We start from the raw sequence: 288,358 nt of genomic DNA on the forward strand, positions 1-288,358 counted from the left end.
TCCACTTTAGAAAACCTATTGCCCCAAGAGCTGCTAGACGGGGCAGGCCCACATATCCTGGGACATGGCCCTGCCCCTGTAGTCATGACTGATTTGCTCAGAGACAGATGCCTCCCAGAAATCCTGCCCATCCATTGACTCTGCTGAGACCAAAGTTTTCTCTGGCTTGAGCTGTGAGGTTTTCTGTCACTTGAGAATTTTGCATCAGACATAGCTGGAAAGTCGTAATGTAGAACGAGCAGCTGAGGGAGACCATGTTGGGTTGTGTGCAAGGCGAGTCAGCAGAGGAATCTGGTACAGACAGAGAGGGAAGCAGGGAGCAGACACTTGAGAGCAGCAGTCAGGAGGGAACATGAAGTGACCTCCTGATTCTCAGCCCAGCCCAGAACCGTGGGGCTCAGCTCTACCTTACTTACTGTCTTTGGATTTTATCTGTTGTATTCTTGAAAGAATGCCCCTCCTTTTTGCCATCATCTAATTTGAGTGGGCTTCTCTCCCTACATACAAAAAAACCAGGACAGGGGTCATGGAAGACTTCCTGAAGGAAAATGATGCCTGAGGAAATCTTGAAGAACCAGTAAGAGTTAGTGAGGTAAAGAATGAGAAGGATGGTGTTCCAGGGTGAGGATCAGCCCACACAAAGACTCACAGGCACAAGGAAGTCCTGAGAGTTATAACAAAAATTTGTAATAAACACTATGGTGAAAAAACATAAGAGGCTAGATTATATAACTGCAGAGTCTGAATCAATCTGTGGTAGAAGTAGGATATGGTCAGAGGAGGATTCCCTGAAGAAGTGATGCTTGACCCAAGATGAAGAGATAAGTAGGGCTTAACTAGAGGAAGTGGAAATAGGACCACAGACCCAGTTTAATACCGAGCAAGGGCTCAATCTGCTCCCACAAGATAAAAGGCCAAGCAGGCATTGGCAGAGAAAGAACTTTAATAAGCGATAAGCTAACAAATCAGAAGATGGTGGACTATCATCCTAAAAAAGAAACCATCTTAAAGGGGAACTGATTTGGAAACAACTTATACAAGGCAAGTGGGGTTGGGGAGAGGTCTCAGGAGTGTCAGGTGATGGATGACCACAGACCATTGGGTCCTTCTCCATAGACAAAAGGTTTCAGATCTACTGAAGGCGACATTCCTGAGGAATCTAAGAAAATCTCAGTTACCTTCCTTATCTTTGATACTTCCTTATCAAAGGAATAGTTTGGGCAGAGGACATAAATTTTCTGCTAACAAGTCGTTCTTTTCTACTGGTTACTGATTGGCTTGCCTATGTGCAGTTTTAAGCATTTTTCCAAAGCGTATTGTGAGAGTAAGACGGGATGGGGGGTGGTATGTGGCCTTGGGTGCTGAAGTTCTAAGAGTCCTCTGCGCAGAGGCAACTGTATTTCATATTTCTTCGTGGGTCACATGTGCAATTTCAGGGAGGGTGTTCCAATTGTTGCATTGATGAATCTTTAGTCTGTGAAGTGTAAAGCTTACCAATCAGTGATTTTAGCTTCTCAACGCTCCTGTGAGATGCTTAGTCAGGTGGAGGACTATCAGCCAGCTACTCTCTTTATAAAAGTGGTCCTCCTGCTATTCTGCAAGGCAAGCTCAGAAACTTTGGTTACTTTGTTTTCCACCTTAACCTTTGTGGGTACAGGCATGGTTTCATCCTAATCCAGGGAAATTTTAACTCCTTTGTCCTCAGTTTCAATTCCCACTGTCTTATGATCATTCCTCAATCTTGAGGAATGGGGGCAAAGACGACTCCAGCTGCTTCCTGCTGTGAAAGTGTGAAGATCAGAGTCAGAGGAATGAAACTGTCCTATCTTTATTTTAAAATATTTTGGGTACTAGGTGGGAAGATCGAGATATGCTTTGCATGACTAATATTTCAGTATTCTGATCAATGGCTTTGCAACAACACTTAAGTTCACATTTTATGATTACATAGAAGATCACACAAATTAGCAAAATAGACAGTCCAAATCTTAGTATCCCCTCCACAATAGACCTTAATCCCTGGGGAGTCCAGGAGAAGAGGCCTGTAAACCAATCAAGGTTAGGGCCTGGGACCTCAGGTGAAATCTGATGTAGTCAAGTAGGATGCTGTCTAATAGTCAAACAAGTAAGGGAAGAACCTAGGAGTCATTTATTACTTATCTTTAGAAGACTGTGTTCTGAACAACAACTTGTGGTCTATAAGGGGTTCTTTTCGTCCATTTGGAAAAGTCAGTGTCTAGAATATGAAGCCAGTCAAGGTTTGGATAATCCAGGTTGTGATGCTTCTCTACAGCATGGTTCATGTTCCCTGTGGTGTTTCTCCTATGGTCTCATCTTGTGCTTCCATGATTTTAATAGGACCCAGTCTCCACAACAAAGATGGTGCAGGGGAACATCTGACAGTGTCTAGTTCCTTAGTTCAAATTCCCTCCAGGTCTTTTGAATCATCTCTAGAACATAGTAAGGGTCTCCCAAAGTTAGGCTTATATGGGGTAAGTAAGTAATCAGGTATTTAATAAGAAGCATTTATAGAGGAACAGAAAGAAAAACAAGGTTAATGGTTGGAGCAAATTATTAACCAGTTCCTGAGCCCAGAGGACAGCCAGTCAAGAAGATTTCTAGATGTCAGTGTTGAAGCATCATTTGCAGTTATAATGTCTCCAATGATGTCATCAGGCATTCAGGTAAACCTTTTGAGTGGCTTACACAGCAACAGGGATGAGGATTGTCCAAACATGGGCTATCATGGTTCTCTCTCTTTGTTTTATATCAAGTCATCCAGCTTCAGTTTTCAGGGCTTCAGAAAAAAGGGTAGTCTCAGTTCTCAATGATTCCAAATGAAAAGGATGGAAAAAAATTGAAAACGATTTGGAGATCTGTAACAGAGATTTGAGGAAACTAGAATTCAGGATCCAGTCCAGCTTACGGGTAGAAAACAAAAACCTCAAAGAAAATGAACAGAACCAGAATCTTATATCCACAAAGTGTATTATAGATTCTGTTGAAACAATTTTTCTCTCAAAATCACCCTAATTTTTACCAAAGATAGACAAATTAAGACTCATTGGTTTGCAAAATAAGTCTAGTTTCAATAAAGTTGGCCCCATTATTTACATAAGTACAGCAAGAATAACAATTGATCATATAGGCTCTTTTAAATCTGCTTTGCTGGAACTTTTTATAAGGAATCTCAGATTGAACTTTAAAGGCCTCTTGAGGCCAGGAAAGCCAAGCCAAGAACTTGTCATCAGACTCCACCTGCAATACCTACAGATTTGGGTGAATTCCTCTCTTCTCTTGAGGTTCCCCAAAATATCCTGAGTTTCCTTGTACCTGCCAGGGAAGTGATCTTCTTTACTCAGCTGGTAAGGTTGCTGTGAACCCTGTAAGCAAGGTACCAAGCTAATATTTCCAAGTGGCTTTGTTTCATAAAGTCAACCGTCATTCCTCAAAAGCTGTATGGTCATATCTGAGCCTATGCATGTTTTCTCAAATATGACATTCCAGTCAAGGCTTTGGTAATATAACCAGTGTTTCCAATTGTGTCCTTTTATAAGGAGAACAGATTTTTATTGAACTTATGCAAACAACCATATTGCCATGAATATAAGAATATTCATTCATCAAGAGTTTCTAAATTCTAGAGGGATCAGATAGGCAGGAAAAGATAAATGCCTCAGTTCTACTTACAAATTGATGTAAGTCATAGTTTCCTAAGAGAAAAGAGAAAAAGCTTTCCTTAATCTGGAAAAACTCATTGCTCATTAAAAAATGAGCAATATTTCAAATGAAAAGTTCATGAAAATTATAATCATCCTCATCAATTCATTCAGTCCCATGATATCAACTCTTGATCTTCTGTTAACAGTTTCATGAGGCCATCAGTTTCTACATTACAGTTTTGTAATTTCTTATCCAGCTCAGTTTCATAATCTGAAAGTTTATCAGAAACCTCTATATTAGAGCAAATGTCAGAGTCCTTTCTACTAATCTCTCTGAAGATGAAACACATCTGCAAAAACATCACAGTAAAACAACTGTCTGCAAATGACAAAATATTCAAAAATGGCAGTTGACAAAGAAATTTGGCTACTTCTGTGACATATAGCATTTTAAGATAATAACTAGTATTATGACAGATAACCAGGACAGATCAGCATTTTAGGAATGTTATATAATTTTTAAACACTTAGATTAATAATATTTACCCACACAATCTAACCTGGGAAAGTTCATTATCACTTATTTGACAATGCTTTCCATGTAATTTAACATACCAAATATGTTTAATTAGTTTAATGTCTTCCCCTTTATAGAAAGAGAGAATAAATTCTTTGAGAAGTCCCAGGGCTGGTTGGAAATTCTTAAAGTTTCCTTTTTTTAAGTCAAAAGAAAGACTTTAATTTGGGGGGAAGTTTGTAAACAGTGTCTAGTTATCAATTCAATCAAGATGACAACAAAAACAGTCAAAAGTAAACGGAGAGTTAAACAGTAAAAAAAAAAAAAAAGAACTTAATAGAGAGATCTCAGTCCTTCAGAACATAGGAAATTATTTTAACAAAACATAGATTTTCTTTTAGGTAAACCTACTCAAAGGTAAAGAAAAATACTTTATAAATAACCTCTTTAGCCAGAGCAGATCAAAAGTTCAACAAAATTACCTTTTTAACAGAGAGAAAGCCAAATTTTAATTTTGCACCAGTTTGCTTTTGATATTAAAACTCGTTCATTTAATTGAGTTCTTTTTAATCTTAGGCAACTCAGCCATGATCAAAATCCTCAGATCTTCTGTCACTTGCTTTTTACATTCAGAATTTGTCCCATGCCTTCTTTCCTTTTTCCTTTCCCAGTACTTTGCGATAAATTTATCTTTCTTAACAAAACAAACAAAAATATCTCTATTCTTTATACCATCATCACTGAAAACACACATTTTACTCTTTTTCAGATAGACACTTTCTAGAAATATATGTGTTTTCTCACAAAAAATTCCCCAGCACGGCACAGAACATGTTTATTAATAAACTTAAGTATCTTTCAGTTTCTCTGAGATAAGAAATCAAGGCAGACAAATATATACCCAGTAATCAATTACTAATATTTTACTTTATGTGGAAATGACCTAGATACTCAATAAATTTCATCATTTAATTTAACTTGGCAAAACTCTAAAGTTTTAAGTCACCAAAAAGATTTTGGAAGCTGTTTTTCAAGTATACAGGCCATAAAACATAATTATTGCTCTCCAACACTCTTACCCATTTTCATCTATCTAAATCATTTGTTCCCAACAATTAAGTTTTGGTTACTCACAAAAACTTCAGGTGACATTAAATCAGTTAGCCATCATCTTAAGTTCTTTTAAGTACAGACACCACAACACATCTATTTAGTTTACTTCTTCCCAAAAATCATATTTAGATTGCCTACAAAACCCTCATGAGACATCAGACAAAATCAGCTATTATTCTAAGTTATTATTTTTTACTGACAAACTTTGTCACAGAGATAACATGTTTGTATCATATCCAATATTGATAACTCTGAGAACATGTTTATTTTAACCAAACCAACAAACTTAAACAAGCTTTTATTTACCAAAGACCATTTTATAGCATGTTAAATTCAAAGACGTCTGGGCTAGTTTCTATTAAATTTAGAAATAATTTACATAAGCACTTACTTCAAACCAATTAAATAGAGATCCTTTAGAAATTATATCATCTGGAGGCAGACAAATATATAGAGAGACAGACACAAACAGAGATCTTCAAAATTTTAGCCAGGTCTCAGGGACAAAGCTCAAAAACTACAGCTGGATCCAAATTGCTCCTTGGCAGATGGCCCTGTTCAGATGGCCAAGGACTTTTTACTAAAGATTCTTTTCTTTTTGCTATAAGGATACTTTTGTCTTTCAGAAGTTTCTGCATATTAATAAAAGATGGCATTCCATTGTGAGAGGTTTTGAATCCTCTCTTTTAAGGGTGTCCACTTAAGGTCACTTTGTCTGAAACAGAGGTTCCCCAGAATGGCCATTATAATTTCAAATTATCTCAGAAGTTTACCTATTTTTCACTTGCTTAATTTTACATTAGGAATTTCAGGGCAGTTGAAGCAGGGAAGCTGAGTGAGAGAGAAGCAGATTTGGTTTCATTTCACTAGCAAGACTGCTGACACCCCCCAATTTGATATGTTTAATCATGTAATTATTTTCTTTTAAAGAGGCAGTAAAGTGTCCCCAATTTCATTTAGAAGCCTCAAAAAATTAAAATAGGCTTCCCATTGCTTGTTTAATTTTATATCCAGCTTTTTCCAATTGCATATGCAAAGACAGCAGTTTGGTTAGTGAAATTAAAAATGAAAAAAATGAATTATGACATTGCCCCATTTTGGCCATTTTAAAGTGAGATCTCCTTTAGCACGTTTTTTTTGTTTTGTTTTGTTTTGTTTGTGAGGAAGATCGGCCCTGAGCTAACATCCGTGCCAATCCTCCTCTTTTTGCTGAGGAAGACCAGCTCTGAGCTAACATCTATTGCCAATCCTCCTCCTTTTTTTTCCCCCAAAGCCCCAGTAGATAGTTGTATGTCATAGCTGCACATCCTTCTAGTTGCTGTATGTGGGACGCGGCCTCAGCATGGCCGGACAAGCGGTGCATCGGTGCGCGCCCGGGGAACCAAACCTGGGGCCGCCAGCAGCGGAGCGTGCGCACTTAACCGCTAAGCCACCTGGCCGGCCCACCATGTTTAATTAACATTTCCTGAAGGGTGGATTTATATGCTGTTAACAATATCATGAAGGGGAAACGTTCCCCAGTAAGACACAATGTTTACCTCCACAACATAATCTATAATACAATCAGGCAAAGGAGATGCAATCATTTGACATAAAGCCCATTTAAATATACCAATTTCTTTTATAAAGTTTTATCTTAATTTTATCAACTCATACCTCTAATCATAACTCCCATTAGGATTCCATTAACAAGGTTTGGTATTACAAGACTGTGTAGGGGAAGCATTCCCAGCCAGACATAACATCCGTTTCCAAAAAAATATTCAGGCAAAGTTGACATGACATCTCCATATAATATTAGTTTAAATATTTGAATCTCTATAATCTTATTAACCTTAGCAGCCTAACTGTTGCCCATGGGATTGCTGATCAGGTTTCTCATTGTGATTTCTGCCTTCTGGCTTTTAAAATAATTTTTCAAACTGAGATGAATTGAATGGACCCACTTGAGGGTCCTTTAATGTTGGGGGGGCCGTGGGGGGTCCCTTTAGCTCACCGGACCTTAGGCAGTGTTTTATTAAAACCTTTGTTTTAACCTCATTCATGTCTGTTTCACTCATCTCATTTTTCTGTTTAATAACCAGCTGAAGATTTCCATGCTGCTGGGGTGAGCCCTGTGACTCTTCCCTTTCTGATTCCTCTTTGTTTTTCCCTCTTTAAATATTTGTATTATTTACCCCACTGCCTTATTTACCTTATTTAAAAACAAAAAACAAAACAAGACAACCTTTAAAAAACGTCCACCTTGTTGAGAAGAGTCTCTTTATTTTTCTCTCAGCTTCTTTTTATTCTTTTGTTAAGTTACTGTTTTCATTAGCATTTGTAAGATCCTGAAAGGAAGCTCAGACCTCAAGCTTGATTACCTTCTTAAGACTAGTCATTGTATTTTCTTTTTAATTTGGTCTTTTCATAGGTACCAATAAAACAGCTGTTTATGATGAGAGCGCTCTAAAAATTTTTCTAACTTAGAAGTTTTTCCAACTTAAAGATTCTTTGACCATTTTCTCTCCAGAGTCTAAAGAATATTGTGGCCATGTGGTGTTACAAAAGATGAGCATCTTCTTCTTAGACATTGGCTCATAACTATAACCAGACCATCTACTCAGAATCAGCCCCAATGGCTCTGCTTAGGGACAGATGGCACATTCCCGATTCTGATACACAGAGATGGACAGACACACAGATCCAGACACAGAAAAACCAGGCACCAGTGAACCAGTTTCCACATTCTGGGTAAAAGTCCTACAACTACTCCCACTCTGACAGGATGCCCATTCAACCAGATAGTCCTGCCTCTCAAAGAGGGAGGGCCCTGGATGGAGAAGAAGGGAGTTCTTGGTGGTGCATCCCCGAGGCGACTTACTCTACTCCGTATTGAGTCTGTTGACTCACCAGAGACAGTTGCTGCTCTTTTTCACCACAGATACCATTTAGAGGCAGCTGGCGTCAGTATGGGAAGTCAAAAGGGACAAATCTCCAAGGTGAAAGGGGCCTCTGCAGCTGCTAGGGAATTACCCACGAGACTGGCCATCTAAGGCCACTAGCCACGGGCAGAACTTAAGGTTCCTTTGTGGTCACCAATTTGATACTGAGCAAAGGCTTGATCTGCTCACTGTAAGATAAAAGCCCAAGCAGGCAGTGGTAGAGAAAAAACTTTAATAAGCAATTGGCTATCAAATCAGAAGATGGTGGACTGTTGTCCTAAAAAAAAAAACCATCTTAAAGGGGAAGTGATTTGGAAATGAAGTATATAAGGCAAACAGGGTTGAGGAGGGGCCTCAGGAGTGTCGGATGATAGGTGACCGCAGACCCTTGGGCAGCAATCTGTAGATGAAAGGTTTCAGATGTGCTGAAGACGACATTCCTGAGGAATCTAAGAAAACCTCAGTTACTTCCTTATCTGGGACAGAAGGAACAGTTTGGGCAGAGGACATGAATTTTCTGTTAACAAGTCATTCTTTTGTACTGGTTACTGATTGGCTTGCCTACGTGCAGTTCTAGGCATCTTTCCAAAGCATACTGTGTGAATAAGATGTAAGGGGGAGCATGTGGCCTTGGTTGGATGAAGTTCTAAGAGTCCTCTGCACAGGGGCAACTGTCATCCATATTTCTTCATGGGTCACATGTGCAATTTCGGGGGAGGGGTTTCCTACGTGCCATATGTAGTGGATCTGTAGTCTGTGATGTGTAAAGCTTACAATCAGTCATCTTAGCTTCTCCATGCTCCTGTGAGATGCTTAGTCAGGCAGAGGGCTGCCAGGAAGCTCTTCTCTTTATCAGTGGTCCTCCTGCTGTTCCGAAACGCAAGCTCAGAAACTTTGGTTACTTTGTTTCCCACGGTAACCTTGTGGGTACAGGCACCGTTTCATCCTAATCCAGGGAAACTTTAACTCCTTTGTCCTCAGTTTCAAGATGACTTTGAAGCATTGCTTTTGTTGGTTGTGTAAGGTCTGTATATAGGAAGAAATGAGATATTGTGACCATGAGTCATAAACTAGAGTGTAGTCACATATCAGTTCTTGATCCACCAATTTTATGGACTCTTTTTTATTTTATTTTATTTTATTTTATTTTATTTTATTTTATTTTATTTTATTTTATTTCATTTCATTTCATTTCATTTTATTTTATTTTATTTTATTTTATTTTATTTTATTTTATTTTCGGTGAGGAATATTGGCCCTGAGCTAACATCTGTTGCCAGTCTTCCTCTGTTTTGTATGTGGGATGCCACCACAGCATGGCTTGATGAGCAGTGTGTAGGTCAGGTCAGGATCTGAACCTGCAAAACCTGGGCCGCCAAAGCAGAGAGCGCAAATGTAACCACTACACCACCGGGCTGGCCTCTGGACTCCTTTTCATACATGAGAACAATTCAAGATCCCCCCAACATTGCCAGAAATAGTTTTGGGATCCAGCAAGCAGGGAAACACTTGAATTGACAAGTAAAAAACAAACCTCAAAGGGATGATGATAATAATATACATTTGAAATGTGATTCAGATACATAGATTTTCAAAATAGGAAGAGAAACAGTAAATTAGGTAAACTATACATTTGAAATAAGAGAAGTCACAGTAAATAAGAAAAGTTGTACATCTGAAGGGAGATTCAAAAAGAAAGCAAGTCATAGATGATGTTGAGAAAGGAAATCAGTAAGATAGTTTTTATTATGATTTAACTCGTGTTCTGAGACACTATAAGTAACCAGTGACCTATGGTAGGTTATAACAGGAAATTGGAAGTCTTGTGCTTTTCCTCCTCAGTCATATAACGTTAAACTTGCAAAGACATTGCATAGGAATGAGTGCATGGCGCACTGGAATAATGCAACATAAAGATTCATTTTGGTTATTTTTATACTTTCCTCAGAACAGAGATATTTGAACCTTGTAAATCACAAATTGTAAAATGTATCAAAATTTTATTTTAGTAAATTATTATGTGTCTTTCAAAACAGGGGGATGTGGACCCTGTGGATCACAGTGTTAGGCCTTTGTCCATCCACAAGGAAGCAATTGGCTCCCCAGCTGGGAAGGAGGCTGCCACGTGAGCAGCCCGGGCAGCCCTCTCCCCAGCAGTTGCTGTTTTGTAAACACAGGGAAGTCTTCCCGAGAAGAGACAAACGGACGTTAAGGATTCCCTCAAGCGTGTTCTGCTCCCTGGCGGTGAGCCATGACAGGGGCTGGCTGGGAAACAGCTGCTGGCGACAGCCCATATTATGCTTTGGGGGCATAGTATAGGCACTGTATCGAGGCGTTTTGCAGACTCTCTGCCTGTGATCACTCCACTTCTCTTCACACTCACTGAACAGCCAGGGCTAGAGAGCTGTGCCGCCACATCCCTGAGCAAAGGGAGAGCTCCTCGACTCTGTTTACTCATGAGGAGACTAAAAGGTTTTCAGTAGTTTCACAACGTTCCATTGCACCAAGGAACCAAGTTTTTAAACCAATTCCCTGTGGATGGAGGGGGATATTAGGCTGTTTCTGATCCTGCTGCTACACACAGTGTTACAATGAATACCTTTGCATGTGCTGTATTTCCTATGTGTGTGACCACATTTGTAGGATGTATACTTACACATGGACATGCCGCATTGTCACTTTTTTTGGTTTCTAAGGATCGTGGCAAATGTACTCCTCTACATGGAGTTGATGAATTTACTCTCCCACAAGCAATGTAAGAGCGTTCCCGTCCCCACCCCCAACCTCTCAATATAGCATTAATACTAGCAATCCCACTTCGGTGCCCATTATACTCAGACGCTGTTCCAAATGGCTTAAGTACATTAAGTCACTCAATCCTCACAAAACCCTGAGTTAGGTCCTGTTGTTATCATCACCGTTTTATAGGTGAGGAGCCTGAGGCAAACGGAGATTAACAAATTTGCCCAAAGTGACACAACCGGTCAGCCAGGCAGGCTTTGGATTCGCGGTCCCATGCTTTTAAATCCCATGTCATACACTTCAAGTTTTATTTTTGCCAGTCTGTTGGGTGAAAGGGGCACCTTGTTGTAGTGTTTATTTGCATTTCTCAGATAATGAGTAAGAGTGACATTCTTTTTATGAGTTTACACTTCATTTTTCTGTGAATTGGCTCCTTCTTTTGTGCCCTTCTCTGCCTGGTGGTTGGTCTGTTTCTTGTTGATTAATCATATAACCAAGATCTTTTGACTTTACTTATGACTCTTGCTTATGGTGTTTTTTTTCCCCCTCAGCAATATATTGTTGTTTTTATGTAGTCATATTTATTCATTTTTTATTTTATGGTTTCAGGATTTTATATCACACTTGGAAAAATCTTCCTTCCAAGTTATTTTCTTAATTCTCCAGTGTTGTTTTAGTAACTTTTTGTTTAAGTTTTTACATTTCAGTTTTTGACCCATCTGGAATTTATTTTGCTGTGAGATATGGATTTTATTTTTCAAATGGCTATTTTTTTCCAAAACCATTTAATGAATATCCTATTTTTTCCTCTACCTATTCTAGTTACCATTGCTGCATAATAAACACCCCAAAATTAGTGGCATAATTTAAAAACTCATCGTATGTACTATACAATGTTATATTGTACTCTTTTATATTGACTTCTTTGGGTCAGGAATTCAGAAATGTCACAGCAGGAAAGGCTTGTCTTTGCTCCACAATGTTTGGGGCCTCAGCGGGGAAGACCTGAGGGCTAGGGTGACTAGACAGCTGGGGACTGGAGCCGTCTGAAGGTACTCTCACTCAGTGGTTGATACTGGCTGTTAGCTGGGACCTCAGCTGAGGCTGTCGCTCAAAATGCCTGTGTGTCTCTCCATGTGTCTGCCTGGGCTTCCTCAGAATATGGCATCTGGGTTCTAAGAGCAAACTTCCCAGGAGACCCAGGGAGTATTAATTGCATTTTATGACCTAGTTTCTAAAGTCACATGGTGTCATTTCCACATTAGTCACAAAGCCCCCCCATGTTCAAGAAAAGGAAACATAGACTCCACCTTTAGAAGTGAGAAGTGTCAAATCACATTATAAGAAGAGAATTGCAGAAATCTTCAGAAAATGTCACATACTAGACTGTACACTATATAGTGTATGTATAGTATATTATAGGATAGTGTCATACGGAGAAGTTTTACTGTCCTAAAGTTTTACTGTGCTCCACAAAGGATTCATTCATCCCTCCCTTCCCTCTTACCCCCTGACAACCACTGATCTTTTTACCGTCTCCATATATTGCCTTTTCCAGAATGTCATACAGTTGGAATCATACAACATGTAGCCTTTTCAGATTGGCTTCTTTCCCTTAGTAATATGCACCCTCTCCCCTTTCTCAGGACTATTCTCTCAAGTCCTCCTGTTCACACCCCATCATTCACAGATATCACTGGTATCTTGCTCACAGAATTTCCTCCCGCTCCAACTCCTGCCATGATCACGGGCAATGCCAATGTTCACAGGGATAATGTTCCTTCACCTCTTAAGTCTGACAGACATTATCCTCATTCTTCAGCAGTCCATGATCCTGGCTGCACTCTGGATCTAATGTCCACCTAAATTGCCTATCCTCTGGAAATGCAAACTTAAATATTCTAGTTTCTGACTAGAGCGCTTGTTATCTTAACCCACCCTCATTTCCACTATCCCTGTTCTTTGACGTTATCATGACCTCCTTTTTTTTGCTGCAACCAACCATATCCCTCATGTCTTGACTTCATGACCTATGCAGTGGTCGTGGGTTGAACTGTGTCCCCCAGAAAGATATGTCAAAGTCCTAATCCCAGGTACCTGAGAATGTGACCTTATGAAGTGAGTCTTTGCAGATGTGATCAGTTAAGTGAATGAGGTCATGATGAAAGGGTGGGCTCCAACCCAATGACTGATGTTGTTATAAAAGGAGAGAAATTTGGACACAGACACAGAGACCAAAGAAGACACACTGTGAAATAATAGAAAATATATTAATGGTCTCTTCCCCCAGTCCCCAGCACAAAGTTCCTAAAACCCTGGTAATTTCCTAAGTCATAAAAGCACCAGGAGAATTTTTTGTCTAAAATTTGGTCTTTGACCCTGGTTCCAGACACTGAGCTCCTAAATCTTTTGATAATTCTGGGTGATAGGAATGTCTTTTGATCTAATGAGGTGACTCTTAGTGGGCTCCTGGATGTGAGCTGGTCACCAGAGAAACCAAGCAATAATCAGAAGCTTGGAATTTTCAGCCTGTGAGATAATGGATAATATATATATTGTTCCCTGCCCTGGGTTCCCAACACAGGGCTCCTAAAACTCTTGTAAATTCCTAAGTGATAAGAACACTAGGAACATCTCTTGTTCTAATATTTGGTCTTTGATTCTGTCCCTGACACAAGGATCCTAAAACCCTTGTAAATTCCTGAGTGATAAGAACTCTAGGAGGATCTTTGTTCTAATGAGGTGACTTTAGATGGGCTTCTAAATGGGGGTTGGTCACCAGAAAGATCAAGCCTTGATTAGAAGCTTGGAATTTCAGCCTTGCCCTCCCCACTTCTCAAGAGGGGGAGAGAGGCTGGAAATGGAGTTGTAAATTGATCATGCATACACGTGGAAGCCTCCATAAAAATCTTAATAATATAGTGTTTCAGGAGCTTCCAGATTGGTAAAACCATCCATGTACCAGGAGACTGATGCACCCCAACTCCACGAGGACAGAAACTCCTGTGTTTGGGACCCTCCCAGACCTTGCCCTGTGTATCTCTTCATCTGGCTACTCATCTGTATCCTTTTTCATATCCTTTAATAAACTGATCAATGTAAGTAAGTGTTCTCCTGAGTTCTGTGAGCTGCTGTAGCAAATTAATTGAACCCAAAAAGGGGGTCATGGGAACCTCCTATTTGCAGCTGAGTCAGACAGAAGTTGTGAGTAACCTGGGGACCTACTACTTGTGATTGGCTCTGAAGGGTGGTGGGAGAAGTCTTGTGGGACTGAGCCCTTAACTTGTGGGATCTGACGCTCTCCAGGTAGATAGTGTCAGAATTGAGTTAAGTTGTAGGATACCCAGCTGATGTCACAGAGAATTGCTTGGTGTTGGAACTCCCACACACACATCTGGTGTCAGAAGTGTTGTGAGTGTGGTAGTAGTGTGAGAGTAAAGGAGACACATAAGAGGAGGACTGTAGGTTTTTCCTACTTGCACACACAGAAGGGAGACAATGTGAAGACACAGAGCAAAGATCATCCTGTAAAGCTAGAGGTTGGGAATATGCAACTACAAGCCAAGGAATGCCAAGGATTGCCAGGAGCCAGCAGAAGTTGGAAGAGGCAAGGAAGGATCCTCTTCTAGAGCCTTCAGAGTGAGCATGGCACTACTGACACCTTGATTTCAGACTTCTAGCATCCTAGAACTGTGAGAGAATAAATTCCTGTTGTTTTAAGCCCCACTGTTTATGGTACTCTGTTATGTCAGCCATAGGAAATGAATATAGCAGGTTAAACTCTATATCTAGGCTTCTGAGCATTAAAACTCATATGATCAGAGAATGGATGCCACCATTAATTCATGGCCTCAACTTTAGCTGGATCCTTAACATCGTTCAACTGGACATGAAGACCTCTCTGGTCTTCCCATTTTCAACTATAGCTGTGCTAATCTTTATCAACTCCCCTCAAACCACCTAAAGAGGTCACCACTGCTCAACGCCTTATGTCAACAGCAGCTGTAGTTGGGTTATGACTTGATTATATTTGCAGTAATCCACTTTCATCTGGCAGGATCTATCTGGTTTACACTGGGACCATACATTTAAATTGCCAGTAAATTAAATGCAGAAATGAAAGGGACCACCACCCAGGAATCCTTTAGGTCTTTAAGAGTGGCACAAATTTCTGCCATTTCCCCTGGGATGTAAAATTATTTTAGGTTTAGGAATTTGGCTGGGGAGGCCATTTTAGAGGCTTCTACTTGGCCTTCCCACTATGTGATAGCTCTTACTGTTACCACCAAAGGGGTTTTCTACTCACCACAAAGATAAGCCAACAGTCAGGAGGCAAGGTGGTAGGAGCAAAAGGGTTTTTTTAATTATAGCTTGCTAGCAAGAGGGAAGATGGTGGACTGGCATCCTAAAGAACCATCTTCAGACTACAGAATTTTGAAGCAGTTATATAGGGCAAATGCGTTGAAAAGGGGGTCTCGGAATGTTGACCATCTGGTGTAGCAGTCCTTGATATATAAGATCATCCCTTTCTCTTGTCCCTGGTGATGGATACCAGCATAGGGATCTTTTCTGGAGGTTGTTACATTCCTGGGAAAACTTAAAGAACAAAGTTATCACCTTATCGCAATAGGGAGGTCTATGTATGAGCCAGGGCTACGAAAATGGCAGAGCAAGCATATTTCTCACAAGCAGGTGCTTACTTATCTAGGCTACATGCAAAATAAAGCCTTGCTGACAAGGCAAGGGAGTGTCTGGTGGATGAGGGTCATTTATAGTCCCAACATGGCTTCCCTCTATAAGATGGTTTCCCTTATGCTAACCTATGTTAACCATTGGCCTTATTTATCTCAGCTATTTAAGCAGCAAAAACATTACCACATTAGACCAAGGAATCCAAATGAGCATTCTGACAACTACCAAATATATCCACTCCAGTTATACATTTAAGGACTGAAGAACCAAACACTCTGTTAATCCATGGGCCCCACGTGAGCTGGACATGGGCCTGGCCTCCTTTTATTTCTTGGGCAACATACACCTCTTCTCTACTAGAGAGGCCAGGATGAGGCTTCAGGTCCTTGACTATCAATAGGAAGTCAGAACTTATCTTCAACAGTTCTCAAAATGTTTAGGTATATCCCTTTTTGCAGAGTCTAGTTACCTAGGAAATGGCTGTAGATTCCTTTGATAAAGGACTGCAAAGAATCATTAATGTATCCAGTTGCTGTGGTGTTACGGTGGTCCATCCTCATGGGGATCTAGTCTCTCCTTGATTCAATATGTTATGGCTCTGAAGACTGACTCAATCCTGGAAACTAGGCAAGGGATTGTGACATTTTATTGGGCTGTCTGCCCTAACCCTCCTAATTATCCATCATGATTTCTTTTGTAGTTTACATTGAACAATACCATTGTCATCTGCCCAGCTGTCTTGCACTAGGAACATCATGCTCCATTAACTAACTTCATAGTTCTTGGTGGCTCAGGCTCTTCTACCTGCCACTCCTGCAGTGCTGTTCAATATGATAATTGCATCCACCTTGCTTCTGAAGGTTAAATGCCATCAACTGGCTTCCATTATCACCATGGCTTTCAGGGAGCCAGGTTCTGTTAAGCTGCTCCTATCCTCAGCCCTGGCCTCCAGAAAAGAACATCTGAGCTCCACAACAACACTGGTGCCCCCTCACCAGTGCACTCCTTACAGCTTTGGTCAAATGCATTCTTCTGGGCTCTCCCACAGCTGGTGGGCTCTCTGGCCCTACATAGTACATCCAATCTAGCAGGCCTACTTTTATAAACATTTTGATCCCTTGCTCAACCATTTACCACGGAGTTATGGAATTTCTACTTTAGGGAGTGTGAGCCACCACTTCCCCAAAGTTTGCAAAGCTAGTCTAGCAATGTTACCACATCATCTTTATTGGTCCTTGCTAGTGTTAAATCCTGTGTCAAGAGAGGTGGTTCCCATATCAATAAACTCTTATTTTATTATATTAAATATTATATATTATATTCCATCCCACTTGATTTGGCACACTCTCAAAAGTTCTCTCCTAGAGACTGCGGGTATGTCTTAGCTGGATTCTACATCTCATCTGGTGTCAAGTCCCTTTTCTTTCCTAGCAGGCTCAGCTCTTCCCCAGCTGGATATCATGTCCCCAACTTATGACTTGATCCTAGCCTGGTAGGAGGTTGTGGGTACAAGGGGGTTACCTCTTGAGGTAGCCATGTGTTTTCTTGCAAGGCCTCAGCATCATCATCAAGGTGGGAGTGTTAGCCTTTAAAAAGGAAGAGTGAGCCCATTCTGCAGGTCTGGAGTCCTGTTTTCTAGCAGAGAACAGGTACTTTTGAAAGATAGTAAAGATAAATTCTTCTGAGATAAGGGGCATGGACTGAAAGCAGAATACAAAAACATCATATTAGGAGTTGTTGCTTAATTGTTCTGGTCATCTCTGGGAGGAGCATGAAGCTGTATTTTTGACCTTCAGAAGCAACAGTGGCGAAAGCTATTGCTGAGTCAGGGTTCTTGTATTACTGCTTCAGTATTTCACATGCTTTTTCATTGTTTTCATTATATCGTTATATTATTTCATTATATCATTATATACGATGTTCTGAAGACCTCCTAAGTACTTGTGTGTCCATCTGTTTGTGTGGAATCTCAGAAGAGTCACATGATCTATTAAAAAACAACTGTTTCTCAGACTCCAACATGTTTGGGAAATCTGCCTCCTAAACATATTTACTGACACAACTTCCTCCATTGGTCACAAATATTTTATTAGGAGATTTTGTTTGAAGAGGGGGTGAAGAGAAGGGAAGGTGGTGACAGGAAGAAAGAGAAGCTCGTGATGAGGTTGTGCCTGATATCCGTGAATCCCAACTGGACTGCACCCAAATGTCTTTATTTTGAAGGGTCTGCAGCTGTTTGAAGAGATAGTTAAAGGAGTATCATTTTATGGTGAGAAAAGGCTTTGGAATGAGCACACTTTGTTGAAATCCTAGTTTCTCTGGTTAACAGTTGGATGACCCTAGCCAAGCCATTTAACTTCTTTCAGTTGTGGTTTCCACATTTTCAAAATGAGGATAATAATACTATCCATTCTGCCAATCTCTAAAAGGGCTGTGTGAAATTTTAAGATTCTTGACATGAAAGCACTTTGTAAATTTTAAGAAACCATTAGGGTCGGTGCTGACGCTCCTGTTGCAATTACTATGGAGCAGTTGCAAACTAAACGCAAACTACTTATTCCTAAAGGGGGAATTTGCCACTTCAGCGTGGTGATTTATTTCCTCTGAAATTCCTAGGATTTTATTTTTTGGTTTCAAACTAAATAAATATTGACAAACATAACTTATAAACATTATATGTTTTAAATTAATGCTCATTTTTAATTTCATACCATGACTATTGAAAAACAATTTTTTTACCCTGAAAAAAAAATCTACAGGTTGTAACCACAGAGAAGGCAAACTGGTTTTTCTTAATTACTCCAAAGGACACTCTATTCTGAGGTGATAATTGTGTAAATTTGTAGACATGTCTGAGGACTCAAAGTAAATTTCTAAATATGCAGAACTCTGTGCAAGAAAATGACCTTTAGGGGCCGGCCCGGTGGCGCAAGCGGTTAAGTGCGCACACTGTGCTGCGGCGGCCCTGGGTTCGCTGGTTCGGATCCCGGGTGCACACCGGCGCACTGCTTGGCAAGCCATGCTGTGGTGGCGTCCCATATAAAGTGGAGGAAGATGGGCACGGATGTCAGCCCAGGGCCAATCTTCCTCAGCAAAAAAAAAGAGGAGGATTGGCAGATGTTAGCACAGGGCTGATCTCACAAAAAAAAAGAATGAAAGAAAGAAAATGACCTTTATTTCAAAGTAAAATTTGAGTTTAAAAATAAAAGTCAGTGTTCTTTTTTATGAGATCTGTGATGAGATAAACAGACCTGCCCTCCCACTCCCCTTCACCCACCGTAATGATCTTCATTCCTAAAGAAATCACATAGAATTTTGTTTGCTACTTAATAATACTTCTTTTTGACCCCATCCTGGCCTAGTCTCACTCCCTTTGAGTCTGTTATTCCAAAGTGACATCAGCTTTCAGGTAATAAGCGACATCCAAATATCTTTTTGTAAGGAAGATTCTAGATATTCCTTGATCCTCTTTCCCTACCCTCAATATCCCCTGTTTCTTTCTTTCCAAAGATGTCTTATTATTATATGATATATGTAATATAATTAGACATAATAATACAAAGATGTATTGTTATTATCATGAATAACTAAAGATTTTGCTGATTCTAAATTACTCTTTGGTAATGGATACAAATGACAAAAAAGAGATTAGATATGATAACAAAAACATAAAATGAGGGAGGAGGGGAGTTAAAGAGTAGAGCTTTCAGACAGAGGTCAAACTAAATTACTCTTTGGCTAATAGTAGAACAAAGCCTTTGAAAGATATCAACCTGTTAAAGAAACAGCACTTTGAAATGGCTCTCCTGTGTCTATAACAAGCTTACAATGGTAAATAATTAAGCTCATAAAAAATGATCACTTGGCTTGCATAGCATCCTAAGTTTTCTAAATTTTCCACCAGTGTTACAGCCAATATGTGCTCAAGTTTAAATTGGGAATCCTTTCCTTTTTTCCATGAATAGCAGGCAAACTAGAAGGGAAGAAAGAAAATATGCTTATCAAATTGAATTATTCAGTTGGCTGTTCCCTTTAATCAAGTCACTGGGATAATTGCCAAATCCTTTCCTTTGGGTGGCATGCCACACACTCCTAACAGAACCAAAATACCAGGAGTATTTATAAAGGTGAACCCCCTATAGAGCAGGGATCTGGGCAATTCCAGTGGCTCTCCACTCCGACCTCCAAGCCCTTGGTGACCAGGACCCCTGGGGAGATCACCCACACTTCAGACCAAAGATGTTCTGTGGAATATATTAGACTTTCAAGGAGGCATGTATGTTTCAAAAAAAAAAAAACCCAAAGCATATCAATATTATGATACGATTTTATATTTGGAAAACCAGATAAAAATGTTTATTTTGAAATTTCAAATCAGTTATAGTTAATTCGTTTTCCCAAGGGGTGCGTGGATTTTGAAATGTTGTAATGCTGTCCAGACTTTTCTCCTTTTCTGCTCCTTGTGAGAATTTGCCTGACTCAGGCCAGAGCCAATATCTGTACTGAGAGTGAGTATCAATGTGATTGCCAGCTTCCCAGGGTGTGAGAAAGAGAGATCCAGCCTCTATCAGCCCCCTGGCCCAGGGCACTGATGCCCCATGCCCCCATCCTTCTCTTCCTCCGTCGGCCTTTCTCTGGAAACTGTAAACCCAATGCTCAGGGGCACACATGAGGCTCGAGTTACCTGCCTGCAGAGTGAACTGACAGAGATCTGGAAGAGAGTTTGGACATATGAAGGGTCACCATCCCAGACAGAGCAATTTTCTTCCACATCAATCTCCTAGGAGAGAAGTAGGATGGAAGAGGGGGAGGGGAAACCTGGCTCCCATTTATCAGCATGGGCTTACTTAAGCCTTTTGCTAAGTTACCATAGAAAAATACATGAAACCAGACTTCATTACTGCAACCAGAAAGTATTTTTCATGATTAATTGCTGCTTAGTCTCCAAGTCCTGGAACACAGCTCTGCTGACCAGAATGCACTAACAGTTCTCAGAAAACCCACAAGCAAAGTTAAAAATCACATATGCTGGAATTATCAGGAAATATTAACGCATACCTGTTGTGATGTTGATAGTTTCTTAGGAAGAAATAAAGATGGAAGTCAGTTTACCACACAGAGTAACCAGTGAGAACTGACAAAAGGGATGGTGAATTGGCTTGCTTTCTATATGTAAGATTTACTAAACATTTACATTTTTTCTTGGTCAATGGTGATTCCAAAGGAGTGAGGTCTAAAGATTTTGTGGTCTCTACATTCTCTAATACAAATGTAGCACCTTTGTACATAGAACAGTCTTGCAAGGGCCCTGAGGATCTTCACCCTTAGGAATCACAGATCTGAAGTTGTCAGGTAAGGCTGGCTGCATCTCATGTATGCGCTCACTGACACAGACTGATTTCAGAAACCAAAGCTTCCAGGTTCTAGTGTCCCACAATCAACCAGCAGATGCTGAAATTACACAATTACTACATTAGAAATGCTTTGATTGGCTTAATGCTTTATTCACCTTAATTTACCAAAATGAAAATGTGTTCTCTCTAGCACTTATATCTTAATGGAGAAAAGTTTATGACAACTCAGGAGCTGGTTCTGATAGGGAAGGAAGAGACAGAGGATGAGGGCACTAAGCATCTGAAATGACTGTGACAAATGAGGGTGCACATAGGGGGCACCATGGACTCTGAAATCAGTTTGTTTTTTATTTCCCAGCCTTGTTATATTGATCCTTACCCCTGACAGCATTCCTCCTTCAGGATAGCATAGGTTATCTGGATAAAAGAAAGAAGCAGAAACTAGTGAACAAAATAAACCAGGATTCCGCATCTGATGAGGCAAGTGAAACAAGGTGGGAACATCCCTTGGTCAGTAGGGGATGAAAAAACCTGCAATAAGTGGCTAGGCATATCTGGAGAGGGCTATCACAGATAGCATGCATGGAGAAGCTCTAAGAACACTCACAGCCTTGGTGTGAGTTGATGATTCCTATTTCCCAAGTACTCAGGTTGCCCCGGTTTCTCCTGCATCCCAGTGCTCTCTCTGCTCCCCTACTCTCCTAAGGCCGTCACATCCACTCTCCAACAGCCTATAATGTCCTCCACCCCAGTGACCCTGGGGTTCCTGGGTTGTCCTCCTCAGAGCTCTGTTTTCAGAAAACTGTGCTCTTATTTAATATCAGTGACATGGTAGCCGAGAAGTCCTCATCAGAGGTCCAGTCTGCTTCCAATGTAGAGCTAGCAGGCCAGAGATAGGTTTACTCTCACCAGGCCCAGCAGATCCTCTCAGTTCCTCAATCTGCCCACCCCATGGTCAATATGCCCACCTTGCTACCTTTCAAACTATTTTAATCTCCACTCCCACCATCAAGGCCCTTACGTCCGTTTTTCATGGGCATCCATCCACGTATCAGAGAGAGACAGACGGGGAGCCCACTACATGGCTGGCACTGCGAATGTAGCAGAGACCGAAAAAGACACAACCTCTGCCTTCCTGGCACTTACAGTTTAGTTGGGGGATGCGGACAACAGGGAAAATAAATAAATGAGATGAATAGTATATTAGCAAGTTGTAAGTTCTATGGAGAAAAATACGCTAGGAGGAGGAGAAGGAGTGTTAGGGAGAGGTAGCTGCAATTTTAATCACAGTGGACCGGGAAGAACTCACTGAGGTGGCATTTAAGTAAAGACCTGGAGGAGGTGAGGGAGGAGATCTGGGGAAGAGCGTTGCAGAAAGAGGGAAGCAGTGAGCGCACAGCTCTGAGGCCGGAGCCCGCCTGGCCTGTCCGAGGACGAATGCTCAGGAGGCCAATGTGGCTGGAACAGTTAGTGAGGGAAGATCAGAGCAGGTGAGGTGAAAGAGGTAAAGAGGCTGGGCCTCGGAGGTGAGACACAACCCTGACCATCCCCAAATCCCACAAATGCGGAGTACCACTGTGGGACACCCGGCTAGGGAGCTTCCACTAGGTCTTCACTTCCTTCCTATGTGAGAGCAGCCAGAGGACTGGCTACACACATCTAGATGTTCTGCCCTCCGTTTGGAGCCTCTGCCGATTTAAGGCAAGATCCTTGTGTATCAATGGCAGTTACATTTACAGGTTTTTATCAGGAATTGTGTTTGCTCTCAGTTGCTATGGAGATGTAAATTTATAAATTTGCAGGGATTTATTTGCTGTTGACTTTTCAGCCAATTAATTCAAGAGCAGAGAAAGTATACAGAAGGATTCACAATCAGAGATACAGGTATTTTTCATCCAAGTCACCAAGTATATTGAGATGAGATAATCACCTACAGAAGATGGCATAGGTGTTTATGAATCCTAAAGGGGATACAATTGGCTTGCGTCTGTTGCAAGGTGTCCCCAGTGCCACATCAGTCTCCCCTCCACTGAATAAATGCTTGCTTCTCCACCAACTGGTAATACTTTGTCAGTTGACTTGTTATCTTTTGAACTATTTTATATTTCATAGTATCCAGATGTCATTATAATTTTTTTTATTACTTTATTGAGTTCATAATAATTTATAACATTATGAAATTTCAGTTGTACATTATTATTAATTAGTCACCATATATATATGCCCTTTTACCCCTCATGCCCAACCCCCAGCCCCCTTCCCCTCTGGTAACCACTAATCTGTTCTCTTTATCCATGTGTTTGTTGATCTTCCACATATGAGTGAAATCATGCAGTGTTTGTCTTTCTCTTCCTGGCTTATTTCGCTTAACATAATACTCTCAAGGTCTATCCATGTTGTTGCAAATGGGACAATTTTGTCTTTTTTATGGCTGAGTAGTATTCCATTCTATATATATACCACATCTGGTTTATCTATTCATCAGTCAATGGGCACTTGCGTTGCTTCCACTTTTTGACTATTATGAATAATGCTGCAGTGAATGTACAGGTGCATAAGTCTCTGAATTCTTGATTTCAAGTTCTTTGGATAAATACCCAGTAGGGGGACAGCTGGGTCATATGGTATTCCTATTTTTAAGTTTTTGAGAAATCTCCATACTGTTTTCCATAGTGGCTGCACCAGTTTGCATCCCACCAGCAGTGTATGAGTGTTCTCTTTTCTACAAATCCTCTCCAACATTTGTTATTTTTTGTCTTCTTAATTATAGCCATTCTAATGGGTGTGAGGTGATATCTCATTGTAGTTTTGATTTGCATTTCCCTAATGATTAGTGATGTTGAACTTCTTTTCATGTGCCTATTGTCCATCTGTATATCTTCTTTGGAAAAATGTCTGTTCATATCCTCTGCCCATTTTTTGCTCAGGTTGTTTGTTTTTTTGTTGTGGAGTTGCGTGAGCTCTTTATATATTTTGGAGATTAACCCCATGTTGGAAATATGATTTGAAAATATTTTCTCCCAGTTGGTGGGTTGTCTTTTTGTTTTGTTCCTGGTTTCCTTTGACTTGCAGAAGTTGTTTAGGCTGATGAAGTCCCATTTGTTAATTTTTTTTTTCTTTCCTTTGCCTGAGAAGACATGGTTTTCGAAAAGAAGTTTGTAAGACTGATGTCAAAGAGTGTACTGCCTCTATTTTCCTCTAGGAGTTTTATGGTTTCAGATCTTACATTCAAGTCTTTAATCCATTTTGAGTTAATTTTTGTGCATGGTGAAAGATAATGGTCTACTGTCATTCTTTTTCACATGGCTATCCAGTTTTCCCAACACCATTTATTGAAGAGACTTTCTTGTCTCCATTGTATGTTCTTGGCTCCTTTGTCGAAGATTAGCTGTCCATAGATGTGTAGTTTTATTTCTGGGTTGTCTATTCTGTTCCATTGATCTGTGTGTCTGTTTTTGTGCCAATACCATGCTGTTTTGATTACTATAGCTTCGCAGTATATTTTGAAGTCAGGGATTGTGATGCCTCCAGCTTTGTTCTTTATTCTCAGAATTGCTTTAGCTATTCGGAGTGTCTTGTTGCCCCACATGAATTTTAGGATTCTTTGTTCTATTTCCATGAAGAAATAGATGCCATTGGGATTCTGATTGGGATTGCATTGAATCTGTCAATTGCTTTAGACAGTATGGACATTTTAACTATGTTTATTCTTCTGATCAATGTGCGTGAAATATCATTCCATTTCTTTATGTCTTCTTTGATTTCTTTCAATAATGTCTTACAGTTTTCATAGTATAGATCTTTCACCTCCTGGGTTAAATTTATTCCTAGATATTTTATTCTTTTTATTGCAATTGAAAGTGGGATTGTATTCTTGAGCTCTCTTTCTGTTAGTTCATTATTAGAGTATAGAAATGCAATTGATTTTTGTAAGTTGATTTTGTACCCTGCAACTTTGCTGTAGTTGTTGATTATTTCTAATAGTTGTCCGATAGATTCTTTAGGTTTTCTATATATAGAATCATGCCATCTGCAAACAGAAAGACTTTCACGTCTTCCTTGTCCATTTGAATACCTTTTATTTCTTTTTCTAGCCTAATTGCTCTGGTGTAAACCTCCAGTACTATATTGAATATGAGTGGCAAGAGTGGGCATCCTTGTCTTGTTCCTGTTCTCAGAGGGATGGCTTTCAGTTTTTCACAATTAAGTATGATGTTGGCTGTGGGTTTGTCATATATGGCCTTTATTATGTTGAGGTACTTTCCTTTTATACCCATTTTATTGAGAGTTTTTATCATAAATGGATGTTGGATCTTGTCAAATGCTTTCTCTCCATCTATTGAGATGATCATGTGATTTTTATTCCTCATTTTGTTAATATTTTGTATCACATTGATTGATTTGCAGATGTTCAACCATCCTTGCATCCCTGGTATAAATCTCACTTGATCATGGTATATGGTCCTTTTAATGTATTGCTGTATTTGGTTTGCCAATATTTTATTGAGGATTTTTGAATCCATGTTCATCAGCGATATTGGCCTGTAATTTTCCTTCTTTGTGTTGTCCTCTTCTAGCTTTGGGATCAGGGTGTTGTTGGCGTCATAGAATGAGTTAGGAAGTGGTCCATCTTCTTCAAATTTGGAATAGTTTGAGAACTATATGTATTAAATGTTCTTTGAATGTTTGGTATAATTCTCCAGAGAAGCCATCGGGTCCTGAAGTTTTATTTTTTGGAAGGTTCTTGTTTACTGTTTCAATTTCTTTACTTGTGATAGGTCTATTCAGATTCTGTATTTCTTCTTTATTCAGTTTTGGGATGTTGTATGATTCTAAGAATTTATCCATTTCTTCTAGATCGTCCAATTTGTTGGCATATAGTTTTTCACACATTTTCTTATAATCTTTTTTATTTCTGTGATGTCTGCTGTAATTTCTCCTCTTTCATTACTAATTTTATTTATTTGAGCCTTCTCTCTTTTTTTCTTTATGAATCTGGCTAATGGTTTGTCAATTTTGTTTATGTTTTCAATGAACCAGCTCTTAGTTTCATTGATCCTTTCTACTGTTTTTTGGCTTTCTATTTCATTTATCTGCTCTAATTTTTATTATTTCCCTCTTTCTGCTGACTTTGGGTTTTCTCTGCTCTTCTTTTTCTAGTTCTGTCAGGTGTAGTTTAAGATTATTCATTTGAGATTTTTCAGGTTTGTCATGGTGGGCATGTTTAGCTGTGAATTTCGCTCTTAGGACTGCTTTTGTTGCATCTCATATGAGGTGGTATGGTGTATTTTCATTTTCCTTTGTCTCTAGATATTTTTTGATTTCTTCTTTAATTTCTTCTTTCATCCATTGGTTGTTCAGTAGCCTGTTGTTCAATCTCCACATATTTGTCACTTTCCCAGCTTTTTTCTTGTGGTTGATTTCTAGTTTCATAGCATTATCATCAGAAAAGATGCTTGATATGATTTCAATCTTCTTAAATTTATTGAGGCTTGCCTCGTTTCCCAACATATGGTCTATCTTTGAGAATGTTCCATGTGCACTTGAGAAGAATGTGTATTCTGCTGTTTCTGGATGGAGTGTTCTATAAATATCTAGTAAGTCCATCTGGTCTAGTTTCTTATTTAATTCTGCTATTTCCTTGTTGACTTTCTGTCTGGATGATCTATCCATTGATGTAAGTAGGGTATTGATATCCTCTACTATTATTGTGTTGCTGTTAATTTCTCTTTTACATCTGCTAATAGTTGCTTTCTGTACTTTGGTGCTCTTTTGTTAGGTGCTTATATATTTATAAGCATTATGTCCTCTTGGTGGAATGCCCATTTTATCCCTATATACTGTCCCTCTTTGTCTCTCATTGCCTTTTTTATCTTGAAGTCTACTTTGTCTGTTATAAGTATGGCAATACCTCCTTTCTTTTGTTTGCCACTTGCTTGGAGTATCATCTTCCACCTCTTTACTCTGAGCCTGTGTTTGTTTTTAGAGCTGAGATGCATTTCCTGGAGGCAGCATCTTGCAGGATCTTGTTTTTTAATCCATCCAGCCACTCTGTGGCTTTTGATGGGACAATTCAATCTCTTTACATTTAGAGTGATTATTGATAGATGAGGGCTCAATACTGCCATTTTATCACTGGTTTTCCTGTTATTCTGTGTTTCCCTTGTTTCTCATCCCATATATTTCCAACTGTCGGTTCAGTTTGGTGTTACTCTATGATGGTTTTCTCAGTTTTTTCTTTATTTATCATTTGTGTCTCTGTTCTGATTTTTTGTTTAGTGCTTACTGTGAGGTTTGTATAAAAGATCTCATAGATGAGATAGTACATTTTATGATAGTCTCTTAATTCCTCAGTCTAAGCAGTTTCCATCCCTTTCCTCTTCCCTAAGTTATTGATGTCACAACTTATTCTGTTTTATGTTGTGACTTTGTGATTAAAATGGAGTGATTGTAGTTATTTTTGAAGTTATCCTTCCCTTTATCTTTCATGTTATAATTAAGTGTTTGCTAACCTATTTTGATAGAGAGCTGAAGTTTTCTGATTTTATCTGCCTATTTATCTCCTTGCTCAAGCCTTTGTAAACTCTATTTTTTTTTTTCATGTATGAGGGCCTTCTTGATCATTTCTTGTAGGGGAGATCTTGTGGTGATGAACTCCTTCAGCTTTTTGTTTATCTGGGAACATTTTTATTTCTCCATCATATCTGAAGTATAGTTCTGCTGGATAGAGTATTCTTGGCTGAACGTTTTTGTCTCTCAGAATTTTGAATATATCGTTCCACTCTCTCCTAGCCTGTAAAGTTTCTGCTGAGAAATCCACTGAAAGTCTCATAGGGGTTCCTTTGTAGGTTATTTTCTTCTGCCTTGCTGCCCTTAATATTATTTCTTTGAACAAGCTCTCTGCTCTTTTCTCCCCCTCTTTTCCCACTGGAATACATATAATCCTTATGTTGCATTTCCTAATTGAGTCAGATATTTCTCAGAGAATTTCTTCATTTCTTTTTAGTCTTAGTTCTCTCTCCTCTGTCATCTGAAGCATTTCTATATTTCTGTCCTCTAACATACTAATTCTGTCCTCCATAATATCAGCTCTATTTTTTAAGGACTCCAGATTTTCCTTTATCTCATTCACTGTGTTTTTCATCTCCAATATTTCTGATTTTTTTAATAGTTTCAATCTCTTTTGAAGAATTGCCTTTGTTCATTAATTTTATTCCTGAGATCATTGAGCCATCTTTCTGAGTTTTCTTGTAATTTGTTGAGTTTCTTTATGATAGCTATTTTGAAATCTCTGTCATTTTGATTGTAAAATTTCTGTGACTCCAGTGTTGATTTCTGGGTACTTGTCATTTTCCTTCTGGTCTGGAGTTTTAATATTCCTCTTCATGCTGTTTGATGGTGTGGACTTGTGCTGTTGCGTAGTGGTAGTATCTGGTCACTGATTCCACCTGCCACCCCGGGGGGAGGGCAGGAGCTGTGTCTTCTGAGCCCTCTGTGAACCCTGGCAGATGTGCCTGTCCATTGGATCCTCTGCCAACAGGGCCCGTCTGTGTTTGCCCACTGACCACTGCTGCTTTACACACGTATGTGCGGGCACTCTGGCAGTGATCCGCTGTTCTGGCTGAATGGCTGAGCTGGTGTACCAGGCAGAAGGCAGGGGAGGGGTGCTTTCTTTCTCATGCATGATCCTGCATGCCCATGTCTGCCAGCTTGGGCTGCTCAGCCTGGTGTGGGTGCCCCCATAATTGCTTAACTGCCTTAGTGTGGAGTGTTCCCAAGGCTGGGAGGCAACTCCAAGAGTACAAGCGTTCCTGTGGAGGGCTGTCTTCTCCTTCTCCTCTCAGTGTTGCACACTGGCTGCTAGTGAGGCCTCAACACCATACATCACTGCCGCTTGGGGAGGGAGAGGAGATCTCCTTACCTCCTTCCACGGCCTCCCATGGGGGTCCAGCACACCCACCTTCAGATGTATGGCTGTGTGGATCTCTCAGACGTCTATTGTGCTGTATGAATGTCCTCTGTTGGTTTATGAATGTCATTTTCATTGTATCTTGTGGGAAGAGATTAAGGGAAGAGCTCACTCTGCCATGATGCTGACATCACTCTCCACATTATAATTTTTTAATGAGGAGAAGCGTTTTAAGAAAAGTTGAACATTGACTCCAAGGTAAGAAGCATTCAGCAGCAAGGAGAGATGAATAGATTCTGAATTCTAACCTCACCCTATTCTTTGTTAATCTCCATGATGTTTCATACAACTTCTCTGTACTAAAAGAAATTATTTAGGATACTTACTCTGTACCAGATGCTGTGATAAGCACATATTAACTTTTTACATGTATTAACTCATAAAAAATCTCTGATGTATTCTATTATTATACCATTTTATAGATGAAAAAGTTGATGCTTAGAGAGTTCAAAATTTTGCACTGTGTTGCTGTGGGTAGCTGCCAAAGACATATTTTCGCTTACTCTGCAGGTGGGGTATGGAGAACTGGTAAAATATATTCAAATCTTAAGAAGCAATGAGCAGACTGATATCATTAGATCTGTCTGTGATATTGAATCTAGTTTATTCCCTGATGGATTTCTCTGATGGATGAGGGATATGTTCCCTTCAGGAGCTGGGTGTAGGTCAGGAAAGCCATAGGAAATCTTGGCTTGGTCAGATTTTACAGGCCCGCCAATTGGCCTGAAAACCTTGTAAAATAGATAGACACTTTATCTCAATTGTTCCATATCTGAGCCCAGTTTCAACCAAGGAGGTCAGAATTGTGTGCTTAGGGAAAAATCACGTAAAACAGCTGCTTGAACTGAGACACTCCCAGGTAGACCATTGGTCCTCCTGGAGTCCATGCAACACTGCTCCCCTGTGCTTTAGTTGTTTCTTCCTTATCTCAGGGTGAGAAATCCAGAAAGGTCTCCAAGAAATGAAATAAGTGGGATGTTTATGAAGGGTTTTGGCCATTCCTTTCCTCGACCACAGTAGACAGACTAGCTCTGAGATTCCAGGAAATCTCCCCTGTGGGGACGCTGATGAATCCAAGGACACATTGTTTACTTTCCCAGTGGTTGGGTCACTCAGGAGCAAACAGAGTGCTGAGAATCTCAAAATCCAAACTCCCCATGGATTTTGTGTCAAGATCCTTCACCCACTGTCCCCCCCGCCATTTCCTTGTTCTTTTATTTGATTGCCAATGACAAATCCATAGCATTTACATAAAGTGAGTCTCTCTTTACAAATTTGTTGCATTATAGGAAAGGTCTGATTTACTTATTTGCAATTTTTATGAATCTTATTAATGCTTTTCCTTGGGGTACACTGTCGTTTCAGACATGTCATCTCACTTGAAGAGGACAATTTGTACATATACATATATTTTTTTAATTTCTATATTATATACATATGTTTAATATACATATACTATTTTACAAGCTATATTGATAGTCACATGTCCTGATCCCTCAAACTTTTTGAAATTTCATATTTAAGAAGAATATAATTTCTAACAAAATCATTTTTAATCCCAAATTAAAGTTTGTGGATACTTCTGGTAAAATAGCCTGGTAATAAGATTTTGACGCTATGTGAATCATTTCAAAGTAACTAGTAACTACCCTCCCCAATACAACTCATTAAACAAGAAGCAGCTTCAATTCTCAAAAAAAAATTTTTTTGAAAAGCATTATTGTGATGTTTTTCTTTGGCCTATTTTAAGCACAAGCCGTTAATCCTGACTTGCCCAGATGTGGATAAGGGTGAAATGCGGGAAATGAATATGTTTTGCATTCTTTTGTCAAATACCAAAAGAAAGACTGGTGTTCTGATATTCAAAAACATGATTTTGCATAAAGACACTAGTCCTTTATGATAATTCATTATTTGGGGAAATGCTTATCTAAATTTCTTTATCTCCCCTTGAATATATCCATGGACTAACTTGACTCCTTAAACATGCAGTTTTCATTGGAGAAGGTCCAGAAGTAGAAAAAGCTGTTCCTTTTTGGCCTCAATGGACTGTGGAAAGAAGGATAAGAAAGAAAGACTAGCAGAAGCAATCAGATATGTGTATCAGTTTTTACCTCTCTGGGCTACAGCCCAAAATATGTTCAGTTCATGTGGAAATAACTTTTGGGGGACAGGCTAGGTGGTCTTGCATTTTGAACTTGGAGAGGAAACTGCCCTGAACCAACATAGGGCCCACACTGAGCAGAGCGGTAGGCAGAGGGAGCCCCTGAAGTTAGCTTTCCTGAGCTATTCAATTTTCCTGCAGCATGGATCCTAAGTTCAGGGTCAGCTTGTGTGGAAGAAGAAATCCACAGTAGGGGATGGGATTGGATTTAGGGGCCAGTTGGATAGAGGGAAGATATGGTGAGAGGCTCAGAGGCTGAGGTCCCTAAGCCAAATGGATGGGCCTTGAGTTCGCTACTGGTGGATTTCACCATCAGAGACCAATAGGGCAATTCCATGACAAGGAAGAGAAGATTTTACCTCTCAGTCCAGAAAATACCAACCAGCGCACACTCATGGACAACAGGAGGCTAAGAAACTCTTGCCCTCAGCACCACAAGGTCACAAAAATACACTTTTTCTTCTTTTACACCTGGACACCATCTAAGAGAGAAAAAGAGGAGAGAAGCTATATGAGAATTAAATATTATCATCCTAGAGTGTATGAACACTACCCAAAAAGATGCTTACATTATAAGGTCATGATAGTCTTTAAACAGGACTAGATTTTGGTTAAAGTTTTTCCCTGTCAATCAGCATATGGTGACTCCTCTGCACATCTGAATTATAGTATAGTTATTATGAGTTAAAATTTTTTAGTCTGTTGTCTATGTGTCTTGTAAACTACAGGCACTCTACCTGGGTAGCTAAAGAAAAGAAAAAAGGTTAAAATTGAGCAGAATTTGTTCTCACTCAGATTTAAGTATAAGGCAGGATAAGTTTATTGCATCCTTACATCTAAAGTTTCTCTAAGCATAGTCCGGTAGAGCCAAAGCTCTTAGCACTTTCCTACCACAAGCTGAAATGGGCCCAGAGAAGTTTACTTCGCATTTACTGAGCCCATCCTCAATCAGACACACAGGTAGTTACTGGTACAAAGAGGAATGAGAAAAAGTTCCCACTCTCAAATCATTCATAAGCATCTAAATAAATAATTGTGAACAATATATGCACTTAAAATTACTTTTAAGAGCAATGGTGTCAACAGGAGTTCTGAAGTTAAGATACGAAATGAAGATCCATCAGCCAGCCTTTCACTAAGACTCCAGCCAACAATGCATCTGAATCAATGTGTTTAATAATAGTACCATGCATGGTGGTTCAAAGAATTTAAAAATTTGCGGATTGCTTTATATTTTCAATAAAATGCATTATTTTTCTGCAATCTAATTTTTAATGCTAGTCTAAGTGCTTTCACATTGAGATCCATGGGTTCAAGGTAATTTTTGGAGCAAGTAACAGATCACAAGAAGAGCACTTTTCACTTTCCTGAGCACGTTTCATGTGTTATCTCACTTAATCCTCACAACATGCATTAAATTATCTCACTTTGCTGATGAAGAGGAACCACACAGAGTTCACTCAGTATGGCACAGGAGCCCCGCCTTTAGCCACTGTGCTGCACTTCCTCTTCCCCGTGCTTTCCCTAAAGCTCTTGACGGGTCCTTCCATGTGGTACTAGTTTGTACAAATTGGCTCTGTTGCTCCATATTTGTGAAAGTGTATTCTTTAGAACACCACAACTATATGCAAAGGTTGCTGGTACCTTTTATTTTTAATTACAGTAAAAAAAAAATTTTTTTTAACTAAAAGAAATCCTTGGAGCCTTTGATATACTAACGTGCACTGTATACATTTCCAAAGGACATAATATTGCTTAGTGCTTCCTAAACGTATAGACCCTTTTGTAATGGAGCATCCCAGGTCTATTAGTCAGGGTTCTCCAGAGACACAGACTCAGAATATATATGTAAATATATATTCTATATAAAATATAAAAGATTATTTATTTATTTATTTGAAGGAATTGGCTCATGCAATTATGGAGGCTGGCAAGTCCAAAATCTTCAGAGTGTGTTGACACGCTGGAGACCTAGGGAGGAGTCAATATGCAGTTCAAGTCTGAAGAGCTGATGTTGCAGATGAGGTCTGAAGGCAATCTTCTGGAGAATTCCCTGTTGCTTGGGGAGGTCAGCCTTTTGTTCTGTTCAGACCTTTGACTGATAGGATGAGGTCCACCCACACTATGGAGAGCAATCTGCTTTTCTCAAAATACACAGTTTTAAATGGATCAAAAATACCTTTACAGAAACATCCTTAATTAGACTCAGGCAAGTTAACACATAAAATTAACCATCACACCTGGAGAAGAGGATTCCACAGAACTCACCTTAGAAAACATTGCCATAGCTGCATTATCAGCTCCTTGAAAGCAAGACCTGAGTTTTGAAATTATTATATCCTTCAATATCTTCAAGTAGTAGTAGACAATAATAGACTGTGATTGTGGTAAAATAGAATGAGCACTGAAATTGGAGTCGAAAACATGGAGTCCAATCCTGGCTCACCATTCTAGTAACTTTGTGATCTTGAGTAAATAATTCAAATCCTATTCTTATCAGATTTGTCATGTGTGAACAGGGAATAATCATAACTATATCACAAGATTGTGGAACTAAATGGGGAGATATGTGAAAGTGTTTGGTACATAGTGTAAAGTGAAAAATGTTTCATAAAGAGAACAATTATAACTCCATGATGAAAGACTACATGAAAATATGACAATATTTCAAAGTAAATCTCTGGAAATCAACACACTCCATGTTATTTTAATGTTACCAAATTGGGGTATAGTTTAAACCATACAAAATTGTCAATGTTTAGCAGTTTTTGAGTTACAAGAATGGCAATTCCATATGGCTAATCTTAAGACTATAATGTGAATAGAGGGTACAATGCAGAGTTATACTCGGGCTTACTGCTAACTAGGACTTGATATGCCCCACTCGTTATTGTCTCTGCCTACAAGGAGATTTTATTCTGAGACAGGGTGACTCAGAGTACCTATTAAACACAACAAAAAGAAAAAAATTTGATCACTTTTTGAGTTGATCACAGGAAATGGTTATGAGAGGTCTGAGAGGACAAGGAATTTTTCCTAACAGCCATGCTGGCTTCCTACTGCTCCTTGAACACACCAGGCACACGCCTTCATAGCTTCCGCCATGTATCTGCCTGGTCAACACCTCATCTCCTCCAAGACTTCGCTCAGATCTCAGCTTCTCAAGGAGGCCTCGTTTGACCACCCTGTTTAGTATTTTTTGCAACCTGCCCCCACATCCACACAACCCATTGTCCTGATTCTTTTTACTCTGAGATTTAATGAGAGGATCTTGAATATGCAAGACATGCAGCTTGAATGACTAGAAAAATGTAGTTGGCTCCAGATTCAAAGGGACAGCAAGAAAGGAAAAAATTGAGTATTGAAGTCATCAGTTAAAGATTTGATTCTAAATTTCTGTTCTTAACTCCTAGAAGAGGCTGAATCAGAATCTGAGGTTATAGTTGATGAAATCTCTGCAGAATGAATCCATTTTCTGAGATGAGATCCAGACAGATCTGGAGGACTAATGAAACTACTGCCAGGCCAGTTGAGCTAAGCCACTGAGGCCAACCCATTTCTGATTTTTTTCAATATCCCAGGGTAACAGGATTAACCACTCCATGGTTCATTTTTTTTATTTTTTGTCTTAAATTGCTAATATGGCCATAACTTTTGAAAATATTCTTGGTCCTAACCAATGAATAAGGATTGTAATAGAGGCAGCCCAAAATTAAAGATCAGGGCAACCAAAAACCATGATGGAGGACGCTATTTATGTGACCAACTCATCCTGGCAGGAAATGTAGGAGTCAAATCCCCAAATCACAGAGCAAAGATGAACCTGACACAACCCACAAATTTGAGTCACTGAGACCTGAGCCTAAACCCACGTGAAGCAGAAGCAATTGCCTGGTTAGTTCAAAAAGAGTGTTTTCTATGTGATTGAGAGAGGGTAATGCTCCGTTGTACACATCCTATGTCTAGTAACTTATTGAATCCCCACAACAATTCTGTGGGCACATACTAAATGATCCCCCTTTGGTAGATGAGAAAACTAAGTTGTAGAGTTTAAGGAAGTTTCTCCAGGTCACACAGCTAGGAAGCCAGGATTTAAACCCTTGTGTCTGCAACTTAGGAACTCATGGTCTTATCATACACTCCCGCCTCATAACACTCAAATGAGAATAGATGATTCCTTAGGAAACTATATAAGCAAAAATGACAGATATCACATTACAGACAAGACACTGTGCTAACCAATTAGGCAAATTCTCTTAATTTCAAGAAATATGAAAAATTGTTTAAGGTCTTTGCCCTTCCCTTAGAGATACGGAACATTATTCTTTAGTGGGGTGAACCTTAAGACATGAACTAGCTGGCCTCTCCAGATTTCTTCCAGACCTATGGATCTTTAATTTACAGATTGAGAAACATGATATGTTAAGATAACAGAACCAGCCTAGCTCTAAGTCCAGTGCTGTACCTTACTAGTTGTTATCTGGCTATGTTTATACTGTGGATTCAGGACAAGTCAGAATTGCACAAATTCTCTGTCATTGGTAGGCTGAGGTTTGTTTCTGTCTGGAAGTTTGTTCAAGCGTGAGTCCACTAATTGAGGGAGTGATTGTGGTCTGCCAAGGCTGATGTGTGTAAAAAGGAAGTCATTTCTTCCAACAGCCTTGTTTATGTTTGTGAAAACTGTTTCAGTTTATGTCCTGTTTCCATTCCCATGCCCAGCCCTCCCAAAGTAAACAGATGACGAGGAGCAGTGGTGGGGTAGTGGTGATGCAGGGGTGGGCATGCAGGTGGAGGAAGGAAAGAGATTTCCCTAGGGCAAGAGGGTTTTTAAAGGACCCAAATGTAATTTGGAAATGAATTCAAATGCCAAAACCAGATGAGGTTTACACTGTCAAGAAGATCCCAATCTGTAAGCATAAATACATACTCCTAGAAATTCCATTTACAAACAGTGATGGACATTCTTACGCTAAATTCTAGCTAAATTAGTGGCTGAAGATGAATCCTTGGCACATCAATTGGTGTACCTCTTTATCCCATTCATCTCCACCCATCTACTTATCTACTTGCCCAGAAAACTTATTTGTTTCTGATACTGTCTAGAAGAACAGACCCCGAGCTCCTTTAATTCCAACTATGGCACCAAAAACCCTGAAAGGTAAAAGAAAGAGAGAAAGAAAAAGGAAGGAAGGAAAAAAAAGAAAGGGGGGAGAGGCAGAGAGAGATGGAAGGAAGGAAAGAAGGAAGGAAGGAAGGAAGGAAGGAAGGAAGGAAGGAAGGAAGGAAGGAAGGAAGGAAGGAAAGAAGGAAAGAAGGAAGGAAGAAACACATGGAGAAAATAAATTTCCAGAATTTTTACTAAATCTGTAAAATAAGCCAACATTTAGAACTTCTCTTCTTTCCACATCTGCTTCCAAGACCTTAGCTGACCTCACTTGGACTAGAAAGTTCTCTTTCTACAAACAAGAATTAATTGTAATCTTTGATTCAGTAACACTGGAACTCACAAAAAAATGTCCTTCTTATATGGCTGTCTATCAAAATACATATAACTAAAACAGCAGTAATATGTGGTTTGCTCTATTTAAAAGCAAGAAATTTTGTTGTGTTAAATTCTCACTTACATAAAAAGCACTTGTCAAAAATTTAGTTGATCACATATTTCAATGTCAGCAGAAGAAAAAGGAAAGACAGTTACATCAGCTGAGATGATATAGTTCTATTGTCCACAAGTCAAAAAATACCTCAAGAAGACTGGTGTGATGATTGTTCATGGATGCTAATGTGGATTCTTACTACACCCACATGAGTCTCCATTAATTCCCAGTTACACATGACTTGGGTACCAATTTGTAAAAAATCAAGACATTTATTGAAATGTCAAGCAGTCATTTCTTTACTTATTACAATAAGTTACACTTTCATATAGAAAGGGTTTTCTAAATCCCCAAAACACAAATATTTTCCTGAAAAGTTTGAAATTCCCCTGAGAAAAAAATGAAAGTAATATGGATTGACATTTCCCAAAACCCATGTCCAAATACTACATTCAGAGGACAGCTATGCCCAGGGGCCATGGGTTAATAGGATTTAATTGTTATAATCATTGGTTGATAGGACTATATGTGTATTATGTATATATTGTACATGTATAATACGTATTTATATATGTAGTTTATATATAAAATGTATATATATGTAGTTAAGTATATATATACTTAAATATATATATATGTGTGTGTGTGTGTGCATGTGTGGTTTGGATAGTCTCACAATAAGTATGCATTACTTTTATAATTCAGAAAAAATAAATTATTTCCATTTTTGGTGGGAAAGAATGATATTTCAGTAAATGCAGATTTTGAATACAGTACCAATTAGGAATTAACATTGTGGCAAGATAGTGTTTTTATTTTTTTAAAAAAAAAACTTTTATTTTTAAATAAAAAACATTTATTTTTTAAAAATAAACTAATGTATATATATTGGTTTATATATATACACACACACACATATATTTACCCACTTCTAGGACTTTTCCCTGAAGATACACTTCCAAGAACTACATATGCATAAGGTTATTCATTGCTGTATATTCGTAACTACAAAATATTGGAAACAATCTAAAGGTCCTACATAGGAGATTGATTTAATAAACTATGGTAGCCCACAGATTTGATAACCTAGATGAAATGGGCCAATTCCTTGAAATACACATCTGCCAAAATTCACACAAGAGGCAATAGATGATCTGAATAGGCTTATACTTATTAAAAAAATTGAATCAATTATTAACGATCTTCCAAAACAGAAAGCACCAGGCCTAGATGGATTCATTGGTGCATTCTGTTTAAGGAAGAAATTATGCCAATCCTTGACAATCTCTTCCGGAAGACAGAAGCAGAAGTAAGACTTCCTAACTCATTTCATGAGACCAGCATTACCCTAATACCCAAACCAAATTAAGACATTATAAGAAAAGAAAATTACAGATCAATACCTCTCATGAACATTGGATGCAAAAATTCTCAACAAAATATTAACTAATCAAATCCAACAAGGTGTAAAAAGAATTATGCACAACAATCAAGTGGGGTTTACCCCAGGTATGCAAGACTGGTTAAACATTTGAAAAACAATTAATGTAATCTATCACACTAACAAGCTAAAAGAGAAAAATCACATGATCATATCAATAAATGCAGAAAAAGCATTTCACATCTGAACAACAAAGAGACAAAAGACCCAATAACAAATGGGCAAAAGATCTGAACAGACATTTTTCCAAAGAAGATATACAGATGGCCAACAGACACAGGAAAAAGCGTTCAACATCACTAATTATTAGGGAAATGTAAACCAAAACTACAATGAAATATCACCTCACACCTGTCAGAATGGCTATAATTAACAAGACAAGAAATAACAAGTGTTGGAGAAGATGTGGAGAGAAGGGAACTCTCATACACTGCTGGTGGGAGTGTAAACTGGTGCAGCCAGCATGGAAAACAATACGGAGATTCCTCAACAAATTAAAAATACAACTACCATATGACCCAGCTATTTCACTGCTGGATTTATCCAAAGAACATGAGAACACAAATGCGTAAAGGTATGTGCACCCCTGTATTCACTGCAGTATTATTCACAATAGCCAAGAGTTGAAAACAACCTAAGTGCCCACCAAGGAATGAATAGATAAAGAAGATGTGTTATATATACACAATAGAACACTACTTATCAAAAAAAAAAAAGATGAAATCTTCCCATTTGTGACAACATGGATGGACCTTGAGGGTATTACACTAAGTGAAATAAGTCAGACAGAGAAAGTCAAATGCCGTATGATCTCACTCATAAATAGAAGATAAAAGCAACAACAACAAACAAACATATAGATACAGAGATAAGATTGGTGGCTACCAGAGGAGGAGGGTGGAGGGCAAAGGGGTTATAAGGCCACATGTGTACAGTGATGGATGGTAATTAGTCTTTGGGTGGTGAACATGATGTAGTCTACACAAAAATCAAAATATAATGATGTACACCTGAAATTTATACAATGTTATAAACCAATGTTACCTCAATAAAAAATTTTTTAAAAAATAAATTATTTTTGATGACAAGTAAAAGAAAAAGAAGAAGCATTTGACAAAATCCAGCACCTATTCATGATAAATAACTCAGTAAACTAGGAATAGAGGGGAACTCCCTCAACTTTATAAAGAATTTTTACAAAAAAGGCTATCGCTAACATCAGACTTAATGGTGAGAAACTTAAAACTTTCCCACTAAGATCAAGCACAACTGTAGGGGCACGATCCTGCATGCCCTTTAACAGCCGTGTGTCCTTCTGGCCCCCTTCTGTGCAGGACGCCCAGCTACTGGGATTTATAACAATCCAGGGCCTAGCCAGCCCGGATGTTACTTTGTCTCATTCAAAGAACATCAACTCTTAAAGGAACACAGAGCCCCTCCATGTGACCTACTGTTCCTGGGGATGCTGGCTGTACCAGGGACAGGCCCTCTTGGCAAACATATCGCCTTTGTGCCCCTGCCTATATAAGCAACCCCCTCCCCACCCATGGTAACAGGTGCACACTTCCATCCAGCCAGCCACCATTGGACATTCCCCATAAGTGACTCCCAATAAACCTATATATCTCATTCACCGCCTCCAGGTCTTTTCTTAGGGCTCTCCACAACTTATCCCACACTGCTTACCCAGCTGGGTGTGTGGCCAAACAACAAGGCAAGATGTTCTCTCTGACCCTTCCTTTTCAATATCACACTAGAAGTTCTAGCTAATGTAATAAGACAAGAAAAGCAAATAAAAGGTATACAGATTAGGAAAGAAGAAATAAAACTGTCTTTCTTCACAGATGACATAATTGTTTATGTAGAAAATCTGAAAGAAGCGGCAAAAAACTCCTAGAACTAATAAGTGATTGTAACAAGTTTGCAAGATACAAAATTAATGTACAAAAGTCAATCACTTTCCTTTATACCAGCAATGAACAATTGAAATTTGAAATTAAAAACACAACAACATTTACATTAGCACCCCCCAAAATGCAATACTTAGGTATAAATCTAACAAAATATATACAAGATCTAAGTGTGGACAATTACAAAACTTATGAACAAAATCAAAGAACTTAATAATGGAGAGTATTCCATGTTCATGGATAGGAAGACTCAATATTGTCAGGTTGTCAGTTCTTCCCAACTTGATCTATAGATTCAATGCAATCTCAATCAAACTCCCAGCAAATTATCTTATGGATATCAACAAAATGATTCTAAAGTTTATATGGAGAGGCAAAAGACCCAGAATAGCCAACATATTGAAAGAGAAAAACAAAGTTGGAGGACTGATGCTACCTGACTTTAAGACATACTATAAAGCTACAGTAATCAAGACTGTGTGGTATTGGTGAAAGAATACACAAATAGATCAGTGGAACAGAATACAAGGCCCATAAATAGACCCACATAAATATAGTCAACTGATCTTTGACAAAGTAGTAAAGGCAATACAATGGAGCAAAGATAGTCTTTTTAACAAATGGTGCTAGAACAACTGGACATCTACCTGCAAAAACAAATGAGTCTAGACACAGACCTTACACCTTTCACAAAAATTAACTCAAAATGGATCATAGACCTAAAAGTAAAATGCAAACCTATCAAACTCCTGCAAGATAACATAGGAGAAAATCTAGATAATCTCGGATTTGGCAAAGACTTTTTAGATACAACACCAGAGGCACAATCCACAAAAGAAATAATTGATAAGCTGGACTTCATTAAAATTAAAAACTTCTGCTCTGCAAAAAGCAATATAAAGAGAATTAAAAGACAAGCCACAGACTAGGAGAAAATATTTGCGAAAGACACGTGTGATAAAGGACTGTTTTTCAAAATATACAAAGAACTCTTAAAACTCAGCAATTAGAAAACAATATGATTAAAAAATGATGTAAAGACCTTAACAGACACCTCACCAAAGAAGATATACAGATGGTATATAAGCATACAAAAAGTATACGAAACATATGATGACATCATATGTCATCAGGGAAATGCAAATTAAAACAACAATGAGATACCACTACACACCTATTAGAATAGCCAAAATCCAGAACGCTGGTAACACCAAATGCTGGCAAGGATGTGGAGCAACAGAAACTCTCATTCATTGCTGGTGGGAGTGCAGAATCATACAGCCACTTTGGAAAACATTTTGGCAGTTTCTTACAAAACTAAACATACTCTTACCATATGATCCAGCAATCACACTCCTTGGTATTTAACCAAAGGAGCTGAACATTGATACCCGCACAAAAACCTACACATAGATGTTTATAGCAGCTTTATTCATAATTGCCAAAACTTGGAAGCAACCAAGATGCCCTTCAGTAGGTGAATAAATAGATAAACTGGTACATCCCGACAATGACAATTATTTTTCAGTGCTAAAAAGAAATGAGCTATCAAGCTATGAAGAGACAAGGAGGAACTTAAATGCATATATCTAAGTGAAAAAGGCCAATATAAGAAGCCTACATTCTCTATAATTCCAACTATATGACATTCTGAAAGGGGAAAAACTATGAATACAATAAAAAAGTAATTGCTAGTGGTGGTGGGGGTGGGGGAGAGAGAGATGAAGAGGCAGAGCACAGAGGATTTTTAGGACAGTGAAAATGTTCTGTATGATATTATAATGATGGGTATATATTATACCTTTGTCCAAAACCATTGAATGTACAACACCAAGAGTGAATCCTTAGGCAAACTGTGGACTTTGGATGATTATGATATGTCAATATACATTCATCCTTGGGAAAAAATGACCATTCTGGTGGGTGATGTTGGTACTGGGGGAGGCTATGTATGTGTAGGTGTAGGGGAAATCTCTATACTTTCCTCTCAATTTTACTGTAAACCTAAAACTGTTCTTAAAAAAAAAAAAAAAGCCTTAAAGGGGCCAGCCTAGTGGCATAGTGGTTAACTTCACGTGCTCTGCTTCAGTGGCCCGTGGTTTGCAGGTTCCGATCCCGGGCAAGGACCTACACACCACTCAACAAGCCATGCTGTGGTGGTGTCCCATATACAAAATAGAGGAATATTGGCACAGATGTTAGCTCAGGGCCAATCTTCCTCAGCAAAAAAAAAAAAAAAAGTCTTAAAAAAACCACGAACTATGGTACAGGAATAAATAGGATGAGGAAGATCTATATAAACAGATATGGAGTAATTCCAGGACATATTGTCAAGTTTTGTGTAAGAAAGGAAAATTTTAAATTTTTCTTTTGAATAAGAAAGGAAAATTTTAAAAATATATGTATCTGCTTATTTTTGCAAAAATAAATACAAGAGTGATAAACCAGAAACTAATGACACTGGTTGTCTACACAGGGTAAGTGGGAAAGGGCTGGAAGGAGAAAGGGAGGACACTTCTTCTGTCTTTTTTCATCCAGTTTTAACTTTTGGAGCTATGTTGATATTTTACGTACTCAAAAAAATAAAATTGACTCAACAAAAATGGGAAAACCTCTAAATAGAATATAAACAGAAACAAATGAATACCACTGTATTTCAAAGAATAACGTAACTACACTGAAGGGGGGACAACATTATCCAAGTAATGTTGAAACAAAGAATTCTGACTATAAATTCTTAGTCTAGAGACACAAAGAACTGGAAACATATCTTGAATGGTACTTAGTAGATTTATTTGTCTCGGTGGTATTGGTTAGCAATTCTGATGTTCCTTGTATTGTAGGGTTGAGCAAATGAGTAAATATGTTGATGATGTTGAGAACCAAGTTTCTCACTATTGAAGAAGACAGATACAATTATAAAATGAGAAAGGCTTAGAAAGAATCCTGTAGTACTGGATGGTGATTAAACTCATGGCTTTTTATTATAGGTAGTTATAAATATAAATAGAGATAGAAATAGAGAGACACACACACTTGGCCCGGCCCAGTGGCATAGTGGTTAAGTTCGCGTGCTCCGCTTCGGCAGCCCGGGGTTAGGATCCCAGGCACGGACTGATGCACCACCTGTCAAGCCATGCTGTGGCAGTGTCCCATATAAAGTAGAGGAGGATGGGCAGGGATGTTAGCCCAGGGCCAATCTTCCTCAGCAAAAAAAGAGGAGGAGTGGCAATAGATGTTATTTCAGGGCTAATCTTCCTCACAAAAAAAAAAAAAGAAAGAAAGAAAGAAATAGAGGGACACAGACAAAGAGATGTAGACATAGATTATGCCTTCGTTGACTAAAGGGGCCTGGATGCAACAATAACCCAGAAGTAATTAGGGCACCAGCGCTCACTCAATGGAACCAGGGCTCCTTGGAGACACGGTTGATTCCAGAGTTAGAACAAGGAAAGTGCAAGATGAGCCTAAAACAATTTTCTTTGTGCCTAAAAGTAAGGAAGTGCTCAGAAATGAAGACGATATGTCAAAAGGATACAAAAGCCCACTTAAAGGAGTTCCCACAGGCCAAATCTGTGACAATTTGAGTACCAAAGTAAGTAATGATTATAGTGTATTTTAATTCATTGGAATAAAAAAGAATCCATGAATCTATACAGATAACGAACAAATAATAAACAAACAAACAAATAAGAAGGGAACAGTAGTATGCTAATAAATGCAGACGGAATAATGGTGGTTTAAAAAATCACCCTTTGCAAATGTCATAGTAAAAATTGAATCAGGGAAGAATTATGAATGGATACTAAAGCCAATGGGTAAAAATTTAAGGAGAAACAGGACATTTATAGGATTTCCATTATTCCCCCTCACAAATAACATAAACTACAAAGGCAAAAATAGTCTTTACAGAGCAGATGCCTGGTGAACCCCAACTTCACCAAGTGATGAACTTTGGCGTCAATAATAACGGCACAAACCACCACCTTGTGCTTCCAGATATGAAGCACTGAGGACACACTATCACTAACACTGCTCCTGCCAAAACTGCAAAACATGGACCCAATCATGAGGATGTCAGACAAACCCAAGCAGAAGGACAGTCTACAAAATAAATGACCTGGACTCTTCAAAAATGCCAGTGTTATTTGGTAAAGGCTGAGGAACCGCTGTAGCTTATAAGAGACCAAAGAGAAAAGAAAACTTAATGCAATGAACGATTCTGTTTTGGATCCCAGGAAAGAAAATATTATAAAAGACATTATTGAAAATATGATAAAAATTTGATTTAGATCTGTAAATTAAATAACAGTATTGTATCAACACTAAACTTCCTGATTGGGGTTGTGTGAGTTCATGTCCTTGATCTTAGGAAATACACACTGAAGTATTGCAGGGTAAATGGGCAGAAAGCTCAGGGAAAAGTAAAGTTATATGTACATATACACAGCAAGAACATTATCAGTTGATGAAGCTGGGTGAAGGGTATACAAGAATACACTATTCTTACAACCATTCCCTATCTTTGAAATTCTTTCTAAATACTTTTTTTTAATGCAACTAACTTTACAGTTTACATTTTCAGATTTTTAAAATAAAACAAGCCCATTATAAAATATGGGCTACAGACTGAAAGTTGTAGTAGCAGTTGCAAATTCCCTGTAATTCGACGTTCTGTTAAATTGTTGGTGTTCCATTCTTCAGAAGGATTTTACTCCTACATACTTCTTTTTAATGGGATAATGAATATATAAAAGGAAGGTATAGCATCACACAATCTCTATGCAAAAAAATGTAACTTTAATATTTCTCTGATCGAAATTTTTATGTCTATGTTGAGCACCCATTTGATCTGATACAGAAAACAATTTAGTCCCTTTCAGAGAAAAGCAGAAGCAACAAGAGCGTCCAGAGTTCAACTCAGTTCAGCGTTGTAACCATCCTCCACTTGTCTCCCCCCAGTGGAGTCTCAATTCCGGGTGATCTCTTCTAGTTTCCAGGCCGCAGTGGGGCAGGGGGAAATTGATTGGGAGAACTCTACCTGTATACAGGATATTAACATTTTTGCCATATAGCTGGATAGTTTCTAATTTGTTTCTTGTCTTTCGGCTTCTCTATATTGTACATTTTTCACTGCATAAATTTTTTAACTAAATCCTACAAGTGGAGAAAATATGTAAAACAAAATCCAATAGCACTGTTAACATTTCAATTAGTTGTAATTAATGACCATACTTCAATTGAAATCCTAGTGGAAATTCTTTTTCTGAAGCTCAGGTCACAAGATTTTTCATCACCAGCAAAGTCTCTGTCCCCTGGACAAACTGGTCTATATATCAGAAATGAATCTGGAACATTTCCACTCCAGCAATCCAGAAATCTGACCAACAGAATTGCCCCTCAAATAAGTACTGGGATCTCTGTGATTAATAACCACATTTTGAAAAATTAAGGAGATACACGTACAGAAGTTGTTTGTTTTTTTTTTTAATTTTAGGAAATACCAAAGGTCACAAAATAAATATTTTATCTTCCTCTCTCTCTTTACTATTAATTCCTGCCTCTCCCCACCCTGGGCTTTTTTATATAAGTCAGGGGTTGACAAACTACAGCCTGTGAGTCAAATCTAGCCCCCTATCTGTTTTTGTAAATAAAGTTTTATTGGAATAGCCACTCCCAATTCCTCTCATATATTATTATGATACCTCCTTGATGTAACGGCAGAGTTGAGTAGTTGCAACAGACTGTATGGTCTAAAAAACTTTATTTCTGGCCTTTTACAGAAAAAGTTTGCCAACCCCTAAAAAATGACAGCACACGTACTACACATGCTATTCTGCCCCCTGCTCCTCATCAACAACAGCCACACAGTCAGTGTACAGATCTACTTCTCTCTTTATAGCATTGGAACAGCAGTCCACTGTTTGTTTAAACAAATTCCACAACTTGTTGGACCAGTCTTTTAGGTTGTTTTCTGGTCTTTGCCACTGTAAAAGATGAGATTTTCATGCATTTGTGCAAAGTATATGTGTTGGAAAAGTTTTTACAAGTGAAACTGTTGAATGAAGGTGACGTGCATTTTTTATTTTAATAAATATTGCATAATTGCCAAATGTAAAAAGTTTTATGACAAAACTGATTGTAGAATGGATTCAGTTCCAAAGTGATACCTACTTCTCTTATTCTCCCTTCTGTTTAGATAATGCTGGACAGAAAAATATAGGCAAAGATTATAAGAGAAATAATATAATAAGGAAGGTATAACATAGTATAATCTCTGTGCAAAAGAAAATGTAACTTTAAAATAATACATGGTCATGGAAATGAGAGAAGGGAATATGTATTGAAAATTGTGCAACATGGCTTTTAGAGGAGTTAAGGAAAAATAGGAAACTTTATTTTATGATTCTTCAACAGAAAAAATCATTTACATTTTGCCAAAACTCTTTTACAGGTGAAATTAAATAATGGTTTCAAATGTGGGTAAATATGTCTTTAGTTGCAAAATTTCAGAGACAGGCTGTACTTTTTCCTGATAAAAGTCAAGCCCAGTAAGAAGTTCCACATCGCGGACCCGGGCAACGTGTTCTTTCAATCTTTCTTCAATCCACTCGGCTTCCAGTTTATCTTCCTGTAAAAGAAACAAAAGGCTATTTTCTATAGGGTATGATTTTTCTTTAACAGGAAGATCTTTATTACTTAGAAATTGTCCTTTTCCTTTTTTTTATTGAGGTATACTTGACATACAACATGATACTAGTTTCAGGTGTACAACTTAATTTGATATTTGTTCCTGCGGTTTTAACTGCCTTAAATCTTAATTTGATACAGCTAAATTGTGTTGTTTATTAAAATAAAAATAAAACCAAAAGTACAAAGTATACTATAACAGATCACCACAAAGTCATAAAGTTTAGCTATTTTTATATTTACTTCAGATAGAAATTTTTTAAAGAGATGAAATCTTACGGATAAAGTTAAGTCCCCAGTGTTCCTCTACTCAGAGCTAATCATTATCATGAGTCCGTGTGAATCCAGACTGTTGTTAAAATTTTACTGCACATCTATACACAATATATGGAATTGATTTATGAGTTTTGAAATTTCTATAAATGATATTGTAAGTGGCATTCTAGAATTACTTTTTCATTTAATATTATGTTTATAATCTATCCATAATGACACATCTAGATCTAGTTAAGCCATCTGTTGTTAGCTGTGGTTTGTGGCAGCACTGTTTTCTTCATTGCCATACTGACAGTATTTTGGGCCTTACAAATAACACTACAACGGATAACTTGGCCCATGCCACCCGTGTTCAAGAACTTGAGTTTCTAGGACATACAAATGGAGTTGCTGGGTCGTAGAGTACATGCAACCTTGACTTTACCAGATGTTGTACCTAGCACTCCTCAAAGTGTTTGTGCCAGTTTACACTTCCATTGGCAGTGGAGGATAATCCCCATTTCCCTGCATCCTTGTCAAACTGCAGGGTGAAACAGCGTTTATCCCTGTTTAAATTTTATTACCGTGAGAGTTAGTACAGTTGAGCATCTTTTCAGATATTCCTTGGCCATTTGACTTTTAATAGGTTTTTTACTATATCAAAGTTAGTTCAATAATTTAGAGCCATGGATTTCTATGAAATTCCTTATTCTTTATTTACTAATTTTCTGATATTCATATAATATTGCTAATTTTCAGTTAAATTTTTAAAAAGTAAGAAAGTGTAAAAGTTTGCTTAATTAGAGGAGTGTGTGTTAAAACTCTCATTTGACTTCAGTGCAGTGATTTACCAGTTTTTTAAATATGCCAGCTTAAAATAAGTGGCTACTCTTGGAGCCAGAGGAAGTATATGGGGAAATTAGTCTTTGTTTCTAACCACTGAGGCATCTCTCTGTGTGAGATTCATGATGTGAGTTAATTTTTTAAACAACAAATATGCAGTGTACTAATTTGAGCTCATATTTCCAATGGGAATCAAATTCAATCTTTTTCCTCTGCCTTTACTAATTCACATTTCAGCAGCATTTAGTATTTTTGATCACTATCTTCATCAAGTTTCCTCCCACTTGGTTTATAATACTCTACTCTCCCTGGTTTATTTGGTATCCATCCAACTAAATGTTTAGTGAACACCTGACAGTCTTCTTTTTCTTAAAATTGCAATTAAATGATCTTAAAGTAGAACACATAATTGTATGTAGGCAGGGTGATACTCACGCTAGTTAGTACTCAAGCTAGTTAAATCAATGGCACCAACCAATCTGAAGAGAAGCCAGCTGTAGACAACTGCTCTAGCTGGACCAGTGAGTCCCAACAGAACAGCAGCCTTGAGTATACACAGTTTTTATGAGCTATATTTAAATACATGCTTTTGACTGTATATGTAATTGATTTATATAGATATACTTGATTATATATGCAGTAGAACTGTTACATAAATAGAAATACTCTATACTGAAAATACAACTCACTTTGTTAGTTTCTTGAGGCAATATCAGTTTCAGTATTTTTCTCCCCAAAGCACGTCCTCATTCACTCTCCTTAACCGACAGTCTGCTTGTGGCTGCTACCACACGAATGAAACTGCCTTGTCAAGGATGACCTCACTGAGTGGGTTTTTTCAGACCTTTCTCTTGGTTGATCACCCCAAGCTTCTGAAAGTTCCTCCTCTGTCTCGCATAGCTCTGACTGCTTACTTCTTTGACGACACCTTCTGTTCCCTTAACTGACTCTAGTTTTTTCCATCCTGGGAAGTACAGACATTTCCTGCAGTTCAATCTTTGGAACTCTTCTCTCTGCTTTCTTCTCTTTGGCAATTTTATTTCACTCCCGTGATTTAAACCTAATCTATCTCTATGGAACTTCTCTTCCAAGTTCCATACATGTATTATTTCCAATACATGCTGAGTGATTTACATTAACTATAGTCACTGGGACTCATGGCAACATTCTCATTTATCTGACAGGAATTTCACAACACAAAGTTGAGGGAGAGAGAGAAGCCAAGATGGCGGCATAGGCAGACTCTGAACTCACCTCCTCTCACAGACACAGCCAATTTACAACTACTCGTGGAAAAATTACCCCTGAGACAGAACTGAAAACTGGATAAGAGGAACTGCTGCAACAAAGGACAATCCTAATCGAGGTGAAGAGGCAGAAACTCCCTTCTGGAGAAGAAAAACGCTGCCTTCACAAGCTACAGAGCTTCATGGCCGCCCTCCCTGGAGGAGCGGGGCCCTGAGCCCGGGAGGGCTGCCGCTGTAGGCATTTTGTGGACCCAGCACAATCGAGATGAGTGGCATAATATCTGACTTTGCCTGCTACTAAAACATTGGGGAGTACCCCCAGAAAAGCTGGTTCACAAAGAAAGTAAAAGCGGCTCTTACAGGGCCCAGGGGCAAACTCACCTGTTTCAGAAAGCAACCTAAAATCACCAGAAAGAAAGGTGCACAGTGCTTTGGTGAAAAGAGACACACCTAATAGGCTCTGAGTGCATCTCCATGAGAGGTGAGACCTCTCCAGGGACTGGGACATTGGCGGCGGCCATTGTTGTGGCCTGGTGTGGGTGTGCTGACACAGACGCCATTGGAGTTCTCCCTGGGGCCTGCTAGCCCAGGGTCTGCCCCACCCGCTAGAGCACCAATTTAATCCAGCTCAGCCAGGGCAGGCAGTCCACCCTAGAGACTGGCCCCACCCAAGCCCTCAGGCAACTTGTGGGCCTGCATAGATTGGTGACTGGATTCTCCAAAGCCTGGAAACTGAGCTGACTTCAGTGGGGCAGGGCGTGCACAAGGAGCAGGTGGAGAGTGTGGGGTGGTGGTGGAGTGTGTGGGGCTCCCGCCGTGGAGAGACTGGGTCCACGTGGGGAGGTCAGGGCGCTCACACGGGTCAGGACTGTGTTGACTGTGTGTGTGGACCTGTGGGCGGCAGGGCTTGTCAGCTGCAGAAGACTTGTGCTTGTCAAAGACCCACATAGGGGGTTTGTCTCACCTTCCAAAGCCTGAAACTATTGGGTGCCCCCGTGCCTGAGGCCAGCCCCACACAGCTGCAATCCTCAGAGAGCTGACAAGAGACCTAAAGGCTGCAGGCTTATAGCAATTTTAAGGCACTGAGCCTAATAACCTGCCACGCTGGGGGCCTACTCACTTAAAAGAAATACTGCAACACAAGTGTGGTATTAGAACTTGCAGCCAACTGTGCTGGGCCTACCCACACCTGATAAAGAGACTGAAGGGCCCACAACAACTACAAGCAGCTGAGCATTACAACAGCTGGCCAGGAGCATAACTCGGCCTCCCTGGGCGCCTACAGGGAGAGCAAACAGGCCACAACAGAAGGACACACGTAGCCCACATAGGGGTCACCCCTGGAACATTGAGAACTGAGGGAAGCACACTGCAGGCCTCCTAAGCCATCACTTACATAAGGGCACCTATCCAAGAGCAGGAGACGTAGCTGACCTACCTAATACGTAGACACAAGCACAGGGAAAGAGGCAAAATGAGGAGGCAAAGGAATACATTCCAAGTAAGGAAACAGGACAAAACCCCAGAAAAGGAACTAAGTGAAACAGAAATGAGAAACCTACCCGACAGAGAGTTCAAACTAAGAGTATTAAGGATGTTCACTGATCTGGGGAGAACAGATGAACTCAGTGAGAATGTCAACAAAGAAATGGAAGATATAAAAAAGAACCAATCAGAAATGAAGAATACAATACTGGAAATGAAAAATTAACTAGAGGGATTCAAAAGCAGAGTAGAGTATACAGAAGAACGGATCTGTGAGCTGGACGAAAGACTAGAAGAAATTACCCAAGCTGAACAGGTAAAAGAGAAAAGAATTAAAAAGAGTGAGGACAGTCTAAGGGACCTCTGGGACAACATCAAGAGCACTAACATCCGTGTTATAGGTGTCCTGGAAGGAGAAGAGCGAGACAAAGGGGCAGAGAATCTATTTCAAGAAATAATAGATGAAAACTTCCCTAACCTAAGGAAAGAAACAGACATCCAGGTGCAGGAAGCACAGAAAGCCCCAAACAAGATAAACCCAAAGAGGCCCACACCAAGACACATCATAATCAAAATGCCCAGAATTAAAGATAAAGAGAGAATCCTAAAAGCTGCAAGAGAAAGTCAAGTTACATACAAAGGAAACCCCATAAGTCAGCTGATAAGCTGACTTCTCAGCAGAAACCTTACAGGCTAGAAGAGAGTGGTATGATATATTTAAAGTGCTAAAAGGAAAAAACTTACAACCAAGAATACTCTACCCAGCAAGGTTATCATTCAAAATGGAAGGAGAGATCAAAAATTTCCCAGACAAGCAAAAATTAAAGGAGTTTGTCACCAAGAAACCAGTGCTACAAGAAATGTTAAAGGGACAGATTTAAAGAGAAAAGAGAAGACCACAAATAGGAAAAATTATCTATTTCCATGATAAAAGGGTAATGGATACAAATGCACAAAAAAGAGGTTAGATATGATATCAAAAACATAAAATGAGGGAGGAGGGGAGTTAAAGAGTAGAGCTTTCAGACAGAGGTCAAACTAAAGAGACCATCAATTCTGTATGGAAGAAGAAAGGAACAGAGAAGGACTACTAAAACACTGAGAAAAAAAAAGTTAAAAAATGGCAGTAAGTACATACTTATCAATAGCTACTTTAAACATCAATGGACTAAATGCTCCAATTAAAAGGCATAGGGTGCCTGATTTGATTAAAAAAAAACAAGATGCATATATATGCTGCATACAAGAGACACACTTCACACCTACAAACACTCACAAACTGAAAGTAAAGAGATGGAAAAAGATACTCCATGCAAACGGCAATGAAAAGAAAGCTGGGGTAGCAATACTCATACCAGACAAAATAGACTTTAAAACAAAAACTGTAAAAAGAGACAAAGAAGGGCATTACATAATGATCAAGGGAACAATCCAACAAGAGAATATAACACTTGTAAATATCTACACACCCAACATAGGAGCGCCTAAATATATAAAGCAATTATTAACAGACATAAAAAGAGAAATAGTAACACAATAATAGTAGGGGACTTGAACACTCCACTTACACCAACGGATAGATCACCCAAACAGAAGATCAATAAGGAAACATTGGCCTTAAAAGACACACTAGAACAGATGGACCTAGTAGATATATACAGAGCATTCCATCCAAAAACTGAAGAATACACATTCTTTTCAAATGCACATGGAACATTCTCCAGGATTGATCACATATTAGGCCACAAAACAAGTCTACATAAATTTAAGGAGATTGAAATAACACCAAGCATCTTTTCTGACCACAATGGTATGAAACCAGAAAGCAACTGTAGGAAGAAAATCAGAAAAGCCACAAATATGTGGAGATTAAACAAAATGCTACTTAACAACAATAGGGTCAACGAAGAAATCAAAGGAGAAATCAAAAAATACCTGGAGACAAATGAAAATGAAAATACGACATGCCAGAATTTATGGGATACAGCAGGAAGTTTATAGCAATACAGGCCTACCTCAACAAACAAGAAAAATCTCAAATAAACAATCGAACAATGCACATAAAGGAACTAGAAAAAGAAGAATAAAAAAAGCCCAAAATCAGTAGAAGAAGGGAAATAATAAAAATCAGAGCAGAAATAAATGAAATAGAGACTAAAAAAAACAATAGAAAAAATTAATAAAACCAAGAGCTCATTCTTTGAAAAGATAAACAAAATTGACAAACCTTCAGCTAGACTCACCAAGAAAAAAAGAGAGAAGGCTCAAATAAGTAAAATCAGAAACGAAAGCGGAGAAATTACAACAGACACCTCAGAAATACAAAAGATTATAAGAGAATACTATGAAAAGCTATATGCCAACAAATTCGACAATCTAGAAGAAATGGCTAAATTCTTAGAATCATACAATCTTCCCAAACTGGATCAAGAAGAAACAGAGAATTTGAATAGACCAATCACCAGTAAGGAGATCGAAACAGTAATCAAAAACCTCCCCAAAACTAAAAGTCCAGGACCAGTCGGCTTCCCTGGTGAATTTTACCTAACATTCAAAGAAGACTTAATACCTATCCTTCTCAAACTCTTCCAAAAAATTGAGGAGGGGGGGAAGCTCCCTAACTCATTCTACAAAGCCGACATTACCCTGATACCAAAACCAGACAAGGACAACACAATAAAAGAAAATTACATGCCAATATCACTGATGAACATCGATGCAAAAATCCTCAACAAAATACTAGCAAATCGCATACAACAATACATTAAAAAGATTATACACCATGATCAAGTGGGATTTATTTCAGGTATGCAGGGATGGTTTAACATTCGCAAATCAATCAACGTAATACACCACATTAATAAAATGAAGAATAAAAATCACATGATCATCTCAATAGATGCAGAGAAAACATTTGACAAGATACAGCAACCATTTATGCTAAAAACTCTGAATAAAATGGGTATAGAAGGAAACCTCAACATAATAAAGGCCATATATCACAAACCCACAGCACATATCATCCTCAATGGTGAAAAACTGAAAGCTATCCCTCTAAGAATAGGAACCAGACAAGCATACCCACTCTCACCACTCCTATTTAACATAGTACTGGAAGTCCTAGCCAGAGCAATCAGGCAAGAAAAAGAAATAAAAGGGATCTAAACTGGAAAGGAAGAAGTGAAACTGCCACTATTTGCAGATGACATGATTTTATATATAGAAAACTCTAAAGAATCCACCAAAAAACTTTTAGAAGTAATAAACAAATATGGTAAAGTTGCACGATACAAAATCAACATACAAAAATCAGTTGCCGTTCTATACACTAACATCGAAGTAGCAGAAAGAGAAATTAAGAATACAATCCCATTTACAATTGCAACAATAAAATACCTAGGAATAAACTTAACCAAAGAGGTGAAAGATCTGTACAACGAAAACTATAAAACATTCTTGAAAGAAATTGAAGAAGACACAAAGAAATGGAAAGATATTCCGTGCTCTTGGATTGGACGAATTAACATAGTTAAGATGTCCATACTTCCTAAAGCAATCTATAGATTCAATGCAATCCTTATCAAAGTTTGAACAACATTTTCAACAGAAATAGAACAAAGAATCCTAAAATTTATGTGGAACAACAAAAGACCCCGAATAGCCAAAGCAATCCTGAGAAAAAAGAACAAAGCTGGAGGTATCACACTCCCTGATTTCAAAATATGCTACAAAGCTATAGTAACCAACACAGCATGGTACTGGCACAAAAACAGACACACAGATCAATGGAATAGAATCAAAAGCCCAGAAATAAATCCACACATCTATGGACAGCTAACCTTTGACAAAGGAGCCAAGAACATACAATGGAGAAAAGAAAGTCTCTTCAACAAATGGCGTTGAGAAAACCGGATAGCCACATGCAAAAAAATGAAAGTAGACCATTACCTTACACCATACACAAAAATTAACTCCAAATGGATTAAAGACTTGAATGTAAGACCTGAAACTATGAAACTTCTAGAAGAAAACATAGGCAGTACGCTCTTCGACATCGGTCTTAGCAACATATTTTCAAGCACCATGTCTGACTGGGCAAGAGAAACAATAGAAAAAATAAACAAATATCAAACTAAAAAGCTTCTGCACAGCAAAGGAAACCATCAACAAAATGAAAAGACAACCTAACAATTGGGAGAAGATATTTACAAAACATACATCTGAAAAGGGGTTAATCTGCAAAATATATAAAGAACTGATACATCTCAACAACAAAAAAACTACCAACCCAATTAAAAAATGGGCAAAAGACCTGAACAGACATTTCTCCAAAGAAGATATACAGATGGCCAACAGGCAAGTGAAAAGATGTTCAACATCATTAACTATCAGGGAAATGCAAATCAAAACTGCAATGGATATCACCTCACGCCCGTCAGAATGGCTATAATTAACAAGACAGGAAACAACAAGTGTTGGAGAGGATGTGGAGAGAAGGGAACTCTCATACACTGCTGGTGGGAGTGCAAACTGGTGCAGCCACTATGGAAAACAGTATGGAGATTCTTCAAAAAATTAAGGATAGAACTACCATATGATCCAGCTATTCCACTGCTGGGTATTTATCCAAAGAACTTGAAAACACCAATACATAAAGATACATGCACCCCTGTGTTCATTGCAGCGTTATTCACAATAGCCAAGACTTGGAAGCAACCTAAGGGCCCATCAAGGGAAGAATGGATAAAGAAGACGTGGTATATATACACAATGGAATACTACTCACATAAGAAACGATGAAACCCAGCCATTTGTGACAACATGGATGGACATTGAGGGTATTATGCAAAGTGAAATAAGTCAGAGGGAGAAGATCAAATACCGTATGATCTCACTCACTAAGTAGTAGATAATAACAACAACAAACAAACACATAGAGACAGAGATTGGATGGGTGGTTACCAGAGGGGAAGTGGGGAGGGAGGAGGGTGAAAGGGATAATTCAGCACATGTGTGTGGTGATGGGTTGTAATTAGTATTTGGGTGGTGAACATGATGTAATCTATGCAGAAACAGAAGTATAATGATGTACACCTGAAATTTTTACAATGTTATAAACCAATGTTACTGCAATAAACAAAAATTTTTTTAAAAAATTATAATAATAATAAAACATAAAAAAAAAAAAGAAAGCAGATTAGTGGTTGCCAGAGGCTGGGGGAAGGGGAGATTGGGGAGTGACTGCTTCATGGAGATGGAGTTTCTTTTGGGTTAATGAAAATGTTCTGGGAACTAGATAGTGGTAATGGTTGCACAACACTGTGAATGTACTAAATGTCTCTAATGATAAAGTTTCTGTTATGTGTATTCTATCACAATAAAAAAAATTTTTAATATATATAAAAAAATAAAGACATGAATTCGCTTTGTATAAAGAAAGAAAGAAACACCTAAAAAAAAAAAAAAAACAAAGTTGAGGGAAAAAAGAAAGAGGAAAAGGGGGAAGAAAAGATGGAATGACCAAGGGAAGGAAGAAGGTAAGTAAGGAAATATGAATCTCGTTTCCTAGACCACGTGTGAGGTGGAATTGTGACTCTCTCATTTCTACAACTGGTGCCAGTGTCCTGAAACTCCTTCTGGTGGGAGTACCTCCCCACACCCAGTGATTAGAATACTTAACAGCGCGGAATTTTCATACAACATGACCCTTAAAGCAGGCCAACTATTTCACTGAGTGCTTAAAGCGCAATCACCTGTTCTAATGCTGGTGGACATACTGGCTATTTGCACTTATTAAGGGACAGTTTGTGTATGTAACTGTACTCTCTGGGTGATTTTATTGTAGAGGATTTTCTCTGCATATGATTTCACTTCATGTTGACTTTAGAATGTAACTCCATCATGATTTCTTCATAATGGCCATCATTTGCTTACTATTTACTGAGAATTCTTTGGGTTTTATATGAAATATCTCATTTAATCCTCACAATCCTCATGAGGGGAAGTGAATTTTTTTATACAGTTGAGGAAAGTCATATTCAGTTATTTACCCACAGAGGTGAAGTCAATAACTGAACCCAGGATGTTCAACTCTAATACCCATGCATGTAAGTTCTATCCTATACTGTTCCTCACATATCCTCCTAGAGAGTCAACTAGTTTCTTCATATGAAGACCACCAAGAGCAAGTCTGTTTTTCCCAAAACAACTGACTGTCTTATATATTTCCTGGCCAGTCATGACTAAATTTTCAGTCACCTTTGACTCTCATCCTGCCTCTCCTAGTCCTCAATCTAATTGACAGCCACATCTTATTAACTTCACAATTTCTTATAATCATAGCTTGGTTTAAGTTTGATTTATACTCAGCATATTTGTCTTATAATTATCTTTATAGACATAGTATCCTTATTACTATACTGCAAATTCCTTTAAAACCTTGGATAATGTCTGATTCATTAGTGATGATGTCCCACTCAACAGAGATGATGCCCTATTAATTTTGAGATCATCTCTGCTTGGATGATCAGGGAAGGCTTCATTCTGTTTGTACCTTATCTTGAAGTATAGGTGGAATTTCTAGCAGATGCAACAAAAGAGCATTCTAGAGGAGAGAAGAGTATGAGCAATGATGCTGAGGTAGGGAAACTCAAGATGGGTTCAAGCAATTCCAAGGACTTCAGTTGACATGGAACTTGGGACTGTAAGATGAACTAAAGGTAAATTGTGAAGAGCCTTAAGCACAGACTAGGAGATTTTTGTTTGTTTGTGTATTCTTATTCAGGGTAGATAATCAAAGTTTGGGGATGAGAAAGTATGTCATAATGAAAAACTAAATTTCAAGGTGAATAAGTTGGTAGTGTACAGAGGTGAAGCGCAGGAGGACAGGAGACAATGAAGCTACTTAAGGTTCATCTTCATAAGTCCTAATAGAAGGTGATAAGGGCCTAGACCAGGGAGAGCAAAGGGTTTCTTCTTTGCACATGCATTCTAAACAACCCAAAATGGTTACCTAGCACCTCTGTGATAAAGAACTTTTAACGTCGATTCAGTGGTAAAGAGCACACACTGTATCAGGTCACCAATGTCTGCCACCGGAAGAGGAAGTGAAGAATAATGGCTTACCCTGGTCTCAACTCAATAAAATTTGGATGAGTAGGAAGAGATTCAACTACACAACATCTGACAGCTTCTTGTTTGCAAACTCTTCCTCACTCTAGGACTATGAGTGACCCACTGTTTAGCCTCTAACCTTTGCCCTCCATATTCAATCCCTGAAAGACCATTCAAACACTCAAGTTTAAAACCTATCTTCCAGACCCAACTAGAATGTCACCTTCCCTACCAGGAAGTATTTCTCTTTTGAAATCCTACAGCAATTTAATCTGTCCCTCTTTGTGCCACTTATCTCTTCCTTCTTGTATTTTACTAGGCTTCTAACTGCTAGACTATGAGCCCCTTTCGATAGAATTCACGTCTGATTTATCTGTGTATCTCCCACAGTACATAATATGACGAAGGCAGCTACATGTTGAACACCTGAAAGAATAGAGGTGAATCCCAATCTGGCCTGGAACCTAAGCTTTAATTTCCAGCCTCTAATAGCCTCTGGAATTTTGCATGTCAACACGCATTCCTATAAACTTGACATGCCTAAACTTAATTATCCTATCTACCTGCCAAAATAGTTCTCATTCCTAACTTCCCTCTTTCTGTCTTTTTCCTAATTACCTACATTTAAATCTCTGATTCATCTTTGAGTCTCCCTTTTCATTCGGCTCTTGCATCCAATTAGTTACCAAATCCTCTCCATTCTTCACTCTCTCACTGGAAGATTTTTCCTGATCCTCTCCATCTATTCCAATTCTGCCCATCCTTCAGGGCCCAGCCCTACTCCCACCTCATTTCATGTAACCTTTATTGAATATTCCAGCCAAATGTGTTTTTAATTTGAAACACTAAATCTTTGTAAGAGTGTTTAGCAATTAATCCCAACTTTGTGACATCTCTTACTTTTTAATTTTTAAAATAATTCTTGTACTATTGGCTGACCCATTTATGTGTCTATATTCTATTTATCCTCATTTATGTATCAAAATTATATATGAACTCCTTGAGGGCAGAGACAATGTATTCTTCCTTGGTGCATTATAAAGAGTTTCTATCACAATACTGCACATTTAATAGGTATTCAATACATCTGTTGAGTAACTTCAGTAAAACCTAATCACCAAGATACATATTTTTTTCTATAAAGAACATATATGAAAGTTAAAGTAACTATTTACATATAATTTGCCTTGATCCAAAAGGATTTTGAGGTCTTATCTAACAAATGATGTTAAAAAAGGAATGTTACTTGAACTTATATTGTGTATGTATATATATAGATGTAATTCATTTCAGACCTCATGTTTCAAGTTGATGGAGTTTTTATATTTACATAGTCATTCCGGAAACATTAATTTAGTGCCAACTTTGGAACAGAACTTTAACGTTTGTATCCAGAATCAAAATATTAATAAGATGCTACCCCTTCCCTTATTAGTGAGTGTGAATAAAATGTATGTAAATAAAATACATAAGATATGCATATATAAACACATGTTCATGCAGACATATACATGTTTAAACTGATATTAATTACACATAGATCAATAGTCAAAGGAAAAGTTAAAAAATGAGGTCATTTTTAGTACAACTCTACCCATGAAACACCTGAAACATGCATTGTTGTCAGAGCCACTTTTCTGAAAGCCCAATGAGCTCTGACCCATCCTTTTCTTGAGTCCCAGACTCTCCCAGGGCGTACTCACAGGGCAGCTCTCCACGTTGGTGGGGTGGTGAGGGATGATAAAGGGTAGGACATCCAACCACCCCGGGCAGGCGTCAGGGGTGTGGCTCTGATTTTGACAGCTAGTCAGCACCACAAAGTAGTGTGTTGGGATGGGAACACTGGTGTTCACTACATATCTGAAAACACAATTGAAAAGACTGGATGTTAGTATACTTTTGCTTCTAAAGATTAAAAATGTCTTTAAATATTTTTAAAGAAACACCAAGGTAAAAGAAAGTAAATAAACAGAAAGTACAAAATCTTATCACATATTTTTTTACTTCAATGAGCCAGAGATTTACAGAAGTCCAAGCTTGGTCATCTTAATATTATAGGAAAATATTAGAATACAAAGAAAAGCAGAGCGTGATATGATGCCCTCTGTGTTTCCTAGTTCTGTGGACTCCACACTTCACGTGACCTTCTCTAACAGAAGAGGGGCTGGGAAGGAGCCCTGACTTGGACTCCAGCTGTGCACTTTCACATGTGTACTAATCCTCTCACGTTCCATGACTTACTAAGTCTCCTCTACTTTAACACAGAGGTGATCCTGTGCTACCATCTCCTGTAGACGTGGAGATAAATCCTTGAGTTTCAGATAACAAACATGAAAGTACTTTTAAAAGCTTTAAGTGCTAAACAAAGGTAAGTTATTAGTACGAGTCCACTGAAAGGAACATGAGCTGGTATAAGCAGTAACGCATCACTGTGATTCAGAACTTCTACACTGACTCAAGTTAGACCGCTTGGGTTCGTATTCTAGCTTTACCACTTAATAGTTGTGGAACACAGACAAGTTATTTAACCCCTCTGTGCCTCAGTTTCCTCATCTGTAAATGGGGGCTAATGGAATCTAACAAAGGACGTTTTGTGGATTAAACGAAGCCTATGAAAGTGCTTAGAAAAGCAGCTAGCACGCAGTAGAGTGCTGTCAAAGAGTTTCCTAGAATTATTAAATGGTGAAATGCAGGCTCCATAAACACTGAAATAGGGACAAAGCAAGCAGTGTAGGACAAGGCCACACACTTAGTTGTCATAAATGTTACGCTGCAGGAAGGCGCAGGTAGAAATCATTGCTTTACATAATCTAGGCTTAGACAGCACACTTATTTAGTTTGGCCCTACCTACATTTTGATAATAAAGTAAAATAATGGACGACACTTCTAAACCTCTCTATTCCTGTGTGCTGCTTTCAAAGGTAATTCTCAGCAACCTGTTACGACCAGGTTTAGTACAAAGATGTACAGTTTAGTGGGACTAGTTTTCTATGTGAAGCCTACACCCTCCCCTGGGAAATACTTTTATGAATCACCCACTATTGGACAATATTATGAATCATCACTACTTGATTTTTTAATTTATTATATTGCTGGACTAGTTCTATATTTATCAATAGTATAGTGAGTCTTGCCCACCTCCTTAACCTTTACAGAATCACCTTCTTCCTTTGCCTATTAGTTTAGAAATTTTCGGAATAAAAATGTTGCTAAACATTTCCTGGAAATTTTTTCTTTGCCCATTAGTTTAAATTTTTGCAATGTAAAGTTTTGGCTAAATATTTAGATAGTCTAGTTGAAAATAATCAATGATAACATCTCTATATAAACATACTTTGTAATGTTTAGAATACTGAGCTTTTGTTTAAAATACTGAGGTTTCCCCTCATGATACCCTATTGCTAAATCAAAAAGTCCATTTGGTTTCAAATTACTTACTCTGTAACTTCATTTGGAGCATCAAAATGACCATCATAATTATAATCAAATACTGGTCCACTAACTACATTCACTCCATTTCTTTCCATGGCATATTTTACAAGAAGAACACTGTGGAAGTAATCCCATATTTCTAAAAATAAAAGAATAAGGTGTTAAATATCTACCTCTATTGAACATGGAACTATTTTCTATCATAGACAGGTACATTTAAATAGCATCAAATTCTGCTTCAATAATTGTCAGTGGTAATTGGATAATTCTGCAAAATAGTTCATGCAACAAAAATAAATGGCCACATTAATGATAGATTTTTGTTGTTCATGTGGTTGCAGTCTTGAAATTACAGTTAAATATGTCTCCAAATTCCTTCCTAGGGCTGAGTTCCTTTTGGGACTGTGTGTATTAAAAATGGCCAGAACACACACGCTGCCTTATTAATTATGACTCTAGGGACAAACACCTTTCATTTAGTTATGATGAGTGTCAGTAAAATTTTGTTTTGTGAATAGCTCTTTACAGTTAAATTAGGGTTACAAGCAACTTAACAAAATTCTAGCAACAAGTCACCCAAAGTTGAAGTAAGGTGAAAAGAAATTATGTCAGAGATCCTTCCTGTTTCTATATTTAAAACGTTAGAACAAAATGACTCAATATCAGGAACAAATTGCAATAAAAGATGTGCTTAGTTTGTAAGTTCATAGAGTCACTTAGGTATTTTTAAATTAATAATCTAAATATGTACTTACTTTTGAATGCTTCATACATAGGAACCAAATTACTTGTAATTAAAGCATCATATTGACTCTCAGAAGTTCTGTTGTTTGCTGCAAAACAAATTAGATTTATTAAATCTAGCTATAAGAGAAAATACGCCATATTACATAATGTGCAAATTACTATTACATACGAATGTCAATTTATTAGCAGTCAAAACACAAAGATACTAAGTAGTCCCCAATAGAGGTCATCAGTAACGCAGGCGGTTTTATGCATTTGATACTGTAGTGGGTTGAATGGTGACCCTCAAAAAGCTGTGTCCAAGTCCTAACCCCCTGTACCTGTGAAGATGAAGGTGGGAAAATAGGGTCTTTGCAGATGTGACTAAGTTAAGGGTCTCGAGATGAGATTATCCTGGATTTAGGGTGGGCTCTAAATCCAAGGACTGGCGTCCTTGTAAGGAGAGAGAAGGCTGAGAAGAGGAGAGACTCAGGGGAGAAGGCCATGTGAAGACGGAGGCAGAGCCTGGAGAGATGCAGCTCCAAGCCAAGCGACACCTGGAGCCCCCAGAAGCTGGGAGAGGTAAAGAAGGATAGTCCTCTGGATTCTCTCCTTCAAAGGGAGCACGGCCCTGCCGACACCTTGATTTCAGACTCCTGGCCTCCAGAACTCGGAGAGAATACATTTCTGTTGCTTTAAGCCACCAAGTTTGTGGTAATTTGTTACAGCAGCCCTGGACAATCCATATAACACCAAAATGAATGCATAGCTATTGAATGTGCACAAAATAATAATGCGATTGTAAATAGTACTTCCGAAATAAAATTTTCTTAAGAAAGTGAGTTTTAACCCAATGAAGACTGCTGACTGATGACACCACAAATGATTGGCTCTGAGGACTCATGGACGTGCTGTCGAGCAGAGTGAGTGCTGGGCATGTATGCTCTGGAACCAGACTGCCCAGGTTGGAAGCCCAGCTCCACTGTCTTCCAGCTGAACCACCTGAGCAAAGTGCTCTGTCCCTCTGGGCTTCATTTGTCTCATGGCATCTGATTCATGGAAATATTGTGAGGATTAAAAAGGTACAGGCATATAAATGTGTATTATAATACTTTTTATATTTCAACTCTGCTCGGGTATCTTAACTAAGACTTAAATGAAAGGCCAGTGGGTGGGCACCAAAAGGCAGAGACAAACAAGTTGTTGGTGGTTTTTTCCTTAAGGTTTCATATGCTGTTCACCATCCTCAGATCCCCTATAAGCCTTTTCTACTTTTTAAGCTGAAAGTTGGGAGGACAATCAACATAACATTACCTCCTTTTCAGAGGAAAATAAGATTTAGCTTATAATGGAATTTCTAACAAACAGAATTTATAGTGGAGAGTTAGAAGGGAGTTTCATTTTATCCTTAATTTTTTTTAGATAAGCCATTTAGTTACTAATTCATTTCCTTGTTGAGGCAAACATTTATATATCAACCTATATCTTATGGCTTAACAGACACAATTTTATATGCCAATCTAAAAATTCTATTAATAAAATGTTGCAACTATTTAAGGTTTATCCTAGGGTTTGCATAAGTTTGGTAGCTCTAATTGACTCTAGATATGTTAATAAGATATATCAGTTTATTTGTCCTAATTCTGTGTTAGGAGCTTAAATTGTTGTGCTACTTGCCTTATTTAACCTTTTTTTTCCCACTATAAATCTGACAATCTCTAAGTTATAAATCTCTCAACTGACCTCTTTGGTCATGGCTTCCAGAAAAATGAAGTCAAATATCAGGAGTAACCCCATTCCCAGAAGCTGAAATTGCTGAAAATATCATGGGTGAGTTAATGAAAACGACATTTCCTGCAGAACAGGAAAGAGATTTGAGTTGTACAAAAATCACACTGGCTTTTGCATGTTCCCAAGAGAGAGAGACGATTTCTCAAATGAACTTAAAGTTCATTCAGCTGCTGAATCCACAGTTCAAAATTGTTGAACACACACAGTGAGTAAGAGGCCTGAATTCCTGCCTGATTTCTTTTCACAGGCACAGCTGCATTCTCCACACAGGCCTGAGCTTGGGCAGTAGCCAGGAAAAAAATGCTTTTTAGACTCTTGTGTCCTTCTCCAAAGAATCTTCAGTTTTAAACCTGCCGAACTCTCTGAACATCTGGGCTAGATCAGACTTTATTTGTATTTCCCACTGCAAAATTTATTAGTCTTTATTATAGCTGTCACACTGCTTCAGGCCAGCCCACAACCACTGGAAGCCTCCTGGGCAGCTCCTTTAGCCCAAGCAGGTAGTTTTGGCGGACAGTGTTTGTTTAAGGCACATGCCCACATCCAGCTGATGAGGGCTTTCTAAGCTGATGCTCTGAAAAAGAGTTAGGCTGAAGAGTGATGTTAGCATCATGGTGGAGTGAGCTGTTTCCTTAGTCTCCTGCCCCTAAGTTACAACCAAATGGACATTCATTAACCAACAGAGGATTCCCTACAAAGCACAATAGGACATCTGAGAGACCCATGGAGCCATACATCTGAAGGTGGGGGTACTGAATCCCCAGAAAGCAGTGGAAGTAGGTGAGCAGATCCCTTCGCCCTCCCCAGAGGCAGCAATCTAGATTGTGGGAACTCATGCCACAGCCAGCCTGAGATTGTAAAAGGAGGTGGGAGATGAGGCAGACCTTCATGCAAATGCTTTCTCTTTCAGATTTGCAGCCCAGATTTGCTGGTGGGAATGCAAACTGGTGCAGCCATTATGGAAAACAGTATGGAGATTTCCCAAAACATTAAAAATAGAAATACCATATGATCCAACTGTCCCACTACTGGGTATGTATCCAAAGAACTTGAAATCAATAATTCAAAGAGACTTATGCACCCCTATGTTCATTGCAGCATTATGCACAATAGCCAAGATGTGGAAACAACCCAAGTGCCCATCAACTGATGGATGCATAAAGAAGATGTGGTATATATACACAATAGAATACTACTCAGCCATAAAAAAAGACAAAATCGTCACATCTGTGACAACATGGATGGAGCTTGAGGGTATTATGTTAAGGAAAATAAGCCAGACAGAGAAAGACAATCACCACATGATTTCACTCATATGTGGAAGATAAACAAACACATGGATAAAGAAAACAGATAAGTGGTTACCAGAGGGTAGTGGGTTGTGGGCTGGGCAAAAGGGGTAGAGGGGTATATATGTATGGTGATGGATAAAAATTACACTATTGGTGGTGAGCATGATGCATTCTATATAGAAACTGATAAATAATAATGTACACCTGAAATTACACATTATTATAAACCCTATGACCACAATAAAATAATTTAAAATATATATATATATACACACGAATTTGGAGAACCTGAAAGGGGAAGGAGACTGAAAAAAGTATTTGGAGAAATGGTGAAGAATTTTCCAAATTTAGTGAAAACTGTAAATCCACAGATCCAAGTAGCTCAGTGAACCCTGCGCACAAGAAAAATTAAGAAAAGGGACATAATAACCAATACGCCTAAAAGCAGTGACAGAGAAAATCTTAACAGCAGCCAAAAAAAAAAAAGACGTTACATAAAAAGGAATGAAGATAAGGATGACAGCAGATTTCTCATTGAAGCAATGCAAGACAGAGGACAGTGGAGAAACACCTTTATAGTACTTTAGAGTAGAAAAAAACTGTCAACCTAGAATTCTATATAGAGCAAAAGCACATTTCGAAAACAAAGGCAAAATGCTTTTCAGACATACAAATTCTTAAGAATTTATCACAGGAGACCAACACTATAATAACTGTTAAAGGAAGTCCTTCAGATAGTAGCGAAATGATACAAGTTGGAAATATGGATAGACAAAAAGGAATAAAGAATACCAGAAATGGCAACTACATGGATAAATATAAATTTTAAAAAAAGAGTTATACTAACCAGGAGGATAGAGGAAGCCATGGGAGATATTCTCATCTGCTGTATAGAAGGAACATTTTTGGCTCTCAGAAGGAGCAACCCTGACATCAGCCCGCAGACAGTCTGGGAGAGTGGAAGGAAGCAGTGATGTATCTCCCTGTATAAGGAGAGAAAAGAAAAAAAAGAAGAAAAGAATGCCCACAGTGTGGCTCACCCATCACCTTATATGGCTTGTAACTTCCCTAGAATGTTTTTCATGTAACCTTTTCCTATTTTCTTAATGAATCAGGTCTATGCAAGCAATGGAAGTGGATGTCTTCAGCAATGTTTTCTTCTATGCTCCTCTTCTGGTTAGGGACACCAGGAGGGCAAATCAAATACACCTTGGAAAAGGATATTTGCAGAATAAAACCTGACTTGAAAGCAGAGGAATAATGGGAGCTACTGCTAAAAACCAAAATCCTTTTCAGGATCTAACTTTTAGGTGGGGATATATGTTGTGCTTCAATAAAAATTGAAAACAAAATATAAACAATTTATTTTTAAAATACACATATGAACTAAGGATATTATTCTTCAGTTGGGCAAGAACTTCTAATCAACCTAAGATTAATTCGAAGAAGCTCTAATTGTCAAAACTTACTTATTTGAGAATTTAAATAAATTTGTAGCTACGCTTCATTCAACGTGAAATATATGAATTTTTTTATAATTTTCTTTGTAACTCCATTTGAAGACTAATATATTAATTTATTCACTAACAGGCATCCTATAATTGTGCTGTCTAACCCAAGTATTTAAGGTAATACAGTATTACATAATTATATTTTCATTAGCATATAATCATGACTAAGTAAACATTTTGCTATTCAATCTTTTCAGAGATTTTGATTTATATGCTATCTACTGCCCACATGTATATATTTCTTAACAAAATTTTTTATAATTTATAAAAAGATTAAATTAAATTAGGATATCTTTCCTCTGACACTGCATTGTACTAAAAACAAAAACCAGCTGTGGAGTCTAAAATGTATGTGCTAATCATTTTAAAATACATGTGTGTATCACAAACTGAAAGCGAAGGAATGGAAAAAGATACTCCATGGAAATGGCAATGAAAAGAAAGCTGGGGTACCAGTACTTATATCAGACAACACAGACTTTAAAACAAAAACTGTAACAAGAGACAAAGAAGGGCACTACATAATGATAAAGGGAACAATCCAACAAGAGGATATAACACTTGTAAATATCTATGTATCCAACATAGGAGTACCTAAATATATAAAGCAACTATTAACAGACCTAAAGGTGAAATAGACAGTAACATCATAATAGTAAGGGACTTTAACACTCCACTTACACCAATGGATAGAACATCTGATCAGAAGATCAACAAGGAAACACTGGCCTTAAACGACACAGGAGACCAGACGGACTTAGTAGATATATACAGAACATTCCATCCAAAAACCCCAGAATATACATTCTTTTTGAATGCACAGGGAACATTCTCCAGGATAGATCACATATTAGGCCACAAAACAAGTCTCAATAAGTTGAAGAAGATTGAAATAATACCAAGCATTTTTTTCAACCACAACGGTATAAAACTAGAAATCAACTACAGGAAGAAAATTGGAAAAGCCACAAATATGTGGAGATTAAAGAAAATGCTACTGAAGAATGATTGAGTCAATGAGAAAACCAAAGGAGAAATTTTAAAAGCATCTGAAAACAAATGAAAATGAAAATACGACATGCCAAAATTTATGGGATACAGGAAAAGTGGTTCTAAGAGGGAAGTTTATAGCAATACAGGCCTACCTCAACAAACAAGAAAAATCTCAAATAAGCAATCTAACAGTGCACCTAAAGGAGCTAGAAAAACAACAAAGTCTAAAATCAGTAGAAGGAAGGAAATAATAAAAATCAGAGCAGAAATAAATAAAATAGAGACTAAAAAACAACAGAAAAAAATCAATGAAATGATGAGCTGGTTCTTTGAAAAGATACACAAAATTGACAAACTTTTAGCTAGACTCACCAAGAAAAAAAGAGAGAAGGCTCGAATAAATAAGATCAGAAATGAAAGAGGAAAAATCACAACAGACACCTCAGAAATACAAAAGATTATAGGAGACTACTACGAAAAGCTATATGCCAACAAATGAGATAATCTAGAAGAAATGGATAAATTCTTAGAATCATACAACCTTCCAAAATTCAGTCAAGAAGAAAAAGAGAATCTGAATAGACCAATTACAAGAAAAGACATCAAAACAGTAATCAAAAACCTCCCCCAAAATAAAGGCCCAGGACCAGACGGCTTCCCTGGTAAATTCTACCAAACATTCAAAGAAGACTTAACACCTATCCTTCTCAAACTCTTCCAAAAATTGAAGAGGAAGGGAAGCTTCCTAACTCATTCTACAAGGCCAACATGACCCTGATACCAAAACCAGACAAGGAAAACACATAAAAAGAAAATTAGAAGCCAATATCACTGATGAACATTGATGAAAAAATTCTCAACAAAATACCAGCAAATTGAATACAACAATACATTAAAAAGATCATACACTATGATCAAGTGAGATTTATTCCAGTCATGCAGGGATGGTTCAACTCTGCAAATCAATCAGTGTGATAAACTACATTAACAAAATGAAGAATAAAAACCACATGATCATCTCAATCGATGCAGAGAAAGCAATTGACAAGATATAGCATCCATTTATGATAAAAACTCTCAATAAAATGGGTATAGAAGGAAAGTACCTCAACACAATAAAGGCCATATATGACAAACCCACAGCTAATATCATATACAACAGAGAAAAACTGAAAGCTATCCCTCTAAGAACAGGAACCAGACAAGGATACCACTTTCACCACTCTTATTTAACATAGTATTGCAAGTCCTAGCCAGAGCAATCAGGCAAGAAAAAGAAATAAAAGGGATCTATATTGGAAAGGAAGAAGTGAAACTGTCACTATTTGCAGATGACATGATTTTATATATAGAAAACCCTAAAGTATCCACCAAAAAACTTTTAGAAATAATAAATGAATACAGTAAAGTTGCAGGATACAAATCAACATACAAAAATCAGTTGCATATCTATACACTAACAATGAAGTAGCAGAAAGAGAAATTAAGAATAAAACCTCATTTATAATTGCAACAAAAAGAATAAAATATCTAGGAATAAATTTAACCAAAGAAGTCAAAGATCTGTACACTGAAAACTATAAAACATTGCTGAAGGAAATTGAAAAAGACACAAAGAAATGGAAAGATACTCTGGGCTCTTGGATTGGAAGAATTAACAGAGTTAAAAGTCCATATATCCTAAAGCAATCTACAGATTCAATGCAATCTCTATCAAAGTTCAAACAACATTTTCAACAGAAATAGAACAAAGAATCCTAAAATTTATGTGGAAAAACAGAAGACCCTGAATAATCAAAGCAATCCTGAAAAAAAAGAACAAAGCTGGAGGTATACACTCTCTGGTTTCAAAATATACTACAAAGCTATAGTAATCAAAACAGCATGGTATTGGCACAAAAACAGACATACAAATCAAGGGAACAGAATTAAAACCCCAGAAATAAACCCATACATCTATGGACAGCTAATTGTCGAAAAAGGAGCCAAGAACATACAATGGACAAAGGAAAGTCTCTTCTATAAATAGTTGGGAAAACTGGACAGCTACATGCAAAAGAATGAAAGTAGACCATTATCTTACACGATACACAAACATTAACTCAAAATGGATTAAAGACTTCCATGTAAGACCTGAAATAAAAATTCTAGAAGAAAACATAGGCAGTATGCTCTTCGAGATGGGTCTTAGCAGCATATTTTCAAGTATCATGTCTGACCAAGCAAGGGAAACAATAGAAAAAATAAACAAATGGGACTACATCAAACTAAAAAGCTTCTGCACAGCAAAGGAAACCATCAACAAAACAAAAAGACAACCTAACAATTGGGAGAAAATATTTGCAAACCATGTATCTGATAAGGAGTTAATCTCCAAAATATATAAAGAACTCAAACTTCTCAACAACAAATAAACTAACAACCCAATTTAAAAATGGGCAAAAGATCCGAACAGACATTTCTCCAAAGAAGATATACAGCTGGGCAATAGGCACATGAAAAGATGTTCAACATCACTAATTATTAGGGAAATGCAAATCAAAACTGCAATGAGATATCACCTCTCGCCTGTCAGAATGGCTACAATAAATAATAAGTGTTGGAGAGGATGTAGAGAAAAGGAAACACTCATACACTGCTGGTGGGAGTGCAAACTGGTGCAGCCACTATGGAAAACACTATGGAGATTCTTCAAAAAATTAAGGATAGAACTACCATACGATCCAGCTATTCCACTTCTGGGTATTTATCCAAATAACATGAAAACATGAATGCTTAAAGATATATGCACCCCATATGTTCACTGTGCGATTAGTCACAATAGCCAAGAGTTGGAAGCAGCCTAGGTGCCCATCAAGGAACGAATGGAAAAAGAAGATGTGGTATATATACAATTCTCAGCCATAAGAAAAGATGAAATCTTGCCATTTGCAACAACATGGATGGACCTTGAGGGTATTATGCTAAGTGAAATGTCAGAGAGAGAAAGTCAAATACCATATGATCTTATAAATGGAAGATAAAAACAACAACAAACACATAGAGACAGAGATTGGATTGGTGATTACCAGAGAAGTGGGCAGGGAGGATGGTGAAAGGGGTGATTTGCACGTGTATCGTGATGGATGATAATTTGTCTTTAGGTGGTGAACATGATGTAATCTACACAGAAATGTAAATATGATGTAACCTGAAATTTATATAACGTTATAAAACAATGTTACCTCAATAAAAATAAATTAATTATATAAAATATATGTGTATCAAATCATGTTGTACACCTTAAACTGACACAATGTTATATGTCAATTATATCTCAATAAAGCTGGGGAAAAACAAATAAATAAAATGTACAAGATCAATTCACAAAGGAAAAGGCAACTTACACTGTGTGCTATATTCATAGGCAAGAGCATACTGTGAGAAGGTATAGAAAAGGTAGGAGATGAAGATAAGGGAAGTCTAGGGAAAGCCAACCAGAGAATGTACCCCTTAACACACTGCAAACACTCCAGTAGGAAAACACTATGCAGAAGTTGAGGAGACTTCTCAACTTGACTGAACACATTTATCTCTGATCCCTTCTAAAATCCCAAAAAAGACAGTAATAATGAAGATATACAAGGCATGATAAGAAATTTTCAGAAGCTGGAAATCAGATAAATATATTTGTTTACTATTTTTAACCTGACTTAATAGACCAGTAAACACTGACAACCAAAAGCCTATGGTTAGGGAAAGCACAAAGAAGCTGATTCCTACTGCAGAACCTCAAGGGCAGAAATTGGAGTCTCCTAAAGACAGGGGATATGTGTAGGGCTGGAAACAAGGGGATAGGTTGAAAGTCTGTAAAAGAGGCTGGAGAGAATGTTTACTCACTGGAGAGGTGGAACCAGAGGGATGATCAGACTAAAGGACACAAGACACACTAGAGAGCAGGTGCACCATATTGAAAACAATGGGATTCAATAAAAATCCATATGCTGAGTGGTAAGATTTCCCCCAGTCTCACTGCCCCCATGTAGCCTTTCTAATCTTATATGCTGAGTCAGATTAGAAGTGTTCTTTCTTCGGAAAACAAACCAGCCTGAAAACTAGATACTTACATTTGGGAGTTCCCCACCAAACACCTGGCTCTCATTCTGATCAACCAATAGTGAAGCCTATCAGCTGGCAAGACCCTGCCATGCAGCTTAGTGTTTCACCTTTAAAAGATGAGCTGACAGCCAAGGACCACCAGACATTTTCTGAGGTTGGGGGGAGAAACCAATAAGAAGAAAACTCGCTCCTCAGAGAGATGAGAGTACATATGGCATCCATACAGAAGGAAGAGAAGGCAATAGAAAAGGAAAGAGATAACAGAAAGAACTCTTGGGATTTAAAAATATAACAGCAGAAATAAAATATTCAGTAAAATATATAAGATGAAGCTCCAGATATCTCTCAAAAAGTGGAATTTAAGACAAGAGATGGAAAAAAGTAGGGAACACATAAAAATATTAGAGGATGAGTCCAGGAAGTCTAATGTCCTATTAATTTTGAAGAAAAATTATATCTAAAATTCTAAAGCAATGCATCAATTAAGTGTATAGATTGAATAAGAATCTTTTGAGACACACGAAGTCTCAAAAAGTATCAAAAGGAAGGGAAGTATCTTCCCTTCTTCCTTTCTCAGGAAGCTCCTGAGTGGTATAGTCTACCAAAACAAGAAGTGAACCAAGAAATATGAAGATATTTATGTCAGAGGCAGCGAATTAGTTCTTAACACTTATTTCACTCTCCTGGTGGCAGACACTGGAAATCTAAAAACATTTGTTTATATTCTTTAAAAAAAAATCATAGTAAACAGTTCTGAACGACCACGTTTCTTCACTTGGCAGAAGGGGACATAAGGATGTCATAAAATGGGAGAACCAAGAACCAGAGATTGCTGAGTCAACCCCACAGACACCCAGAATATTGTGAGTTGATATTCCCTACCACATATCTTTATCATTTTACTCTAAAACTTCACGGTTAGTAAGTTTTAGTTGAAGAAATGCACAATACATAAATGTAGCCACAGATGCATTTTCCTTAATGTAAGGAAAACGAAATGCCTGTATTCAATAGCTAAAATTATGAAAATAAAATTATGAAAATGTTAAGGAGGAAAGTTTTGAGTCTGCAGCTGTGGAAGTTGCACTCAAACAATTTAGTTGGACAAAATGTTGACTGTTTTCTCAAAGTGGCATAGACTTTGGGTTGGGGGAGATGGACCAGGATGGCTTTAGCCAGAAAGTACTAAAAAAAAGTTACCATTTTCTGTTAACTGAAATTTTGTTTTCTTACATACCAAACTTAAATCCCCAAGTACAAGCGCATCAAGTCTAGGAAAGACAGGATGTGGCCTCCTTTATAAAGGCGAGATTATGCAATACGGTCCTCTAGAAGGATGGAGGGAGATACGGTCACGTCATTTCTGAGTCTTAGGCTCCTGAGAGAAGGCATAGGAACCACTTTCTCCCCACCATTTGCATAAACAGCTTAAATCCTGCCATCTTTTCAGAGTTTTTTACACCAGAGGATAGAAAGTCAGGAAAACAGTACATAGAACTGAGACACCCAGATAAAATCTGAACTCCCTCGCTCTCAAAATTCTTCAAGAGAAGTAGATAATGAACATAGACAGGAAAGGGAGATGCTTTCATTTCTAGTCTGACATGGGGATAAAATAAAATTTGAACAGGAGATAAAATTATTTTATTGAAGTTATACACTCCCTTTACCCATAGGCTGAATGTAAAAGCTAAAACTTAAGTATTTGCAGATTGGATAGTTACAATCTTGCCTTATGGTACATAACAACTTTATAAATTTTTAATTATTTTTCTGGTCATATGATTTTTTTCTACAGGGAAAAAGATTTCTTACAGTTCCAAAAAAATTTTGCAATACTCAACGTCTCTAGTTTCTAAAGACTCACAAAACATGATTGGGTTGTAATTTATAATATCAGAGCAAACAAGCTTTAGAAATAAAAAGGCTTTTAAAAATTCATTGATATGGGAGATATATAGACACATATATATACACATATAGATAAAGAGAAAGAGGAAGACATATTCAAAATACGTTAGATTTTCGTCTCTGAAGAAGCCCTTTGATTTCATATTAAATTTCATATATACGAATAAATTTCATATATAGTCTAAATAATAATTGTAATTTTGCCCTTATTTTCAGTTTTTCACTTAGCAACAGAAAAATACAGTTCACATCTTCCTACTGAGTAGGCCCAGAAGAAAAAACCTACGTATAGTCTAATCAACCTTAATGGTTTCGAAGCAGTTGTTGTAGCACCATGATTTCAAATCACGACTACTTCCTCAGAACTCTTCTGAGATAATAACAACAAAAACAACAATTAAAAAACCCATCTAAACCACAGAAAAACAAAAACTCCATAAAACTTAAAGGCACAAGCCAATTGGGCCCATGCCCCAAAGAGCGCTTATTTAAAGTCTGATTTTTCAAACACAGAGCTGATTTACAACACTTTTATGTGAATCTCAAAACACCCTTGTATGTAATTTTCTTGACCCACAACATACTAACAGAGTAACTTCTGAATTAGAAAGCAGAAAATTGCTAGAATTCCATCCTGTCACATGGAGAGAGAAATACACAAGTGGTTCTGCGGGATCAGTAAAAGGACAGGAACTTCTGGTGACAAAGAAGCTAGTTTTAAAGCAATAACAAAAAAGAATTGTACTAAACGCCTAGTCTGAGCCCACTTACAATCTCTCTGCCTTTGATTTCCGCTAAAGCTCATATAAATTCAGGAATGCAAGACAGCAGAAGAAAGTATTAAAAATATAAACATTCCCTTAACTCCACACAACCCCAAGTACCTGGACTTTTCAAAATAGACAAGTGACTAACAAGACCGGCCTTGAATATACTGCCCCTCTCACAAACAAAAACAAATAGAAATTAAATTTTAAGGAATAATTTCATATTGCTGTTTATTAATACGTTTCACAGTAGTTTGAAGAAAATCATAAACAACTGAACATTGTGCACATGAAGAAAGCGATGTTGCCATTAACCATATATACGAACTCAGGTAACTGTAAAATATTTGCCCACAGGGCCAGCCCAGTGGCACAGCGGTTAAGTGCACACGCTCCACCGCGGTGGCCCAGGGTTCACAGGTTCGGATCCCTGGCGTGCACCGACACACCACTTGTTAGGCCATGCTGTGGCGGCATCAAATATAAAGTGGAGGAAGATGGGCATGGATGTTAGCCCAGGTCCAGTCTTCCTCAGCAAAAAAGAGGAAGATTGGCATTGGATGTTAGCTCAGGGCTAGTCTTTCCCACAAAAAAAAAAAAAAAATTTGCCCAGATTGGGAAACAAAATTAGTACTCCCCTACCACCAACCACAATTAAACCATTGTCAGCAGCAGAGTTGGCTTTCAGAACACACAAAGCTTCAATTAGTAGTGGGAAAATGTCTTGTTTTTCTCCAAAAATCTTGAATTGGAACAAGAAGAGTAAATAAACTGGATTCAACCAATCACTTCCTTTCCATAAAAAGAGGAGGAGTATCTGTACCCATAGCAAGAACAATAATAGGTTGAGGTTTGTCATCAGAGTCTTTGGATCTAAAATACTAAGGTTTTCTCGACAAAAACAGCTTCCTGACTATTTATTTACCCTTCCAATTGAAAGTACTGCTTTGTCTTTAAGTCTTTAAAAATTATGGTTGAGATTAATTCATCCAAGGCATTCATTCAATAAGCATTTACTGGGCAATTCTACTGTGCTGGGGATACATTAAATAAAACCACCCCTGCCCTGAAGGAGTATTTGGACTGATTTTGGCAGACTTTGATTTTGCTTTAATTTACATTTCCCAGATTGCTAACGAAGGTCAATTGCTTAGCTCATATCCTTTGCCCATTTATTAACTAAGATGCTTGTCATTCTTTTGTTTTTTGGTAGAAATGTACTAGCTTTTCTGGATCCTAATTACTATTCTGGATACTCATCATTTGTTTCTTACATGCAATGCAAATGTATTGTCCCATCCATAACTTTGTCTTTTTGTCACACATTAAAGCTAATATAGTCAAATTAATCAATTGCCTCTGTATTTTTGCTGTTGTTGTTCTTGTGTCCTAAGAAATCCTTCTCTATCCTATGGTCATAAAGATATGCACAAAGGAAAATATGCATTTGCTGTTCACATGTAGGTCTATAAATTCACCAGCAATTTAATTTTGTATATGGTGTGAGGTAGGGATCTGATATTTTCTTTCTTATGGTAGCCAAATGTCCCAGCACCACTTATTGAAAAGAAATTTGCCAGATTGTGAAGAGGGAAGAGGATTTAAACAATTGGATTCGAACCTCAGTCTGGAGAGATCTGTGATGTATCACACCTGTACATTAAGTCTAGCCTGAATTACTAGAGTGCTAGATCCTTCAGGGAAGAAGTACCTCTTATTCACATTGTGTTCCTGTGCCTACTATAGTACACAGCAGATAGTAAAGCATTTGTTAAATATTCAAATAAATATAAAACCCTTTATAATCTGGTTACCTCACCTTCGAGGTGCACCCACCATGTCCTTAGGATATACCAAATGAATAGTGTGCCTCTGTACTTTTTGTTGCTTCTCTTTGAAATCTTCTTTTCTACCTGCCTTACCAATTGGCCAGTTGGCCTGTAAACACTTTCAGGCAAAACACAATGTGTTGCTCTTTTGCACCCACATGGCACCTATAAATACCTTTAAGCAGTACCTGGGACATTGTTGTACAAGCCACAGGCCAGTGAGCTCCCTTGGGGATCTCTACTGAAAATTAAAATTCAACTCTCAGAATACTAGAGAAATACAAAGTTTTTCTAGCCTGCGTGGATCAATGGACACAGAAACTTACCTGACTGGGGACTGTATATGAGCTCCACAGGGGCATCCTGATAGCTTTTCCAAATCCACTGACATATTCCCTATGGTAAAGGAGACAGTGTTCCTGGTTCTTCTGCATAACCCTGGGCCTCCCAAAGGGCAAATTTAGTTTCTCTGTTGCTGTTACTAAAATAAAAATAACATAAAATAAAAATGTTTGTAAAATTAGCAAATGCTCCTAAGCATAATAACTACCACTCTCTGATGGCTTATTATGTGGCAGGTACTCTGATAAATATTTTACATACTTAACCTCTTTTACCTATTACAACCGTATGAGGTAGGTGTTACTATTCCATTCTACAGATTACAAAGCTGAGGCTTCGATAAGTAATTTAGCCAAGCAGCTAACAGCTCACAGGACATATTTGAAGAGATAAAACCTCAAAATCAGAAGTACATACATTATAACAAAGACGACCTAGGTTAATAATTGTCATAGGGAAGATACTGGAATTTTATAAAAAGTATGTCCTAATGTTTTATTTATTTCTAATTGTCTGCTCCTATAATCTAAAAATCCATCAATTATTGATGGTTAAAAAACCTGCAGGGTATTCATGCCATGGAATAACACTCAGCAGATTATAAGAAGCTTATCAAACAACCAACAAGTTTACTGAACTGTAACTGGGTGCCAGGTGCTATTCTAAGTGCACACATATATTAACTCATTTAATCTTCATAACAACTCTATAAAGTAGGTGTCCCCATTTGATAAATGACGGAACAGGCCTAGTGAGTTTAATACAAGAATATCTAAAAGATAACATGTAATAATAACATTGCTCTAAATTCTTTCCATGGATTATCTCCTTAAATCTTTACAACTACATGAGGTGGGTACCATTATTACAGATGAGGAGACCGAGGCACAGAGAGGTTAAGTGATTTGGCCCAGGTTACTCAGCCAGGAAGCAGTAGAGGGAGGACTCACACCCAGGCAGTTGGTGTGCTCACATCTAAGAAAGGGAACAGGGGACTGAGGATGCAGCGCGACCATTTCAAGAAATTTGTTTTGTTCCTGGAACCACTGCAACTACCCCACGCTTGCTATTGTGGTTGTTAGATCTGGGTTTTCTTTGCCTCCTGTATATTGGCAATAAAATCTTTATGTTCAAAAGCCTCTGTGAGCTTCTTTCCAAGAATCCCCAAAAGAGCAGTACTGTGTTTTGTTAGGTCTAAACATCCAAGACTTAACATGTTTTCTACTGACTTACCTTCATCCTGGGTGAGATTCAGCATTTGATTCACACGTTCTAGAGAAGCATCCTGCAAGATGATGCGGGAGGGGCAGAAAGTAAGTCACAGTAATAACACACGTTTTAAACGGTAATCACGCTTATTTCTGCAGTACTCACACGAATGTTTTACCAGTGAACAAAGAAACCAGACTCACTGGAGATTAAATTCCAATTCTGCCACTTACTCAGAAGTATAGAGAAACTAATCCCCCTGGAATACATTTTTTTTGTGCGAGTTTGTAAAGATAAAACTGATAATGGGGCAAAGCATTCTGACCAGAGCTGGAATCAACGACTAACTTGGGGTGACAACATCCCAGGGCTTCCCAAGCTTTAGAACACATACAACTCACTTGCAGGCCTGTTCACATGCAGCTTCTGATTCAGGGAGCCTGAGCTCAGTGGGGCCTGAGACTCTGGACCTCTCACCAGCTTGCAAGTGGCACAGATGTTGACCCTGGGACCACACTTTGAATAGCAAAGGGCATTCTTCACAGAGAGGAACTTGGGGTTTGCAGTCAGGGAAACCAAGCTCCTGTGACCTTGGACAACCTACCTAACTTCTCTAAGCCCTCCTTATCTCTAAAATGGGAATGAAACACCCATTCTGTAATGTTTATTATTGTTACCTTAAATGGTGGTTACATGAGGTTACTGGAAGCAGTAGGTAGGAAACCAACACCCTCCCTCAGATTTGGTTTTTATTGGGAAGTTTGACTGGACTTTTGTCCCTCAAAGCCTCTTTGGTTGGTTACTTATTTATGTGGTGCAATGTTGTTCTGAGGATTAGCGAGTGTGGAGTTTTGCTGACTCCTTCCTGTGAGGAATAACTCTCACCTGAGGCAGCAGGTTTCTCTTGAGCTCTACAACCACATTTGAACTCAGCCTCAAATGCATCTTGACATTAGTTTTAGCTTGATGGACTCCTGATATCTGGACTTCAATTCCATTCTGAAATTGCAGCCCCACCCATGGCTCCAGTTCTCACAGGTGGGCTTGGTCCTTGCTCTCAAAGCTCCTGTTCTGACCCCTGGCCTTTGGGGGTCCCCTCCCAGTGCTCGAATCTCACCTTCTTGAGAGTCTCCTGGGATCTGAAGTCCTGCTCCTGAACTCAGCCAGGTGCCTGATCCACTAAAAAGGCCTTCCCAATGCTGACTGTCAGTCAGCCTCCACACGCTGCCTGATGGGATTCTTCACTGCTACCCAAAGGAGTACCCCCCACTCTGAAGGCTAGGCTTCTTGCTGGGTAGACTCCACAGCATCTCCCCTCATGGGTGTATCTGACGCTAGACTGCAATCCTGTAGCCTCGCAGCTATTTCTGCTCTAAGTAACCAAGCTTGACCATCTGATTCTTAAGCTGTAAGAGGGATGGTTTATGAGGGAAATCAAAGCGAGCTCCAGGAGTCTACTGTTCTGAACGGTTAAGGACAGTTAGCTCACAAGGGAATCAACAACCTCCAAATAGTGCTTCCCAGTTTACAAAGCATATTTACATACTTTTAATCTTATAATGTATTTCTCATTTCCAGATAAGGTTCAGAGAAACCACATACCTTTACTGGGTAAATATCTGCACTAGAACACAAAGCTGGTTGTTGGCTACCTGGTTATACATTGGTTGTTCCTTTACATTCTTATGGATACATGAAGTTATTACTTATGGGTTTTTTTGGTTTTTTTTGCTGAGGAAGATTCGCCCTGAGCTAACATCTGTGCCAATCTTCCTCTATTTTGTATATGGATCGCCACAACAGCATGGCTGCCAACGAGTGGTGTAGGGCTGTGCCCAGGAACTGAATCTGGGCTGCTGAAGCAGAGCACAACAAACTTAACCACTAGGCCACCAGCCCGGCCCATTACTTACCCTTTGTAGCTCAGGGCATGAACAGCCTAGATCATCTGTGGGCAATGGAACCATAAAGCCACAAACAGAAAACTCGGACACTTCCTCAGCATGGGATGGCTCATAAAAAGGCACCTTCAGAAGATGGTTTAAACTGCCATGGGTACCGTTGTTTGGTGCTGGTTGAATGTGTAGAAGATCTGTTTTAAAAAATTTAGAGTAGTTTTAAATTGGAGGCAACAACATATCTGTAGGAGACGGGAGAAAACAAGCCCCTCCTGTTCACTTCCTTAAACAAATTCTGCTGCAATGCAGTCGTGTCCTGCACACGCCGATCAGTGTACTAACTTTCTTCCCCCGAGTTTCCATCACCTAGTCTTTCTGGAGAAGAGGACCAGTTGCTGTAGATGAGCTGCAGGAACTTTTAGGAAGTGGTTCTATTCCTCTAGAGAAAAGTATCATTGTTTAAATCATCACTTTGTTCCTTAAACATGTCATGGTTTTCTTGCATAAAAAGCTATACTTTTAGTAAAAACAAATGGAAAGAAGTTAAACAATTTACAACCTTACTTGTAGTATATTTACTTAATTATATGAAAATTCTCTAAGGACAGATACTATTTAAAAATTAAAGTAGGGAATTTTGCTTAATATGTAGGGATCTTTTTCTAACTTTTTTCTATAAAAACAGAACATGCAAATATTTCACAAACATAGGCTTTCACGTGGCCCCCGCTGAGTGCTACCAAACAGATCTCTCCTGGACCTGGAATCCTCTCTAGTCCCTTCTAAGCCTCCTCCCACAGGGCCAGCAGCCCTGACCACAAACTCAGCTTTGGGAAACAAGAATTTGAGCTGTTAAGGCTACAACACATTATTTTTAAGTGGATACTTTTTGGTCTCTAAGTCACATTCCATCACCACAGGCCAGGACAAGATTAAAAGCGACAACTGTGAGCATATTTATGTCCAGATTCCTGCAGCTAAAGGTGAAATTGTAACTTACCCACTGCCTTGCCTAGATGGGTGACTTGTCAATACAATGGTCTGAGGTAAGCATGCAGGCAGAAAAGGTAGGTTAGATTCCTCAAAACTCTAATTCTTTAAGGTTTTTTAACATTGATTATAGTAACAAGTGTCTATCCAAATAGGACTTTCTTTTTTTTTTTTTGGGGGGGGGAGGAAGATCAGCCCTGAGCTAACATCCATGCTAATACTCCTCTTTTTGCTGAGGAAGACCCGCTCTGAGCTAACATCTGTTGCCAATCCTCCTCCCCCAAAGCCCCAGTAGATAGTTGTATGTCATAGTTGCACATCCTTCTAGTTGCTGTGTGTGGGACGCAGCCTCAGCATGGCTGGAGAAGCGGTGCATCGGTGTGCACCTGGGATCCGAACCCCGGGCCGCCAGTAGCAGAGCGCGCGCACTTAACCGCTAAGCCATGGGGCCGGCCCCAAATAGGACTTTCTTACCATCCTCTTATGCCAGAAGCTTTTTCTCTGTAATTACAAGAAAATACTTATGTTTTTCATTGTGTTTTTCCTGCTTTGAAAAGCTGGAAGTGTAATTTAATTATCTAAGTTTTATTAAATTAAATTTTCATATAGTAACTAACTAATAGAAAAGCTGGTCTCCTGAGATCTAATGTTTATCATTACTAGAAAAACAAAAGAATTCATTCTTATCGCTGAATAATTCTGAATAATAAATTATTCTTCCCCATCTTTTCTACTTTCTGTCTTCTTAGCACAGAGCATCCGCCTTTGGGATTCAATTTATCACCAATTTCAAAATACATATTTTTAAAACTATATCCCCATTTTGCTGTTGTATTTATATGGATATACTTACCACATATTAGGTTATAGATTTCAATATTTTCAAATGGTTCAATTTCAGTCTTCTCTTTGAAACTGGGTCCATGTGCCAAAAAGATAGCCTAGATAGTAACAGTCCTGCTATTACTAGATGCATCTAAACTCAGAAACAGATGGTGGCAGAGACACACTGTGGTTCTGTAACAGCTCTCCTATTTGTACTTAGGCCTTTGTAAGGATTTCTTTTCGGATTTCAAAGTGACTTTTACATCACTTCCACCTGTGATATTGTACCAATCCCAATCAAACATAATCCCTCCTGTGTTGACTTGTCTCTCTACCTGCATCCACAGCACCTCAGATGTCAACAGACTGGGAGAATACAGGTAACAGTGGACAACCAACGTCAGCACAATGCTACCACATCTGGGCAACAGAAATTAGAAATTCATCCTATAACATCATGTATTCTTTTCATATTCTTTTCATATCATTTCTCAAATATGTTAATGTATAACAAAAAACGTTGAAGTTTCTAAGCATTAAATTTTTGCACAACTTCTACAAAGCCACTGATTTCTTAAATATATCTCCCCTTTACTTTTAGGATGAATAGACCTAAATATTTTTATTTATATTTAATTAATGTTAATTATATTCTTTATAACAGATCTAATTATTTTAGATTGTAAATAACTAGAAGAAAAGTATCAAATATAAGCTATTGTTTTCTGGTAACAGGTGTGTACATATATACATACATATATATGTGTATATATATATATAATACATATGTTTTCTTCCCCAAGATTCTCAGCAAAGAATTGGAGGTGTAGGTTTTTCTTGCAGCAGTTAACTTAATTGTCAAATAGTACTCTAATTAATAGAGAAGCACTTTGTCTCCAGAGATATTTCAAATATTTGCAGAGATATAACTCATCATGACAATGTTAAGAGGCAGTACATTCAATAAGATCCTAACATTTTTTGCTTTTTGGAAAGGGATATACATGGGTGTATGTGTGTGTGGTGTGTGCGTATGTATGGTGTGTAGTGTGTGTGTGTGTGGTGTGTATGAGTGTGTGTGGTGTGTGCGTATGTATGATGTGTAGTGTTTGTGTATGTGTGGTGTGACTGTGTGTGTGTGCAGTGTGTGTGGTGTGTGTACATGTATGGTGTGCCGTGTGTGTGTATATGTGTGTGGTGTGTGTATGGTGTGTAGTGTATGTGTGGTGTGAGTGTGTGTGTATGTGTGGTGTGTGTGTATGTATGGTGTGTAGTGAGTGTGTATGTGTGGTGCGTGGTGTGTGTGTGTATGGTATGGAGTGTGTGTGTATGTGTGGGGTGTGGTGTGTGTGTATGTATGGTGTGTAGTGTTTGTGTGTGTGTGGTGTGAGTGTGTGTGTGTACGTATGGTGTGTGGTGTGTGTATACGTATGGTGTGCAGTGTGTGTGGTTGTGTGGTGTGTGTGTGTGGTGTGTGTGTGTATGGTGTGTAGTGTGTATGTGGTGTGTGTATTACAAATGGAACCAGATAAGACCGTCAGGGTGTAACAAGCATCAAGCTTCACCAATGGGGAACACAGCTACACTTCCTCATGGGCTCCTCCAAGAGCTTCTTCCTGGGCTTCCAGGACACCACAGCCTCCTGGTTTTCTTCCTGCCTCGCTGGCTCTACTTCTAGGTCTCTTTGCCGGTAACCCTTTTTCTCCCCCCTCTTCTAACAGAAGTGCTTAGGGCTCTATACATGGTCCTCCCCTCCACCTACGCTCAATCCCTGCGGATCTTATTAGTTGCATATCTTCTAAATGATTTATACGCCTCAAACTCAATTGTTTATCTCTGGGTAGACTCTCTCTTAATTGCCTACCTAACATCCCTACTTGCACGTCTGATAAATGTTTTGAACTTAACATGTCCAGCTGAATCGCGCTCTTCCCCTCCATCAGTGGCAGCCACAGTCCAACATCCGATGGCTACGAAGGCTCTTGCCCCAACACAGCACACACTCCCACCCTCTAGGCCTTTGCACTGGCTGTCTCCTCTGCCTGAGACCTTTGTCCCCTGAATATCTGAAAAGTTCTTCCTTCACCTGCTTCAAGTCTCTGCTCAAATGTCCTCTGAATGGGTCTCCACCTCACCTAAGGTTTCATACTGCCTCCATGGCACCCCTCAACACCCCCAATTTCCACCCACTCTGCTTTACTTTTTCTTTATTTCCCATAACACTTATCCCCTAACATACCAAATAATACATTCATTTACTATGCCAACTGTCCGTATCCCCTTGTTAGAATGAACGCTACATGAGGGCAGGGATCTTTATGTTTCTGTTCACAGATGTATTCAAGAGTCCTGAACATTGCCCATCACAAAGTAGGTGCTCAATAAGTACTTGTTAAAAGAAAGCAGTGAGTTACCTCCATGCTCTTAAACTTATTGTCGTAACCATGGTTGCCTCTTCCACAGGATGAATAATCTTTACTCCTATAAGGAATAATAGTAGTACACTGTGATCCGTATATTGATATGAGACCCTAATGATTGCAAACTGAGCTTTAATGGATTTTTATGTAGCTTCCGCTTTTATATAAGCAAATTTTTCTGTCAGCAACAGCATAAATATGGTTATTTTCGTGCTCAAATTCATAACCACAGAGGAACAAACAGAATGGTCGGAGAGAGGGAAGGAGAATTCCAGGGTCTGTAAATAGAATTCAAAAGCCTTTGACTCTTAGACGTAGACAAAAGGATAATAACAAAGGCATAGATTTTAAAAAAGAATTTGGCTTCGAGCTTACCTGTCCCTTTACACATGTCTGTGTGATTGAGAAGAGTTTGATTAATATGTAACTGCAAGCATTTTAGTACTTTAGAAATAAATCTTTGGAACTGGGGAAAATATTGATTCTTATTTTACAGTGGAGATGTCTAAGGAAATAATATAAAAGTATGAGTAAAGAATACTCAGTAAGTTACCTATAACACTTGGTAAGGGGAAGCCAGTATATTCTATAAATTCAGAGTTTATTTTTAATTTTTGGGATTTTCTTCCATAGGCCATTGCTCTATTACTTGAATGACTTGTCAAATTTAGTCATTTGCTACTTTTTATATTTTAATCTTTGAATTGCACAGTATTAGCAATTTTATACATAGTTAGCTTTTATACTTGAAAACAAAATAGCAATAAATGAACCTAGACTTTTTTTAAAGCAACAATGTTATACTGGTTCAAATTAGGTCTCTAAAGGGAAAAAAAGACTCCTATTTCCAAAGGTTGACCTGAAAAGATTCCTCTCATTTGCTTCCCCACTCCCCACCTCCCACTCCCCAGGGCAAATACACACACAAACACACACACACACACACAATGTTTTTGTTTGTTTTTACACTTTAGGCTCAACTGAAAGCAGGACTTAAATGTAGTGTCTTAAAAAGTCAACTTTTTAAAAAAGTATAACAGACTCTAACTCAGCTTAACTAAAAATAAACTACAAAATAAGAAATAAATCACAACACCAAGCAGGCCACACTCAACTCTACCCAAAAGGGTGAAGAAAGGAGAGGCTAAGTAGTGCCCGCAACAGGGAAAGCCAGAGGAGTCCTATTTAAGGGGCTTAAATTCGGTTACCCTAAGGAGCCACTTCACGTCCTTGTCTTAGTTAACTCCAGCAAAGTTGTTGGCATAAGGTAAAAGCTGTTTAGAAAATATTTTTATCCTTATTGCACAGATATTTGGTTCCCCAAGATTACCGGAAGTATTTGATTGGGGATAATTAAGTTTTAAATTCTGTGTAGGAGGCTAGACTACATTAATGAAAGAAAGAAAAGGTCTTCTGAAGCAAGTCATTGGTAAAATTTTCTAGAATTGGTCCTTTATTTATCTTTCAATTTTCAGAAAAATCTAGTTTTTTAATATTCTCAACTCCTAACCCAACTCTATCAGAAAACTTTTATATTGCAAAGGTTTATCTGGAAGTAAAAGATAAAAAATATTGTTAGAAAATGCTCTATTTTCTACAGCTTTCCAAATGAAAACTTTAGAGGTTTGCTCTTCTAACTGTTCATGTTCATGCTTTCCAACCATTCATTTGACTCTAGAAATTACATATGGAAAAATGGAAGCCGGCATTTGGAAAAGATGAGTGGATTTTAACTGTCATAATTTAGCTCAACTTCCAAGTACTATATGAAAACTTTTGGAACAAATTCTCTTTTATCTTCTCCATGTCTAATTAATAAAGTTATAATCAAGGCCAGGTTTCTCCCCCATGGCTAGTGATGACATAGATGGGAGATGAACAAGACTTCTCTCCTGGTACCAATCAGTTGCCAAGTCCTATCTTTCTCTGCGGTACCCTTCACATATTCCCTTGCTTTCCTCTTCTACTGCCACCATTCTAAGCTCGATCCTCATTACCTCTGACCTGAACCAACTTCCTAATTGGTTATCCTGACTCTGAATCAGTTATCCTAAATCTCACCCCACCCACCCACACATACACACATGCTCATGCATGCATACCCACACTCTTAATCGTATTTAACGCTATTTATCACTGTTGGAAATGGAAACGCACGTTTAATGAGTACAAATGTGGCACAGAATATGATAAATCAGTACTACCCTGGGAAATCTGAGTCATAAGTTCACCACATATATTTTCCTGATAACGTGCTACCTAACTAGTCTCACCATCCCACTGGCTCCATAGCCTCCCTCGGGCTGTCATAATGCTGAAGAACGGGTCACTACACATCTTTCTAATTGGCCTCGTTGCCGCTCACTTGACCATCCTCCTCCATATGGCAGCTGGAGTGAGCTCTCTGAAATGCAGATCCCACTATCTACCAGTGGTCTCCTACTTTCTTCACGGTCAAGGTCACACTCTTTAGTCATGACAGATAAAGTCCGTCATGCAGAGGGCAGCTTCATTCACCCAGTGCTCTAGCAACACGGGACTACTTGCCATTTCTGGAATCTAGTCCTTCTGTCAGGAAATCTGACTCTTTCTTTCTAATCCTCCTTGCCCCAGAGCAGCTGCTGGCTTTAAAAAGGCACCCACCGGGCTGCTCTGTGCAAAGCCTTTAGAAGAAGAAGCACCTCTGGGCCGGCCCCGTGGCTTAGCGGTTAAGTGCGTGCACTCCACTACTGGCGGCCCAGGTTCGGATCCCAGGCGCACACTGACGCACCGCTTCTCTGGCCATGCTGAGGCCGCGTCCGGCATACAGCAACTAGAAGGATGTGCAGCTATGACATACACTATCTATTGGGGCTTTGGGGGGAAAAAGGAGGAGGACTGGCAATAGGTGTTAGCTCAGAGCTGGTCTTCCTCAGCAAAAAGAGGAGGATTAGCACGGAGGTTAGCTCAGGGCTGATCTTCCTCAAAAAAAAGAAAAAAAGCAGCAGCAGCAGCAGCTCTGAGAAGACACAGCTGGCAGTGCTCAAGGCTTGGCGAGTAGACAGGTGCCTTCCAGCGAAGAAAAGTGGTCCCTTTCCTCCTGCAGACACAGCCCCATCAGGGCTTGATGAGCTGAGCAAGGGTTACATTTCAGCACCCACTCCTCTTCTCGGCTGAGTACCTTGTACACTGCGCAGACTGCACAACTGCACAGAGTGGACCTGCTGTATGGCAGCAGCTAGCCTAACCCACCCTGAGTCTTCAAAACCCAGAGCAGGAATCACCCTACCTGGAGACATTCTCGGACATTCTCTGACATCCTCGCCTGGGGTGTGTGATCACTCTTTGTGTCCTTGAGCCTTGTACTTGATCCTAGTGCAGAGGTTGTTACACCTGATTATAATTGTTCTCTTTCTCCCTGCCTGGGCTAAGACCCTTATGGTGGGGACTGTGTCTTTATCTCCAGTTCTTAGAAAGGTGCCTGGGTCATATTTGTCAGTTTCATAATCATAAAATCATAAAATAATCATAAAATAAAAAGCTATTATTCATGTTCTCTAAAAGGGCACTTTAACAATACTTCAACTATAGTTTCAAATAACTGGATTTCCCCAAATTAGTAAAATCCAACACATTTTAGGCAAAACAAGGATGATGATGATGATGATGATGATGATGATGATGATGATGATGATGATGATGAAGAAAATGGATTACACTAAGTGAAATCTGCTATAATTTTGAAAAGAGAATCTAATCTAGTTACTGAATATTGAACATTATTACTGAAGACAACATACTTTCACTTAGAAAATAGGTCTCCTGAGACTCATGTGTTGGAGATAGAGCGGATCCAGGATTGGATCAGATGAAACTGCTGGGTTGATCTGGCAAGAGCTGCAGTTAACACTCCTCCGATCTAAGTTAATTTACTTTGTGTGCTAAGGGCACGAGAATAACAAAACCAGGCTAACCTTGTGTTACAGATGAGGAAAATGAAGCCCCGAGATACAATCTGTCCGAACTCCCACAAGGAGCCAGGCACGGAGCCAGGCCTTGTAAGCCAGGCTCTTTTCACATCTCACTGCCAGCTGTTCAACGTACAGCTCACAGTTCGAGACTGAGTATTAATGAGAGACACCCAGAGATGTTCTGGAGGCTGGATTCTCCTTCTGTAACCCACTGGTCATGTTGTCGGACGGATGGGCACGTTCTCGTTTTGCACCCGTGTCCTCCTAACTACTTTAATCTCATATTCTTAACAGTAAATATTTGGAGAACTTACCCACATTTATTTATATATTATATACATACATTACCAACAATCTTATATACTTCATATTAGTAAAGCTTAATTTTGTTCACATAGTTTAATGTTCTTTCGGAGAACACTGTCCTGAGCTCTAGACCAGCCCGCTGACCTACACAAAAGGCTGTGAAACTCCCATCCCAAGAAGAGAGGCAGCGCCATCTAGTGACCGCTGTGAGCTGCACCCTCTCTGGCCTCGAATGCACTGCGTGGGTTTCCTGGTTACACATCTTCAAGAATAGGCTCTGCCAAATCTCTAGTTCCTCCCCCTGCACACACTTACATTAGAGCTCAGCTCTCTCATCTTCTTTTGTCTCCCCTCTGTTAAACATATCTCTCAGCCACTGTATTCCTATCGTCCTCCGTAGCCCCTTGGCATTACACAGCACACACACAAGATAGGCCAGAAAACATAGTATGATCCTGATTCTATTTATAACCTCCTATGCCCATGGAAAAAACACCGGAATGAAATACAAAAGTAGGAAACATTCATTAAACTACCAGACAGTGTGTATTTATTTGTTTACTGGCTTGTTATCAGTCTTGTCCATTTGACAAGGAGGGCAGGAATCATGTCTGTATTCCAAACGCCTGGAACGGACCTGGCACATATGTAGCAAGCATCAATAAAATTGCCTTGTATCCATGAATTACTTGGTTATTTTGGGAAGGAGTGATTCAGAATGGTTTTTATTTTCTCTAAACATGCTTATATTTTGCAAATGCTCAACAATCAAATGAATTATAACTGTAACTAGAAAAAAGAAATAAATGTTACAACTAATTGGTTAGCGTGGCCTTATAGCCATAAACGTGATCTTTTATAAAAACCACAAAGATGACAAAGATCTTAATTAAACAGCCATCTTACTACCAGCCTGGAAGACAGCTGATATCATCTTTACATTCTGTCTGTTGCCTAAAGGAGACCCCAGTGAGGGTTAAGACTGTGTCGGTATTGACAGTCTCTGGAACAGTCGATGTACAGTCTAAGCCTTTCTCCTCAGTCTCATCTATATTTGTGAAGGTTATGATGCTAGGATCAGCAATCTAACAGTCATTTCAAATACAACAGTGCTAGATAGCATATGAATGTCAAGAAAATGTCAATGCTCAGGAAAATTTACATGATCGTAGTAGCAGGGTAAAGTGAAGAAAATTTATAATGAAAGATGGTTGTTAAAAGTATTGTGAGATAAGTAAATAGACACACGAACCTCACAGCCAGCCACTGTCGATCCACCAAAAGATGAACTTTGTCGATTCTGATATTTTTGGCAAAGTGTAGTCGTTTTGGCAAATCAGGAGTCAAATAGGGTTTGAAATGCTGATCAGGTTTTTGGCACTGAAAAATAGGTAAATGATTTCTTCATGACGCTTATATGCTTATTACACAAGTTAATTCAACATTTCATCTCCTAAGATAATTTATTAAGCACTTTTTAAAAGTAAGAGGATTTAAGCTTGGCTAACAAAATAGGAATATTAAACCTATTATCAATGCAGCTGCATTCCTTAATTATAGTGTTTTTATTGTTGCAACAATATTTAGGTTGCAATTAAAAATATGATGTAAATTATACTGTTTGATGTTCCAAGTTTTTATTCTTGTGTATATATCTTAAACCGCCATAAATCTCTCCTCCTTTTTGACAGAGAATAGATATAAATCTAGATTTAGAGCAGCAAATACAACTTTTGAGTCTAAATTACACATAAAAAGTATACAATACACTACTGGCTATGAGTAAAAATCTTAAAAATCAGTTTGAGCCAAAAAATGCCTTCACAATTGACTCAATTTACCCTTTAAATAAACTATATTTGCTTAATTTTCAAATCAACAATTTTTGAAATCTAGTACAGTCTCCCTATTTGTGAAAAATTCATGGATTTCTCACACACTGGAGTGAAATTTTGTTTCTTTAGTAATACTGCTGTAACTAGATGGCATATTTTAAAACTACGTAAAAATGCAAATCATATTATTATCTATCATGTAAAAACAGTGAGGAAATGAGGGATAGAACTACAAAGGAACTTTTTCTCCCTTGTGACCTTTTTGAGAAGCAAGAGAAAAAAAAAATACAGATAAAAATATGAGGAAATGAATTTTTTCTACTTCCTCATTTTCTCATTTAGTTTAAGCCTTGATAATCTCATAAATATTTCAAATCTGGGTCACTATTATCTCATGCTCAATTTATATAAGAAAAATAGGAGACACTATGGGGGCCGGCCCGGTGGCGCAAGCGGTTAAGTGCGCGCACTCTGCTGCGGCGGCCCGGGGTTCGCTGGTTCGGATCCCGGGCGCGCACCGACGCACCGCTTGGTAAGCCATGCTGTGGCGGCGTCCCATATAAAGTGGAGGAAGATAGGCACAGATGTTAGCCCAGGGCCGTCTTCCTCAGCAAAAAAAAAAAAAAAGAGGAGGATTGGCGGATGTTAGCTCAGGGCTGATCTCCTCACCAAAAAAGAAAAAAAAAAAAAAAAAATAGGAGACACTATGAAACAGAACAAAAAACAATTTAAAAGAAATACAGAATATAGGAGAATAGAAAGTTACAGAATGAAACGGGGGAAGAGAAAAGTATTTATTGCACAGATATTTCTGCCAGTTTTTTCCTTGCCTTTTTTGGTATCTTTTCCAGGCTTCTTATTTTTCTACTTTTTCATCTGTCATTACTTCCTTGTTAAGCCAGTATTTTCGTAACTTCCAGGCAAGCGCATAATGGCAGCTGCAGTGTATGCAGCTTCCTCAAAGACACAAGGGACTAGAATACACCCTTACAGACCATAGATCATTTGACTGGTGAGTCACAGTTTCCTAGTTGGGTGTGTAGCCAGAGTGAATCCAGAGAAAACCAGGGGTACACCGTCAACCTCTAAAGAAGTACTGGGTTATTCTTTGCATTTGAGAGGAAGACACTAGAGTTGAGATAAAATTTGGGTCATTTTATCTAAGAACAAAGTTGATGCTGCTGTCTGTCATGCAGCCAGAATGTTGTGGAACTTAGACTTGCCAGTTCATGTTTGGTTATGGTTGTCTAATATGCGCTCAATACAGGCCCACAGAACAGCATTACTGGGGATATTGTACTACCACATGGAATATTTTCCTGGCAATAATAGACTACTTTGGGAAACGGTAGTCCATTTCTTCAGGGTTCTGTAGCTCCAGGCCCAGTCCATATCTGTGATGCCAAGTAATAGATTTCCAAAGCCTGTGGGATCCAATCCCCTTGCACCACAGGGATTACTGGGGATTTGTCCTTCCTCACCCACCAACAGGACTTCAGCTACATGGATCATGAGGTGATGGGAAAAAGGGAAAACAATGTGCAGATTGAGAGTGTCCACATGTTAATTCTCGACTACCCACCCAATCAGCACGAACACACTACGTGTACACCCTTCACCAGCAGGGGGTGAGACTGTCTGTTTACTCAAGATCAGAATCTCAGAAAGAGCAAGAGAAAAAGGAGTGACTGACACCCTAAGGGATTTCTGCTCTAGCTGCCATTCCTCCTTCAAACTCACAGTGGGCCCCGGGTTACAGTAACCATTCCTTACCCAATGTGTCATCTTCAGTCATTCACATTTCATCCTAACTGTTTTTACTATAATTGCACATCACCTATATTTAAATAAATTGAGCCCCATGCCAAGCAATGGTAAACTCATGAATTCCATATCATAGATACGTATTTGTGAATATACTTTAAACAGAGAACTATTAAAACTACCACACAAGAATATTTCAGGTCTCTCCAGGTGTAGTTAACTCCACTTTGAAAAATCCAGATTGTTTTAAACTATCTGGAATTTGTCCTGCTCGTTTACTTATAACCTGGGTTATGGAACCAATCAAAAGCAGCTGGAATTATACTTAGAGGGTAAGGAGATGATCTTTCTGACCTGTTCAAAAAGATCTGTAGAGTCTGTGATTTCCTGATATTAAGTCACACAGAAAAATGTGTGATATTAAGTCACACAAAAAAAATGTGAAAAGCAATGCTACCTGAAGCTCTCTAGCACGGCGCCTTTGAATGAAACAAAAGCCCATTCCATAAAAGCCAGGAGTCAGTGCCCCTGTTACCCCAAACTAATTTCCTATGATAGTGTCAACTCCAAAATGAAAACAACTAAGATAAAAGCAACTGATATGCATATAAAATAATGTTGGAGGGAGGGTTTAAAAAATATATTACGGGTGGCTTGGAGTCAGAAATATAGAGTATAAATTTCTTGAATCCAAGATTAACATACATAGATTTATTAGGAGACTGTATACTTACACTGAGGTTTCTAACGATTTCTTCAGAATTAACTGTTTCAAAAGAACAAAAATAAATCACATTACGATTGATACTTGACAACTGCAAAAAATGTGAACAACTCAGGTAAATTTGACACTAATTTATTAATGAATATGATCTGGTAAAATTAAATAAAAATTATTTTAGCATTTAAGAACAGATATAATATATTGTAACCTAACGATATTAGATATTACCACAGACTTTATAGACTGACTATCCTTAAACATGGGAATTTCTCACTTGCTTCTTTGTGGTCTTCCCAAGAAGTCAGAAGAGGGGCCTGGTAATCCCTACATCCTCAGAATCGGGGGCTATGGTTATTCACGTTAAGTTTTACCTTTATTTTCCACATGGGCATCTTCATACTTACAGCTATAAAAGTCTTGAGGTACATTATAAGCCCTGATGCGGGGGGCAGGCCCTTCATACATGTAGAAGTTTATTTGGGGTAGATAATCAGTCATATATTCCACCTTGTCACAGTAAGTCTGATCCATTCCTGAAAAAAATAAATCATCCCCTGAATGCATATAGATGGTAACAGTTGGTTGTCTTTGATCACGTCAAATAGCAGATAGATCTCAAACCAAGTTTCACTGAGAGCCTATGCAATTTACCCTCTACTTTACTCTAAATGGCAGACCTTGAAAATCCTGGCAGGAGAGCGAAAGGTCATGTTTATAAGAGAAGAATAGACAGGAATTATCAACAGATCATTTGTTCAGTGTAGATCAATTAAGGTAATTTCAAAGAGGAAAATAGTCTCTAGGAAGCTAATTAGATCTTTATAACATCTGATTTGTACATAAAGCAATATGATATATTTTTAAATCAAAAAAACAACATGCATTTCTACAAAACAATAGATTAAGAGAATAAGGACTAGAGAATATTTATTTTTCATAAGTGTATTATTTAAATTTATATAAGCAGTATGTGCTCTAAAAAAGATTCGGTAGTTAAAACTTTCTTATTTGAAGATTCTTCAGACTACATCACAATTTGTATTTTTATGATTTTTATGATTTTTATTTTTATATTTTATAATTTCTTTTAACAAAATGTGCATTAAAATATTTCCTTTAACTTTAAAACAGTAGGCCAAAGTGTTAGGGAACCATTTTAGAAGTTTTTAAAATAAATTACTGTTTCACATTATCTTGATGTCCTAAAATGCAAACCAAACTTCTGCAGACTGCTCCTTTTCCTCTTCTTGCCCCACGCCTGGTTCCTTCACAGATATTGGAGTTTCCTTGAATGTCCTCCAAGAGAAGATGGTTCTGATGACCCATCTAGGAAAGGTCCATTTCTGCTATAGGTACCTATGAACACGCCGTGTCTAGTAAAGTACTCAGCATTGAGCAGGCACTTAAAAAATATGTGTTGAGTGAATGAGGACTTCAAAACTGTGTGAGGTGGCAGAGTGGCAGCTGTTCCACTTCCTTGAACACTCAGGTTAGCCGAGATGGAGAGTTCACCTCAAGCAAACAAACATGGGGTGATAGAGACTTTATAGAAGTCTATTCATACAACTCAAAAAAAATAACATAGGGGCCGGCCTGCTGGCGCAAGCAGTTAAGTGCGTGCTCCCCTGCGGCGGCCTGGGGTTCGCCGGTTCAGATCCCGGGTGAGCACCGACGCGCTGCTTGTAGAGCCATGCTGTGGCAGCATCCCATATGAAGTAGAGGAAAATGGGCACGGATGTTAGCTCAGGGCCAATCTTCCTCAGCAAAAAAAAAAAAAAAAGAGGACGATTGGCATCAGATGTTAGCTCAGTGGTGATCTTCCTCACAAGAAAAAAAATAATAATAATACAAATTCTTTGAGAAAATAAATGAAATTTACAAACTTTTAGCGAGACTCACCATGAAAAATAGAGAGAAGGCTCAAATAAATAGAATTAGAAATGAAAGAGGAGAAATTACAATGGGTACCACAGAAATACAAAGGATTACAGGAGAATACCATGAAAAACTATATGCCAACAAATTGGATAACCTAGAAGAAATGGATAAATTCTTAGACTCATACAACCTTCAAAAACTGAATCAAGAAGAAATAGAGAATCTGAATAGACCAATCACAAGTAAAGAGATTGAAACAGTAAACAAAAACCTCCCAAAAAACTAAAATCCAGGACCAGATGGTTTCTCTGGAGCATTCTACCAAACATTCAAAGAAGATTTAATACCTATCCTTCTGAAACTATTACAAAAAGTTGAAGAAGAGGGAATGCATCCTAACTCACTCTACGAGGCCAACATCACCTTGATACCAAAACCAGACAAGGATAACACAAAGAAGAAAAATTACAGGCCAATATCGTTGATAAACATAGATGCAAAAATGCTCAACAAAATATTGGCAAACTGAATACAGCAATACATTAAAAGGATCATACACCATGATCAGGTGGGATTTATACCAGGGATGCAGGGATGGTTCAACATCAAATAAATCAATGCGATACACCACAGTAACAAAATGAGGAATAAAAATCACATGATCATCTCAATGGATGCAGAGGAACCATTTGAAAACATCCAACATCAACTTATGATTAAAAACTCTCAATAAAATGGGTATAGAAGGAAAGTACCTCAACATAATAAAGGCCATATATGACAAACCCACAGAATACATTATACTGAACAGTGCAAAACTGAAAGCCATCAAAGCCTTGTTCTGAGAACAGGAACAAGACAAGGGTGCCCACTCTTGCCACTCTTATTCAACATAGTACTGGAGGTTTTGGCCAGAGCAATTAGGCAAGAAAAAGAAATAAAAGGTATGCAGATTGGAAAGAAAGAAGTGAAACTCTCCCTGTTTGTGGACGACATAATCCTATATATAGAAAACCCTAAATAATCCACCAGAAAACTATTAGAAATAATCAACAACTACAGCAAAGTTGCAGGGTACAAAATCAAGTTACAAAAATCAGTTGCATTTCTATACACTAACAATGAACTAGCAGAAAGAGAAGTCAAGAATACAATCCCACTCACAATTGCAACAAAAACAGTGAAATATCTAGGAATAAATTTAACCAAGGAGGTGAAAGAACTATACACTGAAAACTATAGCACATTATGAAAGAAACGGAAGATGACACAAAGAAATGGAAAGAGGGGTCGGCCTGGAGGCATAGTGGTTAAGTTCCCGTGCTCTACTTCGGCAGCTGGGGTTCGCCATTTTGGATTCCAGGCGCAGACCTACACATTGCTCATCAAGCTATGCTGTGGCAGCATCCCACATACAAAAAATAGGGGAAGATTGGCACAGATGTTAGCTCAGGGACAATCTTCCTCATCAGAAAAAAAAGAAAAAAGAAAGATATTCCATGCTCATAGATTGGAAGACTAAACATAGTTAAAATGTCCTTATTACCTAAAGCAATCTACGGATTCAATGCAATCCCAATCAGAATTCCAATGACATTCTTCACTGAAATAGAACAAAGAATCCTAAAATTTATATGTAACAACAAAAGTCCCCGAATAGCTAAAGCAATCCTGAGAAAAAAGAACAAAGCTGGAGGTATCGCAATCCCAGACTTCAAAATATACTACAAAGCTATAGTAATCAAAACAGTATGGTACTGGCACAAAAACAGACGCACAGGTCAATGGAACAGAACTGAAAGCCCAGAAATAAAAACACACGTCTATGGACAGCTAATCTTTGACAAAGGAGTCAAGAACATACAATGGAGAAAGGAAAGTCTCTTCAATAAATAGTGTTGGTAAAACTGGACAGCCACATGCAAAAGAATGAAAGTAGACCATTATCTTAGACCATACACAAAAATTAACTCAAAATGGATTAAAGACTTGAATGTAAGCCCTAAAACCATAAAACTCCTAGAAGAAAAAATAGGAAGTACACTCTTTGACATGGGTCTTAGCAGCATCTTCTTGAGTACCATGTCTACTCAGGCAAGGGAAACAAAAGAAAAAATAAAGAAATGGGACTACATCAGACTAAAAATCTTCTGCAAGGCAAAAGAAACCATGAACAAAACGAAAAGACAACCCACCAATGGGGAGAAAATATTTGCAAATCATATATCTGATAAGTGGTTTATTCCTAGATATTTCACTCTTATATGTAAAGAACTGACCAACTCAACAACAAAAAAACCAACAATCCAATCAAAAAATGGGCAGAGGATATGAACAGACATTTTTCCAAAGAAGATATACAGACGGCCAACAGGCACATGAAAAGACGTTCAACATCACTAATCATTAGGGAAATGCAAATCAAAACTACAATGAGATATCACCTTATACCTGTTAGAATGACTATAATTACCAAGACAGAAAACAACAAATGTTGGAGAGGACACGGAGAAAAGGGAACCCTCAGTCACTGCTGGTGGGAATGCAAACTGGTGCAACTACTATGGAAAACAGTATGGAGATTTCCCAAAAAATTAAAAATAGAAATACCATATGATCCAGCTATCCCACTACTAGGTATTTATCCAAAGAACTTGAAATCAACATTTCAAAGAGATTTATGCACCCCTATGTTCATTGCAGCATTATTCACAATAGGCAAGATGTGAAAGTAAACCAAATGCCCATCAGCTGATTAATGGATAAAGAAGACGTGGTATATATACACAATGGAATACTACTCAGCCATAAAGAAGACAAAATCGTTCCATTTGCAACAACATGGATGGACCTTGAGGGTATGATGTTAAGCAAAATAAGCCAGACAGAGAAAGACATACACCACATGATTTCACTCATATGTGGAAGATAAACAAACACATGGATAAAGAGAACAGATTAGTGGTTACCAGAGGGGAAGGGGGTTGGGGGTGGGCGAAAGGGGTAAAGGGGCACACATACAACAGGTGACAGATAACAAGTAGACTATTGGTGGTGAGCACGATGCAGTCTACACAGAAACTGATAAATAATAATGTACACCTGAAATTACACAATGTTATAAACCACTATGACCTCAATAAAAATTTTTTAAAAAAGAGTACATAGTTCAACACTGATTTGTTACTAAAATAATTGAAGATAAATCACCACTCTAGATAATTACTAATTAGCAGGTTAAAAAATGTTGACCGTAGAAGAAAAAAACAATAAGCAATAAGGCAAGGAATCAAAGAGGAGGGCATAGATTGTAGTACCAATTAAACATTAAAATAAAATACACTCTATGTAACCATAACTGAGAAAAATATACTGAAATATATTTCAGAAAAATATACTGAAAAATATACTCAGAAAAAATATACTGAGAAATATACATATCTTGGAAAAATTCTTCTCACTGGCATTCCTAGGCCCTTACTTTGGGTGACATATTAAACAAACAAACAAAAAAAACTCTCTACCTCAAACTATAATACAAAATAAAAATCCTCCTTTGAAAAAAATTAAAAAATAAGAAAAAAAATAACACACAGGACATGGTAAAACCAGCCAATAAGTAAACTGCAGCCAATCCATGTGAATGAAACTCCCGCTGAAAAGAAGGCCTGAAAAGCACTTTGTATGGCTGAATAAGAACCCAATCACATCCTGTTAAGTACCACTAACTCCATTTTTACAGAAAATTAAGTGCATGGATGGATATTTAGAATGGATGTTAGAATAATTAAACTAGAAATTTTAATTTTAGTCTTCTATTTATCACAGTCTACCACTAACTCATTCTTGGCTCATTCAAGAGCTTCTAGGCAGAGAAGTACATTATCATTATTAAAGTATCATTATTATTTTTGTCTCCTCCCTGAAGTGATAAGATAGAATCAACGATAAAATATGATTAAAAATAAAGGCATACCGTGGTCAGCCACAAGGATTATATTGACACAGTTGTCTAAATTCCGCTGTTTCAGGCCTTCCATCAACATTCCGAAAGCATCATCTACTAACTGTAATGCTTGAATTACCTAAGGAAAGAGAATTGGAGTTAAGATTGTCTTCATGAATTAAGGTGTAATTAAGCATATCATTATGTAGTCAAGTAAAAATTATACACATTTCCTTCTCTGAATTGATGGGTTTTGAAATAGGACATCAGAGCCCAGCAACCACGCTACTACATCTACCAAATACCAATTTCCTAAATTTCTACAAGCAAAAAATTTAAACCATGTTCCCTACAAAGGAAGATAGACTACTAGGCAATAAAAATCTGAGACAAATGTTCAACCTCAACAAACATTATTCAACTGCAAAGGTATTCATGATAATGACCAATGCTGGGGAGAGGAGTCCACAGACTCTTTTATAGGAGCCTAAATGATTACATACAGCCTGGAGGATCATGTGACAATGTGTAATCAGAGAGTTAAAAAGGGGCAGAACCGAATAATTCTACTTCTGGGCATTTGGCCTAAGTAAACACTTAGAGTACAAATGGAGATTTACATACAAGGATGTTCATCACATTATTTATTTATAATTTAAATAAAAGAAAAAATAAATTATGCCACATTCTTAAGAAGGCATCCTCAACAGCCTTTAAAAAATATGTTTTAAAGAACACGGCATAGGAAAATGCTCATAATACAATGTAAACATAAAAAATTAAAACCAAGCTGTATATGCACCCGAACATATTGCAGAATCCCGATTTGTTTTTAAATGTATTTAGCATTTCTTAGAAAAGCACATGTATAGAAAACAAAAAGGAAATATATCAAAAATATATTAACCATGGTCATCTCTGAATGGTCAATTGGAATTCATTTTTATTTTATTGTTTATATTCTTTTGTGTTTTTAAATTTTCCACACTTTATCAATATAGTGCATTGAACTGACAAGGTTTAAGTGAATAACTTTTACTGACATAACTTTTCACTTTTTTTTTCACTGAGTAGGAAAGTGTAATAGTAATAGGATTGGGAAACAATGTTTAATCTCTAATAGTACTGTAAGAGTACTATAATTAACAATGATTGTCTTTTTTTTTCTTTTTCTGAGAGAGAATTTTTCAAGCCAATTACCATTAAGAACTTTAGCGCGTTATCTCGCGAAATCCTCAAAGCAAACGTTCACGGATGGTGCTATTAGACCTTCCAGTTGTAGAGACCAGGAAACTTGAGGTTTAAGAAGTGAAGTAACGTGTTCATGGCCACACAGTTAATAAGGGACAGAGCAGGACTTGAACTCAAACCATCTCTATCTACTGTTAAATCCATCAACTCCAACATGCTTTCCTGAGCCTCATTCTCAGGGTGACCATGCCCCCTGGTATGCCAGTGAGAGTCACAGTTTCCAACTGTCATCATGACATAGTTATGTCCCCACTCACAGAGTCACCCTACTCACTCCTCTCAACTGCACTGAGAGCCCCTCTCCTCTGTTCTCGCCCAGCACCCTGGTATGCTGCCACCACCGGACTCTCCACAGTTTTGAAACCATCTCTGCATGTGTCTGCCTCCCCAGGAGAGCACGAGCTCCCGCAGGGAAAGACCGTCCAACCTCACTCATCACACGCTTCCCAAGCACAGAGCCCCACAAAGTGCACACTCCATAGATGGCACATTTTACTGAACGTGACTAGACGTCAGCCCCCAACTCCAGCCCAGAGAAAGGAAAGGACGAAGAAATCCCCTTAACGGACAATGAGTGAGTAGTTTTTTGAGCGCTAAGATCATTAACAGGCATGGAAATGTTTGCAGCTGTGGGGCAAAACAAGTTTGGGTAGAAAACCCCGCTCTTTTTATTTATTTATTTTTTTCCCCCAAAGCCCCAGTAGATAGTTGTATGTCAAAGCTGCACATCCTTCTAGTCGCTGTATGTGGGACGCGGCCTCAGCATGGCCGGAGAAGTGGTGCGTCGGTGCGCGCCCGGGATCCGAACCCAGGCCGCCAGCAGCGGAGTGCGCGCACTTAACCGCTAAGCCACCGGGCCGGCCCGAAAACCCTGCTCTTTTCACATGGAATCGCGATCACTCACCTTCACAGTGGGTACTGTGGAAGCAGTAAAATCAGCCCTGGTACAATGAATTAACTGGTAAGACCCTCAGTGAACAACTGTTCTTTGTCTCCAGAAGGCCCTTTCTGTAAAATGGAATTCTAGGTTGCAGAGGAACCTGCTACCTGGAAGCTCTAGACCGCACTGAAATAATCTGCTTTTCGTTATATAAATAACATTACTATATCAAAGCACAAATTTAATAAGTGTTTATCAAATGAGTCAAAATGTGGTTCATAAGGCAGATACCCTTTTTAGACCTTAAACTATTTTGTGGTTAATAAGGCAGATATTCTTTTCAGACTTTTAACTATTTTATCAAAAACATTTATATTTTATGGGAATTATAGAATACCATTTTATTTTGTGGGTTAGGGCTAGATGGTTTTACATGTGTTTTAAAAAGAAACTTACTGCAGCACTGACTGGTCCTTTTTCGTGTCCTGCAGAATCAGGCTGTTCCACATACAGGGTATAAAAATCAGGTCTAGGGATGAAATGGAAACAGAGAAGGACATCAGTTTGGAGTAAACCTACAGGTTGGATTCGGGAACTTTGTAGATCTAGAACTTTGGGGCCGTCTCCTCTTTTCCTCTGGCCTCCGTCTCTTCATCGGGGTCCGGTGGTCCCACTTGGCCCGAGTAGGGACAGTCTCCTGACGGGAATTAAGACCTTCCGGGCTGTAAGCGCTGGTCAGACTCAGTAACGAAAGCCTGTCTTGTTCTTGCTCTGATGACCTCTCTCAGTGCCCCTCAGCCCTCATATTTCTGGGTTTCTGACTTTTTGCTGATTCTGTTCTGCCACTCCTTGAAATTTCCTTTAAACGTCTGGTCTCAGATGCACCGCTGACCTGGCGCTCTCTTCCAGGATGCTCTGACCACATCCCGGGCCCAGGGCCTTGCCCCGGCCCCTCTGGCTCCGGGGTTAGTCCTCACGACCAACTTGCAGATCCACCGCAGTCCTGCTCCCAGCCCATATCTGGTTCTGAGATTTGCTTCTGCTCTCTGGTACTAGCTCTGTCTCTATTGTCCCATCATGTCAACCACATTCTCAAGAGCAAAAAGTCAACTGCTCTCAGAAATAATTCTTGAAAAGTGCCCATTAAAAGAAAATGCTGGGGCGGGCCCAGTGGTGCAGCAGTTAAGTGCACGCTCCGCTTCAGCACCCGGGGTTCGCAGGTTCGGATCCCGGGCACACACCAATGCACCGCTTGTCAAGCCATGCTGTGGCAGTGTCCCACATAAAGTAGAGGAAGATGGGAATGGATGTTAGCCCAGGGCCAATCTTCCTCAGCAAAAAAAAAAAAAAAAAGAGGAGGATTGGCATCAGATGTTAGCTCAGGGCTGATCTTCCTCACAAAAAAAAAAAGGAAATGCCAAGTTTTTTTCCAAAAATGGTCATTTAAAGTAAAGAAATAATTTTATTTTATACCCACAAATATCCCACTGTGCCAGCACTTCTCTGACACTAGATATTACCTTTCAGCTTTGGGCAGGTCCAGCCAGTTTAGCAACGTAGAGATCCTCTCTTCATATGGGACGCTACTGAAAAGAGCAAATAATTGTAAAAAATTAATCAAGTCAAGAATAATTCCATTATATTCCTGCTCAGGAAGGCAGGTTGATATTTTCAGGTATCCAATTTTGTTCATATGTGATCAAAATACTGAAAGTGATTCAGTATGACTCAGAGGAATTCCTGTTTTCAACACTTATATAGAGATACACTTGCCTCACTATAAATTAAATGTATATTGTTTTCTTTCCTTCTCATCCTTCCTTCCTTCAGTTTTCTCCCAAATAAAATAGAAGGCCATTAATTATTTTCCTTTCATTTGATTTGTTTATTTTTATTCATTTATGCATTTAAGCATATTGAGCATCTATTGACAGACATCCTTTGTTCATTTTAAACAGAATTTATCAGTGAGCAAACCCAAGATGCTTTTTTCCCTGGAGATTACATTCTCTAGGAGGAAGACAAACAATAAACAATAATCCTAATGCATAAATAAATTATATCGTGTGTTAGGCGATAAAAAAGAGAGAGAGTAGAGCAGAGAAAGGGGCACTGAGAAAGTGGGATGGGTGATTTGGAATTTGAAATCTTAGTGTGATCAGGCTAAGACAATATTGAGAAGGTAATTTCTGAGCAATGGCCTAAAGGAGGGGAGGGAGTGGGCTGTGCAGATTCTCAGGCAGAGGGAACAGCCCGCACAAAGGCCCTACAGCAGAAGCAAGCCTGGGGTGTTGCGGCCACCAAGGAGTCAGCATGGCTGGAGCAGAGTGAGCACCCAGAGGAGGAGCAGGAGAGAAGGTCTGAGAGGCAGGGGGACAGTCGGGGTCATACCATGTGGGGCCTTGTAGGCTTGCACTCTCAGTGAAATGGGGGGCCACTGAAGTTTTTGGTTCCAAAGAGCGTCACGGTTAGAGTTGTTTTTTAAGTAATCATTCTGGCTGGTAGATTGAGCACAGATTATAGGGGACAAGAATAGAAGCAGGAGCTGTGTAAAGAGGCGATGGCAGGAAGACTGGCAAAAGATGATGACAGCTCAAACCAGAGGGTTAATGCTGGAGGCAATAGGAAGTTCTCAGCTGCACATAGTTTCAATTAGAGCTACAAGCATTTACTGACAGACTGAATGAGGGACCCAAGAGAGAGAAATCAATATTGACAAGATTTTTGGCCCCAAAACTGGAAGAATAGAATTATCACCAAGATTAAGACCAAAAAAAATTCTAATCATGTCTTCCTAGGCTGGGAAATATCTATAAGCGCTTCACTACCTGTTGTAAATCCTATATAAGGAAGGAAAGGAGCCATTTACAGCCACGTCTGATCCTGGCCAAAAGTAGGTACCAGCTTTTAAACCTTGATACATTGCTGTCAGCCAGACCTATAAGAAGAGAAAATTTAAGATGAGTGAAAGTCAAGAGATTAATCAGTTTGGGTAGAAATATAGAAACTGAACAACATTAACAGTTGCAAAATTTATTTGATTATTAAAATTTATTTAAATTATTGAAAGTTTGTCTTTGTAGCAGTTAAAAACTATAATTATCCAGGGATCCACCTCGAAAATCAAAAATGTACTAAAGTAGTAAGATAGAAGATAATTTTTTCAAATTGGTAAAATTGTACAGTATCTCTTTCCCTTTTAAAGAATTATAAGACATACTCAGGAAAAAAAATCAACAGATAATCTTTCTAGTAACTTCCAGATTAATATGTTTATAATACAACATACAAGTTTCAAGAGAAGGCCATTTAGGTGAACTAAATGTTTAAAATGAACTATAAATGTTTAAAAGATTCAAATTGTTATTATAAGTAGTGGTGAAACACTTTCCCACCCACAGCCCTTAGAAATTAGAAAGATAATATAAAACTCAAAGTGGAGACAGAAGAGTCATCCACTGTCATATTGGAAAATGGAGGTTACTTTGGTGCCACATGTAGAAACTACATACTGGTTGTCCATGCCACCAAGTTGGATTATTTTTCTCCTCTGAAGAAAGTGAAAAACTCTTGTTGAGGTTTACATCATACATATTATTGTCAATGATGCCATGTGATTCTGGATATAAGCCCTAAAAAGATCATTTCAAAAAAAGATTTAAGACAAAATCATATATTAGTAAAACATGTTTAAATTGAAATAGCATAAGATCTTTAACTCATATCTTGGAAGGATGTCATATATTTTTCAATAGAAAACTCCTGGATCTGAACCTAAATGTATATATATATGCATGGTCTATAGCAGCAAATGAATGATATTAGGCAGCTGGTTTGTGTTGGTGGTATTAATATAAGTGTTGAGTGATTAATACCTATTTGTGAATTAAAGTTTCCCATATTATAATGATCAGCCACTGGCTATGTTGGCAATAATAGCAAGAAATTTACTCCGTAGAAGCTGTTGCATATCAAATATCCTGGCTAAATGGGTTAAAGTGTGTTCCAGCACTTTAGAAGGGAGCCTGCCAAGTCTCCATCCATCCTCCCTTCCATCCATACCTCAGTCCAATCGTTCCTTCAGTGCAATCACAAATATTCATTCAATCATTCCACACATTTTCTATGCCTATGATATCCCATGCCATTGTAACTACTTTTAGATAGATTTGAGTATTTATTTCAGAACATTACTATATATATGAATATGAATACATACACATATTTATAGTGAATGAATAGCACTTACATGCAATCCCTTATTTATGTATACATGCAGGTATACATACAGGTATACAGGTATGCATGTATGTGCATAGATAGTCGATTCCTTTTTTTGTTTTTTTGTGAGAAAGATCAGCCCTGAGCTAACATCCGATGTCAATTCTCCTCTTTTTTCTGAGGAAGACTGGTCCTGAGCTAACATCGTGCCCATCTTCCTCTACTTTATATAGGATGCCGCGACAGCATGGCTTGACAAGCAGTGCATCGGTGCACGCCCGGGATTCCAAACCAGTGAGCCCCGGGCCACCGCAGTGGAGCGTGCGCACTTAACCGCTTGCGCCACCGGGCCGGCCCCTAGACAGTCAATTCTTGTAGTTACGCAGTAGTTATATTCTATAAAGCTGCTGCCAACACTAAATAGCGAACACGGAACCGTTGCGCCTAGGGAGAATACAGGGTTGGGTTTCTGTGAGCCTCTGATCACATTTTTGTCTACTTATCAATATACAATCTCGTTTTATGTGTATTTCTGTTTAAAGATACCTTATTTAATATATATTGTTGGTTCACAATGACTCATGCCTCTAACACATATTTTCTCCATAAGGCACATCACAGACTTCTTGCTCTTAGGAACACAAGACAGCACTTCAGCACTACGCTAGAGGGCCATTTTAAACGGCAAAATCAAAAAAAGCACGAACATGTGAAAAACATGGCACTAAATAGACAACAGACTATGAAGACAACATTTGTTTACAGTGTGAGAGCTAAAACAGGAAGGCAGAGTGTCAGCTTGTTAGACCTCAGCTGGGAACATATGAGCTGGGCAACTCTAATTTTTTGCCACTCTGTGAATGTTCACAAATGACTATGAATATGTTGCGGGTACTGATTTTGGGGTTACGAATGAATTTTAATGAGTTGGTGAATCTGCAAATACAGAATCTGCAAATACATATATAAATATGTGTGTGTATACATATGTACATATACACATACACATAATTACTAGGGTTAAAATTCAAATAGGTTACAGTTACTGTTCCACAGTAATAAAAGACTAAATGCAAAGTAGTAAAGACACAATAAAGGCTTTGGCAGTGGCCGCCTTAAGATGTGTTCTAAATCTATAAGTGTTATATAACTTAATTTTCCTTTGCGTTCATTTTGATCATTTCACTTTTGTCTTTTCGTACATAGAGGAGAATTTACTTGCTTTATCTAAAGAGATACAACCTGTCTCAATTCATTTATGAAATAGAATCCTTTATCAAGTTAAATATAATGAAAAGACTAAGAAAGGAAGAAATTCCCCACATCCAGGGGCTGTCCTCATACACAGCCTACCATTCCCAGCAGACCTTCAGATAAGTAGACGCTAAGCAAAAGATCAGAGGACAATGGTATTTCTCACATCCCAGAGGCCACCTGGCCTATCACAGAGGTGAAGTAGCCTAGTGCTGGGACACTCATTCACAGTTAACTCTGCACAGCCCTGGATCAGCCTCAGTCCGAGACACTCCTGCCTGGCCTGACGTAAGCCATGAACTGTCACCACATGTACTTGTGAAATGTGAGCCATGGGGTGTGGCCACTGCCTGCCTGAGCACGTCTGGTGGGGTCAGTCACCTGTCTGTGGCCTCAGTCTTGCCACTGGCCAAGCACTTACCGTGACAATGGTGTAATGATTTGGGAAGGTTTTGGTTGGATAGACAGGTCTCAAGTATTCTGAATGAATTCCACATGTTTCTGCAACCAAGTAGAGTGGGAAATGAAGAAGGGGTTACTTCCTCAGAGGTTTTTCAGATAACTAAAAATCTGAACATGCAAGTTTCCCAGAGAAATAGAAATCTAAAGAGTGGACTGAAGATAGAAAAAGGTTGAAATTCTGGCACCTAGAACTCCTCTGTTCCAAGGAATGTCATTTTTTAGGAGAGGAGTGAGCTAATGCAAGGATCTGTGAAATTCTGTAAAGAGCTAGAAAACAAATCTGTTACACTTTGCAAGTCCATACTGTCTCTGTGCAACAGTTCAACTCTGCTATTGAGGCCCCAAAGTATCCATAGACAATATGTAAACAAATGAGCATGACTGTGTTCCAATAGGACTTCATTTACAGACATTGAAATTTGAATTTCACATAATATTTCCACGTCAAAAAATATTCTTCAGTTTTTCCCCAACCACTCACGAATGTAAAACAATTCGTAGCATATAGCAGGCCATACAAAAACAGGCAGAGGGGGCTGGGTTTGGCCCACAGACCACAGCTGGCTGACCCCCAAGCTAAATGACTCTAAACGATACACTACCTGCTTTGTGTCCTTTTGCTGCTTCCCTCTCTCTGACCAGGTCATTACTACAAGAATTTCTATGTAACATTTGCATCTCAGCTAACAGCTCTTACGTGTAAAGTATCCGATATAACAAAAGTCAATACAACTCTCTAGATAATGAAGAGGAATTTGACTGTATAAGTGCACAAGCCCATGTCATGTAGCAACGTTTACATAGTGAGCCAACTTTACTGCTTGTTATTTTCAGTACAGTTTCCACTTGATCAGTGAAGTTTCCTGCAATCTGTTTTCCAAAAAGCATGGAATTAATTTTGCTTCTAATCATTCTGTTGTTTCCGGTCTGTGCAATAACCCTGCTGAAGGAGGTCAGAACCACTAGAACATATTGTATCTCCTCCGCAGCAGCAAAATACGAGAAATTTCCCATTCCAAAATCCTGTCGACTCTAATTCTAAAAGAAGCTTCATGATTATAGATTCTATTTAGGTTAAAAAAAAAGAGTGAAAATGATTGTCGTTCAGAAAAGGACAAACTTTGCAGCTTGAAATAATGAACGTTTTCTAAAATACACTTGGAGTTGGTCTCCTTCCCAGCCTCTAGTTCAGTGTTTCCAGTACGATCCAGGAATGTCCTCCGTCAGAATCTTCCTGGGCCCATATCAAGTCTACTACATAGGACTCTGGTGGAGTTGGGGCTTAGGTGGGTAGAAGGTGGAGGAAAGGGAGCTCAAAAAAATCTACGTATTTAACAAGCACCCCAAGTGGTTCTGATGTACATAAGTTTGCAGCCTGCTCTGGGACTTGACTCATAAGGTATAATTAAAAATTAAAATAACCTTTTTTCTTTTTTAGTCAATACCACCAATACATAAACCTAGTTCTCAATCAGGGAAAGACACATTTAATATTGTTAAGAAGTTATATGATAAGAAAATAAAATGACATCTAAGCCACCTATATAATTAAAATAATTTAAGTGGGAAAAAGATCATACAGTAAACAGAGATATAAAGTCAGTTTCTGTTCTTATTTCCTTGAAACATGGCTGACTCAGTCAAATTCTTAAATGCCTAAAGCACAGGGTATAAAATAAAATACAAACTAAGCTACCAGTGTTGTGAAAACATGACACCTCTCTAGCCAGGATGTCTTAAACAGGACAAACCTGCTGACTATCTACAGACACAGGCTACCATTTTGGATCAACTGTCGTTGAACCAGAGCTATTGTAGAACAGCTCTCATAAAGCAAGATCTTCTACCATTGTTTCTTCCTGCTAGTAATAGTCTAAATTATGACTGAATAGAATAACTCCGGAGGATAGACAATAAACCAATAAGAGTAGTTGCTTCTGCAGAAAAAAACTAGGATGATCAGGAAAGAGGTTTTCTGTTTGTCGATTTTTTTTACTACAAACTCTTTAATATTGCTTTAAAAAGTTTATCGTTCGCATATTTTACTCCTTAAAAAAACATTTTTTTAAAAAGAAAGTGCCAACCAAGAAAATCTGAAAATATAAATGGAATAAACATATATCCATAGTAACTATAAACTAAATGAAGAAGCAGATGACTAATGGATGAGTAAGTGAAACAGCTGGAGAAGGTACAGATGCAGCAAAAGCAGTACTAGGAGGGAAGTTACCAATAAACACCCACATTGAAAAAGAAGAAATTTCAAATAAACAACCTAACTTTACACCTCAAGGAACTAGAAAAAGAACAAATGATACCCAAAGTTAGCAAAACGAAGGAAACAATGAGGATTATAGCAGAAATACATGAAATAGAGAATAGAAAAACAATTTTAAAAATCAACCAAATTAAAGTGGGTTTTTTGAAAAGACAAACAAAATTGACAAAGCTTTTGCTAGACTAACTAAGAAAAAAAGAGAGAAGACTCAAATCAATAAAATCAGAAATGGAAGAGAAGACATTACAACCAATACCACAGAACTAAAAAGGATTATGAGACTACTATGAACAATTTTACCCAACACACTGGATAACCTAGAAGAAATGGATAAATTCCCAGAAACATACAACCTACCAAAACTGAATCATGAAGAAATAGAAAGTCTGAACAGAACTATAACTAATAAGGAAACTGAATCAGTAATAAAAAATCTTCCTACAAAGAAAAGCCCAGAACCAGATGGCTTCACTGGTGAATTCTACAAACCATTTAAAGAATTAATGCCAATCATTCTCAAGCTCTGCCAAATAATGAAGAGAAGGGAACTTCCAAAATCATTTTATGAGATCAGCATTACCCTGATACCAAAGCCACACAAAGATCACAAGATAAGAAAACTGCAGGCCAATATCCCTATGAACACAGATGCAAAAATCTTCAACAAAATATTAGCAAACTGGATTCAACAGCACATTAAAAGAATCCTACACCATGTCCAAGTGAGATTCATCCCTAGGATGCAAGGATGGTTCAACAAATGAAAATCCATTACTGTGATACACCACATTAACAGAATGCAGGATAAAAATCACATGATCATCTCAATAGATGTAGAAAAGGCATTTGATAAAATTCAATACCTTTCATGATAAAAACTCTCTACAAACTAGGAATAGGCGGAAATTACCTCAACATAATAAAAGCCATATATGGAAAGCCCACAGCTAACATCATACTCGATGAAAAACAGAGCTTTTCCACTAATATTCAGAATAAGGTAAGGATGCCTACTTTCATCACTTCTTTTTAATATAGTACAGGAAGTCCTAGCCAGAACAATTAGCAAGAAAAAATAATAAAAATCATACTAATCAGAAAGGAAGAAGCAAAATTGTCCCTGTTTGTAGATGATATGATATTATATATACAAAACCCTAAAGACTCCATACACAAAAAAAAACTGTTAGAACTAATCAATGAATTCAGTAAAGTTGCAGGATACAAAATGACAATACAAAAATCAGTTGTGTTTCTATATACTAATGAGCTGTGAAAAGGAAATTAGGAAAACAATCCCATTTACAATAGCATCAAAAAGAATAAAATACTCAGAAATAAACTTAGCTAAAGAAGCGAAAGATTTCTACACTGAACACTATAAGACTTTGATGAAAGAAATTAAAGAAGACGTATACAAATGGAAAGACATCCATGTTCATGGATTGAAAGACTTAATATTGTTAAAATGTCCATACTACCCAAAGAGATCTACAGATTCAACACAATATCTATCAAAATCACATGGCATTTTTTACAGAAAAAGAAAAAAACAATTTTAAATTCTTATGGAACCACAAAAGTACCTGAATAGCCAAAACAATCTTGAAAAAGAAGAACAAAGCTAAAGGCATCACACTTCCTGATTTCAAAATATATTACAAAGCTACAGTAATTAAAGCAGTATGGTACCAGCATAAAGATATATATCTAGACCAATAGAACAGAATACAGAACCCAGAAATAAATCTACACATATATGGTCAACTGATCTTCAACAAGGATTCCAAGAATACACAATGAGGAAAGAATAGTGTCTTCAACAAACGGTGCTGGGAAAACTGGATATCTGCATGCAAAAGAATGAAATTTGACCCTTATCATACACCATAAGCAAAAACAACTCAAAATGAATTAAGACTCCCACCTAAGACGTGGAACTGTAAAACTCAGAACAAAACATGGGGGAAAGCTTCATGACATTGCTCTTAGTAATCATTTCACAGATACCACTCCAAAAGCACAGGCAACAAAAGCAAAAATATACTAGTGGGACTATACCAAACTAAAAAGCTTCTGCACAGCAAAGGAAGCCATCAAGAGAGTGAAAAGGCAAGATACGGAATGGGAGAGAATATTTTCAAACCATGTATCTGATAACAAGTTAATTTCTAAAATATATAATGAACTCCTATAGCTCAATAGAAAAAAAAAAAACATAACCTAATAAAAAAATGGGTTAAGGACTTGAATGGATATTTTTCCGAAGAAGACATACAAATAGCCAACAGGTATAAGAAAAGATGATCAATGTCACTAAACATCAGGGAAATGCAAGTCAAAACTACAATGAGATATCACCTTGCACCTATTAGGACGGCTATTACCAAAAACACAAAAGACAAGGACTGGTGAGGACTTAAAGAAATTACAACCGTAGCATACTGTTGGTGAGAATGCAAAATAGTGCAGCCACTGTGAAAAACAGTATAGAGTTTCCTCAAATAATTAAAAATACAACTACCATATGATCCAGCAATCCCACTTCTGGGTATTTATACAAAAGAATTGAGATCAGGAGCTTGAAAAGATACTAATATTCCCATGTTCAATGTAGCACTATTCACAACAGCCAAGATGTGGAAACCTAAGTGTCCATCAACAGATAAATGGATTTTTTAAGTGGTATATATGTGTGTGTCTATATATATATATAGATATATATACATATATAGACACACACACACACATACACACAATGGAAGTTTATCCAGCCTTAAGAAAGAGGGAAATCCTACAATATGCAACCACATGGATGAACCTTGAGGACATTAAGTGAAATAAGCCCATCACAGAAAGACAAACACTGCATGATTCCACTTATATGAGGTATCTAAAAGAGTCAACTCAAAAGTTAAGAACAGAATGGTGATTTCCAGGGGCTGCAGGGAGGGAAAAATGGAGAGTTGCTAATCAATGGGTATAAAATTTCAGTTACCCAGGATGAATAAATTCTAGAGATCTGCTATACAAACCTTGTGCCTTAGATAACAATACTGTATTATACACTTAAAAATCTGTTAAGAGGGTAGATCTCAAGTTAAGTGTTCTTACCACAATAATATTCAGAAAAAAAGGCAAATGGCATCTTCTGTGGAGAATCTAAGAGTTCTATTGTCCATGAATGTCAACCTTGCTGCTCTAATCTGCACAACTCTGCACGTGTTGCCTGCAGAGCCACCTGTTACTACAAGTCTTGTTCTATCTGAGTTTCCCACCTAACTTTCCAGGAAGTCTGACTTCTAGCTTCAGCAGAAGCACTTCCATCTCACCTGACAGTTTCCTGATCTTGGGCCTGGACCTTCTTTGTCTGCTCCCACCCACACTGAGACAAGACAAAGACCTCACCTCCTCACTAGAGTTGAGTCCCAGAGTCCCCTTAGTCACTGACACGACTCACTCATGCTCAGTTTCCACAACCACTGTAGCCCAACCCAGGAAGCTTGATGGACACCAGAGATGGGGTTCCAGACTTCCTGAAAGTGATGCCTGCTGTCACATACCTCACCTCAAGCCCACCATTCCCGGGAGCCCTGATCCTAACACTTCTACCACATCCACTCTTAACTGGGCCTCCTAGAAACTAAGAGCCCATTCTGCCCTGGTGGAGCTAGTTAGTGAGGTCTGCATACATGAAAGGATCGAGATGTCATCTGGATGACTTAAAAAAATATTTTAAAGCTTAGAAAGAGGAAAGCTCTCAATGGCCCAATATTTCATTGGTGTCATTTCCAACTCTCAATGAGATGAGAAAATCAAATAATTCCACCTCCAAAGGGGTTCAGTTCAGCCTGGCTAGTTAATTCCCTTTTGGACACAGGATTTGATATCCAGATTATCAAGGGCAATGCAGTTAAGGAAATAGAAACTGAGAGGTGTTAGTTAACTTTCCAGGCCAAAGTAAATCAGCAGCAAGTGACAAGTCCTGAATTTGGAGCCAATTCTGTCAGAGCCCCAAGATCTGCCTCAAAGCGTGAAGGAGAAGCTGAAGGGACAAGGCACCTTGTGTTGTAGGGGGAGGTAGTTTATCTCTCTACAGTCACGGAATTTTAGAGCTGGAATTAGCAGCAGGAATCCTTAGATCTAAGCCTCTCATTTTACCACTGAGGAAACTGAGACCCAGAAAAAGTAATCGACCTACTCAGGGTTAAACATCTATTTTTTAATAATTTGGAGAAAAATGAAAACAGGAAACCAGTAAAATAGTTATAAACTTTGAGGACTTTGAAAGTAAAAGAGGGCCTGGTAGAAGAGGGAAGAAAGAGGGGAATTGCAGGGCAGGAGAGTGTGGACTCTGAAGCCAACCCTGTGACACTTTGTAGCTCTGTGTCCTTGGGGAGTCGGTTTCTCTTTATTCTTCACTTTATGAAACTGTAAGAAGGCAAGCGCCCTAACGCAGAAGTACAACATCATGAAAAGGTGTTAATAAAAACAGTAATTATAGTAATAACATAAAATCATCCAAAGTACGCTACGTATATGTTCTCACAGAATTCCTCTCAGGTGGGAAGTGACCATTTTATAGACGAAGAGACTGGGGCACCAATAGGTGAGGTAAACTTCCCCAGGTCTCACAGCTGCTAAGCGGTGGAGCCAGGTTCCAGGCACTTGGAGTCCAGAACCAGCTAGAGATACTGGACTTTTCACCTCCTGGAGCCTTGGTATGTGCTGGCTCTGTCCAGTCTACTCAGGCTCCTTCAGGATCTTGACCTGGCTGGTCATAGTCACCTTGCTGAGACCCAGAACCCAGGTCTGACAAATGCCACTTTTGAGACAGTATACATAAACAGATTTCCATAGAGCAGAAGTTATATTCAAATACAAAACAATCAAAATAAACAAACAAAAAGATGAACACGCTGAAAAAAAGGAAGGAGGAGCCAACAAGCATGAAAATAGACACCACGTAGTGAAGTCATCGGGATCTCGAGAGGCCCTGTGCTGACACAAACACTAAGGTTAGAGATCAGAAAGAAAGGCGCACCCCCTAGACATTGACTAATGAGGCGTCTTTATGATTCGCATCCTCAGTTGTAGAAGACTTACTCAGTTTATTAATATTAGGTATTAGAGGACTCCACGTCTGTAAATACTCAGCTCTAAATCCATCCATGGAAAACAAAATAACTGGCGGCAGGTCAAATCTGAAAACGGAAAACAAAAAATTAGTCCATTATTTTGATGGGAAAAAAATAGACACTTTTCTATACTACTTACAATTCTGTAAATTAGAAAATGCTTACAAAGTACAGTAAGAAAATAGTTATAGGTCAACTTTTCCTTTCTCTTCTTAAATATTATTTCCCTTAACAGTCTATACTTCCAGTATGTTAGTAATCTCTAATAAAAATGTACAATTATTTTTTTAAGAAGTGTTATGTAAATTATCTGAGTCTTTCAACTTTGAGGTCTACCAACATTTGAGTTCTAGAGTTTAAATAACTTCCGCTAACTTGCTTTATTCCCATTGGCTCCTTGGCATTGCCTATCTATGAGAGCCAGCTATGCCAGGTATGAAATTTCTCTAGCCCCGAGAGTCTATAATGAAAGGCAGTGTGCTGTGGAGAAAAAGGAAGGGCTTTGGCCTCACGAAGACTTGAATACAACTCTCTGCTTCATTCTTCACTGGCTGGTTAATCCTAAACGGTTACCCAAACACTCAAAGTTCAGTCCCAACCCACTCACCCAATACAACACAGCACGTTATTATCACTGCCTCACCTCAAATATATTTAGTATTTTATGGTGAGAGGTATACACAGAGCTAATTGTAGTTTTACAACAGAGGTCAGCAGCATGCAAGCAGAGCATTAACAAAACATCGCCAGAAACCAGGTCCTAGATTGCAGCCCTTTCACCATTCTGGCTTTGGCCAATGAGCCAAAAGCAATGATACATGAATTCAATGCTCAAACTCAAAAATCACAAAAGTTACAATTTGGATATAATTATGGTATAGAATTTAGGAACTCCGTAGCTTATGAGGTGTTTTATTATTCTAAAGTTCTACGTTTTTTGACTTTTTATTCTAACATCTCAGAATATTAATATTAACCTTAAAAGCATTAAAATCTCTTTTTAGACGAGTATTTCAGTCAAAATGATGGAAGGTAACTTTTGGGTTATAGCCAACGACTGTCTTTTTTTCATTCAATATATATATATATATTTTTTTTTAATTTTACTTGTATTTTCTATACATACACACATTCACACACACACTTTTCAGAGTTTCATAAATTTTTCCTAACTGAACTCCACTGTGTGGCATCACCCAGATCAAGAAACAGAATGTTAACAGCACCCTAGAATCCTCCCGCCACGCTCCCCTCTAATTACCAGCCTCTGCCAACCACACCTATACCCATGGTGATCACCATCTTGACTTCTAACAGCATAGATTAGTTGTGTCTATTTTTGTACTTATGTTTACATGCAAACAGAATCATAGAGTACATATTCTGTCACGTCTGGCTTCTTTCACTCAACATTATGTTTGAGATTCACCCACATTGTTGCATGTAGTTGTAGATCATTCATTCTCATGGCTGTCTAGTATTCCAGTGAATGAGTAAACTACAACTTACTCATTCTAGTGTTGGTGAGTATTTGGGTACTTTCCAGTTCAGGGCTATTATAAATAACAACGATGAACACAGTAATTTTTTTTAAACTCCAAACAGTGCTTGTAAATGAGAATGCAAAAGAAATTATTTTCAACTCTGTGCTCAAGATGTTTCACATCTAAATTTTTGAATGAGAACATACTTTTCCAGGAAATTTGGTTAGAGTAAGTCTTTAAAAATTCTGACAAACACCCAATGTTATCATAAAGAAAATTCTGAATGCTGAAGCAGCTAAAAATAAGAAGAATAATTTCAGTTTTTTTCACTGTGCTTGAGTAAAGCTAGAAAAAATATCAGTATAGCCATCTAATTCCACATTGTAAAAGAAATTGTGAGGAGAGTCTGGAGGACAAGTCTGTTTGGTTTCCCAGAATATGCATTTATTGTAGATTAATTCATTTAACAAATATTTGAGTTAGACATTGTGCTAGATACTGAGAATAAAGGCATGAAGTAATTCCAGCCCTTATTTAGGGATGAAATTGAGAAGTAAACAGATGTGGTTAAGGGCTACGTTTGAGTACAGGGTGTTATCCAAGTATGTAGGAGGATGTCAGATTGAATCTTTGTAAGCTGAGAGCTAGCTCTCCAGGGGGTATGACATGTGAACCAAGCCCTAAAGAACAAATAGAAACAATATGAAAAGAGAATGGGACCAATATTTAATCAGGGAAAATGCTCTGTGCAAAAGACCATGTGAGGGATATGAGGCATGTGATAAAATTTATGAGTTTCAAAAACATTGGGTTAAGCAAAAAAAAAAAAAAGACACAAGAGAACATATAGTATGATTCCATTTATATGAAGTGCTAAAACAGGAATCCATGATGACAGAAATCAGAACATGAGGCAACTTTCTGGGGTGATGGAAATATTTGGAAATATTCTGTATCTGTGGGTTACACAGGTTTCTGAATTTCCAAAACTTATTATACTGAACACATATATGCGAGCATTTCAATGCATATAAACTACACCTCAAAAAATAAAAATGGAAAATTGGGACCGTTTTAACTACAATGTGTAGAAAATTCATCAAGAATGAAGGAGGAGATGCATGGAGGGGTGGGGTGAGGGGTGTTACCTCACGGGTCATCACCTGTGCCCACCTGACAAAGTCCCCCTCCTCCATCCTTCAAGGTCCACCTTTCCCTGTGAGGCCTTCCACGGACAAACCTCTTCTCCTTCCCTCAGTAAGAACAAATTTGAGGTGCCAGAATGTTCACAGAAAAGAGTTCCACCTGGAGTAATTTAGATAGAAATTCTAGGCCTGACCATAGGACCTCGAGAATGCTAGGATAAAGACTTCAACAGATTTTTATAAGTCATTGTTGTAAGACATGAATGTAATAAATTAACATAAAAATGCTTTGTAAACAATAAAGCTAACAAAAGTCGTTACGAGTTTGAAGCCACAAGGAATCTAATCTTTTGTTAACTTTTTTATTTTAAAATGTAAACAGAGTGGAGGAACTTCCACCCTGCCTCTCAGCTACATTCCCGTGTGCCACCCAGTAAAAGAGGATAAAAACCCCCAGAGCGTTCTCACCCCTCTGGACACTGAGGCTGCTGGGCTGTGCCACACTCTTCATTCACCCACGGGCTTTCTCCTGAAAAGCATCAGATCAAAAGCTTTAGACGGCTGCCCCACAGACAAGAGAAGAGAAACAAATGTTCAATGGACATGATCTTTTCAAACTACTTAATTCCTGTTACTGCAATGACTAAATTCTTCCAGAACATAGTTAGTGCTATTTCACATTTGCAAGGTCATTGCCTCTAGTGCCTCGCACAGATCAGAAATCTACACTAACTGAATACCAGGAAGGCCATGTTCACTGAGAAAAACAAAGGAGATTCCTTTAGCCAGAGAGGGATAATTTCTTTCTTTCTTTAATAATGTTTATTTCCTCAAGGACAATGTTTTCCCAACTGCTAAAAAAAAATGTTTAATAAATATAGATATCCAATCTAAAGAAAAGAGAAAAGAAAACATAAAAAAAAAATAGCCAATAAGAATAATTGATATCAAATGGGCAAAACTGAAAAAACAGTTAAGATCTTAACTAAAAACTTATTACTCCACAGATATTTCTGGTTATCGAACACTCCAGCTAATTTATGAAGTAGAAATGACAGAATATGAGTGTCATCATTTGCAACTCCTGTGGATCTAGGCAGGGCTCATCAAAGGCTAACATCCCCAACAAAGAAACAAGCAGATAAGATGTGCCACTTAATGGAAGTAACACCTCCTCCTATAAAATATATGTGCTAAATAAATAAATTAAACCTGAATCTAAACGGTCCTTTGATTCTAACTACCAGTTTTCAAGAAACATTGGAGAGGACAAACTGCTTAAGTCACAGGACATGCAATCTGCAAACCCAGACTGGAAAACTCTACAGGACAAATGACCCATTTCTCCAACATGTAAATCACAAGGGGAAAAAAGATGGAAGAAAGAATCTACTTTTAAAGAAAGAATCTACAAATAGATCAGCCAGTCTCTCAATGCGTGAAATCTATTTCAATCTTACTTCAAACAATCTTTTAAAAAATATTATGAAACAAACAGAAAAATTTGAACACTGGGTATTTGATGACAATAAATAATCATCAATGACATTTTTAGATATATTGATGGTATTATAATTTTGTTAAATCGTTATCCTTTTTAGATTCATACTGAAAATATTTACAGACAAATGATATTAACTCTAGGGTTTGCTTTGAAATAATCTAAAATTTAGGGAGGTAGGTTGGGGGGAATAAAGAGTATATTTTATTATGAAAAAAATGCAAAACTTGGAAATAAGCAAAAGGAGAGCTGATCACTAAACTTCATTTTAAAGTAGTAATTATCGGGCCGGCCCCGTGGCTTAGCAGTTAAGTGCGCGCGCTCCGCTATTGGCGGTCCAGGTTCAGATCCAGGGTGCGCACCGACGCACCGCTTCTCCGGCCATGCTGTGGCCACGTCCCACATACAGCAACTAGAAGGACGTGCAATTATGACATGCAACTATCTACTGGGGCTTTGGGGAAAAAAAGGAGGAGGACTGGCAATAGATGTTAGCTCAGAGCCGGTCTTCCTCAGCAAAAAGAGGAGGATTAGCATGGATGTTAGCTCAGGGCTGATCTTCCTCACGAAATAAATAAATAAATAAAGTAGGAATTATCTAAAAAGCCCACCTACAGATTATCTAATTACCTAAGAGTATATACCTTTACCCAACTTATTCTTTACAATTCACTTTACAACTCAGTAACGGTAACAGTTAATTGGTAGAAATGAATAGCCATATAACCGATTCTTGTCTGATAGCAAATAAATTGCTCTGTAGAAATACAAATAATTTCTGTCCCACCAAAAATTAGAGTTTTAGTGATTTTATTCCAACATTCTTTCAGTCCCATATATCCTTAGTCTCACTGATTCTCTTTGAGCCAGCTTAACATTCCAGTTGGTTATCTCATTGATGAGTTAATAAGTCTTTGACATCTTCACTTTACATTCATGTGAGAGTTGTGTTTTCATCTTTTTGAAAATTGTACTGTGTCAATGTGAGACAAGATTGGCCATGAGTTGATCATTGCTAAAGCTAGGTGATGGACATACGAGGAAAACATCATACTATTCTCTCCTTTGTATATGTTGGAAATGTATCATAAAGTTTAAAAAATTCTAAACTTAAAATACAAAAGTAACTAGCTGGTTTCTTGCACAAAAATTATTCAAATCCCCTCAAACTACTGTTTGAAGAAATGGTTTTGGCAAAAATCATTTAATATCTTTAAAGTATTGAATCCTTAGGGTGAGAAAACATTTACATTTATTTAAAAAATAAACTGAAATGATTAGTGGTAATGGCAAACTTCAACACTGCTTATAACAATTACTTCTGTTTATGTTAAATTCAAACAATATTGTGCAATGAATTCAGTGGGAAAATTTACCACATGACCAGAGGATCAGTCTTGAGATAAAAAGTTAAGAGTTATAAAATAGGGCTAGAAGGTAGGGGAATACAGAGGTCAGAGGTAGTATGGTCAGTGAACTCAGAGAAATAAGCAAACTAGAAACTATACTTGCCTTTGTGAATTTAGTAGGATTTTTAATGACACAATATTCACTATAAATACCAAACAATTATCATTTAAAAACAGAGTTACCATTTCAGGCTTTTTTTTTCCTTTCTGATTGTCCTTTTTAGCTGATTTTCAATTATATTTTGCAGAAAAACTGATTCCTCTATTAGTGCAAAACCTATTTTCTACTACAGGATTATAGTTAATAATGTTTCTACTATAACATTTTCCTCTTTTTTAAAAAATAAGAATTCAACCAAATCCCTTTTTTTTGTCTAAAAATATTAAAACTGTAAGTTAATTAGCTCTACTGGATGTAGCGTTATGAAAAAGGCATTGAGGGTTGGCCTAGTGGCGTAGCGGTTAAGTGCACGCTCTCCGCTGCCGGAGGCCTGGGTTTGGATCCCGGGCGCCCACCGATGCACCGCTTGTCAGGCCATGCTGTGGCGGCAGCCCATATAAAGTGGAGGAAGATAGGCACGGATGTTAGCCCAGGGCCAGTCTTACTCAGCAAAAAAAGAGGAGGATTGGCATGGATATTAGCTCAGGGCTGATCTTCCTCACACACAAACACAAAAAAGAAAAAGGCATTGATAGCTTGAAGCAATTTTGTTGCTATGTTATAAGTGCATTTTTCATAAATATCATCAGATGTTCTGAGGGATTGGTGACTTAAGAAAAAAAATCTGCACCATCTATAAAGTGGCAAGTGGGTGGCATTAGAGGTGAATAACCTAGATTATAATTTTGGCTCTGCATTAACTCCCTGAGGGACCTAAATCAGTAATTGAACCAGTCAGGACACAGTTATTTTAACAACAACATTGGTTTAACGGACTGATGTTTGGGCCAGATAACCTCTTTCATGAGGTTTTAACTTTAGGATCCGCCATCTGGTGTCCCAAACCACAAGTCTAGCAGAGTCAATGGACTGGAAAAGACCTCGTCTTACAGAGAAATATAAGACTTGAGGCTTTCTCCTCTTTTCTATAGTATCTATGCTATGAGCTCTCTTCCTCTATGGGGCACAAACCACATTTCTTCCCATAGTAAACACATTTGGTCTTTTCTTCTATATGGACTAGCTAAAAATTCTCTGACTTGTTTTAATTTTGCAGCCTAAGCCAGCTTTAGGTCACTGAACTCTCAGAGGCAAATGGGTTGACGTCCTCTGCTTACCTTGACAAACACTCTTATAGTTAGTACAGCAGTCTTTCCTCTGCAAACAGTCATCTGAACAGGAGCAAAGGCTGGATTCTAGTCTGGTCTCCCCACAACGAAACTCATTGCATGTCCATATTCGGGCTGTAAAATTACACAGTTTGGTTCTGAGCATTTAACTTATTTTACGTATCCAACACCAAAATATAAATTTCATGCATTTCTCCCTGCATTATTGTACAGGCAAATTCTCGGTTTATCTGCATCAAGAAATGAAAATACATAATACAAATAAGGGGCAATCCACCACTTTTCTTCATTTGGCATGAGTGGCAGAGAGAAATGCTGGGCTACCTAGCACATTCACCTCTGAGTCTGGAGAAACTCTGAACACCAATCCAATACCCACCCAGGGGTAGGAGCTCCTGATAGTGAAGAACCACTAACCCTGAGTGATTGCTGCCACTCAAGAGCAGCTTTGCCCAGGCTTGTCTAAGGACAGGCAGCAAGGAAGAGCCCTAGCAAACTAATACACCAGGTGTATGATGAGCATTTGCGCATGTATTAATGATAGCACCAACATGCTGATAAAATTATTCTCAGAATTCATACTTGATTCCACACAGGTCTCTTCAAAATCCCAGCAGCAGTCGCCTCGGTCTTGACATCGCACATCACACCGGCAGCCCTCCAATCCCCTAAATGAAGAATCAAAGCATTTTTTCCTGCAGCTGCCTGTACAGTGAAGGAAATAAGGAAACCAACAGTTACAAAGTATCTCATAGCTAGATGGTAGAAGCACATAGCAGTACTAGCACAGACAATGCAGACAAATAGGTAATTTTTATTGTGCTGTATGATCCATCAGTGCAAAGTAATAAGTAATGAGTGATAAATAATGAGTGATTTTTCCCAAGGCCCCAGAGAGGCCCCAGACTCAGAGACATCAGGCACCATTAGATGAGGGTAGGAGGGACAGGCAGAGGCTAAATATAGTGGAATTGGTTGAAAGTCTGAATTTGGAGCAGTGACTACACACTCCACTTCCTACTACAGAATAGAAGGCCTATAATCTGGAGGAATTTAGGAGGAGCAGCTTTCATCACAGGGACAGCAGACATAGAAGATTAACAACAATGAGAAAAGATGACCAAGCCTCACTCTCAAATGTGAACAGATGGTTATCAGACATGTGAGGATGGCAGGAAGCATCTGACATGAAAGACAAAGACCAAAACAAACAAGAAAAACAGAAAAACTTGGTTGAAAAGGAAACAATTGCAAGGAGCAGAAGAATTACACACACGCATGCACACACACATACACACACACATGCAACTAATATTGAGATCCACCAAAAAGAGAAGATATTGCATCCGTGAATAAGAAAGAAAGCTTAATTAAAAAGAGATAAATAACATTCAGGATGCTCTTGGAAATAAAAACATGAGAGTAGTAATAAAAAATTCAATGGAGGGGTGTGGTAGGGAGAATTACAGTTCCCAAGACGATTCCACGCCCTATCCCCAAGACTGTGAGTATGTTACCTTACGTAGCAAAGGGACTTTACAGATGTAATTAAAAAAATTATTGGTTAGTTGACCTTAAAACAGGGAGGTAGTACCTAAAAGCGAAAACAAAGAAAATGGAGATGATATTATCAAAGAAATCATATCATAAAATTTCCCAGAACTGAAGAGCATAAATTATTACAGCAAAAGAGCCCACCCATTTTCCCAGGGCAAAACTCACACCAAGGGATCAACAGGGATAAAGAGATCTTGAAAGCTCCCAGAGAAAGATCATGAGCAATCTGTAAAGGGTCACAAGTCAGAATGGCATCAAATTTTTTAAAAGCAACCCTGGAAGCTAGAAGACAGGAAAGTAGTGTCTTGAAATTTCTAGAGGAAAATTATTTTCATCTTAGAATTCAATATCTAGCCAAACTCTCAAGTGTTGGGATAGGATGATGAACATGTCTTTATATGGGTAAGAACTCAAGTTATGTCTCTCATGCATCCTATGTTAGGAAGCTACTGAAGGATGTTTTTCAGCAAAATGAAGAAGGAAAACAAAAAAAGAGATCCAAAAAGTATGAGATCCAGTACAATGGAGAAGCTAGAGAAACACCAAACATACACCAAACAAACCAAGAGAGCAAGTAACACGGATTGGAGCAGGAGGATAGAAAAAGAAAAATTAAAATTAAAGGTACCCTTCTATACCCAACTTTAGACTGCCAGAATGAGGGAGCCAGATAGTGCCAAGGGTCGGTGGGGATGCACGGAAAAGGCAGGGTAGGCTGTGGCAGCCATTCTAGAAAGAAATCTGGGACTACTTACCCAATTTAAAATGTAAACTCTAAGGTCCAGGACATCCATTCCTGGGTATGTGACAAAGCAAATCTCACACAGGTCCATAAGGGAACCTGCAGGATTTACACGGTGTTAGGGAATTAAAGTCACCTCGGTATCCAGCACTGTGAAAGGGCGTAAGTCAAATGGTGTGTTGGATACACGCCAAAGAGTACTGTGTGGTAAGTAGATAGACACATAAGAATTGATGTATGCACAGCAATTTAGATGGATATTAAAAAACATTCAGTGAAAAAGTAAGAAAAAAAAAGTTTATATACTATTTACATAAAAGGCCTTCACATTTTTACATTCGCTCTCCTCCTTTGAAACATTTTCCACACTTGGCTTCCAGGACCCAATAATCACCTGGTTTTCCTCCCACACTCCTGGCTGCTCCTTCCTAGTCTCCTTCTTTGTTTTTCCCGCCCCCCCCCCCTTCCCCATCCTTTAAGGTTGGCGTACCCTGGTCACATTGCTTTAAATCCCATGTATGATGCTGCGAGCCACCACATTGTAAGTCCAGCTAGGACTTACCCTCTAAAGTCAGCCTCAACTACCATCCAACCACCATCATGACTTTTCTACTTGGACATCTAGTAGATATTTCAAATTTAACACATTCCAAACTAAGCTCCTGACTATTTTCCCCAAACCAGCTCCTTCTACAGTCCTCCCCATCTCAATTATGGAAATGCCATATTTTCAGATGTTCATGCCAAAAATCTTGAGGTCATTCTTGACTCCTCTCTTTCTCACTCCATAGTCAATCTGTCAATAAAATCCATCCACTAGGGGCCAGCCCCGTGGCTTAGCGGTTAAGTGCACGCACTCCACTACTGGCGGCCCGGGTTCGGATCCCAGGCACACACTGACTCACCACTTGTCCGGCCATGCTGAGGCGGCGTCCCACATACAGCTACTAGAAGGATGTGCAACTGTGACATACAACTATCTACTGGGGCTTTGGGGAGAAAAAGGGGGAAAAAAGGAGGAGGATTGGCAATAGATGTTAGCTTAGCGCCGGTCTTCCTCAGCAAAAAAAGAGGAGGATTGGCATGGATGTTAGCTCAGGGCCGATCTTCCTCACAGGAAAAAAATATACATATATTAAAAAACATATTAAAAATACATCCACTACATCAAAATATATCCAGAATCAAAATATTTCTCACCAATTACAATGCCCCACCCTGGCCCGAGACACAAGGCTTGTCTATATTATTGCAATAATTTCCTAACTGGTCTCTCTCCTTCTCCTGGTGTCACTCTGCCATTTAGTCATAACAGCCAGCAGCCTGAGTGACTGTGTGAAAAGCAAACTGCACATGTCATTCCTCTGCCCAAAACCTCCAATCACCTCCCATCACTCTCAGAAGGGAAGCCAAAGGCCACACTGTGGCCCACCAACCCCTCTCTGATCTGGCTCCTCTTGGTCCGTCTCGTTTTATGACTCCCTCCCTCTAGTCCTCCTAGTTCTAGCTCACCGATCTTCCTGTTATTCCCTAAATGGTGTTCTTTACACACCAGGCAAGCTCTGGCCCTGGCCCTTCACACTCGCTGTTCCCTCTTGCCTAGACTGTTCTTCCCCAAAATATCCCTGTTTCCCCCTCACCTCCTTCAGCTCTTTAGAAAAGCTACTTCATACACACAGCCCACCCTGCCTTGACTCAATATTTCATATTCCCCTTTTCAGGTTTACTTATCCCTTAGCATTTTCTCCATCATATTATATATATTTTGCTTATTTATATTTTTATTGTCTGTCTTCCCTGCTAGAATATAAACTCTTTGAAAGATTTTTGTCTGTTATCTTCACCACTGTATCCCCAGTAATTAGAATAGTACCTGGCACATAGTCAGTGCTCAGTTGTTAAAGAATAAATAAAAAGTATGTGCATGTATAATAATAAATTTGTAAGAATGCTTACCAACTCAGGCTAAAAAACCTAGTTTAAAAACTCACACTAGAAAAAAAAATAGATTGCCTATGAAGAGTAGGTTAACTGGAGCAGAGAGTGGTGAAAGGGGTCCAGGGTGAGCTATTAGGACACAGTTGTGGTGGAAGATAGAGGGGATGAACATGTTAAGGACGCTGGCAAAGAGGGACTGGAGTTAAATATCAAGGACCCTGGGGAGGGTGGAGAGGGAGGGGGAAGGGAGCGCTGCCACCTGAGGGCTGATGGACTGAGATGAAAGGAGAATAAGGAACAATGATTGTGGGAAGCCAGCCAGTGGGTGTGCTAAAGGAAGGAAGGGAGTGAAAGAGGTGGAATAACGTCAGATTTTGTTCGGAGATTAGTATATGCCTCTTGCAATTAGTTTATGTGATTTGTGGGGTAAAATAAACAAGAAATAGGGCCTGCCCAGTGGCACAGCGGTTAAGTGCAGGCGCTCCACTTTGGCGGACCGGGGTTCACAGGTTCAGATCCCGGGCGCGCACCAACGCACCGCTTGTCAAGCCATGCTGTGGCAGCGTCCCACATAAAGTAGAAGAAGATGGGCACAGATGTTAGCCCAGGGCCAATCTTCCTCAGCAAAAAGAGGAGGATGGGCAACGGATGTTAGTTCAGGGCTGATCTTCCTCACACAAAAAAAATTAATAATAATAATAATAATAATAGAGGCCTGCCCGGTAGTGCAAGTGGTTAAGTGTGCGTGCTCCACTTTGGTGCCCAGGGTTTGCCGGTTCGGATCCCGGGTGTGCACCGATGCACCGCTTGTCAAGCCATGCTGTGGTGGCGTCCCATATAAAGTAGAGGAAAATGGGCATGGATGTTAGCCCAGGGCCAGTCTTCCTCAGCAAAAAGAGGAGGATTGGCAGATGTTAGCTCAGGGCCAATCTTCCTCACACAAACACACACACACACAAAAAAATAATAATAATAATAATAAGTATTATAACCTATAAAAAAATAAATAATAATAAACAAGAAATGACACCCACCTGTGTACACTAACATTAGAATAATACTACCAGAATGGCCAGCCAACTTTTGTTAGATCTAGGACTGGTACTATAGTGCAGAAACACAAGAGCCAAGTGACCAAGAAAAGACGGTAACTTTCTAGCTAATGTCCACCTTTTCCGTTCCACTGTGCTTCCCTGTTACACTAGGGGTACTGAGTGCTGGTTAATTCTTAAATGGAACCACAACTGGAAAATTGTCAGTTATCTTTACCAAGAGTCTCCCTAATGAAGAAGTAATAAGACTTCCCCCACTGGAATCAAACTAGAAGTTAGTCAGTCAAATTAAAAAGGGGGCCGGCCCAGTGGTATAGTGGTTAAGTTCACATGCTCTGCTTTGGCGGCACAGGGTTCACAGGTTCAGATCGTGGGCACCAACCTACACACTGCTCGTCAAGCCTTGCTGTGGTGGCATCCCATATAAAGTAGAGGAAGATGGGCACAGATGTTAGCTCAGGGCCAACCTTCCACACCAATAAAAAAAGGTGGGGGGGAATAAATTATCTAACATTTGACCTCACACTTCCCCTTAGTAAAAGTATCAAAATAATACATAACAAGTTTATAGATAGTGCTTTTTGTATAGTCAAGTGTAAATGGTTTATTTACTATTCGTCTTAATGGGATATGACAAAAGACAAAAGAGACCTGAAGTCTACTGATATTTTGGGGCATGTATCTCCTCTTTTTTTTTTTTTTTTTTTTTGCTTCTTATTAGAAAAAAAAATGTGAAGCTTTTATTCTGCACTACATTTCAAGAATGTGACACTGCCTGACCAAGAAACAGAGAGATTTCAGGGATGGAGCAATACTAACTTGATATCCAGGTGCAGCAGTGGTGGCAGGAGTTCCTGGGAGTGGAGCAACAAAGACTTTCGAGGACAAGTTTATCATCAGATAGTAAAGATCAGAGGAGGAGCAGGGACAGAGGAATCTCTGATCAGTTATCAAAGTCCTCAATGAAGGAGAGGAAAAGTCAGAGAAAAATACTGGGGTGATACGAATCACAAAGTAGCAGGGGGATGAGGGCAAAGAGTGAAGTCCAGAAATGACAGTGGGTAATGCTAACCAGGGATGCGGGCTTCCCGTGAGCAGGGTTGGCAGAAGGAGAAGCCTAGTAGGAGAGTGCTGCATGTAGGAGGGAAAGGGCTCCGGAGAGGAGCGTACAAGTTTTAACAGGTGAAGGTGAGGAGAAAGAAGCAACACAGGATGTTCCGAGACATTGCTGAAGGGTATACCTTGCTGTTCCAGTTGCCTGAGTCCAAGGCCCAGCCCTAATCCAAGTGACAGAATCACCAACAGAGCGAGAAGAACCTATTACAAAAAAGGAAAGTGAAATTTACAATATTTTTAAAATACACAAAGATCCAGATAACCACCCTCCACCAGTGAGTATTAAGGGTACACAGCGTGCTAATTTGCCTAATACCAGATCCAATAATGATAGAGCCACATTTTATTTAACACCTGGAAATAAGAAAGGTTTGGAAAGAATTTTTAAATACCATTTATTACAGACCTTCAAAATCAAGTACATGAGTCCCAGTGAGCTTAACCCCAAATTGAGTTAAAGAGTGAATGAAACTAATGGAGCCATTTACCTTTTGCTCAGTTTTCTTAACTAGACAACTATTTGGAAATCATTAATGTAAAAGTATTCCAAAACTGTCAAATTGTTAACTACCTCATTCCTAGGGAGCAGCGTTCTTTTTCCCCACCCTGTCCATCAGAGGATAATGAGAATATGTAACACATGTAAAAATACAGTGCCCAAATAATTAACTGGCAAATGATCTGCTTTCATCTACAGCTCAAACCAATCATTTAGAGTAACTTGGAAGCTATGCAACCAAAAATCGTGTGTGTCATTCATTATCACGACTGCTGACAAAGCTCTTCAGTGTAGTGGACTTTATGCTCTGATTAGAATTAAACTGCAATATAATTAAAGAGAATTCTTCCTGCTGACCTCTTTCCCCATCCATTAAGTCCAATGATAAGCATGCTGGATGATAGAGCTTGAGTAATGTGTATCGCCGTAAAGAATATGAATGCAATGGACACACAGATTCCTTAGGAAAGTATTTTACAATACCAGTAACCTTTGTTATGGTTTTAAAAAACACCACTTTTATGAAAGAAAAAAACACAAAATCAAAATTTGCTTAGATAATAAAGACCTACATAAACTATTGACTTTTTAATTTTTATTCTGAAAATCAACTGAAAAATTAACATATCTAACTCTTGCAATAGAAGTGAATTCAACAATTGGAAAAATATGTTAAAACACTATGAAAACAGTTCTCATATGAAGTTTCAAAGTTAGCCCCAGGGTCAAGGACCTTCCAGCAGCATTCATTCAGTGGAGTGAATGAAGAGGGAAAGGGGAACATAAACAGTTATTAAATAACATCATTAGCACTTTGTTCTCTGTTATGATGCTCAAAAGCCACAGGTGACCAAGACTAGGAATACTACAAAGCAACAAAACGCCGGGAAACTTTCCTTTGGAAAACCTCATGCATCATAGATTTACAAACTGGTGTGTTTTGGTTAACATCTTATCTTTGGTCTGTTCACCATTCAAACTTGCTGGAAAAATAAACAATATCTAGTTGTCCCTAGGATGCTTTAAAACTTTGTAATATTAAATCTTAGTGTCTGTTTCTTCATGACTTTGTACTTATTCTATATATTAATGGCTTGCTCTCTGCATTATTCTGTCAGCTCCTTGAGAGTAAGAAGGTTCATTTTTAACACATACAATCATTTACTCCAAACATGTAATTCTGAATAAGCTTCTTGATATTGAGGTACATATGTGTCTTAACCTATCTCATGCTATCTACAAAGTGGAGAGAGGAGTACTGCAGGCTCCAACAGTCACTGAGAGCCCAGCATTTGGCTTTGGCTCGGCTGAGTAAAGTGTGCTAGAAACAAAGTACATACCTTTAAATTTGTCAAATGAAACTTTTAGTAAAAGTTGGAAACATCAAGGTACCTTTGGAACTATGATTTTAAAATATTGATCTTCTACTAGAAGTACTAATAGACCACTAGAAAGATATGAAGAATGGAAATAAATGATGCCCAAGTTTTGTTCCCAAGGAGTTTATAATTTCCTCACTTTATAAGATAGGATACATTTAATAAATGGCATAGGAGCTAGAAGAGCACTGCAAAATTCCCAGACAGATAATGAATAGAGAATCTTGAAGGTTTACTTTGTTACAGTCACCGGGTTCAATGCTTCCACATGTTTCATTTATTCCTCAAAACAGTGCTTGAGTGACAGAATGGTGGTGACATTAACTAAAGTAGAGAATTTAGGAGAAAACTGCAGCAGGATAGGCGAGAGAAAATTATGCACTTGGTTTTGGCTTGAGGTCCTGGATGAGGAGCCAGGCATCTGAAATTGTGTAACCAAAACTCAGCAGAAGGTCAGAGCTTGTGGCTTATTTGGAAATTTGCTTGAGAATATGACTCTTAAAACCTTGAAAGAAGATGAGAATGCCTGAAGAAAACATCTTTAGATAGGGTTTGGTGGAACACTTACGTGCAAAGTACAATGAGAAGAAAGATAAATCAGCCAAGAATGCAGGTAAGGAGAAATGTCACAAAAATGGGAATTTCACTGCCATCATGCAAGCAGAGAGAGAGAATAATTCAAAATGAGAAAATACTCAACAATATCCATGTACTGTTATTCTGGAGACTCAGCAGAAGAATGCGAGGGGAGAAGGACTGACTTTGAGGGGGTAACTTCAGTACAGTAAAAACAAAGCGAGAGAACAGAAGTTGGGTAGTGAGAAAACCCAGGCAGTGGACAGAACTCCCCTTTCCCTGAAAGCGTGCTGGTAAAGGGAAAAGAAAGAGTAATACAGTCAAAGGAAGCTTTTTTTTTGTTTGTTTTTTTTAGGACAGGGAAGATCTTACCATATAAAAGAACAAGAAAGAGAAAACAGGCAAAAGAGACTACCTCTAGGAGTGAAGTAAAATAGGATAAAAGCAGTAGTCCAATAAAGAATATAGGCTTGGTGATTTTAATTTCTCACTCTCTGGTCTTAAAATAGTCATGCAATAAAAAGGTGACTTGGAGGTAATTATAATCATGCTAACATCAACGCTGCAAGGTGTTCTGCCACAGATCCCAACTTTCTAGATTGATCAAGTATTAATTTGTTGTTACTCAAATTTATAAAATATAATTAAAAATATTAACTTTGCATTCCAGTTGTCATAAGGGATAAAACTGAACACAATTACTTAAAACTTTACATTTAAATAGCAACACAAACAAATATAAACGGGGAGTCATACACTTAACATTTGTCACAAAGCTAGAAAGACTAGAATTAAGAACTGTACTTACAATACAAATTATTTTAAATTTCTTAATAGAGTTCTTCTTAACAGGTTCTTCCACTGATAAAGACAGCATAGAATCCATTGTTCTGTTAACTATATAAACCTGTTTTACCAGAAGAGAGTAGCACTCTTTCCTTTTCCCAGTCTGACAAAGAGAAACTGTATGAGTTACGTGGCTGTGGCTGACTTTTAAATGTTTGGGAAGATCACAGCTCTTTAGTGATTAGGCAATCAAGAGAGAAGAAAAAAATTGTAATAATAATAGTGTTGAAAGATGAAAGTCCATTTCCAGTACATTGTAGACAACTGTTGTTTTCCTCTTTATAGTTTATACTAAATACTAATCAAAATATATGTAACAAGAATAATACAATAATCAAATTTTAAAACGATCTGATCATTTATTTTCTTTAAAAATAACCCCTAACTAAAGGCCTTGTTACAGAAATTCCAGGGAGTTTCTACATTTATATAAACTTCATGTCACAATTGAAAACCAAAATATGAAAAACATGCTTTAACCAGAGTAGGAATTCCAACTTTGCTGAATCTCTGTAAAGTACTTAATTACGTGATAATTATGTCTTGCATTTTACATTGTTCACAATTTGATGTTTTTATACACATTATCTCGTGTCAAACTTAATATCCCTTATAAACATTTTACCCCTATTTTGTAGATGAGTAAAGTAAGGCTCTGTTTATTTACACTAAGTGACAGGACTTGCCTGTCCCAAGTCACATAGCTGCCAGCTGCCAGAAGTGGAGCTGGAACCCAACTCTTCTAACACCCCAAATCCAAGGCAACTTTCGCTAACTAATTACACTCACTCTTTTCTCATTTACCTAGACGAGAGCATCCTGACACACGTACTGCACGCGGAGAAGGGGTTACAGGTGTATGATGAGAGAAGCTAACTGAATAGCCGTGTGGCCAAAGAGCGTGACAGTAAATGGCGGAGGTTAAGCTCTTCCAGTTTCAACGACCCTGAGGCAGTAATTCTCAGTGTGATCCTGTGGAACATTAGTCCTACGAAACCTCCTGGTCAAATCAAGCTTGAGAGCTCTTTTCTAATGTAAAGATTGTAAAAATGCTGTAGGCCGCAGTAGACTCTTTGGAAAATACTATTCTAAACTATTCCAACCCTAAAAGCAGTGAAAAGAACAGGAAAAGAATCTATCCTATTTACAATGACTCATAAGTGTTAAGAATATTTCTGAAAATCACATCTGAACCCCTTCTCTGTTATTGAAGTCCACTTCCATAAGGAAAAATCTTGAGCAGAAGAGCCATGTTTCCTTTATGGCTTTGAGGGTCTGTGCGTTTTTTTCCCATCACTTCCTCAGTCCAGTATACCCCCCCTTCACCAGTTCCACCCATAGGCCTCACCAGTGAAAGCAACTGCATTAGTTGCTATAACAGAAGGAATTAATTTTAGAACTAGAAGATTCCGTAGAGATCATCTAAACCAAGGTCTTGCAGGCTTCTTTCCATGGACCACAATGGACTACCAGGTCTTTAAAAATCAGAAATGAACAAAAACATATTTGAATACCTTTGGCAAGCAGTTCTCCACACTGGATAAACTTAGAAGCATCCAAAGTAGCTTTTAATTTTAATTTTTTTAATTCTGAAGCCCAGGCTCCACTTCCATGGAATTAGAATCTTTGGAGTTTTGGCTAAGGCAGCAGTGTTTGTTTATATGGGATTTTATATGTAACCAAGGGATTTTATATGTAGCCAACGTTAGTGTCAACACTTTGCTTTGAGCGGTGCAGACACATTTGAATTCTCTACTGTAAACATTCACTCTGATTCTAATCAAACTTGCTAATTTTACAGATGAGGGTAGAGGACCTGAGGGGCTGGATCCCTTGCCCAAGGTCACCTTGGTTATCGATAGCTCAGAAGTGAGATTCCACCAGGGCCTCAGACTCCCTCTTCAGGGTGTTTTGTTGTTATTGTTGTTGTCGTGTCAAACTGATTGTGTAAAAGAAAGATCAAGCCCACATCACAATTTGCCACAAAATTAGGAGATTCCTAGGACCTATGGCTTTTATCTTGACATCTGACATATGCCTTCCATTTTTCTGGGCTTCTGGGTTCTAATTGCTCCTCTGTACTTACAACAATCTATCTCATCTGCCTGGACTCTGGTTTACAGCACTCCTGCTTTTATCTTCCCCCCTGTGGTGGTTAGTTTTGTATGTCGACTTGGCTAGGCTATAGTAACCAGTTACTTAATCAAACACTGGTCTAGGGTGTTGTTGTGATGGTATTTTGTAGATGTGGTAACACTTTAAGTAAAAGATATTACCCTCAATAATGTGAGTGGGCCTCATCCAACCAGTTCAAGGCCTTAAGGACAAAACAAGTTGACCAGAGAAGAAGAAATTCTGCTCCAAGACTACAGCATTAGCCTGTGTTCCTAGCCTGCCAGCCTGCCCTGTCCTATAAATTTTGGGTTTGCCAGCCCCACAATCAAGTGAGGCAATTCATTTCTCTCTCTCTCCCCCTTTCTCACTCTCTCTCTCTCTCTCTCTCTCTGTTTCTCCATTCTTGTTCTGTTTTTCTGGAGAACTCTTACTGATATACCTTTTGAACGTGTTCTCACATTTTTCCTTCTTAAGACTTTGCCTCACTTACGACCTCTCCCCCTCATTTGAACCTCCAGATCTGTTCTCTTGGTTTCTGACTGTCTTCTTGATTTTTCACTTCTCATCTTGATATTTCCTACATGAATTTGTATACTTTGACCCCAGAATGCTTACCTGATACCCCAGCTGCACTTTCAGATGCTGCTTCCTGGTGCTCTCCAAGATGTCACTTGATCCTACACCAGCTTTGTTTACCAGGGTATCACTGATTCTGGCTTTACATTTTTACTCTATGATTCATTATCTCCCCCATGTCCAGAATGTCCCGCCTCTCTTCTTCCACCTTCATCCTCTATCCTCTTTCAACCCTGAGAACACAAAAAAACACTAGATAAGGAAGTCAGGAGGCCTCTGATAAAGTCTTGTCTCTGTGACTTACAAGTCAATTGACTCTTGACATCAAAGTCTTCTTTATTTTTAAGGTGATCTCTAAGTTACTACATTTTGTGTGTGTGTGTGTGAGGAAGATCAGCCCTGAGCTAACATCCATGCCAATCCTCCTCTTTTTGCTGAGGAAGACTGGCCCTGGGCTAACATCCATGCCCATCTTCCTCCACTTTATATGGGATGCTGCCACAGCATGGCCTGATGAGTAGTGCAGCGGTGTGCACCCGGGATCTGAACCCAGGCCACCAGCAGCAAAGTGCATGCACTTAACTGCTACGCCACAAGGCTGGCCCCTAAGTTACTATATTTTTAATACTATGATGGAGAAATATCTTAGTCCTTCGGGTCCTGAAGTGAGCAAACCTCAGAGAATCTACCTGGGGCACATCTTGGTAGATAGAGTAGAGAGTTTGGCCTTGCCCAACATCTAGTATTAACTAGTCTCTAGTTATATTCCCTGCTATAGCAATTCCCCTAACTGAACCCTAAACATCAACCTCTTTTCAGTCTCTCAAGTCTTAGAAACTTATTCCTAACAGTTCACCTGAGCATTGGACACCAGCCAAATCCACATCGTCCATGCAACTTAGACTTTGGAACAGACTGCCTGAGTCACCTAGATCTGAACCTACACTTTCGAGGTCACTTGAACCTTGGAAGCCTCACTATTCTTTTCCCCTTCAACTTCAGAACAATCTGCACCTCCTGGGTTCTGAAAGCTTCACTCTGCATATTCTATGCTTAATGGCCTAGAACATCTGTGCTCTGAAAGGCAGCTGCCATCACATCCCCCACGAATCATAAACATTTTTCACATTGTACAAGGTCCCTGTGTCCACAGAATTCTAAGAACTCTTCTAAAATCACAGGAAACCCACTAGTTGCTGTGTCAAGAAAGCCCCAGAGGCCTGCCAGTATCAACTTCCTTCAGTCTCATAAACCTGTCCTTTCTGGTTCTGGCACTAGAGTTTGGGTGATAGTTGGACAAGCCAGACTGGGAAAGTCCAGAGAAACTAGATACACAGAGGGGGATGGTGGAGGTGAAGCACATACTAGGCTCAGGACCAGCAACAAGAAGGAGTCCATCAAGGCAGAGAGACCTCAAATAACATAATAGCAGGGATAGGTGGGCAGTGGCCAACTTCAAGGAGAGCCCATCATGAGGAAAAGGCAGAAAAACCTCCAGGGAGATGGCTTAGCACCTAGCAAGCAGAAAGCTCACCAGGTAGGCAGTTGGTATAGGAAGGACAGATGCTAGTCCTTGGCAAGTGGAGATCCAATACTGGAGCTGAACCTAGAACTAGCTGTCTAGGTGGGACTGGTGTTAGCAATGCCAAACCAGGGCCCGAGAGGCAACTTTGGACAAGAGAGGACAAGGCAAATGTCAGCATGGACTAGGGAACCCAAGTCCCTGGAACTGAAATATCAGTAAAGTGCTGGGTTCCTAGACAACCACACAATGACTATGACAAAGTAGAATCAATGCTCGTGGATTGATATCAGTATTTTGTAGTACCTACGGTGTGAAAAGACATTTCCCAAGATGAAACACATAAAATCTCATGACTGATCAGCAGAGATGAACATTTATAATCAACTTGGAGATATAGAACAGTAATTTTGAATCTCAATTAGACAAAATGTTATTCCTCAACCTTGGGGGAAAAAAAAGAGTTCCATTCTTCTTATTAGTAGACCCATATCACCAAAAAAAGTACCCTATTATTATACTATTTTGAATTTTCTCAATAAAAATTCGTGAAAATTTGTTTCCTCTCTTGTAAGTGCACACATCTTTGATTTCCTATACATACCTACACACTATCTTTGGTTTTGCCTCTTGGCCCACAAAGCTCAAAATATTTACTAACTAACTGACCCTTTGCAGGATTGCTGATCCCTGATCTACCCCTTGATTCTTCCAGGTTTCAAAGGCTGGTACTAATGTACTTAACCAGAGGAATCTGTGCCAGCTTGTCACCTGAGCCATCGGTTACCACCTGATGATTCAGAAAGGCAGAAACCTGATGTGATGCCTCCTTGTGGCATTGCAATTGTTTTCTACTGGACAGCCAACATTTCTCAGGTTGTCTCTGGGGCCTGGAGGACTGCTTCTCTTACTTTGCCTCAAGTGCAGAAATCTGCCTCACTAGTGTTAGAATTCTAGCAGCCCTCTCTTGTTCATTTCAAAACTCAGAAATAATTTTATTTCCAATAATTTTCCAAGCTTTAGTAGGCTCTTCTTGTGTTTAGTGTTCTCAAACAGGCCTCCTTCATGACTCAAATTCTAGAGACATCTCCAGAAGAGACATCCTAAAACCTTAGTGCTAACATGCTACCTGGGCTCTCCAAGGCTTGGGAGAGCAGCCCCACAAGTGCCAGTCCATGAAGGTACAGGCTGTGGATTCATTCTACTTCTCTGAATCCTGGAAGGAACTGGGTTATTTCCCCAAATCTGAGAACCCCTCAGATATGTCAGTTCCATGGGGGCAGGGACTAGGGCAGTTTAGCCTTGCCATTTTCTTCCAGTGTCTAGCACAAGGGCCAGCACCTAGAAGACATTCAGTGAACACTTCCTGAATAAATTATTTAATGGTTTCAGAAATAATCTTGGAGGTCTAAGTCCACCTCATAAATGTCTAGTGAAACATATTGTTATAAATTCTGATAAATTTATAGGTATAACTTTGTATGTCATCCAAAACTTTCTATAAATCCAGCATTTCAGAAATAGCTATTACCTCAAAGGAAGCCTCACCCATGAAATAATGGTACTTTGGCTGCTTTTATTCAATCCACAGTAACAAATGATAACTGAGTACCACCAAGGCCCAGAGTTTATGCCAGGTGTTAGGAGACGCAAGAATGTTCAGTTTCTGTAGCTACTCTAAAGAGCTTCAGTCTGGTAGAATAAAACAGACATTTTTAACCATAATATAGTGCGATATGTGCTATACTAGTGGTATTAATGAAATACCAGGGAAATAGAGGAGGAAATCATAAACTTTTCTAAGGGGATTTAGAAAGGTACCTGTGTTAGCTTGTACAGCTGCTAGAACAAGGTAACCCAGACTCGGGGCTTACACAACAGAGATTTATTTTCTCACAATTCTGGAGGCTAGAAGTCCAAGATCAAGGCGCCAGCAGGGTGAGTTTCCTCAAAGGCCTCTCTCCTTGACTTGCAGATGGCCATCTTCTCCTGCGTCTTCACATAGGTTTCGCTCTGTGTGCGCACCTGTCTGGTGTCTCTGTGTCACAATCTTCTCTTCTCCTAAGGAAACCAGCCATATTGGATTAGAGCCCACCTAATGATCTCATTTTAACTTAATTACCTCTTTAAAGACCCTATTTCCAAATACACTCACATTCTGAGGTACTGGGCATTAGAACTTGAACATATGAATCTTGGAGGAACAAGTCAGTCCATAACAGTACTTTAAGAGGTAACATTTCTAAGAAACATTGTGGTCAAAAAGTAACTCAAGCACTGTTGCTGAGTAGGGGGAACATCAGTCCCATCACCCACGCTGATTGTGTTTACAGCAGAGTGTTTGCAAAGGTTTCATGCACTTGCATGCATAGGCTTCAGGGAAGGTCTGTGGACCACTTGAAATTATGAACAAACTTTGTGTATGTGTGCATATGCATATGTATGTGTATGTATTTGTTTTCTATATCGCTTACATGAGTCTCCAAGGCAAAGAGCTAAACCTTCTAAGAAACAACTCTTTTCAGGTTATATACAACAGGAGCTATATGACATACCTATAGAAAATAAAGTTTGTTTAACCTGAATATAATCATGAGAAATGAGACAAATCCAAACTGAGGGACATTCTCCAAAACAACTGTCCTAGACTCTTCAAAAACATCAATTTTATGAAAAGTAGGGGAAAGAAAGGGTTAGTGAACCATTCTGATTAAAGGAGACTACAGAAACCTAACAACTAAATGCAGTGCAAGACCGGTGATTGGATCCTGGGTGGAAGAAAAAATGATAAGTGAAGGACATTATTGTGACAATTGAGGAAATGTGAGTATGGATGTATTTTAGATAACAGCATTGTATTGATGTTAAATTTCCAGAGTGTGGTAAGTGTACTGTTGTTATGCAAGTTAAGTCCTATGTGCGTGACTTTCAGAAGGCACAAGATGAAGTATTTAAGGGTGAAGTTATGATGTCTGTAAATAATTCTCAAGTAGTTCACATAGAGATGATTAGATTGGTAAAGAGAAGGAGAAGGACAGAGAGTAGAAAGAGAAAGGAAGAGACAGGGAGAATTAGCAAACGTGGTAAAATGTTTAAAATATGTGTGTTGATTGTAAAATTCTTGCAATTTTTCTCTAGGTTTAATTTTTTTTTTTTAAATAAAAAGTTGGGGGGAAAGCAATAGTCTTTCTGAGGAAGTTAATGGAGGATGTGCTCTCCTCCATCCCCAAACAAGAGAGGAAATTGAGGAAGAGGAAGACATGAAACAGCCACCAGAGATGCATATAGAAGAGAGAAAAGAGAACCACCGGGATGCCACCCCTGGACGGCAGTCATGAGGTGGCTCAGGGAGCAGCCAATCCCACAGGCAGGGGAGGGCAGAGGATACAGGAGGGATGTCCCCTGGAGCAAGATGAAAGACTTCCAGAGAGGAGATTCATATGTCAGGCAGAGGTTTCTGGATGAATTAGTGATAGGCACATTCAAAACTAAGCAAAGAAAACACACGAAACAATTATTAACTCCAAAGACAAAACAAAAAGTTGTACAGAAAAGGAAAGTGTAAGCTCAATGCACTGTGTTGCTAAAGTGTAAATAACAGCTATAGAGTCAGAACAATATAAACAGTCTGTAATTATCTAACCAACAAATTCTGACACATGAGTAGGATGGAAAAGGAGGAAATGGAACAGTAAACACTCACCTTTCATAGTAAGAAGTCACTATATAATACCTAAGACTGAAATAGCAAGAAATAGTGGGATAAAGCAGGTCACTTAGAAAAAGAATTGAAAGTGGTTACTTCTGGGGAGTGAGAGTTGAAGGTGGGGAGGAGTTTGGTCAGCAACTGTTATTTTTTAATATCAGCTTTGGAGAATTAGTCATCTTTTTAACATTTACATATAATGCTTTGAAAAATTATAACAGCCAAAACGAGTTAATAATTATACTAATAATATTATCGATTGATTTCACAGTATATAACCAGCAAATTAAAGTTTTTAATTCTGGACAACACAATGAACACTACCCGTGTCAGTTAGAATACTACCTAATCAAAACTTCTATGTGCAAATAAAATGATCCAGGACAATGAGTTTTTTATATGGCAGAATAGAATATAAAAAATCAGAATTCTTCAGTCTGTAAAATCTATGAGGTATGATTAAAACAATAATAAATTTGGAGTAAGAAGCCATTTTGTAGCAAAAGAAATAAAAAAGAAACAAAGAGGCTGAACTGAAGACATTAAACTGTGAATATGTAGGAAATGAAAAGCCAAAGTAGGACTGGACCGGAGTGGGGAGAGATAACAGCAGAGAGGCCAGGTGGGGATCGCTGTCACAGTTCTAGTGAGAGGTGACAAGCTAGATGACAGCAGTGGAAATAGAAAATAAGTGTTGTGTTTGACAAATATGAAGGCAGCACCCCTGAGCCCAGAGAATGGTTCTGAACTCAGGTGACAAGGAAAGAGTGGTGCCATTAGCAGAGAGGGGGGCACCAGGAGGGGATGTGAGTTTTCTGGAAAGAAGACAAATTAGGTTTTGGGCCTCATGAGGTTGTGTTATTTATGGAACATTCATGTTGCAATCTTCAGCATCAAAAGTGAAGAGAATATCTTCTAGGAGAGAAGCCTCCACTCTATTTTTTTTTAAGTATTACTTAGAATAACCAGTCAAGTAATCTCTCCTATCTCTCTCAGGTAGCCAATATTCATACATAGGCATTGATATTAGTCTTCTGTGGCTGCTGTAGCAAATTATCACAAACTTAGTGGCTTAAAACAATACAAATTTATTATTATTATTTTTTTTTTATTTATTTTTTTTTTTTGTGAGGAGATCAGCCCTGAGCTAACATCCGCCAATCCTCCTCTTTTTTTTTCTTTGCTGAGGAAGACGGCCCTGGGCTAACATTGGTGCCCATCTTCCTCCACTTTATATGGGACGCCGCCACAGCATGGCCTACCAAGCAGCGCGTCGGTGCGCGCCCGGGATCCGAACCAGCGAACCCCGGGCCGCCGCAGCGGAGCGCGCGCACTTAACCGCTTGCGCCACCGAGCCAGCCTCTACAAATTTATTATTTTACAGTTCTGTTGGTTACAAGTCCAATATTATCTCACTAAAATCAAGGTGTCAGCAGGGCTGGTTTCTTATCTGGAGCCTCTAGGGGGAGAATCTATTCCATTGCTTTTTCCAGCTTCTGGAAGCCAACCACATTCCTTGGCTAATGACCCCTTTCCTCCATCTTCTAAATCTTGCATTTCTCTGACCATTCTTCCTTAGTCACGTCTCCTTCTGACTCTCCTCTTCCACCTCCCTCTTCTAGCTGTAAGGGCCCTTTTGCTTACCTTGGGCCTATCTAGATCATCCAGGGTAACCTTTCTATTGTAAGGTCAGCTGATTGGCAATCTTAATTCCATCTGCAACTTTAATTCCTCTTTGCCTTGTAATCTAACATATTTTCAGGTTCTGGGGATTAGGACATGAACATCTTTGAAGGAGAGGCTATTATTCTGCCCACGATAAGCAAAAATACTTCCATGCTTTCTCCATGTGCTTGCAAACATATACCTATACAGATAGACAGTGGGTGACATTTTCTTTCTTCTCTTCCTCCCTCCCTTTCTTCTTCCCTCCTTCCCTCCTACCAACTAAAATGGAATTGTCGTGTGTGTAGATAGAAGGAACAGTCTCCAAGATCGCTCTCACTACTGAAGCCAATTCCAAGTCTCGGAGTTTCTAAGATAACTCTTAGGTTTGATAATTTTATAGAAGGACTCATATTATACTTATGGTTATGTTTTATCATAGCTAAAAGATACAGATTAAAATCAGCCAAGGAGAAGAGGCACGTAGGACAGAGTCCAGGGAAGTTCCAAATGTCCTCTCCCCCTGGATTTGTGGGGGACAGCATTACTTTCCTGGCATCAATACGTGACAACACACATGAAATATTGCCAACCAGGGAAGCTCACTTGAGCCTTGTGTCCAGAGATTTTATCAGGGCTCCATTATGTTGGCATGGTTGACTGCCCACATGATGAGGTACGAGACTGCCCATCTCAAACTCCAGTCCTTCCAGAAGTTGAACTGATACCTCATGACCTTCTCCACCCTAAATCACATTGTTAATATATCTAAGGTGACCCAAGGATCCCAGGCAAACCAAAACCTTCTATCAGGCCTCACATTCCAAGAATTTAGAGACTACCTTCCAGAAGTCAAGGACAAAGACCACACCTCTATTTGGTCAAACTTCAATTCTCTCTATACAGGATCATACAATACTCATTACTGTGCAACCACTCCTGTCCCCACCCTCACCCTCCATCACAGACAAACACTGAGATGGTTAGATGATGTTCATTTACAGGGGTTCCCAGAACAGCTCCCCAGTAATATCCTTCCAGCCTCAGAGCTACCAGGATACTCTCCATTTTAACTACCCATGCATAAACATGATTGAATGTCTCCTCCAAAGCTCTTATCCCTGAGATAAGGATATTCTCCCTCTTTTTAATTTATGCTGTAGTTCTAGGTAACCTGAACTCTGCTGATGGGCCCAGCCACCCAGAGAGTGAGGGAGTTATAAAAAGTGCATTAAGTTAGCAGGAGCTACTGATTATAGATCACTTACTCTATGCCTGGTACTGGACTGAATTCTTCAAGCACATTCCCTTTTCCTTCCCACAAGAATTGGCAGTTTTGCAGATGGTAAAATTGAACCTTCAAGAGATTAAAGGGCTTGGCATGCAGTTAGTTAAGTGGGAAGTGTTAGGATGTGAACCTAGGCTATTTAATACCAGAGTCCACTTGTTTGAGTGTGTGTGTGTGTGTCTGTGTGCTTCTGTGTGTGTAACTACAACTACATACATAGATTCAGGTCACTCAGCAAGCTTGACACAGGTGCTTATCAGACTCTTCCAGTCTTTGTGTCATCTCCATTCCATTTACAGAGCCGATCTCTAGCCCTTCCCCTGGGGAGGCTGTTCTCATGTTAGTACACTTTACTTGTCACTCTAAAATCCAGAAGGAACTGGCTTCCAGTATTCCTGGTCTCCAGTAAAGCAAAGACCCATATCCCCACTACCATCCCCTACCCCACCCCCCACCGCCATCCCCAAGCAATGGCTCACTCCCCAGGACTAGGTCAAAGTCCTCAAAAACCACTGAACCCTGATCCCTAGCCAATGGGATTTTTATGGTCTTAGCCAATGGGATTTTCATTTCACTGATGATTCCACAAGATAACTTCTTATCTGTTTGTAACATGGAACCCAGCTTACTCTCCACAGCTTCCTTTACAATTTCAGTATCCTTTCATCCATTCATTCATTCATTCATTTATGACATTATATTAGAATTTGGAATAGAAATCATGAAGACAGAAATGATGCCCTTAAGTTGCTCACAAGCTGATGGCATCTGCTGAGTTCTTCCCTACACTCTCCTCCCATCCTCCAAGAACCCTAAGCTGCTCCATCTCCAACCTCAGCATCTAGGGTTTCCAGCTTCCCATTAGAGTTGCGACACACTATTCCTTAGGGAGGTAGGTACATCACCTAACCCTCAAATCTAGCCCAATATTTCTTCTAAACCAAGTGGTTTATTTTTCCTTCCCATAGCTCACTCCATTATTCACAAGCCCAGAGTGATCATCCATTAGCTGCTGATTCACACTTTCCATCCTGGCTTTCGGGGTCCTCCAGTTCTGAGTGGTGTCTACCCCGCTTCACTCTCCAGACTGATCCAACTCTGTCATGAGACCAGCTCTAACAATGATCTGAATATAACCAGCCTTTTTCACAGAGACGTCCTGGGTGCTCTCACTTTGCCCCAGCCTTTTTGGTCACCATATCTCCATTTCTGCCTTTACTTGTCTCCTGAGCTTCTGACTTAGTCCCGGTTCCCAGCACCAAGCCTCCACCTTGATTCAGCTGCGTTGCGCTGGTTTGACCCTTAGCACACTTCCTTAGGTGCAGGTTTATATTCCCCCTTTTGCTCCATCTGCTTTCAGCTGTTCCAGGTAATTATTCTTCCTGCTGAAGGCTGGGTCATTTTTGTGGAAAGCTAGGACAGTGATTGTTACTCATTCAAGCATATCTCCAACCAGTCCTTAACTTAAACGCTCTTTTCTCCTTCTAGTGAAAATTGTAGTTTGGTTTCACATTTTCTGTTGAGGAAATTATATAACATTTTACAGAAATTCCAAGCTAAAGATTTAGGAGACTAATTTAATGAAATGGACTGACTATTTGTTATGGCACACCGAATTAACAGAACCATCTCTTTCTTGTCACTGAGGATTGGTTGGGAAGAATCCACCTTTCCTATTCAAACGTTTGAAGGGAACTGCTAGCTTTATTTTTATTTCTTGCAAATGGGATTTCTTTATTCTTATCCTTATCTTATCTTTAGTAAATTTTTTTATTTTGAAATAATTACAAACTATTAGAAAAGTTGGAGGTACCAACACAAAGAACAATTCCTTTCCTGAACGATTTTAGAGGACGTTGCTGACCTGGTCTCCCATCTTCTCCAAGCACTTCAGTGTGTACATATCCTCTAACTAAGGGCATTTTCCTACATAACCATAAAAATCAGACAACTAACATTGATACATTTCTACCGTCTAATCCTCAGATCCCCTTCAGGTTTTGTCTGTTGTCCTTTAGAGTGAAAGGATTCCATGCAAAATTATGTTTTGCATTCAGTTGTCATAGAACAATTCCTTCATCCTGGAAGTTTTTCAGTTATTCCTTGACCTTCTTGACTTCGACACTTTTGAATATCACAGAACAGTTCGACACTTTTGAATATCACAGAACAGTTTTGTAGAATGTCCCTCAATGTGGTTTTGTCTTCTATCTCCCTATGATTAGATTTAGGTTATAAAACATTGGCAGGAGAATAACTGTAGTGATGCCATGTCCTTCTCACACATTCTAGCAGATGCATGATTTCAATTTGTCCCATCCCTTATGATGTACACTTTGATCTCTTGATTAAAGTGGTGGTTTCCGGGGGGCTGGTCCAGTGGCCTAGTGGTTAAGTTCACGTGCTCCACTTCGGCAGCCCAGGCTTCACGGGTTCGGATCCCAGGTGCGGACCTATGCACCACTCATCAAAGCCATGCTGTGGCCAGCATCCCACATATTAAATAGAGGACGGGCACAGATGATAGCTCAGGGCCAGTCTTCCTTAGCAAAAAGGTAAAGATTGGCAACAGATGTTAGCGCAGGGCTAATCTTCCTTACCAAAAAAAAAAGTGGTGCCTTCTGGCTTCTCCACTGTGAAGTTACTCTTACAATAATACTCATTATTATGAATAAGTATTGTATGTGAAATTACATTGAAAATATATAAATACACCATTTCTCACCAAAATTTTAATTTATTCATCTATTCATTTACATCTTTGTGGACCCGTGGTTTCCTATTTTACTCAATGAGTTATAATCCATTATTATCATTATTCACTTTGATGCTCATATTGTTCCTTATTTGGCCAGTGGGAACGCATTCAAGCTCCAAAAAATCATTCTTTAAAAGCTTTCTTGCTTTCTGGTAAAACAAGATGCTTCATGCTTCTCTTGTACATTACCTGGCCCGGCTCTGTGATCAAGCATTACTCCAAATGACCTGGCTCCTTTAAGTAGAGACTAGCAGTTAGATCTGAGCTCCAGGTGTGATCACTGGAGTGTAGCTGCTCCCACACTCTCTTCATCACCAGAACTAGGGAATATATGTATGAGTGTGTGTGGCACATGTGTTTATGTATGTGTGTGTGCACATTACACCTATCATCTCTACTTATTTCTAAAACTATCTGTCTATTGAAATCCATGCGTTCATGTCAAAATTCCTGATTCCAACCGAGCACCACAAGGTTCATTCTACTTTCCCATTTACGTATCTCCCTTCTCTCACAGGGTGAAATCTGACTCTCATTGAACTTACTATTTTTGCTGATTTGATAAACTTCCCCGTACGAAGCCAGCCTCCCAACCTTGCCACCACCCCCTCCCATGCTTGGATGCCCACCTCATCCCACTCAGGCACCTACAGTCTCTATCGGGCTGTCCTCCCATAGAAGGCCTCTTCACTCTTGCCACCATCCCAGGGGGCCTGGAGGACAGAGCATCGAGCCAAAGAGGATGATTGAATCATCCTGCCAGGTTTCAGACTTGGTTGGAACCTGTGACCCCTTTAATCTTCCCAATTTCTCCCTTTTGGAATGAGAATGTCTGTCATAGGCCTGTCCTATCATTGTACTTTGGTAGCAGATAACTTATCTGGTGTTAGCAGTTCACAGCTGGAGAGGAACTTTGCCTCAGAATGACTCATATCTCAAGTCTCATCTATACCTAATTTAGAAGATATTTAGATAAGATTTGGGACTTAGAGTTCATGCTGGAATGGGTTAAGATTTGGGGCTTTTGTGATGGGGTAAATATATTTTGCATGGTAGAAGGACACGAATTTTGGGGGCCAGAGGGGGGAGTTTTGGGGCCAAATTTTATGCCCCCAAAATCCATATGTTGAAGATGTAACTATATTTGAGGATAGGGTCTTTAAAGAGTTAATTAAGTTAAAATCAGATCCTTATGGTAGGCCCTAATCCTATATGACTGGTATCCTTATAAGAAGAAGAAATTAGCCATGGACATGCACACAGGGAAGACCACGTGAAGACACAGGGAGAAGATGAGCATCTGCAAGCCAAGGAGAAAGGTCTCAAAAGAAACCAACCAATTGATATATCTATCAATTATAAATATATATAGTTGATATATTTATCAAAATAAATAATGACAATAATGGATTATGACTCCTTGACTAAAACAGGAAACCTTGATCTCAGACTTCTAACTTCCAGAACTATGAGAAAATAAGTATCTGTTGTTTAAGCCACCAGACTGGGTACTTTGTTATGGCAGCCCTAGCAAATTAATACCCTACACCTAACCCATGAAGCTATTCTCTAGCAGGAAATTTGAATTCTTACATCTCAGTTTTTAGAAGCTATTATGTGGTAACAGTGGCATACAGTGGTTGCATGTGGATATGTTAGGGAACTGAGTTTCTGCCAGGTCAAAGACTCATCTATCAAAGCCGTGACTGGGACTCTGTGCTTCCAAATCAGCGTGTTCTCACACGCCAGCTCATCTTAACGTTGGCCAGAGCTCATATAATAAAAAGGTAAAATGGTCGGGAAAGAATTGTATTTTTGCCATAACCAAAAACAAATTGATTTTTATATCATGCTTACAGATGCTCCATTCATTGAATATAAACTGACCATCCATTTCTAGACCATTCTCCACCACCATTGCATGGAAATCTGCCAGAGAGCAAATGAACACTGTCTTAGAGGTGTATCTGAATAAAGATGATCCACAATAAGGTCATCTATTCAGCATACAAAACAGAGGGGACTTGGATTTTAATAATTCTGGCTCTGTGATCCTTCTAGCTTGGATATGCTGCAAAATCAATAACTGCAATACTGTTCATTAAATCCCTAACACCCGTGTCTAGCACTGAGCAAACGGTGGGTAAATCTTCCATAAAGGAAGAACTCTACTATTCATGCACAAAGGTGTTATACGAGGATAAAGAAGAGACACCTAACTCAGCTGGAAGGAGGGCAAACGTCCAGGAACATGTCAAAGTGATGCTAGAAAGAATAAAGAGGTCGAGGACACACTGCTCAGAGCACTGAGGCATCTGCTCTGACCACACCAGTGGACCAGACTTCTTCTTTGCCACCTTTCTCCACCAAAGAGGCTACAGGTATTCAGGAATTGATACATATTACTATTTTTAGATGATTATAACTGAAAACGGTAGGTATTATTTTTCGATTATTCTAATCAAAAATCAATCGTGATGCGTTCATTCACTTTTTTCAACGTTCGTGGAAAGCCTGCAAGACACTGAGGTTACCATGGCTGAGAAGGCCTGGTCCTTGCCATCAGGAAGAGTCTGGTCTCACCTCCCGCTCCAGCCCGCTGGCGGAGCTCCAGGAGGTCAGCGGTCCGCAGACTTCCGGTTGACCCGGGTTGCACCAGCAGCATTTCCCCAAGGCTGCAAATATGCAAAAGCAGTAGTCCCGAGCACGAAGCAACTCCCGCTCCGGCCCGCAGGTGGCAGCCTGCCCCCGACGATGCCCCGGGGAGCTTTAGGCTCGAGGCTCCACGTGGGGGCGCTCTGGTCGGGCTCCCGGGCCTCCTTTCCCCACGGTCGGAACCCTCTGGCTGGGTCACTAGTTTCCGCGGGTTCCGTCATCGGCGCGCACCAGGCGCTTCCGGGCTTCCACGCAGGCTGCCGTAGTTTGCCCCGCCCGGGAAGGGACGCTCGGCCGAGCGCCTGAGGAGCGCGGGGACCAGGGCGAGTGTCCGCCCCTCGGCCCCTGTTCCCGGTCAGGCCGCGCGCTGGCGTCCGAGGACGGCGGGGACGATGGTCCAGATGGAGACGCAGCTGCAGAGCATTTTTGAGGAGGTGGTGGTGAGTGGACGGCCGGGGGCCAGGGCGATGGCGGGGCCGTGGATGGGGGTGGACGGAGGGGACGGGCACCCTCTCCCCCCTCCCCTTTGCCCTGACACCGTGTGTGCGTGTGCAGGGGGTAGCGGTTCTCACCCGGCTGTCAAATTCAGGGTCCTCTCTCAAACCCACAGCGCCCTGGGTGGCAGGCCGGGCGGGTATCGTCGGTGTCTGCGTGTGGATGATGGAGGAGACCTGCCCCCTGTGATGTTGTCATGTTTTGCTCGGGGAGGCCTCTCCCTTTTTTCTTTCTTTTTTTTTTTTTAGTTCACATTGTCTACTTTTGTTTTTTCACAGAAAACGGAAATTATAGAAGAGGCTTTCCCTGGGTGAGTATAGGCATGGCAGATGTTTGTGTTTTTACGGGAGCCTATGTTTGTAAGATTTTACTTGGGCTTATTTTGGAGATTTATAAGATCCACTATTCTGGTTATGTTGAATTACCTTTTTTAAAAATAGTGGCAAATAATGTGATTTTTGCTTTTTAGCATGTTTATGGACACCCCTGAGGATGAAAAAACAAAACTACTTAGCTGTTTGGGGGCCTTCAGACAGTTTTGGGGTGGTCTTTCTCAGGTGAGCACTGCGTTTTTAATACATTCAGCTGATGATTTTTGACTCCTTTTTTTACATTTGCTTTGATGCTGCTGTTAAGATAGTTCTGGAGAGGGAGAAATAAAATTGTCATCATCTTTTATTTTGTCTATTCTGGTTTCCATTTATTTCCATTTGTATTGTTCCAGTGGAGAACCTGTATTGACAAGTGAAGTTGATGACAAAACAGTATAAGATGTTTTTAAAAATCTTCCCTCTGTTAGATTATATAAAATCATTTCCATCCTATTCCAATTTATTTGGTGCACTTGAAAACAGCTGTGTTAGGGATTGTAAAAGGATAAAAATTTCATTCAATTACTCAACAAAGGAACTGGCACAACATTGCTGCAAAGATACTATAACAAAGATACCATGGGGAAGACACAAAGATGCCACAATAAGGATACAAAGATTCTATAATAAGGATACATTATTACATCTTTATTATAATAAGACATTATAATATAATTATAATTTTAAGACATTATAGTAGAAATGAGGAAAGAGCAGCAAAACTTAGTAGCAAAGAACAGTCACCAGAAAATGTATCCATAAAAAAGACAAAATGTGTGATGTTTAAAGAGCTCATGTTTTGGGTCCGGCCCCCTGGCTTAGTGGTTAAGTGCTTGCGCTCCGCTAGTGGCCGCCGGGATTCGGATCCCGGGTGCGCACTGATGTACCACTTGTCCGGCCATGCTGAGGCGGCGTCCCACATACAGCAACTAGGAGGATGTACGACTGTGACATACAGCTATCTTCTGGGGCTTTGGAGAGAAAAAGGGAAAAAAAGGAGGAGGATTGGCAATAGATGTTAGCTCAGGGCTGGTCTTCCTCACAAAAAAAACAAATAAATAAAGAGCTCATGTTCTGGTAGTGCATTATCTTCTCAGGGTGCATTATAGGAAGGAAAATGAGGACCATTTGCAGCAGAGCCACTGGCATGGATCACAGACATGGGTCACGTAGTGGCAATATGTTCATTTTTTTTTATTTGTTTTAATTATTTTCTAATAGGTAATATGTTCATATGGTTCAAAATGGAAAAGGTACCGAAAGGGGGACCCAGTGAATAGTCTGCCTTCCATTTCCCGTAGCTTAATCACCTGGTATTTTTTTCCTGTCTGCAGCCAGGATCCCCAGTTTGTTTTTTTTAAAGTATTTTATGCATACAGAATCATTTTTATAGAATGTTCCAATACTGTGTACACTGTTCATTAGCACCTTGCTTTTTTCCTCTTAATGTTAAATTCTGAAAGTAATTCTACATCAATCCATTAAGAGTTACTTCTGCCTTCCTTCCTCTCTTGCTTTCTTATGGCAGGATAATATTCTATTATATGGCTGCACCTTCCTTTGTTTAACCAGACCTCTACTGAGTGACATTAGTTTGCTTCTTACCTTTTCCTCTTTAAACAATACTACAATAATATTATACACAGGACATAATAAATTCATGGAAGTAGTATTGCTGGGTCAGAGGGTATGTCTATTTGTAATTTTTATAGAAATTGCCTAATAGCTTTTCATAAGGGTCATACTAATTTGTACTCCCCAAGCAATGTGTAAGATTGTCTATTCTCTATAGTCTCACAGTAGAGTGTTAATGAACTTTTGGATCATGTTTCTAAAATGTGAGAAATTTTATCTTAGTATGGTTTTATGTTTTCATTTCTCTGAGTGATGTTGAACATTTTTCCAACATATTTTAATTTTTTAATAATTCATTAAACATTTTATGGGTTAAGGTATGGCCCTTGTCTTCCAGAAGTTTATATTCCCATAGATGAGCCAGGAGGAAGATAGACATTTGTAAATCAGCATTATACATTCAACAATAAAAGTGTGTGTGAAGGACAGTAGAAGTGCAGAGGAGCAGGACATACAGGATATCCTTGAGGGTACCCTGGAAGACAGACTTAGACGTGGTCACTACAGATTGGTATCAGATTTTAGTTATGCAAGTCTAGAAATTTGATGTGTCATTGGGTCCATAATTGGGCTCTTAGGGATTAGATTCGCACTAAATTGTCATGAGGCTAAGGTACTAACTCATAATGAATTCTTTCCCCCAGTGACAGGAATATTTATGTCTACCGTTAAGGGCACTGCTTACAATGCCTTACACAATCGTTATTAAAGTTTTCTTTTGACCATGAATATGTTAATAAAATATTACTCTTTTGGGGGGTTCCATGTAATAAAAATGATGGGTGTTTAATCAATATAATTGTAAGATTTTTAAGCTTAGTATAACTGAAATACTAAAACTGAATTTTTTTTTATTGTTTTCATCCACAAATGTTTATAGTGGAGTATCTCTATTTATAGTCTTGATATGCTCCCAGGTGTGGTATTAGCTATTTGTTAGTTATAAAGTATAACTGTAGAACTACAATATAATCATTTTCTAATTTTCTAGGAATCTCATGAACAGTGCATCCAGTGGATTGTTAAATTCATTCATGGCCAGCATAGTCCTAAAAGAATTTCTTTTCTTTATGACTGCTTAGCAATGGCAGTTGAGACTGGTCTCCTTCCACCCAGGTATGTGTAATGGCGGATGTGAGCAATCCAAAGAATTTTCTTTTTTATTAATGTTTGGAAATTGGTTGAGGTTGTTGTAGTAGAAGGATGAGGGAATGAAAAAGGAAGGTAGGCTCAACATAGTTCTTCATAACACCTCAGGTTTTAGGTTTCTACGATGCAATATTCTTAGAATTGAATACTTAAAGGCTCAAAACCAGGCAGGCTTTGCTGAGGCTAAGAACACTCACTTTGATGAGCTCGTTCAGTTATCTTTTGCTGCACATGAATTACTTCAACACTCTGTGGCTTAAAAGGATAATAATCATTTTATTATTAACACTCGTGGCTGTGGTGGTTGACTGGGCTCAGCAGGCAGTTTTTTCTCAGAGTCTCATGATTGCAGTCAGATGGTGCCCAGGGCTAGAGTCATGACAAAGGCTTCTTCATTCATATGTGCGGTGGTTGATGCCTGGCTGTCCTCTGGGACCTGAGCTGGAGCCTACACATGCAAGTCATACAGTGTCCCTTTTGCCATAGTCTTGCACCTGCCCAGATTTAAGGGGACAGAATGTAGACCCTCCTGCCGCCTCTTCATGGGAGGAGTATCAGTATCACATTTCAGAAGAGCATGTGGGATCAAAAATCTGGTTTTAGCTATCTTGGAAAAATACAATCTGCCACAAACTGATGGATGGTAAACATTCAACCAATAGCTTTTGGTAGATTTCTTTCAAGTAAAAATATAATATTAATTAGTTCTACTTTGTGTTTAATCTTTCATACAAGTAAAAAATGTAAAATACTATGTGTAATTTTTTTAAAGTATGTTTGAGTAATAACGTACCTTTATGAAAAATACTTACTATGACAAATACAATGTCCAGAGTACACAGACCTCGGCTATTAGAGAAATTGTAAAGTTCTGTCTTGTAACTGGAATGGGTATTCCTTTTTTCTAGGATGGTTTGTGAATCCCTGATAAACTCTGACACTCTTGAATGGGAAAGAACACAGCTTTGGGCCTTAACATTTAAACTGGTTCGGAAAATAATTGGGGGAGTGGATTACAAGGTATTTTTTCCTAATTATAAAAAGTAATTGCCTTCAGACATGATTAATTTTTCAGTGTGTATATCTTCATATGGAAGAAATGAAGTAGAAGCTCTCTATTTTTTGTTATATTTCCTAAAGGGATTTAAAATTGCTCAGTATTTCCCACTGCTTCTCTGCCCCTCTCCCAACATTCCTAAAAATGCAAGTGACTGATATATTTTCACGATGAGTAGGGAAGTCACCAAGCAGACCCTGGGTCCTTCATGCCACAGATCTTGTGATGTTGGGGCCCCTTTCAAATGAAAGAGCACAGAGCAGGGGTGTGTGGAATGAGAAGGGATGTAGGCATCAGCTCATGTTGGGACCCCTTCCAAATGAAAGAACACAGAGCAGAGGTGTGTGGAATGAGAATGGATGTAGGCATCAGCTGATGACGGGAACAAGTCCTGTCTCACCCCTGCCTTGACCTCCCTTGGACGCATGTTCTTCCTTAGCTAGTATCTTCAGTACTCTGTTCTTGACCAAGAACAATAGCATACACTCTCTGATTGTGTCTCATAACACAACTCCAGGTCTCCATAGCTGCAGAAGCCATTCTGCTTCGTTCAAGCCACTTTTATTAGTGTCCTTTCTGAGGGAATTGCCAAAACCTGACCCTGTGCTTTACATCTGTATTTCCTCTAATCTAAAATGACGTAACTGATAAATATTGATTTGAATCATGCTTTAATACAAAATAGATTCTAAGAAGTTTCTTCTGATTATTTTCTCTTTACTGATACTTCAATTTCCTTAGCAGATTAATATGCAATTTTTACCTTCTTCCTTGTTTGTACGGTGCTTTATAATTGTTTCTAACTTCTGTCATGTGTATGTTTTGTCTATCTTTTTTACAAGATTGATCACATAGTTTATACTCAATAAATGCATGTTGAGTGAAATTTCTTCTCTGTATATAATACAACAGGTAATAGAAATGAGATGACCAATTAACAGAATAGCCTTGTTGAATAATTTTGAGGGATTAAGGTGTGTGATGGATGAGAAGGAGGTAAAGTTAGAATGCCAAAGGGAGTGAGCAGAAAGGGTCAGCTGCCAGGAGGTTTATTATTGCCCATGTTTTCAGAGTGTTTTCAAGTTCTGTTCAAATATATTTCTGTCTGTAAGCACAAATTAAGCTTTTTTGAACCTTGTAACCATAGAAACTCTTCTAATATTATGAAGGTCAAGAAAGCTTAGCAGAACGTGTGAAGTTTAATTTTTATTTATAAGTCACTCTTCTTTGTTCATATTGCAAGTCATTCTTTTTTTTTTTTTTTTGTGAGGAAGATCAGCCCTGAGCTAACATCCATGCCAATCTTCCTCTTTCTGCTGAGGAAGACTGGCCCTGAGCTAACATCTGTGGCCAGTCCTCCTCCTTTTTTTTACCCTTTTTCTCCCCAAAGCCCCAGTAGATAGTTGTATGTCGTAGTTGCACATCCTTCTAGTTGCTGTATGTGGGACGCTGCCTCAGCATGGCCCGACAAACAGTGCGTCGGTGCACGCCCAGATCCGAACCTGGGCCACCAGTAGCAGAGTGCGCGCACTTAACTGCTAAGCCACGGGGCTGACCCCTGCAAGGCATTCTTTAGAATTCTATTTTTGGAACATGACTCTTCTCTTGGTTTGGTATTAGGGAGTTGAATGTTAGCTCTGATTCAGAAAGGTTTTGAAAGCTGTGACCTTGAAGGTAACATTTTTTTCTGAGTGTATGATCGTGAAACCTTTAGATGTTTTAACTAGTACAGGGGACATGACTGAGTTTTAAGCTGTGACTTTTTCCTTATATCAGGGTGTTCGAGATCTCTTAAAAGTGATTTTGGAGAAAATCTTGACAATCCCCAATACAGTGAGCTCAGCTGTTGTACAGCAGCTTCTAGCAGCAAGAGAGGTAATTTAGATGTCTGTAATTCATTGATCATAACCTCAAAAATGTCTAGTTTTATGTAGTTCTGTGCTTTTAAAACTCATAGTAGTTTGTGGAATGTTCCATTTGTTTACTTCTATAAAAATCGCTTTTAGGTTTTTTTTTGTTTTTTTTTTTTTTTTTGTGAGGAAGATCAGCCCTGAGCTAACATCCGTGCTAATCCTTCTCTTTTTGCTGAGGAAGACCAGCTCTGAGCTAACATCTATTGCCAATCCTCCTCCCTTTTTTTCTTCCCCAAAGCCCCAGTAGATAGTTGTATGTCATAGTTGCACATCCTTCTAGGTGCTGTATGTGGGACGAGGCCTCAGCACGGCCAGAGAAGCGATGCGTCGGTGAGCACCCGGGATCCGAACCCGGGCCACCAGCAGCAAAGTGCAAGCACTTAACCTCTAAGCCACTGGGCCGGCCCCATGCTTTTAGTTTTAAAGATTCTATTTCACTTTGATTTTATTTCAAAAGGATATTTTAAATTTTAATTCATGTTTTTTAATTATAAAAACAACAATATAGATATTAAAGTATTTTCAACCATTACAAGACATCAGCCTGTGGACCACTTAAAAGATCTTTGTGCTGTGTAAGTACTGTTGCAAAAATATTACTTTGGTCTGTTGCTCTCCTATTGGAGTCAACCAGTATTTAAAGCGTTTTCAATGTTGTTTACTAACCATCAGCGATCCATTTCATTGTTTATTAATCTTCATTTTTAGAGATTCTTCATATATGTGAATCTATCTGAATTCCTTTATGCTACAGTTTTAGCCCAATAAATCCATGAAATAATATCTCTACTTTTAATATCGTTGTTGTTGCCATTGTTGCGTTTAAAAGGTGTATTTTTGTGGGACTAGTCAGGAATGATAACATTGTCCTTTTATTTTTCTTAGGTTATAGCATATATCTTGGAAAGAAATGCCTGTTTATTACCAGCCTATTTTGCAGTCACAGAGATCCGGAAACTATATCCTGAGGGAAAACTTCCACATTGGGTAAATTTGAAATTTTCCAAAATTTTTAATAGAAATTTTTATCAAAAGTAGTAATATTCATCTTGTTTTTGTGTGTTTATTTTTGAAAATGGTCACTTATTGTTAGATAATATTTTTTTTTATAATTATGATGTATTTCTTTCATTTCTCTGCTGTCCTATTGAGACACTTTATGTACCAAGTGATAAAATATACACAGCTTCAGGGGGCTGGCCCCATGGCTTAGCGGTTGAGTGCACGAGCTCCGCTACTGGCGGCCTGGGTTGGGATCCCGGGCGCTCACCGATGCACCGCTTGTCTGGCCATGCGGGGACGGTATCCCACATAACAGCAACTAGAAGGATGTGCAGCTATGACGTACAACTATCTACTGGAGCTCTGGGGAGAGTAAGGGAAAAAAAGGAGGAGGATTAGCAATAGATGTTAGCTCAGGGCCGGTCTTCCTCAGCAAAAAGAGGAGGATTGGCATGGATGTTAGCTCAGGGCTGATCTTCCTCACAAAAAAACAAAAAACAAAATATACACAGCTTCATCAAATAACCAAGGACACGGTGGTAGGACTTGGCTGAATTCAGGGACAGATGAATTGGTAAGTAATTGTTTGGAAGGCAGCAAAAGAGAACTAACGTTTATTTTTTTTTATGTGCCAGGCATTCTACTAAGTCTTTACATATTATCTCGTCTTATGTAAATGATCCTTGTATTCAGAGCAATCTTGATTTTATTTTTATACTTTTTTGTTTTGTTTTTAGTTACTTGGAAACCTGGTGTCAGACTTTGTGGATACCTTCAGGCCCACAGCAAGGATAAACTCCATTTGTGGTAGGATTAAAATTTAAAATATACTGAATAGTACCTGATTTTTAGTGATCTGACTGTTGAACAAATTTGACGATGTGTCTTATACATGTCTTGGTGGCTTGTAACTCGCTAGGAGCTTCATAATAGCCTTTTCCTTGTTTTCAGGTACTTTGTGTGAGTGTAGGGAGGGGAAAGCAACTGTCTGGTCTGGGTGTAAGCTTCAGGTAGAACCTTTCTGGAAGCTATATTTCCTGGTAATAAGAGGGAACTTTTAACAGAGCTAGTAGAGCACCACGGAACCTTTAAGCAGCGGGAAGTTGAACAGACCTGTCCCTCTGTGGCCACAGGACTATCAGGCTCTTTCAGCCCGTTCCAGTTCACACCTTTGCTCTGTACTTCGTTTGTTTTGTTTTCCATTTTTTCATGTTTTTTTAGATTCTCAGAATTTTCTTTTAAAAATAAGCATGTGATTTGGCAATTTTTGCAGTGCCCATATGTACTTCTGAATTATTTCTAGGAATCATGGTGGCCTCAAAACTGTCTGGGAATATAGACCATCATGTAGTCAGTGACCAAATTTTGAGCACTTCTTTTGAGCCTGGTGCTGTTCTAAACACTGGAAGCAGAAAAACTACATAGACACTAGAAGATAATTCTCAGGCTTCTAACTTTTGTAACTGGGTGTATGTTGATATCTTTTAATGAATTATGGAAGTGGTGCAGGTTTGAGAAGGGTGATGATGATTTCACTTTAAGATATGTTGAGCTGGAGGTGCCTGTGGGCCATCCAAGTGGCGATATTCATCAGGCAGTTAGATATATCAGCTGATGATCCTCTGCTACGTCTAAGTCTTCTAGGTACGTCATGCTTGAAGTTAGTCATGTTGACCCTAGACTAGAGGTCTGCAAACTTTTTCCAATACTGGTGGTATAGTAAATATTTTAGGCTTTGTGGGCTATACAGTCTGTTGCAACTACTCAACTCTGCCATTGTAGTGCAAAAGCAGCAGTGTTCCAATAGAACTTTACAAAAACAGGCAACAAGCTGGATTTTGCCCATGGCGTATAGTTTGCTGACCTCTGTCCTGGATACTTGGACAAATGCAACATTTTTGAGTTTGGAAGGCCTGTACAAATTGGTCTCCAACCATCTGTACGAAAAATAAAGAACATTCCAAAATATCTAATTAAAACATCTTTTAAACCAGTACCTGGTTCAGCATAGATATTTGTTAAATATTTGTGAGTGAATGAAGGACCAGGCACTGCTGTGTTCACATTTACTTAAAAACATTTTTTGTAATACATACAGGCCGCTGTAGCCTTCTGCCGGTTGTAAATAACTCGGGTGCCATTTGTAATTCATGGAAATTGGATCCTGCAACTCTTCGTTTTCCTTTGAAAGGGCTTTTGCCATATGATAAGGTATGTTGCTAAACATAATGGAACTTTTGGTCCATCTAGCAGTCTTCATCCTGGATTGTATGATGTGTGACGCTAAATTGTCTCTTCATAGACTGAAGAAGTAAATCTCCGCCCCCCTCAAAGCCCCAGTAGATAGTTGTATGTCATAGTTGCACATCCCTCTAATTGCTGTATGTGGGATGCGGCCTCAGCATGGCCGGAGAAGCGGTGCATCGGTGTGCACCCGGGATCCGAACCCGGGCCGCCAGCAGCGGAGCACGCACACTTAACAGCTAAGCTACGGGGCCGGCCCCTGAAGAAGTAAATCTTTAACGAGAGATAGTTTACGGTTTATCATGTGATTCCAGTATCAAGTATACTTGTAGTTTGTGATACTGCAGGTGTTTATGCTCCACTGGTCCACCTCTGGCAAAGCGCTTGGAGTTGGAAAACTAAATTTTTAAATTGAGTCCTTGTACAAAGCAAGGACCAAAAATGAATTTGCAGTGTCCTTGAAATTTAAAGAGTGAGCCTTGCATTTGTTAGATTTTTTAAAAATTGAAAGGAGGACAAAAATGGAGGAGAAAATTCTCAGAGGAAAAAAATGCACAAATATCAATAAAATGAAAGATTAGGTATGGACACAAAGCTATAATGAAATTTGATAGATTCATTATATTATCTTAGGAGTTGAAGTGGTGACAGAGCAGAGTATGGGAAGGGCTAGATATTTTTCATGTAAATATTCTTAATCATTCTGTACATCATTTTTGACACGAATATTTACATGAAAAATATCTAGCCCTTCCCATACGAATGATTAGGAAACTTGTCCAAAAGTGAGGAGGGTAAAATAGTGAAACTGAGGTGACAATTCTAGGCTCTTGGCATATTAGTCAGCAAAACTTTGGAATGTGAAAAAGTGTAAACTGAATGGAATTTGCCATCGTCGTGATAGCTGTAATGATGAAAACAGGTGAACTTACTGTGCACTCACTGGGGGCCAGGCACAGTTCTAAGAACTTGACTCTGCAATAACCCTTATTCTTAACTCTCGTCTTACTATCTCCATTATACGGATGGTGAAACTGAGACCCAGAGTGGGATAGTAACTTGACTAAGGCCCCAGCTTTAGGCAGTAGTAGAGTCAGGAGTTGAACTCAGACAATCTGGTTGCAGAATCGGCACTGTTAACCCCTGTGCTCTCAGGTCCTTTGTCCTCTCCACATTTGAAAATAGTGTTTATGTTTACACTTGTATGAGAGTGACTGGAAACCGCCTCCTTTCCTCAGATTAGGTTTCTGAGCAGAAAACCCTTTCTTTAAGTGATGTTTACAACCTGCGTGTGACGGTAACTGGAGTCATTTCTGAGTGTATCCTCTGTATGGCTTTGGGCAAGTCCCTTCACCTCAGTACATCACTTTTTACCAAACGAGGGGTGGGAGCAGATGAACTGTAAGCACTAAAATCCTATGATTTTTTCCCACTAGATACTGCCTACTGTGTGAAGGTAACAAGTGCCTTTAGAGGATTTTTTGATCCCAATTTCAAATTATTTGAGTTAACATTTACTTTGATCTTGAAGCAATGATTTTCTTTATTTTCTTTAAAGGATCTGTTTGAACCACAGACTGCTTTGTTGAGATATGTATTGGAGCAGCCTTATTCCAGGGATATGGTCTGCAATATGCTAGGTTTAAATAAGCAGGTACTGTACTATGCCGGAAACCTCGTAAATTCTGCATAGAATCTGCACTATTCTTTTCTCTTTTCTTTGCTATAGCTAACAGAGCAAAACAGTTAAGAACTATTTGGTGATTTTTTTTTAATGTATGGTTTAATTAAACAATGTATTGTTCCTATCATTTATATATTGCTTTAAGAATGTTTAAATTAAAAAGGAGATATTTTAAAAGTTGGTTTATTTTGCATTGCTTTTTTTTCTATAAGGCCAGTTTCAAGTATACCTTTTGCCAGAGAAACCTACACATGACTGAACCATAATTTTTGACTTTTTTTGTTGTTTGGGTGTCTATTTTTTTAACCCATGGTATCTTCACCGCGGCCTCATTGCTGATTTTTCTTTTTTTTCTTTTTGGCGTGTGTTTGTTTTTGGTGGTTGAACATGTGGGAGGGTTTGTACTGACTCTGGGTTCCTTGAAGCTGGCCTCATAGTCACTGTTTTGTCTTTTCTTTTTTTCTTCCTTTATTTTTGTTCTGTCCTGTCTTGTCCTGCCCATCCTCCAATGCTCTAGACCTTGAACATTGCTCAGGTATGTTCACAACCTTACTGTTGTATTGTGACTAACGATACGCTGGCCGCTTTGTAGCCACTGATTCCATTTAGACAATACATGTATGGTCGGGGCTTGAAATTGGCAGGACCATGCTGAGACCAAGGCCACTAAAATGCATTTCTTCTTGGGATGTGAGAGTTGTTTTTGGTGGATTCTTTTTGGTTTTGGTTTTTGGTGTTTGTTTTTTTTTATAGTCTCTTTTTTTTTTTTTTTTTTTTTAAAGACAACACCTGGCACGCAAGAAAGCCTGTCACTTTTTGATGGGTTGTTTTTCCTTCCCACTCCATTTTACTGTTTTTCATACTTTAGGCTAAAGCTAGCCTGGTGGAATTTTCAGAGATGGAAAGATTTGTGGTGGCCTTCATCTTTCCAGACTATTAAAACATAAATAAATAACAACATCAATAAAAGTACTTATGTTGCTTTGCCTTAGAACAAAAACAAATTAAAAACAAAACAAAACAAAAAAAAACAAGCACTTTAATAGAGACATGTTACTTTTAAAAGTTGGAGTGGTAAACTTTATACAGGGAAGATTTTTTTGGAAACATGGGGATTGACTAAGAAATGTCACACTCTTAGGTGACCCCACACCTGCTTGACAAACACCCTTCTTTGTCAGTCTTTGCCAGAAGTGTCTTCCTCCTAGAGCGAGCATCTCTCAGTTGAAGCTCACCTGCGGAGGGAGAAAAACACTGGCCAAACTTTATAAACCAAACTCTTATGCAGTCCCAAGTCTGTTCCAGGACTTTTCACCTTTGAGATTTTAAGCAAAATAGTGGTTCCAATTATTTTTGTTAAAAATTTTTGAGCCCAACATATTAAAATAGACCAGCTTTTTGATTTTAAAAAGACATTCTTGTCTAGGTTATATAAAATAGCGTTACTGTTTGCAATACTATAGTGAAGGTTGTGCCAGTGCTTCCATTTATAAAGCCCTATTTTTAAGGACATATAGCTTGGCCATAAAACTTGCTCAGTGTTGAAACTTTGCATGCCAAACCTCACCCTAGTAGCAGTATCTCTTTTATTATTTTAAGTTTTTTCTTCTGAAAAATTTACCAAGTTTCCTTGTTTGGACAAGCCTTTGTACACGTGAAACTGAAACTGCTCACACTACAGTATTGATAGTTACCTCCTATAATCTGTCAATTTAACATCTTAAATACCACATCATTAATTCTGATCAACTTCACTTGAGTTAGAGGTAAGTATTCAGCTCACTTGGAAAGAATGCTTCATGCTATGTCTTAAAACTAATTTTTGCAATGAACTTTAAGTCATACTTGACTCCATTTTTTTACAGTTTGATGGATAAATGTACCCATGGTCATCTGAGCTGCAAGTACCTTCCCCCAGATACCCTGAGCCATCCTTAGCTTTTCTCTTTTGGGGGGCAGCTCTTCTCAAACTAAAAGTTGATGAAACTCAGAGAAGAGTATTTCTGATCTGATCATTTTAATAACAAGTTTCAACCTAAAAAAAGTTTATGACTAAGACATAAATCCGTAAAAAATAAAGTTTATAATGGAAATGCTGACAGAACATTATTAGTATTGGTCCCACTGTAGTGTAAACATTGTCAAAAATTCACAATTCCTCAGTAATTTTTTTGGTAGAAAACTCTGTAAAGAGTGGACTTGTAGAGGGAAGATATATGCTTAATTGAGTTGATATTTTTACCACCTGGAAAGTAGAGTAGAAAATGAGAACACTGTAAGAACCATATGGTTAAAAATAGACAAGTTACCTTATCACATCTTTTATCGTTACAGAACTATATCCTGCACTATACTTTTCTTGTCCTTTCTCTAGCAATGCAATAATTTACTTAAAGCTTGAAACCTTTTAAAAGCTGTCCACATTGCATTTTCCAGTAGGAATTGGGCTATATTTTATCCTAAAATCGGTTGCGTCAGAAAGTCATAAAGAGCCCAGTTCTGTGACCAGCGAGGTGGAGTGTTTACAGTGGAAGAGTCCTGTTTTGTGTGTTTACACAAGGGTTAGTGTTCTTTCTACTGATTAAGAGCATTACAAAATAGATACACTCCTCGAGCTCTTATGTGGTGGCATGTGAACTCTGGTTACCCTGAGACAGTGACGTACCAGGGTAATCCCTCAGTTTGTCTTTGAAAGGCACCACTGAAAGCGGTATTAACTGGCCTAGGGCTCCAGTTCTGATTGGCAGAGAATATGATAAATGACATACAAAGGGATTTTTCTTCCCAAGTGGTCCTGAATAGGTATTGCTTTAAAATTGATTTCTAGCACTGATATAACGATTTAAAATTAAGCCCACTTAAGTACAATGTATTAAAATTTCACGATAAAAGCAGTACCAGAATGTTATATGAAAAGTGTCGGGGACCACTTAATATAGGATACGGTTACTAAGACTGAAAAGCATTCTCATTTGCCATTTGAAACAGTGGTGGGAAAGAATTGGGCAAGGGCGGAGGTTAATGTTAATATTTCTTTTGAGGCTTTGTGCCTGATTTTCAGCTTTTACCAAAGCTGTTTGTTTCCAATACACTTTGAGCTATTACACAGAAACTGAATTGGTAAAATATTGAATTTAGATTCTTATTGCTAAAACAGGTTTTAACTAAATATGCATATAGATCTGCTGCAAACTAACTTATATGCCTATGTCTTGAAGACTTAAATTTACAAAAGCCTTCAGAAAGCAAGTTGTGAATAGCCACAGGCGTAGCATCCACTGGCTTCCGGAATTATTGGAACTGTGACTGATAATTAACCTTTATTCACAGATCATTAAACTGCTCTATAAATTTTCGTTTGTTCCACTTTGTACTTACCTTTTAGTGGTTGAAAACTAAAGCAGAACTTATTCCAAAGTAGTTAGCAGCCCCACTATGATTAGACAGGTCATTTTATATTTTTACTTTTCTTTCTTTTTGGTATTATTAAAACTGGCAAATAAAGGAACATGTTTAAGCTACCCCTGAACTTGGATTATGAAATATCCTTGGCTTTAACAAAAGACACCAGGGAAATAGAGAGTTAATCCTGATAGATGCTCTGCTGCCCTCAGACACCAGGGCATTTGGCACCGTAGATTCCTGATTGGTGTAATTCTTAACAGAAAATTTGGGGGCAGTCTTGAGTTGTGGTATGTATTGATAGATCATCAGCTTTAACTGTAGATTTCCTAGTTGTTCTTACTTTGTCAAAATTTTAATATTTTTGGTTTTCCTCCTTAAATCATTAACTCTCTGACCACCACTACAGCCCTAAAAATATGTAGGTAAAAATCCAGTTTCTTAAAGCAAATAGCTGATACTAAAAAGGGAGTATCACTCCAAAATGACTCAGGTGCTAAAAACCAATCTTATTTAGTTTGATGTTTTTTCCTGAAGCAGATTGATGGAAGACTATCATGGATGGAGGAATAGATGACAGATTGGTTAGTTTCCAAACTATAAGCAAATTCCCATCACTAATGAAAAATTCCTACTGGAAATCCTGGCTTTACTTCTTCTCACAAATTTTTCTGCCTCTTGTATACTTTGAATGATCTCACTCTACATTTGTGTTGTCTGACACATTTCTTAGGTTGTTGGTGGTTGGCAGAACTAGTGAATTTCAAGCCCTGTACACAATAGTTTTGCATGCTGATTTAAGAAATAGTTTGTAGTGGTGTCTGTTGCACTTTGCTCTGCTTCATAATGACAATTACATCTGGAGGAAAAATACTGTGGTCTCAACCGGTGGTGTTAATATTGCTATTCGTAAACCTGTAATGTGGTTGAACTGTGATCATGGCATTGTGTTTTTGGAAAAAATATGAAACAACCATTGATGCTTACTGTTTTGGATAGATGTTTGTTTTATTTGCATGCTTTAAGAAAGTGCAGCTATATTGGAGCTTTACAAGCTTGGAGCTGGCAGAGAGCATGCAAAAGAGGGGATGCTATTCATTATGTTTTGTTTTTTTCCAAATTCGTCCCCATTTTGCATTTTTCCCCTAAATTTAAAGAAATCATATCCCTTTTTCATGGCAAAAGACTAATAATCACATCTAAAGTTTAGAGAGAAAGCATCTATATTAGTAATTGTATTCACTAGAAAGGCTTCCAACTGCCTGGCTATTACATGATATAACGTGTTTTATAAAGGAAATATGAAAGTGGCTTAAAATATGGCTTAACATATTTCTTTTGGTAAAACTATACTTTTTTAAATCACTTTTCAAAGCATAAATCTTTTTGCCTCTAGAAAGGGAAATTGCATTTTCATTTTTAGTGTTTAAACTCAATTCTTTTTCTTGTTTTAGATTTTAAAATAGTCTAATTTAAGATTAAAGCTGCATTATGTTTGGCTTCTGAGAGGGAGGAGCAGAGATTAACTTTGAGATCAGTTTTTTTGTAGAGGAAGTTTCCATTTCAGTATCAGAATCAGTACCACACATTGAAAAACAGGCATTGAATAATCTGATAGCTATCCAGGTATACATCCGTACATAAAGTTAGAGTAAACAAAATAAATATATTTACATACTGTTTTGTTTGCTCTCCTATCCAATATTTGATTCTGGGAAATCCAGGGTTTTCGTATTTTGAGTTAGATTGCAAAATTGATACTGCTGTCCCCATTTCTTATACCTTTTAAATTACCTTTCTCCAAGGATAAAGAACAAAATTTTCTACTGTGCAGTGCCCTTTGTCAAATTGAAAGAATGATATCTGTAGTAAAAGTCAAAAGGTAATGGGAGGTCTGTTTTGTGTCAGACCTGAAGCTAATTTCTTAATGAAACTCATCTTCTGTGATAATGTAACATGATGCAGCTTTAATAGACTCAATCTAACCTTAACTTTCTAAGTTCAACTCCATTCCATGCTTCTCAGCCTCTTGTTACGATTAATGCCCATTAACTGGTAACTTCTGAAACTAACCGGGAGGCTTTTGGAATACTGTATTTAATCTTTGCCCTACAGCACAAGCAGCGCTGCCCTGTGCTGGAGGACCAGTTGGTGGACCTGGTGGTTTATGCCATGGAGCGATCTGAGACCGAGGAGAAGTTTGACGATGGGGGCACAAGCCAACTCCTGTGGCAGCATCTCTCGAGCCAGCTCATTTTCTTCGTGCTTTTCCAGTTTGCAAGTTTTCCACATATGGTCCTTTCTCTTCATCAGAAGGTAAGTACTAAATCTTTTGTCAGAGCCGCTTCACCTGTTGATTAGTATGTTTTAGACTGGTGTGGACATTGCCTAGTGACTTCAGCAGTGGTAGAAGTTCTGAGCCCTAATTTTTGTTTTGTTCAGTGCTTTTATGGTTTCTTAACTTTTCACTTTCCTGTCACTATAAAAACTGGATTCACTTATTCATTCCACATATTCACAGTGCAAGGACCGGGGGATACAAGATGAAAAGACACTATAGTACCCTCAAAGAGCTCCTTACTAATGGGAAAATGTAGTGTAAACAATTTGATTATAATTCAATAGTTCACATATGGAAGCATGTTTCCCTGAAATAGGTATGAAGAAGAATAATTCCTACTAAAGAAATCAGGAATGGCTTTCTCAAAGAGATCTTGAAGTTGGCACTTGAAGGACAAATAGAAATTTGCCAAGAGGAAAAGATAGGAAAATGTTTCCATAGCAATAAGATCATCATTTGGAAAGGGACAGAAGTGTGTGAGAACTGGAAAGAAAAATATAAAAGGGAAAGCTGGTGAGATGAGGAAGGCAAGAAGGCAAGACGTGGAGAACTTTATATGGCCATGTGTTTGTTCTAAGGAGTTTAGATTTTCTTTGGGAGGCAAATGAGGGAAATGACATCATCATATACAAATTGAAAAAATTACTGCTGATGGCCACATGTAGGAAGACAGTGATGTAGAGGTGGATGGGGCAAAATAAATGGCCAGGAAATTTGTAAGGGAGCTAACTGCAGTGGTCTGGGTGAGAGATGCTGAGGGCCTGAGCCAGGACAGAGAGGAAGAGCCAGAGACCAGGTGTGCTGACAGGTGAATAGCACTTCGTGACAATGGTAACAGAGGGAGTACCAAGAGTCTAGGATCTCTCACTGGTTTTGATCTTGGCAGTGAATGGAAAGGTAGGACAATGGATCCAAAACAGAGAATACAAGTAGAAGAGTAAGTTGGTGGGAGGAGTTGATTTTAGTCGTAAGGTTTTAGACACACTGAATGGAAATGAAATAAGTGTTGTTATGTCTGTAACATCTCTCTACAGCATGGATAACTTTTGGGAAAATTTTTCGTAAGAGTTGTTAAAATCCTTTCAACTCCACCCCCACCCCCATTGATTTCTGTTATGATCTACAGGAAATCAGGAAAAGTGTTTTTTGATAACCAATCCTTGAGGATTTTAAATTAAAAAAAAAATCCTTTTGGTATAATAAAGAATTCCTTGTGTTTCGAGGAGCTATATTTAGTAATTATCCCATGTGAAACTTGATTCTCGTGCACACATGATCAACTTAATTATGTTCAGAAACATTAAATTTTTGATATGCATAGCTGTTTTGGGGATCAGGGAGGAAACATAATATTAAAATAATTTAAAAGGCTCAGGGGCCAGCCCCGTGGCTTAGCAGTTAAGTACTAAGCGCACTCCGCTACTGGCAGCCCGGGTTTGGATCCTGGGCGCGCACTGACACACCGCTTGTTGGGCCATACTGAGGCGGCATCCCACACACAGCAGCTAGAAGGATGTGCGACTATAACATACAACTATCTACTGGGGCTTTGGGAAGAAAAAGGGGAAAAAAAAAAATGAGGAGGATCGGCAATAGATGTTAGCTCAGGGCCAGTCTTCCTCAGCAAAAAGAGGAGGATTGGCATGGATGTTAGCTCAGGGCTGATCTTCCTCACCAAAAAGAAAAATACACTAAAAAAAAATTTAAAAGGCTCTGCTTGGTGTGTCTTGGGTTGAGACTAAGTAAATGCCAAAGTTAGATGGCTAACTTTCTGAGAGCAGGATTTCTCCTTTTTTTTTTTTCTTCAAACTCTACTACATCCATCTCTTTAACTAACTATGTAGATGTATATTTAAACGTCTTTTACAGTTAGCAGGGCGAGGACTGATTAAAGGCAGAGATCATCTGATGTGGGTTCTACTGCAGTTCATTTCTGGAAGCATTCAGAAAAATGCGCTAGCTGACTTTCTCCCTGTCATGAAGCTCTTTGACCTTCTGTACCCAGAAAAAGAAGTAAGTTTACTAAATAGTTAACAATGCCATGAGTGAATTATGTCTAATTTACGTTTAAGGATTTTAGTGTGATTTTATGAAAAGAACACTGGATTTGGAAGCTGGAAACCTGAGTTCTTTTCCCAGTTCTGTGACTAACCATGATCATGGGATGTACATTCAGTCTCTCTTGACATTAGTTTACTCATGTAAAGTGAAGAAATTGAACTAGGTTATTTCTGAAGTTTATCTTAAATCACAATTGAACATCTAGTATAGCAAGCTGTTTCTCTACATTGTAAGTAGGTTTACAATTTTAAAAAGAAGTAAGCTGTTTTAATCTGTATACATTATTGAATGACCAAATAACATCAGTGTCTATTGTTAATATCTTTTTATGTTTGTTTGCCAATTGAGTATGTCCCCCCAGTGTTTCATTATGTCAGGTGTTTGAGTAAAATATGGTATATATTGATGGTTGCTGTTTTTTTTTAATTGATGTTTTAATAGTTTTTAACATTGTGAAATTTTGGGTTGTACATTTTTGTTTGTCCATCACCATATACATGTCTCCCTTCACCCCTTGTGCCCACCCCCCGACCACCACTGCCCCTGGTAACCACAATGTAGTTTTCTCTGTCCATGTGTTGGTTTATATTCCACATATGAGTGAGATCATACAGTGTTTGTCTTTCTCTTTCTGGCTTACTTCACTTAACATAATACCCTCCAGGCCCATCCATGTTGTTGCAAATGGGACGATTTTGTCTTTTTTTATGGCTGAGTAGTATTCCATTGTATATATATACCACATTTTCTTGATCCAGTTGTCAGTCGAGGGACACTTAGGTTGCACTTCTTAGTTGTAGTGAATAATGCTGCAATGAACATAGGGGTGCATAAGCCTGTTTGGATTGTTGATTTCAGGTTCATTAGATAGATTCCCAGTAGTGGGATGGCTGGATCTTAGGGCATCTCTTATTTGTAATTCTTTGAGGAATCTCCTTACCGTTTTCCATAGAGGCTGCACCAGTTTGCATTCCCACCAGCTGTGTATGAGTGTTCCTATTTCTCCACATCCTTTCCAACATTTGTTGTTTTTTGTCTTGGTGATTATAGCCATTCTAACAGGCGTGAGGTGATATCTTAGTGTTGTTTTGATTTGCATTTCCCTGATGATTAGTGATGTTGAACATCTTTTCATGTGCCTTTTGGCCATCTGTGTATCTTCTTTGGAGAAGTGTCTGTTCATTCCCTCTGCCCATTTTTTGATCAGGTTGTTTGTTTTTTTGTTGTTCAGTTGTGTGAGTTCTTTATATATTATGGAGATCAACCCGTTGTCAGATGTATGTTTTGCAAATATTCTCTCCTAGCTGGTGGGTTGTCTGTTCATCTTGATTCTGGTTTTGTTTGTCTTGTAGAAGCTCTTTAATCTGATAAAGTCCCACTTGTTTATTTTTTCTTTAGTTTCCCTAGTCTGGGTAAGCATGTCATCCGAAAAGGTTCCTTTATGACCAATGTCAAATAGTGTGTTGCCTATATTTTCTTCTATGAGTTTTATAGTTTCAGGTCTCACCTTCAGGTCTTTGATCCATTTTGAGTTAATTTTTGTGAATGGCGATAGCAGATGGTCCATTTTCATTCTTTTACAGGTGGCTGTCCAGTTTTCCCAACACCGTTTATTGAAGAGACTTTCCTTTCTCCATTGTACGTTCTTAGCTCCTTTGTCGAAAATTAGCTGTCCATATATGTGTGGTTTTATTTCTGGGCTTTCAATTCTGTTCCATTGATCTGTGTGTCTGTTTTTGTACCAGTACCATGCTGTTTTGATTACTATTGCTTTGTAGTATGTTTTGAAGTCAGGGATTGTGATGCCTCCTGCTTTGTTCTTTTTTCTTCGGATTGCTTTAGCTATTCGGGGTCTTTTGTTGCCCCATATGAATTTTAGTATTCTTTTTTCTATTTCTGTGAAGAATGTCACTGGGATTCTGATTGGGATTGCATTGAATCTGTAGATTACTTTAGGTAATATAGACATTTTAACTATGTTTATTCTTCCAATCCACGTGCATGGGATATCTTTCCATTTCTTTATGTCATCATCGATTTCTTTCAATAATGTCTTGTAGTTCTCATTGTATAGGTCTTTCACCTCCTTGGTAAGATTTATTCCTACATATTTTATTCTTTTTGATGCAATTGTAAATGGTATTATCTTTTTGAGCTCTCTTTCTGTTAGTTTGTTATTAGCATACAGAAATGCAACTGATTTTTGTAGATTGATTTTGTACCCTGCAACTTTGCTGTAGTTGTTGATTATTTCTAATAGTTTTCCAACGGATTCTTTAGGGTTTTCTATGTATAAAATCACGTCATCTGCAAATAGTGAGAGTTTCACTTCTTCGTTACCTATTTGGATTCCTTTTATTCCTTTTTCTTGCCTAATTGCTCTGGCCAAAACCTCCAGTACTATGTTGAATAGGAGTGGTGAGAGTGGGCAGCCCTGCCTCGTTCCTATTCTCAGAGGAATGGCTTTTGAGTCTTTCCCTGTTGAGTATAATGTTGGCTGTGGGTTTGTCATAAATGGCCTTTATTATGTTGAGGTACTTTCCTTCTATTCCCATTTTGTTGAGAGTTTTTAACATAAATGGATGTTGTATCTTGTCAAATGCCTTCTCTGCGTCTATTGAGATGACCATGTGGTTTTTATTCTTTGTTTTGTTGATGTGATGTATCACGTTGATTGATTTGCGGATGTTGAACCATCTTTGCATCCCTGGTATAAATCCCACGTGATCATGTTATATGATCTTTTTAACGTATTGCTGTATTCGGTTTGCCAATATTTTGTTGAGGATTTTTGCATCTATCTTCATCAGCGATATTGGCCTGTAATTTTCTTTCTTTGTATTGTCTTTGTCTGGCTTTGGTATCAGGGCGATGTTGGCCTCATAGAATGATTTAGGAAGTGTGCCATCTTCCTCTATTTTTTGGAATAGTTTGAGAAGGATGGGTATTAAATCTTCTTTGAATGTTTGGTAAAATTCACCAGAGAAGCCATCTGGTCCTGGACTTTTATTTTTTGGGAGGTTTTTGATTACTATTTCAATCTCTTTACTTGTGATTGGTCTATTCAGATTCTCCATTTCTTCTTGGTTCAGTTTTGGGAGGTTGTATGAGTCTAAGAATTTATCCATTTCTTCTAGATTGTCCAATTTGTTGGCATATAATTTCTCATAGTATTCTCTTATTGTCCTCTGTATTTCTGTGGTATCCGTTGTAATTTCTCCTCTTTCACTTCTAATTTTATTTACTGGAGCCTTTTCTCTTTTTTTTCTTAGTAAGCCTGGCTAAGGTTTTGTCGATTTTGTTTATCTTCTCAAAGAACCAACTCTGTTTCATTAATCCTTTCTACTGTTTTTTTGGTCTCAATTTTATTTATTTCTGCTCTGATTTTTATTATTTCTCTCCTTCTGCTGACTTTGGGCTTCGTTTGTTCTACTTTTTCTAGTTCTGTTAGGTGTAATTTAAGGTTGCTTATTTGGGCTTTTTCTTGTTTGTTAAGGTGGGCTTGTATTGCTATGAGTTTCCCTCTCAGGACCGTTTTTGCTGCCTCCCATGTGGTTTGGTATGGCATATTTTCATTTTTGTTTGTTTCCAGATAGTTTTTGATTTCTCCTTTAATATCATCAATGATCCATTGGTTGTTCAGTAGCATGTTGTTTAATCTCCACATTTTTGTCACTTTCCCAGGTTTTTTTTCATGGTTGATTTCCAGTTTCATAGCATTATGTTCTGAAAAGATGCTTGTTATGATTTCAATCTTCTTAAATTTATTGAGGCTTGCTTTGTTTCCCAACATATGGTCTATCCTTCAGAATGTTCCATGTGCAATTGAGAGGAATGTGTAGTCTGCCGTTTTTGGGTGGAGTGCTCTGTATATGTCTACTAGGTCCATCTCGTCCAGTTTTTCATTTAAGTCTACTATTTCTTTATTGACTTTTTGTCTGGATGATCTATCCATTGATGTAAGTGGGGTATTAAGATCCCCTACTACTACAGTGTTGTTGTTAATGTCTCCTTTTAGGTTTGTTAATAGTTGCTTTATGTACTTTGGTGCTCCTATGGTGGGTGCATATATATTTATAATTGATTTGTCTTCTTGGTGGAGTGTCCCTTTTATCATTATATATTTCCCTTCTTTGTCTCCCTTAACCTGTTTTATCTTGAAGTCTACTTTGTCTGATATGAGTATGGCAACACCTGCTTTCTTTTGTTTGCCATTGGCTTAGAGTATTGTCTTCCATCCTTTCACTCTGAGCCTGTGCTTGTCTTTAGAGCTGAGATGTGTTTCCTGGAGGCAGCATATTGTTGGGTCTTGCTTTTTAATCCATCCTGCCACTCTGTATCTTTTGATTGGAGAGTTCATTCCATTTACATTTAGGGTAATTATTGATATATGAGGGCTTAATGTTGCTGTTTTGTCACTTATTTTCTGGTTCTTTTGCATTTCCTTTGTTTCTTGTCCCATTTGTTTTGGGCTGCCAGTTCAGTTTGGTTGTTCTGTCTTATGACTCTTACTAGTTTTCTCTTTGTTTATCATATGTGATTTTGTTTTGATTATTTGTTTAGTGGTTACTTTGAGGTTTGTGTAAAAAATCTTGTGTATGAGATAGTCCATTATCTGATGGCCTCCTATTTCCTTATACTAAGTCAGTTCACTTTCCTCTTCCCCTTCTAAGTCCGTTCTTGTTATACCTTATTCTATCTTGTGTTGTAAGTGTATGTTTACAGTGATGAGGTTAAATTTATTTTTGGTGAATTCCTTCCTTTGATCTTTGATTTTGGTATTTAAGTGGTTGCTAACCTATTCCGGTAAAGATCTACTATTTTTCTGCTTGCTCCAAGCTTTGTATTCCCTTTCTCTTCTTTTTTTCAGGCCTGAGGGCCTTCTTGAGTATTTCTAGTAGTGGGGGTCTCGTGGCCATGAACTCCCTTAGCTTTTGTTTATCTGGGAAAGTTACTATTTCTCCATCATATTTGAAGGATATTTTTGCTGGATAGAGTATTCTTGGCTGAAAGTTTTTGTCTTTCAGTATTTTTTTTTTTTTTTTTTTTTTTTTTTTTTTTTTTGTGAGGAGATCAGCCCTGAGCTAACATCCGCCAATCCTCCTCTTTTTTCGCTGAGGAAGACGGCCCTGGGCTAACATCGGTGCCCATCTTCCTCCACTTTATATGGGACGCCGCCACAGCATGGCTTACCAAGCAGTGCGTCGGTGCGCGCCCGGGATCCGAACCAGCGAACCCCGGGCCGCCGCAGCGGAGCGCGCGCACTTAACCGCTTGCGCCACCGGGCCGGCCCCTGTCTTTCAGTATTTTGAACATGTCATTCCAGTGTCTCCTAGCCTGTAAAGTGTCTGTTGAGAAATCCGCTGAGAGCCTAATGGGAGTTCCTTTGTACGTTATTTTTTGTTTTTGTCTAGCTGCCCTTAATGTTGTTTGTCATTGACTCTGGCCAGCCGTACCACTAGATGTCGTGGAGCGGACCTTTGCCTGTTGACGTATTTAGGTGATCTGTTAGTTTCGCTTACTGGTATTTCCTGCTCCTTCCCCAGATTCGGAAAGTTCTCAGCTATTATTTCCTTGAATAGGCTCTCTGTTCCTCTTTCCCTCGCTTCTCCCTCAGGAATACCTATAATTCTTATGTTACATTTCCTAATAGAGTCAGATATTTCTCGGAGACTTTCTTCATTTCTTTTTAGTCTTAGTTCTCTCTCCTCTTCCATCTGGAGCATATTTGTATTCCTATCCTCTATAATGCTAATTCTTTCCTCCATATTGTCAGCTCTGTTCTTTAAAGATTCCAGATTCTCCTTTATCTCCTCCATTGTGTTCTTCATCTCCATCAGCACTGATTGGTTTTTCTTTATAATTTTAATATCTTTTGTGAAGAAACTCCTAATCTCATTGAATTGTTTGTGTTGTCTTGTGTTTCGTTGAGTTTTTTTATGATAGCTATTTTGAAAATCTCTGTCGTTTAGGTTATGGATTTCTGTGTCTTCAGGGTTGGTTTCTGGGCGCTTGTCATTTTCCTTCTGGTCTGGTGATTTCACGTATCTTTGCATTGTGGTTGCTGTATTGGCTTTGTTTTTCCTCTTCCCGGAAATATCTAATTGCAATTTCCACCCGCTGCCACTGTGTGGGGGTAAAGGGCTGTGTAATCTGAGCCCCCTGCGCTCTTCCGCGGCTGTTCGCTGCGATCCACCAGTCGCTTGGTCTGGTCTAGTCGGCTGAGCTGCAGGGTCCCGCTTGCGGGGGTGGGGGGACTCTCTCTTTTGCCTGCTGGGTCTCTGGCCTGGGGGGCTTCTTGTTCGCCCCTCGTTATCCACTCGCTTGGGGTGCTCAGATGTTGATGGTGGCCCTGTAGCTGTTCTGAGTCCTCTGTGTGGGAGTTTCCCACTGGCTGAGAAAGCCCGAAGAGCTACGGTTTCCCCGCAGAGGGGCAACCCTCCCCTCTCCCTGGGAGCCGCTCAGACCGGGATCACTGATCTGATGGGGAGGGAGAGGAGTTCTCCTTACCTCTCCCACTTCCTCTATGGGCCCAGCACGTTCCACTCTCAGATGTGCGGCAGTGTGGATCTTTCCGATCTTGCTTTTCACTGTCTAGGATTCCGTTGTTGGTCTGTGACTGTTCCTTTTGTTGTATCTTATCGGGGGCAGAGTTTACGGGAAAGCTCACTCCGCCCTGACGCTGACGTCACCCTCATGATTGCTGTTTTTTTAGAAGCATGTTATCATGGAAATTTTTAAACACACAGAGTTGAGTGAGTAGAAAAATAAACTCCCATGTACCCATCACCAAGAAGCATTCTTGTTTTCATCTTTCCTCCTCATCTTTTTTGTTAATGCTGGACAATTTTAAAGCAAATTTCCAGACATCCGTGTCATTTCACTTATCAGTATATGTTTGATGATACTCATTTAGATTGCATATGTCTTAATTTTTATATGTTCTTGAAAAGCATATATGTGACTTCTAGAAATTCTGTTTTCTGTGTATTTATCACATTCAGTAATATTTCATAATGATGTTTAATTTTTAATGAATAAAAATTTTTAAATGATTGTGAATGCTCTGCAGCAGTAGGAAAAGCTTGACTAAGCACCTGTGAATTTCTGTTATTTTCCTGGCAAGTAAAAACAATCTTGTAGTAGTTTCAATATTCTATAGCTGTTAGATCTTCTGATTTGTATTATTGAATAGTCAAAGAACAATTGGATCTAAATTAATGCAGGGTATTTTAAAAAGAGATATATCAGAAATGGGTTACTAGAATACATATAATTAGTTAATTCTTCTCTTTCTTATAATGTACACATTGTTATTTTTATATTTATTTTTCAGTATATCCCAGTTCCTGATATTAACAAACCCCAGTCAACTCATGCCTTTGCCATGACCTGCATTTGGATTCATCTCAATAGAAAAGCCCAAAATGACAACTCCAAGCTACAGATTCCAATACCCCATTCCCTAAAGCTTCACCATGAGTAAGTGTTTGTAGCTTGACAGTTAATTTTTTATTTCGTAAATAGTGGATTGTAGACTAATATTAGTCTCAGTATTTGTGTGAAGTATGGAAATCTCCCCACACCCACAGGAGGTAAGGGCGAATATTTAATGTGTATGTTGTACCAAGAGAAACTGACCAATACCTGCATCAGAAAACAACTAGAAGATTAACTAATCCTGTTTATGTGTATGTGGATATATATTTTTTAAATTTTCAGGTCTCATCTTTGCTTTTACAGGTTTTACCTTAATTAAAGTTCTTAATTTCCAAGAGTATGTGAAAATGTTTCACACTTTCTTAAGTACTTGGAATTTAAACATGATCTGCTTGAGATATCTTTCACTCCCTGGGCTGCCAGGATTGATAGAGCTGATCTGGCTGGCATGCTCCCCTACATCATTTCCAAAGCTGTGATTACTTAAAGAAGATACCCTTTTTAGACAGGACTGGACTTCAGTCAGAGGTGTTAGGAATAGCTGAACTCCTCCCCTAGAACTTCTGAAAAGGACTGCTAAATCTTTTCATAGGAGGTTATAGGGTAGTCAAACCTCACATTTCATTTGGCTTTCATTTTATGAAATACCTCTTACCCATCTTTTCATAGTGACTTCTGTAGTGAAGGCGTATTGTTGTGGTTAAGCAGATAGATAATGGAAATAAACCTAGTACGTGAATTTGTGTGTTTTTTTTCATTATCTGAATCTTAGTGCTGTGTATGTAGTACATACTTAACAAATATCCATTGTTAACTTATAATTACTTAAGTTCTATGTGAAATGCTATTCAAACTTTTATATCTGTTTCTACTCTATGTTTTGGGCAGAGACTATAATACCTATAGGAATAAAGATAGTAAATAGTAGCATGAAATTAAACTTCTTTAAAATGCAAGTTAACTTTCTGGAAATTATTTGCATTTCTTCTGTTTAATGGAATGTGAAATTTTAGATTCCTACAGCAGAGTCTTAGAAATAAAAGTTTACAGATGAATGACTACAAGATTGCGCTGCTGTGTAATGCATACTCTACAAATTCAGAATGTTTTACGTTACCCATGGGAGCTCTGGTAGAAACTATTTATGGAAATGGAATTATGAGGATACCTCTTCCTGGAATGAGCTGTTTGGCTTCAGGATCTATTACTCCCTTACCAATGAACCTCCTGGATTCACTGACGGTTCATGCCAAAATGAGGTGTGTTCTTTTTATTTATTTGGTCCTATGTCAGGGAATTGATATGCATATAGTATAGACTTGATTTCATGATTATGTGTGTGTGTTTATGGTCACGTACATTGTAAAAAATAATTAGGTTTTTTAATTACAAAAATGATAGTGTTTATTATAGGAATTCTAGAATATATGAGTAAACACAAAGAAAATAGTTGCTATAATCCCTCCATAAGAAAAAAGCATTGTAAACATTTTTTGTTTATATTCTGAGTCTTTTTTTCTATGTATAACTATATATGAATTTATGGGAGTTCTTTTGTTTTTACAAAATGGGCTTTTACTGTAATACTGTTTTACTATAATACTATTTCCCATAATAATATGTCACACACCTTTTTAGGTCTAGTGTTCTTCAAAAACATCTGTTTTGATTGCTAAAAAGAAGTCTTTTGTGTGGCTGTACATGATTAGCCAGTCCCACATTGTTGGACATTGAGGTTGTTTGCAGTGTTTTAGTATAGATGCCAATGAAGGCTGTCTTTATGGCTGTCTTTGCACTTATCCGTAACTGACATTTTCATTAAATAATTATCTGAAAGTAGAATTGCTGGGTCTAGGGATACGAAAACTGTAATGCCTTTACAGTATTGATTACCAATAAGGGCACTTTTAGAATCGACATTATGGTTTCTAACAGACAGAAAAGCACCTCGAGTGCCCCTAGAAGCCAATGTGGTAATGTAAATGAGTGACCCCTGGTGCTGAAGGAAGGTGAGTCAGATCCCGAAGCATGTGGAAGCACGTGTGTGCGGAGGAGAATCAGGCTGGCTGCAGCATGCAGGGCTCTTCTCATGATGCTGCCACTTTAGCTAATTTCTGGAATGTGAGAGTGCAGACTGGTGTAGCCAACTCTTCTAAATTTTTTTGAGAAGGGCTAGAAATCCAGATTATTTCTAGTCTTTTCGCTCTTAAGTATTGTCTAAACTTCAAACACTGTGTAGGTCAAAAAGAATGTGCCTGTGGGCCTCCAGGTGGGACATCAGTTCTAGAAACACCATGCTCTTTTTCAAATGGTAAACACCGTGATAGGATTTTACATGTGCTTTCCCTGCACGTCTGACAGTTGAGGAAAACGCTGTTAGAACCTAACATTTGGGTCTTAGCAGTGATTTATTAAGTAATTGTATAACAAAAGTTATTTAATTTCTCAAATGGTTTTAGTTACATATTTGAAAAAGAAAAACAGACTCAAACCATTCAAGCTTGTTCTTGTGAGTTGTACCCAAATTTTGTTTTTCCAGCAGCAGAGGGATCCTGATGCACGTTGAAAGCACCGCAGAAACTAGAGTCAGGCTCATGCTGTGCGGGGCGTCACTGCCAAGGATCCCGCACAGCTGAAATGATGAACGTGGAGCTAATTCAGATATTGAAGTTCAGATTTATGCCAAGTTCCCTATAAGTAGAGTAACCCCTGTATCTATGTCAAAAATATGGATTTTTATTTTCTTTCCATTTGTTTCTCCTCAGCCTTATCCACAGCATTGCTACCAGAGTGATAAAACTTGCTCATGCCAAGTCCAGTGTGGCCTTGGCTCCAGCCCTAGTGGAAACCTACAGCCGTTTACTGGTCTATATGGAAATAGAGTCTTTGGGCATCAAAGGATTTATCAGTAAGATGGGACTTTCTGGTGTTTATAACCATTAACCCATTCATTAATTCTACAGGTTCTCTTCTGGTGCTGGGGATTCAGCAGTGTACAGAAGTCACTGCTATCATAGAGGTTACCTGCTAATGAGGGAGACAGACAAAAAAGTAAATAAATGAAATATGCAATATGTCAGGTGATATAGAAAAAAATAAAGCAAAAAAGGATAGGAAGTGTGAGCATCAGGGGAGTGAGTTGCATTTTTAAATGAAGTGATAAGAAAAGGGTACTGTGCTGGGGGCTTGGGATGCAGTGAGCAGAACAGACCTGGGCCCTGTCCTCACGGAAGAATCCATGGTCCCATTTGCCCCCTTTGCTGTGTCTTTTGCTGGTTCGCCCCGGGACAGCAATGAGAACTAAGTCTGAGTGGCAGCAGGGAAGGAGTTTTCCTGCAATGCAGAAAACAGGTTATAACATCTGCTAGTTACTGTGCAGTTCTAAATGATAAATACTTTCTAATGGAAGTGTTTTTCTGATTCATGATAATTCTGACTTTTCATCAATACAGTATAATTTTAATTTTAACCATAGTTACTCCTTTTGGGGGCAGGTGGGCTGAAAAAGATTGACTCTGAGCTAACACCTATTGCCAGTCTTCCTCTTTTGCTTGAAGAAGAGTAGTGAGCTAACATCTGTGCCTGTCTTCCTCTATTTTATATGTGGGATGCTGCCGCAGCATAGCTTGATGAGTAGTGTAGGTCTGCGCCCAGGGTCAAAACCTTTGAACCCTGGGCTGCCGAAGCAGAGCATGCCGAACTTAACCACTTAACTGGCACCACCGAGCTGGCCCTCCCATAGTTACTCTTCTTCCCAGATAATTAAGAGTTGGATAAAACTTTCTTGGGAGAGAGGAGGGAATAAAAGCAGGTATGATGCAATTTGTATATTAAAAAGTGATCTTCATACTTCAAAAGATTGGGAATGTTAACTTTATAAAAACAACTTAAAAGATAACTGAGAAGTGAGGAAGGTTAGAGCGAATTTTTTTCACATCTTGTCTCTTAATTTATATTTCCAGATGAACTTGAGTATCATTTGTCAAATTCTGGGAAAAAGCGAACTTGGCATTATAATTAGGATCTGGATTTTTTTCTTACAACAGAAATTATGGAGAAAGTATAGAAAATATATGTGTATATGTGTATGCATTTGTATGTATGTGTGTGTGTTCATGATCAAATCTTTACATAGATTTTACTCAATGTGACTTTTCTTCAAATATCTTTTAACGCATAGCTTTTAATAATTGGTGCCTCAAACTGTCTTGTTCCTAAGGTCAGCTTTTGCCAACTGTTTTCAAATCTCATGCGTGGGGGATCTTACACACACTTCTGGAGATGTTCAGCTACCGGATGCACCACATTCAGCCTCATTACCGAGTTCAGCTCCTGAGTCATCTCCATACTTTGGCTGCAGTGGCACAAACAAACCAGAACCAGCTCCATCTCTGGTGGGCTCATTAGAGGCTGTCTTTCCCTAAGATTTATTAGAGACTTTGTTGTAGATGGGGAACTTAATCCTTTTCTTTGTCATTTTTTTATTCATTTGTCGTAAAACTCTGCTTCTAGGGTAATTTAATTCCAGTATAAAAGGAGTAGAGTCCAGTTTTTTAAATAGAAACTTATTAAGATAGTTGAGTCCTTGCCTTGGGTGGGATCTTTGGACTGAGAATAAGTACTTCTAAGGCCTTTGACGTTGTGGTCTAACTCAGCCCTTTAGAAGACTGAATTTAAATTTACTTTGGATTATGGTTAAAGTAGCACGTCATTTTGATTTTGCTCTAATTGAAAAGATATTTCAGATAGAAAAATGTAATTTTTGAAATGCTGTATATCCAGATGAAATTTTTTAGTCCCACAGGCTGCAAGCTGTCTTTTTCAAATGTGTAAAAATGTCAGATGATTTTTGCTATAAAATTTTGGCTCCTCAGGTTTTTTAAACAAAGTAATAAGCAAAGCTCATTCTCACACAAAAGAGGAATTTTAATCAAAGATGAAAAATTCATAGTTTGCATGTTTTTCCATTGTAATTAACCTAGAATTAGATTTAATTCTATAATTCTGAAATTTTATATGCAACTGAACTTTCTCCCGTTTCTTTTTGTTCTCTCCCCTTTCAGTGTTGAGAGCACTGCGCTCAGGCTGATAACAGCCTTAGGTAGCTCGGAGGTCCAGCCGCAGTTCACGCGTTTCCTTAGCGATCCCAAAACGGTACTGTCAGCAGAGTCTGAGGAGCTGAACCGAGCCTTGATATTGACCTTAGCTAGAGCAACTCACGTAACAGGTACAGTGAACGTACAACCAGCAGCGACAAACACAGATGAATTACAGTGTGCTGTGTTCCTACTGACGATTAAGGGGATAATGTACTGAAAAGATAGTTTTCACTTGTTCAGACAAAAACAGGTGTTTTGATATCGTCACCATTTCAGTCATTAGTGTAGGTTCTTCTGTGTACCATCATTTTAACTCAGTTGAGCATCAGTTTTCAGGCATCTTAAACATCATCTTAAATTAGTGGTTCTTGAGCTTTTTGGTCTCAGCACCTCTTTACACTCTTCAAAAAAATAATTGAAATTCCCTAAGAGTTTCTGTTTATATGGATTATGTCTAGCAATATTTGCTTTATTAGATATTAAAATAGAGATTTTTAAATATATGATTCATTTAAAAGTAACAATAATAAATCTATTATATGCTAACATAAACAACATTTTTTATGAAAAAAAAGCCCTGTATTTTCCAAAAAAAAAAACTTCAGTGAGAAGAGGTGCCATCGTTTTACATTTTTTGCATCTCTCTTTAATTTCTGATGGAAAGGAAGATTACTGGGTTCTCATATTTGCTTCTGCATTTAATCTGTTGCAATACATTATTTTAAAGTAAGTGAAGAAAATGTGGCCTCACATAGACATCAGGTTGGAAAGAGGAGGAGTATTTTAATAGCCTTTTTAGCTAATTATGAATATTCTTTGTTGTCACACTAAAATTGGACAAGTGATAGTTTCTTAAAGGTTAGTTGTAATGTGGAATCCAAAGTCTTATCAGTGAACTTGTTGTACTCTGTTACATTATAATCCATTGATCTATTTTGTACATTTAATGGATTTTTTTGAATCCATGTATATTTTTTAACTTCATGAATTGGTGGTTTGGAAAACATTGGTTCACTGAGTTATGTAGCTCTTGCAAATGTTGACACAATTCGTTATATAGTATCAGAAAATAGCATTTGCTAATATCACTACAAATTTCATTAGAAAAATCTTAAAGTTTTGGAAAGCTCATGGTGGTAGATACAAGTTTTCCAAAATTCTAATTTTCACTTGAAAGGTAAGATTTTATCATTGGGAAAAGGTGCAGTCATTTGTTTTTTCTAAATTTGTTTATAGGCTCCCTTTGTTAATTTTCAGGAAAATGTCTATTAAATGCCCATCTGAAGAACTATAGTTTTCTGTCAGATGTTCTTTCAAGTAAAATTGGAATTCCATGAAAAAAAGAGCTAATTTAACTCAATAATCACACAAGTACTTTTCCTCAAGATCCCCATCCTACCTCTGGGTGTAGCTGGAATACTTTATGCATACATATTTCCATTTTTCCACACACAGTATTATAAATAGGTGTACTTAAGGGTCAAGATGTAATAATTTTTTACTACTTCATCGAGGATATCCTTAGTGAACCTGGCATGTTTTTCTCCTGAGAGTGTGGTGGTGAAGATTACAATGGCTACTAGTACAGTGTGGTGCCACTGTTGGATTTGTGCTGAGGGCAGCAGTTTTACCCACCAGTGCCTTTGCATCACCAGTGTACATATCCACGCAGTGAAAAAGTTAATGATATCTTAGTATTATTATTGTTTAAATAGGTTTGACTTCATCAAATCCTTCAAAGGATATTCCCCAGACTCTGCACACAGTCTACAGACCACACTTTGAGAATTGCTATTTCAAAAAATAGTTATTGGGGCTGGTCCTGTGCCCTAGTGGTTGAGTTCAGCACACTCCACCTCAGTGGCCCAGGTTTGGTTCCCAGGCACGGACCTACACTCGTCAGCAGCCATGCTGTGGCGGCGACTCACATAGAAAATAGAGTAAGATGGGCACAGGTGTTAGCGCAGGGCGAATATTCCTCAAGCCAAAAAAAAAAATAGATATTGAATTTAGCAACCTCAAATACATTTGTGTAAACTATCTTGTTTTACATAAATAAAACGTCTTTGATTTAGAGAATTATGTTTGTAGTCCATAGCTTTTCAACCACCAGAAAAGATACCTACTTTCTTAATCTGTTCACTAGGCACTAATGGTGCTAATACCTTAGTGTCAGAGTGAACTAAATGAGCAAGAGTCGTGGACCTGTACTACTGTTGTATCATTGGTGCTTTGTAACCTAAAAAAAAAAAGATTCCAGATGTCTTTTGTCTTCTTTTCACTGTGTTCCTGTTTACTAATGTGATAATTCAGATCATTCATAAACTGAGAAAATTCAGGTCCTAAGCTGATTGTAACTGCAGTGAAGCTCTGAATGTGCATGGCTGTTTGTGACTTTCTCTGTGGTAATCATTTGTGAATTGTAGATGTGGTAATCATTTGTGAATTATGGATGTGATCACTTACATCTGGATTACATTTGTTTGTTTATGTTTAGATTTTTTTACAGGCTCTGATTCCATTCAGGGAACTTGGTGTAAAGACATACTTCAGACAATCATGAGTTTTACTCCTCATAATTGGGCTTCACACACCCTTAGCTGTTTTCCAGGCCCACTACAGGTAATCTGCTCTTGAATTACATATTGAATATATATGAAATCCTTCTTCCTATTTACAGTGTTAATCTAGAGAGTTACCTTTGGTGACTCTAAGGGCAAGGAAAATTAGCACTATTTCTTTTTTTTAAAATCTTTCCTATTACTTCCAAAATTTTTTGAGTTATTTCTTGTCCTACTCTAGAACTAAATATGTTTCTAAAAATTTAATTATTATGGTTTAATCTTAATAGTTAACAGTTTTAGAAACTTGTGAGAATTAACACACTACCTGAAAAATTCTTTCTCATAGAACTGAAATGAGGAGAAGTATAATTTAATGGAGCTTCACAGAATACACATAGGCTTCACTTAACTGGATATTTTTTTTACAGAGAAAAACTATAAATTTGGCTTTTATAATACGGAGAAAGGAAAACCTCATCTACTATTTTTCAGAGAAAGTTTTAGGCAAAATGAACATCTGTTTTCTATAACTTCTAATAGGGCTAGAGCAGTAGTTCTCAAACTTATCAGAATCCCCTGAAGGGCTTGTTAAGATACAGAGTGCTGGGCCCCAGCTGCAGAGCTTCTGATTCAGTAGGTCTGGGTGGGGCCTCAGAATGTGTGTTTCTTACAGGTCTCAAGGATGCTGGTGCTGCTCATCTAGGGACCACATTCTGAGAACCATTGGGCTAGTGTAATGGGCTTCCCTTATGGAAATACTAAAATAAATAACCAAAGGGTACATAGATTTCTCTTCTTTTCTTTCCCCCCTCCAAAGATGAGCAGAAGTATCAACAGATGATTGAAAATTCTTTGCATTCAAGCTTGCTTGAATTTCTGTTTAGGAAATCTAGAAAAAAGAATTTTAGAGATAATCTAGTCAAGCCTGCCTGTTTTCCAGATATAGAACTTCAGGCCTTGATTACTGAGTTGTTTCAGGTCACCTAGAGTTTATTAGTGTCAGAGTCAAGTCTAGAGCTGGTTTCTTGACTCTATAGCCAGTGCTCTTTTTACTACAACTGTTGAAATAAACTTCTGGCCTTGCTTTTAGGCATTCTTCAAACAAAATAATGTACCTCAGGAAAGCCGTTTCAATCTGAAGAAAAACGTGGAGGAGGAATACAGGAAGTGGAAGTCAATGACCAATGAAAATGACATCATCACTCACTTTTCTATTCAAGGCTCTCCTCCTCTCTTCCTGTGTCTTCTCTGGAAAATGCTCTTGGAAACAGATCATATTAATCAGATTGGCTATAGGTAAGCCAGAAACCTAGATCTGTATTCCGTTTGGCAAACCATTGTATTCATATAGCAATATAATTTACGTTTTACTCTCTGCTTTCCAGAGTGTTAGAGAGAATTGGAGCCAGGGCCTTGGTAGCCCATGTGAGAACATTTGCAGATTTCCTGGTATATGAGTTTTCTACATCAGCTGGGGGTCAGCAACTCAACAAATGCATTGAAATTCTTAATGACATGGTATGGAAGTACAACATTGTTACGTTGGACAGATTAATTCTCTGCCTGGTAAGACTATGCTTAAGTAAGGATAAGTTTCTAAGCTATCTTATTCTCTTTTGGATCAAGGTGTGTGACTGATAGATCTCGTGCTGATCTACTTTATATTGCTTCTAAGGATTTAATGAATTTATACTATGATCAAGCATTGCTATCACTTCCCAAGGAACTAGAAATTTCCCAATTTCTGTATTCATTCATTCAGTAAGCATTTGTTGAATATCTACCATGTTCTAGGCACAGGAGGTATAGAAGTAAGACAGACATGGTCCTGGCCTTGTGACATTCTAAAAGTACAAGCAGTTAGACTCTGAGTTGATTCTCAAAGGCCCCCACTAGAGGCAGGAAGTAGTAAAAAGTTACTACATTTCTTTGCAGAGTGCTAATATAACCGTTTCTATATACTTTGGTAACCACAGTCATAACTGAATGTTTCTCATAGCCACCCAATATTCCCCAAATGGTTTTTTCTCCTGACTGGATTCTGTTTCAGGCAAAATTTTAAGAAAAGACACGTTGAACCAGGATAGAAAATGCTGCATTTAAAAAATACTATAGTGGTGGTATTTGGGGTTGCTTAGTTGGTTAACATTAATCTCTGAGCTATGAAGCATAAATATAAAGGTGGTTATTATCTAATAGGGGAAATAAGTCTGTAAATCACTAAAATAAAAGGATAAAATAGAAGTGCAGGGAAAATATTGCCAGATAACAACGAGAGATCACATCTACCTAGGTGTGATGGATCCTGAAGGATGGGTTAAATTTCAAAAAATAGAGATGGGCATTCCAGATAGAAGGAATGGTGAGAGCCAGAAATAGCAAGGAAGGGTCAGATATGTTTAGGGAAGGCTGAACAGTTGGTTTGGGATAAACTAGATATATAAAGAAATTCTAATAATAGTGAGATTTTTACTGTGTTACAATTTAGACCATCAAGTGGCAGAGCCATGCTTTTGCACAGGTTGGGCATTTTCATATAATTTTTCTATTGTTCTCCAAAGGCCATGCGTAGTCATGAAGGAAATGAAGCCCAGGTTTGTTATTTCATAATTCAGTTGCTGTTACTCAAACCAAATGATTTTAGAAATCGAGTAAGTGACTTTGTGAAAGAAAATTCCCCAGAGCACTGGCTGCAGAACGACTGGCACACCAAGCACATGAATTATCACAAGGTACTAGTTCTAATTAGTGCTTCAGTTCCTCCTTTTTAAGCCATACTTAGGTATTTGGCTAATTGATTTGGCTGTTTCATAGTGTTTCTGCTGTTTTCTCTCTGGTCTGTGTAGAAGTAAATTAGCTCTCTGAACTTCCTCAAGATTCTAGAATATCTCTAATGTTAAGAATAAATTGAAACTGCAGTTTTAGTAGACATGGGTACTTAACAATACCAAATGAAAAGAGTTATTATAAATCTTTTTGTACATAAATCTCTTTTGGTGTATCTTTGAGTAATAGAGTGTTTTTTCAAGTAAAGGTCTCTAGACTTCATTGCAGGAGCAGACATGGTTTCATATTCTTTTGAAATTGGCAAGTTTATTTAGCTCTTTTTTTAAGAAAATAAAAAAGATGGCTTCAGCATTTACCATCTCCTGACTTCCACAGAAATATCCAGAGAAGCTGTATTTTGAGGGCTTGGCGGAGCAGGTTGATCCTCCTGTGCAGATCCAGTCCCCGTATCTGCCCATCTATTTTGGAAATGTGTGTCTCCGATTCCTTCCAGTATTTGATATAGTAATCCACCGATTTTTAGAGTTGCTTCCAGTATCCAAATCACTGGAGACTCTACTGGATCACCTAGGAGGCCTTTATAAATTTCACGGTGAGCTCTTTCAAATTTTAATTCTGTCTAATAGCTTTATAAACAAAAGTAGGCTGGACATGACCATATGGGCAATAGTGGTCCTAAAGGTTTTATTTTAATTTTTTTTTTTTAAATAAAAGTGTTTTGAGGGTAAGTGCTGTGGGATGATGCCATGAAGTATAAAATATGACATAAAAATATAAATTGGGGGCCGGCCCAGTGGCACAAGCAGTTAAGTGCGTGCGCTCAGCTGTGGTGTCCTGGGGTTCGCCGGTTCGGATTCCGGGCGCACACCGACACACCACTTGTCAAGCCATGCTGTGGCAGCTTCCCATATAAAGTGGAGGAAGATGGGCATGGATGTTAGCCCAGGGCCAGTCTTCCTCAGCAAAAAGAGGAGGATTGGCAGATGTTAGCTCAGGGCTGATCTTCCTCGCAAAAAAAATATATATACATATATATGTATATATAAATTGGGGGCTGGCCCCATGATGTAGTGGTTAAGCTCGGGACGTTCCACTTCGGAGGCCCACGTTCTTGGGTTTGGATCCCGGGCGCGGACCTACACCACTCATCAGCCATGCTGTGGCGATGACCCATATACAAACTAGAGGAAGATTGGCATAGATGTTAGCTCAGGGCTAATCTTCGCCAGCAAAAAATACATACGAGCATACGTAAATAAATAAATTGGTAGATCATAGCAAGTGTATTAAATCGCAAAAAAAAAAAAAATGATATGCAAGAGACACCTTATTTTACATAGTGTTTGATTAATTGCCAGATGAGTATAGGAGAAAAGTATGAGTTCAGAACAGAGTGATGTTACTTGAGCTAAACGGATCGTGGCAGGCCTTCCGGATGGATAGGATTTGAACTGTGATGCATGTGATTTGTATAAACAGAAAGGAGACAAGAACACACCAGGCAGAAGGAATCATTTGGGAAAATGATGGAAATAGAAAAAACAAGGTATTTGAAAAGCATTTGCCTCCTTGGGCTGAGTTGAGAATTTATATATTGTACTTGACTGTAGATCACCTTTAATGTCAGTCTGAGAAGCTTTTATTTTATAACCTGCAGATAATTGAGAGTCAGCTGGAAGTGACTGCGTAAGGCCGTGGTATGGAAAGCATTGTTTTAGAAAGATAAAGCCAGCTGTAGTTGGCAGCATGTCTTGGAAGGAGGAGGCCATTTCAAAGACTCAGAAAGTTCAGGGGTACAATCAGTATCTAAACAAGTATGAAGCCACTGGAAATGAGAAAGAAGGGACAGATAGCAAGAAAGAAGGACTAAGTCCTGACTGGCTGATGATGGAGGGAAGAATTTTGAAAGAAAGAAATCAAAGACAACTCTAAGGTTTTTTTTTTTCTTCTTTTTTTTTGTTTTTGTGAGGGAGATCAGTGCTGAGCTAACATCCATGCTAATCCTCCTCTTTTTGCTGAGGAAGACCGGCTCTGCGCTAACATCTATTGCCAATCCTCCCCCTTTTTTTCCCCCAAAGCCCCAGTAGATAGTTGTATGTCATAGTTGCACATCCTTCTAGTTGCTGTATGTGGGACGCGGCCTCAGCATGGCCGGAGGAGCGGTGCGTCGGTGCGCGCCCGGGATCCGAACCCGGGCCGCCGGTAGTGGAGCAGCGCACTTAACCGCTAAGCCCCGGGGCCGGCCCAACTCTAAGGTTTTAAGCACGGTCCCTGGAGAGTGGTGGGGTCGGTGACAGAAGTGGAAAGCCCTGCAGCAGCCGCTCTGGGGACAGAGTGTACTACCTGGTGGACAGTTCTTCCTGGTCCTTGGCGGAATATGTCTTCCTCCCAAGCAGAAGTCTGAACTGCGCTTTAGCACTGCAGAATAGGTATAAAGTCCAGTGAGCATTCCTTCAAAAACATTTCTCTCTTGAATTAGGTAATGTATGCACGTGATATAGAAGGATATGCAGTGAAAAGTAATTAGTCCCATCCCTGTGCCCCAGCTAGCCAGTTTCTTTTTGTGGAGGCCGCCACTGCTACTAGTTTGTGTATCCTTCCTTAGACATTCTCTGTTGGTTTTTTTTTAACACAAATAAAATATGATATACACGTTCTGCACCTTGTTTTTTCTGTCTTTGTAATGTATATGGGTTGATTATTTTATATCAGCACGTAGAGAGCTGCCTCATACATGCCATAGTTTACTAAATCAGTCCCTTGTTTTGACCATTTAGGCTGTTTCTAATCTTTTGCTAGTATAAACAGGGCTGTGGTGACATTCCATGCACATATGTCATTTTTGCATGACAAAAATTGCAGAAGTGAAATTGTTAGCTCAGAGTACGATGAATATCCTTAAATACAAGCTGTGTATATTATTAGAAGACTTCTGCCTGTCCTAAATAAAAGCACTCACTGTGTGCAATTGCCCAGCATGTGAAAAAGTTTAATAATCTTTTGAGCTGTTTTTCGGTAGTCTTGAAAACAGAGAATTCGTTTTTCACAGATGTTAGTAACCAGATAAACATTGTGGTGATCCGTTTTCTTCTTGGCAGATCGTCCAGTGACTTATTTATATAATACTCTGCACTATTATGAAATGCACCTGAGAGAGCGTGCATTCCTCAAACGAAAACTTGTCCACGCGATCATTGGCTCACTCAAGGACAATCGACCTCAGGGCTGGTGTCTAAGTGACACTTACCTGAAGTGCGCTATGAACGCACGAGATGAGAATCCTTGGATCCCAGATGACTCCTACTATTGCAAATTGATTGGCAGACTAGTAGATAATATCCTTTTTATTGTGATTTTCCAAACTCATCAGAAATAACTGCATGTTGATTATGAGAACATCTTTTTCTTTTCAAGGCAATATTTTTATAAATTCTAAGACTTCGGTTTTTTTTAAGATCATTTTTATTTTTACTTCTGTAAAGGTTTTGAAATCTTAAATTAGCAGGGTCGTGCCAGATGGGCTGAAATTCACTCCATTAAAGTTTACATTTAAAAACAGACCTTATGGAGATTTGTTTCAAAGAAAAAAATCCTAGTCCTGAATAAATGTACTGTGTGTTGTAGTACACGCATCTGTTTGTTACTAGAGAATATAGAATCTGTTGCTTTAAATAAATCCTTGAATACTTTTTAAATTATTAATATTAATAGATAATAATAAAACATTTTTCTCTCTTTTTTAGTGAAAAGACTGCTATACTGGTATTTTTATTTCTTCATTTTGATTTCATGGTTTAGGTTGTCAGCACACTATACTTAATGTCTATATACCGTGCCACTATTTTCTAGATAGAGCAATTTTACATAAATGGGCGTGATTTATTGTCCTACACAAAAAATTCTTTTCCTGAAGTAAAAGAATTACTCATTATAAAAGTAATATTCTTATTAGCTATCCTATAACTATTAAAAGAAATCAGTTGATGAAACCTAGGGATACCTTAGTTGCATCTGTAGCTATCATGTCATAGTTATAAGAGGCCACCTATGCAAGACCAACCATTTATATACCTTGTAGTTGATCACATGGTTGCTATCAACACATTTCAGTTATGTCAAACTTATTTGTATTTGGTTTGTATTATTTGCCTCTTAATCTTTCTGATAAATCACTTATTGAGGGCTCATTATCAAATAAATTGATAATCAAATGAGATGTTTACATGTGAAACATTTTGAAAACTAAAGTACTATACAAAGGTGAGCTATTAAGCTCAAAATAATCTAATAGTTATTGCTTTAATCGTCTGCACCGATGGCTGGCAAATCTCCTGGTCCCTTCCCAAATTGTGACTGGAGATTCAATGAGTTTCCCAACCCGGCGGCCCACGCTCTGCATGTTACTTGTGTGGAGCTCATGGCCTTGACTGTTTCAGGCGAAGATGTTGGAAATGCTCTTCTAAATGTCGTCCTGAAAAGGTGTGTGCCCTGTTTCATGCAATAAGACTCCTTGTCTATTTGTAAAGAGAATGATATTTATTTGGAGCTGCTAGACAAACCTGTTGTCTTAAGGCCATGCATACTGGGTAGTAACTGTCTTTTGGTTCCATATCTTGTCTTTGGGATATAGGTGTAATGAAATGAAGCCTGGACAGGGTCAGAAGACCTCTGTTTGTTCCCACTTCTACTCTTTATTAGCCATTTGTCATTTAATTTAGGAATAATGTTCAGTTGTCACTAAAGACAGGATAATGATTGGAGAAGTATAAATAAGTGGAAATAGACTTTCAGCCCAGCAACCATTATTAAAGAAGACAACCAAAAAAAAATAGCCTTATTTAGTTTTTGTGTATATTAAATTTTTAGTCAATAAAAATCCACTGTAGTTTTATTGGAGTAGGTCAGTTGTCAGCCCCCAAATTATATATGTTCTCAAAATAAGATCCACTGTCAACCATATAAAATGTTTTTATAATTTCACATTTTTATTCTTTTTGCAGTCAGCCTTTAGTGCCAAGAGAGAACATTACAGCATGGATGAATGCAATTGGATTGATCATCACTGCTCTACCAGTGAGTTAATAATTGTGATTTGTACATAGTACTGGAATGCAGCTGTTCCTGTCAGCCGAAAGAATAAGATGCATATAAGATGCCTTTGTACAAGGACATCATGCACTTAATGAAGCGTTTCTTATTTTTTAAGTCTTTTGTATTGTTATTGCTTCAGAAATCTACGGTGACTATTCTGTTTGCCCTCTGCATCAGGTCTGAATCAATCTACCTGACTTACGGGTCCCTCTATCCCCATATCCCTAAGGTGATCCCACCTTAGCCATCCAGCCTTAACTTTGACATCCAAGTCTGGTCTACTCTTAATCACTTAACGTGTTGTGTATCTGGAGCCTTTGCTCATGCAGGTGATGCTTGTTGAGGCACGTTTCAGGACTTGTGATATGTTAGTGAACCAGACTTTCTGACAGAACCCTTCTTCCTGCGCCAGCTTCTCTAAACCCTGCTCATTCTTTGCCTGCTTAGGGCCTGCTTCTTCAGTGAACCCTTCCCTGACTTCTCCACTCATGTGAAGTCTCAATTCTGTGACCTCCACACATGTCTAGTCAGCACCACACGGTTGTCTGTTGTGATATCTTTGAATGTAAATAATATTGTCTAACCCCGTGTGCCCCAGACCTGTTTGATTTTGCACCTCTATGAATCATTTTTTCCTCACCCACCTGTATGTTAGTTTCTGAATTACATGTGTACCAGTGTTGTGTGTATAGTAAATGTTGGTAAAGTTGATTTACTGTATAGTAAATACAGTACCTGGTATTTACATGCATGGAGACCTCTAACTTACAGACACTTCTCCTCAGGTTGTTATTCACTTAATTTGACTGATTATGAAGCCACCCAATTTTGATTTCAAAATCTCCATTATGCAAAGACATAAGCTAGATAAGCAGAAAAATTTTAAAAATGTGGAAGCACTATTGTCTTATGCTATGGAGTACAATATTGGATATGGGGTAGAATACTGTTTTTCATCAGGCTGTCCTCTGGGTTTAAAGGAGCCATACTGGATTGTCCTCCATGATCGAATCGTGAGTGTCATCAGCAGTCCCAGCTTGACATCTGAGACAGAGTGGGTTGGCTATCCTTTCCGCCTCTTTGATTTCACTGCTTGTCATCAGTCCTACTCTGAAATGAGCTGCAGCTATACCTTAGCTCTGGCACATGCTGTGTGGCACCATTCTAGCATCGGGCAGCTTTCTCTCATTCCCAAGTAAGTATTATGGTTTCTTAAAGAAACTTGAATTTTTTCATTTTGTTTTTTCTTTTTTGGGTTTTTTAAATCTCATTTACACGTGGAGTATATGTCTCATTCAGCAGAACAATTTGCAAAGTAAGAGTTTTAATTAAGTAGAGTTTCTGCATAATCAGAAAGCCTCTTTTATTTCAGAATTGTTTGAAAAATATTAACTTGTATGTGCAACTAATAATCTGGTATCTAGTTTTCCATTACAGTTTCAGGAGGCTTAGTCAAATGCATGTCTTTTCCAGAATATATCCCAAAAGTTGCCTTTTGAACTGAAAAACTGATATGAGCCTATTTTCTGATCATTTTTCTTGACTATAAAATTGGTATTAATTAGATTCAGATTTCTCAAGAATGGCATTTATATTTGATTGATTATTCTCTTTTTATTTCAGATAATTCACTTTCTGTCATTCAATAGTTTTATTATTAAGAATGACTCCTAAGGGGCCGGCCTCTTGGCATAGTGGTTTAGTTTGCACACTCCGCTTCGGCGGCCAGGGGTTTGCAGGTTCAGATCCTGGGTGCGGACCTACGCACCGGTTATCAGGCCATGGTGTGGCAGGCGTCCCACATATAAAGTAGAGGAAGATGGGCATGGATGTTAGCCCAGGGCCAATCTTCCTCAGCAAAAAGAGGAGGATTGGCAATGGATGTTAGCTCAAGGCTAATCTTACTCACCAAAAAAAAAAAAAAAATTTTTAATTAAAAAAAAAAAAAGACTCCTAAGTTTCCTAAGTTTGAAGTAATTTAGTTCAATAATCAAATGAAAATAAGAGCCAGTGAGAGATGTGAAATTAGTTAGAAATTTTACCAGAATTTAGAGGAGCTTTAAAAAAAATTATTACAAGTTTTCCAAATACTTGGATTAACAAAATTGAAACAGTTCTACTAATTTCAAGTGACAAGAGATTTTTATTTTTATCTTCAAATTTTAGGTTTCTCACTGAAGTACTTCTTCCTATAGTCAAGACTGAATTCCAGTTGCTTTATGTATACCATCTTGTGGGACCATTTTTACAAAGATTTCAGCAAGAAAGAACTCGATGCATGATAGAGGTAAAATATAATCTGGGTTTTCTGTGATAACTTTAAGTTCTAAAAGATCTACTCAGGTTTTTTTCCCACTGTTTTTCAAACTGCATGTCATAACCATTACTAGTGAAATCAGTTTAGTAGAAATCTGAGAGCAACTTGAGAAAACTTAGCGTGCCTATAACTTAGTGTGCCTATAATGAGTTTGGTGTGGGATGTGTTAAACTGGAGATGCAGGGGAAAGTACCCATAGCTTCAGGATTGAGAAGAAAGTTAAGGATGGAGAAGTGCATTTGAGCGCCTGCACTATAGTGCAGAAGAATTAGTTAAAATCAGGGGAATGGATTAAATCAATCACCTATAACAAGCGTGTAGAGAAAGAAAATGAGCCAGGAATAGAACCTTAAAGTGTGAGCCAACAAATGGAACTAAGAAGGTATAATCCAAAGGATCTCTGCGATTGCAGTTATCCCAGAAATTGAGAGATGGTTTCTAGAAGAGGCAGTGTCTATCTTTTAATTTTAAGAGAAATTACTAAGTTATGAAGAGAAATTGCATTTAAGCCCTACTAAGGGGCATTTTGTAGCACTGTGGATTCATTATAAGTACAGGCCGTCTCGTATCTCCCATGACTATGGAGGTTTGTGTAATCAGTGACAGTTCTTCAACAAACGTGTCCTCCCTCTTTGTTAGTCTTGTGATAGAGTCCAGCTACATCATGCTGAATTATTGAACCATTCTTGACCATTTAAATAATTTTATATTATTTGTTAAATAGATTGGTGTTGCATTTTATGACATGCTGCTGAATGTAGACCAGTGTAGTGCCCACTTAAATTACATGGATCCCATCTGTGACTTCCTGTATCATATGAAGTATATGTTTACTGGTGACAGCGTAAAAGAACAAGTAAGTTAACTTTAATTATTTTTTAATGATGTTTAGTTTAGAAAACTTGAACATATGCTAGTAGACATTTTTGTTTGGGTGAGTGTTTTTGTCAGTTTTTTTCTTTTAAGAGGAAAAGGTTGATATCATACCTTTTTAGGTTACATGAGCATATTATTCTGGATATAGTATTAAAGTAAAAGTAAGTGTTTTAATTTCTCACTTTTCTCCCTTGATATTTGCAACAGGACATCTGAAAGAGAACTAGGGGGCTGATTAATAGTAATCTCATTAGGAAGAAACAGTCTGGGATGGATACTGAAAAGACCAGAGAGGTGTTGAGTTGTGAGTGAAGGAGGTCCTACTTTTCCCCACAGTCATTAGGGTACACTGGGGACACTGGACAAATTGCAGCATGACTAAAAGACTGAAGCCAGGAGGGTCAGGAGAGTAATTCATGAAGGGTATCTGAAGGAGCTGGGATGCTTACCGTGAAATTTAAAAGTCCTAGGAAATTGTTTGTGTCCTCACTATTTGGAGGGTTGCTATTTGGAATACGTATTAGATTTGTTATGTGTCACTTCCAAGGACATGTAAACTCTGGTGAAGTTAACGGGAGGCGCATTCTGACCAGGCATATAAAGAGCCACTTCCTATTAGAGCTGTCTGAAGTGGCAAGGACCTCCTGAACCATAACTGTTTCCTCTCTGTAGGAAGCAGAATCTCAGCTGTTCAGAAGGGTGGAGGTAGGGCAGATGGGTGAAGTTAAATGACCTCCCCTCCCTACTTTAATGTTACTTCTTTCTATAATGGGAAAGAAAGGCAACCTGATATATAAACATAGGAATCTTAGTCTACTGGATTCTTTCCCTGAAACCGGGGACATGTGGGGTGGGGAGGATGTTGACTGCATTATGCCTCAGCAGGATTGTCAAGGAAAGCTGAGTAGGAACCAATGCAGCAATGTTTTATTTAGCATATCCTGTATATTTGGGCCTAAGAAACTTTGACACAAGGGAATACAGAAAGGAAAAATTATTAATGGGCTGATCTTTCCTGGTAAAGTCAAAGAACATGTGAGTAAAGCTGAGAAAACTATGGAACTGCTTGATGTATTTACTTCTTTAAAGTATTTTAAGTAAGAGTAGATCTAAAATTATTTAGTTTAAATTCCATGTGTAAATTAAAACCAAAAAAAATTAGCTTTCTGGATAAATGTTACTGACAAGTTATTCAACGAACTTCAAAATATAATCATGCTTCATGCTTCTGAGAACATGGCATTTTGAAAGGATGATCAACTTACTGGACGTGTAAAATTTCTAGTGTAAACTATACTAGCTTTTGGCAGTGGGGTGACTGGCTAGCTAGGTAGGTGGCTATGTTTTTGTAAGTGTATGCATATACAGATATATACACATACACGTGTGTACGTATATATAATGTCTGTGTGAGGGAGAATACACGTTTTTTCTCATGTAAGAGAGAAATAATTTTGTCTGTTTTCCTTAAAACACAAAACATGACGAGAAATTTCTCATCCACTCAACTCCACTCCCTAGTTTATTATCTCAGGAAATGTGTATAAATCACCTCTTTAAAGGTGGGAAATTGAAGTTCTCTGGTTAAAATGTTATTTAACGTGTTTTCATTTTTTAGGTAGAGAAGATTATCTGTAATTTAAAACCAGCTTTAAAACTTCGTCTTCGATTCATCACACACATTAGCAAGATGGAACCAGCTACAGTGCCTCCACAAGCCATCAGTAGTGGGTCTCCAGCACCTCAGTCTAATCAGGTGCCAGTGTCTTTACCAGTAACTCAGTGAAGTGAGCGGGTACTGTGGTGAAAGTGGAAATCCATCTGTCTCTGAAAGTGGACTCAAATCTATGAAATCTGAACATGATCAGGCTACATAGTGATATAGGAGAAGCAGTGCCGTTCAGATTGTTTTATTTTGATTCAAGTGGTGAATCTATTGACACATTATAACTCCGATCTCCCTATCTATATTTTTGTCTCTAAGAGATTAAGTAAGCTACATGTTGTTCGTATCCATAACAATTTATTAGAGCTACCCAGGCACATGGAGGTGTCTGTGATCAAATGACTTTTACTAGACACTCTCAGTCTTTCCTATTCTATCCATTGGTTTTGTTTTTATTTTTTATTAATGTTTTATTCAGTCTTCAAATACATTGTTTTAAAGACACCACACACATGTAAAATAGTTATTACAAATCCTTTTAAACATAAATCTCTTTTGGTGTATCTTTGGGATAAGAGATTTTTGTCAAGTAAAGGACTCTAGATTTCATTGCATTGCAGGAGCAAACACAGTTTCATATTCTTTTAAAAATAGCTTAAAATTTTTATGGGTAAATGGGTTAATATTTCTATCAAGGTAGATTGACAAGTTTTTGTCTTTGCTGTGGTCTTGAACTTACTGTATGAAATGAGTTGGAAGTCATGTAAGAAAGTAACATAGCTAGAAATGCATAAACTTAATAAAGTGATGCTTAAATGGTGATTCTTTAATCTCTGTTTTTAAAAATAAATTAATTCCTTTTCCAGATTAACACTCTGACCTGGCAGATGGTGTGAATCTTTGAATTTTTGTAATCTTAAAATTTTGAAGTGTTTATATTTTTAAATATAGTATACATTTTCATTCTTTAGGGTTTATTAGATTTTGAGAGACATACTGATAATTTGGGGAGAAACAGCATTAAGATTGTAAAAGACTTGAAAAAAAAATTAGTAAAATCTGTTGAACGAACAAGCTGTTTGATTAGTTACTAAGTTTGAATGAGTGTCTGCTGTGTTCCAGTCAATGTGCTGGCTGGGTTATAACAGAACTGGGCCTCCTCCATGGGTCGTACACTAGCTAGTGACTGAAGAATTAAGAGTTACTGATTCTTTAAAAAGAGAATTAGTCAAGTTTAACCAGCTGTACTTCAAATCTTTATTTCGAAATACATTCCTCATAGACCTTTATCTTCTTCCTGGTTCATGATATTATCATCACTAAATCTTTATTTGCCATGTAAGTCCAGCTTAAAATTTATATAATGGTATAAGTAATTTTTTAGGTTAATAATATTCTTAAAATTCTCCAGAAATTTTATGCTAGAAAGGATTTCAAGTACTACTCTTAACATAGTCTCAATATATTCTTGCTGCCTTGAGGAATATATTGCTTTGGGATCCTAGAATGGGAATAATTGTGAAACTGGTGTTATACAAATAGAATAAAGGAAGTGAAAATCAATATCACTTTCTCAAGGACATATACATCCCAATTTATTAAAATTGAAAATTCAATTTTCCCTCACTAGCTTAAAAAAATGGGAATGTGATTTTCTCCAAATAGGCTTTAAAAGAGTTATTATTAATCAAAGACATTAATACAAGACAGAAGCTTTATTTGGGTTTAGAATGCACCTGAGGGGAAAAAAATGCCTTTATATTCATTACATCCTAAAAGTTTTTCTTTTTGAAAATTAATAGTAACTTCAGAGTGCCTCTATCCAATAGGGCTTTCTGCAATGGTGGAAATATTCTATGTCTGTGCTGTCCAATACAGTAGTTAGTAGCTACATGTGCCTATTGAGCACTGGAATTCTGAAACTCAATTTTTTAAATTTTATTAAGCTTTAATTAATTTAAATAATCACATACGGCTATTGTACTGGACAATATGCTCTAGAGCAAAATCCATCTTAATTGCTCTTATCCAAAAGTAATTCAGTGAAATATTTATTTTACAAAGCCCATAATGTCAACAGTTAGGTTTACAGTTCTGGGTTGCATGTGAAAAATCAGATGGTTCTTTAACATACAGCTGTTAGAACAAAACAACCACAACAATACAAGTCCTTTCCCGGGGCTGCTTTATTACAGAGTCCACTTGAGTTCTATGTAAGTTGGGGAGAAGGGCACAAGTTTACTTCCCTGGTTTTGAGTATAGTTTACTCTCATTTATTTTTTCTACCTTTCTCACTGTATTCCAGGGCCAACATGAGTTTTTAGGATGTTTAGAGATTTCAGCTCATGAGACAGGCTCTAATTGCAATGAGTGAAGGGTGGAGAGCTTGGAAGCCACAGATAATTCTAGTTGAAACCTCCTTCTGGACAAGCAGGTCTTAGAAGCAAGATAGCTATTGGGTTTCTTTCTTCTACCTCCCAAAAGGCTGCTTGAACAGCAGCCATGCTTAAAGTATAAACCAATGTCGTGTTTGATGTTTAGAAAAAGTAAAACATAGTGATCTAACATTAATGAGTTTGGAGATTGCCCAGGCCTTATGATTACCCACTTCACAGATGGAGAAACCAGAGCCAGAGATTCAGTTTCACCAAGGTCTTCAGTGTTGGGAGTGATGATTCCACGGTGGCTTTTTAAATCCTGATAGTTTTAAGCGGGATGAGTATGTATGTGTGTGTGTGTGTATTTTGCATGTATTTAGAAACATGTAGACAACAACAGAATCTTCTGAACAACATGGAAATATGGCCCCTTTTCAGGTGGGGTAGTTTTATCTCCTGACATCAGGAGTCCCACTCTATGTGGGGGTGCTTATAGAGGTGTGTGTTTATTTTTAATGCTGCAAATTTTTATTTGGAAATTAATGTATACTTCTCTAAGGATAAGTCTTTTGCCAAGATGGGAAATATAAACTTTCTAATTTGACAAAAGTTAGAATTTCCAAATCTTGAATTTTACACCAAGAGGAAATTGATGCAGTTTATCCTAATTGTACTAATATTTACTAAGGCAAAACATTTTTCTGAAAGACCAAATCTTTGGGAGGATAACTGTAAGCTTAAGTAAATATTAGATTTGCTAATTACGTCATTAGCTGTGAGATTTTTATTTGATGTTCCCACGTTTACTTAGGTGGGCTAAGGTAGTCAATAGGCTTATGATTACCCTCCCGAGCCACTCCAAAACAAGCCAAGGTTAGTGCTACCGCTATGTTCACTGTGCGAGTGACTTCTTCTGATGTCTTCCCCAGAGATGGGTTCACTTCCATTATATCTAATCCTGAGAGTAGCCCTACAACAACAAATAGAAATAATGTAATTTGTTAAATAGTTGACATTTTAAATTCAGCACCTGGACTTGAAACATTATCCAGGAGTGTGAAGAGGTAGCGGCCTCCTGAAACCACTTCAGTTATTGCATCAGCAGTGCAGATTCTGGAAGTGGCAGTTGGGGCTTGATTTTCAGATCAGGGAGGTATCAATATATGTTGACCAAGTGTACACTTACTTCTTTATTCATTCAGATTTTTACCTACCTGTTTTGTAAATTTCTTCTGTGATGTAGAGACCTTCTCTGTAAGACAGACCTCCCAGGACTGGTGTGCCAGTAGCTGGTGTGAAAAACGGGTCCAGTCCGTCAACATCAAAGCTCAGATGAATTGGCCTTTTCTTTCTTTTAAAAGGTAGGAAAGGAATTCAGTTTAAAGTTGGTAGTTTAATATTTAGTAGATAAATACAGTTCTTACCTTGCTTTATAAAAAGTAAAAACCCCGTGAAGTTCTGTAATTTTACTTACAGGCTTTATTAATAACTTACATTTATTAGCATCAGTAGCAAGTCCTGTTAATAACATTTATGTTACAGACACACACACAAGCATCATACCTTTCTAGTAGATAGCTGAGTGCTTCTTCCATCACCTTGCCAATTCCCAGTTTATCTACTTCAGTCATTGAAAAGTATTTAATACCCAGACTTTTCAAAATGTAGCTATGAAAGAGGAGATATTAAGATAATCTACAATTAATAAGGAGGCTGACTATGTTATTTCCTTTTAAAGAAAAGATCAATTTGGTAAAATACATATTTAACTTAAAATATTTACATTCTGGGATGTGTATATCAATACACAGAATACACTGTATGTATCGATGTATTTTTAACAGCAAGTCAATTAAGATAAAAATCACCTGCATACAAATATATATGTACATGTGTGCAGTCATGCACCATAAAACGACGTTTTGGTCAAAAACATCCCATATACAATGGTGGTCCCGTAAGATTAGTACCATATAGCCTAGGTGTGTAGGAGGCTATACCATCTAGGTTTGCGTAAGTACTGTAGGGGAGGAAGAAATTTTTCTCTACCCTTCTAGATTCTTCTGGCTTGTCTAAGAATTAAATTGACATGAGACTGATTAACAGGAGAAAAATAGAAGTTGAATAATATGTACACATGGGGGAAACCCAGAAAAACCAAGTAACTCACCAAGATGGCCAAAGCCCTCACCTTAAATACCATCCTCAGCTAAAGATAAAAGATCTTGGGGTTGGGGAGACTCAGGGACTTCAAAGGGAAGAAAGATAATTCACAGGTAGGTGAAAAGGAGCAAACATTTGGAAAACAAGTCTTTGGCCACACAGAAACAGAAGAACACAGAAGGGAGCCCAACAAGCAGGCTTTTCTAGGTTCCTCCCTGTCTACCACCTGGTTCATGTTATGCTAAGGTGATAGCTTGCTTCCTAAGACAGGTTTTTTAATCTAAATTCTTTTAGGCTTTTAACAAGAAAAGCTTTCTGAGTCTTTTGTTTACTAAAAATAATCAGCCTAAAATAATTCTCATGTTAAAGAGAGACATTTTGGGGTGGCATATTTTGTTCCCCTGCAGTACACTCTATGATGTTTGCACAAAGATAAGATCACCTAACAACGCATTTCTTAGAACGAATCCCTGTTGTTAAGCGAAGCATGACTGTATATATAAATATATCTAGATATGGATATAGACATAGGGACTTGGTGCTTAAAATACTTTTTTCTCGTAGGTTTGACCAGCACACCTAGCATGCAAAAGGACAAAAATGAAGGTAAATCGCATCAAGGAATAGACTTACTGTTCCCCAGGGTCCACGTCTCTCAGGCCAATATACACAATATCTTTGGCAGATATGCAGGGAGTCATCCAGGAGAATCCTGGTACGTTAGGGATCTAAAATCGCAATGTTTCCATTTGGTTTTATGCTTCTCTGGAGCAAGTCTTACACTGAAAGGTAAGGACTTAGGGATTGCATATATCTTATATTTAGAATATAAATTTAGAGGAAATCATTAAAATATCATACCAAGTGAAGAAGGGAAGGCCAGCCTCCGCTTGTGGCACCCTTGAGTCCTTTGGCCTTCCCCAGCCTCACCCTGTGGCCCAGACATAACTTGAATCATTATAAGCCTTCACCTGTTCTGTGCCCCGTTTCCACTGGGCCCCACCTTCCCAGACCTTTCTGTAAAGAAGTCAGTGTGCTTCCATTACTTTCGTAGCTTCCTTCTTTTCTTCTCTTTCTCGATCAGAACTTAATCCAGAGGATGGATTTGAGTGGCTGATGGAAATTTTTGACCAAACGTTTGGTTGCTCTTCAATGTCCTGGAGCCAAGTTTGGCTGTTCCCATGTGCTAGTCACACATTTTACAAGTGTATAAACCTGTCACTTGGTCACCAATTCAGAAAATGTTGCTTCTGACATTTAACAGGAGGTTTGAATCCCCAAGTATCGTCATAAAGACCAATATGCTACAATTGTATCAATAAATTGTTTTATTGATATACTACAGCATATCAATAAAAATTGTGAGCGACGATGTTCAATTTTAATATAGAATTTCATTTTACATCTTTTAGAAAAGAAGTTTCTAGGGAACGAGGTAGTTCTGATTTAGATATGTGCTCACAGCAAAGATATTAAATAATAAACCCTTGTAATCCACATTTAAAAACTGGTAAGAATGAGAGGCTATGTGGCATGTAGTAGAAAGAGGTAGGTAGCAAGAGACCAGTCTGGCCCTCACCTTGCTGTATGCTTGGCATGTGATCCTGGGCAAGTTGGTTAACATCTGAACCTCTGCTAACTTGCTTATAAAGGATTACTCTCTGCTCCATGTACTAAAAAGGGTAGTTTAGGAATCAAAAGGGAAGATATATATGGAGTCAGTTTGCAAACCATCAAGTAAGGTAGAGGTATAGAGCCCCACCACCTTATCGGCTGCTGAGGAAATGGTTTGAGATTACACCTAGAATATGATGGCACAGGGGTTCTCACTTGCCTTTCGCCACCTAAACTTCTGCTCAAGATTATTCTTTTGTAATAGAAAACCACCCAGCCTTTTACCTGTCCCTTTAGTTCCTTCAGGAGGAAAGACACAGGCTGTCCGTGCAAGTTCCCACTTGTGGTTGTCAGTGGAGTGTTGATATCGGTGTGAGCGTCTACCCAAATGACACAGAGATCCGGGTGGACCTTGGCGTGGCCAGAGATGCTTCCAATGGCCAAGCTTTAGAGGAAGAAAAGTCTGTGTGAACATCAGGTTTGCAATATCATTACATACATTGTATTATTAACTCACTCAATGCTCACTTGGTTTTCCTTTAAGTCAAAGTGGCTATTACTTCTGACAGGTTTTAAATTGGAGATGCCAATTAAGCAATTATAACCATAGAGAAAGTATAGCTTACACTTAATACTTACTAACAAGTTATATTTACATCAATGGCATTACTAAAAATTTTGTGATTTTTTTTTTTTTTTCAAAACCACCTTCTAGTAAAATTGCAAATTATAGTTTAACCAAAATTTAAACGTATGTGAAAACACTAACCACACAAGAAATTCTTGCTCATGAGACACTATTCAATTTTCGGGGTTAATTCAGGCTCATTTTCTGCACCCGCCTCTCCCTTGGTAAATACTTAATTCTCCCAAGTGAATTATGAGAGTCCTTCCATTTTTCTTAAAATCCAATTCTTTTATGGTTGGGGAGCATCACTCAGAAGACCTTACGTGCACTTCGGCCAGCACATCCAGGTGTTCACTCACTCTATTCAATGCTCAGATCCTCTGCTTGAACTTACTACTCTCCTGCCACACATTTAAAGACCCACTCTTAGCCAGGGCCAGAACCCTCAGAGATCATCTCAAGCACTCCAAGCTCCAGAAAATTTGCCAGAATGGAAAAGCTAAGTAATATTTTACAGAAAAGTTAAAAGATTAGGATTTGCGATACAATGCCTATATTCTCCACTCCCACTCATGGATGTTCAGATTTCCTTCAGAGAACCATGAACTTGTAGAATCTCAAAGTGGAAGCAATCCTGCCTTGATGTTCAGCTATTGATTATCCAGCTTGATGTTTGTTTTCCCTTCAGGTCTCTTGTCTTTGGGCCATTTGCCATTCTTAAAATTTCCACTTACAAATCTTTCCACGTAGAAAAGAAAATGAGCCCTAGTTTCTCAATTGCAGTTTTGTCACAGAAACCCTGGTAACAACAGTTTGGCTTTAGAGGAGAAAACTGAGGAGGCTGAAGGAATTGACTCCTGCATCAAGAGCCATTGGAATGTTTGTACTTTTTGATCTGATCATACTTCTGATAACGGGTCCTGGACCTTGAGAATAAACATTAAAAAGGCTCGTGCACAAAAATGATCTTTTCCACATTATTTGTAATGGTGAAAATTTGAAAATAACCTGAATATCTGACTATATGTATAGAGAGAGAGAGAGAGAGATAGTGATATAATACCTTGATGAAAAATTAAGCAACGGTAAAAAATTATGCTTGTATATATCATGAAGTAACATAAGGAAATTTGTACTGTAGATTACACACACACGATTGTTCAACAGAATCGTGTGCAAGGAAAAACATTGACAGGAAGGAAATATGCCAGATTTTCAATTCCAGATGAAATGGGGTTGTTAGGGAACTACAATTACTACTGTTTTTTTTTTTCTTTTATATGTGTGCATGTGTCAAAAAATTTATAATTATTACTTTTGTAATGAGAAATACATACTTTTAAAAGTTGACCTAAATGAGTTGTTCCTGTTATCAGTAATCAAGTACAGTAAGCTGAGGATGAATTTCCTCAGTGCTTATTTATTTAGAAATCTAAGCCTGTGCTGAATATTTTACTGACATCCGTTCATATGTTTTTCGTTTTGTTTTTGTTTTTTTTGTGAGGAAGATTAGCCCTAACATCTGTTGCCAATCCTCCTCTTTTTGCTGAGGAAGATTGGCCCTGAGCCAACATCCGTGCCCATCTTCCTCTACTTTATATGTGGGACCCCTGCCACAGCATGGCTTGATAACCGGTGCATAGGTCTGCACCCAGGATCCGAACCTGTGAACCCTGGGCTGCTGAAGCAGAGGGCACAAACTTAACCACTATGCCACCTGGCCTGTCCCTTTTCATATGTATTTTATATGCATTTTCTGCTGTAATATATATAGATAATGCAAGACTTCAAATAGATCTAAGTCTGTGTTTCTAAAATAAAGGAGTAACCAATAAAAATGAAAGAAAAAAAGCAGAAACTGTGGTATAAAATATTGATCAATGCTTTCCCTTCTATATTTTCTCTCTTCTCATGGTTTTGGTTTCACTTGCTTTATGCCATCTGCACCAGACTCCCACAAAGACGATCATTAAACTGGACCTGTGGTCTCCGCCCAAGACCAAGCTCGTCCTTCCATTCTTCTTGACTTCTGCCACCACACCAGCCAGTTGCTCATTTGCTTTTCCCACAGACCTTGGATTCTTCACAATTCGAAAGGGGCTGTCATTAGGGACATCAGCAAAGGGTAGGTCCCCATAATCTTTCACATCATACTCTATAATTAAAATAAGTTTCAGGTTACTAAGTAAAAAAAGAGATTACAAAACAGTCTGTGTAGGATGATTCCAAATTTACAAAATAGATGTGTTTTCTAAAGTATAAGCCAAGAAAAAGTCTGGAACGACTGTAAAATCGTGAAGGTAGCAACCATGTCCACTTTTGCCTGACATCGTCATCTCACCTGTGCCACACACTGGTCCCTGCTGTGTCCTGGGTTCTCAGTAAATGCTTCTTGAAACAATCCTGGTAGGCTAGACACTAAAGTATGACAGTGGTAACCTTATGGTTTGGGTTTAATGGGTAGCTCACTGTGTTTGTCTCTGTCTGTTTGTCTCTGTCACACTCTGCTTATATGCTTGCTACTTTTTAAAAATAACCATGTTTTGCATTTGTAGTAAAGAAGTAGTTTTTTAAAAGAATATATATATTTAGAAGAAAATACACCAGTATTTTCTAAATTTTCTGACTCTACATTAACAGTCCTTGGTTTCAATCCAATCTGTCGCCTGCTGAAGCAGTTCAGTTCCCTCCTCTGTCCATTGTACCTGCCTCGTGGTGGTATTGTCAGAATTAAATAAGCATATGTGATTAGCAACAAGCCTAACACTACAGCGAGCTCAGGAAATAAAGGATTTATTACTATACTTTTTTAATAAGGAGAAATCACAGGTAACCCAAAGTTCCAAAGGACCTGGCTACACTTCCTAAAAACCCTGCATTAGGCTTCAAGGTAGAGAGCTTCGTGTAAAACCATGATATGGGATCAGTTCAGTGTCCTGAACTAACTAGTCGTATATTGTATTTATAATATATATATCTATTACATGACTGTATGTCCATAATTCAGCAACACCTTCAAGAGATTTAATAAAGATATAAAATGTAACCAAATTATGCTCGTTAACTGAGGGACCAGTCCAGTCCATTTACCCAAGCCTTCTGTTCTCTGTTGGGGTCTTTATTTTTTTTAGCATTATGAGGTATAATGTTTATTTACTAAAATTCATTCACTTTAAGGGTACAGGTCAAAGAGTTTTAGAAATATCTACAGTCTTGCAACCACCACCAAAATCAAGATTTAGAACACTTCCATTACCCCCCAAAATTCCCTCCTGCCCCTTGGCAGTCATTCCCTGCCCCCACCCCCGGGCAAATGCTGACCTGCTTTCTGTTGCTATGCTTTTGTCTTTTCAAGAATTTCCTATAAATGCAATCATATAGTATGTAGTCTAAGTATCTGGCCTTTCACGCAGCATCTTGTCTTAGAGATTCATCCATGTTCTTGCCTGCATCAGTAATCTGCTCCTTTTTACTGTTGAGGATGATCCCATGGATAGATGTACTACTTTGTACTAGTCATTCAGCTTTTGATGGTGTTTTATTGTTTCCATTTTCTGGCTCTGATAAATAATGCTGTTACAGACATTCATGTGTGTGGCTTTGTGTGGATGTATGTTTTCAGTTCTCTTGGATTGATACCTAGGAGTAGATTTGCTGGGTCAAAAGGTAAATGTATGTTTACATTTACATACATTTACAAGTACCAAACTGCTTTCCAAAGTGGCTGTATCATTAAGCACTCCCACCTGAAATATATGAGGGTTCCAGTTGCTCCGTATCCTCGCCAACACTTCGTCAGAGTTTTATATATAAAGATGACATTTACTTTAGCCTATTCTTTTAAAATATATATCGTTTTTCATGTGCATGCTCCTGTATATATATGTATATGTGTATGGATGCACACACATATACACACTCTGCAAACACTAAGTATTAGTATTATTATTAGTGTTTTATTTGATTTCCCTTTTACAAATAGGGGTCTTCTTGCTAGTGATGTACTCCTGCTCCCTTGCCTTCCGTTTTTAATTCCCCCGACTGCCCAGCCCCAGTCCTTGCACACACAGCTTCTCTTATACAATAGTCTGGCTGGAAAGACAAAATAACTGAGTGAGGATATTCATCCAACAGTATTTATGGAGGATTCTCCTCATACGATGCTTTTCTTGTAGGATGTATGTCTAAGGTTTTAGCCAGTGCTGCAGTTCCGTGGTCTCGATATTGTTCCAGACATGCCCCCTTTTAGCAGGAGCCTGCTCCTTCCTTCAGAGTGGGAAGGAAATCAGGCCGACATCTTTCAACTTAAAAATTACCTTGTTCTTTAAGTTTCTCAAGCAGACCAGCCTTTCTCAGTGCTGTAGGGCCTTCTTCCACCCCTCCTCGTGGCTGAACAATTAAAAAATAGGGTAAATCAGACATTATCGTGACCATCAGATGCCCACAATAGGAACCCTTTTTATTATTTGATCAATTGAATAGTAACTATCATTTTTTGAGTTCCTACAGAGCCAGGAATTTGCATTATCTCATTTACTCAGCGCAGCCAGGTAGACTGAATGACTCCAATGTCAAATATGAGGATCTAGAATCAGAAAGGTTATATAATTTTCCTACAGCACACAGCTAACAAGTGGCAGAGCCTTAGTTCATACCCAGGTCCTTTGGATTCCAAAACCTGCATCTCCTCTTCACATGATGCCATGTTATCAACGTAGTCAACATATATTTTGTGCAAAAGCGCTCTGATAGATGGAGATATAATAATGAAAAGGAGAGGCTTCTGTCTTTGAGTAACTCATAAGCTGATAGGGGATTTGGATATTTGACCCCAATTACAGTACTTGGAGAGTTGCTTCAATGCAGATACAAGATGTCATAACCAAAACGGGAGGCTTCGAACTCTGCTGGAGACAGAGCATGTCAGGGAAGGCTGCATGGAGAAGATGACATTTCAGCTGAGTGTTGCAACATGAGTAGGTGTCCAGGAAAACAGATGGGGTGATAGAGAAACTTCGCAAACCAGGGGAGCAGTTTGGGCAAAGGCATAAGAAAAAAAAGAGCGTGGCATGAGCGAGACCTACGCGCAGGTTCCCACAATGGTAAGTTAGGGCTCTTGGGGATAAAGCAGGCAACAGGGAAAATCATCACGGGGGAGCTGAAACCACAGAGACCAACCTGGTATTTCAAGGTGTGACCGGCTGAAGCACAGTTGACGGAATGCTACCCTGCTGTTCCTACATCACGGAAGCTCACAGGCTTCCTCCTTGCAGTAAAGTCTTCTCCAGCCTCCTGGCAGATTAGCCATCCAAGGAAACAGTTCCTTTATGTGTCTCTCTTGATTCTACCTTCCAACAAGGCTTTGAGATACAGGAGTTATCTCCTGTCGTCAGATGAGAAGACATGACGAAAGACACGTGAGTCTGTCCTGGGATTGGAGCCATGGCACCAAACTAAGCAGATATTTCTGCCCAATTCAAATTACCAGATGCCTTGCCCTGGCTGCCAGGACAATCCTCGATGTCAGATCCTGTCCCTGGCCGTGGGGGACCCCATGCGCTCTGCCTGGTGCACTCCACCCCTTCACTGCGTTCTCTTCCTGCGTGACCCCCACTCGCTCAGCAAGGAGAGGTGATTTCTCCTTCTTTAAACCCCAGTCGAGTGCTGCTCGGCTCCAGTTTTGCCTTTGGTTTTGTGTGCATCTGTTTTTGTCTTTTCTCCCTTGTTAGCTTCCGGTCCGATGTTCTGTACACTTGCGACACTGTCTCTCGTCCTATACAGCTGACACATAGCAGCCGCTCAAAAACTGTCAATTTGATCCAACTCCCTGGCCTTTTTCCCTCTCTCTTTCAAACTTCGGAACAAATCCAATAGCCCCCTTAGTTGACATTATATTTATCCTAACACGGTCGTTCGATTTCCCAGAGTGACACTTTCTAGCAATCTTTGTGCTTTGATTCAATCTGCTTCTCACGATTGGTCTTTTCTTATTGCTTGGTTTATCTGCCCACTTTGGACATCATTTTGTTAGCTCTACTGACTTTGAAGCTGGGTCCCAACCCCTAACTGGCCACAAGTGTAGGATCCTCTGTGGATCTAAAGAGGCATCAGTGCAGGTCAGGGGCACAGGCTTTGGGATTAAACAGTCCTGTCTGGAATCACAGTCAAGGCTGTGTGACCTTGAGCAAATTACCAAACCTCTCTGAGCACTAGTTAACTATAAAATAAATATGCCTACTTCATTTTTTGCTGCCACTTCCCCGCCCCCACCTCTCACTGGCTTTTAACAGGGTGAGGCAGGTGATGGAGTCCTTTCTCAGACTCAACCTTCTAGTCATCTGCCCTCTAATCCTCTCCTTTGCCCGTTTGTCAAACTTTTACCTCCTTTAGGTGAGGACAGATGCTTATGCCATTTTTTTTTCTCTAAGCTACGGCTTAGTGTAGAAAAACCTCTCTCTCTGAGTCCTTACTGTCATGAGACGATAAGCTGCTTTCTCATGGGGCCATGTTTAAATGGGGGAAGAGCTGTAGGGGGAAGAAAAAGAATTACTGAGAACGGAAAATGCGTCAGGCTATATTTCAAAATACTGACCCTTAGAAGGGGCTGTTATCAGCAGAAGGCCTTCTGCTCAGCTCCAGGGGCCACAGCAAGTTTAGGCTGTATCTCCCACTCCCTCCTTCCTTCCTTCCTGCCTGCCTGCCTGCCTCCCTCCCTCCCTTCCTTCCTTTCTTCTTTCCTTCCTTCCTTTCTTCATTTCTGTCTCCCTCCCTCCTTTCCTTCTCTTTTGTCAGTTATTTCAATCCTATCTTTGTTAGAACCTGTCCCAAGAATAGGTGAGCATACTGTGGATTTTGCGATTAACCCCAGCATTAAAAGAAGCGAGACTGTGTCAGCAAAATGTCCTTGTGTTCTGAGATAGACTTTGAAGGATTTCCAGGGGACGTGGAGCAGCATTTACTGACAGTCCAAATGCAGTTTGGGTCTCTAATCTGTGACCTTTCTCAATTTATTTTGCAATAAAAAGCCAGAGTGCAAAACAAGAGTTCAGAACTAACAGGAGTAAAGTGCTACCCAGACGGGCAAAGAGAATTCTGAGAACCCTGGAGAAGGCTCCATTTAAAACAACAACGATGACAAAAAAATCAGCCTTAGGAGTTTCAATTCCAACTTGGTCTTGTATGCTTTTGTTTTTGCTCTTTTTTTTTTTTTTAACTCTTTAAGCACAGACGCATGCTAAAGTCTAAGGTGTGAGTAATCTCCTTATATTTACCAGAATGAGTGTGCCCAGGCAGAAAAAAAGAGTGTATATTTAAACATTGCTGGCGTGTTTTGGCAATCTGGGAGTTTCGTAAATCCATTAGTCCTTTCGATGTTGCCAACTTGCAGTCAGATTTTCTTTCATTTTTCTTTTTTTCTCCTTCAAAGAGGGGTACATGAAGGAGTCTGCCTAGTCCATGAACTAACACTTTTGTAGAATCATTCAAGCCCTCAAATAATATGAATCATTCACAAAGGTACATAAAGCAATAATACATAGGTTATCCAAATTAAAAGAAGTCTAAAAGTTGCTGCCAACCTGTGAAATTTTTCTAGACATTAATTATATAACAAAGCAAAGTATTTTCTTAAAATTCTCTCTCTACATATACATGGTAACACCAAAAGCAACTAGAGCATGGAATCTCGATGAGTAGCTACAATGCAGAAACAATGCATTTCCATTCAAATAAAAATGTTTTCTCTTAAAAATTATGAGGAAAAATTTAGTAGATTCAAATAAAGTTGGCTGAGGCTGAGGTTAGGCACCCCAAGAATAAGTGGGCTGGTGACCATAATTATACAATGTCGCAAAATGGTGAGAGGGCTTTAAAGTATATATTTCAGGGCTAGGTTGTATCAGGAGACTTAGCTAACCATATATTAATACCTTACTAATTTTAAAGTCTGAAACTTTCTATTAAATTCTGGTTATTCAAAGCCAGGCTTTTTACTCACCTGGCCCTTTGAGAAAGGAGCTCCGATGATCCCTATAGATTTTGACTTGGAACTCATGCTCTGACACTTCTCGTGGCTGCACCCAAAGTCTCCAGCCAGTCGGCACTCTGCAACTCTCAATGATGGAGGGCACATACTTTTTGCCATTTATAATTGGGTTGAATCTGTTTACCTTATTCTAATGAGGAAGACCGGCTCCACCTACTGAACCAAAGAATGACAGTCAACTAGAAGTCTTGCAAGTTCTTCCTGTGTGAAATAACCATGAGTCGTCTATGTCCTCACTAAGTGAGATTATTCATGTCGCCAGTTCATACCTTTTGACAAAGCCAGCTGGTGACATTGATCTTTCCTAATCACAACCTTGATTTCTTAATCACAATTATCTTTTCTAATCATAATCAATTAATCAAAGCCACGTAAGCAGTGCCATCGTTCTAGCTGTGCAAACTCAGGGCATAGCACTTACCTCCTCCAGGCCCTTGAGTCCCCACGTGTGGAAAAGGGCTGGGACTGGCAAGATGGTCTCTCACATCCCTTCCAGCCCTACAACCCTGAATTCAGGTTTCACACACTAGGATTAATAGTTAATCCATAAGACACACCTCATACACCACTAGGGTACAGTCTCAGGGAATGCATATGAATTTCTTTTCTGATTATTAAAGAAAAAATTAATTGGCTGATTAATAACCCAGAGGTGTTGCCATACTAATTTTGAAATATAGTGTGCAGGAAAATAACAATTTTGGGAATCATAACATCATAATCAAGATATAGAAGTAAAAAATAGCCAACATTGAGTTTTTATCATGTGTCAGATGCTGATCTGTTTTATATGATCTCATTTAATCCTTATACCAATTTTATGACATCTCATCATTAGCGCCATTTTACTGATGAAGAAATTGAAGCTCAGGGGCCGGCCCGGTGGCGCAAGCGGTTAAGTATGCGCGCTCCGCTGCGGCGGCCCGGGGTTCGCCGGTTCGGATCCCAGGCGCGCACCGGCGCACAGCTTGTCAAGCCATGCTGTGACGGCGTCCCATATAAAGTGGAGGAAGATGGGCAAGGATGTTAGCCCAGGGCCAGTCTTCCTCAGCAAAAAGAGGAGGATTGGCAAATGTTAGCTCAGAGCCGATCTTCTTCACAAAAAAAAAAAGAAAGAAAGAAATTGAAGCTCAGAAAGGTTGCCAAATATCATGCACAGATTGTAGAGGAAGAGCTGTGATTCGATACCAGGCCTTCTGGATCCACCTAACCACTGGGCTTTACATTCTAAACCCAGACTAGCGTCAGCTTTGTATGCCTGTCAGACCTGTGTGACTGGTCTAGGAAGTTGTTTATCATCATGTGAAGGTATGGATTTAGAAGAAATGCACCCTAAAAAGTCTTCCAACTTTAAAATGACATGACTGTGATTTAAAACGAAAATTCACTTAGTAGAAACTAATTTCTTTTTCCTCTTGGTGGGAGAGAACATTGTGGAGTATTTAAACTCCATAAGGGTAGGGAATTTTGTCTGCTGTATCCCCAGTACCTAGAACAGTACTGCTGTGTGATAGGCACTCAGTAAATGTTTATTGAATGAGTGATGAGGAAACCAAGGTCTCACTTTTAATGTGAGTGACAATCGTTACTCTCATTTTCATAGGACTATTTTCCAAATAGGCTTCCTATCGTTTACTTGTGGATTTGCTTGTATATCCCAGATATTTACTTGTGTGGTATTTTGTATAGCTAGGTATTAATCTCTTATGGTGTTGACATTGCAAATAACTTTTCCCAATCTGTCAGTAATCTGATAACTTTGTATGTGCTATCACTCAAAATCCTTAATTTTGAAATAGACAATTGAATAATTTTTCCCTTATGCTTTGTGCTTTGGAAATTTTAAGTTCTTTCTACTCCAAAATCACAAATACATATTTCTATATTTTTTTCTATTTGCTTTAGAGTTCATCTTTCACATTTAGTTCTTTCATCTATCTACACCCATCTTTGTATATTGTATAAGCTTTCCAACTATATTTTTCTGTATAAAGTCCATCAGTTTCCTCAACAACACCCACTGAGCAGTCCATCCATTTGCTTCATTGATTCGAGTAGTATCTCCATCATACACCAAGTTCCCCTAAACACATGGCAACTTGTGCCTGAGCTCTTTCTTCTGTTCCATTGCCTTATTACCTGTGGCTGAACCAAATCCACACTGTTTTATCATCATGGCTTTATGATGCATCTTATCATTCTTTGGACAAAGTAACATTTTTGCTCTTCTTTTTCAAAATTGATTCATCTATTTATAGGCCTCTATAATTCCATATATGTAAAGTAAGTTGTTAGATTCTTTAAAAAAATTCCTGCTAGAATTTTTATTAAATTTATAGATTAATCCATAGAGATTTGCTATCTTTCACATTTCATTGCCTGCATTTAAAAAAAAAAAAAAAAAAAAACACCAACATCAGAAAGTCCCTTCTATATCAGGCTGAGATTGCCTTCCTGTTGTTTGACCCATTGATCATATCCCTTCAGTCCAGGTAAAACACACCCTCTCAGCTGTCATGTCCTTCTTGTGTCCTCTATTGTTTAGCCTGAATATCCTCAAATATCTCACCAACTTGGTCACTCTCTTCAAAACATCTTCCGGCTTCCATTTGCCCTCCTTAAGTTTGTGGTTGCATCCACAACTGAGAGCCATTCATCCAGGTGTAGATGTAGGTGTAGATCTGGCCCATCAAAGACAAATTTGACGGTGCCTGACTCTTCCAGGTCACTAAAAGTGTCAAACAGGGCAGCACTTAGGTAAGAGCTCCATGGCATTTCACTGAATACCTCAACCCAGGTGGATACAGCTCCGTTAATGAATCATCAGTCCTACTTACAACCACTCACTCAGTTCCTAACTCAACCACCCGTGATGTCCGTAAAGACATCATGAGGAGAACCACCAGGCTGGTCAATCAATTCTTGCTATACTTTGCCTGCTACCTTTTGTCATCTACCAGTCTGACTTCCCTGTCAAAGGTGATGAGCTGGCCCTGACAGGTCCTGTTCTTGGTAAGCTCATGCTGACTTCTAGTGATCACTGCTTCCTTGCTATTGTAAACTTAAACTGTCTTTTCAATCTCCAAAGCTGTCATTTCAAGCCTTCTAAAAGAAGACAGAGGCATCTTACCTACATCATCCTATCAGAGCTTCACTTTTTCAGTTCAATCCTTTCACTTATTTTAGAGTATGTATACTGAGTTCCTCAAGCCCTTCTCCTAACAATACAAATCTCTTAACCAATCTCTCTTTTTCTTTTTTTAAAATCCTACCTGGCATTTCCCTGAGGATAGGACCACATCTTCTTTGACTTTGATCCAAAGCCAGTAGAATGAGATTTGGCACATATGCCCTTGTGTTAGTTTCCTAGATTTCCTATAACAAAATACCACAAACTGGATGACTTAATACAGCAGAAATATGTTGTCTCAGAATTCTAGAAGCTAGAAGTCTGGAATCAAGGTGTTGCAGAGTCGTGCTCCTTCTGAAACCTACAGGGGAGTCCTTCCTTGCCTCTTCCTAGCTTCTGGTGGTTTTCTAGCAATCTTTGGTGTTCCTTGGCTCGTGGATGCATCACTCTAATCCTCCATCTTCACCTGGCATTCTCCCTGTGTCTCTGTGTTTTCACATGACCATCTTCTTATAAGAGCACAGGTCATATTGGATTATGGGCCCACCCTAGTCCAGTATGACCTCATCTTAACTAATTGTATCTGCAATGACACTATTTCCAAATAGGGCCACATTCTGAGGTATTGGAGATTAGGACTTCAACATACGTTTTGGGGAGACACAATGCAACCCCTAAAAGCCCTCAATTAATGTTTTTGCAATAATAAAGGATGAATAAATAAGCTGCATGATGACAGGAACCAAAAAATGACATAACTCTTACTCTCTACCTCTTTCTCTTTCTGAGGCTCCAAACTATGGCCTGTTTCTGCATTGTCTTTCCATCAGCCAGCTAACAAACAAGACTCTTTTCAAATGAAGCCCAGGAATATTAGTACTTTTATAGAGGACTGGACAATACACAAAATCCAAAGGACTAAATCTCCAATGGAGTGATTTCAGGAAACCATCTCATTTGGTGCATTGCCCAGACTCTTTAAACCCAATACAATAAGGATGGGCCTGCTCCTAGAACACTTTGAGTTTATGGTAATGTTCAAACTAGATGATCCCTGGGTAAGTTACCTGGTCCTGTCTCTGGGTAGGAACTCTCCTAACCCTTTGAGGCACGCTAGAAGCCTAAGCAGAGTGGACAGCCACGAAAGAAGTTTCCCTCTGCGTGTCTGGCTCACGTGGCTTCACGAGTATATGTTTATAGCCTCCTCCTCTTTCTTTGCCTTCCTCTCTTTACCCAGCCAGACTTGGAGCAGTACTCGGGGGAGTGTGGAGGCTGTAGGAAACAAAATGTTGAAGAGCAATGTCACTGACCTCTCTGTGAGCATAGGGAGCTCAAGACAGCCCTGCACCAGGTGACAGAGGGGAACCCCAAAGGGGGAGCTCCACCCACTTTGGTGCCCTGAGGTCCACAGAGATGTCACTCAGCGCTCAGCAGAACCCTGAGCTGCAGCCTTGGTGTCGGGGGAAGACCTTTAAGTCTCATTTGGGAAGCTGCAGCTACAGACTCACAAAGAGAGTCAAAAAGTAGGGAGAATGAAGAAGGTATAAATCATAAGCAATTAAAATCACTAGGCTCATGAGCACATATGAGTCACCTCTGGGTGACACCTAGAAACAGCGTGGGGACTTAATGTCCTGCACTGATGGGCAAAGACTGGAGCCAGAGGACTGCTGCCTACACCCATTATTGTGATCGAGACTTACTCCAAGGTCATGTGACCAGAAACACGGGGTGACAGGCATATGAAGTAGCTGAGACCCCTCAGGCAGAGTGGCTTGTCCACGTCACACAGCTAATTGAGGCTAGAACTGAGAATGGAATCCACATTTCTTGGATTTCTCCAATGCTGTTCCCACTTCCTCAGGCCACCTCTCTTCACCTGCAAGACTTCTTCATTCTTGGAAATGAGGCAGTCAACCTTTAGCTTTTAAAAGATTTAAAGGATTTTCAGAATCTTTCAGAAGCGAAACCTGGTGAGTAGTAAACTGTACACTCTGAAAATATTGACAAAGAATCACAGAAAATTCATCATATTCTCTACCCAAAACCAGACAGTCAAACCAAGTTTTATATTTCATCTTTCAGTGCTTTCTTCCCTTTGATTTGTTCTGTTAAATGGTGGGTGCCCTCAAAGTCTAACTTCTATGGAAAATTAAACTGAAATTAAAAGCAAAATTTTATCTTTTTATTTCATTTTTTTAAATTTTTTGTGAGGAAGATCAGCCCTGAGCTAACATCCATGCTAATCCTCTTCTTTTTGCTGAGGAAGACCGGCTCTGAGCTAACATCTATTGCCAATCCTCCTCGTTTTTTTTCCCCAAAGCCCCCGTAGATAGTTGTATGACATAGTTGCACACCCTTCTAGTTGCTGTATGTGGGACGTGGCCTCAACATGGCCGGAGAAGCGGTGCGTCGGTGCGCGCCCGGGATCCGAACCCGGGCCGCCAGTAGTGGAACGCGTGCACTTAACCACTAAGCCAGGGGGCCGGCCCAAAATTTTATCTTTTACCGAGGAGTTTTAGTGTGTCTGTGTATTAATTGGCACTGGATACCAATTTCTTGTAATCATTAAAGGAAACCAGAAGTGTGTTAATTTAAGAGATGGCAGAGTTTTTTATAAAATAAAATGTCTTGGTTCATGCTCTGGGAACTAACTTATTTAAGATTCTATTGAGGCATTTCTGGAGGAACATGGGTTTTGTTTAGTTATTTTTGAGATTTATCTCTTTGACCTTGGCTTTCTGTAGTTTTGGTATGCTGTTTCTAGCCGTGGATTTCTATAGATTTCTTGGATTTGTTAGGCTTCTTGAATCTGTGGATAAATATTTTCTATCAATTTTCTAAAATTTCCAGCCATTTTTATGTGTTCAAGTGTCTCATATTCTGTACCTCGTGTTCTCTCTCCTCTCCCTCTGGGATTAAAGTTAAAAGTATGTTAGGCCTTCTAACTCTATTCCCTTATCTCTTGCTTTTTTTGTCTTTTTGTCTTTCCATGTTGCCTTCTGGAAAATATCTTCTGACCTGTTTCCTGGTTCATTAATTCTTTCTTCAGTTAAATCTGTTCCATGAATTCTCAGTTTTCATTATTATAGTATTCATTTTTTTTTTTTTGTGGTCTAGTTTCCTCCTCCCCATAGTTATTTCCAAGTTTGTCTTTTATTTCTTTAAATGTAGTAAATATAGTCAGATTGTCATCTGTATCTGGTAATGTTAGTATCCGAAATCTTTGTAGGCCTATTTCTGTTCTTATTGTTTCTTTCTTATGGTGACTTGTTTTTTTAATGCCAGATCATCTTTGTCTCTGTGCTGGTCATTGTTAATGAAAATATTTTCAGGAATAATATGAGGGTATGATGAATGTACCTTCCTCCAGAGAAGATTTGTGTAGTTTCCAGGTACATGGGGGAAAACAAGTTTAGGACCAACTTAAATCAAATTCAGAGGCTGAAGTTCTCTACACCACCCAGATGTTAAAACTTGGGTGCAAATTTTTGTGAAAGCTTGTTGACTTCTTGTCCACCTGACTCTGAAGATCTAGTCCCTTAGGGTCACAGCTTTTTGGGAGGGATCTCCTCTCCGATTATGACATTTTTATATGCCCTGAGCTTTGATTTAGGTCCCCTTCACTCCAAGAGGCTGTCAAAACAAAAGTTAAAATTTACCTGAGTTGTCAAATTCCCCAGAGCAAAAGCAGCTTCTGTTCCAGCTTACTCATTAGGGCTCCCAATTTTCCATTTTAATTTTAGCCTTGAAATTCTTTACTGTCATGTTAGGTCATCACTGCTTTTAAGTAAGATTTGCCTAATATTTTTAATTATTTTCATCAAGAGAGATGATCTCGATAATTTAACCTACTGTTCTTGGAAACTGAAAGTTTACAGGTGGATTTTTGAGAGTACTCAGGCAAAATAATGCGGTAAATTATTTATGATCTTTCCAGTAACATTTCCCCAAAGGGGAAATAGACAAGATAGCTGTTCTCTGGGTAGACACTCTGAAGATGTGGACGGAGGACACACCAGCAAGGAGGCCTGGCTCTCTCGTTCTCCAGAGTCAAGAGCAAATGAATCAGAGTCACCTCTGAGATCGTGAAACGTCTTTAGCCGGCAGAGTCTAGCACTTTTTAGGCAACTATTCAGTTTTTTTAGCCTATGTACTACGAATTCTCTGGTGAAGGACAGAGCTCCTCTGACATACCTAAGTGTACACCTATGTTCTATGGGTAATTCAAAACACATATTTCTGCTCAGAAAAAGAGAGACTGCTGAAGGCAAGGGACTCTACCCATCTAGACTCCTTGGTAAGTGATCAATCAATAAGTACTAAAAGTCATTTTACTTAGTGCTTGGTGCTATGCTTTTCCTTATGTGGAGCCCAGAAGCATAACATATGGACACTACCCCTAACTCAGGGTCAATCTAGGATCCCAGATTGCACAAGCCTGTCATGTCTCCCTAGTCTCCTTTAATTTGGTACAGTTCCTCGGTTGTTCTTTGTCTGTCATGAAGTTCAGACTTTTAAAGAGTCTCTCAGTTTAAGTTTGTCTGAGATTTCCTCTGATTAAATGCAGATTTTGCATTTTTGCGAGAATACCACAAACGTAATGTTGTATACTTCTAGATGTATCACAGTAGAAAGCACGTGGTGTTCATTTGTCCCGTGACTGTTGATGTTAACTTGGATCACTTGGTGTACAGTAAGATCTGCCAGGCTTCTCCACTGTAAAGTTACTACTTTTCTTTCTGTAACTAATACGTATCTTGTGGGATGATACTTTAATATCAGGTAATTATCTTGTTTCTCGTTATATTTCAACCCACTAAGTTTAGCATCCATTGATGATTCTTGACAAAAACAATTATTACTCTGATATTTGCCAAATGGTGATTGTTTATTTCCATCATTTTTTACTTTTAAATTAGTTGAAATTCTACTCTAAGGAAGAGCTTTTATTTCTCCCCCATTTATTTGTTTGCTCAATTTTTTACCTCACCATGGACTCATGAGTTCCTATTTTACTCTATGGGTTAAAATCCCTTATTATCTGCGGCCAGCCCAGTGGCGCAAGCGCTTAAGTGCGCGCGCTCCGCTGCGGCGGCCCAGGGTTCGCCAATTCGGATCCCGGGTGTGCACCGACACAGCGCTTGGCAAGCCATGCTGTGGCAGCGTCCCATATAAAGTGGAGGAAGATAGGCACGGATGTTAGCCCAGGGCCAGTCTTCCTCAGCAAAAAAAAAAAAAAGAAGAGGATTGGCAGATGTTAGCTCAGGGCCAATCTTCCTCAAAAATAAAAAAATCCATTATTATCTGTTACAGACTGAATGTTTGCATCTCCCCCCTACCCCCCGACACCCAATTCATATGTTGAAGCCCTAACCCTCAATGTGATGGTATTTGAAGATGGGGCCTTTGAGAGGTAATTAGGTTTAGATGAGGTCACAAGAATAGAGCCCTCATGATGAGATTATTGTCCTTATAAGGAAAGGCACCAGAAAGCTTGCTTGTTCTCTCTCCCTGCACACACAAAGAGGTCATGTGAGCACACAGTGAGATGGTGGCTGCCTACAGGCCAAGACAAGAGGCCTCAGAATGAAACCTACCTTACTGGCACCTTGACCTTGGACTTAGAACTGTGAGACATAAATTTCTGTTGTTTAAGCCACTCAGTCTGTGGTATTTTGTTATAGCTGTCTGAGCTGACTAACTCATTACCATTATTTATTTTCTTGCTCAGATTACCCCAGATTTGGCCAATGTTTCAAGTTGGCTCCTGTATATTTTTTTACATGACCCCCACATTTATTGAGCACTTCCTTATGGCTCTTCTTGTACTTTCCCTGCTACCACCCTGGGCCTAGCCATTTGTCGGAGGAGCCTTGGTTCCTTTTACTTGAGAATGGGATGTGGAAACAAGACCTGGGTGCCATGAGTGCCCATTGATACTGAGAAATCATTGCCTCTGGGCTCTCTCAGCAGATGAAGCCAGGAAATACATGTATATATACACACACACACCCCTATTCCTATATCTATCCATCTGAAAATATAGTAAAAATCATGAATTTTTACTGATTAGAGTACACTGGGGTATACTGATCCTTCAATCCAACACCATAGAATTAAGGAATTCATTCTAACCTTCTGTTTTTCCTTATTTGTAATGCCCTTTTATGACAACAAGAAACCTGGCTCTCATTACCCATAACTTATTCATTTACCATATGTATTTCTTCTTCTTCTTCTTTTTAATTGAGGTGTACTTGACATATTATATTAGTTTCAGGTGTACAAGATAATGATTTGATATTTGTATACACTGAGAAATTATCACCACAATAAGTCTAGTTACCATTTGTCACCATCAAATATGCAATAGAACGTTATTGACTGTAGTCACCATGCTGTACATTACCTCCCAGGACTTATTTATTTTGTATCTGAAGGTCTGTGCCTCTTGACCTCCTTCACCCATTTTGCCCACTCCCCAACCCCTCTCCCCTCCGGCAACTACCAATCCGTTCTCTGTATGTATTAGGCTTGGTTTTGTTTTGTTTGTTTGTTTTGGTTTTTAGATTCCATATATATGTGAAAGTAAAAATCTCACTGATAAAGTAAACATATAGTAAAGATAGTGGATAAATCATTTATAAAGCTGGTATGTAGGTTAAAAGACAAAAATAGTAAAAATAACTATAACTACCATAAATAGTTAAGGAATACACAAAATAAAAAGATGTAAAATGTGACATCAAAAACAAAAAACATTGTGGGGGGAGTAAAAATATAGTTTTAGAATGTGTTCAAAGTTAATTTGCTATCACCTTGAAATCGACTGTTATATGTATAGGCTGTTACATGTGAGCCTCGTGGTAATCACAAAGCAAAAACCTGCAGTAGACACGTGTGTATTCTTCGTTACATCCCTCGTCAGGTCCTTTGTCCATCTTTGTTCTCCTTTTTTCTTCTCCCTTAATGATTTTTTAAAAGCTTATTTTATATTAGGGCTGTTAGTCCTTTGTTGCTCAAATGTGTTGCAAATGTACATGTTTTTCTTGTTTTTGTTCTTGCTTTACAGTAGTTGAAGATATTTTTCCTAACTTTGGGAAATTAAGTTCATCAGCTGGTATTTACTTTCTTATAAATAAACATGAACTTGAGAAAAGGGAAGAAGGCAGTGTGCACTGACCAGCCTTACCTGAAGGTCTCCTGCAGGTGAGGAGCTGAATGGAGCAGGATTTCACTTTCTGTGTAAGCCCAATCCTTCCCTTTGGTTTAGAGTGAGCAACTGTCCTATAAGCGGTAAAGTCCACGTGCAGTAGCAGCTCACCAATCCACACTAACCTGGAGGAGGGCCAATCTGAGTGAAAAGTCTGAATTTATGAAACCATTCAAGAAAATGTTGCTTTACCCTCAAATAAAATAGTAACTAACAGTGCTGACATTTACAAAGTAATAAATACGTAAGTGACACATCAAGTGCAAGCAGATGCAACCAGATGACGCTGCTAAAGTGCTGTGTGATTTAAGTTATCTTCACTAGGTTAAACATTCTCATCAACATCATATTATTTATGGTATTGATATATTTAGCCAGCTCTCTTTTCTACCAGTTGTTCAACTGTAAACAAGCCCAGAAAATTACTACAAATATTAAGTGGGAAATAAATTAATGTTTTTCTATATATGTGTTTATTATATGCACTGATTAATGATCTCTGTATTCAGTTGTACTAGTTGAGTTTTTCAAAGTAGCTTAGTAAACATCACTTTTTGCTTTTAATTATCAATAGCTCATCATAATGTTGTGATGGACTTATATAAACATTCATTATAATTGTCATTTGGTCTTTGCACGTGTTGGTTAGGGGTTTTTGAAGTAAGGTCATGACACACTCCTACCTACTTTATTTGATGTTAACAATTAAGGGATGATTGTGAAATGCATAAATAAGCATTAAGCGATATATACTGTAAATAATTGGTTCAAGTAGCCCTGTGCATTAACAGAATTGTAGAGGCCAGTGTTCTGCTGGAGAAGGCGGAGGACTAAGTGATGCCTAAAATTATCTGTGCTGTGCATGGTTGCTTTTGGAAAACACTTGAAAAGATCATTCTCAAGTAGCATGTAATCTAAACTCACAAAAACTCATTATCTTTTAAGATCTGAGCTCAGGTGATAAAATTTAATCTCACATGGAAATGAATACAGCTGTCAATCCTGGGGCAATTTTAAAAAATTCTTCATGGAAGGTTTTATCAGTTGTTAAGTACTTATTAACAAAAACTATGTGACAAGATCACAGAGGGCTTGATTAAGAAGAGAAGAAGAAACACTCTGTGGTGTCTTCCCACTTAGAGAAGCCTTCTCCATCAAGCCATGATGCTCTCAGCTCCAACAGCTCTCACCTTACAGAGCAAATTATTGTCAGGAACATTCATTGCATCATTTAATTGTTCTACAAATTGCATTCTAGCCCCTCTCTATTAAGGGCCCATGTTTTCATTTTGTCCCACCAAGAGCATTTGATAGGTACTCAGATAAATACTTGTTAAACTTAATGGGTAAAGAATTTTAGGGGAAAATTATTAGGGTTATAATCAAAACCTTTAGTCTAAACAAAGTTCTAATGGTCATTTGTAAGACTTTCACAGATGAGATAATAATCTTAGGCATATTGGCTTGGCATTTTACAATGTACAATGCACTTTCAAGTTATTTATGTCATTTGATCTTTGGTCATATATTCCCACTTTTCCAAATGGAAATAAACGCAGAGAGACTGGGTAACTTGTCCAAGACCTCACTGTAAATGGTGAAGCTAACTTTGAGCAGACTTATTTTTATTCCAGATGTTATTATTTCACTGAATAATTTCAAAATATTTTGTCTCATTTGGGTATGGGTTTACCTTATACAAACATCAAATGTTACAAGTTGACACTCTTAAAAATGCATTTTAAGACAATTTGGTACAAAAGTAGTCCCCCAATTGTTGTTTGAACAAAACTCGAACTTTGTGTGCAGGTACCTTTGTCAGCCAAGGTAGAATGGCTCATCAAGATGGATTGGTTTAGCCTTTGATTTCATTAAAGAATATCAACACCAATGATGTCTTTGCTTGATGTTAAAGTATTTGGCTGGAACCTCCTTCAACCAATGACACTTTATACCTACATCTATTGATAGATGAATGATCTAAAGTGAAGAAATCCATCCATTGTGATTTTTTTTATAGGTTTTGTTCAGGATTTGAACCAAAATGTAAGAAAGTGACATCCTTGGGCACTGTTTTGATTCACCACAGATTGATCTCCCTGGGTTACTTTTTAGTATCATGAAATTGATCTTTCTGGAAAGACACAAGAAGAAGCAGCCATATGAAATCTATATCTCTATCTGCTGTGGGGATATTATTGAGGATATTGTGTACCTTATCTTTAAGTGGTCCCTACATGTAGTCCTCCGAGTAACTTCTTTCAGAACTGAGTGCTGTAAAATCTTTGCTTGGCCTGAGAAACTCTAAAAGTTTTCTTCTTTTGGACAATGAGTACTCTGCATCTGACTTTTCTTTTGAGCTATGTTTTCTAGGATGCTCAAAGCGGAATTTGTGTCCTACCAGTACCCGATTATGTTGGACAGTAATCCCTGAGTGTGTATGTGTATGTGTATATTTCACTTTCATTTTATCTGATCCTGGTTTTTAATTTATTTTTCACTATTATATTTTGTGTGTTGCCTAAAGGCATCCTCAAATTCTTCATAGTGTCAAAGCATGGGGAAAAAATAAATGAGTAATTAAATAGTAAATTTAAAATGTTTCGACCTACTCCTTTTTCTTGAAACGCCATAGGCTGATTTATTTGTGTCTCTTGAAAAAGAGACCCTAAATTGTTTGTGAGGATCGGTGGCAAATAGAGACTGAGGAACAGCCACGAAGCCCAAGAGTATAAAAATACAACTTTTCTTAAGGGCAAGTGGTTTCTCAATTGGGTGGACCTAGTTACTGCTCTTTGCTCAGATTTAAGAATACCCATTGCTTTCCATTCCTACTGAGGTCTAGCTTCTGAGCATAGTACCTCCAGAGTTTCAAAATTTTTGCCAACAAGGCAGTAGGAAGCAGGAGAATGAGTGGTATTTATTGTGTGATGTCCACGGACTTGGTTGCCAAGCGCTGTTACAAGTGAACACACCCAGGAAGGATTGTGCTCTTGGGAGGAGCTTCTACTGCTTTCAAGGCTCTCAGACAATTGTATGCAAGTTCAAGGTGTGATGCTTTCTTTTCCCTATTGAGAGAAAAAAGTCACACCCTCATTAAGACACATGTAGTTTTAGTATTAGGTAAATTCACATTGCTGTTATAAGCATATTAAAGCTACTCCTCCTAGAGAAGCCTTAGAGAAAATTATGATTAAAATATGTATAGGATAAATGCTCAGAGACACATTTGCTGATTGATTTAAAAAAATCGAGGATTGCAATGGTAAAAGAAAGTGGGAAAATGGTGACCTCTTCACTCATTACAACCGGAGGAGTCATCTCCTATTCATTCACTTATTCATTCATTCATTCATCCATCATTCATTCAACAAATATTTATTGAGAACGTACTTTATACCAGGTACCTTCTACTCTATTTCTAGAGTGAAAACAATGGATATATACAAACTAATATCTTATAAGACTAAACTCCCAATGAAGATGTCACTAACTTGTGGTTTTCTATAAAACAGACATGCTTTCATAAAAGTTTTGCACCCAAATGTGAAGATCTCTAATGAGACTAATTGTGGACATTTATTCTTTCAATTAGGCAACTCTTAGTTATTCATTGGATGATTTGTCAGATTCCTCATAACTTTTATTTTTCTTCCTGCTGATAGACCAAAATAATATTTTTTCTTATTAAAAAATGACTATGTGCCCATTGTAAAATATTGAAAAAATAAAGAAGAAAATGAACATTACCCACAATTCTACCTCCCATATATAAATACTGCTAATATTCTCCTATGTTACTTTCTAATATTTTATGTATTTGCACATTTTGTTCATTGGGAACAATTTTATATCTTGCTTTTTTCTCTGAGAATTATTTTCTGAACATTTCCCATGTTATTAAAAATTCCTTGAAGAATGCTTCTAATGCTCCTACAGAGATCAATATTCTATCAAATGATTGTACCATAATTAATTTGAATGATGAATATTTAGATTGTTTCACTCTTCACTACTATTAAAAATACTGTGTTAGACTTTGAAAGTTATTTCAATATCTGATATTCCATAAACAATATGCAAATGAATGACAGTGGCATTTGATATAATAAGTGCTGAATTTAGGCATCTCTCTTTTTACCTATACCAAAAACTTTGATTCCTGACTGGATAAGTATTTTATGGATTGAAAACTCTAATTTTCTGAAAAGATTCCTTGATGTTATTACGTGATTAATTAATCAACACTCATTTGTGGATGGAGAAAGCAATATTTCTAACAAGCACAACGTCATCTCTTTCTTAAATATTTGGCACTTCCAGGCTAGCACAAGGCATGAGCATTTAGAGGCCGTGGTTGTAGTGAGAAAATGAGCAAAGTGGACCTAAATTATTTTTATCATTTTTGCTTGAAAGTTTTCCTTTCCCCTAAGCAGGTTGCTTTATTATTTTCTATTTTTTCTTATGATGAAATTCACCTCTATAATTTAACATGATAAAGCTTAAGGTTAAAAATTATCGTTCATAAAACAAACTTGCAACATAAGTAGGTAAAATAGGCTTATGGATAGAATGCAGAACTGTATAATTATGTGTTTACCATGTGTGAGCCTGAATAAGTCATAACCTTGTGGGGCCAAAGGTCTTCTAATGTCTTCATCAGGGGCTTATAAAGCAGTCCTTCAGGATTCTAAGAAAATAGATGGATAGAGGGGGAAACTTTAAAAGAAAAACTTTGCATCTACTGCTTATGCCTAGGGAACACAGTATGACTATTTTGTCATAAGCCAAGTAAGTCGTTATAATTTTTAATACTTGGAAGAATCATTGTGTTGTTAAATAGCAAGTGCATACCAAAATTCTGTTTTACCTAAAATTCACTCTTCCCAAAGGCTATTGTCATGTCAGGATCATGTAAGTGAGCCAAGTGAAGATTGGGCAAATGTCTGTTTGTTCTCATTAATATAAAGACATATCACATTTATCAGGCCCTGAGTGGATAGTTTCTTACTTAAACCATGTGGTTAGCTTTTCCTCAACTTACCAAAGCAAGAAAACAGTTGTTAGAGCAGTATTTTACTCTGTTACTTCAGCACAGTAATAGATGATTGTATGAAAGAGTTAATCCATTCTACAGGCTCCCATACAACTGCAAAGATAAGTCCAATATCAAGTGAGAGTATCTTACCAGCTTAAAACAGAGGCAGCTCTCACAGCGGCTAGAACAGGGAGACGGTGAGCACTGTACGGCTACTCTCTCAAACATTTTAAATGTTCAGTTGCAAGAGGAGTTTGGAGTTCTATCATATGAGTCTTTCCCCGTGGTAATTTATGAAGCATGATATAAATATCAGAATTCTAGGTGTCATAATAGGATGGAAGATAGTGCAATATGGTGACAAGTCCATAGACTCTGGAATCAAAAAGGTCTGTGTTTGAATCCTGAGTATTTGACCTTGAACAACATCTACAAAATGGGGATAACAATAACTTTGAATAATTCTTGTGAAGAATGTATTAACTAATGTATGTAATATATCCAACACAGAGTCCGTCTATAATGCTCAATAAAATTATTATTTTTTAAATAACAAGTGTGTATATATATATTTCATTATTTAATAAAAATCATTCTATCGGTCAAGGCAGTGTCTTTTATCTGGCTTTAGTCACCACACGCAGATATTCCAGAGAGCAATGACTTGCAAAAATTGCGTCTCATGTGAATTGAAAGTCTACAAACTCTTCAAAACAAAGGTTTCTCCATTAGTTGTGAAATAGATGTTTAAACAGAAACTGTTAGCAGAACAGCTGATCAGTAACAAAAATTGATCTATTTGCCACGAAGGACAGCAATTGTAAGTTACAAGTCTCCACCCCAAGAATGGATTTCCTATCCTCTAGTTTCATGCAGACCACTCCACACCAGATAAGACTGTATCTTATCTTTTCCATTAAAACAACTCTAAAAGAGAAATTGCTATTTATTAATTAACTAGAAACCAGGATTTGGGGCTCCTGCTCTTGAACAGTAAATTAGCCGGGCGCAGGAGGAGCCTTTGGAGGAACACAGCCTCCAAAGTGCCCTCATGATGGAAGCAGGGCTGCCTGGTAGTGCTGGACACCTTTAAAGCTCCCAGCCTAGTGCCACCTTGTGTGCTGAGAGCCGTGGATACACAGGTGTGGACAACGGATTTTCTTCTTTGGGGACTATAAATGTTTATCAGGACCCGGAAACTACATTTCCAGTGTTTAAACCAATGAGTCTCAACTATGCCTGCATCTGAGAATTTCCTGGAGAGGTTTTAAAAACACCAATGATTGGCGCCCCCCACACCAGACCAAATAAATCAGAGCCTCTGGGGAGCAGGGCCTGAGTATGACGTATTTTGGTTGACGAGCATGACGAGCACAGTGGGTATCAGACTATAGCATGCGTCAGAATCACTCTGCAGGCTTGTTAAAACACAGGTTGCTACTCGACTTCCAAGGCGCTTCTGCGTAGTGCTGGGTAGGTGCTCTAAACATATGTGCTGAATAAATAGTGTCAGATTTGCATTTGAAAAGAACAAACTTCTAGAACAGAGTTGACTAACTGGTGTCCGTGGATGGGCTTGGTGGTCCTTGACCTCCTGAAATTGTCTGCAGTATTTCGTGAGTGCCTGCATATGTGCATTCAGAGGCCAATTCCTCACTTTCATCAGATTCTTAAGGGGCAGGGGCAGCCCGTGTCCTAGGGATGTTAGGAGCCACTGTCATGGGCCTTAAATGTTGTTTTCCTTTGGGCTTTTGTCTTCACGAATAGAGTTAAGAAAAAAAAGTAATCTTTTGTTTTCCAAAAAAAATAAATTTCAGTATTGACGAGCACAAAAAACATTTTATCTTGTTAAAAGTAATAAATCAGCCACTGAAGACACTAGCTTCTTCATCTAAGAGCCTTTTTGCTCATCCTTTGAGGAATGCATCTATGCTTGTTTCACTTTGAACAGAATTTGTTACAGATTGGAAAATAAAGGGTAAGACTGTTGCCTCTCCAGGACAGGGATCTTGTCTTGCCATCTAGTCCCTCTAGGGCCTGCCCACAAGAGGCACACAATGATGGGTTAAAAGTGGGATGATATTGATAATACACATTACTCAATTCTGAAAAAGCCTACAGGAAATTTTTAATAAAATATCTCATGGTGCTCTGCAGTTGTGCATTGGAAAACTTTCGTGATTATTTTTCGGATATGTGTTTTATGTTTTTCCTTCCTCCCAGCCAATTCTTGCCTTTTAAGACTCCAAGATTCACCTTCTCCAAGAGAAAATCTTCTTGCTAAATGCATTCCCCTTTGACAAGTGTATAAAAATTACTCTTATTTTTTAAATATTAGATTTTATTTTTTATAATGTTTGGTTCTCATAAACTGAAACCTTCATTATATTACTGTGTTGGATACATACATTAATGTTACACTGTTATGTCATACGAAATAGAATAGAACTATAATGACAATTAAGAAGAGTGTAGTGATTCTAGGGAGAGGAGCTCCTGGCCAATGACCATCACCCTCAATGCAGTTATTTCTTTCTACGCCAAATGCTTCTCAAATTAACATATACCTTAGTTTAGTGAAATGATCTCCCGATCACTCTGCTGCAGAGGGTCCAGGGAAGGCTCTATGGATTAGTGTTCATGCAGCAGTGCCTGTTCACCAGGGCGCCGAGAAATACAGCCTTAGTCTGCACCTCTGACAGCTCGCTCTCTCTCTCTCTCTGTATAGATGTGTAGAAGGAAATGGCCTTTCAGAGTTTTAAATTCATGAATAATTTTTTCCATAGAAGGAACCATTGTCTACCTAGAGTTCTGTGACTTCTTTTAAAACTTTACAATGCATCATAAACATTTTTCTATGTTGATAAAGATTTACCTTTTCCTTTTGAAAGACTGAAGAATATTCCATTTTATGGATACATAGTACTTGTGGTTTTTTTTAACCAAGTCCCTATTTATGAACATTTAGATTGTTTCCAATTGTTCCCTGTGATACATATGGCAATGGGCATCCATATAAGTACAGCTTCATGCCCTGGTCTTCCCAGGGGTGAGTGTACCTACCATTATAATTTTCCTCTTTCCAGCCCCAGCAGTCAAAAGTCCTGGATCCTATCCATGTCTGCCATCTAGTAGGCATAGAAAGTCGGGGCACTTACTTAAGTTCTCCTTTTTTTGTGAGATGGAAATACCAATCACCACTCTGCCTCTCTCACATAGTTGTCTTGAAGAGGGCACAATGGATGTGAACATGCTCTGAAAACTGTCTATTCCATCAGTGTTTTGTGTTTTCTTTCTGATAACACTGTGTGTACAGTTTTTGTTCTTTTTTTTTTAATTTTTAATTTTATTTTATTTATTTTTTCCCCCAAAGCCCCAGTAGATAGTTGTATGTCATAGTTGCACATCCTTCTAGTTGCTGTATGTGGGACGCGGCCTCAGCATGGCCGGAGAAGCGGTGTGTCGGTGCGCGCCCAGGATCCGAACCCGGGCCACCAGAATCGGAGTGCAAGCACTTAACCGCTAAGCCACGGGGCCGGCCCCGGTTTTTGTTCTTGATGCCCAATTTTACCCTGTGCATACGGGAAATGATCGTTGAATGAAAGACAGTGAATGGACTCTACCAGCGTTTCTCAAAAGGTGGCCTGTCACCACCTGCTAACAAGTCACTGGGGCACTAGTTAAAAAAGCAGATTCCTGGGACCCCTCCCTATCTAGAGAACTAGAATCTGTGTGTAAGGAGAGGGTGGGAGTGGAGAGGCCCTGGATTCCGACTTTTCTCAAACTTCCCAAGTGATTTTGATGCAGATGACAATTTGAGAACCACTGGACTAGGCTGACATTGGCATTGTCTGTCCTCATTTAAAGCTTCTGGGTAGGAAAGGGTAACTCTACCTCCTAGGGTGGAGGAGAAGCAAATTCAATACAGGAACATGTCCCCTCCACATTTTACTGTCTTGAATCCCATCATAGGGTCCTTAGAGATCCATCTCAGAGTGGGCCTACTACCCAAACAGACAGGAAATTTCTTGCTAATCAATTTCCCAAGAGGGGCTTCAGCTTTCTTATCAACTTTTGGGATTGTGTGGATGTCTAGACTGGGCTGAATAAAACATGACCTGCCGTGACTACTAACAGTCACGCTGAATGTGGCTGTGCAAAATGTCCCCGCAGAAATAGAAAACTAGGCCAGCCCTTCCTGGGTCATGGAGGCCATGAATAATACATAGAGAATGCACTTTCTTTTCCTGCAGTTCTTACTGTGCTAATATTTGTGACCACTTTAGAAAGTAGAAAATGCAGGGAAAATAGGAAGGGGCATACCTTACAGATATATGAAGCAAAGAAATACCAAGCAAAGTTCAACAACTTAGACATTGCTTTCTTATGTAGTGTGTTATGTGGTTCCATGAAAGAATGATGAATAAGGTGATTTCTCCAAAGATCAGGTAATAAAATTAGCTCAGATTGGGAGAACTTCCTTTGTGTCAAAGCTGTGTTAATTGTTTTACATATATTGTCTTATTAAACCTCATTAATTTGACAATCAATACAAAGATTTTAATAAAATTAAATGTGGAACAAAGTTAAGGAAATGTGAACAAGTGCTGTAGATACTTTGAGCCAACAAGTGAAGCCAGAAATCCTGGTTTATCCTCAAGGTTACTCGCTTCAGTGTCTCTGACGTATTTGCCAGACAACTTTATTGGACAAGGTTGTGGTTTGGAGAGACACCTGCTGAAATTACTTAGGGAAGTGCGAGGGAGTCCTCTTGGGAAAGAAAAACAAACACGTTTGGAACATCTCGTGCTCTTTGGTATTTTCACCTGTGACGCTGAGGACAGAGCTGCGAGCATTCCCATCAGAACGGAAGAGAACGGACGTCAATGAGTAACATCCGTAAATTCCTCCATTTGCATAGTACATAACATATATCTTGTAGAAGGTGGGTTCCCTGTTTCAAAGGAGCCAACAGTCCATTATGGGGGAAAGAGTATAAATCCCCACATATTTCTGTTTATAAACTTACATGTTAGCCGTAAAAAGCAGCCTGAGCCTTACAGATTGGTGAGTAGGAATCAAGAGATGAAAAGCAAAGGGAATGAGGCGCATGGAGCCCGTTGGAAGGTCCTATCCTTGGAGGGGTCCCAGCTTCAGGGGAGGGTTAGTGTCGACTGAAATAAAGAGTCTGGGTAAAGGTTAATTCAAGGAGTTTATTCGATAATAAAAGGGAGGAGTTTGAATCCCAGTCCAGCAGAGTATTCTGAGGAGCTTCTCCAAGGTCTACAGATCTGAGTACAGTTTATATACCTTTTAACAAGGTGCAAGAAAAGGGCACAGACGTCTAATATTCATATACTTCAAGGAGACCAAGAACAGGAGCTTTTTGATTATTCATCAAACAAGACTTGGAGTGTTGGTATTATCTATGTGTGGAGGGAGGCAAGGACCAAGGTTGTTGCTTTTTCCCTCAATCTCTAAGAAAAGTGGTGGGAAATGTGGAAGCGAGGTACATTTTATCTCTTCCTTTTGTGGATCTGTCCAGCTGGCGTCCTCAGTCACGAGGTGTGGGGTGGCGGGGTCATTCCAACCTAGGCTTAGGATGGCCTGCATGGCTGCTTCATATACAGCATGGATTTTTTTTTTTTTTTTTGAGGAAGATCAGCCCTGAGCTAACATCCGTGCTAATCCTCCTCTTTTTGCTGAGGAAGACCAGCTCTGAGCTAACATCTATTGCCAATCCTCCTCCTTTTTTTTCCCTAAAGCCCCAGGAGATAGTTGTATGTCATAGTTGCACATCCTTCTAGTTGCTGCATGTGGGACGCGGCCTCAGCATGGCCGGAGAAGTGGTGTGTTGGTGTGCGCCCGGGATCCGAACCCGGGCCCGCCAGTAGCGGAGCGCGCGCTCTTAACCACTAAGCCACGGGGCCGGCCCCACAGCATGGATTTTTATGGTACTGACTTGAAGCCTCTGCAGCTTGCTTGCTAGATTCACCTGTTAGACCAGGGAGGGGGGTCCCAGTTTCATTCACATTAGGTGTAAAGGAGGAGTCATGGAAAGCATCCAAGACCACCTCTGCTAGAGAGGAGCGCAAGAGCAGGAGGAGAAAATTACGTTCCTGGTGAGCAGACTCACCCAGGTCACGTTATGTTTACCCAGGTCTGTCTCTGTGACTTGAGTAATGTCTGAATACGCAAATTTCCTCTCTGCACCATAGGCCCCGTAGGACCCCTCTTCCTGTTTCCTCTTCCCGAATCTACGCGGCCTGACTGCAACTCCTTCAACATCAGAGACCGTCGGAGTCAACAGCGAGGTGTAGGGTTCCCAGCCTCCCAGAATGCAATGTTCCCCTTCATTCCCAACTCTGCCCCTCTCAGGAAGTCTGAGTGTGCCCAGGGGTCTGCTGTGCACTGACATGCTCTCGGGGGTCAGCGGCCTCTGGTAACTGGGCAAGTGCTTGGTTCCAGCAGTGACCAAGAGCGCTCCTGCCTATTCATAATAATGGTGAGAACAGCAGGAACAACATCATTGCCTAGCTCTCATACTCCAGGCAGTGAGCTAAGTGATACATGACACAGATGGTGGTATCAGGGGAGGCAAGGGTCTGTCGTGTGGTCACTTCTTTGTGGACACTTGCTGCTGATGGTAATTCCTCCTTTAGTCCCTTTTGGGATTCCTGCTGTGCCCCTCTGCTCTTGGGCAGCCAGATCCACAAAGCTCTCTCCTGTCCTTCCGCGTCACCCCAAGGCTTCTCCTGGTCCACGGACCCACTCAGCCTTCAGGACTGGGAGAAACACCCAAACCCCTCCTATGACATCCTCCATTCTTCTCAGCTCCATGTTTTGGCATAAACATTAGTGAGTTCTCCCAGTTTTACACTTGATATTTGAGAAGGAGCAGAATCCACCACCCCAAAGTGCACCAGTTTAGCATGTGGATTATTCTGAGCTGAAAGCAATTAAGACCCTGTAGACTAAGATCACTTAGCTGCCTCCAAGAATTTAGACAGGGGACCTGTACCAGGAAGAGAGCTGTTACCAGAGATCACTTTTCACGTCAGAAAGCTTTGTCTGCATGGCAGGGCAAACATCTGTTGCTCTGCTGTTGATTCCTGCACCAGGAAGAGGAGGATAACTAATTATCTGGAGACTCTTATTGATGGAGAAGGCAAGGACTTAAATCGACATAACAACCATACCCTTGTTTACTGTGCTTTGCCTGATAACCTCCCATAACTGTCCCGCTCCCCATCATCTCCGTCTGTCTTTAGCTGGAGATGGTATTTAAGGTGATGACGTAGGCCATTTCAGAGAGTTACTCAGTTTTCCTGGGTTATCTCCCATGTATACAGGAGGTATACATGCTATTAAACTTCTGTTTGTTTTTCTTCTGTTAATCTATCTTTTCATTACAGGAGGGTCTCAGCCAAAACCCTAGAAGGGTAGAGGCAAAATTATTTTTCCTCCCCTACAAGGGTAACCAGATACCCCTACTTGATGAGAAATGCCCTCAATCAACATACAGGAAATGATAAAGTAAGGAAATAATCATTTTGCGACACTTAATCCAATCATTGACTCAGGCAAGGAACTGGTGTTGATCCCCTTAGAAGAATGATTGATGGGGAAATGGACACCTGAATGGGGCCACAATACCACCACAGAGATTCTGAGATCCCACAGAGGGATCAAGAGGTTACCCATACCCCAGTGGTCTCTCTCAGCATCCCACTGGTGGACAACCAGATATCCTGAGTCCCCGGATGAGATGCAATATGTAGCCAAAAAGTTTAAATTGAATTGAGCCTTGACAAGAGATTTTCACATATTGAGGTATATGGGGTAACTATTCGGGTTCAAAACTGATTCAGCTTGAACTACAAAGCCTGACTTATGGCCTATCAAACATGTATTGTACACTATGCTTAACCATTAAAGTAGATAATGCACTCTCTTAAGATAAGAATGCATACTCCCCTCCTACGCCCTACTGGTAATGCCCTGGATTAGTCCTTTTCCTGCCATCACGGTCATGTTGACCTGCTAATTTGCAACTGAATACCTTTTGAAATTTCGATGAAAATGTATCCTGGGTGTGTTTATTGTCTGTTCTTCATTAAAAAGATATAAGACTGTACTGAAAACCATGCTTCTCCGGAAGGCTTTCTAAGGCCTTCCCGGGTTATAATCCTCACTCTGGCTCAAGTAAACTCACCTTATTTCTCTTATCTGTGGAATGGTTGTTGGTTATTTTGCATCAGCAGCCTTTATACCTAATTTCCAGTTTACAAGGAAAAGGTAAATGGCCACAAGGAAACGATCAGATAAATCCAGAATTTGGGGTATTTTCTTCATTGTGAGCCGTTCTCTTCAGCACAACAGTGCCATTAAAATGTGACTGGCCAGATTAAAAGGAACCAAAAGAACCGGCAATCCGATGCAATGTGCCATCTCAGGTTGGAGCCTGTTTTGGAATTAGATATGATGTGAGGGACATTTGGGGATATTTAAATATGGGCTGGTTATTAGATAATATTAAAGATTTTAAAATAATGTCTTTAAGTGAGAAAAGATTATTTTAGCTATAGAAATGCCGACGCAAAATAACCAATAACCATTCCATAGATAAGAGAGATAAGGTGAGTTTACTTGAGCCAGAGGGAGGATGATTACCCGGGAAGGCCTTAGAAAGCCTTCCGGAGAAGCACAGTTTTCAGTACAGTCTTATATCTTTTTAGAACAAAGAACATACGTTAAACACACCCAGGATACATTTTCTTCAAAATTTCACAAGGTATTCAGTTGCAAATTCGCAGATCAACGTGACCTTGAAGGCAGGAAAAGGACTAATCTGGGCGTTACCGATAGAGCATTACCAATAGGGCGTTACCAGTAGGGCGTGGGAGGGGAGTATGCATTCTTAAGAGAGTGCATTCTCTCCTTTCATGGTTAAGCAGATGTACAATGCATATTTGATAGGCCATAAGTCTGGCTTATTAGTTCAAGCCAAATCAGTTTTGAACCCGAATAGTTACCCCATATACCTCAATATGTGAAAATCTCTCATCACAAGCCATGCCCCACTTTTCGAAAGTTCGCGTTATGCCACTTCGCTTTCACAAAAGACCTACATTAGTACCTGTTTTCTCTAATTGAAAGAAATCTGAAAGAAAAGGATTTTCACTTTTATGTAAAAATGCAAAAAGTGAAAATGGCGTTCAGGTTGGTTGGCATCAAGTGCGCTCTTAAAGAGGCAGGCTCTCCTAGAGCAGCGAGGGTGGTGTCACCAAGCTCCTCCCCTGGGAACTGCACTCAGCATCTCAGCATCCAGCTGCCATCACTTTGAACCATGTCTGTGAGCATCTGTCCTTTACCTCGATTTATTTTGCGCACCTGTTAGCAAGATGTGTCCTAAGGTAATTGCTCCTTCGCTTTACACCATTTCAGCTGAGGAAAGGTTTTAGAGGAACACTCTACTTTCAGATAGTGGGGGAAATCTGTAGAGGAAAATCCTTTTATTTTTTTAAAGATGCAACTTATATGCTTATGGTGGAATGTGTTGATGTCCAGGAAGTTAACTTTATTTTTGTTTATTTATTTATTTTTTTGTGAGGAAGATCAGCCCTGAGCTAACATCCATGCTAATCCTCCTCTTTTTGCTGAGGAAGATCAGCTCTGAGCTAACATCTATTGCCAATCCTCCTCGTTTTTTTTTCCTCAAAGCCCCAGTAGATAGTTGTATGTCATAGCTGCACATCCTTCTAGTTGCTGTATGTGGGATGCGGCCTCAGCATGGCCGGACAAGCGGTGCGTCGGTGCGCACCCAGGATCCGAACCCGGGCCGCCAGCAGCCGCGGAGCAGCGGAGCGCGTGCACTTAACCGCTAAGCCACCAGCTGGCCCCGGGAAGTTAACTTTAAAACAATTCCACATAAAAATAAATGTTCAGAAAGCTTCTGGGAGTAGGGAAGGAAAAATAATTTTCCAGTTATGGGAGGTTATCAGGCTAAGCGCAGAGTTATGTTGAAGTAAGTCCTTGCCTTCCCCGCTGATAAGAGTTTCTAGAGATTCAGTCATCCTGCTCCTCCAGGTACAGAGAGGGAGACACCCTTACAAATGGAGATTTCCCTCATAAACGAAAATGTCCCTTACAAAAGGGTAATTTTCAGAGCGTCTCCTGTTTCTGTTTTTCCTTCAAAATAACCAGCTTGAGATAATCCTTATGCCAAAGAAGCACATTTTGGGCTGGCATGTTCTTCTCACCTTCACTGACAATTAGAAAACATATGTTTCATTGAGTGAGTTACTTTCCATAATAGAATATTTCATTGCATTATATTAGAAAGTTGCCATATCTCTGGGGATGTGTAATTGCTCAGCCTAAACCTTGAGTCTGCGCTACTTCAGGCAGCAGTAACAGCCCACAGCGCCACTGACAGCACACATGGGGGTATTAGTTTGCTTGGGCAACAAACCAGGTGGCTTAAACAACAGAAATCTATTCTTTCCTAGTTCTGGAGGCTAGAAGTTCAAGATGAAGGTGTCAGCAGGGTTGGTTCTCGCTGAGGGCTGTGAGAATCTGCTCCAGGCCTCTCTCCTAGCTTCTAGTGGCTTACAAGTAATCTTTGGTGTTCCCTGGCTCCTAGAAGCATCACCCCGATTCCTTCATCTTCAAAAGTTCCCCTTTTATAAAGATGCCAGTGATGTTGGATTAGAACCCACCCTATGACCTCATTTTAACTTGACTATCTCTGGAAAGACCTTATCTCCAAATAAGGTCACATTACGAAGTCCTGGGGGTTAAGACTTCAGCATATGAATTTGTAGGGGAGAGGGCACAATTCAGCCCTGAACAGTGGGGAGGAGCAAAGTCTGTGTGTAGTGTCAGACTATGGTCCTGACAAGCCCAAGGATTCACAGATGGATCACGCCTGGTGATCTACGGGAGTGGCTACGGGAGGAGGGCCCAGCAGACAGGGCGCCACCTCCCCTGCCTTTGATTAGAGCAGCACTATTTCTACCTCTTCACAAATCAATGTTCATGTGAGATTTCCTGAAAAAGGAAAAATTGTCAAGAAGGGGAAAGAGGGAGTGGTTGTTCAGGGGGTATAGGGTTTCAGATTTGCAAGACGAGAAAGTTCTAGGATCTGGTACAAAACCACGTGCATATAGTTAACACTACTGTACACCTAAAAATGATTAAGATAGTATATTTTATGTTATGTGCTTTTTACCAAAATTTTTTTATAGAGATATTTGTCAGAAAAACCACGCTCTGTATCAAGCTCTAATGATGCCCTTCAGCTTGTGCCAGCCCCACGTGTGACAGTGGCATTTACACAGGAAAAACCAGTGACAACCACAGGCTGTCCATCACGAGATCTCCACATTTTCTTCTTGCCCTAAAATTCCAAGAATCTATAAGAACTAATGGTCCTGTTTTACAACATTATTTTACCTTTGCCTCCTGAGAGTGGATCTGATTTTCTTAAGAAATGTCTTGATTTATGAAAGTGTGTTTTGTTCTCTGCAGTCACAGGCAGAGCATGAAACCTGTGAACTTCAGTCTGGCTCCTTCCTATATCTTTTATTATGTATGCTTTTGGATATACCAAGAAAGTAAAATAGTATCACTATCCAATGATTGTGTTCCTTTAGAAATTAGAAATCAAAACATAGGATATAAAGACTGACTTCCAAACTTTGTTTCTAAAACCTATCACAGTACACAAGAGGGCGCTAGATTAGCATATAATAGGATGCCCCACAAAAGGACTGACGTTTGTTGGCTTTAGTATATAATTTAACCTAAAATAAAATTTAGCCATTTTTTCAGAGCTGAAAAGTGACAGTGTTTACTGATTGAGGAGTCTTTCACATTCCACATGGAATTTAATCTCTCTTTACAGCTGAGATTCCAAAAGTTTCTTTAAATAAATCCTCCCAACACACACACACACACACACACACACACACACACACACAGACACACAGACACACAGACACACACACACACACACACAAATGCCTGGCAAATACATGCACACACCTCTCACGTATCTGAAATAGCAATGAGGTCTCTATTAAGCATTTTCATTACCCACATAATTGTTATATTAAGTAATTAGAAGCAGTTGTCAAAATAAACTAGTAAACTCTATTGGTAATGCAGCATATCCTTAAAAAGGTTATTGACGTACATGGCTGCTTCGTTTGACTCTGTAAGGGAATTCTGTGTTGTGGTGAAAGCACACTTCATTCTGAAAGCTTCTTCCTCCTAGCCCTGCATTTGCCTAGCCCACAGCGTTATTTATAGGAACTATCAGGTCAAATCAGCAAAATTTTCAGGAATGGGAAGAAATATCCGGAAACATTCGTGTCCTCATTTCAAATTTGCCCAGTAAATGTGCAGAGTATAAAGATTCCAATTTGGTTAGAGGAAAAAAATCAGCAAGCGCTAATTCAAGTTCGCGGGAATAAAGTGCTCACAGTTCTAAACCTCATTCTACAGACTGGGTGGGTCGTCACCTAATAACTGTGCAAAGACAACGGAAATTTGACTAAGTCTCTCCCCACCCCACTACTAAGTTAAAAACACTTTAATACACTAAGTTAAAAACAGTGTGGGTTCTGGGATAGATGGACGTGGGTTTTAATCCCAGACTCTGGGCCTTGGTTTTCTCACCTCTAAAATGAGATCAGTATTCTCCATGTATTTGGTATATCGTGATGACAATTTAAAATAAGATGTTTGTACATTGTGCGGGTCAAATAATATTTATAATGTGTCAGATAGTCTTCCCTTTTCCTTTATTTTTCTTTTTCTTTTTTCCTTTCTTCTTTCCTCTCTCTCCTTTCTCCCTTCCTAGATTCTCTGACTTCAAAAGGAATCAGGCTCCAAAGAAGGGCAAGCTTCATACGTTGCTCTTACAGCCGTGTTTAATATTTGCTTGTTTTTATTTCGGCCTCTCCTCGCCCCCTCCCTGGCCACCCCACTCCCCACACCATGTTTATATACTTGCACGGGGAGTTCCTGGGGGCTGCACTCCAAGTACTGTGCATAGTATCTGGTGCAAACCAAGTGAATCAGCCGTGCTTCAAGATGTATTTCCAAGGTCATGGTCTTTTCCTGTTATTGTTAATTTCAGCCCTACCAAGAGTGAAATGATATCCTAGAATCAATTGCCTTAGGTAGGGTCTTTAGTGGAAGGCAACAGAATCCACTCCATTAGTCTAAGAGAGAGATTTTTTTTTTAAGGGATAGAGGCAGCTCACAGGATTGTTGGACTGACTGCAGAAGTGGGCTGAGCCTCCAGGAACTGCTGCCTCTTCCACAATAGGAAGCTGTCAACTCAGAAAGCCACTGCCACAGCTGCTGACACAAACATGCCACCTGGCGTCTCTACTGGCAAAATGGATGCCCCAAACTCTGCCTTTCCCTCCACACACCTCAGCTATGACTGAGAGCCTCTCCGAATGGTGGAACCTGAGTTACACCTGGTCTACCTTGAAGAGAGACTGCGGAATGTAATTGGTAGTTTACAGCACAGGAAGGCAGGACAGAGTGGTGTTGGGGAGGATTTTAAATGAGCCAATCCAGAGACTGTCTACATTCTTTGGTTTCTATTTGGTTTATTTTCATATAGTTATTAGAACTTCTACATAGTTTGTTAAACACACATCAACGTTCTTCTAACGTTACTGGTGAGGAAGATGAATACTGAGTGACTCAATAATGTGACACTGTATTCAGGACTGCCTTTTTTGAAACTGTGTGTCTGAAACATTTTTGCAAGTAACCAAATTCAGTAATATCGTATTATCTACTCCTCTAAACGAGACTCTATATCATACCTGTATAGATTAAATACAGAACTTTAAACACTGAGAAAGAGACTGACCAGTGGGTTATTGTTTTCAGTTATCCTTTTTTCCCAGAGGTATTTGCTTAACCTCTGTAAAAGAGCTGAAAACTATAGCCTCTAGAGCCTCAGATTTTAAAATTTACCTGAAATTTCTTTTTATCCTGGCATAATTCAAAATACACTATAAGCAGGAACATCATCGAATAAGGATTGCTACAGGGATGATTACTGAACATTCCTCAGTTTCTATGTAACCTCTACTGGGCCCATTAAGTCAGCCTGTGACCTTTTAGAAAGCTATGAGAAAGATTGTCAGCATGCCCAAGAGGAAAATTGGAGTAAATATGGGTTCCTTTTGATATGTTAAATAATTTCCCATATCTTTCATTTCCAGATCTGACTTCTGCTCTATAATTTCCATTTAATATCACAGATCAGAGATAAAATTGGGTTTGCAGAGCAGAGTTTGAAAATTATTAAAATGGCTCAAGTTTCTATTCCTGAAACTCTTTCCAAATCTGCCTTCTTTCTTCCTTTTAAACCAAACAAATGTGATAGAGCCTTTATAATGCTTCAAAGCACTGTGCTAGGCTCTTTATATACATTGCTTATTTAACTCTGATTTGGAAGCTATAAGTAGTCCAAATTAATGACAATAGAAAAAACAGTTTAGACACCACCCAAGATGATAACGATTAATCCAATCATTTAATCAAGACAATGAATAGATGTTCCCCTGAACAGAAATACTTGATTCTTTTTCGTTTTTTGTTTTTTGTGAGGAAGATCAGCCCTGAGCTAATATTCGATGCCAAACCTCCTCCTTTTTGCTGAGGAAGACTGGCCCTGGGCTAACATCCGTGCCCACCTTCCTTTACTTTATATGGGACGCCACCACAGCATGGCCTGACAAGCAGTGTATCCGTGCATGCCCAGAATCTGAACCCGCGTACCCCGGGCCGCCAAAGCGGAGCACGCGCACTTGACCGCTGCACCACCAGGCTGGCCCAAGAAATACTTGATTTAAAACCCATCCATATCCATATCCAGGTTATAGTGGGATGGAATGAACAGTCTATTTATGTATTTGTCTCTGTATTAGTCAGGTTCCTAGTACGAAACACAGGCACAGTCCAACTGAATAATTTGAGGATAGTTGAGTAAAGGGATAATTTAAAAATTCTGGGCAGAGATTAGGGAAACTAATGTAAGGAGAGCAGGACTCAGAGGCTGGTAAATGCAAGTGGCAGAGGAGAGCTGTCTTCACCTCTGGGCTCAAAGGGGCATGGAGGAAGGTGTGGTCAGAAGAATCCTCCACGTAGCTGTATGGAGAGGGCCACATGATAGGCACTGAGCTCTTCAGTAGAGGGATATAGACGATCTGGTGTGGCTTGCCAAGAAGATGACTAGGGGAATAAATACTCCAGCTTCCCCCTCCTCCAGCCCTTCAATATGTTGCTCTCACCTGCCATCGGCTGAACTTAACAAGAGACAGAAGCAAGGGAACCATGAACCACTAAACGCAGTCCTAGGGCACAGCACCAATGGACAGAGGATCTGGTGGGGCAAAAGGAAGAGACGGGCACGGCGTTGATCTGTGCCTGCCCGGCAGTTCTTCACAGATGCTCTCTAATTTAACCGGCACCAAACTCTACAAAGTAAAGATTATTTTCTGCAATTTGCAAATGAGAAAACTAAAACTCAAATCTATCACTGTAATTCACCATATCCAATAATATGTCATCACAATAATAGATTGGAGGAAAAAAACATTAGTACCTGCAGAAGAAAAGCACTAGAAAAAATTTAGTTTCCCTTGATAAAATGTCTTAGCAATCTTTGCATAGATGGAACTTTCTTAAACTAGTAAAGAGTACATTTTTAAAAAATCTACAGCAAATATCATACCTGATGTTGGAAATGTAGAAACATGGCTTTAAAACCAAGAACAAATCAAGAAAGTCCACTATATAGCTTATATTTAATATTTCAATGCAATTCCAAGCTACTGCTGGGAGTCTTAGCTACTGCAGGGAAAAAAAATATATGTATATATAAGGATTAAAAACAAACTATGAAATAAATAAAATACATATAGATTGAAAAAATAACAAAAAATTCAATCAAAAAGCTAAAAGACGGGGTACTGAAGAGGTGGCATTATTGAGTGGTGAAAGAACACAGCCTCTGAAGTCAACAGGACTGGTCTTGAATTCTAGCTTCCCCATTCTCAAATCATGTGACCTTTGCTAAGTGACAGCATCATGGACCCTCATGTGATAAATATGAGTATTAGCAGTATGAGCATAGATGTTATGGTTGTCTAGATAGAAAACTCAAAAAAACCTATACAAAACTTATGAGATCTAAGCAGAGAGTTCAGTGAAGGGGAGGAAGACTATCCTCTACCCACTCTGGGTCCTTTCTGGCTGGGCTACAAATTAAATTGACATAAGACCGAATAGCAGGAGAAAATCAAACAAAGCTTTATAACATGTATACATGAGAGAAACCAGGGAAACTGAGTTTCTCGACAAATGGCAGAGGTTTTCACCTTAAATAGCATATTAAGGTAGGCAAAGGAGGATGTTGAGGGGTGGGGGAGTCAGCTATGGGAAATTACCAGAAAGCACAGTAATCAAGAGTATGCAGATTTAAATCCTCTCCTTCCTTACTGATAAGAGTTTCTAGAGATAAGGTCATCTCCCCCTTCCCAGTACAGAGGGGGAGATACCTTTACAGATGGAGATTTCTCTTACAAATCTAATATTTGGTAAACAGAACTTTGATAAGAATGGGCTTAGCAAAGACCCTCCCAGTCTATCCATATCCAGATTTAAATTTGTTTAGGCAGTTAGTGGGGGAGGTCAAATGTCCATCAGAGAAAATAATCAAGGTAAAGAGACATATTTTGAGGTGGCCAGTTTTGATCTCCCACATCAGCAAGATTGTTGGATATAAGAATAATATACAAAAATCAATTGCATTTATGTATGTCAGCAACAGAGAGTTAGAAAATGTAATTTTAAAATATACAGAACTTAGAAGTAAACAATAAAATATGTGCATGTCTTGTGGAGAAAATTATAAACTTTGCTGAAGGATATTAAAGAAGATCTAAATAAGTAGAGAAATATATATGTTTAAGTAATCAAAATATAATGCTTCTCTCAGATTAATCTATAAATTCAATATAATTCCAATAAAAATACCAACAAAGTTTGGTAGAACTTGAAAATTCACCCTAAAATCTACATGGAGAAACAAAGGGTGAAAAATACCAAAAACAGTGTTGGATAAGATCAAGGCATACCCTACCAGATATCAGACTATTATAAAACTGCGATAATTAAGACAATGTGACAAGAAAGGACAAATGGAAGAGAAGAGATAGCCCCAAAGCAGATCTGTACTATTTGGTTATTGGTTATGACAGAGGTGGCAATACTGATCAGTAGGGATCATGAGTGTTACAACAATTGGTTATCCATATGGAAAAATATGAAAATGGATCCTTACATCACACCATAGACAGAAATCATCTCTAGGTGTATCAAAGATCTACATCTAAAAATAAAACTTTAAACATTTAATAAGAAAATATCTTTGTGGCTTTGGGTAATAAGAGTTTTCTTAACTGAGATGCAAAATGTACATACCATAAAGGAAAAGATGATAAATTTGTTGGCATCAAAATTAGTGACATTTGCTTGACAAAAGACTACATAAACAAAGTGAAAAGATAGGCTATAAAATGGGAAAAAATATTTGCAGTATGTATAACTGACAAATCAAAAAGAAAAAGCACAAACTAATAACAAAAGAGGACGTTAAAAAGAAACCATTATGTATAGCTAACAAAACATTACTTTTCAAAATATGTAAAGAGCTTCAATAAATCATTCATTTCTGTGGTTTCATCAAACAAGGGACAAAAAGGACAAACCATGAATAAAAGGATTGATAGATTTGATTACATTAGGATTGACTATTGCATAACAACAGACACAATAAATAAGTAAAATGACAGGCTAGGGACTGGGAGATACATAATAACATATAATTGACAGAGTACTGAATTTGAAGACTATATCGAACAAGGAGAGCTCTCACATACTTTAACATTTCTAAACTGGTTTCATTTTGAAAATCAACTTGACAATGTCTAGTAAAATTGACGATACTTATACTCTTCAATCTAGCAATTTCTAGATAGTCTTCAGAGAAACTCCTAGAGTTGTGTGCAAGAGGATGTGTACAAGAACATTATTGCAGCATTGTTTATAACAGTAAAAAAAACTTTAAAATAATCCAGTTCAGCAATAGGGGAATGAGTTAATAAATTGTGGCATATTTATACATTGAATACTATAGAGCAATGAAAATGAATGAGCTAGAGTTTCATGTATCAACATGGATATAAAAGATCTCAGAGGATCTCAAAAGAAAATGGATAAACCTGAAAAGAAAGCATAAAAGCAAATTATTGAAGGATACATATAATTTAATATTTTATAAGCTCAAAAGCTCGCACTCTGCTCTATATTTTTTATGCTAGCTACGTATATATGTAGTAAAGGTTTAAAATATGCATGGGAAAGACACAGCAGATTCAGGATGGTAGTTGCCTCTGGTGAACATGGTTTGGAGGGGGACTGGGAGCAGAGAGTAGCTCACAGACGGTTCCTATTACATTGGTAACATAGGATTTCTCAAGCTGAATGATGGATATATGGGTGTGTATTCTACTATTCTCTACATCTTTGTGACGTGTCTGAAATGTTTCATTATTAAAAATAAATCAATCGAACAAAAAAACTAAAAGATGGGGTAATGAAGAGGTGGCATAATTGAGTGGTGAAAGAACACAGGCTCTGACGTCAACAGATCTGGTCTTGAACCCCAGCTTCCTCACTCTCAAATCATGTGACCTTGGCTAAGTGACGACATCATAGACCCTCACCTGATAGATAAGGGTGTAACAGTACCCACGTTATGCCGAAAGTACCCCCTCCATGCCATCCTACAGGGAAAGTGCTTAGCAGAGTGTCTGGTTTCTGGTAAACTTGTTTTCTGAGTTCAACCACACTGATCTTTCAGAATGCCTGCTGCTTTCTCCAACCACAGGACCTACGCACACACTAAGGCCATGTATTTTATTTCACAGCACTCATCTGACTGGGTGATTATGCAATCACGGGAGCAGTTGTTTGATTAATATCCATCTCATTGCTAGGCTGTAAAGTTCCATGAAATCAGTCAGCATTATTTTTGCTCAATATTGTATCCCCAGAACCTAGTAGATTTCCTGGCTCCTTCCATACATTCTGATTGAAAAGTGAATGCACTCAATAAATAACAACTACTGATAATATTATTTTGTAATTTGACAAAGGCCACACAGCTAGTAAATGAAAAAGAGAAGATTCGAAGCCATCTGAAGATGTGTAAAAGTCCTTACCTCTGACCTGACACCGTGCAGCTAGGTCTCCTGAAGGGTCAGTTGGGTCACCAGACATAACAAGAGCTTGAAAAAGAAATGTCTACGCTGTTGGTTCTCGACTGGGGGTGATTTTGCCCCACCTGGGACACTTGGCAAGGTTTGGAGACATTTTTGACTGTCATGACTGAGGTGGGGGGTATGCTCCCAGCATCTCGTGGGCAGAGGTCAAGGATGCTGCTAAACATCCCACAAGGCCCAAGACAACCCCCATAACTTGGCCCAAAATGTCACTGAGGTTGGGAACCTCTGGTTTAGGCCATCCAACCATGTGTCCTGGAATTAGGACCATATTTTAATCACCTCTGGGAGAGAAGAATCTTGCAGAGCAACCTCTTTTTTTCCCCAGTCATCATACATTTGAGTAATTAGGCTACAGTCTAGTGAAGCCTCAGACTTCTGGATGTTCATCTAAGTTGCTTTCAAGGGGTCAGCACTTTGGAGGTTTACCCATTAACTCTGAAAGCCTAAAGAGCTCTGCTTTTTTTCTCTCTCTTTTTTTTAAAATCTCTCTGATTTTTCTTCTTGGCCCATTTACAGGACGCTGGGTAAAATATTATTCTTTCCATTAACTTTCAGGTTTTAGTTTCAGCGTCTTTTCCTTCTGTTTAAACATTAAGAAATACTTCTCAGTCATGGAAAGATGACGATAAAATATTTTAATGAGCTTTTTAGAGTATGAGGTCTCTAGGGAATAAGAACTGCGCCTTTCACAGTTATAGTCCCAATTCCTCCTGTTGCTTCTGTGTGCAGCGTGCATTTTTATTTCATGAGCTGTTTTCTCTTCCACCACAGCCGTGCTTACTGCTAGTGGGCTTATTAACCCAGGCCCCTTGCATCAGTGCAACCTGGAGCCATCAGCACGTGTTGTGAGTCAGGGGCGCAGAACGGGACTTCCGGAGAAGAAGAGGGAGATCCACATCCCAATGACCTCAGGGTAGTGTTTTGGGCTCCAGAGTCCGGCTGGAGATATTTTGGTTTTATAGAATGACAGGAAGTAGGTTTTACTCACAAAAAGAGAGAAGTTAATAACCCAAGATATATGGCAAAGGACCAGAAATGCCTTCACTTAGTAAGGTAGTCACTTGTAGTAAAAATTCTGCTACAAATGGTCTATGTGACAGTTACCTTGAGAACAAATGAAAATGGACCTTTTACTCATGAATATGAGTACCAATAAGATCCAGAATTTCCTCCACTTCACCTCCACCATTTAGGAGCTGAACAAGTTACTTAATCTCTTTAAGCGCCAGATTCCTCATCTTTAAAATGGGGCTGATGCTAGTACATACTTCACTAGATTATTGTAAGGATTAAATGAGGTAATGAATGTAAACAGGCAGATCACCATGCCTAACATATACTCAATAATAGAGCTGAATAATAACTGTTATTATCATTATTATTATTACCAATCCCAGTCAGTCCTGCACACCCTTCCTATCCCTAGAAAAATCTGAAAGATCATTGTTAAAACTGAATATAAAATATAATTAAATGAGGAAGAATTTTTTTATTTTCTGAAAACTTTCCTGGAACACATTTTATTGCCTGAGGTAAAGAAAAATGCTTCTTTACCAAACGTATTTTGAAATATATCAGGAAGACAACCCACTCGTTGGAATTAATGTGTTGTCTCTTTTTTTCCTAATTTGGCCATCTTGTCCTTTGACAAGTTATAAACCTTTCAGTGGAATGATAAGCCAAGACTCTCGGAGTAAAATCTAGAAGAAACTGCAGATGTAAGAGGACATTGGTAACTGGTTGTGTTTGTGTTAGAGGAAATGGAGGTAACACTCTCTGACCGTATGATCTCTAATTGTAAACTTACAGATTCACGCATCATACACATGAATATATTAGCTGTTGTATTGTCTGTCCCCCGAGCGAAGGAAAGGGGTTTTTGCTTGTCTTTGTGTTTCTGGTGCTTAATTTTACACCTACCATATGGAAGGTTCTCTGCTACTTGTTAAGGGAACAAAATGGTTTCTAAACGTTAAATGCTTACAACAGGTCTCATGTGACTGCCTGAACTGTTTAATAAAAACCTCATGAAAGCACCGTGTTCTGAGTTTTAAAGCAAAAACTTAATATGTTGGTTATTCTCTCTGGTTTTATTACAAAAAAAGTTAAGGCAAAATTGGGTAGAATGAAACTGAATATTCTATTTATAAAGTATGTCTGATGGCCTGAATGGGACTCAGGACAGTGTGTTGTCATGGTGACAGTATGTGGGGTTGTTCTGCACAAAGATAGTGTCAGTGTATAAAAGGAGATTATTTGAAGGAATATTCAATTACTCTTTTCTTATTCAGCAGTCCTAACAACCAACATCTAGGATGATGACAATGTGGTGAAGTAGCCATGGATTTAAATTTGAGGCTACGCACTATGAACTCCAATGGAACAATAAAGAGGACTGAGTCGTTCACTCAGTAAGCATTTAATGAGCCCCTGTGTGCCAGGCAGTGTCCAGGTTTGGGACTAAATAGCTAGGATTTGCCTCTAACATAGACTGACTTCCTGGTACTGGTAAGGCAGTGTCTTAGTCCCTTTGGGCTGCAGACTGGGTAGCTTATAAACAACAGAAATTTATTGCTCACAGTTCTGGAGGCTGGAAATCCAAGGTCAGAGTTCCAGCATGGTTGGTGAGGGGCCTCTTCTGACTGCAGACTTCTCTTTGTGTCCTCACACGGCAGAAGAATGGGACAAGGACCTGTGTGGAGCATCTTTTATAAGGGCGCTAATCCCATTCATGGGGGCACCACCCTCATGACCTAATCACCTCCTAAAGGCCTCACCTCCTAATGCCATCTCCTTATGGGTTAGGATACCAACATACGAATTTGGAGGGATGCAAACATTCAGATCATAGCAGGGAGTAACACTGGAAAGTTACTTGGCTTCTTTGAACCTCAGTTTCCTCATTTGTTATATCATTATACCTAGAACAGGGGATATTATAAGAATTAAAAAGAGATGTATTACAGCTACTCGGTACAGCACATGTTGTTTCATGATTACGATACCAATTATTGTAACGTACAAGTCCATAGGTAACACACGCCAAATGGATGGCAGAGACCCTAAAGGTGATTGGAGTCCAGGGACAGTTCAGGGCCCTGAACTGACCCTGACAATCATTTTCTTTGACTTTTTTCCACTCTCAAGCTTCTATTATCTATTTCATTTGGAAACATTGCCCCCTGGAAAGACCTGATCCCAGAGAACTGTCTGTTTGGCCTAAGGGACACCGAGAAAACTGTGCGGAATGTACCACTGGCTAGGCAAGAGAAACCAGCCGGAGCTTGCATCACCAGCGTCAAGGTGCAGGGTGGAGCCGTTGCTGGGAGGGAGTCAGCCAAAGAAACTGTAATATTACCCCCATCCAAGTCAGCAGTCCAAGCTGTCCTGGCGGGAGGCGTCCAACAGCCTCAACAGAGTGACCAACAGCACCAGCTAAATACAAAGGCGTTTGCCCTTTAATCCTCTTCCCTCTTCCCTAGTTTGATCCTGGAGAAGTCAGAAGTAGCAGAGCAGGAGAGAAAGAGTAGCAAAGTGTTATGGGCTGAATTGTGTCACCCCCAAAATTCAGATATTGAAGTCTTAACCCCCTAGTGCCTCAGAAAGTGACTGTGTTTGGAGATGGGGTATTTAAAGAGGTAGTGAGGTTAAAATGAGGTCACCGAGGTGAGCCCTAATCCACTAAGACTGGTGTCCTTATAAGAAGAGGAAACTAGCACACAGACACACACAATGGGATGACCATGTGCTGACACCTTGATCTTGGACTTCTAGACTCCAGAACTGTAAGAAAATTAATTTCTGTGGTTTAAGCCACCCAGTCTGTGGTACTTTGTTACAACAGCCCTGCAAACTAATACAAAGGGCAAGATGGAGGACCAGGACACCCCAGTTCCGGTATGCAAAAGTATAGACCCCTCTGTGCCAGAGGGAAGGAAGAAGCTTTAATTGATTCAGAGATAAGAAGTTTTGATATGACATTGGATTCGTAGGGCTCCAGGCATCATATTAACGATCTAGACCAGGTGTTGGCAAATTTTTCTCTAAAAGGCCAGATAGTAAATATTTTTGGCTTTGCAGGCTGTATATACAGTCTTTTTCCAGAGTATTCAATGTGCTGTGGTCGCATGAAAGCAGCCATAGGCAATATGTAAACAAACGAGTGTGGATGTGGCTGCATTCCAATACAACTTAATTTACGGACACAAATTCAAATTTCATGTAATTTTCACATCATGAAACATTATTCCTTTAATTTTTCCAATCATTAGAATATATAAAAATTCTTCTTGCCCGCAGGCTGGACTTCACTGACCCCTCTTTTAGGCAGCTGGACAAAGAAAACGTAAAAGAAAAGCCTACACTCTCCCTTTTAAGACTTCTTTTTGGGGGCCGGCCTGGTGGCGTAGCAGGTAAGTTCCCACGTTCTGCTTTGGCGCCCCTGGTCGCCGGGTCGGATGCTGGGCACAGACGTCCGCACCACTCATCAAGCCGTGCTGAGGCCACGTCCCACATAAAGCAACGAGAAGGATGACCAGCTATGACATACAACTACCTACTGGGGCTTTGGGGAGAAAAAGGGAAAAAAGGAGGAAGATTGGCAACAGATGTTGGCTCAGGGCCAATCTTCCTCAAAAAAAAATAATAATAATAATAAATAAAGACTTCCTTTTAGCTGAGCAGTTGTGTGCCCAGCTTAAAATCAGGATTTTCCTACTAAGAGTAAGGGGAGAATACATAATGGGAGGAGCCAACGTCTGCCACTGTGTCTAACACATGACAGGTGCTTGGTGACTCCTAGTTCCTTTGTCCTGAAAGCAAGAGAGGGTCTGAACTAGAATAGCACAGGTGAATGAGAAGGGCATCCAAGGTAGAATTGACAATAATTAGTTGGCTGTAAGGGGAAAGCGAAGGGTGGCCAAAAAAATCAAAGATGGTTAAGTTCAGAGCAGGCAAAACAGGGGCCACGGAGGAGGATCTGAGTTCCATGAGAAGACATTAATAGGATGGAAGAATGATTTCAACCATTTCAGTTGAAGAGGTGTGTGGCATGTCCATGTGCTTGGAGCCAGGGAATTAAAGATGGTGTAGGTGATTAAGAATGTTGGACGTGGCTGAGAGCAGTACGTATAAATGTATCATCATCCAGTTTACAAGAAATATCGGGAAAAGTTTTATTTGCTTTGCATTAAAATTTGGTAAGACAGATATTGTGATCACAGAGGAATCTGAAAACAAGGAATTACTTGTCTGTAAGTCTCCTAGTTATTGAAGCCTGAGATGGAGCCCTACATTCCTAATTCCATCTCATTTATTCTCTCTATGCTATGAAAAAGGCAGGAGGATCATTGCCTTTCCCAGTGGCATAAAATTCTCTTTCTGCTTATCAGGAATCTGCCTTTGTTTCAAGAAGGAAGAGATTCCACATCATGATGTGGGAAGTTCACGGCTCTGATGGAAGAACAAGTATCACTGAATAACAAGGTATTTCATAAATTGGAATTTAGAAGTATAACCTTCTAAGTAATTTTTTTCCTGGAAGTGGAACTCTTATTTGTGTTAAAACAATTTGACAGGGGTCAGAGGTGGGTAGGTCTACCCAAGTACCATTAAACGTGCTCATTTTATTGTTCTCTGTCCTTTATGCTCTACTTATTCTGAACATCTTTAAACTATTCGTTACACTGCAGGGAAATCACTCAAAAGGGCTGTCTTTGTATGTCACTCATAATAAACGAAAGTGGTCCCTACCTCTCCCAACATCATCTCCTAACTTTTCCAAAACCCTAACCACATCTACAGCCTTCCTCTCTACCATGCGCCCTGCCATCAGTGTGGGCAACTTTAATGCCCAGGCTGGAAATGTCCCACCCAGGTGTCTCAGTGCCTGGACCTCCTCAGTAAAGTGAGAGAACTCACAACACCAAAGACATTAATAAAGTTGATGAATTAGAAAGCAGACAGAAAAGTAGAATTCGTAAATAAAATCAGAGCTTTTTCTTCCAAAAAGACGATAAAAATGAAAAAGGATAGTGAAGATTAATCAAGGAAAAGAGATAAAACAAAAATATATAACTTCAATGATGAGAAAGACAGTAAACCACAGAGAGAATATATTTGAAAGATCATAATCAAATATCATGTGTAGCTTTTTGCCAACAAATTTGAAGATCTAGATGAAATTGCTGATTTTCCAGAAAAATAAATTTTAAAAATTGACTCAAGAATAAATAAAAAACCTGAATAGATCAATAGTCACTGAAAAAAATGGAAAACTTATCAAAGGTCTACTTCTAAAAAATGTGCCCTGCCCAAAGAACAGATGGCTCTTGTGTTATTTCAATTATTGCTGAACATTCAAAGACAAAACCTTTCCAGTTCGTTTCAGAAAACTACCGTATCTCTAATACCAAATCTGATATAGATAGCATGACAAGTAAAACACAGGTCAATTAAATTTATGAATATGATGCTTTCCTAAACAATGAAATTTTTGATAGGATTTCCATGTCAACTAATCCCAGGTTTCTTCCTCTCCCCTCATACATCCTCTGTTCCCATGCTGGGGTATGAAGGAGGGTTAAAGGAGCAGAAAGTGGAATTTGGAACTTCAGGAAAGATAAAAGCAGACCCTAAAATGTAGTTGTACGTAAATGCTGAGGTGTTTACAAATGACTCGCAAATTATCACAGCCTAGCTTTAAAATCTAAGGGGGGGTTGTGATTTATTAGCTCACAAGGCAAATACTGATGATTAGCAGTTCATCTAGATTCTTGAGGTTGCAACCTAGAGACCCAGGTCTTTCAGGATTGATGGATTTTTATGTCTGATTCTCAGTCCCGGGGTCAGCACATCACAGCGGTCAAGCCAGTGAGTGCTCCTTAGCTTTGTCTAAGACAATCTTTCTGTCCAGATCATGCTCAGAAAATGCGATCCATGGGGGAGTGGAGGCAATATGAACACAAAAGTATTTCTTTTTTTGTGTGTGTGAGGAAGATCAGCCCTGAGCTAACGTCCATGCTAATCCTCCTCTTTTTGCTGAGGAAGACGGGCTCTGAGCTAACATCTGTTGCCAATCCTCCTCCTTTTTTTGCCCCAAAGCCCCAGTAGATAGTTGTATGTCATAGTTGCACATCCTTCTAGTTGCTGTATGTGGGACGCGGCCCCAGCATGGCCGGAGAAGCAGTGTGTCGGTGCGCGCCCGGGATCCGAACCCGGGCCGCCAGTAGCAGAGCGCGCGCACTTAACCGCTAAGCCACGGGGCCAGCCCCACAAAAGTATTTCTTAATAGCTGGTTCAAAAGTGAAAGAGGAAGATTGCCAGATTCAGGTGGGAAAGCATTAGCAATCAGACACACACACACACACACACACACACACTCCAAACCACGCCACGACTAAGACATCCTGAACAGGGTTTAGAAGCCTGCTAGGTTACTGCAACAACTTCTCCCATCCCACGCTCTCTCTTGTAACATAACCTTGTCATTCCCCCAGCAAAAGGTGGAATCTGTTTCCCTTCCCCTTAAATCTGGGCTGACATTGTGACCTCTTCTTTGTAAACTTTATATTTTAAAATAATTTTAATTTATAGAAGAGTTGCAAACATAAGGCAGTGGGTTCCTGTGCACCTGTCACCCAGCTTCCCAATATGTTAACATTTTGCAGAACTAGGGAACGTTCCTCTGATATATTTTGATCAATGGAATTCAATGGTGGTGTGTAACTTCTTCGACTGGGTGTGAAATGCTCTTCCTTATTAGAGCCCAACTTCCATGCAGTAAAAAGCCCAGGCTTTTTGAGAGACTCAGAGAAGAATCCAGGCCCCCAGCCAACAATTCCAGCTGAGCTCCCCTCTCCCTTCCAGCAGCCAGCATCAATGTGAGTGAGGCCATTTTGGCCCTTCCAGCCATCCTGGCACCCAGCTGACACCTCAGAATGCAGGACAACCACCTGCTTAACTCATAGAATTGCGAGAAATAATGAATCATCACTGCTTTAAGCACTAAGTTTTGGGGTAGTTTATTATGCGCCAATACTTAGCTGAAACACCCGCTTTAACTAGTTTGACATTTGTACTACGCACTAAATAAAAATAATCCAGACAAGCTGGTTTACCAGAAAGAAGAGGAAATGATCCAAAGACAGTTTAGATAAGCAGTATTCTATCCCTCTGATTCGAGCATGCTAGTCCCTTTTATTATCAAACTGAATATAAAGCAAAGGTGTTTTTAAGTGATAAACCTCAGCTTTGCCAATGAGAGACTCAAGCATCAACCTGACTAGTGGAGAAAGACTGATAAGGAGCCTTTTAAATTCTGATTGAATTAAATAATGTACATGTTTACCCATTCAAAAATTATATTTAAAAAAAGAATCTGCAGACACTTGAGCTAATTTGGTTAGTCACACATTTCTTCCAAGCTTAGCTGTGAAATTAGCAGTTACAAAAATGACAAGTCAGCAGGACTCTTTGTAAACTTTCAATTACCTAGATGAGGAGTCAGCAAACTCTTTTTGTCAAGAGCCAGATAGTTTAGGGTTTGCAGGCCAAGAGATAAAATCAAGGATATTATATAGGAACTTATATAATAAGAGAGATTTTTTTTTACTGATGAAATTCAAAGTATTTTAATAATAATTGAGTACAATTTTTTGTAATATAGGTCTACTCCTGAGAAGAATACAATTCTCTTTTGTGGGGCATAATAGTCTTCTTAATTGGGGTTCAAATGTAAAAAGCATTCTTACTTAGCTCACAGATCGTACAAAAACAGGTGGCAAGCAAGATTTCACGCAGTCTGTGTTTTGCCAACCTCTGCCCTGTTGAGAGAGGCAACTTTGCCGCCGGCCCTGAACAATCCTGCACATCCTTGCTTGGTATGCCAAGAATACAAGGCCCTGACTGCTGTTTACCAGGCCGTTCTCAGGATGGTGTTTGCAGGAAGCAATCTGCAGGGACGAGGTATATCTCCACCAGACAAAGAATAGGCTTATTACAAAGTGGTAGATTCCCAAGAGCAGTGTTCCTCTCCTGTAATGCAACTCAATGTGTCTGCAGGCATCCATCATGGGCTTTTTGCATTGCCTCTGAGAGACTTGGGGGACATGGGAAACTCATACGAATGAACATGAAGATTTGTCTACGGCTTTTGCTGTGAGTGATAATATTTTTTATTTCTGACCCAGGAGCCTCATGATTTCTGACCCGGGAGTCTCATGTCTTTTGCCGTCATCCATGATAACTTGTTAGCGCAGGGTAAGGTCTCAGACCCATCACAGTTCTTGCCATGAATCCATGAAACAAAAGCTAAGGTTACTAAGGGACAAGCAGTTCTACATTGGATGAAGTTAGAATACAGGGAAGAGACCGGCCTAAGGACAATGTGCCATATCCTGGTCATAAGGGAGAGCTATGGAAGTGACATTTGGTGGAGGGGGAGGGTACAGATGGGATGAATCACCACTGAGCCAATATTACCTGTGGTCCAGACAGTGGAAGGAGCAGAGCCAGAATGGTCAAATTTTGCCAGTCTCAATTGAGAGATTGTCATTTTTAATTGTGTCTTAGCAAAAACTATAAAAAACCCTACCGGTAATCCTTGAGCAAGAATATCCTAGAATAAAGAATTCTAAGTCAAATTCCAGAAAGAAATGATAGTTTAAGAATCAGGTGCCCAATATGTAGCACACTAAGGGAGTGAAGAGTCTCTTTTCTAACAGGAGCCTGAAGCTTTCTTTCCTGGTACTTTTTCCACAGCATACAATAGGGAATAAAAAAATATGAGGGTTGTAATAGTTTCCTAGATTCACCACTTGGTCCAAGGTCAATACTCCCAAAATCATTACTGCCACTCACTGGGGAGGTAAAGTAGTTACTGGATAGATGCTGTCTGCATTGGTCAAGTAACATAACTTCTCTGTACCTTGTTTTCCTTCTCCATCCAATGGGAATAATAAGAAAACACAATTCAGAAAGATTTGCTTTGCAGTGAGTAAAAGCCCAATAAATGTTTGCCCCTTTCTCTTCACCTTCTCCTCCTCCCTAGCATTACTATTGTTTTTGTTGTTATTATTACTTACTGAGTAGCTATCTAAGGAGCACAGTTTTGGAGAAAAGTAGTTGAAAACTCTTTTTAGAAGATATATTATGGTTGTTGCCAGAACATCCTCATCTGACTGACCAGTTGTGTCTATACTGAATGTCTGTCACATTAGCATCTGAATGGCATCAATAAGAAATTCTGTCATTCACAGTCAGCTCTCATTGATTTTCTAGTGAGGTGAACCTTTTAATCTTAAACTTAACACAGAAATATCCTACCCTGACAATTGAAAATCAACTTTTCCATCCAGATATTTTTTCTTTGGCTTTTTGACAGACAGAGTATTGTGCTTTCCCCAATTGTTTCACAAAAAAAACTAACTGGCATGCACTGAAGGAAAGCAGGGGGAGATTGAGTAATGACAAGAGGAAGAGGAGGCCCAAATCATCATCACTCACAAAATGTTTCCCCTACTGAAGGGCATGCAGGCCCTTTATGAATGTTTTCTCTTCTAGCCTATGCTTTGTTTGATACTGTAATGTATTTGTGCTGCTGTCTCCTAAATCACACATACATATACCTAGACAAGTCATAGAAATTGTCCAAAATGAAAACAGAGAGAAAAAAACAGCACCACATGAGAGACATATGTGACAATATCAAATGGCCTAATGCACAAATAATTAAAGCTCCCAATGTAGAGGAGACTGTGGCAGAGCAAATACTTTAAAATATAATGGCTGAGAATTTGCAAAAGTTGATGAAAGACATAAACTTACATATCCAAGAAGTTTAGCTAACCTCAAGCAGTATAAATACAAAGAACCACTTTTAGGCATATCTTAGTCAAACTGCTGAAAATGAAAGACAGATCAAAACAGCAGAAGCTGAAAGAATTTGGAGCCAGCAGAAGTAGACAACACGAGCTACTAATGGCAGTTCTTCAGGTCGAAGGGAAATAATTACAGATGGAAACCTGGATCTTTAGGAAGGAATTGAAAGCATAGGAAACAGAACTACATGGATAAATAAAAAAATATTATTTTTATTAAAATTTTAAAGAGGCTGTTTACCACCTAAAGCAAAAATAAGCAACATACTGTGGGATTTATAACATATGTATAAGTAAAATATATAAAAATAATAGCACAAGGCCTAGATGGTAGGTAAATGGAAAAATTTTCTAGTAAGTTTCTTACATTATTTATAAAGTGGCAGAACATGAACTCAAGGTAGACATAAATAAGTTAGGGATACATATTTTAATCATAGAGCAGTGCTATTTAATAGAATTTTCTGAAATGATGGAAATGATGTATAATCTGCACAGTCAAATATGATAGCCACCCACCACATGTGGCTATTGAGCACTTGAAATTGGCCAGTACAACTGAGAAACTTAGTTTTTAATTTTATTTATTTTAATTAATTTAAATTTAAATAGTAACATATGACTAGTGGCTACCATACTGAACAGAACAACTCTAGAGTAACCACTAAGAAAATACAAAAATGTGTAGCTGAAAAACCAATAAAGGAGATAAAAGGAATAATAAAAATAACTGGTGGGCCGGCCCCATGGCCTAGCGGTTAAGTGCGCGTGCTCCGCTATTGGCGGCCCAGGTTCAGATCCCGGGCGCACACCAACACACTGCTTCTCCAGCCATGCTGAGGCTGCATCCCACATACAGCAACTAGAAGGATGTGCAACTATGTCATACAACTATGGGGCTTTGGGGCAAAAAAAGGAGGAGGATTGGCAATAGATGTTAGTTCAGAGCCAGTCTTCCTCAGCAAAAAGAGGAAGATTAACATGGATGTTAGCTCAGGGCTGATCTTCCTCACACACACACAAAATAATAAAAAAATAAAATAAAAAAATAAAAATAACTGGTTAATCCAAAAGAAGAGAAGAAAGAAAGAACAATGGAACAAAGAAGAGATGGAAGAAATAGAAAACAAATACAAGATGGTAGGCTAACACCCAACATATTAAGATTTACATTAGATATAAATGGACCAAAATCTTCAATTAAAAGACAGATTACTGATTTTTGAATAGAACCAACTACATTCCATTTATAAGAGACACGCTTTTTCTTTTCAACTAATTTCAAACTTACAGAAAAGTTGTAAGAATACACAAAGAACTCCTTTATCCAGAATCACCAGTGTTTTACATTTTGGCACTTTGCTATCTCTCTGATTCTTCTGAACCATTTGAGAGTAGGCTTCATATATTGTATCGTTTTACCCTCAATACTTCAGTGTATATTTTCCAAGAACAGGGCTATTCTCTTACATAACCTCAATATAGTTATCAACATTGATACAATATTTGCACTTAACATACAGCCCGTATTCCAATGTCATCAATTGTCCAACGATGTCCTTTATAGAAATTTCCCCAGTATAGGATCTAGTCCAGCATGACATATTGTATCTAGTTGTCATGTCTCTTCAGACTTTAATAATCTTCATGTCTCTTCAGTTCCTCATCCTTTCTTTCTCTCTGATGGCATTTTCAAAGAATATAGGCCAATTATTTTACAGCATTTCCTTCAATTTGTTTTTTTCTGACGTGTCTTTATGATTAAATTCAGGTTATACATTTTTGCTAAAATACTACATGGGGCCAGCCCAGTGGTGTAGTAGTTAAGTTCATGCACTCCGCTTCAGCGGCCTGGGATTCGCAGGTTCAGTTCCTGGGTGTAGACCCACACACCACTAATCAAGCCATGCTGTGGCAGCATCCCACATACAAAATAGAGGAAGATGGGCACAGATGTTAGCTCAGGGCCAATCTTCCTCAACAAAAGGAAGAAGATTGGCAATGGATGTTAGCTCATGGCCAATCTTCCTCACTAGAAAAAAAAATACCACATAAACAATGTTGTGATCTTTTCAAAATATCACATCCGAAGGCACATGATGTCTGTTTTCCCTTATTAGTAATGTTAATTTTGAAAACTTGGATAACACTGCAAAGTTACCATTTTTCCTTTTATGGTTAATAAACAACTTCTGAAGAAATTCTTTAGATGATGTAAATATTTTCCTCATCAAATCGTTCCCCTATTATGCTAAATGCTACCATTGAAATTTTTAATTACTATTATTGATGATTCTTGCCTGAACCCATTTTTAATATGATGTTCTAAATGATGATTTTTAAAACTCCATATTTTTTCTATATTTATCTATTGGCATTCTAATATAAAGAAAAGCCCACTCGCATACTTTCTTTTTTCTTTCCTTCCTTCCCTCTCTCCCTCTTTCTTCCTTCCTTTCTTCCTTCCTTCCTTCCTTCCTTCCTTCCTTCCTTCCTTCCTTCCTTCCTTCCTTCCTTCCTTCCTTTCTTTCTTTCTTTCTTTCTTTCTCTCTCTCTCTCTCTTTCTTATTAGTATGGACTCTTGGAATCTTATTTTATTTAGTGAATTATAACTCATCATTGTCCTTACCTATTCTGATGTTCAAACTTTCCCAGATTTGGCTAGTGGGAGACCCTTAAAGCTGGTTCCTGCATTCTTTTGGCATGCCCCAATTTTATTTTAAGTGATTCCTTAATTTCTGGCACAACAAAATATGCCACGATCATTTTTTTTTTAATCTTCTCTGTCCAGTAATGAACCCAATCATTCTCGAAGCATATCTGCTTCCTTTTAATGAGGAAAAATTTAGAAACCAATATTCAGGCAAAGAGACACATTAAATATCAGAACACAGATAGGATAAAAGAAAAAGGTTGAAAAAGTTCTACCATCCAGATACTAATCATTAGAAAGCTGGCATGGTTATATTAATATCAGATAAAATAGATTTAAAGACAAAGGATATTATCAGAGGTAAAGTAGGATATTTCATAATAATAAATGGGTCCATTCATTAGAAACACATAACAATCCTAATTATGTATGCATGTATATAATAATGGTGCTTCAAAAGAAATGAAACAAAAAATTAAACAGGAATAAAGAAAAATGGACACATTTACAGTCATCAGAGTTTTTTTTATCATACATCTCTCAGTAATTGATAGAACAGGTAGGCAAAAATCAGTGAGAACACAGAAGTTTTGAACAACGTTAAACAAATTAACTTAATAGTTGTTATAGAACACTACAACAAATGACTACAGAATACACTTTGTTTTCAAGGTCACAAAGTACATATACCAAAGCAGATCATGTGTAGGGTCATAAAGGGGGATTAAAATTTTAAAAGTATGTTTCCTGACCATAATAAAATAACCTAAAAATCAATAAGAAAAAGAAAACAGAAAAATCTCTGAGCAATCTTTTGTTTTTAAATAACTAAAAGATCAAAAACAAAACAACAATAGAATTTAGAAAATGTTTTTGACTGAGTAATAAAGAAAATATACTATATCAATGTTTGTAAGATGCAGCTAAATCAGTGCTTAAAGGGAAATTTAGTTATAAATATATATAAATTAGAAAAAAAGAAGAGTTAATATCAATCATGTATACTTCCATTTCCAGAATCTAAAAAAGGAAGCATAAAGTAAACCTAAAGAGAGTAGAAAATATGAAATAATAAAAAAGAAATTAATAAAGGAATTCTGTAAAGTGAAAAACAACAAAGAAAATCAACAAAGTAAAAATTGGTTTTTTGAAAAGACAGATCAGAAAAATAAGAGAAAAACCACAAATTACCAATGTGAGGATGGAAAAAAGGGAATTCCATTACGTAACCTACAGATATTAACATGATAAAAATGGAGTATTTTATGAACAACTTTATGGTAACATATTTAACAACTTAGATAAAATGGATAAATTTCTTGAAAAAAACAAAATACCAAAACTGATATGAGTATACAGAAAATCTGAAGAGTTTTACATTGTCTTCAAAAAGTGAATGTGCAACTGAAAACCTTCCCACAATGAAAAATCTAGGCCTAGATTCTCCTTTGGAGAATTTTACCGAACATTTATGGAAAAAATGATCTCAATCCTATACAAATTCCTACAAAGAATAGAGAAAGAGAATACTCCATGAAGCATTGATTTATGAAGTCAGCATAACCCTACAACTAAAACCTGAAGAGGATATTATTAGCAAAAGACATTAGACCCTTATCTCTCATAAACAAAGATGGAAAAAATCCCTAAACTAAATAGTAGCAAATGCTATCCATGGATATGTAAAGAGAATATTATATCATTACCTAGTGGCAGCAATGCAAGGTTGGTTTAACTTGAAAAAATCCATCACTGTAATTCACCACATTAACAAAATAAAAGGGAGAAATATATGATCATCTCTGTAGAAGGAAAAAAAAAACTTTGATAAAATTCAACGTCTGTCATGGTCAAAAAAAAAACAAAAAACCTCTCGGCAACAGGAAGAGAAGGAAACTTTCTCAAGCTGAGAAAATATATCTACCAAAAAATCTTTGCAGCTAATATTATATTGGATGCCTTTCCCCTAAGATCAAAAAGAGGGCAAGGATGTCCACTCTCTCTACTTCCATTCAACAATGTAATAAAAGGCCTAGCTCATGTAATAAAAAAAAATAAGTCATAAAGATTGGAAAGATACAAGTAGAACTATCATTATTTGCAGATGATATGACTGTAAATAAGCGAGAAAATCCAAAAGAATCTATGCACTACTAGTACTAATCAGTGAATTTAGCAAAGTCGTCTAATATAAGATCAAAGTTTTAAAAAGACAAAGGCATTTCCATGTACATGCAACAAACCACTGTATACTTAAATTTAAAGAAACAATCCATTTACAATCGCTTAGAAACAGTTAATACCTAGAAGTAAATTTAACAAAAGAAAAGCAAATTCTTCTACACTGAAAACCACAAGCGAAAACTACCGCTGAGAAAAAAATTAAAGACCTAAATAAATGGAAAGCTATACCACCTTCATGGATCAGACTCAATATTGTTAAGCTGTTAATTACAATCCCAAACAAAATACCAGCAGCCATTTTTTTATAGATGTTAATAAACTGATTTAACATACGGAGAAAAGGACCTGAAGTAGTCAAGGTTATTTTGGCAATGAAAGACAAAGTTGGAGGAATTACATTAAAAGATTTCAAGACTTATCAAAAAACTACACTAATTAAAACACCAAATTTCCTATTTGGCATAAGGATAAAGCCTAGATTAAAGGATCAGAATGGAGAGCCCAGTCACTTGATGTTCAACAGAGATGCCAATAAAATGTAAAGTGAGAAAGAAAGGTCTTTTCAACAAATGTGCTGAAGCAAATGGATAGCCATAGAGAGATAAAAACGTGAACTTAACTCCTTCCTCACATCATTGACAAAAATTAATTCAAAAGGGATCATTGACCTTAGTGTGAAAACTAAAACTATAGTTTCTAGAAGAAAATAGAAGAATATCTTTTTGACTCTGGGATAAGCAAACTTCTTAGATAAGGCACAAGAAGAACTAACCATTAAAGAATCCAATTACAAATTGAATTTCAGCAAAATTTACCTTTCTCTGAGGATCCTAGCACTACTTTAATTTTTTCAGGCCTTAAAAGAATGCTATAGGTCCCATCCTTGACTTATCGTTGTCCTGTGTTTTCATGGCCGTAGCTATGATTCAGTGAGAAACAGTTTCATTATCCAACCTGCATCGTCTGGACTCTATTTACACTCCTTCAATTCTGCTTGCAAATTGGCCAGTTTTTTTCTGAGGTCATTTCTTTCTTACAACAACCTGCCCATGCTGTCAACATTCTGCCTTGAAACATCTTTCTAATTTCTCAAGTTTATTAGGTACATTTTCCGCCTTGCAGGGTATAGCAGATAGTTTAGCTAAATGTTTTCCCAGCGCATAACACAGATTGTAAGTTTTCCAGTTTCCTATACTGGTTTCCACACCATCTGCCCCCCAGTCCTGAAGACAATACCACATATTTTAGGTGATTGTAAAGGCAGCACCCCACTTCTAGTACCAACGTCTATGTTAGTCCATTTTTGCTACGTAATAGACAAACGCCGAATTCAGTGGCTCACGACAATGAACACTAATTTTCATCCTCACAGGTCTGCACAGTGCAGCATTTTGGCTGATCTAGGCTGAGCTTCGCCACGCCAAGCTGAACTCTAGGCTTCAGGTCCAGATTTTTTTTGTTGCAAGTATCTTCATTCTCAGACCTTTACAAGGGGCACCAGCTACCAGGGACAGATCAAAGGAACGCTTTTGAAGACCTCGCTGAAGTCATGTATACTAATATTCCAATGGCCAAGTCATGTCATATGGCCCAGCCCAACACCAAATGGGCAGAGAAGTACATTCTACCTACCATGACACAGTGAGGAGGTGAAACCAGGTGGAGGGAAGGACTGGGAACAGTTATCCAATGCACTACCTCAAACCAAAGGCAACATCAACTTGAATAAAAACACACTAAATCCATTTTCACTAAAATCAGAAATAAGACCATGATCATTGCTATCAGCAATATTAGCTAACGTAGCATAGTAAAACAACAACATTAGCTAATGCAACATAATGAAATAAATGGAAATTTTTAAGAAATTTATTACTGTATCACCTGAGTAAAAACCACATGGCAAAATTAACTGAATCAGGCAAATTCATATTCAGTGGAAAAGGAGCCCAAATCAGCATTAGAATCTTTGCACAGGAAAACTTATTTTACAAAACTTTTTTTTTTTTACAATTTTAGGCACAGTAGATCAGCAGTCATCTTTTCTCAAACATAATTTTTCAAGGGAAAAAAACCCCTTATCCCCCAAAGACTAGTTACTAAAATCTTATAGACCAGTTAGGAAAAAAAGCTATTGTTCATGATCAGGTGTTTGTAAAATTTCATCATTGTGCAATGTACAATGATGAAATTCTAGGAAATGGAAGGCAGCAGAGACCTTGAAGTTTCTCAAATGGCTACACCTGGTTTGTCTTATTGCTGAAAATGATGCTATTTATCCATATGAGTGAGTCACTGCTGTAGAGCTTCTGCTATTCTCTGCCCATTTTCATTTCTTCTCATTGTCATTAATTTCTAGTGTCTGAAAATTAAGTAATAAATCAAACATAGCTGGAGGGTCTCCTACCACGAACGTTTTTGTTTCTGAACGAGAGCGAAACACTGGTACTCCGGTCACTTAGCTGCAACAGCATAAGGAGAAGACACATCCACCCACCCTACCCACGCTGATCCCCTGAGTTGTTTCCCACATGACACAGCTCGGCCTGCTAAGGTACAGGACTGTGAGACGCGTTCCACATTTCATGCCTCCCCTCCGATCAGCACTCCCTTCTGATTCTTGAAAGCAAGAGACCTGCCGCAGCTGATCCCATTCTAAACATTTCTCAAGCAAGTAGATTCTATATTTAGAGGGCATTTGAGAATTGAAATCATCACCCTAAATCACGGGTAGAGCTTTTCCTCTTGGGCTTCCTTAACTATAGAAGGTTATTTTCAAGAGCTGCACAAAGCATGTAAGACAAAGCAAAGAGAACACAGTATTTGGAGGGAAACGAGGAGAATAATGTGGAGGCAGAACCAACCAACGAAATGTAAAAAGTAGGCCAATCCTGCAACTTTGTATAAATCAGTGGCAGAGCAAGCAAATCTCTCTCCAGACCCACATTACCAGACACAACCGAGTGAGATCAAAACCAGGTGAATTTACACAATGCCGGTTTTGTAATATTATCTTGCCTGCACACATCAAACATGGTACTCTCTTCAGTGCATTTCACTGGAACCAAATGAGACTTTATTCCTGAGGATATTTTATTTCTATCTGACTACAGTAGCCACTGAGAAGAGCTGGTGATGGTTTGCTTATCAGTGAGCTCACTCTGAATACTTGGAACCAGATTTTCTATCATCTTATTTGGATATAAAATCCAGTTGGAGAGAAATATAGTATGTGCTTCTTTATCTGGAATCAAAATACTCAGAAAAGTAAAATAAGTAGACTGGGAAAAACAATGAAAATGTTACTTAGAATGATGACCACAAGGCACTACTGGAGGACCTAAAATGCCTCCTGATCTCTGAAAAAATAAATTACGAACAGTGTAATTTTATTGTAAAGAGCTGATTTATTATATTCAAATTATTTGAAAATTGGTTATTCATTTACTCAGTCAACAAATATTTATTCAACATCTACTAATTCTTGTTTTAATGAGGGCCAATGGACAAAATTACGCAAAAAGTAGAGTCAAGATTAAGATCCCAATAGGAGCTAACCAGATAGAACAAGACACAAAAGAAGCTTGGACCCTGAGCCTGACCGAGTTAAGTTGCAGACTTGCTTGCTTATTTTCCTAGTATATTCATCCTCAAGAATGTTGAGTGATTTCTTCCTGGATTGCTCATCTTGTCCCATTCATCTTGAATGACATCCTAACCATCGATACCTGACACAATTCACACTTTCCTTTAACACACACTTCACTAAAGTGTGTGTTATTTTATATTTTATATTCGGCATTTTATATCTGCCGAATTGAGTATATAAAAACGTACATTTTTTTCTTTTTCCACTAAGGAAGATTCACCCTGAGCTAATATCTGTGCCAATCTTCCTCCATTTTGTATGTGTGTGTGTCGCCACCACAGCAGGGCCACCAACGAGTGAAGGTCCACACCCAGAAACCGAACCCGGGCAGCTGAAGCAGAGCTCGCTGAACTTAACCAGTAGGCCATGGGGCCGGCCCCTAACATAAATATTTTTCATAGCACATTTATCAATTAAGAAAATTCAAGAAATCATTCACATAAAACCAGGAATTTTCACATTCTGAATACATTTCAAGAGATAGCATCTGTGGCTCAGTAAATAAAGTACAGAGATTTTTTTATAAATGTGTTCATCCAGCAAAACAATCTTTCAAAGTCATGGCCAGATTATCAGACAATGACATGCAATATATCTAGAATTTAATCGGAGGTTATCTTAATATCTCTAAGAGTTACGTGTTTGTAAAATACAGGAAATATACGAGAAGAATGTACGTCAAATTCAAAGACCTTTTGAGTTAAATGGAAAAGATCTTTAAATATCTTAAGAGCTTTGTGGCAGTTTTGAAACAAGGTCACATATTCCTTGACACTCCTGCCATAGAAAGGAGGAGTCTTTATCCCCTCCTATCGAATATGGATGGGGCTTGTGACTCTTCAACCAATCAAGCAGCTGTGAACCCTACGTGACTTCTGAGGTTGGATCACAAAAGGCCACACAACTTCCACCTTGCTTACAGGAACACTTGCTCTTAGTGCTGAGGGGTGATGCAAGACATCTAAATACCCTGAGGTCACATTGCCAGAGAGGCCACAGGTAGGCATTCCAGCTGACAGTCCCAGCTAAGCCCCACCTTCCAGCCATTCCCCCAAAGTACCAGACATAGGAGTGACCATTTGGGGTTCAGCTGGATGATCTTTCTTTTCCACGTGGTGTTCACGGATGTCAGTTGGTGGAACAGGAGAAGGAACTAGCTGATTGCTGCCCAAATTCCTCACTCACAAAATTGCAAGATGTAATTTAAAAAAAATTGTTAAGCCACTAAGTTTTGGAGTGGTTTGTTACGTAGCAATATGGAACAAGACCCTTCTGCCAGCACCCTCTGAAAGAACAAAAAGAACATAAGAGAATAATTTATGTGGCTGCGGAATGGGGGTCTCATACTCCGTGAGTAGATAAAAGAATTGGGTAATAGATAACCTAAACAGAGGAATACGGACCATGAGGGACTATGGACCACGCTGTTTGGGGAGTCATAATACGATAGGTCAAAACACGTCCCATCAATGTTATCAACAAGAATCCAATCATTGTCCCAGGCGAAATCTTCCACTCTTAAGGAATTTCAACTAGCAGAGAAGATATCCTTCAAAATTGTTTGCAGTGGCATAATTATTTCCTTGATGATTAAACATCGTTCAATTCTGTAAGGATTTAGAATTAAATATAGGAATGCATAAATAATTAAAACCACAGTATTAATATTTGTGTTAATGAATCTGTGCATTTTTAATATTTTATGTACTTATGTTCATAAAAATTTGGCCAATTAGAGTAACAGATCAGCCTTGTAATTCTAATTTAAAACGTATAATTGAGTAATTAATTTAGACTTGTGATTTCAGAATGAAATCTTATTAAGTTTATGAACAGTTTGAGTACATTTAAGAGAACTCGAGTTTCTCCAATATTATAAGTTTAATTTTTAAATATTTTTAGGGTCCTCAGGAAGGTTTCTTTTAGTTAAGTCACATAGTTTATGCACCAAATGGATTTAAAATATTTTAAGACATTTTGCAAAGTTTCCAAAATGGGATAAATATAGTTTAAAGCCAATATATTTCCTAATTTAAACTCCTTACAAAAGAATTTCCTCTTGCCATAAATTTGCTAAGAGCTATTCTTATCCTTTCTCTCCTGGGGATTTAACGGAGCCGTCTAAGAAGTATGACTGGTTACTGCCAGAGGAAAGAAAAAAAGGAAATTCTCCCTGAACAAGGGTGAAGAAGAGTCTGTTAATTATCAGCAACAGAGACCAGCTCAGCAGTTTCTGCACAAAAGGAAAGTCTGCCTTGAAAACCTCCCCTCGCTCCGAGCTGCTCGTGGAGCTCTCTCTGCCACTCAGCTGCATGCAGATAAGCGGATGAGCACCTTTAAATGAGTGACACTGCAAACAACGCTCGGGGAGATTCCCCGAAGTGGGAACAGGACCTGTTACCTATACCGGCTCTTCTCCTTTAAGTGACAATGACAGTATAAACTCTTCTTCCCGGAACGTAGAGGGCCTTTCCATTCCACCTCCAGAAATAAAGAAATGAAATACATATGAAAGAATAAGGAAATAAACATATTCTTAAAATCAAGTCTCGCTATTGGACCTACCCCACCCTTTGCTGATGTTTCCAGAAATGTGCACATACACTGTTGTGGGCAACAGCTCAATCTCTGGTATTTGCCTGAGCTATGCCTCTTTCCTTCTTATATCTTTCAAGGTTATAAGTTCGTCAACCCATTTTCCTCTGTACCTCAGCTCTCAATGTTTAGTTCGGGCCATGTCGTTCTAATGACACATTTGGATATGCTTCTATTCTTTCTGGCTTAGAAAGCCAAGGATACCCACTCACAGGTTCACTGGCCATTGCTACTTCCAGAGGCAGAGACTGTTGTCCAAGCAACCGGGCTCAAAGCTTCCCCTCACCCGGCAGGGCAATAGCTGACACCTTATCTCATCAGCCTCCTTCTCCGTGTGTGTCTCAAATATTAGTTTCCTTAGAATTGTTTTGACTTTCTACAAACCACTATCAAAGTGGTCGACCTATAATATTGTTTGACCAGATCCCCTTCCTGTTCCTGGGAAATCGCCCAGACCCCATTGTGTACCTGTAGCAGGACTCGCCATCTTCTTACCCGGATTCACCACCTTGGCAGCACCTAACCTCCAGATGAACCGTTAGAGTCAGTCTCCAGTTTGCTTTCTACCTGGGATTGAGGAAAAAAAACAATAATTCTTCTTGTTAGGGGTTTAATTGTGTTGTTTAAGAGTATGTTGTCTAATTTCCTCAAATTTGTGAATTTTCCAGTTTTCCTTCTGTTATTGATTTCTAGTTTTATTTCATTGTGGTCAGAGAAGATGCCTTGGATGATTCCAAACTTTAAAAATTTATTGAGACTCGTTTTGTATTGTAACATATGGTCTATCCTGGAGAATGTTCCATGCACACTTGAGAAAAATGTGCATTCTGCTGGTTTGGGGTGGAGTGTTTTTTATATGTCTCTTAAGTCTAGTTTGTTTATAGTGTTGTTCAAGTCCTCAATTCCCTTATTGATTTCTGGTTAGTTGTTCTGTCCATTATAGAAAGTAGAGTAGGGACGTATCCAACTATTATAGTAGCACTGTCTATTTCTCTCTTTAACTCTGTCCATTTTTGCTTCATATAATTTAGAGTTCTTTTGTCAGGGGTGTATATGTTTATAATTGTTATATCTGCTTAATAATGAAGCTTCTCTATAACCGTTCAGAAACTTAAAGGACCATAGCTTTTTTCCAAGATGCCCAGGTAATCTAACACTAGATTGGGCAGCCTTATGTTTTACAGTTTAATATTTAACATAATATTTGGGGTATATACAGTAGGTGCTATAATGCAGGATCTAGAAGCTTTTGTATGGTTAATAAATTATTAATTTAAATAGAATTTTTTAAAACAGGAAAAAAGAATGATTAAGACAATGAAATAGATTTCTAATTAAATCTGAAATGAAAATCAATTATAGAAACCCCTGCAGAGCTTCCTCCTTTGTGAAAATGTTACGATATGCAATTTGTGTAAATACTAGATTCTTTGCAAGAGGCACCACTCACAGTAAACGAATTTTATTTATGTCAATGCCTGTCACGATGCTCTTAGTAATTTTGTAATCCAAAGAGTGAATCTTCTATAAAGTATCAAAAAGTGCATTTTCTAGTTCTCTATCATGAAAAAGTAATTTGATCTAGTTCCAGGCAGCTGTGTTCTCTTCCTTTACTGCTTCTTTATAGCGTCCTCCTGTGTAATTGATCCCAGTGCCCAGACGTGAGAGCTGCTGCTTTGTCAAAACTTGAAAGAATGTGGAAGATTAGTGCCCTGTGCTTTTGATGCCTGTCAGAAAATTTCAATAGGTGAGTTAAGAAGCCTGAGTGACTCAGAGAATCTTTAAATAATGAGACAACCAAAGTTAGAAGGTGTAAAGCAGCTTAAAAAAGAAAAGCAAGTAGAAGAATAAAAGGTCCTGTTTAATGCTTAAGTATGGACTGTATGCTGGTGCTGCAAATAGGTGGAAATGATCCCAGGCTCACAAAAGGAATATATGATCCGCAAATATGCATTGGTTTGATTTGCTTTTACCTACCACATCTGCTCAGTCCATAATTCCTCCATTTGGAAATGCACTGGTCCCTTCAGGGACAGTGAGGGAATAAAGCCAGATATAGTGAGTAGCTTAATTCTTCCCTATCACCACCTCTCCCAACACACAGACACAGAGGTCACTTCTAATTAGCCCTCATGGGAGTGATTAATTGCTCCAGAAATGGGGCTGGGACTGGGGCCAGGTCTCCTGTCACCAGATTTGGGGCTGGGCAGGGAAGTGGGGGTGGACTACTCTGGCAAAGGAACAAGTGAGTTGATCTGAAGAGGGCACAGGTGGCCTGAATTCTTCCTCTGGGGCTCTGCTGAGCTGCAGCTGACCTGCACTGCCAAGAACCAGATAGATGCAGAGAGCGAGAGGCAAGAGAAGACCTGCTGAGAGGGTCTGATGGGGAAGGGCAGAGCGGGGGACTGGCCCAGCCTGTGGAGGCAACACGGATATTTATACAACACCTACAGTTCATGAATGATTTTTGTCTTCACTATGCTATTCATTTTTTAACAAATGAATTATGGAAGAGGCAGAAAATATCATTATCCCCAGATAATATAATGAACCCCATTTATTTTCATAAATAAAGAAATTGAGGCTTGCCTAAGATCACAGTCTTAGTAAGGATACAGCTGTAACTCAAATCTATATCACTTCACGTCTCTTAAGCTTGTGTTATTTAGAATATCAGCCCCAAATAGCTTAGCTGTGGATCAAAACACAATGCAGTAATGCAAGTCTTCCAAGGTGGCTGGAGCTGAGTTTGTGGTGGAGGTGGATGGTAAGAAGTCTGGCTTGGTTTATAAGCTGTTTTCAAGAATTTGTAATTTATTCTAAAGGCAATGGGAAGAATATGTTCAAGTTTATGTTTTAAAACAAGGATCACTAAACCATGGTCCATAGGCCAGATCTGGTCCACTGCCTATTTTATAACTAGCTTTGTTAAATCACATCCACGTGTATTTATTTACATATTTTTTATGGCTGATTTCATGCTACAATAGTAGATTTGAATAGTTGCAACGGAGACTGCAGGGCTCGCAAAGCCTAAAATAATTACTACCTGGCCCTTTACAGCAAAAGTTTGCTGACCTCTGTTTTAGAAAGATCTCCCTGGCTGCGATTTTGATTAGACAGAACCAAGATGAGAGGCAGTAAGCCCAGCCAGAAGACTACCTCAAAATTCTTAGTGAGGGGGCCGGCCCCGTGGCTTAGCGGTTAAGTGCGCGCCCTCCGCTACTGGTGGCCCAGGTTCGGATCCCGGATGCGCAGTGACGCATCACTTCTCTGGCCATGCTGAGGCCGCGTCCCACATACAGCAACTAGAAGGATGTGCAACTATGACATACAACTATCTACTGGGGCTTTGGGGGAGAAAAAAAGGAGGAGGATTGGCAATAGATGTTAGCTCAGAGCCGGTCTTCTTCAGCAAAAAGAGGAGGATTAGCATGGATGTTAGCTCAGGGCTGATCTTCCTCACAAAAAAAAAAGTCTTAGAAAGGATGAGAGCCTGAAGTTAGTTTGGGGCAGTGGCAATGATTTAAAAAATGCTGAGGTGAAGACTTGAAAAGACTTGGAGACTGGATATGTGAGTTGAGGAGGTGGAAAGATAAGAATAATTCCAATTACACTATTAGATATATATTTTTTAAGATGGTAATTGAAAACACAGGATTAGATGCTTCACTCAGGGAGAGAGTGAAGAGTGAGAGAAGAGCCCTAGGCAGAGCCTCGAAGAACATAGACGTACAAAGGCTGGGCAAACAGAAAGAAGCATTCAGGGAAGGTTTAGAAGGAGCTCTCAGACAGGTAAGAGGGCCACCAAGAGTCAGCAGTGTCAAAGGTGCCGCTGGATGGAGGCGAGCACTCAAAACTTGCCATTGGATTTGTCAAGAAGGAGCAGTTTCTGTGGAAAGGCAAGGGGTGTACACCAGACCCTGGTGGGCTGGGGAAGGACAAAGGGGTGAGGAAGTGGGGACAGAAGCAGACACAACACTTTCAAAATGCTTGATTCTGAAGGGAAAGGTAGAGATAGCAAGGCAGCTGCAGGGAGACCTGGGATTGGGTGACAGTTTCATTTTTTGTTCTTTGTTTTTTAATAAAGGAACTCTGAGCAAGCTTAATAATGAGCAGGAGAAGCCAGTAAAGGGAGAAGCTGTAGATTCAGGGACAAGTGGGGCTAACCAATGGAGGATGGCTGCCAAGGAGGCCAGAGGGAAGAATCTAGAGCAAGCAGCAAACAAGACCATCTATTGAGAGTGAGAGAGGCTGCCACAGGATAGGTGGTTTGAATAGTCATAGATAATGGAAAAGAGAAGGATAACTAGGGAAATCCAGAATTGCCAGGCAAAACTAAAGTTCCAGCTGAAGATCTGTGAGCTGTATTAAGAGTTTGAGTAGAAATCTAAACACAAAATTTCAGGAGTAAGAAGTTGCAACAACTCAGAATCCAGCTGAGAGAAGTAGTATCTAAAGTTTTCAGTATAAGAGACATCTGTTCTTCCATTTCTGTGAATATTCTAACTTCTGGCCTTGAATCAAATTGGAGCTCCAAAAGACCACACACATGGACCACAGAACTTAGCCCCTCATAGAAGTGTCTTCATTAAGTTTCAATGAGATTTTCTGGCCTTTCTGAGCTACCCAGAGAGGTGTCCATACAGCGTTCTTCTGAGTTTCTGTTGTGACTTAAAGGGAAAATTTCACAATGTCCAGAGCCCCCGACCTGCAGATGAAAGATGAAGATATCCTCAAATTCCTCACAGCAGGAACCCACTAGTAACCCCAACCTTGACTTCCAAATGGAACAGTACTTCTACAAAAGGAAAAGTGATGGCATTACCTCATAAATCTGAAGAGAACCTGGGAGAAGCTTCTGCTGGCACTCATGTCATTGTTGCCCATTGAAAACCCAGCTGATGTCAGTGTCCCATCCACCAAGAATACTGGCCAGCAGGCTGTGCTGAAGTTTGCTGCCACTGGAGCCACTCCTATTGCTGGCCACTTCACTCATGGAAACTTCACTAACCAGATCCAGGCAGCCTGTCGAGATCCAAGACTTCCAGTGGTTACTGACCCCATGGCTGACCACCAGCATCTCACAGAGGCTCTTATGTTAACCTGCCTACCATTGCTCTGTGTAACACAGACTCTCGTCTACACTGTGTGGACATTGCCATCCTGTGCAGCAACAAGAGAGCTCATTCAGTGGGTCCGACGTGGTGGATGCTGGCCTGGGAAGTTCTGCGCGTGCACAGTACCATCTTTTGTGATGGTGACCCATGGATGGTCATGCCTGATCTCTACTTCTACAGAATCCTGAAGAGATTGAAATGGAAGCGCAGGCCACTGCTGAAAAGGCCTTCACCAAGGAAGAGTTTCAGGGTCAATGGAGTGCTCCAGCTCCCAAGTTTACTGCTTCTCAGCTCAAGGTCGCAGACTGGTCTGAAGGTGTGCAGGTGTCCTCCGTGCCTATTCACAGTTCCCTGCTGAAGACTGGAGTACTCAGCCACCGCTGAAGACTGGTCTGCAGTTCCCACTGCTCGGGCCACTGAGTGGGTGGGAACAACCACTGAACAGTCTTAAGCTGTTCTTCCACAGACTCTTAAACATAAAATGGAAATAAGATTGACAGAAAATAAACACTTTCTAAAAAAAAATCTGATTTCTTCTAGCCTATAGATTGAAGCCCAAATTCATTGGAATTTGTAGTAAAGACCCTAGGTTGGTCCTAATCTATGTTAAACCTAAGACTCAAGTGAGTCTGAAGATGTCTGGAGGACTGATAGGGAAGACTCTAGAAAGGTCTTTATATGACAGTGAGAGAAGCCAGAAGGGAAACACGTCTTAAGGGACAAGAGAATCAATGTCTTCAATATTGATCCTAGAAAAGTTCACCAATTACAATTTCACCAAATTCTCTATGAGGCAATGAGCACAAGGTATCAGCATCGTTGGTACCAAGAGTTACAGTTCAAGTGCTTGCTTATTAGGAGTCAAGCACTGTTCCAGGTCCTTGACCAACATTGTCTCACTTAATACAGCAACATTCTGGGAAGTATTACTATTGATCCCCTTTAATGGATGAAGAAACTGAGGCTTGAGACACAAAGTAACTTTCCTGAGATCACACAGCTGGCTATTAGTAGCATCAAGATTCACAGTGGTAAGCCAAAGCTATCCTAGACACCTCTCTGATGATAGGAGTATCAGCCCACAAAGTCAGGTGTACAAGAAACTTTTGAAAAATTCTATAACTCAGCTTAATCTCTATTTTAAGCCTTACCCTGGAACGTTTTTGAGGAGTTAACCGGGGTTCTCAAGGTTTTACCCCTCCCATTCCTCTCTGAGTTAATGACATTGTTTGGGGGCTTCTGTGGCACCAAGGCATTGGGTGTGCCTTAGACTTTAGTAATCTGTCCACACTAGATACTACTAAGACAGCCGTTGTTCCACCAATGTGGCCCCTAGACTATGGGCCAAAACTTTTCAAGTATAATAGATCAGGTTCTTTTGCTCTTGTAGTAGTTTTCAATGTAGAATTAGATTGCCTTTGTGCAGGGCACACACTCCAGAGTTTTGCACCAGCCCCACTAGTCTCCCAGTTACACCACTCCCAACCTCACATTTATGTGACCCACCGGGATCCTGGACACATTGAGTTTATGACACTGGTTAGAGAACCCACAAAGCTTCAGTCTCCACGGTCTTGCTTGCCTTAGTCCCTTCTGCTCTTGGCACCTAAGACCTCAGAGCTCTTGCCGCCCCTCTGATAGCACTGCCAGAAAGCAGGGCATGAGCTCTCCCATCTCTTTCTCCACAGCCCTGGGCCCTGGGGAATATTTCTCATCTTATGACATCCTTTACCCACCATGCTTATTTAGGTCATTTTTCCTGGGCCCGCAAATTTTCTCCTTTCTCCAGGGCTTTGGATTTGGAAAACAAAAGCCAGGATTTCCAAGTCGATCCTGTCCCCTCCTCTCTGGAGGCGAGGAGGGCAAGATTTATGAGCATTTCAACAAAGAAATAACAGGGAGGAAAAAATAGGATAATATAGGATAAGACAATACCAAAATAGTATCTTGCCACTTGGAGTTCCTTAGAAGAAAAATGCCACTTAACTATAAGGAATGAAGTATAGAATAAAGGTCATTGGATGACTTGTGTAAGAGCTCCACTAACTTAGCTTCTGGCACCAACCCAACAACCACACAGAAGGGCAGAATATGCAAAATACAGCTCAATGCGCTAATATCCAAGAAAACTAGAAGCTGAAAAAGCTGTGCTTTCCCAGCATCCTCACATAAGAGAATTGTACAAACCTCTTTCCAGCACATATTTGCTAGCATTCTGATGGCCTGCCCATTCACCCAGTGAAACATTTGCTGGTGGTGTGAGGTCATGGAGCGCTGACACTATTTCGTTCATTGTCCCATTTCTAACGTGTGCTGGGTCAACCCCATCAGGGCTTTTATAAGTGGAGTCATTTTCTTTTTAAATTGTGGTCAATTTTCTGTGTCCTCTCTGCTTTTCTCTTTCTCCCAAGATGGCAGCTGGGAAAAAGGAATATTAAAAAATGATGAAGGACAAAATAGATGGAGACTGCAACATGGCATTTGTGGTTTTTTGTCTATTTTTCTCTAAGTGTGGCTCTTCAAGGCAGAGTCTCATGAGTCTGTCTATAGCAAGTCCTTTATATGAAATGTTTTCTCCTGAAAAAGAGTGATAATTGCTATTTCTCCTGCAATCTGGCACCCTCTAAAAGCCCAGATTAGCTTTCACCTTAAGACAATGCTACTTCTATCAAGTTGTACATGAAAATATATTCCAGGCCTGTAGCCTGGGTTCAGAAGTATGGAACATGGGGATCAGCGAGCAAGCTGGGTGTGGAGGTTGGGGCAGGTAGGAGGTATGCAAGGTAAAAGGTGGGGCAAAGAGACAGTGAGGGTCTAAGTGAGCAAGCAGAGCTTAGTATCCTGGAAATGTAGAGTTAGGGACCTGAAAGGATATGGAAGGACTGAACATTGAGAATTTTGTTAGGCGACAAAGGGCAGATGATACAGGAGGCAGGACCCATCCCCTGAGCAATGGAAGGCCTAGATGTTAGTCCCGGGGTTGAGGGTCCTGAGCAATGTTGAGACCTACTGGGCAGTCAGACCTCACAGATGTTTTGTTTAATCTTGCACAGCCATTCTAGGTAAGTATTTTCTCTGTGTGCTGAAAGGAGGGAACTAAATGTCCATGAATGCTTGGTCATATGTTTAATAAAGTGTCCAGACCAGACTTGACCCCACGTCCATTCAAGTCTGCTCAAAAGCCTGAACGTCTTCCAACTTCACCGAGACCGACAGGGTGCAGACTTGAGGTCTTCTCTGGCACATCCTGTCCAAGCCAGTTCTGGAGCTCGCAGTGTTTCTCTAAACATGGTCTGTGAACCCCTTCAATAAGAATCACTCTAAAAGCTTGTAAAAAATACTAACTCCTGGGATTCTTCCCCAGATATTCTGATTCAGAAGGTCTGGAGTGGATCTCAAGAATTTTAATTTTTCTGAGAGCTCCTGATTCAGGTTGAGCAATGACAATGTTCCATTATCCTGGCCACTGCAATTGAATTATGGTTGGTCATAAGACCTAGGCAGGGCCAATCAGCGTCTTCTCTAGGATTAATATATGTACTCTTGGAAAAAGCAATATTCTTTCCACTGATAGTGCTAAGCTTTGAGGCTGTGAGCTCGGTTGGCTGGGGTTCATCTTGTCTATCATGCAAACAAAGGTTCCCTATAGAATGTTCAAGTCAGAAATAAGCTTTTGAGCCCCCTGGATGCAGTTATGTCTGAAGTCTACCCTGGATCTCCTAGTTCTTTGAGCCCATGCTCCTTTTTTTTTCCCCCAAACTAGTTTGAGTTGAGTATCTGCCACTTGCAACCGGATGGCTTAGCTAGAGTTTGTGTGAAACAGACCAGAAGGTTTACATGAGTGCAGTAGAGTCACCAGTGTAATGGGACTTCTAACTTCACTGAGGTCATCCTTGGGCTTCTAAGCAGAGAGTCAAAGTTACATGTGGCTTTTCTTGTACTTGATCCTCACACTATCCTTGGCTGATGTTGTCCATTTCCATGCCTTCAATTACCAGGATTTTTCAAAAATCAATCTCTTCACCTGCATCGCTCTTCCTCGGTTTTGGTCTTCCTCAGTTGTGATTCAAATGTCTGCTGGACATTTCCGCTTGGTCAAATTCAACAGGTACAAAAGTGAGTTAATGATCTTTTCCCCCTAGATGTGATTCATCTCTTGTTCTCCTTATTTCTGTGAAAGGCACTGCTTTTTTCCCAGTTCCCAAGCCAGGAGCCTACGCATTCTCCTTAACACCTCCCTTTCCATCACTATCCTTACTCTTCTATACCACACCAAGTTGGTTCTGCCATCTAAACTCCAAATCTGCATCTAAATACCCAAATACGGTTTACAAAGCTATTCCTATTTTGGCCATTGCTTACCTAGATTACTCCATTTTTGTCCCCTTCTCCTTCTGGATTTTACGTCCTAGCCATATCAAACTTCCCCAGTGTCTTGAAACACCATCGCATACTCTCTTTTGCCTCTGGACATTTTTATAAATTGATCATATTGTCTGGAATTCTCTTCCCTCACCTCTCTTTCTGCCCAGTGATCTCCTATTCATTCTCTAAGACTCAGCTGAGATGTCAGTTTTGGAAACATTTGCCTGTAATCCTGAGTATGGCTTAGGTTCCACTGTTATAAGTTCTCACAGTACCCCAATATTTCCCTATTATAGCAATATTTAATATGTTTAGTTTACTATTCAATTTATTCAGAGATAGAAATTTAATGTAAGTGGATAGAAATAATATGTTGAGGATGAAAAAATTAAGTTGTTTCTTCTCAAATTAATTTTTTGTGTGTATGTGAGGAAGATTGCCCCTGGGCTAACATCTGTTGCCAATCTTCCTCTTTTCACTTGAGGAAGATGGTCCCTGAGCTAACATCTGTGCCAGTCTTCCTCCACTTTGTATATGGGACGCTGCCACAACATGGCTTGATGAGTGGTGTGTAGGTCCATGCCTGGAATCTGAAACTACAAACCCCAGGCCACAGAAGCTGAGCATGCAAACTTAACCACTACGCCACTGGGCCAGCCCCTCAAATTAATTTTAAAGCTTAACCCAATGCAATCATCCACAGTAGAATTTTTTTAATTGACGGAATTATTCTAAAATTCATCTAGAAGAATAACTGAGCAAAAAATAGCTTAAAATTTCCAGAAACAAAAAGAAATAAGGGGAGATTAGCCTATCAGATATCAAAGCTATAAATGTTAGAATACTGCTTAAAATCCTTCAGTGGCTTTTCATTGCATTTAGAATAAACTCCTCAGCAAGGGCCTAGCTGAGTTGCATTTATTTGGTGGAGCCTAATTCTCATCCAGAATCCTAGCTACAAGGCAATCTGGAAAGTGTAGTGTTGGCTTTTCATGGTACGCAGAAAAGGAAGACAATCTAGAAAGATGCCAAGCAGCTATATCCACCAGAACACCTCTAAACACTTGGAATTATTTTATTGGCTTTTTTGTAACTTCTTTTGGTGGTGGTGGTGGGGGGGGGGGGTTGGTTTTCTTCCCATACTGCCACCATCCCAAACGTGAACTTCACAAGGACAAGAATGATGTCTATTTTGTTCCTCATTACATCCATAGTGCCAAACACGTAGAAGACACTCCATAAATATGTCTGATTAAAATTTAAATAAAGGAGGCCTTACTGTGCTTTGAACTACTAGACCCATCTCCTAGGGTTGTGACCCGTTTTGAAGAATACATTTTAAGAGAAACAAGCTAGACTGAATTACAAGATGGCACTGATGAGAAGCTGTGGGTATTATGTCATATGAGGAACAGAATAGGAAATATTTTAGCTGAAGACAGAAAAGTGGGAGTTCTGACTTCAATAATTTGAAAGTCTGTCCATGAAAGGAGGAATAGACTGATTTTGTTGCTTCAGAGAGTAGGACCAGAGCCAATAGATAGATGTTACAGGGAATCAGAATTCAACTGAGGATCAGGAAGAATTGCCATCTAACACATTCACCAGGAGATGGTGAGAGTCTTCCATGGGAAATGGCCCCACTCAGGGATGTGGATCCTGTACCACTGGGCCTGGGTAGTGGTTGACTGAATGACTTCTGAGGCCTCTAGGATCTCAGGCTAACCTAGAAGTAGACACATTTCTTTATTCTTATTGAAATGCCTGATTATGCAAGTGTTAATGTTTCATTTCTTTAGAGCTAAAACAAGTTACTCATGCCCTCAGACCACAACAAAGCCTTCAAACGACTTCCAAGCGACCACGTGGTTGAACTGTTGCTCTAGAAATACAGCAGGCTATTTGTCATCACTCACCTGCCAGTCATTCTACACTGAGTAGGGTTATCATGGGGCAGGTGAACACAGCTCTTCACAGAGTATTAGCAATGTGTTTTCAATTAAAATCATTTACTATTCACCCCACTCTCTTGGTAGGAGGCTCATTTTATTGTCTTCACCTCTTAAAAGCAGAGGCACAGACACTTGAAGTAATTTTCACAAGGTCACTGAAAATTCAATGAAGGCCCCAGGAGCCGAGCCTGATGCCTAATTCCCTGAGTCACGCAGCCGCACTGCTGCTCTGCAGGGGGCCTGGGCTGAGAGTCTCAGGAAATCATGGCGGTGGCTTTAGCTCTGCTTTTCTGTTCATGCTTTTGCATGGGTAAAACAGTAATTGTATTTTCCCAAAAAAGTTTTTTTTTAAGAAATAAAGAAATAGAACCAGGAGCATAATTCTTTGACAGGATGCTTATTATGTAGTACAATGCCTGGATTCTAATTACTCTGTCTTTGTTCTATACGATTCCGGAGACACATCACTTCGATAGGAAGGGTTTTAATAACTCCACATAAATGTGGAATTTTAGTAAGTAAGTTGATTTTGTTGCTTCCTCCCATGTACTGCTTTAACCATGATGAAGCTGAATAGGGAAGGTTTAACAGAGGGTGCTTATATTAAGGGACACTGAGTTTGTAGCTATATGTGCATTTCCATCTGCCATTCGTGAATTATTCAACCAACACGAAACAGCAGTTTGGGGGTGGGATTTTTTTTTTAATGGTGAAATTTAAATGAGCTCAATTCCCTGAAATAACTAAAGAAAGGAAACTACATCAGCAACTCCAACACAGGCAAAGCTGGCCGAGGGCCGTATTTACCATCATCAGCTCTGCAGGGTTTTCACATTTTTCCAAGAAAACTGAAGGAAGTTGGTTTTCAGAGAAAAAAAGACATTTACAAAAAATCCATTTGATTCTTAAATGTATTATCTGGTATTTATAGCTTTATTCTGAAATAATTCTCTTTGGAGGATAATAAATAATAGATTTATTCCTTGTAGGTATGTAACTCGTTCTGACCATGCTAATGACTCCAGAGAGAGGCTCGTATGGAGAGGGGAGCAAGGAAGCAGACAAGTCTGTGCTGAATCTCTCCCTTTCTACAGGGAGCATTGTGTGGGAGCAGCTGCACTTGCCAGTAGACCTTGCCTCTCATCTCAACAATTATTTTTAAATGTTTTGGGGTTGAGGGCACACATTACACAAAGGGGAGAACCTTTCTGGAATAAGCCCAATTTAAAAAACTAGAATGATCTATCTTTTTAGAGTCACACAAAATGCAGCCCAAACAGAATCTTCTATTAGGTTTTTCAAAGACTCAATGACAATTTCTTAAACTGTGACGTTTAAATGCTCGGAGTATGGAAAACACCTTATAAGATTAAGAAAGTCAGAGTTCAATCACAAATATACATACGTTGAAGGGAAGTTTATTAAGATAGTAGTTTTGTGGAGTTTTTGTTTGTTTTCTTTGCTACTGTTGCTTGCTCTCTATTTTATCAGTTTGCCTACAGAAGAATCAGAAAGAACGAGGAGTATCTGTTCTTCTCCCGCAGCCCCAACCTTGGTGACAAACAAGGTCTTAAGTCCAAAAGATCTGTGGCTTTTCTCCAAGCGCAGCATTAAAAGATTTTGAAAATCTCTGCCGTGTGGGGGTGGTGGGTGAGGAATGGAGATCTATGGGGTGGGGGTGGGGTACAGAATGGCCTGAATTGAAAGAGCTTACTCTGACCAGGAAAGCAGATGGGCCTGAGGGAGGAGCAGGGACCATCTCTACCTGGGTATTGGGCAGTGGGAGGACAGAGAGAGAACAGATGGCAGGACCCCTGGGGAAGGAATACCTGTCTGGTGCACCTAGACAAGCTAGAGCCTGGGAAGGGGGACTCGATGCTCTGCAGAGACCTCTCTGCCCCTTTGTTGACAAGACTAGCAGAACCATCTGCCTCCTCTGTGCTGCCACTGCAATGAGCAGTGACCACAAGGACCAAAGACCAGAGGGCCCTTCACATAAGACCTGGCCTGAACAAGACTCCTTGGACCTTTGAATAACCATGGTGGAACTGGAGGGAAGGGATCTAATAATGAGTATGATTGAATTTCGCACGGTTACAGCAAGATGGAGATTTAGAAAGTATTTTATTTAACGGGTGAAAGAAAATGACACATTTTGCATTTTGATATTGAAGTAAAATATTTATCTGGTGGTGTGCATGTGTGTGTATATATATATGTTTTTCTTCCAAATTATTGGGAGATTGCAAACCAAAAGCCCAAGTCTAATAATAACTCAATAGTTTGGAACTATGAACATTTTTCTCCATAGAAACAATGTTAGGCATGGAAAGTAGATCATCGGACTGGCCTTCAAAGATTTAATTTAATCTAAAATTAAAATCATTTAATCTAAAATGTTATATATTTACAATGGAAAATATTATTACATGATTAAAGAAAAGAGGGAAAAGTTGGAGTGAAATTTTGATTTTCTTTTCTGTGCATGCTGGCACTTGAGGAAAAGCAGATTATTAGGAGTTGGGTTTTGTTATGTCTAATTTGCTCAAGAAAGTAGTGAACAACTTTCAGGTTAGATAGTTTGCAGCACTAGTCACCAAATGGTGACATTGACCCAACACTGCTTGATCACTGCTTAAGGAAGGTCATGGAAACGTCATCTGTCAGGAGTGCAGTAGAACACTGGTCTCACGGGCAAGAGGCAATGATGGTCCTGTGTCCTGCATGAGGAAAGTTTGACCTGCATTCCTCTTGGGAACTTTGTATGACCCTGTTTTGCTCACATGAGCTAGGATGCCACATACTGTTTGACTATCAGAGTTTGCACACAGTGCTAAACTTTTATTTTGCCAAGCTTTCAGGATAAGCTTTATGTAAAGACAGAGTGGGCAGCCATCCTGCTGGGTGTTTTGAGAAATATTAGGCAAGTCCCCTGCCAAAAAAATCCACCCTTATCAACCTTTTAGGAGATACAGGTATTAATGTCTTTGCATCAAGAACCCTGGTAAAATGCATATCTTTTCTGGGAAGGTAATCCCTTCTCTAAGAATTTGAATTAGTATCTTGCTTTCACATAGAATGGAAATAAGAATACACACGTATGCTAGATGACCAAATGTCAACAATGGATATGTTATAGGGAAAATTTTCTTCTCAGAGTTAAAAACAGTATAAAACTACCAATTATATTTCATGTAGACATCTTTTCCCATCTAAATAATATTAAAATAATGAGGAGAACCCATAATAGTACCATCCACTGAGAAGCTCCTTCCCCAGCTAGAGACACAGGAAGGCTTCGAACCTCCCCCAACAGGGCCCAGCCTGCTGTAGCATCCTGGGCATTACCAATGGCTCCTTCTGCTCTCTGCCACTGGAGATGGGACATGCCACCCCCGCAGGAGCAAAGATGGTGCCCTGCTGGGAGGCTGGGTGCATACCAATAGAGAAGGAGGAAGATGAGGAAGACAGGGGGAAAATTCCTGTCTTCTATGAGTCTTCTGAGTAAATTCATAAGTTCATACAAGACAATTACTCCAGACTTAGCCCAGTGTCCAATTATTCTCACAACAGGATTCCTGTCTTCTTAATCATCTTAAATCCTAAACAACAACTAAATAAATAATTACGCAGCTTCTTTATATGAACTGAGATATTCACTAGCCAATTTGAGATTATATAAATAAGCCCTTATCTTGAACTATTACTCATGCATTCACTTGCCTCAAATGTTGGAGCAATTCTCCTAAAGGCTTCTTTGGAACTTCAAACAAAGGATTGGCCTTTTGTTGCATTATTCTAAATCTCACCAATTTTCTGAGACTGGTGAGACCCAGATAGCAATTTGGAGGGCACTGGCAGGATGAGACTGAATTCTGTGTGCTAAAGGAAGGGACACGGTATCGTCTAGGGCTTGTATTAATTTGCTAGGGCTGCCACCACAAACTGGGTGGCTTAAAACAATAGACATTTATTGTCTCACAGTTCTGGAGGCTAGAAGTCTGAAATCAAGCAGGGCCATGCTCCCTCTGAAACTTGTAGGAGAGGATCCTTCCTTGGCTCTTCCCGGTTTATGGCGGTGGCCAGCAATCCTTGGCATTCCTTGGTGTGTAGATGCATCTCTCCAATCCTCATGGTGTTCACATGGCCATCTTCCCTATGTACATGTCCGTCTCTGTGCCCGAATTTCCCTTTTTTATACAGACACCAGTCATATTAGACTAGGGCCCACCCTAATAACCTCATTTTAACTTGAATACCTCTGTAAAGACCCAATTTCCAAATAAGGTCACATTCTGATACAGAGGGTAGGACGTCAATATATCTTTTTGGGGGGACACAATTCAACCCATAACAGGGGTGTCAATGAGTACCAAACAAAATCTAGATTGTAAAAAAATATGTCAAGGACCAGCCATACTACTTCAATAGATACTAGGGAGAAAAGAAAAGCAGAAAATTTCTGGATGAAAATGGGATAGCAAGGTTAAAAACATGAAAAGCTGTCCTGAGAAGCTGCCAGTAGATTAATACAGTAGAGAAGAGGGAAGGGGGTGCTGCTAACAAAGAAACAGGGTCACAAAGGGGAAGAAGGTGTAGTGGCAAAGGCCAACCTTGCCTGCTCACACATTCCCCCAGGGCTGGTCGTGAGGACTGTTCACCTATATGCAGTGGAAGGTCAATTTAAGTTTGTCCCCAGTTGGTCAAAGATCAAAATATATTTGTGTTTTAGGTTAAGGCACTTTATATTTCCTTTTGAAAGTAGGTTTTGAAATGTTGACATCTAAATGGAAATCACAGACTTAGTAAGTTTACCTATGAGTGAGAAACACTGAACTCAAATTTTAGCTCTATTATCTGTAGTAGCCCCTAAAAAGATATGTCCGTGTCTTACTCCCCAGAACTTGTGAATTTCACCTTATTGGAAAAAGAGTCTTCGCAGAAGTAGTTAAATTTAGGATTTTGAGGTGAGGTGATTGTCCTGGTTTATCCAGGTGGGCCCAAAATCCAAGGACAAGAGTCCTTACAGGAGAGAGATGCAGACACAGAGAAGGTGATGTGAAGATGGAGGCAGAGACTGGATCAAGGAACGCCAACAGCCACCAGAAGCTGGAAGAAGCAAAGAAGGGATCCCTCCAGGGCCCCAGAACGAGTGTGGCCCTGCTAACACCTTGATTTTGGACTTCCAGTGTCCAAAACTGTGAGGGGATAAATTTCTGTTGTTTTAAGCCATCTAGTTTGTGGTGATTTGTTGTGGCTGCCATAGGAAACCGATACATGGTCATCTTCTCACGTAGTTTCGAAGAAAGTCAGAGACTCAGTTTCTGTAGTGTCAGTTCTGATGGTCCAAGATTGGGTTGTAAGACTTTCCCACAATTTAGCTTGTAAGTCGCACTCTCAGACTTCTGTGCATATGAGAGACATCACCTGATACAAACAAACAAAAGTGAAAAGAAAATAGGATAATATTCATTAATTCAAGAAACAAGTATTCTTATGTTCTACTAAACAAGTGTTCTACTAAGTGTTTCAGGTGCCGGGGAACAGCTGTGGATAACGCCCCTGCCCTCATGAGACTCACTCTCAAGTGGGGGACCCAGAAAATCAGCAAATAGACAGATAAAAATTAATACACCAGACAGGGATAGGTGCCCTGAAATACAGCAGGTTAAGGGAATAGAGTGATTGGGGTCGGGGAGCTGTGAGCTATTTTAAGTAGGATGGTCAGGGAAGCCCTCTTTGAAGAAATGGTACTAGAGCAGAGACCTGAAAGAAGTGAGAGTGAGCCATGCACAGATCTGGGGGAAGCCATTTCCAGGTAGAGAGAACAGCGAGTGACGAGGCCGAGGCAGATAGGAGCTGCCTTGTTTGAATAACATGAAGAAGACCGGTGTGGCCAGAGTTGCCAAAGCCAGGGAAGGGCCGGAGGTGATGGTGACATGGACTTTTAGGCACAGGAAGGGCTTTGGATCCATTCTCAATATGGTGGGGTGGGGAAGCAGCCTCTGTCTCTCCAGCATGTGAGTTGTTCGTGGGTAATTACTCCTCCTTGCCCAGCAGCTCATCTCATCCCTCGGTGGCAACAGTGGGTAGTTACCACTTCAGTTCCCAAGACTGTGTGTCTGCCTTGCCTGGACCAGACGTGGTGCCCCTGGATCCCTCTTCCAGCAGGGGTCCGAAGAAGCCTGATTATTAAGTGAAACTTCCCTTTTATCTACCAGTTGGAGGGTTATTTAGCAGCTGGGAGCCAGAACAAAAATGGTGAGTCAGGCTTTGAATCCCTTTTCTCAGAGTCTAAAATGCCCTAAATGAACCAATTATGGAATTCAGGACTGAGTAAGATAAAGAGAGTTACTTCTGAAATGTGAAGCTCTGATGTTTTTCACAAGTTTAGCACCATTGGTTCTAGAGGCCTGGGTGAGGAAAAGGCTGCCACAGGCCTTAGTCCCTACCACTAATCTCGGGGAAGGTAGCCCCAACCCCTTCTGACATGACAACTTAACTGAATCCGAAAAGTCTCAGAGGAAAAATTCCCCATCTTCCATCACAGCCGCTTAGTAAAATTAAGTCTACACATAGGAAACTTGTATTAGCACATTTATTCAGCATTCCACAGATATTTAGTAAGCACTTACACATTTACACACAAATCAATGAATTAGGTAGGTTTCCATTGTCTTTCTAGTTGTGCAAAAAAATCACTCAAGGGGAGAGGATTATTTATGTCTCATTTGGGTTGAAGATCTTTGCACAATAGTGCAAAGTAAGATGTGAAACCACTATGCAAGATTTGAGAAGGAATTTGTAAAAATACCACCCACCTCCAGCCTAGAGGTTGGAGAGGCAGGAAGAGTTGGAGACGGAAAGATTTGAGGGTCTGATGTTTAATGTGCTGGATGACCCACTCCTAAAGAAGGGTGCTTACCTCTCCCCACATCAAGCCTGAGAACCTGGGGAGTTTGATGAGTGTCCCCTGCACACTGAGTGCCACCCAAACCCTGGTGTCCCACTAGTACCAGATGAATGCAAAGGACAGAGGCGGGCTGGCCAGCTGCTGTGATGCTAGAGCAAAGAGAGGTTATGCACTGGAGGTTACCTGTATTCACAGAGGTGGTTGGGGAAATGGTTACATGAGTGTGTCCTTGCCTGTGGGCCATGAGAGAGAGCCTGTCCAAGGCAGGACAAAGTGACCCTAACAGAAGGATGGACCACTATATGCCCAGAGGCTAAGAAAGAAACCACAGGTGAGCACCCAGAGGAGATACAATGTTCCACAACAGGGACTGTAGCTGACGCTTCCCCAGTGATGGGGGAATATGGTCCTGGGAGAGAGACAGCTTCAAAAACCTCCCAAGCCCAGGGAAAGCCCATATTGATTTCCTTTCCCTATCTCCCTCTCCTCCGCACAGCTCTGATCCTGAAGGGGTCAGAAATGGAGGTAGCAAGAAGGAGGTGAGGTAGAAGGCAAGCCAGGGAAAGAGTGGAACAGCCAGTCCTGCCCCCTCTCCCACTGTTCACAGCCAGCCTGGTCTGGGAAGAGAGAGAAGCTGAACTTTGAATAGAGTGCAGGCATTGCAAATTACTATTACTGAATTAGGATTGTTTTTATTACCTGAATGTGATCAGAGAAGTCTGTGATCCTCTTTAAGGTAAGTGGGACTTACCCTAAATTTCTGTCAGGCCGGGGAAGATGCAAAGCCATAGAATTTATAGGGACAGTGGGAGATAAATAATAGTTGCTTTCAATTTAACCCGTAGAATTTTCTTTTTCAGTTTATAGTTTTATCAGTGATCAAATGTAACAATCTCTTTTAATTTTCTATGATCGTCCCTGTCCAACAGAGAAAATGTGCTTAAATATTATTAATCCATATGATTTGCATATATTTCCGATTATTAGTCGGGCCCACTTGATTTCTTTTTTTTTTTTTTTTTTTTTACCCCCCAAAGTCCCAGTAGATAGTTGTATGTCATAGTTGCACGTCCTTCTAGTTGCTGTATGTGGGACACGGCCTCAGCATGGCGGGAGAAGCGGTGTGTCGGTGCACGCCCAGGATCCGAACCTCGGCCGCCAGCAGCGGTGCACGCGCACTTAACCGCTAAGCCACGGGGCCGGCCCCCCACTTGATTTCAATATTGCCAGAGTATGGCCATTTTCGGGACAGCACAAGTTTTCACGTAAGTCAATAAATTATTTTTTAATACAGTAGAACTTAAAAAAAGAATCCTCATGAAATGCAGCTATTTCTGCTTAATGACTTGAATCTAAATTCTGGCGTTTCTATATTAATGACTAATAATAACAGCTACCATTTAGTCTATGTTTTCTAAGTCCTTAAGATATATCACCTAATCTGGTTCTCAGAACAACTCTATGAAGTAGGAATTATTAGGTTATCTTTATTATGCACATATTTGTATCTCCGTGTGGGTACACACATCCTTCTCAATGGATCATACAATAATGGTGTGTGCACACAAAAAGATTATTCCTCAATAACCTTCATTCATCAATGAATGACCTTATTCTTTGCGCAGTCTGTTTATTTTTCTTTTCCACTGACTCACTTTTATTGAGGAAGCATTAAACTTTTCATAGAAACAATTTTTTTCTTGCACTCAAATGTCATCAGTTTATATAATATTTAATTAAATCTTGTTATGAAAAGAACAAGCACAATAGGGTTAGTTTCAGGTTTAGCAGTAAACACAACTGGCTCTTGTAATCACACAGCCTAACGAACGCAAGAAGTGTGTAAATGGACTAGCTGAGTGTTTAACATTCTGTGGGCATCCGTCAGAAGGTCAAACAGAGGGAGTGGTAAATGCCAGTTAGTCTGGAAAGTCGGTTTAGAGGAAGTCATTTAAAAGGCTAACATTTTTCTCCTGAAAATGTTATCTATTTTTTCTCAGTGTTTGCCCCACTTACAGTAGTTCAGCTTCCTGAAACACCACATCCCTTCAAGAATTTCAGAGCCTATGTGGGGGTATTTCATGTACTTTAATGAAAAAGTCTCATCAGTTAACACATATACATAACAACACAAATCGTGTATCTATAGCTTGATGGGTTATTATAAAGTGAATACACCCATGTAACCAGATAAAAGGAAGAGAATATCACTGGAGCCCCAGAAGACCCCCTGTGTCCCACATCACTACCCCCTCCCTATTCCCTATGGGTAGGCACTATCCCCTTCAGCTTGGCTAATATATTATTAATCTGTATATTGAATTCTTAATTTCAGTTATTAAAATTTTCAATTTCAGGGGCCAGCCCGGTGGCGCAAGCAGTTAAGTGTGCGTGCTCGCTGCAGCGGCCCGGGGGTTCGCTGGTTCAGATCCTGGGCACACACCGACGCACGGCTTGTCGAGCCATGCTGTGGTGGCATCCCATATAAAGTAGAGGAAGATGGGCACAGATGTTAGCTCAGGGCCAGTCTTCCTCAGAAAAAAGAGGAGGATTGGCATCAGATGTGAGCTCAGGGCTGATCTTCCTCACAAAAAAAAAAAAAAAGAAAGAAAAAAAAATTTTTCAGTTTCACAATTGATTTTTTTTAATATAGGCTTTTAGTTCTCTACTGAAATTTCTTGAACTTATTAATCACAGATATTTGAAATTCTGTGTCTGAGGACTCCAAAATCTAGTTCTTCTATAGGTCAGTTTGTATTTTCTGTTTGTTCTCTTGGTATTTAGTCCTTTCATCTTATTTACTGTTATGCCTGATAATTTTTTACTGAATATCAGATATTGGGTATGAAAAAAATCTAAATAAAATTTAAGGTTCTCGGTGGTACTTTTCCTTCTGGCAAACAATTAGGAGAAAGACAGCTCACCTTAACCTAATCACAGATTGAACTATTTCAAAACTGACCTTCTGTCATTGTTGGGGCTTCTCCATCTCCAGTTTCTTCTGCTCCCGGCCAATAGCAGTTTTAAGGTCCCAACTGAAAACTAGGGTCTGTCCTCCTTGGTAGATTCTGAATCCATTTTTTTTTAACTTCCGTCTCCTCAAGAAGTTCTCAATGTCACGGCTTCTTGGTGCTGCTCGTGGTTGTCAAATGCCGTAAGAGGTAAAGCGGGCTGAACCTGGGCTCACATTATTGAGCTTTTCTTCTCACTGGAATTTGGCTCCCTAAGTCGTAGCTGCCTTGGTAGGTCTCTGATGCTTTCAAAAAGATATTCTGAAAAAATGCCTCCTGTTGCTTGTGATATCTCATGATTTTTCTCAAAATACAAGTTTTCTAGTGTTTAAAAACAATTTTTATGCAGTAAATTGTACTTATATTGAACCCTGACCCATCATGTCCTGGTTGTGTCCTCACTGGAGTTGGGAAAAAAAAAAAAAGCAAAAATCCTGTTATGGATAGCAGAAACACTTATTCAGGAATTTCTCACGGCAGAGTTCATTTCTAAATTGCTTGCTTCGGTGCATTGGCTGCAAATGGTTAGGTCTGTGTGTTAAAGGAACAGCAGGCTTAAGGATCCATCAGTCACCCACAGGCATGCAGGGCCTCGTAGTTCTCTGGGCTTCCACCATGCTTGATGAGCAGGTTTACTAACACCCTCTCTGGTGTGAGCCTTCGGGCACTTCACCAGCTCTGCCAGAACTTTTAAACCAAGCGTTAGGAATGGCCTTGAATTTATCAAGTTTAAAACAAAAAAAATAGTACCTCATTCGAAACTTACAAAGTGCCAAGAATGTGCCTCGCTGATATTTTTCCTGCCCTTCACTTTTCTATTTTTCTGTGCTTTTTATCTCTGTCAACCAACTTTCTTTTAATTACTTGTTCTCACACAAGTGACAGAATTGGGTCATTCCAAATTCTAGGCAGCAGATAAAACAGCTCTTGTACAAGCCAGGGAAGGAAAAGCCTTTGAATCCCAGGTGCTTTCAATAGAACAAAATTAACATTCAAGGCTGAGCCTGGCTAGATAGTGTGCCTCTGTCAGCAGCAGAAAAATTAGGGTGTTTATTTATAGCTCTCTCCGAAAAGAGCAGTGTCCATTTTTGACCAACAAAAAAAAGGTTCTCTTTCCAACTTGATGTATTTTTCTTTTAAACCAGTACTCTTTCCTAAATAAATATTGATTGCCAATTAAGGCACATGGGTAATGTCGAATGATATGACAAAATTATTTAATATAGCAATAAAGCACAAGGATAATCTATTTCATTTAATTTGGCATATTTTTATTGAGTTCTTATAATGTTCAAGTCACTTTTCTAGAAGGTTTTGAAGGATGCAAAGATAAATAAAAAAATTCTTCATCTCAAAAAACTGAGAATAGGAGATACCGGGTGGGTGAGTTTGTGGAGACTGGGGGCGAGTGGTGTGGCCTTTCCCCATACCTTGCCCTATGCCTCTCTTCCCTCCAGCTGTCCCTGAGTGCGTGCTGATGCCTAAGATCTGTGGAGGACATGGATGACCCAAGGAAGCACAAGAAGAAAATATTTTAACTTCTATTTATATCTATGTTTTAATCTAAAAATGAAAAAAGAAATTAAGCTTTACTGTTACTAACAGCAATAGTAATAAATATGACTAATATTTACTGTACATATTCACATGTATAGGTATATAAATTTTACAAATAAATATAAATATGATGGGGATGTAGGTTCAATTTATTTTGTGGATTGGATTGTATGAGCAAAATGTTTGGTGGGACTTTTGCTTCTGACCAATATGGAATAACAGAGACCAAA

The 288,358-nt window shown here is 39.0% G+C and overlaps 3 protein-coding genes and 1 pseudogene across 5 annotated transcripts; 2 read left to right on the forward strand and 2 right to left on the reverse strand.

Moving 5' to 3' along the window:
• Nucleotides 1-46,545: 46,545 nt before the first annotated feature.
• On the reverse strand, nt 46,546-133,079 carry LOC131420314 (ectonucleotide pyrophosphatase/phosphodiesterase family member 3-like). The gene is made up of 25 exons (XM_058566159.1): nt 133,020-133,079; nt 127,000-127,075; nt 121,052-121,174; nt 120,458-120,583; nt 116,738-116,798; nt 113,609-113,706; nt 106,184-106,263; nt 103,800-103,919; nt 103,116-103,225; nt 101,808-101,873; nt 100,744-100,816; nt 98,187-98,295; nt 92,737-92,865; nt 92,343-92,374; nt 89,262-89,389; nt 83,748-83,814; nt 81,362-81,449; nt 79,534-79,712; nt 77,645-77,696; nt 76,396-76,550; nt 65,808-65,943; nt 61,907-61,984; nt 61,158-61,290; nt 59,422-59,578; nt 46,546-46,716 (listed from the first exon to the last, which is right to left on the reverse strand). The coding sequence occupies exons 1-25, from the start codon at nt 133,077-133,079 to the stop codon at nt 46,546-46,548; spliced, it is 2,607 nt and encodes an 868-aa protein (XP_058422142.1).
• Nucleotides 133,080-146,758: 13,679 nt separating this feature from the next.
• Nucleotides 146,759-194,529, forward strand: MED23 (mediator complex subunit 23). Of its 3 annotated transcripts, XM_058566262.1 has the most exons (30): nt 146,759-146,899; nt 147,233-147,264; nt 147,424-147,511; nt 149,952-150,076; nt 151,018-151,129; nt 152,943-153,041; nt 153,965-154,066; nt 154,819-154,888; nt 156,180-156,292; nt 157,884-157,979; nt 158,527-158,544; nt 163,527-163,727; nt 165,622-165,765; nt 173,150-173,295; nt 174,267-174,512; nt 176,019-176,161; nt 177,473-177,647; nt 178,317-178,480; nt 180,850-180,974; nt 182,007-182,212; nt 182,302-182,482; nt 183,478-183,648; nt 184,079-184,295; nt 186,802-187,038; nt 188,017-188,182; nt 188,704-188,776; nt 189,775-189,989; nt 190,961-191,081; nt 191,836-191,967; nt 193,606-194,529. In XM_058566262.1, the coding sequence occupies exons 1-30, from the start codon at nt 146,852-146,854 to the stop codon at nt 193,771-193,773; spliced, it is 4,134 nt and encodes a 1,377-aa protein (XP_058422245.1). In that variant the 5' UTR covers nt 146,759-146,851; the 3' UTR covers nt 193,774-194,529. The 3 variants fall into 3 exon arrangements, with proteins under 3 accessions (XP_058422245.1, XP_058422246.1, XP_058422247.1); XM_058566263.1 differs by lacking the exon at nt 158,527-158,544; XM_058566264.1 differs by lacking the exon at nt 152,943-153,041.
• Nucleotides 194,530-196,834: 2,305 nt separating this feature from the next.
• ARG1 (arginase 1) lies at nt 196,835-230,282 on the reverse strand. The gene is given in 9 exon segments (XM_058566160.1): nt 196,835-197,001; nt 197,246-197,382; nt 197,595-197,699; nt 198,828-198,922; nt 200,094-200,253; nt 202,417-202,604; nt 202,607-202,617; nt 204,753-204,825; nt 230,001-230,282. Coding segments are annotated over 9 exon segments (1,218 nt in total).
• A 39,652-nt stretch (nt 230,283-269,934) lies between these two features.
• LOC131420316 (small ribosomal subunit protein uS2-like) lies at nt 269,935-270,781 on the forward strand (annotated as a pseudogene).
• Nucleotides 270,782-288,358: the final 17,577 nt, after the last annotated feature.

The sequence above is a fragment of the Diceros bicornis genome, chromosome 23 (genome assembly GCF_020826845.1).
Source record: "Diceros bicornis minor isolate mBicDic1 chromosome 23, mDicBic1.mat.cur, whole genome shotgun sequence".
Classification (NCBI taxonomy): Eukaryota; Metazoa; Chordata; class Mammalia; order Perissodactyla; family Rhinocerotidae; genus Diceros; species Diceros bicornis.

Coding starts and splice junctions, on each gene's coding strand:
- LOC131420314 (XM_058566159.1), bottom strand. CDS start 133,079: ATGAAGGTGGAAGAAGAGAGGCGGGACATTCTGGACATGGGGGAGATA. Junction 113,707..116,737: donor CAGCCTCAGTGTCCAGAGGG/GTGAGAACGCTC, acceptor TTCCGTTTTCAG/ATTTGACCTGCCGCCAGTTA. Junction 59,579..61,157: donor GCTCCAAATGAAGTTACAGA/GTAAGTAATTTG, acceptor TTGTGTTTTCAG/ATATGTAGTGAACACCAGTG.
- MED23 (XM_058566262.1), top strand. CDS start 146,852: ATGGTCCAGATGGAGACGCAGCTGCAGAGCATTTTTGAGGAGGTGGTG. Junction 178,481..180,849: donor TAGAGCAACTCACGTAACAG/GTACAGTGAACG, acceptor GTTTATGTTTAG/ATTTTTTTACAGGCTCTGAT. Junction 187,039..188,016: donor GATTGGCAGACTAGTAGATA/ATATCCTTTTTA, acceptor AATCGTCTGCAC/CGATGGCTGGCAAATCTCCT.